Genomic DNA, 278,230 nt, shown 5'->3' with positions numbered 1-278,230 from the left:
GTCCGCTATGTAAAGGCACTATATAACACAGCTGTTTGTTCAATATCTTTTAAGGAAGAAAATACAAAGTCACATGAGAAAGAAGGCAAGCCGCTATGTGAAAGAAGAATCATGAAAAGTCAGGACATAAAAGGTGAGACAGAAAAAGTGTTCTAGGAGCTGCCTGGTCTTGGGTTGGCGCCCGCATTGAAAGTGACATTTGAACCAAAATATCTGTCCTCTCTGCTTGCTTGTTACACACCTCTTACAAACAGTTGTAGTAATAAAATGCATTGCATTTGTCATTCCAACAGATGGCACATCACAAATGGTAGCACTGCTTTTACGACTCTCATACCAAATGGCATATAACAGAAACATATGCATTACATTTGTTATTCCAACAGATGTCATTTTTACAAACATTTCTAGAAATAGAGTGCATTGCATTATTATAGAACAGAGATGTATGCATTGCATGTGTCATTCCAACAGATGGTGCAGCACAAATATTTAAAATGATTTCACAACTCTCATAACAAATATCATTTAACAGAGACATATGTATTGCATTTGTTATTCCAACAGATAGCGTTTTTTCAAACATTTCTAGAAATAGAGTGCATTGCATTTGTCATTCTAGCTGATGGCGTTTTTACAAACATTTGTAGAAATAAAGTGTATTGCATTTGTCATTCCAACAGATGGTGCATTAATATTAAAACTGCTTTTACAACTCTCATAGCAAATATTATAGAACAGAGATGTATGCATTGCATGTATCATTCCAACAGATGGTGCAGCACAAATATTTAAAATAATTTCACAACTCTCATACAAATATTATATAACAGAGACATATGTATTGCATTTGTCATTCCAACAGATGGCACATCACAAATGGTATCTCTGCATTTACAAAACTCATACTAAAAAACATATAAAAACATAGACATATGCATTGTATTTGTCATTCCAACAGATAAGCGCATCACAAGCTTTAACACTGCTTTTACAACTCTCATAGCAAATGTTATACAACAGAGATGTAATGCATTGCATTTGTCATTCCATCAGATGGCATTTTAGCAAACATTTGTAGAAATAAAGTGTATTGCATTTGTCATTCCAATGGATGGTGCATCACAAACATTAAAAATTGCTTTTACAACTCTCATAGCAAATATTATAGAACAGATGTATGCATTGCATGTATCATTCCAACAGATGGTGCAGCACAAATGTTTAAAATAATTTCACAACTTTCATAACAAATATTATATAACAGAGACATATGTATTGCATTTGTCATTCCAACAGATGGCACATCACAAATGGTATCTCTGCATTTACAAAACTCATACTAAAAAACATATAAAAACATAGACATATGCATTGCATTTGTCATTCCAACAGATAAGCGCATCACAAACTTTAACACTGCTTTTACAACTCTCATAGCAAATGTTATACAACAGAGATGTAATGCATTGCATTTGTCATTCCATCAGATGGCATTTTAGCAAACATTTGTAGAAATAAAGTGTATTGCATTTGTCATTCCAATGGATGGTGCATCACAAACATTAAAAATTGCTTTTACAACTCTCATAGCAAATATTATAGAACAGATGTATGCATTGCATGTATCATTCCAACAGATGGTGCAGCACAAATATTAAAAATTGCTTTTACAACTCTCATAGCAAATATTATATAACAGAGACATATGCATTGTGATTGTCATTCCAACAGATGGGGCATCAAAAACAAGAGTTTTTTTGATGTGTCATCTGTTGGAATGACAAATACAATGCATTTTACTACTACATGCATTACAAAATACATTCCAATAGATGGCACACTGAAAACGTTAATGGTGAGGTCTACATTGATTATTTAGATTTCAACCCGTCTAGCTAGTATGGATGGTGCATTGCTTTTCAAACTTTTTTTTATGTATGTGTCTGTGTTATTATTGTCACTTTCTAATGAGACATGCCACTAACAAAGTCATTTTCATTGAACACATGAGAGTAAAGTTGAACTTGAATTGTCCATGCCTCCCACTGGGTGTCACCTGGCAACTGTAATTATTAAACCGTTGGTTCCCTCAGCACATTTTCCCTTAATTACTTTTGTATGTACTGTAAGCAGGCTTCCACAGTGTGACGTGTGCAACCAAAATGTGAAGTCTAGCATTCAAAACACAGCCGGCTGCACTCTCTCCTTGATGTTACTTGGGCACAGTAATCACTTACTCATTTTCCAAAGCTTGTTTTTAGTCTTTTTACTAAAACATGCACCATTCAGCATATCAATTAGAGTGTTATCTAGAAGCTGCCACATGCCTATCCCATAACTCAATGCGCCTCCTACCTGTTGCTGCCTGGCAACAGAAAATTGTTATCTGTTATCTTTTGGCCATTTGAACCAACAGACACAGATTCCTAGTATTTATTCTCAGTTGTGTATCAGAGCTCCAAATGTCCTGCTTGGCACCGATCCTTCTGTTGGCCATGTCCTTTACTTGCTGTTACCTGGCAACCATAATTACTTATGCATTACCTGAAGATCTTTGTAGCCTCTTGAGTTTAATATACAAACAGATTCTTACTTAGCACTGAGGATTAAGAGCTCCAAGTGCCAGGCATTCTACCCACTCCTGACTGGCCCTGCCTTCCACTTTTTGTTGCTTGGCAACAGTAATTTCTTGACCCATATCTTTGACTTTGCTTAGCATAGCTTTGCTATGTAAATGAGCTCTTCACACTTTTTATTTGCTCTAGGCATATTCGCTAATATTCATCATCCACGTGGCCACATCTTCTGCTTGCTGTTACTTGGCAACAGTAATTACTTCGCCGCTATCTGTGGCTAGTTTAGGGCTATTTTACTGTTACATATATGATGACTCCTAGAAATAATTTGTCTTAATTTACCTATTTATATATATTGTGACTGGCGGCCACAGCCATTACCCGGCTGTGGATGCCAGCTTGGATGGAAGGACCGGGGGAGAAAGTATCCACAGGGCACTACCTTCCCTGGGACGCTAGAGGGCAGCCATGTTGGATTACCACAGTTTCCTGCAGGGCACACTGGGAGTTGGAGTTTGGCTCAGCCCTGTTGGGTTCTGTGGGGGCTACCGGGCGGAGTTGCAGAGACTTACCTTGAACGACCATCACACCTGGGAGTGACGCTACTGACCATCGTACAGCACTCCCAGGAGTGGAATAAAAGGGGCCGCCTCCCTCCATTCAGGGAGCCAGAGTTGGGAGGAGGAAGACGACGAAGCTGGCCAGAGTCGGAGTGCAGGCAGAAGGACTGAGAGGGAGGCGAAGAGAAGAAAACAACCGTGAGCAGTGTACTTTAGTGCTTGGTACTGTACTGTCCCATGGGGAGCGAGGAAAAAGCGCCCCCCCAACTCTGAAGAGAAGTGTGTTGTGTGCTGCACTTGTGTCAGCTTCCCAAAACCCGACACAGACAGACGCAGGACGCAAGTTCAGCAACACACACTTTTTACTTTTTCGTGGGAAATGCTTTCACTCCTTTTCCCACCTGCTCAGCAAAGTACACAAGCACAATAAACGGGAAGCACTTTACCTTCTCTTCTTTCTTTTTCTCTCTCCTTCCACCTCCACACCTCTTTCTTCTGGCAAGCTTCATCCCTCTTCCTCCCAACTCTGGCTCCTAGAATGGAGTGAGGCGACTCCTTGTATAGAGCACCTGGAAGCAAGAGCAGCATTTGGGGGTGGCAAGTAGGGTGACTGCCCCAGGTCCTGTGCCTAAGGGGGCCCCGCTTTTGAGGTCTGTGTGTCCCTTTTGAGCAGATTTGTCAAGTTATATTCTCCAGTATATATGTATATATACAGTGCATCCGGAAAGTATTCGCGGTGCATCACTTTTTCCACATTTTGTTATGTTACAGCCTTATTCCAAAATGGATTAAATTCATTTTTTTCCTCAGAATTCTACACACAACACCCCATAATGACAACGTGAAAAAAGTTTAATGTTAACGTGTTACGTGACTGTGCATTCGGCTTCGGACGGACATGAGTGAGTGAGTGAGTGAGGAGGCAGGTGAATTATGTATCAAGATTGTGGCTATTTGTTGGAGAGATGCTCATTGGAAGGAGCTTTGTGGAATAAAAACTCTTTATTGTATTTATATTCTTATATTGTGGCCTGTACTGCTGTGTCTGGGGCCCTCTGGCGCCCCCTTGTGGTTACTAAGCATCAACTGGATGATAACACACATACAAGATGGCAGGGTTGTTACAATCTGCTTTATATATAAGACTACCAAAATACCCGCGCTTCGCAGTGGAGAAGTAGTGTACACATATCTAGATATACATATATATACATATATACATATATATATATACATATACACATCCACATATATATACATTGTAGCAGATAAGCGTGTCGTCCACCTCTCGAACCCTCAGGTACCACTCTTCGGACCAGGTGAAAGTATAATAATACTTTATTTTAATATTACAAGGTGCACAAAGCACTCTCCTCCACACACTCATAAACACAATAAACTATTTTTTTCTAAACAAACCTCCTCCTCTCCCAGACACGTCGCCACCCTACCTCCCAGCTCAGCTCAATGTCTGGGCTCACCCAGAGTCCTTTTAAAGCCCCTGACCCGGAAGTGGCTCCAAGCCAAACCCACAAGTCTGTTTTCCTTCCGGGTCAGGGCAAAGTCCTTTTCTTCATCCCGGGAGCACATCGCTTCTTCCAGTCACGTGACTGGGATGCACTCCCGGGTTATAGGGCACACAAGAGCTTACTAGCCCCCCTACAGCGACTCCTGGCGGCCCCCAAGGTATCCAGCAGGGCTGTGTCAAAACACTACAAAGTCCATGAGGCCCTGCTGGAACTCGGGGCGCAAATATGCTGTCCGGAGGGCTCCTCCTAGCGGCCTGGGGGTGACGACCGGAGTCCATAGCCGGTCGTCTGTCACAACATATATATATACACATATCAACACACATGTATACAGTGGTGTGAAAAACTATTTGCCCCCTTCCTGATTTCTTATTCTTTTGCATGTTTGTCACACAAAATATTTCTGATCATCAAACACATTTAACCATTAGTCAAATATAACACAAGTAAACACAAAATGCAGTTTTTAAATGATGGTGTTTATTATTTAGGGAGAAAAAAAATCCAAACCTACATGGCCCTGTGTGAAAAAGTAATTGCCCCCTTGTTAAAAAATAACCTAACTGTGGTGTATCACACCTGAGTTCAATTTCCGTAGCCACCCCCAGGCCTGATTACTGCCACACCTGTTTCAATCAAGAAATCACTTAAATAGGAGCTGCCTGACACAGAGAAGTAGACCAAAAGCACCTCAAAAGCTAGACATCATGCCAAGATCCAAAGAAATTCAGGAACAAATGAGAACAGAAGTAATTGAGATCTATCAGTCTGGTAAAGGTTATAAAGCCATTTCTAAAGCTTTGGGACTCCAGCGAACCACAGTGAGAGCCATTATCCACAAATGGCAAAAACATGGAACAGTGGTGAACCTTCCCAGGAGTGGCCGGCCGACCAAAATTACCCCAAGAGCGCAGAGACGACTCATCTGAGAGGTCACAAAAGACCCCAGGACAACGTCTAAAGAACTGCAGGCCTCACTTGCCTCAATTAAGGTCAGTGTTCACGACTCCACCATAAGAAAGAGACTGGGCAAAAACGGCCTGCATGGCAGATTTCCAAGATGCAAACCACTGTTAAGCAAAAAGAACATTAGGGCTCGTCTCAATTTTGCTAAGAAACATCTCAATGATTGCCAAGACTTTTGGGAAAATACCTTGTGGACTGATGAGACAAAAGTTGAACTTTTTGGAAGGCAAATGTCCCGTTACATCTGGCGTAAAAGGAACACAGCATTTCAGAAAATGAACATCATACCAACAGTAAAATATGGTGGTGGTAGTGTGATGGTCTGGGGTTGTTTTGCTGCTTCAGGACCTGGAAGGCTTGCTGTGATAGATGGAACCATGAATTCTACTGTCTACCAAAAAATCCTGAAGGAGAATGTCCGGCCATCTGTTCGTCAACTCAAGCTGAAGCGATCTTGGGTGCTGCAACAGGACAATGACCCAAAACACACCAGCAAATCCACCTCTGAATGGCTGAAGAAAAACAAAATGAAGACTTTGGAGTGGCCTAGTCAAAGTCCTGACCTGAATCCAATTGAGATGCTATGGCATGACCTTAAAAAGGCGGTTCATGCTAGAAAACCCTCAAATAAAGCTGAATTACAACAATTTTGCAAAGATGAGTGGGCCAAAATTCCTCCAGAGCGCTGTATAAGACTCATTGCAAGTTATCGCAAACGCTTGATTGCAGTTATTGCTGCTAAGGGTGGCCCAACCAGTTATTAGGTTCAGGGGGCAATTACTTTTTCACACAGGGCCATGTAGGTTTGGATTTTTTTTTCTCCCTAAATAATAAAAACCACCATTTACAAACTGCATTTTGTGTTTACTTGTGTTATATTTGACTAATGGTTAAATGTGTTTGATGATCAGAAACATTTTGTGTGACAAACATGCAAAAGAATAAGAAATCAGGAAGGGGGCAAATAGTTTTTCACACCACTGTATATATATATATATACACACACACACACACATATACACACATACATACACACACACATACACATATATACATATACACATACGTACATAGTGCGTTGTAACACGGGCTGTGATTGTTACATGGGAGGGAGACGACAAATCACAGCTTCCCGCTTTCTGATCGGGCCTGTGATTGGTGCTTTGACGGATGCCCAGATCCCACAGTATCTCCCCTTTGGAGAGGCGTTAGGCAAGTGTAATTGAATAGTGGTGCTGCAAGTTTAGCTTTACACCTGTTTTTAAGGCTTATTGACTGAAAGGGGCTTTCATGAAAAAAGTTAGGGTTTTGCTACAGGATACACCCTCCACAAGTTAAGGAAGTAAAAATAAAGGTATATATTTCTGTTTTATTTAAACCTTTTAAGTTTGTATGCGGGCGGTATGGTGGCGCAGTGAAAGGTGCCAGTTAGGAGACCCGGGTTCGCTTCCCTGCGTGGAGTTTGAATGTTCTCCCCGTGTCTGTCTGGGTTTCCTCTGGGTACTCCGGTTTCCTCCCACAGTCCAAAGACATGCAGGTTAGGTGCATTGCCGATTCTAAATTGTCCGTGGTGTGTGGGTGTGTGTGGGTGTGTGCGCCCTGCGGTGGGCTGGCACCTTGCCCGGGGTTTGTTTCCTGCCTTGTGCCCTGTGTTGGCAGGGATTGGCTCCTGTATTTAGGATATAGCGGGTTGGATAATGGATGGATGGACATCTGTATGCATAGCCCCATTTGCCCTTTTTCGTTTTTTTTCTTTCTTCAGTAATATTTCAGCAAACCCGGAGCTTGTCAGTTCAAATCCTGGTACTGACACCACTGTGTGACCCTGAGTCACTTCACCTGCCTGTGCTGCAAAAAACAAAAGTAATGTAACAAATTGTACCTCAGATGTTGCAAGTTGCTGGAATAAAGGCATAAGTCAAATAGATAAATATGTATTATACACATAGGAACTATTCATTTATTTTCAGTTAAGTCATCTGCAGCAAACCTTTATAAATGAGGGTTTCTCCTTTTTAGATAGTGCAAACTGTTTCTTCTTCATTGACATTTTCTCTTGGAGAGCTTTTTTCATTTCATTGAAAATGAAAGCAGAAGCTGCCAAAATATGTAGCTTTCTTATTAATTTTTCAACATTGTGTAAAATAAATGTATAAAGTAACATAAAAGGTTTAAATACTGGTTATCCTTTTACACTAAAATATTACTAAAGAGATACAAAAAAAGTAAAATGCATATGTTCTTTTTCTTTAAGGAGATTAAATATTACTGAAGAAAGAAAAAAAAAAACTAAAACAGCCAAATGGGGCTATGCATACGAACTTAAAAGGTTTAAATAAAACAGAAATATATACCTTTATTTTTACTTCCTTAACTTGTGGAGGGTGTATCCTGTAGCAAAGCCCTAACTTTTTTCGTGAAAGCCCGTTTCAGTCAATAAGTCTTAAAAACAGGTGTAAAGATATTGACAATAAGCTACGCAAACCCACCAAGACATGGAATCGTTTAAATCAAGGCGCGAGTCGAAAAACACCATCCCATACTATTAGTTAACAATTAACACATTTCTATATGTATTGTAAGCATACAATACAACTGATAATATGTTGCGCTTATTTATCTGGTGTACCGACATTTTTGCGCGTTTAACAGCTGAAATCTAACGTGGTTTGTGCCCTTCAGAATGAAAACAGTTTGCATTTACCTTTTTAATAAAAGGCGAGCATTTAAGCCTAAGAAATCACCCCGTAAATGCACACGTTTAATTGCACATGTGTTAATATGTATGCTTACACAGTATTAAAAGACACTCAACAATTAACGTCATTTACCTTCGTTCCCGCGTTTGAGTCGTGCTGAAAATCTCTTCCTTGTTTTCAGTTCACGTGATTACGTAGGAGGCGTGATGACGCGATACGTGACTCCGCCTCTTCCATTACAGTATATGGACAAAAAAGAGGTTCAAGTTATGACCGTTACGCTTTGAATTTCAAAATGAAACCTGCCTAACTTTTGTAAGTAAGCTGTAAGGAATGAGCCTGCCAAATTTCAGCCTTCCACCTACATGGGAAGTTGGACAATTAGTGATGAGTCAGTCAGTCCTTTTATTAGTATAGATGGTACTCTTATTGTTATTTGATTTCATTGTTCTATTTGCTTCTATTTAATTTCATTGTTCTATTTGCTTCTATTTAATTTCATTGTTCTATTTGCTTCTATTTAATTTCATTGTTCTATGTGTTTCTATTTCTATTACTGTTCTTTGTAAGGTGACCTTGAATGCTAAAAAAGAACCCTATTGATTAAAATGTATCATTATTATTATTATTAGAAGGGAGGACAGAAAGGAACAGAAAGAAAAGGGAAAAGCATGGAAGGAAAGGAGGTTGAAGAACAGAACAACGGACTAAAGGGCAGGAACAGGAGGGTGAGACGTAGAGTTGAAGCGGGCGGACAGGGAGGTGAGCCCCGGGTGGGGAGCATGTGTGCTCAAGAGCGGGGTGAGGGTTGCCTCTGCTGAGTGTTTTTCTGGAGCAGCAGTGAACCAAGTGCTCTGGAGACTCTCATGGAAGCCCAACGGACTGTGACGGGAGAGGCAGTAAGTTGCAAGGCTTGGCGTGGCTCCCTGTAAAAGACCGACGGACTGGCAACAGGGGCCTGGGCTGGATTGAGAGCTTGTCTGGGCCTTCTAGGTGATGTCTCCTCGTGCTTAAGGAATCCGAAAAGGGTAAGCCGGGGAGATGGCGGAGTTTAGGAAGCAGCACCAAGGCTTGTGGCTTTTAAAGAAAATGTTCACTGTTTGTGCTTGATGGAATAATGTATTGGATATTTTAACACTCCACTTTCGCTGATTTTATGGATTACTTATTTAATGGATGGAGCGCTGCACTATTGGGCACTTTGGTTTTGGTTTGATTTTAATAAAAGCACTGGCACTTTTTACACCAACCCCTTGCAGAATGTGTGTGTCCTCATTTGGTCGGTTCAACTCGGTCTGTGACTACAGATGGTTTCGGGTTGAAGAGGCGATTGTGAAGATGACCCGGACCATCACAGTGTACAAAAAACCAAAATATCTGAAATAAACTGATTACGTTATATATCAAAGCAGTGCCTTACAGATCTTTAAAAAGCCAGTGACATTGTCGTCCTGCGCACATGTCGTACATTGGATGCTCGAAATACCAATCAACACTCAGCTTTATGCGCTTTCTGCAACGTGTTATTTGTACACGATAAGAGAACACAAAATTATAACCAAGCCACAATCAAACGCAAAGTACAATTTGTTTCTATAATGCAGGTCACTTTTTTCACTCATAAGATGGTAGAAACTGAATGATTGAGGACGTGTCATTTGAGTAAGTAAAAGTAATTAGTAAGTTTCTGAACCAAAAAATTAAACCCTTCTAGTTTCTTGTCGGTACAGCTGAAGTCCGAAGTTTCCATCCACTTTGGGTGAATTCTTTAAAACTCACTTTATAAGCCTCCACTGATTTCATACTAACAAACTATAAATTTGGCATATCGTATAAGATGTCTACTTTGCGCAGGGCGGAAGTCATTTTTTCCAATGATGTTCACAGTCCTCAGAGGATTTCACTTTTTCTTAACTATTTCACAATTCCAGCGGGTCACAAGTTTCCATCTACTTTGTTCATATTTGGTCGCATTGCATTTTAATTGTTTAACTTGAGCCAGACGTTGTGGGTCGCCTTCCATAAGCTTCTTCCAATGAGTTGCTGCAATTTGGGCCCACTCCTTCAGATGGAACTGGTGTCACTGGGAGAGGTTCGTAGGCTTCCTTGTACCATTTGCTTTTTCAGTTCAATCGGAGTGAGGTCAGGGCTTTGTGATGACCACTCCAATGCCTTGGCCTCATTGTCCTTAAGCCATTTTGCCACAACTTTGGGGGTCATTGTCCATTTGGAAGACCCCTTTGTGAGTGAGCTTCAACTTGTAACAGCCGACCCCTTACCCAGCTGGCAGCTACACCTCCAAGACCTGTGGCCTGGATAAATAACTGAGATGAATCTATCAAGCCGTACCTCTAACAAATAAACTTTTCCCCACAATCGATGGTGTAAACATAAGCACAAAAGAAAAGCAGATATGTAAAAATAAGTGAATATATTAAAATGGAACACAACAAAACACTATTGCACATGCCCCATGTAGAATATATATGTATATCCCTCCACCAGAGCGATACCGTGACAACACTATACAGTGTATATATATACTGTGGCACCCGGCTGGGTTTGTCGCCCGGCCGGGACGGCCAGGAGGAGCGGAGGAGAGCTTGTGCCTCCTCCAGGACACGAGGGAGCGTCCTCCCTGGTTACCTTGGGGACCACAGGTACAGAGCTTGGAAGCTCAACCCTGTAGGGGCCCGTGGTCACTGCCAGGGGGCACCCCGATGCCATGGGAGCCCTGGACCTCAGTACTTCCGACACACCGGGAAGTGCTGGGGGGAAGAGTATTGGGGACACCTGGTGGACTTCCGGATACACCAACAGAGCTTCCGCCACACAGGGGTGTGGCTACAGAAGCCCTTGGGATGCACCTGGAGCCCATCCGGGGTGTATAAAAGGGGCGCCTCCCTCCAGTCGAGGGCAAGAGTCGGGTGGAAGTGGACGAAGCTTGGTGGAGAGGAGTGGAGGCGGACCAGAGACTGAGAGAAGGCATTGTGCGTGTGGCCAAGGACTTGAGGGGTGATTGGTGCTGCGGCACTGGGTTTGTGCTCACGATAAGTGTAAATAGTAGTTGTGAATAAACGTGTGTGGTTTAAACATCATGTCTACCTGTCTGTGTCCGGGCTGTTCCCCACAATACACACACACAATAACAAACCCTCCCTATCCCCAGTAACATATAATGAACACAAAACACAGATAGCAATGAATGAACACGGAAAATGGCAATAATATTGAACTTGAGTCCGAGTACACAACTGTCCTGAGTGCGGATGACTGGTCAACAGATATGTGATGCGTTTGTTTTTCCCGGAACAAATGGAACAACCTCACCGTGAATCCTCGGCGCGGGGTGGATGATGTAGTCCAACCGCGGGGTCTCCGGTGATGAGGGAATTGAAATAAGTCCGGCGGAATGAAAAACAAACTCTTTGCAGTAAACAGCAGGTCAGTTGAATCGTTGTGATGAAATGTGATCTCCATCTCTCTCCTTTCCTTTCCCTGTTCTCTCCCGATTGTTTATATAGTACTGCCTGATGTAATTGATTGATCGTTAACAGGTGTTTTCCATTTTGGGGCTGCGGTCTCTTTCCATCATCCGTCCCCCTTGTATTTACGGGGACCACATTTACTGATGCACACAAACAGCAAACGGGGCAATGGAAACAAAACGCACTCAGTACAAACATTGAACAACATTATTACTATGTAGCCCCACTACAAACTTCCTTGCTGAGCTCTTGAGATGTTGCTGCAGTAGATCTCCATCATTGTCCGTCCTCATGATGACATCTATTTTGTGAAGTTCACCAGTCCTTCCTGCAGCCCCCACAACATGATACAGTAATCCCTCCTCCATCGCGGGGGTTGCGTTCCAGAGCCACCCGCAAAATAAGAAAATCCGCGAAGTAGAAACCATATGTTTATATGGTTATTTTTATATTGTCATGCTTGGGTCACAGATTTGTGCAGAAACACAGGAGGTTGTAGAGAGACAGGAACGTTATTCAAACACTGCAAACAAACATTTGTCTCTTTTTCAAAAGTTTAAACTGTGCTCCATGACAAGACAGAGATGACAGTTCTGTCTCACAATTAAAAGAATGCAAACATATCTTCCTCTTCAAAGGAGTGCGCGTCAGGAGCACAGAATGTCAGAAACAGAGAGGAAAGCAAACAAATCAATAGGGCTGTTTGCTTTTAAGTATGCGAAGCACCGCCGGTACAAAGCTGTTGAAGGCGGCAGCTCACACCCCCTCCGTCAGGAGCAGAGAGAGAGAGAGAGAGAGACAGAGACAGAGACATAGAAAAACAAAACAGTGAAAAATCAATACCTGCCCTTTGAGCTTTTAAGTATGTGAAGCACCGTGCAGCATGTCGCTTCACGAAGCAGCTGCACACAGAAGGTAGCAACGTGAAGATAATCTTTCAGCATTTTTAGACGAGCGTCCGTATGGTCTAGGTGTGCGAACAGCCCCCCTGCTCACACCCCCTACGTCAGGATCAGAGAAAGTCAGCGCAAGAGAGACAGAGAAAAGGAAGTTGGGTAACTTCTCAGCCATTTGCCAATAGCGTCCCTTGTATGAAATCAACTGGGCAAACCAACTGAGGAAGCATGTACCAGAAATTAAAAGACCCATTGTCCTCAGAAATCCGCGAACCAGCAAAAAATCTGCGATATATATTTAAATATGCTTACATATAAAATCCACGATAGAGTGAAGCCGCAAAAGGCGAAGCGCGATATAGCGAGGGATCACTGTACTCCCACCCCCAGGGTTGACGGTTGAGATGATGTTCTTTGTCTTGAAGGCCTCTCCCTTTTTCCTCCAAGCATAGCGATGGTCATTATGGCCAAACAGTTGGATCTTGGGCTCATCAGACCAGAGTTCATTTCTCCAGAAGGTGAGATCTTTGTCCCCATCTGCCATTGCAAACTGCACTCTGGCTTTTTTATGGTGCCTTTGGTTAAGTGGCTTCTTCCTTGCTGAGCAGCCCTTCAGGTGATGTTGATATCGGACTTGTTTTACTATGGATATCGATACTTGTCTACCTGTGTCCTCCAGCATCTTCACAGGGTCTTTTGCTGTTGTGCTGGGATTGATTTGCACTTTTGTGCCAAACTTTGTTCTTCTCTAGGAGACACAATGCGCCTCCTTCCTGAGCGGTGTGATGGCCGGGTGGTCCCGTGGTGTTTATACTTACATATTATTATTTGTACAGATGAATGTGGAACCTTCAGGCATTTGGAAATTGTTCCCAAGGATGAACCTGATTTGTGGAGGTCCACTTTTATTTGTGAGGTCTTGGCTGATTTCTTTTGATTTTCCCATTACGTCAAGCCTGAGTTTGATGGTCGGCCTTAACAGACATCCACATGTTGACTCCAGTTAGGCCACCTGGCTGTCAGAAGCTAATTGTCTGACTGTCTAAAGGCTTGACGTGATTTTCTGGAATTTTTCAATCTGTTTAAATGCACAGTTAACAAAGTGTATGTAAACTCGTGACCCACTGGAGTTGTGATGTCGTCAAGAAAATGTGAAATCCTCCGATGGTCTGTGAACATCGTTGGAAAAAATGACTTTTGCACTGTGGAAATTAGACGTCCTAAACGATATGCCAAATTTATAGTTTTTAAGTTTAAAATCTGTGGAGGGCTGTGAGGTGAGTTTTAAAGAATTCACCTAAAGTGGATGGAAACTTTTGACTTCAACTGTAGATATTTATTCAATTCCATTTTACAATGAGGCAGATCAAATTTTCTAATTTCGTACCAACACAACATGGCGATTTGTAACAGTTTTAAATGAACTTGGAGCAAATCTTCTTTGAATCATCTTAATAATGTTATGAATACCCCTACGTGTGGAGGGTTGCAGCAATCAGTGAGACAACAAAACTCCTAAAACGCATGCCCCCACAAACCAACACCCCTGGCAATGGTATCATACATCATCGATGGGAACGTTTAAGATGTCGCACAGCCCTACTAATCAATCAATGTCTTCTCTTTACAGATGAACGTACCCAGTTGGCCACTCACTCAAAAACACATGTGACCCAAGAAGCCTCTTTGCCTAATGATGTGGAAAGCAAGTCATCACCTCGTAAAGGAACCCAAGGAGTCATCTTCAACCATACAGAGGCACAGCCATCTAAAGAAGGCGGCACACAGAATGAGACGAAGGTGTCCACCACAAAACAGCTCTGTGAGGGCACAACCAACCCAACAATGCATGATAAAGACGGTTTAACAGAACTGAGGAAGACAACTGAAAAAACTGTGGGCAGTAAAGAAGGTGCAGGCTTCAAGGACATGACCCAGGGCACCAGGGATAAGAAATCTCCTCCAGAAGACAATTCTGGCCAACATGGAAGCCTGATGACCCTTAAACACAAAGAACACTTAACCAATTCCAGTTGTGAGAACCTGGACCCTGCAACGCTTGTGTGGATTGACAGTCCCGGTCTCAGACATGTGCACAGCTGCCCCGAGTCCCTGCAAAGGTGAGTTACGAGTTAACTGACCAAATGCCAGCCGGGGCGTTCTTGGTCCTTTCAAAAATGAGACTTGGAGTCCAGTTCAATTAGTGCTTGACTTGGTAAGAATTGTCAGGACACCTGGGACTGTCAAAGGGCCGTCTTGCCAGCCTCATAGGCCCCTGGGCGAGGTAGTGTGCTGGGGGCCCTTATTTTGATAGCAAAACAGAAACATACATAGGCATCAGAAACATTGTGGGCTGCTATGCTCCTGGGGTGTGCCCATATGTTAAGATGGTCCTGGGGACTGATCTACAGGGTAACAGGGTTTGCCGTTATCTTAGGAAGTAGAAAGAGATTCACGTAAAAGAGCTATTAGAACATTAGAACAATCCAGACGAGAACAGACCATTCAGCCCAACAAAGCTCGCCAGTCCTATCCACTTAAGTCCTCCAAAATAACATCAAGTCGACTTTTGAAAGTCCCTAAAGTCTTACCGTTAACCACGCTACTTGGTAGCTTAATTCAGGTGTCTGGGGTTCTCTGTGTAAAGAAGAACTTCCCAATGGTTGTAGGACATTTAACAAGTTTCCAACTGTGTCCCCATGTTCTTGATGTACTCATTTTAAAGTTACAGTCTCGATCCACTGGACTAATCTCCTTCAAAATTTTCCCAAAGAAATTTGGGAGGTTTTTACATTTTTTAGGAAGGTGGAAAGCAAGGAATATTGCCTCCTAAAGATTCGTTCACACTTCTGTGTTCACCTGTGTTCTTTTCAGCAGCTGCATAACACACGTAATCTGTCACATACCGGGAAAACCAGCTCTATTTTTTAATCATGCGACAGGTTGCATATTTTCCACACGAAGACACACCAAAGCACATTACCGTGTTATTTTTGTAGGAAAATGTCACTGCACGGGAACCTGCACCACAAACTGCCCTACTCTGCCATTACCTGGCATCGGCCCTTACCTGTTTCTTGATTCCTGCAGAGGAGGTTGAGGATATGCAAACTCTGGGCACTGTGGAGCTTCGTGTTTCTTTTCTGTCTCAGATGCATCTTTAGGATTTTGATTGTGCTATTAGATCATGTCTGGCAGCTCAACAAATTATCAATACGTGACAAAAACTGAGTCGGGTGAATTTTATCACTAGAGATCTTTATTTTAATACTTAATGACAAGCAGACATGTGCAGAACTGATTCATGTAGCTGTTTCCAGACAGGAGTAAAACGTCTTTCTTCTTGTCTCAAAGACACAAATTTCACTGGTAGCTAAGTGCAAATTTCTTTCATGAATTTGTTTTGTGTGACAAAATGCTTATTTTTTTGACTGCAAATTCAATTTTGCATGCCATCCACTGTTGGTCCCTGCCTTGCACCTAATGAGGCTTCAGCCGCACACTGTAACAAGTGAGTCTGGAGAAACAGATGAAGTAATGGCGAGTGTTAAAATCAGAGACTCTGGAAATGCATCGATGCAAGGAACATGACTCTACCTCACTGAATTCATTTCTTCTCTGAAGCTTATTCTTTGCTTTACTTTGTATATAGTTATGAGCTACGAAGAAGTGTATTGGATCCTAATGCAGCGGCTTCACAAGTGATGAGTATCATCAGTCCGGAGGTGACGGCAAAGACCCCTGACTGCCTGGTGACCACGAATGCCCTTATTGCAGAGCGCATGAGACCACACACCCCCATCGAAATCAGAGTCACACTGGCAGAGCCCAAGGGAGAAGATGTCCCTCAGAAGGGGTCTGCATGTGTTAAAGTCATTGGTAGGATTTTACTTTTTTATTTCAACATCATTTTCCTTGAAATGTTTTGGACTGGGGAAGAATAGATAGATAGATAGATAGATAGATAGATAGATAGATAGATAGATAGATAGATAGATAGATAGATAGATAGATAGATAGATAGATAGATAGATAGATAGATAGATAGATAGATAGATAGATAGATAGATAGATACTTTATTAATCCCAAGGGGAAATCCTGGCTGAAGACTCACTACTTCAGTTTAGCACACCCTGACTAGAGCTGCTGATCGACTGTATAGACTGCATCTCTGTTGTTAGTCATTAGCACTAAAACATAAGTAACATGATAGTTATAATTTGTTACTAACCCTCACCTATTCTGTTTCACTTCTCAGTACTCAAATGTGGCACTTGGTGCCATGGCCCACCTGCCAAGTTGTTTTGCCTGTGTAAGGTAAAGTCACCCCTGATGGTGACTTCACCCCGGATTGGCTGGCCCAGCACTGGCCAAATGGGGGAGGCAGCTTGATGTCTGAGGTCTCCAGGACTCTAAACAAATCCAAATCATATTATGGGATATCATCTACTGTTAAATTCTATTCTGTACTTCTAAAATTTTTATTTTTATACTGTATGTGTATTTTTATACACATCATAAAGAGTTGGGGCAGCCCCCGTATAATATTTTCTCGGCTGCAAAATTGCTTTTTTAATAGCACGATGTGCATAGGTCAGAGTCCAGAACAGAACTGCCTGTACTGAGGAAAGATGGCAGTTTTAAAGGCCTGGAAGGGAAATGACATCATCGGTGCAGGAACTGGGAGTGGCATCCTCGTGCCCGGAAGTGATGTCATCCTTGGAGCCGGCAACAGGCGGGATTTCCTGGGAAAGGTCTGCAAGGGACTGAGAGAGATACTCAGTACACTCCGCCGCCCCCTGGCCTGGTGTAGAATTACTAGTGTTTAGGCCCTTCAGCTGTTTCCCATGAGCACGTGTGTGACAATAGATAGATAGATAGATAGATAGATAGATAGATAGATAGATAGATAGATAGATAGATAGATAGATAGATAGATAGATAGATAGATACTTTATTGGTCCCCACTGGGAAATAAGGAAATGCATAGACAGATCATTAAATAAATAAATATATACACACTCTATAGTCTGAATACACACAATAATGACTAAAAAAACAAAATTTAAAAAGAAATAAAACTTCGGACTCAGCTGTCACATAGATATAGGGAGCACTCCAGATATCTTTGCAAAAGTACAAAGGTCCAAGTCTTTAGAGTCCTGGTGCTCCCTTTCTTGCTATATGGTTGTGAGACATGGATGCTATCCAGTGACCTGAGATGAAGACTGCACTCCTTCAGTACTGTGTCTCTTCAGAGAATCCTTGAGCACCGCTGGTCTGACTTTGTGTTGCTCACAGAGTCCTAAATGAGGCACATGACCTGAATTGTGAGGGAGCATCAGTTATGGCACTACAGCCATGTGGCGCGATTACCCAAGTGAAATCCAACTCATTGTCCAGGACCTGAGTGGCTGGGCCAGGCCAAGGGGACACCCTCGTAACACCTGGCTATGGCAGAACGATGGACATTTCTGAAGGGTGGGACTCGAGAGCGTGTCTGCCTGGGGGGTTGCCAATCTGGATCCTGAGCTGTTTTTTTGTGTGGTGGGTGCTGCAAGTGTGCTGTACCAGTGGATGCTCCCCAACATGACCTGACCGTGGCAGTCACAGTCGCAGTGCTGCATTATGCAGGTGTATTGCTGTCAGTATAAAGGAGCCCCTCTAGTGTTTCTTGCCGCACTTCTGCTGAATAATTTGTTGGATGAAAGTCCTCAGTGTTGGTGTGTCACAGAGAGGATGTGCAGCATTGCTCATAATGGCACTCAGTTTTATTTTATTCTCTCCCCCTCTACTAACTCCAGAGGGTCCAGATTGTGTCCTATAACTGAGTCTGCCCTTCTAATTAGCTTGTTGATTCGGTGGGCCTGTCTTAATGTGATGTTACCAGCCCAGCACACCAATGTAGATAATCGCACTGGCCATCACAGAGTTATAGAAGATGTGAAGGATGTCACTTCCCATAAAAAAGGCACAGAGTCTCCTAAGAAATGGGGCTGCTCTGCCCTTTCTTATATACTGTAGTTTTTTTGTGTTATGAGCCCAGTTCAACGAGTCATTAATATGGATCCCAAGTACTTGTAGGAGTGGACCACCTCTACATCCTCTCCTTGAATACAGACCAAACACAGAGGGTCTTTGGTGCATCAAAAGTCAACAAGAAGTTCCTTGCTTTTGCTGATGTTAAGATGCAGACAATTCTCGTTGCACCAAAAAAAAAAACTTCTCCACCTGACTCCCCTCCTCTGTCTCACCCCCCCATAAGTGCAGAATTATCTGAGAATTTCTGCAATCTGTGGCCTGACCTGCTGTGATATTTGTAGTCTGAATTGTACAGAGTGAAGAGAAAAGCAGACAGGCTTGTTCCTTGTGGTGCTCACATTCATATCTGAGACACAGTCCTGCAGTCTGCCTGACAGAGAGTCCATTATCAGGAGGACATCATAGGCTTGTCCACCTGCATATCTTTGAGTTTACCCCTTAACAGGGATAGCTGGATGGCATGGAAGGCACTGGAAAAATCAAACAACAGAATCCTCACAGTGTTGCCATCTTTGTCCAGGTGAGAATAAGCCTTGTGGAGCAGAGAGATGATTGTATCCTCCACTCCTATAGGACAACTGCAGTGGGTCCAGGTGGTCTACCACAAGAAGACTCATATTGTCCAGCTCCCTTCTCTCAAAGGTCTTCATGACGTGAGATGTTAAGTACCACTTGTCTGTAGTCATTAGGTGAAGAGGCCTCTGCCTTCTTTGGAACAGGAACAACAAAGGATGTCTTACACAGCAGTGACACTTCCTGAAGCCTTAAGTGACAGATTGATTAGGTGACAGAGGGCACCACAAAGTTGGTCAGCACAGGCCTTAAGAACTCGAGGATTGACTCCATCTGGTCCCATGACTTTTCCTGTGTGTGGCTTCTACAAAGTTGTCTCCTTACTTACACTGATGGTCAGAGGTGGACATCACTGGCCATTCCAGTTGACGTGGTGGGAATTGTTAATGATGTAGGGATTGTGTGAGGAGACTGGTCATTGGAAGAAGGTGGAATTGGGAGGGAATATCTATTACAAATTTGGTTCAGGGTGTTAGCTTTGTCCACATCCCCTTCTGGCACCTGAGCCCTGGATTGCTCGAGTCCAGTAATTATGCCCAGTCCACTTCAGATATCCTTCATGTTATTCTGAGGGAGTTTCCTTTCCTTCACTCAGCTTTTTCTTTAGCATGTGCCACACGTCCTTCAGATCCTCTTTGTGATTAGACTTGAAAGATCTTCTCTATTTCTCATTCAGGAGACTTTAGAGTTCCTTAGTAATCCAGGGCATGTTGTTTGAATAGTAACATAATGAACAGATGAACAAATGAATAAATATACTGTAGAAATCCCGCTACAAGTCTCATCTGAGTCTGAGACATAATATTCAAAGAATTGTTTTCCATTACTGCCAGTGATTTCTAACAAAAAGGGTTTGGAGCACAAGAAGCTGAAGACGTAACACTAAAACCCACATAAGGACTGACTTGATGCTCTCCACATGCCACCGTTTTCATCACAGTTTTGTGGACATTGGTGTCGCGACTGCCCCTTTGGAAAATACCCTAAAACTGAAAAGGATCAAACCAGAAAGAACGTAACCACCACCTTTAACCTTAATAAAGCATATAATTAGAGTGGCCTTCATAATGTTTGGGACAAAAACACATTATTCCTTGACTTACTCCTCTGCTCCTCAGTTTACAATTACAAATCAAACAATTCAGACCTGTGATTAAATGCTTTTTTACCAGTTCAGCGCACTTCAGGGCACCATAATGTTTGGACACAGCAATGACAGATCTATTAAAGCCTTTGTCATATTTAGGACTTTGTCGCATATCCTTCACATGCAATGATGGCTTGAAGTCTGCAATTCATAGACATCAGCAGGTGCTGGGGGTCTTCTCTAGTGCAGCCATCTTCAGCTCCTGCTTGTTTCAGGGGCTTGTCCCCTTAAGTGTTCTCTTCCACACATGGAAGGCCTGTTCAGATGGATTTAAGTCAGGTGAGTGGCCTGGCCATTCCAGAATGTTCCATTTTTTAGCTTTGACAAACTCCTGTGTGGCTTCAGCAGTCTGTTTGGCTTGTTATCTTGTTGTAGGATGAAGCGCCGTCCACTGAGTTTGGAGACACTGACTGAACCTGAGCAGATCAGATGTTTCTACACCTCAGAATTCATTGTGCCACTGCTGGCAGCAGTTCCATCATCAATGAAGAGAAGTCTGCCAGTACCTGTGGCAGCCATACATGCCCAAGCCATAACACCCCCAGCACCATGTTTAACAGATGAGGTGGTCTGCTTTGGATCCCAGGCAGTTCCTCTTCTCCTCTACACTTTGCTCTCGCCATCACTCTGATTGAGGTTCATCTTTGTCTCGTCTGTCCACAAGCCCTTTTTCCAGAATTCTACAGGCTTCTTTAAGTCCTTTTTCACAAACTGTAATCTGGCCATCTTGTCTTTGTGGTTTGCATCTTGCAGTGTAGCATCCTTTGTGTTTCTGCTCATGAAGTCTTCTGCTTATAGTCATCTCTGCCACACAAACATCCGTCCCCTGAAGACTGTTTCTGAGCTGTCAGACAGAAGTTTGGGGCTTTTTCTTTACCATACTAAGAATTCTTCTGTGATCATCAGTGGAGGTCTTCCTTGGCCTACCAGCAGCCACTGTGGCCCACCCGGACCAGAGTTGGACACCCCTGGTCTAAAGTATATAGAACCATTTTAAAGTCCCTTCCTTTTAAAGATCCCAGAGTTCAGTGGGGAAAGGATCTCTCACACAACATTTCAGAAAAGGAGTGGAAGTCAGCCAATTCACTCGAGCTCCACATGCGCAAAGCATTCAATTATTCAACTTAAAATCTTTCATTGAGCAAATTTATCTTGTTTAAAATTGTCTAAAATGTTTCCAGGGCAAGATCCAACCTGTGAACGTTGCAATTGAGCTGAATGATACGGTCATACTAAGATCTTACCGATATCTGCAATGGTTTAATACTTGTTCTTCTGTCTCATAATGGCTTCTTTGACTTTCACTGGCACAGCTCTTGTCCTCATGCTGAACAATGGCGACTATAGACTCCAAAGGGTAGAAGTGATCTGAGGTATCTTTTGAAGCCATGAAACCCACCTGAGGAATCACAAAAACTTGTCCCCAAACATCATGGTTACCTAAAATGGGAGGGCGATGTAGAAAAAATGTTGTGTGTCCGAAATGTGTGCAAATCCCCTTAAAATGAAAGTCTGCAATACACACTTTAATCACGATGTCTGAATTGTTTGATTTGTAATTGTAAACTTTGGAGTGGAGGGGGAAATCAAGGAAAAATGTGTCTTTGTCCCAAACATTATGGAGAACACTGATAAACATGTCAGAGAACAAATCAAATGTGCATTTAGCGCCAAGTTCAGCTTCGTCTGGGTGTTTCCAGCTACTTCACTGATGCTCACATTCAATTTGTGGTTGTTAGTTTTTCTCCAAGATGGATGAGATTTTTATTTTGCTGAAGAATTTAAATAATTTTTACTCCAGATAAACTAAAGAAAAAAAGCTTTTGACTTCAGTGCATAAACCTGAAATTTAAATTGAGCAATGCACCTTTATAAATCTGAATAGTCTTGCGAATGTGTCCCCTGTGATGCTTAGATGCTTGATTGACGATCTGTGGTTTGGGGTATTCCGTGAAGCAACAAGCACCACAAGGCAAATGACCCACGATCAACGACCGAGGAGTTTCGGGGGTTTGGAGACCTCCGTGAAGCAGTGGGTGCTGGCACACCAGTAAGCAATGAAACCCAGTTTATGAGCTTTGTCTCCCAATAACATCTGCATTGCAGTGAAAGAACAGATTGTGCTGTGCAGTTGAAATTGCTGAGCTACTACCAGGACCGCCAGTAGGAGAGATGAGCCGAGTGTAAGCAGCGGGTGTTTCATTCAGTTTAGCCCACCTTGTAAATGGCAGAAACGTCAATCAAACCTCGAAATCAGTGACATTACACAATCAGGGCCTGCTCAGAAATCAATATTAGACCTCAGCTTTCGCTAAGAAATAAAAGCAAGGTCCAAATTCTTATAAAAGTTATTCATCTTTAAGAACACTCCACCGTCAGCAGGGAACCTCAGAGAACGCACGCTTCTGCAGCTCATTCACAGGTGACAATTGTGTTTGCAGTGCTTGATTCTTGTCATATCACAGAACGGGAGCATGAACTAACAAATGACCTACAAGTGATAGCACACTGCCATAAAGGCACCACACTCGATTTTGCTGAATCACGACGCAGCCTTCCTCTTTGATGCCCTCCCTGAAATACTATCTTGCTTTGGGGCAACCCAGGTTATGGGAACTTGTGATTTAGTCATTCTTGACCAATTTAGCATTACCAGTTGACACAGTATGCAGATTTTTCGGAGGTATGAGGGAAATCAAGTGCCGCCTGGAGAGAACTTGGACCAACAAGGTGGAGAAGTTGCATATTCCTCATGGACTGTGTTTAGGCTGAGCTCCGTGCCAGACATCGGGCCCAACATGTGCCCCTATGTGCCCAGTCAGTGAGCTTGGAATAATGGAATATATCTCGGTATTGAAGTGCGCTGGTTTTGGTTCTCAGGAGTAACATCTCAGCCTTCCTTGTCCACTTATTTAATTTTTTTTTTTCTTTCTTCTAGATGACAGCCCCCCTCCAGCAGCTTCATTTGAACATCGCTTTGTCACCATTTCTTCTGGCCTGCCCAGCACTCTATTCCACATTAACACCAAGGAGCTCCTCGGAGGGTAGGAAGGTTGAATTTCTGTGAATTTTTGCACCTGTTACTTGTAGCATCCCATATTGTGATGATTCAGTGATAAGCCAGGTTAAGTGGCTGTAGAAAAAAAGCAAATATAGAGACTGCCACTTGACTTGAGAGGGGCATTGGGGGAAAAAATGTTGGAGAAATAAAGTTTTAGTGCCCCCTAACGGCCGCGGCACAAAGTTTCACAGGCACAAAGTTGCTCAAAGGGCTGCCTGGAGGCATACAGGCACTCCGAAGAGCAAGCACTGGGGCTCGAACTGGCCGACTCCGAGGTATGCATCTCAAGCCGTCTTTCGAGCGCACTCACAGTTTCTGGTTGCCAAGTGTGGAGGCGCGCTCCCGTAATCGCTTCAGGACAGAAGGAGAAAGTCAGTCAGTCAGTCAGTCAGTCAGTCATTCTCCAACCTACTATATCCCATCACAGGGTCACGCGGGTCTGCTGGAGCCAAACACAGGGTGCAAGGCAGGAAGAAATCCTGGGCAGGGCGCCTGCCCACTGCAGGGCACATACACACCCACACACTAGGGACAATTTAGGATCTCCAATGCACCTAACCTGCATGTCTTTGCACTGTAGGAGGAAACCAGAGTATCCGGAGGAAACCCACACAAACCTGGAGAGAACATGCAAACTCCACGCAGGGAGGACCCCGGAAGCAAACCCAGGTCTCCATACTGTAAGGCAGCAGCGCTACCACTGCGCCACCATGCTGTCCGAAGGCAAAAGTGCTATATTTAAATTCAGAGAAACAAATCAGAAGGATAGAGAGCTCAGTTTCAGAGTAGCCGGTGTTCTGACGATTTATCCTACTTTGTCGAAGTATCCTACCGTAGTTTATTTCGACAGATGTATCTATCGATTGGTACTACCTTATCGAAACATCCTACCTTTATAATGCATATGGGTAGATCATCTCGATGGGGTAAATAACACTAACTAAATATCCTACCTTTATAATGCATATGGGTAGATCATCTCGATGGGGTAAATAACACTAACTAAACATCCTACCTTTATTATACACATGGGTAGATCATCTCGATGGGGTAAATAACACTAACTAAACATCCTACCTTTTGGCATTTGTCGCACTCCAAAACCTTTAACATGAAAATAATCAAAGTAAAAACCATACACAATATTTTAGTTATTTAAAATAAATATTATTTTTATTTCAAAAAACAATAATATGGAAAAAACATACCCAGTTATCAACATCCACAGACATGCCAAGCCAGTAGAATCTGGAGCACATGGCAGTGTGGGTTTTCAATACACCTGTGTGCCCGCCAATAGGAGAGGTGTGGAACTCCTTGAACAGCTCCCTTGCCTCCTTTTTGGTCTTGATGACCCTCCTACTTCCAAAGAAGAGTTCCCCTTCTAGATTGAAAGTAATACTTATTTAATGCCAGAATTAAATTCATAGAACATCAGATATATAGTGTTTATTATACTAACCCTTCAGAGTGAATTTGGAGGAATATCTCCTGAGGCCTTGTCTCTGAGACTTATCATACCCATCAGGGTATGATCCCGCAGACAAAAAGTTATAAATTTCTTCCCACTTTTTTTCCATAGCTTAAAAAAGCAAAATAAACAATTTGTAATTAGCACATTAAATTAACAGTTTATTTATTACACACTGTGTCAACAAAAGCAACAGATTACTTGGCAAGAATGGTATATACACCGTATATGTTACACCCATCCATTTATTGTAAGTCGTAGCATTAAACTTATAACGTTATACCATGTTATCAGTTAAAAATACCTATGCAGTAAACTGTAATAAATTCATTAATGTAGTAAGGCTAAGAAAAGCATACGTATTACTGAAATACAGTAACACTTACCTCAAACTTCAACACTAGGTAAGACAGATCGACAAGCAGTTTGTAAGCTTCGAGAAAAGTTGCGTAATTTTGGTCTGCGCATGCGTAGTATCAGTAAGTAGATCATTTCGATGGGTAGAATGTTTAGTTGGAACACCGGCAAAGGGAATGGAAGTAAAAGCGGGTGAAAATAAACAGCACTCACTTACCAGAGGCTGAACGAGGAGCCTTCACGTCACCAAGACACACGAGTACGAGTACGCGCACGTGTGAGTGAGTGAGGGGACGTTTAAATAAGGTGGACCGAACCTGAGCAGGTGTTGTCGTTTGGTGCACATCCAGACGTGATGGTTTATTGGGAGACCGTGGGTAACGTAAATGAGAATTGGATGGGCAAAAGGGCTTGCGGTATAAAACCATGGTCCGATCGCCAGGGTTCGTTATTTATTTATTTAAAATTTTATTGGATTTATTTTAACTTTTATTGAATTTATTAAAAGCATGTGACGTTCCATATAGGGAATCCATTCCCGGACGTGTTTATCCCTTCCCGGGAATTCGGGAATCCCGCATTTCATTCCCGGGAATCCCGGGCGCCCGGGATGACACAGTGCACGGGCATCTCACATGTGCACGGTTTTAGAACGACCAACACTTATTTTTAATAAAACTACTGCTATATGTTGACACAAATAAAAGACTAACCTTATCTACAAGCAGTTCATGATGTTATAGAAGTACATGTATCTTTAGTTGCGGTAATAAAAGCGTAGAAAGCACAACGACCTCACAGGTGGCGCAGTGGTAGTGCTGCTGCTTTGCAGTAAGGAGACTGTGGAAGATTGTGGGTTTGCTTCCTGGTTCCTCCCTGTGTGGATAGCGCTTTGAGTACTGAGAAACGCGCAATATAAATGTAATTAATTTTTATTATTAACGTGTCCAGCGTGTGGTCGTCCATGCGAGAGCGCACCTTCGTTCAGAAGTACGCCAGCCGCTGAGAAAGCACGCTCTGCCTCCACTGAAGTAGGCGGCACAGTCATCAGATACTGATACACTTGTTCTAAACAACGCCCGCGCTTACTGTTGCTCTGAAACACCGCCATTTCAGCTTTTACTCATGCATCCAGTTTCTTGTCATCATTCTGTGATGGCAAGTGTCTTAGCACAGATGATGCGGATGCAACAGACTGACGCATTGCAATTTCAAGTTGCTGTTCAAAGCTGTTGTCTGATGAAGTGCAAGCTGCAGCAATGGCGCCAACTTAATTATTTTCAATTATAACTCTGTTATTTCTTGATCGATTTTTACACTTTTAAACGCTATATATGCGAGCTTGGCCGTTCCCGTTTTCCCAGGAATTACAGCAGTTTCATTCCCGGGAATACGGGAATGAAAAATGTCTGGGAATCCCTAGCTCCATAAAATCAAGTCAAAATGAACAAAACTAAATTCAATTCAGCCCCCACCCATGAGAAAGAGAGGACAGCCATCAGCCAGAGCAAAACTTTGAGAGCAGTAAAGAGGGAAATAAGTTCTTCTTCTTCTTACGGCTGCTCCCATTAGTGGTTGCCACAGCGGAGCATCTTCTTCCATATCTTTCTGTCCTCTGCATCTTGTTCTGTTACACCCATCACCTGCATGTCCCCTCTCGGCACATTCATAAAACTTCTCGTAGGCCTTCCTCTTTTCCTCTTGCCTGGCAGCTCTATCCTTAGCATTCTCTTCCCAGTATCTTCTCCTGTATATAAGAACTTATTCTAAAATATTATTGATTAGATCCTGTCAGGTTTTTAAAAAGTTTTGTACAGATCCTTTAAGTGAGAATTAGATTTTTTCCTGTTTCAAATAGTATATAACAGGGCTACTCAAATATAAATTTGAAAGGTCCACTTACTAAATTTCCATTCAGTCTGAGGTCCGGAAAAGTGACTGTCAAATTCCAAATAGAGAACTCCAAAAAAAGGCAATCCCCAAACTTTAGAACTATACACAAAAAAATGACATGGTAGGCCTTTTAGTGTGAAAGGTGACACCTTCTTTGTGCCACCAGTTGTTTGAACTTGGGCATAAAAGGTGTGAGGGCAAGGCGGAGGCACTGATGTAAATGTTCATTGGTGAGGGTGTTGCGGTATGTGTTTTTCACCATGTTCATAGTGGAAAAGGCAGATTCACAGCAGTACGTTGAGGGAAACATTGTAAGAATTTGAAGGGCCATCTTCTGCAGGAGAGGAACACCTGCCGCAGTAACCATCTTTGTCCAGAAGGTGACAAGGTCACAGTGAGATTCCTGCAGTGCTAGGTTTTCTTGTAGCTCAATTAACTCTGTTTGCAGAGAAGCAGCACTGGCCCATTGGAAGACGTTTGTGGCTTCATTTGAGAATTCTGCAATATTTTTGACAAGAAATGGATTTTCGATGCACAGCAAGACTTGTTTTCCCAAAGGGAAATCTTCAAAGCGAGTTTGGAAATTTTTAATCAGCTTGTCCAGGAATTCAGCATAATTGTGATGGTGATGTTTTCCTGCAGTCTAATCCAAAAGTCTTGGGAAGTGAAGCAGGTCCTGCTGTAAGTCACATTTGAACACCTCCAGCTTCCACTGGAAAGCACGGACAGCTAACATGAGGTCACACACTGTGCTGTTTTTGCCTTGGAGCTTCATATTAAGGTCATTAAGATGGGAAGTAATGTCCGTTAGAAAAGCAACAATTTCCATTTTCTCGTCATTCTTCATGAAATCCACAAACGGTTTGGCTTTTGCACTCTTCTGATCCAACAGAAATGTCTCCAGCTCTTTCCGCAGTGCCCAAAAACGCTCCAGTACCTTGCCTTTACTAAGCCACCGGACACTGGGATATCCTGCAGGGATCACATAGTGAGAACATTGAGGAGGTTGTTGACTGCACTACTGACTACATCAACTTCTGTATGGACACTTTAGTTCCAGTAAGAACAGTACGCTGCTATGCTAACAACAAGCCATGGATTACAAGTGACATCAAGGGCCTTTTGAACCAGAAGAAAAGGGCCTTTAAAGACGGTGATCAGCATGAGCTCAAGCGCGTGCGGAAGGAACTCCGAGTCCAGCTCAGGGCGGCGAAGGAGCAGTACAGGAGAAAGCTGGAGCAGAAGTTGCAGAACAACAGCATGAAGGAAGTGTGGGATGGGATGAAGATCATCACTGGCTGCAGCTCGAAGCAGGGTGCCACCATCGAGAGAGACGTGAAGAGAGCAAACGAAATGAACATCTTCTTTAACAGGTTTGACCACCCTAACCCACTCTCACCTCGGATTACTGCACTCTCTACACATCCTTCTGCTGATACCAACATAGGAGAGACATCCCCACCCACAATTATAGCAGCGCAAGTGAGCAGAGAGCTGAGGAAACTTCGTGCCAGCAAAGCAGCAGGTCCAGATGGAGTATCGCCACGACTGCTGAAGGTCTGTGCATCAGAGCTGGGGGGTCCTCTACAGCGCATCTTCAACCTGAGCCTGGAACAGGGGAAAGTCCCGAGGCTTTGGAAAACATCTTGCATCACCCCAGTCCCAAAGGTATCACATCCTGGTGAGCTGAATGACTTCCGGCCTGTCGCTCTAACATCACATGTGATGAAGACCATGGAGCGGCTGCTGCTTCACCACCTGAGGCCACAGGTCCAACACGCCCTCGACCCTCTGCAGTTCGCATACCAGGAGAAGGTGGGAGCGGAAGATGCCATCATCTATATGCTACATCGATCCCTCTCCCACTTGGACAGAGGCAGTGGTGCTGTAAGAATTATGTTTCTAGACTTCTCTAGCGCCTTCAACACCATCCAACCTCTGCTCCTTAGGGACAAGCTGACAGAGATGGGAGTAGAGTCATACCTGGTGACATGGATCGTGGACTATCTTACAAACAGACCTCAGTATGTGCGTCTCGGGAATTGCAGATCTGACATTGTGGTCAGCAACACAGGAGCGCCGCAGGGGACTGTACTTTCTCCGGTCCTGTTCAGCCTATATACATCGGACTTCCAATATAACTCAGAGTCCTGCCACGTGCAAAAGTTTGCTGACGACACTGCTATCATGGGCTGCATCAGGAGTGGACAGGAAGAGGAGTATAGAAACCTCATCAAAGACTTTGTTAAATGGTGCGACTTAAACCACCTACAACTGAACACCAGCAAAACCAAGGAACTGGTGGTGGATTTTAGGAGACCTAGGCCCCTCATGGACCCCGTGATCATCAGAGGTGACTGTGTGCAGAGGGTGCAGACCTATAAATACCTAGGAGTGCAGCTGGACGATAAATTAGACTGGACTGCCAATACTGATTCTCTGTGCAAGAAAGGACAGAGCCGCCTGTACTTCCTTAGAAGACTGGCATCCTTCAACATCTGCAGTAAGATGCTGCAGATGTTCTATCAGATGGTTGTGGCGAGTGCCCTCTTCTACGCAGTGGTGTGCTGGGGAGGCAGCATTAAGAAGAAGGATGCCTCACGCCTGGACAAACTGGTGAGGAAGGCAGGCTCTATTGTTGGCATAGAGCTGGACGGTCTGACATCCGTAGCAGAGCAACGGGCACTCAGCAATTATGGAGAATCCACTACATCCATTAAACAGTGTCATCTCCAGACAGAGGAGCAGTTTCAGTGACAGACTGCTGTCACTGTCCTGCTCCACTGACAGACTGAGAAGATCATTCCTCCCCCAAACTATGCGACTCTTCAATTCCACCAGAGGGGGTAAACGTTGAACATTATTCAAGTTATTGTCTGTTTTTTTATCTGCATTTTTTATTACTCTTTAATTTAATATTTTTGCTGCTGGAATATGTGAATTTCCCCCTGGGATTAATAAAGTATCTATCTATCTATCTATCTATTAGGGATGGGAATCGAAAACCGGTTCTTGTTGAGAACCGGTTCCCACTGTTTCAATTCCTTGGAATTGTTTGCCATTTTTGCAAACGATTCCCCTATCGATTCCAGTCGCCTCGAATGACGTCACCGCGTTGCGTAGCGTCATTTACCCAGCAGGAAACATGGCGCCTAAGCGGCACAAATGCTCAAAAGTTTGGTTACACTTTACGAGAAAGGATGACAACAGGGTAACTTGCAATACTTGCAAAGTAGATATTTCATCAAAGGGAGGAAACACTACGAATATGCAAAAGCATTTGCACACAAAACACGCGATAACCTTAAATGAATGTTGTGTTTTTGATCCGCTCCGGACTAGTGAATCTCAACCCAGCAGCAGCGGTAACATTTGCAGGTCCTCTCCCGTTAATACGGCAGGTAACTAATCAACTAACATTGCATATTATGTTAGCGCGATTTGCCTTATTGCAAAACCTGCTATTACTGTGCATTGCATTTAGATGACCATGACGAGAGAGACAGACAGACAGAGTCTGGCTGTCTCAGATGTTGGCAGTTCTCGCTGCAGTCTGCCGGTAGCTTCTCCTTTCACAGAGGCGGGGAAAAGTAAAATGACACAGGCCAGGATAGACGAATGTCACCGCAGTTTGTGGTAAAAGGCTTGCACCCATTTGCCACAGTAGATGTCCCCGATTTTCGGTAAGTGAATGTGTTTAATTGCAGGCTAAGTCAGAGAATGTCAAATTTGCGTGTTCTCCTCTTACCGGATGTTTCATCCGTTTCCATTTCTGAGCTGAAACATGTGTTGAAGGCAGCCGTCACTGCAGATGGATGGGCAAGTTTTAGTCAAGATCATTACCTCACAGTAACGCTGCATTATGTCAGGAATGGCCAGGCTCAAGAAAAAGTCCTCAAAACCAAACCAGTGTACCACGCACAGACAGGGACAGCTGTAGCAGAGGAGACTGATGAGATCTTGGAGGAGTATGGTATCAAAGTCAAGGTTGTGGCAGCCACTGTTGATAATGCGATCAACATTATTATTAACATGGATGTAGCTGTCAAAATAGTTGATGGTTGTAGAATTGCACAGTGCACAATTCCATTGGACTTGAGTTGATTGTATTTGTTGCTGGCTGATGTAGTTTTATTTTTGAGTGCTCAGCTCATATATACTTTTAAAAAGGAGAGTGTAAATGTTACTGGACATTCTTGTGTAATTGCCACAGAATAATTTATGTTATACTTTGTTATTGCTACAGAAGAATATTTATTTTATTATTATTTTACATTTACACATTTTTTTCTGGGGACCCCGTGGCACCCCATCGAGGAGCCGTAGGCTGTGGATCTCTTAAGATCTCACTGTTGGGTTTGTAAGGTCATGTTACTCCTAAATTTCTATCTTGTTCAAAGATATAAAACAAAGTTCTAAGCTAATCGACCCGTGTGTTCTCCTTTTTTAAAAATAAGAATCGATAGTAGAATCGATAAAGAATCGAATTGTTAAACAGAATCGAAAATGGAATCGGAATCGTGAAAATCTTATCAATTCCCATCCCTACCGGACATTGTACGTGACCGGTACATAAATCTGGCTGCCGTGAATGAGCGAGCGAGCGAGTATTGGGGGGGAGGCGGGGAGTAGCGGGAACGTTGCTATGACGATACTGTTACAGCTGCTGTGATTGGACATAGATGAAGCAACCAAACCGAGTAGAAACCTCAAAGATATATCGCGCGGAATCACAATTGCGCACTTCATTGAGAACTCATTTGGATTATGATTAAATTTGCATGTTTGTTTTGGCATCGGTCCAGATTTAACCGTATTTGGGTCCGGATGCGGACCGGAGTCCGCCTATTGAGTACCCCGGGTATATAACATCAGTTGCCCACTGACTTAAAAGAGGAGAGTTAGGATTCTTCCAGTTGAGCAAAATAAGTCTATGTGCCAATAGTGAAGTAAAGGTAATCACAGTTTGTTTGTCCTTCTCCACTTTAAGCCCCTCTCTGAACCCACCAAACACAGCTGTTAATGGGTTAGGAGGGATTGTGACACCAAGGCTGTCTGATAGGCATTTAAAGATTTTGGTCCAGAATGATGTTAATTTGGTGCAGGTCCAAAACATGTGGCCCAGTGAGGCAGGAGCTTGATCACAATGTTCGCAGGTTGGATCTTGCCCTGGAAACATTTTGGACAATTTTAAACAAGATGAATTTGCTCGATGAAAGATTTTAAGTTGAATAATTGAATGCTTTGCGCATGTGGAGCTCGAGTGATTTGGCTGCCTTACACTCCTTTTCTGAAATGTCGTGTGAGAGATCCTTTTCCCACTGAACTCTGGGATCTTTAAAAGTAAGGGACTTTAAAATGGTTCTATACACTATAGATCAGGGGTGTCCAACTCTGGTCCGGGTGGGCCACAGTGACTGCAGGTTTTCATTCTGACCATCTTCTTTATTAGTGAGCCGTTTTTGCTGCTGATTAATTTCTTCTGCCTTAGTTGTAATTGACGTGACTCAGACCCCTTAGTTGTTTCTTTTTCCTTAATGAGCAGTCAAACAATAATGAGATGTAGAGCAAACCACCACATGACCAGCTAACCTGAAAATAAAGAAAGGTGAAGGCCTCAGTCATGTTGGTCTGCTCAGGTCACCAAAACATCTTGACGATGGTCTTAGAAAAAACAGAAAATCAACAGTCTGCTGTGGCAGAATGAGAGCAGCAACAAGTCATGATGTTCAATAATGGCTTAAATACTCAGCAAGAATTTTCTTCTCATTAAGAGATTGGTTGGAGTGAAACTGGCTGGCATTTGAAGACCCAATTTAGCTGGTCATCTGTCAGCTTGTTTCACATCTCATTTCTGTTTGGCTGCCATTTAATGAAGAAACAAATCAATTCAGACGACTGAATCCTTAAAAACAAATGAAGGGAAAAGGAGTTAATTAGCAGTGAAAACTGAACACTGATTAGGAAAAGGGTTAGAATGAAAAGCAGCAGCCACTGCGGCCCACCAGGACTGGAGCTGGACACCCCTGCTATAGATCTTTCGGCTGAAGTGTAAATTAGCACTACTGATCTGGTTAGTTTAGTAGTAGAAATACGTACCGACCTTTGTACATATAGTAGGTGCTTAGTTTTTCATTTTTTTGATAAATTTTTCAGCCTGTCTTTCGTGAACTGTCTTGTCACTGGATGAAGGAGGAGGAAGAGTTTCTTTTTTAGTTGTTTTTTATTTCTTCACGTTTGTTTTGGAGCCACTGTAAATATTAAAGTAGCACCTACACTAACTTTCTTTGGTTTTGATAGAGTCTTTAGATTGGACTTTGTAAATATTTTGGCAAGACATTTGTTTGTCAAATAGTTTAGACACGGCTGGAATAAAACAGAATCCTGTTTTTTGAATAGTCTTTAACAGTATGAGTTTCTCTTATTCCATCGCCTGGTTGTTCGGTCTCGTCTACTGTGTGATGGACAGCCGGCAGCTCATCCCGGCCGACACATTCAGGACGCTAGATGGCGTCTTCCCTGCAGCCTAGAGGTGCCCCGGATTCCCGCAGGGCATCATGGAAGATGGAGTTTGGCTTCATCACAACCCTGCTGGGTACCCTGGGGACCATCGTGTGACGCTGCAGGGAGACGAGGGGATTTTTGCTTCCCAAATAGCCCATACAAGTCCCATATAGAAAAATACAAGTCTCCATCTGACCCGGAAGTGCTAATAAATCACATGGACAGAAGGACAGGAGCACTTCCGGGTCAAGGACTATATAAAGGACTATGGGAGACCCAGCAAGCCGAGCCGGAGTTGGGAGGGAGTGTTGACGGAGCTGGAGGGAGAGGAGGATCGTATTATTGTGATTTATTACTTACTGATTATTTGTGTATTGTGGTGGATGTGGTGCTTTAGAGGCACTATATTGAAGAAAATTAAATTACTTCTTGGTGCTTTTAAACCAGTCTCTGCATCTGTCTGTTGGGTTTCATGGGGCAGCAGTGCCCTCAAGCGTCCATTTACTGACAACTGACACCCCAAGTCGAAATTGTACAACAGTGTCCTTGCCCGGGGTGTCACAGATTCCAGTTAATGCCTCTATAATATGGCAAATCACCGTCACTTCTTCGGTTTGATTCCGCTCTACTCATGGTTGCTTATCTTGGGTTGATCCTAAAGAGAAGGCCAGCAGTTCTCCAGAGATACGAACACCTCACTCAAAAGGAAACGTGAATGGAAGAAGTCGTTAAATGTCAGTAATGTTGGCTATCCATGCTTATTCATTATTTAACATACCGGTCAGGAAGAAAACAAGAAACCTGCATCATCTGGTCCAGTGTTATGAACTGACGACAATCCATGAAACTCGGCACATTACTCCACTTAAATGACTAAGGAGTCCCATCTGAAATTAAGCTTCATACAGGATAAACCGGCAAATAAAGTTAAAAGGTCGTGCGCTGGCCTGGTGTGTTTACATTAATGTGTTCCTGTCAAGTTCTGAAGAAAATTCTCTTACAGAATATTGGATTTTTTCTTTTTAATTGTAGATATTTGAGAACATCGTGTTCCCACAGAGTTCTCGACGGCGGATTGGGATTCAAACCGTATTCTGATATGAAGACATTCACTGCCAATTTACCATAACACACTTTTATCCCATCATGCCATCCCTCTACATATTGCCGTAAAGGCGCTAGCTCTTTGGACCTCATATTGTGAGTTCACAGCGACAGCTTCCAAATGCAAATTCCACCCTTTTAATCACCAGCAGACCTTCTACCTGCTTAACAGTTAATGGAATAATGAGGGACCTGCTCACAAATGTCAAATCCTTTTGAGCCCCTGGAAACAGGGAGGCTATGCAGAAAAATACTTACAGGATATTTTTGATGAACCCCTTAAATTAAAGGTGAAAGTCTACACTTCAATCACATCTTGATTGCTTCATTTCAAATCCATTGTGGAGTCAGAATTATGAAAATCTTGTCACTGCACAAATACTTTATAGGCCTGACGGTATGTTTAGAGGTGATTACAGTGTAGCCTTGGTGGTCTATTTTAATTATTTTCTTTATTTTTATGGAACGTCTCATAAATAAATTAAAAGAGTGACATTGCCGCTAGGGGACTACTATTTTTCTGTGTTCTGACAGTTTCCTACAAAGCATAATCCGACGGGGAATCAAGCTAATGTTAGAAAATGGGATATATTAGAAAATGGAACAAACCTTAAGAAAATTGATCATGTCATTTCTTAGTGTCGTTTCCACTCTTCTTCTCAAGGCACTTGCACCCCCTGTCTAGAAGTGCCCGGATTCCAGCAGAATAAAAGGTTTTGTCTCGTCCTCGCAAACCACTCGTACACCCGAGTTAATGTTGAACACGACATGCTGAGGGGTACTCCAGTCACTAGGGCAAGTTACTGTGACTTGCTGGAGACCACTGTGAAGCCTGCTATTCGATCCAAGCGGCAGGGACTGCAAGATAATGACAACCACACTGCTAAGAACACCAAAGCTTGCCTGGAGAAACTGAAGTTTGAGGAATTGTCACATCCTCCTTATTCGCCAGATTTGCCACCGTGTGATTTCCACCTTTTAGGACCTCTAAAAAACATCTGGGTGTTCGTTGATTCAAGACAGATGACGACGTGAAGAAAGCGGTGCTCGAGTGGTGGCGAGGACGAGACAAAACCTTTTATTCTGCTGGAATCCAGGCAGGGGGCGCAAGTGCATTGAAAATGGTGAAGATGACATTGAGAAATGACGTGATCAGTTTTGTTAAGGTTCGTTCCATATTCTAAAAAATCCCATTTTCTAACTTTAGCTCGACTCCCCCTCGTAGAACATTTAAAATGGTGCAAAGAGTGCTCTGTGGCAAAAATGGATTTGAAATTTTTAAGATTTTCAACCTTTAAGACCTATGGTGAAATGAATGCATTCCATCGGAGAAGATGTTTAAAGGTTAGCTTTTTCATTACCTATTAACCCACCTTCACCAAGATCATTGGAAAACATCCCTTAACTCTTTGAGGGCTGAATATTTTTTCCAAAGAACTAAGTTTTCTGAAAAGCACACAAAGCAATCATTTCCCACATAAATCAACACAAAACGTCTGTTGCTATGTGCTGTGGCTGCTGTTGGCGCATGTTTGGCATCTCTGGCGGCAGTAGCGCCTCAATGGTCAGCAGGAATGCACGATGGGCTGGCTGCCTGGCTGTCTTCGCACAGCAGGCAGTGTGACGCAATCTGGTTTATACCTCTTGTCATCATAAGTGGTTGCCCTCCCAGGCGAACGCTGCCGTAGGCTCATCAGCTACACAAAAGTGTTCAGCACCACCATCAGCCAGGGACCGGTCAGACGATGCTGGTACCTCACTTTCGTTTTCAATATCCATCTCCAGACCACTTGCATCAAACTTGGAGTCTGACAAGTCAGAGTCCTATTCAACGAAATTACGTAAAACATCCATGGAGTATTTTGCTTTGCACATTCGCTTTGGTCTCTCGCCAGATGTCGATGCCATTGTAGAAGTTGTTTGCTCTTTGCTACTCACACACGCGTAGGGAATCGAGGTCAAATCAACAAAGCTATGTAACTGTCCTTCTAGCAAAGAGAGTCGAACTAAAATGTAAGGGGCGAGTTTCGTTGCAGTTTACAGCTGATTATTGTCCTCTACCCCTGAATTTGGACAAAAGTCGACATCAGCCCTGAAAGAGTTAAAATGCAAGACAGAACTAGTGTGCTTATCTTAAAGCCCAGAGCTTACTCTACGTTTTTATATTATATTAACTTTTAGGGGACGATTTGGGACAGTGCATCGATGTACAGAAAAAAGCTCAGGAATGAAGATGGCCGCCAAGCTAATTAAATTTCGAAACGCCAAAGACAAGGTAGGTGTGCGTCTCTTTCATTTGTAGGTTTTAATTAAAGATTAACAATTGATGTTCCCGATAAATAGTGTTCATTTTCTCTCTTTTTATATGTTGATAAAGTAATGGAATCTCTTTGTAAAACATTTGCAACCTTCTGAAATGACTATTCATGCCGGCGCCGTGTATGTTCTGCTTCCACAGGAAGTGATTAACAATGAAGTACAAGTCATGAATCAGTTGAGCCACCCCAACGTGATCCAACTTTATGATGCCTATGAGGTCAAGAATGAGATTATTCTGATAATGGAATAGTGAGTATGCTGTTTACTCAAACCACCTTTAACGTAAAATGTATCTTTAGTAAATATATTGTTCACGTTTGCTATTAAAATATTCTGCAAGAACGGAGTGGCAGTGCTATGGTATGGCTTACAATCTAGATGACAGGTTGCAGGCCCATTTTTTTGGCCCATATTGCATCAGTGCTGTGAATTTTCTAAGCCTTAGAAATCCTACCTTATTGATTTGAGGGCAATCCCTTAATGCTCAGACTAAGTCAGCGCAGGCATGTTTGTGCGATTTGTGTATTCAGGGTCACGCAGGCTGGGCTTTTACTGAATACGGCGACATGCAGGATGACTCATTTTGATCCCTTTCTGCTTTTGTTGTATGCCTGTTGTCGGTGTAAACAGTAATGAACCAGTCAGACAGCAGTTTTCTAAAGAGTAATTTATTTTGCTTTAAATCTTAGAGCTGTTGACAACAATATTATAGGAAGTCTTGCTCAATTGAATTCATCTCATTAGGCACATTTATATATAATGTCGTGTCTGGCTGTTTCTCTGCGTGAAACTGCTGAGAGTCTGTTTTCTTTGGTTCATTTATTCTTCACAGAAATTGGTCTGGAAAGTTAGAGTTTTTTATATCGATTAGCGTGCAATGTACACGCTTTTTAATTTTTGAAAAAAAATTCCATTTGAAAAGCTCCCTGTAATGACAAGTGGCTGATATTCGATTAACGCTGAGTGAGACCAGTGGTGGCCAGTGAGAATTTCTGCATATCTCCTGATGGAGGGCTGCCTCGCAGTAAGGAGACCGGGGTTTCTCCCCGTGTCTGTGTCTGAGTTTGCGGCAAGTGCTTTGGATTCCTCCCACAATCCAAAGACATGCAGGGTAGGTGAACTGGAGATCCTAAATTGGCCTTAATGTGTGCTTGGGGTGTGTGTGTGTTCTCCCTGTGATGGACTGGCACCCTGTCCAGAGTTTGTTCCCTGCCTTGCATCCTATCCTAGCTGGGATAGGCTCCACCAGACCCGCGTAACCCTACCCGAGACAAAACAAGTTCAACGGGTTCTGTTGGAGGTGCAAAAGTCGTGACCCAGAGGCGTCAGAGCTGAAAGACCCACCCAGGACCTTCTGCTGGTCTCAGAGTGGCTATGTGTCACTGGAGAAGGTGAAGACTGTTAATGTGAATAGCAAGTATGGTTTGCTCTGCAGTGCGTGAGTGTGTAGTGTTTATTTTTCGAGGTTGGATGAGGTTTTTCTTCCATTTTTTTGCAGTGTGGATGGAGGTGAGCTTTTTGACAGGATAATTGATGACAGTTACCATCTGACAGAAGTCGACGCCATGCTGTTCATTAAGCAGATCTGTGAAGGTATTCATTACATGCACCAAATGTACGTCCTGCATTTAGACTTGAAGGTAATTTTCAGAATGATGCTTTTTTTTCATTAGGATATTTTGCATTAAATTATTTTTTTTCACTTAATTTCATCTGTATGTAGTAATGATGCAGACTTCCCAGAAAACCTAGCGATCATTATTGATGCCTCTCACTCTTTGCAAAGCCAGTTTAACTTAGATGCATTCTTAATAGATGTTCTGTAACTGTGAAGTGGCCCTCGGCCATTAAGCTTGCATTCCTCCAAACCTTCCCACTGTTGTGTTCACACTCAGGTACACCAAAGTTATGGTGAGAGCTAAAAGGACCAGGAGTTAAACCTTACAATAAGTCACACAGGCAAAGGTCAAAACTGAGAAGACAAAGATAAGCCAAAGGGGAGAACCAACAAGGAGTAGCCTAGAAACCAAAGTCAAAGCCAAAAACTCCTCTCCTCTCTCCTTATTTTTATAAGCCAAACAACAGAAAACCACAAGAAAGTGTTTGGTTTATTCCCTGAGGGGTCACGTTATGATTCAGTGATGCAGCATTTATATGTACCGGCCATTACTGTCGGGATCTGGGAGCAGAGCCGTAGCGGGGCAAAATGACACCTGGTGCCGAAAGGGCAAATAAGCAACCTTCTTAAATGAAAATGGGTACAACAAATTTATAATATTCACAAAGACAACAAAAAACGATTATTTTTGAATTTTATTTTACACTACTAGGGGGCTCTGCCCCCTGCCCGCTTTGCTTGCCAACCCCTGTGTTTCGTTTGCTGGATATACAATACAATTTATTTTTGTATAGCCCAAAATCACACAACAAGTGCCGCAATGGGCTTTAACAGGCCCTGCCTCTTGACAGCCCCCCAGCCTTGACCTGCTAAGAAGACCAGAAAAAACTCCCCCCCCCAAAAAAAAACCCTTGTAGGGAAAAAATGGAAGAAACCTCGGGAAAGGCAGTTCAAAGAGAGACCCCTTTCCAGGTAGGTTGAGCGTGCAGTGGGTGTTTACAAGAAGGGGGTCAATACAATACAATACAATACACAGAACAGAACAGAATAAATCCTCAATACAGTATAAAAATAAAAATTCTAGAAGTATGGAGTAGAATTTCACGTTAGATGATATCACATAATATGATTTGGATTTGTTTTAAGTCCTGGAGACCTCATTCATCAAGCTGCCTCCCCTATTTTGCCATTCCACATCTGAAATAGCGCTAATCCAATGAAAGGACCCCTCATTCCCACGTCCCCATTCATCAGGGATGACTTTACCTTAGGCAGGCAATCTACAATTTAAAGAGATTGTTATTTTCTTGTGAATTGTTACATATGCATTATTTTCAGTTTTTCTTTAAAAACTTTTGTACAAACAATACTTGTTTCTTTATTTCCTGCCCCGCACGTGATTACATCTGTTTCTTCCCAGATGTATAATGCTGCTCGTGTTGTGAAGGGTGTCGCGGCTGAACGTACGCTAAGGATATGCCTTTGGATCATTTGCTGTCTTTTTGCTGCTTGCTAGCTGCCTCTTCTGCCTGTCGCATGTCGTTGTTTTAAGAGCTCAGAGCACATGATGCTTGCCTGCCAAAAGCAATCCAACAACTGCTAACGTAGAGGTCTGTTGACTTGTTTTAAATGATGGCTCACTGCCTGGTCTCGCGTGACATTGTAAAAGCAATACCTGTCTTTTATTACTGGCCCCGGGTGTGGTTGAATTCTTTCTTGCAGGATGTATAACGCTGCTCGCGTTTGGTTGGGGTAGCTGCTGTCGCGCTGCCCTTCGATCTTTTTAAAGCCTGTACAGCCACTGTCGTTTTTGCTATCGCCCTGGGGCAATCTCTTGGCACCAAGTCTCATGTTTACGGTCCCCGCGAGACGCACCGTGGCGAGTCTCCTTGGTCTCGTGGGTCTTTAAAATGTCTTTCGATATTATCACGTATCGTAGCCTTGCATTTGCTTTCCATTCCAGGATTTTCTCTTATATATAGAGAGATAGGTTATGGTGGAAGAGGACACAAAGCAAAAATGAATCAAAATCAACCAAAATCAAAGCTAAACATAAAAGTAAGCAAAACACTTACTGAACTAAAAGAAAACAAGAGGCTGATTGCCACATAAGTTTGTCTTCTGTGTGTCTGTTGTCATTTGTGGACCAGCAATATTGGTGATCGGTTCTAATTTAATCAAAAACTGTCATTAAGAATAAACAACATGTGACTTAAACCTGAACAGCGAAAAGACGGGTTGTTCGCAGTAACCGGTCTAGTTGTTGCATTGGGTAAAATGGCACGATGGGAGATGCGCACATCACAGACTCATTGCGTACCACGATGAAGCCCCCCAGGGTGTATCACACACAAGTTTACCTTAGTCAGTGGTGGCTCCTGTCTGTAAAAGAGAGACTCTGCCAAGGTGGAAAGTGCATCTCAGAACCCCAAAACTAAATACAATGGTCAGAAAAGAGCAGATATGAGACCGAAAATCAAAATACAAAAATCGAAAATAACGTTTCTAAAAGTTCAAAACCCTCCGTAACAGTTTCAAAAATCCCTAAATCAAAAAAGAAACACGAGACAATGTGTTTGGATGATTGTTTTTTCCAATACTGGGGCAGTGATAATGCCACAAGGCGGAGAGGTGGCTCTGAGGCTAAGGATCTGGCACTGGTATCTGGACAACTGCTGTTTCAAATCTCGCTACTACAAAGGGGTCCTACTCCATTGGCCCTCTGAGCCAGGCCCTTAACCTGAAAATTGCTCCAGAGGCGCTGATCCTGTGCTCTGACCCCAAAACGGTCATGCAAAAAGACAGTTTCCCTTTGGGGATTAATACTGTATACAACATAGAACACCATCTTGTGGTGTCACATGTGGTACAACACTGGTCATGTGACAGCAACTGGCATGACTGCACCCATAAATCTTGACACAAAATAGTGGAAAACACAAAAAAAAAAATGAAACAAAGAAATACTGCAACATAAGGAAACCGAAGTGCCAAAACCTTTAGTTAGGGATCGGTCCACTGCTGAGTTTTTTGCTATAAATTAAAAGAAATGAAAAGTCATAAAACAATGGAAAGTCTGAAAGAGCGAATTTAAAAGGTTGTTTATTTAAGATCACATCCCTGCTAATCAAGCAAAACAAATCGCATCAAATCAGCAAGGATAAAACTCAACAAAGTGGAACCCGACGATGCTTCAAGTGTACTTGTGACCTCCTTGTGTCATAAGTTGCCTGACAACTGGAATTCACAAGTGGATCTCGGCGTACGACTCAAATTAGACATTACGTCAGAAGAGAAGCAATGGGTGAAATCGTACAGAGAACAGAGGAGGTCAGGAATGATCGCTGATCTTTTAAGTGTAAGGTATTACAGTCCATGTTGTAATCTATTGGAAACGGTATGAAAACCGAAATTATGAAAAGAACCAAGTTAAACAAGTTAGAAAACGTACTCCTGGCATGATATTCAGGTGTGTTCAGAGACTTACTTAAGTGATTTGACATTTGGAGCATTTTTTGTTTATTTCATTAATGACCACATTTTTCTTTATTAAATATTTTTGTAGCAGTGAGTATTATTCAAAAATTATAATAATGGTGGAATGCAAATATCAATTTCTATCAAATGCATTACAGTGAACCCTCGTTTATCACGGTTAATCCGTTCCAGACTCTACCGTGATAAATGAATTTTCGCGAAGTAGGATTCTCTATTTATAAATTGAATATTTTCGCAGTTAGAGTGTAGAAAACCTTTTTACGACCTTCTAAATACGTTTTTTAACATTATTAGAGCCCTCTAGACATGAAATAACACCCTTTAGTCACCATTACACTCGTATTACCCAATATATTAAACAAAATAAGAGAAAATAAGACATATTAGACGTTACAAATATCATATTATTACTAGGCTCACCCGCCTTTTATCCTCAATTTGTGTGCGCTCCATGTGTACATCAGGCATGTAAGTGTAGGGAATGAGAACATCAAAGTGCCCATTCATAACATCTCCTGAAAACCTAAGTTTTTTTATCACCTCGAGTGCCTGTCCAAAGTCGTACAATGTCAGCCTGAATCTGTACCGCTAAAGACGGTGTTTCATGCACTAAATAAGCTATAGATGAGAATAAGCAAGCACCATCTCCCCTAATATTTACTACGCGGTGAGGCATTTGTACTCCATCAACATTAATTATTTCCAGAGACATCATTTTGTCTATTTTTCCAGCGCATCGCGCACAAAAGCAAGGGAACAATGGGAGCACCAGAGCTCTGCTCACATCGCGTCACTTCGTACCGCAAGTTGCAAGTAGTAAGTCTGTGATAAGCGGAAAACCACTACGCTTTGCACTCACGGGACGGAAGGACAATCCCGACCGCTTTTATATAGTAGATTATTGTACTGTACATTTAATTACATACACACACAGTTCTTACACACAACCACTAACCTATGAAGGCACGAGCTCAGAAGGAGAGTCTTCTGGTGGTGCAGTATCTTCAGCAGGTGCGTCGTTGTCTTCTTCCGCTGAAGGAGTACTAGAAGTAGGCAGTGGGTATCTGGGTGTGCGGCTGAAGAACATCTTGATAGGCAGTTGCTGGCGCTGTCTTTTCATATGCATGAGGAGGCTTTTGTAGGGTATTGCCATCTTTGATCATATCCAAGAGTTTCACCTTCTCCTGGATAGTAAGCATCTTCCTCCGGCGCTTAGTTTTATTGTCAGAAGGCTTAGAAAAAGCAGCACGTTTAGGAGCCATCGTGGGGCTTAGATAAAAGTTCTCAGAAAGCGCATGCGTAGTGACGTAAGCGTGTATGAGAAAAAAATCGCGATAGAGGGAAGCCGCGAAAGTCGAACCGTGATATAGCGAGGGATCACTGTACAATTTCTGAGTGACACCAAACGTTTAAGTGTGAGTGCTGGTATCTGTAGATATATACAGTATATACATTTTCAGTCTTGAAGAGTTATATTAGCAGAGCCTTTTTCATTTTGATAAACCTAAGAGGCCTTAGTCATTGCAAACTGTTTTTCCTCTGTTGAGCACAAATCCTAAAGGGGCTAATCAACCAAGAACCCCTCAGGCTCACCCACTCTGGCTACAATGTAAGACGATGTAGTCTCAGATCTCAAAGTCCCCATCTAAGGTGGTTCCTAAATTAGGGCTGCTGTTGCCCCAAATCTGACTTATCCAAGCTAAGATCTGTTGTTGCCAGGACTGCTTATCCATTCTTTCACCTCATCACGTCTGGATTATTGTAATTCCATTTTTTACCTGTCTAAGTAAAGCTGGTTTGTCTCATCTTCAGACTGGTCAGACTGCAGCTGCCAGGCCTTTAGCACGTTCACACAAATGGATCCACATCTCCCCAATTTTAGTTGCTCAATGTTGGATCCCAGTGGAATGTAGGATCAAAATTCTACTACTGACATTCAGAGCTGTGCATGGTCAGGCTCCCTGATAAATCACGACCCTCCTTCAGCACTACACCACTACACAGTGAGATCTGCACACTAAGACCTTCTTTCAGTCGCTCACATCAAACTAAAGACCGTCCATTGCTCCAGGGCTACAAACAGTCCTCCATTGACACCGAGCTCAGCAGAGTCTACCGAATTGTTCAAGTGTGGTGGCTTTGCCATCTGTGGGTGACTTTTATATTGTCTTTGTATTTTATGTTGTTTTGATATTTCATTTTTTTCTGTGTTTTATTGTTCTGCACTTTTTGACTTTAGTCTTTGATATGCACTTTATAAGTACGTTTTTACTTTCTTTCTTAGCTCTGAGGGTGCTGTCTTTTCCGTATGGTCCCTCTTGTGCTTTTTCATTTCCTTATTTCCCCACCTTATGCCCTCAGCTGCTTTTGATACCCCCACTCCTTGTACTTGAAGTTAATTTGTAGTCCTTTGCTTGACGTCTGTATGGACTTTGCACATTCTCCTTTGTCGACAGCACCACTACTTTCCTTCCACATGCTAAATCTGTGCAGGTTAGGTGGATCAATTCAGCAAACTGGGCCAGATTCAATGGACTGGCGCGCCGTTCAGGGAGTTTCTGCAGAGATGGGCTCAAGACCCTGTAATGGATTAAGCCGGTCCAGCTTTGGAGGGCTGGATGGTTTTATTTTTCAAGAGTTCCTAGATGTTCTTAGAGTTCTTTTGGTTTAGCTCAGTAACGTTCAATTCCATCTCATCCTTCACAGCCAGAGAACATCCTCTGTGTGAACCGGACGGGTCATCAAGTGAAGATTATTGACTTTGGACTGGCCAGGAGGTAATGACCAAAAATGGCTAATTCAGCCTTTAAGGTTTGATTTCCAGCTTTACAATTTGGTATACTCTCAACAGGTTGAAGTATAATGTCGTTTATTAACAGTAATAATTATGTGATGGACAGCTTCCTGTCCAGATCTGTTTCAGACATTGTGTCCCATTTTACCCAGATAGGTGCTGGCCCTGGGTGATGCTGAACTGGATTAAGTGGGTCTGAGTTTGTTATAATTATAATAACAATGATAATATTAAGTAAAGGGAAGGGGTTGCTATCCATAAATACTTTAGGCAAAGCTAACAACAGGGAAATCTGCTTAAACCTCAAGCAGGAATATTCCAAGAGGGTGAAGAAGATCTTGGCTGCTAAATTCAACTATGATATTCAAATATGATAAATTCAAATATGATCAAACCGTAAAAACATACGCAATCTCCATTCTGACCTGCAGTTTTGCAATAGTCAACTGGAAGTCACCTGAAATTCAATCGTGCGACACAAGACACAGGGCTGTCTTACCAGGACCCCCTGAGTAGTGCGCTGGGGCCCCTGTTTCCAAAGCAAAACAGAAACATACATAGGCATCACAAACATCGTGGGACCCTATGCTCCTGGGGCTCCTGGCCAGTGCCCACTGTTCCCATATGATAAGACGACCCTGAAAGAACCTGCTCATTGCCATCCAACCAAAGATGAGTTAGAGAGGTTATATCTACGAGGGGTGTTCAATAATTCATCTACCTGAGTATGAAAGAAAGTAGCAAGTGTGTTGAAACAAGTCTAGGCATTTTTGACACACCTCAAGGTTACTCATGCACAGTTTTGGCTCAGTGCGAGTCTAACATTCGAAGAGACAGGAGATCAGGAGAGTCCTTGTGTAAATCAAGTAAGCTTCTTCACAACAATGTGCCAGTTCACATGTCACTTTAATCACAGGCTGCCATCTGAGAATGTGGGTTCCAGCTGCTGAACCATCCACCCTGCTGTCCTTAGATTACTTCCTGTTCCGTGTTTTGAAGAAATCTCTCGGTGGACAGTGGTTTTCAAGCAATGAAGACGTCAAGGCAGCTGTGACGTCCTGTTTGAAGGTCAAAGAGAAGATATTTTTTTCAAAGAGGTTAAAGTCATTGCAGGAAAAGTGGACAAAGTGTATGGAGCTATCAGGGGACTATACTGAAAAATACAGCAAACATTTGTAGAAAACTCTTTTCTTTCCCTACTGAGGTAGATAAATTATTGAATGTCCCTCGGACCAACAGAGAAGGAGAGGAGAGGACTAATGGACATCAAGTCACTCAATCATTAAGCATGCTCTGTGTCCTAAAAGAAGAGAGCATGAGGTTGTCAGTGCGATCAGAATACGTGACTTGACAGAATCTACAAATTCCATCCAGAAAGACTGTCAAGCATTCTCCTCAAACCTTAATCTGCATAGCAAACATTTAACCAAGGAGACGGCTTGGAAACGTATGAAGAATCACAAAATCATCTGCATGACCATAACTGGAAGAGGAGACCAATGCACAGGCAGTTTCGAGATGATGTTGGAAAGGCACAAGTTGATAGTCAGTGGTCAACTTAGCTGGATGAAATGGCAGTCCATCCCACCATCATCTGAAGCCAGCAGTTTTGCCATTGAAGATCAGACAGTGAACATCAAGTATAATATGAATCACTTCCTCAGACAACCAGTGTGAAGATAGTTTACATCATCTACATAAAAAAAATGTGATGAGTCTGTCCATCACAATGTCCAGTGACACACTGGACAAAACTTCTTATCTATGACGTCACGATAAATTGGTAAAATACATCCACTGGACCCTAGAGAAGGACAACAACTTCCAAGTTCCAAGGCAGTGGTTTTTGAAGGAGCGTAAACTTGTGGAAGATTCTTCATCCAAGATACTCTGGAAGCTCCCTGTGCAAACCAATGTCACTGTTAATGCCAACCAGCCAGACATCATCTACCAATAATACATATTTAGATATCTCGTTACCGTCGGACTATAACATTGTTCCAACAGAAGAGCATAAATATCGCACACTAAATCTGTCAAGTGATATGCCGAAAAGCTCTTGCATAACGTGAACATCTCTATTCTGTAAAACTAAGCAGCAATATGAAGGACATCTGCTGTTAGCAAAGTCCTTGGCTTGGTTAGCAGACGACATTCTTGGAGCTGGCAGCGACCAGACACCTCTAACCCTGACTTAAATCCTGAAATGTACTCCTGCATGAGACCATCTGCTATGCTTTCTCTCAAGAGGTTTCTAGTTTTAATATCAGCAGAAAAGTAGTGAAATCTAAAGAACTGCAAATCATAATAATAATAACAAGGTGGACTCTGCTCCCTACATCCCTGGAGTAAATAATAGGGCTTGGCGATGGAATGAAAGACGAGAAAGAACACCAAGAAGAAGAAGAAGAAGACCTGGCTTTCCACATTGGCTAGGCCGAGTGGCTTAGAGGCTAAAAGAGTGGTCCTGCAAAGCCCACCGTGACAGGCTGGCTCCAAGCAACTTGCTGCCCCCTTATTTATACAGATGACTGCTGTAAATCTGCTATAATATCATTATATAATAAAAGCAACATCCATAAAGACCGTAGGAGTTCTTCCCTACATGTGCTCTTCTTTTCTGCTCGTTGTGAATGAACTGCAGAACTTTACTCAAAATCGTTGTCAGTTGTCACACATTTCAAACGTTGCCCTTACTTTTTTTTTTTTTAATTTTAATTACAGATACAAACCCAGGGAGAAATTGAGGGTCTCTTTTGGTACCCCGGAGTTCCTGGCCCCTGAGATTGTCAACTTTGATTTTGTCTCCTTCCCAACTGACTTGTGGACCCTTGGAGTTATTTCATACATGCTGTGAGTCATGCAAGGCCTCGGTGCCACAGAGAATTCCATGCCAGGCACTTTATTAATGGTAGAGTTGACAAGTAGAGTAAAGGGAGGCGTGATGGAGATCGAAGGTGCGGCCCTGTGATTTAGGGTGGACACAGGGAAGTACAGCCATTCAGACAATTATATATTATATAGTGCCTTTTATAGTCAGGGCTATCTCAAGCAGTCAGTCAGTCTTTCATAAAATCAGGTACCTTTAATAGTGAGGGCTCCCTCATAGAAGTAATGCCTCCTTAATATTGTAGCTATTGTAGAGAACATGACCTCAGTCTTCAGTCAGTTAATTGATTTATTATTCAGTCAGTCTGTCAATCTATTAAATAGCGTATGTGTGGCGGGAAGCTCAGAGGCTCAATAAATTGGTCACTTGGGTAATGACTTTTATAACACTGATTATCGGAAGGTATCCGTTGTGTATACGAGGTCAAAGGGTCCTTACTGTCACGTGCAGAGTGCCGTGAAATTCTCACCGGCAGAAGTTGATGAGCGTGCAGCCCGTCCTCGCTCTCTGGCATCCTGATTAGTGAGTATCACCACCTCACCTTGACGTTAGAAGTATTTATTTATTTTGTTTTTAGATTTTTATTGAATCTTAATTAGAAATGGATAGCATTCCATACAGTCAAATCAAATTTAATTTAAATCAAAGCAAAATTCGACCGCCACCCAAGAGAAAGAGGCAGGAGCCAGCAATCGTAGCCACTCTATAAAAGGAGCAAGAAAAGAAGGGTATGCTTTAACCCGAAATGGAAGCTTATTCTAAAATGTTATTCATTAGATCCTGCCATATTTCAAAAAAGTTTTGAACAGATCCTCTAAGTGAGAATTTGATTTTTTTTTCCAATTTCAAGTAGTATGAAACATCGGTTACCCACTGACTTAAGAGTGGTGGGATTCTTTCAGTTGAGTGATACAAGTCTACGTGCTGATAGTGAGGTAAAGGAAATTACAGTTTGTTTGTCCTTCTCCACTTTAAAGCCGTCTGGGAGTCCACCAAACACAACTGTTAATGGCTCAGGAGGGATTGTGACACCAAGGCTGTCTGATAGGCATGCAAAGATTTTTATCCAAAATGTTGCTAATTTGATGTTCCAAATATAATTAGACAAGCACTCAAGCCACCTTAAAAAACCTCACAGTGTGGTGCTGAGGTGTCACCCGCTGTACTCGGGTCTCAATCCAGGTGGTCTGTCGTGTGGTGGGAGCGGCAATGCGTTATCGGCGCATTCTCCCAACCTCTCTCTCATCCTATAAGTGACAGCACCAGCTGAATTAATCGACTTTAAAGTGTTTTTAAATGAGCATTGCCAACCAATCATTCATCTTAAAAATTGTGTCGTTTATAGTGGGCACAATCTCAGTTTTTGTGCAGTGTTCTCAATGGTGAGCACCATCTCAATCAATCAATCAATCAATCGGTCAAATGTTCCGATTGCTTTCTTCAGTCTTTCACAGCGAGCACTGCCTCACTCCATCTTTTATATGGTAACATTTGGCAATTTGACAATCAAGCCGTCTTTTACGCAGCATCTTTCACTGTGAAGACGGTCTCAGTCAATATTTTACATATTGTCTTTTATCGTGAGCACAGTCTCAGTCGGTTTATATATACGAGTGCTTGAGTAGTGTCTCGATCAATCAATCAATCTTTTATAAGTTGTGTTTCCAAGTGAACACTACCTCAGTCTTCTGTATCATGTGTTTAATACTGAGGAGCATATCAATCAATCAAAATTATAGATAGTATCTTTTATAAAGAGCACTATCACGATTTATCAATATATCCTTCATATAGCATCTTTCAAAGTGATCACAGTCTCAATCACTATTTTATTTATTGTCTTTTATAATGAGTACAGCCTTGGTCAATTTATCTATATAGTGTTTTTCATACCGCCCTGCGGTGGGCTGGCACCCTGCCCGGGGTTTGTTTCCTGCCTTGTGCCCTGTGTTGGCTGGAATTGGCTCCAGCAGACCCCTGTGACCCTGTAGTTAAGATGTAGCAGGTTGGATAATAAAAGGATGGATGGATGTTTTAAATACTGAGCACTATATCAGTCAATCAATCACTCTGTTATATATGATTGTGTTTTAAAGTGAACACTACCTCAGTCTGGCGCCCTCTCCAGGGTTTGTGTCTTGCGCCCGATAGATAGATAGATAGATAGATAGATAGATAGATAGATAGATAGATAGATAGATAGATAGATAGATAGATAGATAGATAGATAGATAGATAGATAGATAGATAGATACTTTATTAATCCCAAGGGGAAATTCACATACTCCAGCAGCAGCATACTGATACAAAAAACAATATTAAATTAAAGAGTAATAAAAATGCAGGTAAAAACAGACAATAACTTTGAATAATGTTAACGTTTACCACCCTGGGTGGAATTGAAGAGTCGCATAGTTTGGGGGAGGAACGATCTCCTCAGTCTGTCAGTGGAGCAGGACGGTGACAGCAGGCTGTCGCTGAAGCTGCTCCTCTGTCTGGAGATGATCCTGTTCAGTGGATGCAGTGGATTCTCCATGATTGACAAGAGTCTGCTCAGCGCCCGACGCTCTGCCACAGATGTCAAACTGTCCAGCTCCGTGCCTACAATAGAGCCTGCCTTCCTCACCAGTTTGTCCAGGCGTGAGGCGTCCTTCTTGTTAATGCTGCCTTCCCAGCACACCACCGTGTAGAAGAGGGTGCTCACCACAACTGTTTGATAGAAAATCTGCAGCATCTTATTGCAGATGTTGAAGGATGCCAGCCTTCTAAGGAAGTATAGTCGGCTCTGTCCTTTCTTACACAGAGCATCAGTGTTGGCAGTCCAGTCCAATTTATCATCCAGCTGCACTCCCAGGTATTTATAGGTCTGCACCCTCTGCACACAGTCACCTCTGACGATCACGGGGTCCATGAAGGGCCTGGGCCTCCTAAAATCCACCACCAGCTCCTTGGTTTTGCTGGTGTTCAGTTGTAGGTGGTTTGAGTTGCACCATTTAACAAAGTCCTTGATTAGGTCCCTATACTCCTCCTCCTGCCTACTCCTGATGCAGCCCACGATAGCAGTGTCGTCAGCGAACTTTTGCACGTGGCAGGACTCCGAGTTGTATTGGAAGTCGATGTATATAGGCTGAACAGGACCGGAGAAAGTACAGTCCCCTGTGGCGCTCCTGTGTTGCTGACCATGCTATCTGGGATGGTCTCCAGCCTCCCACGACCCTGCTCTGGATCAAGTGGGTTAGAAAATGACAATCAGTTATAAAGTGCGCTATCACCTTTAATCAGTATATCTTTTATATAGCATCTCAGATAGTGAACACAGTCTCAATCAGTATTTTATAGATTATCTTCTCTAATGAGTATAATCTCACTCGGTTTGTTTTCAATACTGCTGAGACAGATGACAGGTGAAGCCCATGTCCTTGGTGTCCCACTTTAAACTTCTCACCGACCCTCACAATTTCTTTTCTCAGGTTAAGTGGCCTCTCGCCATTTCTCGGTGACAATGACAGCCAGACCCTCAGCAACGTACTGTCAGTCAACTGGTATTTTGACGAAGAGGCCTTTGAACATGTCTCTGAAGAGGCCAAAGACTTCATCTCCAACCTGCTGATCAAGGAGAAAAGGTGAGCAGCAAGTAAAACCCGTATGGCCACTTATCTGAAAGGAGTTCCAATCCGTGTGCTCAACGTAACTAAGGAATGAGAGAGGGAGAGGGAGAGGCTCGGCTGTGTAAAGGATGCGAAACTCGTTCAGAGACACAAAGTGATGTCTTCCATTGTCCCAACTCACCTGTCTACATGATGATAATTTGTGGCACTGTGGTGGCATGGTGGTCTTGAGTGTGCAGTAATCGAGGTTCTAATCCTAGCCTTGTCACTGACCGTGTGCTGTCTGCACGGTTTTCTACAGACCTACGGGTTTTAGCTAATTGACCTGGTGAGGCCTTTCATCCAAAGTTGGATACGTAGGCACAGGCTCTGGCTCCAGCTCCACACCTTACAATGGAAAGAAAAAACGTGTGAACCCTTTGGAATGACCGGGTTTTCTGCCATAGTTGGTCATAAAATGTGAAGTGATCTTCATCTCAGTCACAAGTATAGACAAATATAACACACAGACAGTCATAATCTTCCATGTCTTTATTGAACACACCCATCAAACAGTCACAGTGTGCTATGGACAAAGTTAGAGAACCCTTGGATATAATAACCAGGTTTGGGACAGCCTCCCATATATTGTCCACTAGCACTGTGATAGAGCACTGATGTGCATGGTTCGAGGTCCAAAATGAACTGATCTGGTTTGAGAAATATGGCAGCTTTGCAGGCCAAAATCGGAAGTGATGTCATCTATAGCTGAAACCAGAAGTGACATCATCTCTTGGCACCTGAACCGGAAGTGACATCATTAGTGTTGAATCAGATAGGTTTTCCTGTATTTGGCCTGCAGAGACAACAGAAGAAGGTTTAGCGCACCAGCCACCCACTGGCCTGGTGGGTAATTACCTTCACTTGGTCCATTCAGCTTCCTCCTAATCGCGCTTGTGTGACACCTGTTAAACCTCCTTTAGCTGCAAAAACCTCAAAGAAGTACTACCAGTAGCACCGACTCAGACCATCACAACATTCAGGAGGGATTTTACACAATTGGGCCATGTTCTTAGGATGTCTGGTGCAAGCAGCTCTCTTGAGGTCATTCGGCAGCATCTCCATTGGGCCACTCCAAAAGGTGGGTTGATGCCATTCTGTAATAGATTTACTTTGAGTTTTAGGTTCCATGTTTTAAAATGTATCCAGCAGGGGGCGCACACTCCCTGGGAAGAGTTTCATTAGAGACTGTAGCCTATATTAATCCATTCATACATAGACAGTGGGGGAAATAAGTATTTGATCCCCTGCTGAATTTATAAGTTTGCTCACTTACCAAGAAATGATCAGCCTCTAATTTTTATAGTAGCTTCATTTTAATGGAGAGGGAGACAGAATATCAACCAAAAATCCAGAACAAGCACATTACATAAAAGTTCTAAATTGATTTGCAATTCATTGAGAGAAATAAGTATTCGATCCCTACAAACCAGCCAGAATTCTGGCTCCCGCTTATTGGCTGTGTGTCTGATTACAATCAATCAATCAATCAATCAATCAATCAATCAATCACAGATACTCCTGATCTCAACTCGTTACGTGTATAAAACACACCTTTCCACAAAATCAATTTCTTTCAAGTGTCAAGATACAAGATACAAAGAAAGGATTTTATTTCTCACCAAAACCCTTTCTAGCTAACACATCCAAAATCACAATTGTTAAGATTCTTCTGTTCTCCTGGTGAGTGTTGCCCGCTGCATCCCGACTCTGTCTCTGCTGACCCAGGACATCTTCTGGTGTCACTTCACTAGTCATCCAGTGCACTTCTGGGTTGTGTAGAAATCCCTCCCCTGGTAGTACCCTCTGGCAGCACCCAAGGACCTCAAAAGTCCTGCAGTTCCCATGCCACCCTATGGGTGTTCTAAGTGTGATCAGCCCAGAGAAACACTGCCATCTTTTGTGCGGGGGAATGAACTTCTCCTGTCATTTACCATCCCCAGGTCCATCCAATATTCTTCATACTCAACCAAACAAAGACTGCAGGATGTCCCAGCCAGGTTGTGTCACGACTCCCATTGTCCCCCTATTGTGGCATTTTGACTAGGCAAGAAATCACCCTCCGTCCCAGCCAGGAAGCCCATTTGTCGTCCTTGGCACCTACAATGGATATGCACTCCGTAGTGACAAGTTCAGAGTGCCTGCGCACCAGTTGGAATATAAAGAAAAATTAACTTGGACATACACATGTAAAAAATAATCTTTTATCAGTTAGATCCTCAAATAAATAAAAGTAAGTAAAAGGCAGTGACTACGTATTTTAAGCTACGTGCTTAAAAAAACAACAGATGCAACTCCTTGTAGTTCATAACAATCAACCTGTCAGTCTCAGCCTTCCTTGTAATCGTCCGCTGATCCTGGTATGAAAAAATACAGAAATAACGCAACAATAAAATCTCGTGAAGTCTTCCTGCTTTCCCACTAAGTAGCTAATTTTGCTCTTAATTACTAAATAAATGATCGTGCTGCGCAGTGTTCTGAGGCTCTAATCAGCATCCATTTAAGAAATGAACGCTTTCATTCATTCTTTGGGCCTGGTGCTTCAGTGGTGGCCCTTGGAAATGAATGGAAAAGCCGAGCAGCAGTGGTCCACTTAACTCACTCTTGTCTAAAAGCACATAAAAAGCATTTCTGCTTGTTTCTGTTTGATTGCTGGCCAAGTCAGGGGGGCTTGTTGACTTGGCGATTGATGTGTGACGGCTTTCTGTAATTTTCAAAATTGCACACAGGCTGTACTTGTGTTTTTAAAGTGACCTATACTTTTTCAGGAAATTTTGTTTAGTGAAAATAGAATGTACAAAGTCACATGAAAAAGTAGCCCTGAGCATGGTGGGAAGACCGACACTGGTTTGAGCAGCAGCAGCAGACGCAGTCAAGTGAAGGTAGCAGAAAGCCCCTGTACACATTTTGTGAGTTCGGTTAGATTGTGTGCTTGCCGGAGAGAAGGATGTTGCGCGTTCATCGGAACAGCGTAGTTTGATTCTGGAGCTGAATGCTTGTTTGAAGAGTTTGTGGAGCAAATTCCCATTACGAGTGCTCCATATGCTGTTTTATTGTGAGACGAGTGGAATGCAGCAAGTCGACTCTGTGACAGTTAGCTCCATGCTCCAGACTGCTTGAACCCAGAACTGTCAAGAGTAGTAAACCGAGATGAGCTGGGAAGATAAAGACACGCACACAGTCAGCAAGTGGTAGGTGCCAGTGCTTTTATTTACAAAAAACCTGCACAAAAAATGATGAGCATCAATAAATAAATCTGCTATAAATAAATCTGCTTGGCTCACTTCACTCGCACACCCCCAAGTTTGGTTAACTGGATATACAATTTAAAGAGATTGTTATTTTCATGGGAATACTTTAGTAAAAACAATATTTGGAATTAACTTTTGTTCAAGATCGCATTGAATTTTGATTCCATGTTTGGACTTACATTGTGACAACGCAACGTATAACTGCCTGTGAGTGAATATCGTTTCTTTCTCTCGAATAAATAAAATCACTTTCTCGAATGTTTGACCATGCTCTTTCTTCTTCGCTTAGTCGTTGACGTGTCATCTAGAACATCCATCCATTTTCCAACCCGCTGATTCCGAACACAGGGTCACGGGGGTCTGCTGGAGCCAATCCCAGCCAACACAGGGCACGGAACCAATCCCGGGCAGGGTGCCAACCCACCGCAGGACACACACAAACACACCCACACACCAAGCACACACTAGGGCCAATTTAGAATCACCAATCCACCTAACCTGCATGTCTTTGGACTGTGGGAGGAAACCGGAGTGCCCGGAGGAAACCCACGCAGACACGGGGAGAACATGCAAACTCAACGCAGGGTGGACCCGGGAAGTGAATCCGGGTCTCCTAACTGCGAGGCAGCAGCGCTACCACTGCGCCACCGTGCCGCCCCATCTAGAACATATAAAATTATTATCCTGATAAAATTTAAAAGAGCTGAGAGCGCAGGAATGTGTCTGCCAAAAACATTCACACGACTGAGGTTAGGTGTCCGTGGTCTTGTTTGCAAATTGTTGTAAGTAGAGCGTGACTTGAAAGAATCTCATGTTAAATCTCATGTTTGTGAGCGTGCAAAGAAAGCTGGCTGTGTTTCTGGGGTCCCTGAGACCAAATAAATAAATCCTCATTTTAGATACAGTGAGAATATTAGGAGACTCATCTTGACTGCTACATACATATCATGCTGGAAGAAAAGGGAGTGCTGTGCAAACTAATATAAAAAAAGATATAAATATAATGTGCCAAAATCATAAGCAAATGGGAATTAATTTTAAAAATTACAGGAAGATAACCTCAAATTGATAGAGCTCTGCTTTGTTACTAAAATCACAAGTGCGCACCACTTCCAGAGATTCCTTTGTGAACTGTACGGTTCACTCTACAGTTGACCAGAACACAAAACACAAACACAGGAACCCAAAGTATTAAATGAAATGGGTCTTACTACACATACGCAACAGGGAATGACAAAATAAAACAAAAGAGTGAAACAACAAAGCCCTACTGTACACCCGCAGGGCCTGGCCAAACAACAATGGCCCCCGACTACGCCATCACCAGAGCTCTCCCTGCTCATCCTCTCAATATGTCTCCTAAAACTGTGACTTTCCTTCCTCTTCCATCATGTCAGGGGATGCTTTTCCACAAGATGCCTCTGAATTCAAAGTTTCCTGGACCAAAGGGAAGGATGGATTTTGTAACCTTGGGGGACATTTCTGGTTCAAAAAGACTTGTTTTTTTATTTGATTCTTGTAGTTTACAAAAGCAGACATCTTCTTTTACAAATCCTTCCCTTATGTTTCTTCCTCTTCTTTGACCTGCACTCCCACAGGTGAGCTTTGTCCTCCACATCTTTATCTGGGTGAGGTGGAGATCTCCTTTTTAAGCTGAACCTGGGAGTACTTTTGTCATGTCTGCGCCGTAGCCATGAAGTACTTGTAATGGTACGAGACTATAAATCTGATATCTGTGATGCTACTACTTATGGAGCTTTAATTCTCCACAATCAATTTTCGATTAGACTGCTATTCTTGGTTATATCATTTGTTGTTTTGCTTCCCCCACAAACCATGCCACATCATTAAACAGGTGTGATCTAAGCTTGAGACATACACTCACCTCACCGGCCACTTTATTAAGTACACCTGTTCAACTGCTTCCTAACGCAAATATCTAATCAGCCAATCACATGACAGCAACTCAACAAATTTTGGCCTATAGACATTGTCAAGATGATCAGCTGATGTTCAAACCAAGCATCAGAATGGAGAAGAAAGGGGACTGAAGTGACTTTGAACACAGCATGGTTGTTGGTGCCAGTTGGGCGGTCCAAGTATTTCACAAACTGCTGATCTACTGGGATTTTCATGCACAGCCATCTCCAAGGATTAAAGAGAATGGTCCAAGAAAGGGAAAATATCCTGTAAGTGGCAGATCTCTGGGCGAAAATGCCTTGTTGTTTCCAGAGGTCAGAGGACAATGGCCATACTGGTTCAATCTGATAGAAAGACAACAGTAACTCAAATAACCACTCGTTACAACTGAGGAGCGCAGAAGAGCATCTCTGAATACACAACATATGAAGCCTTGAAGCAGATGGGCTACAGGAGCAGGAGACCACAGCGGGTGACACTCCTGTCAGCTAAGAGCAGGCAACTGAGGCTACAATTCGCATGACTCACCAAAATTGGACAATAGAAGATTGGAAAAAATGCTGCCTGTTCTGATGAATTTCAATTTCTGCTGCGTCATTTAGATGGTAGGGTCAGAATTTGGCATCAACACCATGAAAGCAGGGATCCATCCTGTTTTGTATCAATGACTCAGGCTGGTGGTGGTGGTGTAATGGTGTGGAGGATATTTTCTTAGCAAATTTTGGGCCCCTTAGTACCAACTGAGCATCATTTAAAAGCCACAGCCTACCTGAATATTTCTTCTCACCATGTCCATCCCTTTTTGACCACAGTATACTCATCTTCTGATGGCTACTTCAAACAGGATAACGTCCCATGTCACAAAGCCCAGATCATCTCAAACTGGTTTATTGAACATGACAGTGAGTTCACTGTACTCAAATGGTCTCACAGTCACCAGATCTCAATCCAATAGAGCACCTTCAGGATGTGGTGGAACTGGAGATTTGCTTCATGGATGTGCAGCTGACAAATCTGCAGCAACTGTGTGATGCTATCATGTCAATACGGAACAAAATCCCTGAAGAATGTTTCCCGCACTTTGCTGAATCTATGCCATGAGGAATTACGGCAGTTCTAAAGGCAAAAGGGGGTCCAACCCGGTACTGGCAAGTTGTACCTAATAAAGTGGCCGGTGAGCGTATATTAAGTGATTATATATAACAGCAACGAAAGAAAACATGCAGAGTTAATCAAGAAGTAACACTCATCCCGCTACTTACTGTATATTTTTCAGTCTCAGTACCAGCTACTGTTTAAAATCCTTTAGAAAATTTTAAGCCTAACTCACAAATGGATCCCAAAGGCACGTTATGGCTGTCCGGCTTGTTCCTACTCCAGGGTATATACAGTGCATCCGGAAAGTATTCACAGCGCATCACTTTTTCCACATTTTGTTATGTTACAGCCTTATTCCAAAATGGATTACATTTTTTTTTTCCTCAGAATTCTACACACAACACCCCATAATGACAACGTGAAAAAAGTTTACTTGAGGTTTTTGCAAATTTATTAAAAATAAAAAAACTGAGAAATCCCATGTACATAAGTATTCACAGCCTTTGCTCAATACTTTGTCGATGCCCCTTTGGCAGCAATTACAGCCTCAAGTCTTTTTGAATATGATGCCACAAGCTTGGCACACCTATCCTTGGCCAGTTTCACCCATTCCTCTTTGCAGCACCTCTCAAGCTCCATCAGGTTGGATGGGAAGCGTCGGTGCACAGCCATTTTAAGATCTCTCCAGAGATGTTCAATCGGATTCAAGTCTGGGCTCTGGCTGGGCCACTCAAGGACATTCACAGAGTTGTCCTCAAGCCACTCCTTTGATATCTTGGCTGTGTGCTTAGGGTCGTTGTCCTGCTGAAAGATGAACCGTCGCCCCAGTCTGAGGTCAAGAGCGCTCTGGAGCAGGTTTTCATCCAGGATGTCTCTGTACATTGCAGCAGTCATCTTTCCCTTTATCCTGACTAGTCTCCCAGTTCCTGCCGCTGAAAAACATCCCCACAGCATGATGCTGCCACCACCATGCTTCACTGTAGGGATGGTATTGGCCTGGTGATGAGCGGTGCCTGGTTTTCTGATGCCTGGCATTCACACCAAAGAGTTCAATCTTTGTCTCATCAGACCAGAGAATTTTCTTTCTCATGGTCTGAGAGTCCTTCAGGTGCCTTTTGGCAAACTCCAGGTGGGCTGCCATGTGCCTTTTACTAAGGAGTGGCTTCCGTCTGGCCACTCTGCCATACAGGCCTGATTGGTGGATTGCTGCAGAGATGGTTGTCCTTCTGGAATTTTCTCCTCTCTCCACAGAGGACCTCTGGAGCTCTGACAGAGTGACCATCGGGTTCTTAGTCACCTTCCTGACTAAGGCCCTTCTCCCCCGATTGCTCAGTTTAGATGGCTGGCCAGCTCTAGGAAGAGTCCTGGTGGTTTCGAACTTCTTCCACTTACAGATGATGGAGGCCACTGTGCTCATTGGGACCTTCAAAGCAGCAGAAATTTTTCTGTAACCTTCCCCAGATTTGTGCCTCAAGACAATCCTGTCTCGGAGGTCTACAGACAATTCCTTTGACTTCATGCTTGGTTTGTGCTCTGACATGAACTGTCAACTGTGGGACCTTATATAGACAGGTGTGTGCCTTTCCAAATCATGTCCAATCAACTGAATTTACAACAGGTGGACTCCAATGAAGCTGCAGAAACATCTCAAGGATGATCAGGGGAAACAGGATGCACCTGAGCTCAAGTTTGGGCTTCATGGCAAAGGCTGTGAATACTTATGTACATGTGCTTTCTAAATTTTTTTATTTTTAATAAATTTGTAAAAATCTCAAGTAAACTTTTTTCACGTTGTCATTATGGGGTGTTGTGTGTAGAATTCTGAGGAAAAAATATGAATTTAATCCATTTTGGAATAAGGCTGTAACATAACAAAATGTGGAAAAAGTGATGTGCTGTGAATACTTTCCGGATGCAATGTATGTTCAGTCGTTCTTGTTTTCTCTCCAAATGGAAGCAATCCTCTGTAGGAAAAGTCCAATAATCTGCAAATATGATGTATCCTAGTGGCGTCGATCTTAAAAGCTGCAGCTCTCTTTTCCTTCCTTTGTGCAGTTAAAAAAAACCCCTCTATTATACGTACTTCCTGTACTTATTTCATTTTTTTTTCTGTAAACACAGGTACAGCTACGGGGGTCTCTTAAGAGACATTTTTTGTTTTAAGTGGACTGTCCATTTCTTTACTGTTTCACAATTCACTTTTTTCAAATAGCATTTTAAAGGAAAGCAAATGTCTACGCACAGACACATAATGTAGCTCTGTTACACACTATTGGCTCAAGCGGGACCTCCAGCTCAAAGGAGGGCCTCCTCTAAGCAGCTCTCCCTATAGTGGCACCCATGGACCCCAAAAGGGCTGCTGTCCAGAAGTACAGAGTTATATACCCGGGAGATGCTTTCATCCAATGTACTGTGGAAACTCATGGCCTTTGGAGGCAGGTTCCCAAATGGCAAAGGTAACAGTAACATTCCAAATGGAATGCACATCCATTTTTATTGTGCATCCAGTTTTAGGGTCTCTTAGCCAGGTAAGAACAACATCTTCCATACCAGCTGTAAAAAGAGACAGAACAAATGAAAAAGGTTTAGAGTTTATGGGACCACTGTGGTCCCGTATATTATAAACGCAAAAATAATAAATGCTTTTCAGCAAACAGAATACCCTTAGGAGACAAGTTCTTAGAAAGTTAAAGCTTTGAGTTAAACCCATATAAGTGTTTGTTTTATTTTTAATAGAATATACATTTCTTTCATAGTCATAGACAAGGGTATAGTCTTTTCCCCCTGTACGTTAGTATGAGATAGAACTTTCTTGCTATAACTGAGATACAGTGTGATGTCAGATGTTGTTTAGAACAGGTCTCAGTACTCAGGGACTTAAAAGACCCATTTTCAACTTAGAAATGGGACAGGCATACAGTTTTCTGACCGCTTTGAAATGGTTCAGAAACGTTTAGAAGTGATTTGTAATGATTAGAAACATAACAAGATTTATAAGCTTTGAACAGAACTTCTCTTAAACAAGAACCTTTCTAATTTTTGCTATTTTTCTTTTTTGTGTGAACTGTTTTACTTTGAATTTTAACTAAAACTTTTAAAAATGAAGATATTTTGTCTGTGGAATCATTACGACGTGTCACGCTTTTGTTGAATCTCATCTTTTATTCTAGAGCTGCTGAACTTTGGTAATTTTGGGAAAATGCAGCTACACAAGTCTCAGGCAGACAAGGATGACAGCACCTCCTGTTAAGTACAGGCCAGGCAAAAAAGGCGGGGGATGAAAAAAAGGAAGTGACATCAGAGGTGGCCAGGCTGTCAATCAACCGGTCTGTAGAGGGAAGATGATAAGAGGTGTTAGTATACACTGCCACCTGATGGACTGACTTTGAATTACCACCAGCAGAGTCTTTAAGCTGTCCACAAGGCATACATTTGTGACTCAGATTAGAAGCAGTGGCATAGCTAAAGGCGGGCGAAGGGGGCGGTCCGTCCCGGGCGGCACATTTTTTGGGGGCGGCATTATTTGCCAAAAGGCTCAGAACACTTCACGTGTAAGCAGCAGGGTTCGGAAAAATATCATTCATGAATGAAAAAAGTCAAATTCTCTGATTTTCATCCACAAATGCTTCAAAAATCATTTTCAGACGGTCCTTCTGTGACGGCATCAAACACGGCAGTTGATATTTATGAGGCAATAACAAAAATAAACAGAAACATTAAACCGATAATAATTTCAGGGAAGATAAACAACTAATTCACAATGTATAATTTCATTGCGTTAACAATCCGAATGTGTTCTTGCTCATCCCCACCTATCGCTTGTACACCACACCGGTTCTGGTTTTCGCAGCGTAATTATATTAAACTAATAATCAGAACATGGCTTACCAGTGCGTCTGTACTATATTCTTGTCTAGTTGATGCTTATAAATAATTATATGTGAAAAAATATTGCTGTTTCTCTATATATAAATAAATATATGCAAAATGTATCTTAATTTTTCTCCATACGTCATTTTAATTTTCTATTTAAATAGGTTAACATATTCAGATACGTTGGAGGGCGGTAAATTGAAGCCCCGCCCCGAGTGGCTCGAACTCCAGCTACGCCACTGCTTAGAAGCCAACCACTTCACGTCAATAAAGGGGGGGTCCTTCTGGAATGTTACTGGTTGAAATCCCGTAAGCGCCAAAAGTGACTCTACTCCGTTGGGCCCTTAACCTGCAATTGCTCCATCCTGGGTATGACGTTAATCTGCATCCAGCCCTGCATTGTGGGCCCTTCAACCTGCAGGGAAAAACCTGGAGGATGGTGGCACAATTGGCACTCCAGTCACCATAAAAAACCTCACACTGTTCCACTCCATCTGAACTAGTGTGGTGCTGAGGTGTCACCTGTTTCATGGCTGTACTCAGGTCCTACTCTAGTATCTTGAGTTGGTTTGTCATGTGGTGGGTGCAGCAATGCTCGTATCAGCGCCTGCTCCTAACCTCTCACTCTCTTGAGGTACCCTTTGTTTAGCACTTCTGGGGTCCCGGATGGCGGCACTAGCTCTTGTAATCTCTCCTGAATATGGAGAGGCACTGGTGAGGACCAGGCTGGCTGTCATCTCCAATACCCCTCTGTAGCTATGATACGTTGTCCCCTGGGGGTTTTCAGATCTCCCATATTATATTATAAGATAAGATTTTTTGTGTGAGCTTTATATGAATTGTAAATGAATTCTTCAAAAATCCAATTAGAATTGACTTTAAGGAGATGTTGCTGTTTTCGTTCAATAAATCAATGTTAGGAGTTTGTGCCATTTTGTTATATTTAATTTATTACACGTTAAATAGTGAGGATGAAGCAAAGCACTCAATGTGCAATTTTATCCACTGCTGCTCTTTCTGGGTCTGGGTGGATTGGTGCCTGTTACTTTGATATAGTGGTCCCCCATTTACTGTAGCAGTTCTAAATAAGACCCCGCTGTGAAAGTGTTGCCTGTATTGACTAGAAGGGTAGTGACTAGAGTGATTTCCATACATGCTGGACCCTGGTGGCCCACAGTGACCTCCAAAGAGCAACTATCAGCTCCCCAGTGTGTGATCTGTTTGTGATAAGCTGCGGAATGAAACCTTTTAAAGTTCAGGCTTTTCTCATTTTCTGTGACTCCACAGGCTCAATAGTCATTGAATTCTGGAAAATTAACAATTTGCTTGGTGGCAGTCAGGCATTTTGAGGATCAGTTTGCTCAGCAACACTGCAGCGTTCGGCTGAAGGCTGTGGCTTAATCAGAACAGTGGAAAATATTTAATGAGAAGAGGCCATTCAGCCCCACAAAGCGGGGCCAGTCCTATCTAACTACAGTGCATCCGGAAAGTATTCACAGCACATCACTTTTTCCACATTTTGTTATCTTACAGCCTTATTCCAAAATGGATTAAATTCTTTTTTTCCCTCAGAATTCTACACACAACACCCCATAATGACAACGTGAAAAAAGTTTACTTGAGGTTTTTGCAAATTTATTTAAAATAAAAAAACTGTGAAATCCCATGTACATAAGTATTCACAGCCTTTGTTCAATACTTTGTCGATGCACCTTTGGCAGCAATTACAGCCTCAAGTCTTGTTGAATATGATGCCACAAGCTTGGCACACCTATCCTTGGCCAGTTTCGCCCATTCCTCTTTGCAGCACCTCTCAAGCTCCATCAGGTTGGATGGGAAGCGTCGGTGCACAGCCATTTTAAGATCTCTCCAGAGATGTTCAATTGGATTCAAGTCTGGGCTCTGGCTGGGCCACTCAAGGACATTCACAGAGTTGTCCTGAAGCCACTCCTTTGATATCATGGCTGTGTGCTTAGGGTTGTTGTCCTGCTGAAAGATGAACCGTCGCCCAGTCTGAGGTCAAGAGCGCTCTGGAGCAGGTTTTCATCCAGGATGTCTCTGTACATTGCTGCAGTCATCTTTCCCTTTATCCTGACTAGTCTCCCAGTCTCTGCCGCTGAAGAACATCCCCACAGCATGATGCTGCCACCACCATGCTTCACTGTAGGGATGGTATTGGCCTGGTGATGAGCGGTGCCTGGTTTCCTCCAAACGTGACGCCTGGCATTCACACCAAAGAGTTCAATCTCTGTCTCATCAGACCAGACAATTTTCTTTCTCATGGTCTGAGAGTCCTTCAGGTGCCTTTTGGCAAACTCCAGGTGGGCTGCCATGTGCCTTTTACTAAGGAGTGGGTTCCGTCTGGCCACTCTACCATACAGGCCTGATTGGTGGATTGCTGCAGAGATGGTTGTCCTTCTGGAAGGTTCTCCTCTCTCCACAGAGGACCTCTGGAGCTCTGACACAGTGACTGTCGGGTTCTTGGTCACCTCCCTGACTAAGGCCCTTCTCCCCCGATCGCTCAGTTTAGATGGCCGGCCAGTTCTAGGAAGAGTCCTGGTGGTTTCGAACTTCTTCCACTTACAGATGATGGAGGCCACTGTGCTCATTGGGACCTTCAAAGCAGCAGAAATTTTTCTGTAACCTTCCCCAGATATGTGCCTCGAGACAATCCTGTCTCGGAGGTCTACAGACAATTCCTTTGACTTCATGCTTGGTTTGTGCTCTAACATGAACTGTCAACTGTGGGACCTTATATAGACAGGTGTGTGCCTTTCCAAATCATGTCCAGTCAACTGAATTTACCACAGGTGGACTCCAATTAAGTTGCAGAAACATCTCAAGGATGATCAGGATGCACCTGAGCTCAATTTTGAGCATCATGGCAAAGGCTGTGAATACTTACTGTATGTACATGTGGTTTCTCAGTTTTTTTATTTTTAATAAATGTGCAAAAATCTCAAGTAAACTTTTTTCATGTTGTCATTATGGGATGTTGTGTGTAGAATTCTGAGGAAAAAAATGAATTTAATCCATTTTGGAATAAGGCTGTAACATAACAAAATGTGGAAAAAGTGATGCGCTGTGAATACTTTCCGGATGCACTGCAATTCCTTCAAAATAACATCAAGTTGCATTTTGAATATCCCTAACGTTCTGCTCTCCACCTCACCACTTGCTAATTTGTTTCTTGTATCTGTACTTCTCTGTCTGAAGAAAAACTTCCTAATTGTGCAAAATATACCGTAAAATAGTATCCAACTGAGTCCCTGTGTTCGTTATGAACTCGTTATAAAGTCACAGTCGCGATCCACTGCACTAACTCGATCACACACTTCAATCATGTCCCCTCTTAATCTCCATTTGGTTAATCTGAAAAGGCATCAGCTCTTTTAATCTCACCTTGTACGTCGCGCCCTGCACTCCTGAATCAGTCTATTTGGTTTCTGTTTTCTAACACTGCTTGCTCTGTCTTTTATATTTTAGAATACGGAGACCAAAACTGAGTGCAGTACTCCAAGGGTTGGTTTCATAAAACTTGCATACACGCAAAAACAGGCTTGAAATGTACATATGCAACTTTCCACACAAAAGTTGGGGTTTAAAAAAGAAAACTTGATGGGAGAATGTGTTTGTGGAATCCCTGAACCTTGCGTACGCAACATTTCAGAGAAGCTGGGAAACGATGACACCCTTGATCAACTAGGGAAATACAACCAGACCAGCTAACTGGCTACTCACACGTATAATAATATGTGTCGCTGAGACATTATTATACTGTGGACTGACGTGACAAACATTACAAACCTCAAAAGAGAGGCTGAGTTTTAGTTTGCTTTTTAAGAGTTATTATATTCAGATTATAATGGCTACCTGTTTTTACTTCTCAGGATTGGAAACCAAAGTCTGGTAAAAACTCAGAAAGTGTACAGAAAGCTCTAAATCTCATGCCCTGCAGTCTGTTTACAGCCTAGTGGTTTGACGCTATATGGCTTGGTGGTGCTGCCTGAAGAGTATACAGATGGTCCTATGCAAGTTTTTAGGGACCAGTGCCAGTTTAGACTTTCAAGAGCCATTCTCTATATTTGCTGAGTTGGGCCCAGCATTAGACAGCCAGGCTGCTCATATGTATCACTCTATTATAAAAGAAAATCCTGAGACGAGACAAGACTATTTCAAAGAAAATTTTTTCAAGACCCACGAGACGAGACTTTGGCCATGAGATTTTTTCATGTCCCACCCTCCTCTCAACCATTTCAGGTTAACGGTCCATGCCCACGGTCCTCTCGCCTCTCATTCGTGTGAATGCTTTTGTCACACACAGTTCTTGCTCTCTCAGCTCATAAATTTTTACATTTTCCTCACTTTAAGATCCCAAATAAAGAAGACTTATTATGTCCAAATCTTTATTGAAGAATTTCATCCTGAAGGGTGATCAACTGAAGAAATGAGTACATGGGCAATCCTAGCACCAAGAAATGATGAAGTCAAACTAATTAACACGAAAATTGTTTATCGGTTACACGGCAAATTGGTTAAATATGTATCAATAGACTATGTTGAAACACTTGGTGGTGATCGTGCGGAAGACGAAAACATCAACCTACAATATCCCGAAGAATATTTACAACTGTTAACACCGTCCAGTTTTCCGCTGCCTAAATTACTGTTGAAAGAAAGATGTTTCCAAGAAAGAAAGGTAGTACATCTTCCACGGATAACATTAGACACCAAAGGAGAGCTTGATATGCCATTTGTATTAAAACATTAACCGTTTCCTGTTAGAATACCTTTTGCAAAGAAAATTAACAACTCACAGAGACAAACATTTGAAAAAGTCGTTTTATTTATTAGAGAGTAAGAAACAAAATATAGTCACGTTGTGTTGTCGCGATGTAAGTCCAAACACACGTCCGCATCCCCTTACGCAAGTGGCAGAAATGCAAAGTGGCTAGCGTGTAGCGCTGGCCCAGGAGTTGGCGAGCGAAGCGAGCAGGGTGCAACGCCACCTGTTTTTGTGAGCATAATTCGTTCCGGAAACGTGCTCGTAGTCCAAAGCACTCGTATATCAAAGTGAATTTCCCCATAAGAAATAATGGAAACTCAGATGATTTGTTCCACAACCTAAAACTATCCATCCATCCATTTTCCAACCCGCTGAATCTGGACACAGGGTCACGGGGGGGTCTGCTGGAGCCAATCCCAGCCAACACAGGGCACAAGGCAGGAACCAATCCTGGGCAGGGTGCCAACCCACCACAGGACACACACAAACACACCCACACACCAAGCACACACTAGGGCCAATTTAGAATCGCCAATCCACCTAACCTGCATGTCTTTGGACGGTGGGAGGAAACCCACGCAGACACGGGGAGAACATGCAAACTCCACGCAGGGAGGACCCGGGAAGCGACCTGGGTCTCCTAACTGCGAGGCAGCAGCGCTACCACTGCGCCACCGTGCCGCCCCAACCCAAAACTATTCATATAAAAATGATTAATACAAAATATAAAGTAAAAATACATAAAACAAATTAACCTGCACTTTACCTTTGAAAAGATTCATGGCTGATGTGAGTGAGTTTCTAAACTCTTGTGGGATTGCACCCAACGGGACGACACACGGAAGAGCGTCCCAAAGCAATCGCAGTCTCCCAGCGCTGTAGCAGTTCGCTGTGAAATCAAATCCAAAAAGATCGCAGACATGCTATAAGCGCCTGCCGTCGATGGGTGATACAAGGAACAAGGAACATTATAAATGCGCAGGGCCCTGCCTGACTGCTGTGTCTGTGTATAGGAGAGCCGCAGATCCCGCTACAATAAATAACCGCGCTGTTGCTGTTTCAAGCTGAATAAAGCTGGTGTTGCTAAAGTACTGAGACTCAGCTTCGTATTTTAGGGTGCAAGATGGGGACTTGCACGTCACAGCACACACGTGTGCACGAGCACACACACATAGACATGTGCACGCAAGCACACACACACACACAGACAGACACACGCACGCGTGCACACACACACACACACATACGTGAGCAAGCGAGCACACACACACACACAAACGCGTGCACACAGTCACAATGCTAATGCTGTGGTAAACAGTATACGCTCGTACGGATGTTGACTATATGAGTGAGGCACGCCGACTCAGACGGAGAATAGGAGACGATTGCCCACAATCCTGCAGTGAGAGAGAGAGAGAAAAGAACCATTGGCTCAGTTGTGATCACATGACGCTCAGCAGACAAAGCGTATACATACTACTCATACTGCAAGACCTCGCTCGTTTATCAAGTCAAAATTTATTAAAAATTTTTGCTCGTCTTGCAAAACACTCGTAAACCAAGTTACTCGCAAACCAAGGTTCCACTGTATGTATATATATATATATATATATATATATATATATATATATATATATATTAATATACACTGTGCTTTCTGGCAACAGGTGCCTACCAGAGGGAGTGGGCCAACAAGTCAGGAATATCTCAGCCAAGCTTCTGCTCCATCAAGCACACTGTGCTGGAAGCCATAAATGACTGATGAGACACTACATTCATTTTCCTTCTTCTCTCCCGACTCCGACTCTGCCTGGCTGAGGGTTGTGCTTTCTCTTTTATCTCACACCCGGGAGTACTTCCAGGGCTCAGCCAAAAGGAAGGACTTCCGGGGTCAATCAGAAGTCCTGAAAGTAGTGCTTGTGAATACCCTTAGCTCCCCCTGGAGGCTCCCATGGAACCCGACAGGGCTGCTCCACAGGACTACAATATCCAGCATGGCCTGCTGGGAAACCAAAGTCGGGGAGGTTGCTCTCTAATATTTTGGGGAAGAAACTGCTCCATGTAGAATATCTTCCCCAGTCCTTCCACGTGCCAGGTAAGGATCCAAGTTCTGTTCCATCCGGGATGCCAGTTCCCACGTGGTATCTCTCACAGTACTCCACACATCAGGGCGCTATATGACCTACCATTCTGTCAGGCTTAGTTAATGGCACCTGAACACTGCCAGAATGATGATTGTGATGAGTCTATATGGCTGTAACTCAATATATATGTTACCGTCAATGTGTGAAATCAGGTATTGTGTAGAATGCCTAGGAAATCTCTAGAATGGGATGTCAAAATATGAAACAATTTAAAAAAAATATGAAACAATTAAAATTTCGGACATTTCCAAGGCATTTAATAAATTACGCTAGTGACCAGTGTTTCCTCTAATTATTTTCATAGGTGCGCTGCATAATTAGGCAATTGTGAAAAATATTTTTTACATTTTTTTACCAATTCAGAATTTCTCCAGGGATTTTCAACCAACTGTATGCCAGTTTACAATTCATTTTATGGTCAAAGGACTTTGCCGCCAACATTCAGTATATACTGTGCAGACTCCACACAAGCAGCAGCTTGCTACTTGTCTTCAATTCATGCTACCTTTTGTCTTAATCCTCCATTATGAGTTTAATGGAAATCCAAAAGCACATTTATATACTGAGGATTAGCTATAGGATACTGGGTTTGGGTTCTGGCACACTTGCTGCAAAGTCTTCTCCATGTTTGGGTATTCCAGTTTATAACCATACATTTAATGGTAGACAGCACTGTAAGCTGTGTATTGAGACTTCAAGGGTGTTATACTCACTAATCATTGGGCCAGAGAGTGCTGATGTGTTGCATGTTGATGAGTACATACAAGTAAGAATTCACTACACTCTGCACATGTGACAATAATTACCTATAAATCCATGACCCTCTAAAAGATGCTTAGTACCAAGTCCAGCTCAAAAGGCATTTGTTTAAACTAAATTCACCTATAAACCTATAAATGTGATCATGGAGTTTAGCTGTTTTTTGACAAAATATTACAATTGGTAAGACATTTGATCAAAGTGACTTTGACTGTGGTATGACAATTTGTGGCCAACAAGGGGGTCCCAGCATCCCAAAAACAGCGACCCACCTGGGATTTTTACACATTGTAATGTCTTCAGCTTGCACAGAACAGTGAAACCATCAGTGTGTGTGGATGTTTTGTGAGTGCAAGCTCCTTATTAATTGACAGAGATCAAAGTAAAATAGCCAGGCTTGTACAAGCTAACAATAAGGCCATACACAGTGAGATGATGGCAGCAGTGGTACACAGAAGGCCATCAAAGACCACACACTAGAAGTCCGCACGCAGTCACAATCATAGAGATGAGACTACACTGTGCTTGTGAACATCAAAACTGGATGGCTGTCAGTCTCATAAATCTCTCGGTGGGGTCAGAACCTGGCAGAAACAGCTTGAATCCTTGGATTGACCCACACAGTGTCAACAGAACATGCTGTTGGTGATGGTGTAATGGCTTGTTGAATATTTTCCTGGCTCACATTACATGTCTTAATACTCATGTCATTTCATTCCCACAGCACACTTAAAGCATTGCTGCTGAGGATAAACAGTACTGTACATCCATTTATGGCCACAGTCTACCCCTTTTCCAAAGTGGATACTCTGAGCAGGACGGTGCATTGTGTCTCAGAGCACACATCATCTCCAGCTGGTTGGACAAACATAACAGTGAGCTCAGGTTACCTCAACGGCTTGCGCACCTTTAGGATGAAGTAGCACATCTGGTTCACATCGTTACAGTATTGACACTAAAATGTGCAAGAACTATTGAGTCAGCATGGATTAAAATCTTGATGGGATGTTTCCAACTCTTTGCTGAGTCGGTGCCTTGAAAAATTCATAGCTTGTCTGGAAGAAAAAGAGGGACCTACAGGTACTAGAGGAGTGGATTTAATAAAGAGGTGACTGAGTAAAAGTGCTTTTTAGTAAAACACATGGGATCAAATGAACTTAATAATCTGACCCACTAACTCAACAAATATCTCTTTTTCTTGTTAAGTGGCCGCCTGAGTGCTGCACAGTGCCTCAAACATCCCTGGCTGAACAACATTGCAGAGAAGGCCAAGAGCAACAACATGTGCCTCAAGTCTCAGATCCTACTGAAGAAGTACCTGGCCAGGCGGCTTTGGAAGGTACGAGTATGGTGTGGTGTGGTGTGATGAAAAGAACATTTGCTTTATGCAGGGGCGGTGGTTTGTGAGGTCAGCGGTTCTCAAACTGTGGGGGCGCAAAGTAACAAAAAAACAGGGTGCGAATGTTGCCATATGTGGCGTAATTTCGCTATTCGTAGGGAAATTTTAAACTTTTAGCGGTGTATCAGCAGCAAAAAATATAGGAATAAATTTTATCAGGGTTTCAAAAAAACATTAGGGAGTGCGATTAAAAGTGTTATGAAAGCTCGGGTCGCAAATACTTAAAGGTTGAGAAACGCTGTGTTAGGCCCACTTATGTCTTTATCTGTGGTCTACTGCCCTCTTCTGGTCAATCAGACCAAAACCTATTGATTACGTTAGTGGCACCCAAAGTATGCATTTGGAATTTTAATTTCGTTTAGCAATGAGTGCTGTGTAGATTACATTGGTTGCACTAACCTGCTGATTTGTAACAATATTAAAGAAAGTAATTTTAATTATATAAATATTGTATAACTGTATACATTGTGGAAAGATCAGCCCAGCTACAGACAGAGACACAGACCCACAATGTCCAGAACACACACTTTTAATTTTCTTTTCTTTAGCACACACAATACAGTGCACAAATCACTCAAATTAGGCTCAGTCCCGTCCTTTTTCTTTCTTTCTTTCTTTCTTTCTTTCTTTCTTTCTTTCTTTCTTTCTTTCTTTCTTTCTTTCTTTCTCCCTCCTTATTCTTCTGCCGCCTACACTCCACTCCTCTCCTCGCAAGCTCTGTCCCCTGCCTCCCAACTCCGGGTCCCCGAATGAAGTGAAGCGGCCCCTTTTATGTTGCACCCGGATGTGTTCCTGACGATTTTCCTGCAGCACTTCCTGATGTGGCGGAAGTGCTGCACAGGTACCCGGAAACACTCTGGGTGTGCCTTGATTCTCTTCAGGCAGCACTTCTGGTGGTGCCCATGACCCCAATGTAATCCAGGGGGGCTGACCTCTTGAGTCCCAGGGAAGATATTGCCCCTCTCCTGGGGCATCATGTATAACGCCGTGCGTAGAATTCACACTAAAACATGGCGTAAGGACAAAAGCGGAAATGTGCATACGTACAAAAAAATGCAGATGCATAAATCTGTGTGTTCGCCAACCTCCATGTTCTTCCGCTCCATAAATCTTGGTCAGCGTGAAAAGTAACGCACGTGCATGAGCCTGCTGCCCCACCCCAACTCCTCCCAGAATTATGCCTCTTTGAATATGCAAATCAATATAAATAGCCCTTAAGTTCAGCGTTCTGTGAAAAAGCAATGGCAAAAGCACAAAAAATGTACTTTTGTTGATTTAAACAGTGGTATAAACGACAAAAGGAAGTTGCTCGAGTGACATAGAGTGTCGGAGAAACTCGAAAGCTCAAGTTCAGAAAGTCGCACAGTGCCCGAAATAAAAAAGAAATTGTCAGATATCAAAGTCGTCGTGAAAAGGCAAGTCGTAGCTCATCATCTGAGTGTCATATGAAAGCTTATTAGGGTACAGAGAAAAGAAAAATAAATAGGCACACAGTGAGAAAAAAGCTTGAAATTTCCACTTTAATCACGCAGTTTATTTTGTCATTAAAGTAGAACATCATAAACTTCATCTTAATATCGTTTAATTTACTAGTTTCTCAAATACCATCGTAACTAAAGTAGCACGTTAAATGCTTTGCTTTGTATGTGTTCTTCTATGTGGTCTATGTGTGTGAATCACTATGTGCTTCTTAAACGGGCTTTCTCTTCCTCCGACAGGACACAGAATCCATTACATTCGTGATATTACAGCTCTCTGAATAATTTAAATACTGAGATGTACACTTGATATAATTTTCATGATATTAGGAATTAAAGCATGTTAAAAAACACGGGAACACGGTGGAGCAGTGATAGTGACAAGCTGGCGCCCCATCCAGAGATTGTTCCTGCCTTATGCAAGATGCTTGCTGGGCCGTGTGCGACCTTCGATGAAATAATTTATTGCAGCAGTACTGTCTCTTTCAAATGTATTAATTCCTGTCCTTCCTTTTCTTTTGCCAAGTAACCAATTGCCACACAATCAGCTCCCACCTATCCATCCAGTGTCGTGCCAGCCCCAGCAAGAATACAGAGCGAGGCAGGAACAATCCCTGAACTAGCTAGCGCTGCAGCACCATGTCCTCACATGTTTATTTATTAGCAATATAGATTATTTAAATGATGTTAACATTTTCTTTATATAATGTAATAAACATATTTTGCTGCATTTCATCTTAAAAATGATATCGTCATCACATGTAAATACGCTCTTTATAAAGTGGTGCAGGTTGTGCAATATTATAACTGTACCACAAGTTTACAGTGAGGTGATTGTACTTATAAGTACAAACAGTTCTACAAGGAGCACTTGATGGACTGATTGAATGCATTTATAGTTCTTGGGATGAAACTGTTTTTGAACCGTGATGTCAATACAGGAAAGGCTCTGAAGCGTTTGTCGTATGAGAGCAGTTCAAATAGCGCATGGCTGTGGCAGCGTGTGCTTGATGCTGTATACCGATAATTCTCTTTCCGATCAGCTGCTGTAGAGCTTTGATTCCACACTGAGATACAGTGGGATAAATACTCAGAGTGGTTCAGTGAGAGTAACAACGCTAAAGCAGCTAATGTGTTTCGCCATTTCATGGACCATTATATTGTTACAGGTTAATTACAATCAGATGCCATAAACTAATAAACAATATGCGGTTAATTTCAGTGTATTTGATAAAGGGATGTGCATCTAAAAAAGAAATGGAAACCACACTTGAACAAAAGCACTGCTTTGACACTGGGTTCCGCTAGTTTGCAAGACCAAACGGAGAACTTGCCATACGCCAAGCATTTAGCTGGTGTGAAAATGTGAGTGGCTTTATGGCAAGTTTAGGTTTTATACATCACGATTTGAGCGTGGAAATGGAAGTATGCAACATTTTTGTGCGTACACACTGTTTATACATGAAGCCTCTGTTCCTTCCCTTCTTCAGGCATCCCGTTTGGGCAAGGTCCCCAGTCATCTGTCACACCATATTAACTATTGTGACAACTAGAGGGCGCAACAGACCCCCAAATACTTCAAATAAAACCACACAAAACAGGCATGTGTGAATACATGCACTGTTTATTAACGAAAATACCTCCAATAACAGCCCAATTTGACACTGCCAATGCACCAATAAACGTTCCTTCAACTCCTCCTAGGCGAGTGTTCTCCTTCTCGCCCTCTCCCGACTCTGACTCCCTGGCTGGGCTCGGGCTTCCTCTTTTATCTCACACCTGGGAGTACTTCTGGTAGAAGGCCAAACCACAAAGAAAGCACTTCCGGGTCAACAAGAAGTCCTGAAAAAGTAGGGCTTGTGTTGTATGCCCTTAGCTCCCCGTGGAGGCTCCCCGGGAACCCAACATGGCTGCTCCATGGGACTACAATTTCCAGCATGCCCTGCAGGTGTCCAAGTAGGAAATCAAAGCTGGAGAGATTGCCATCTAAAGTTTTATGTGAAGAAACTGCTTGGCATAGAATATCTTCCCCACTCCTTCCACGTTATGGGCATCCCTGCCAAGTAAGGATCCAAGTTCTGTTCTGTCTGGGATGCCAGTTCCCAAGTGGTATCTGTCACACTGTTCATATTTCATTATTATATCATAGGCTTTTTAGGTTGGCTATTAAGTTATGCATTTATAGCTGTTATTTTACTTGTTTATTACACCATCTTTAAGCTATAGTTGTCACACCACTTAACCAATGATGGAATAAGGATGTGGATCTCTTAATCTGACTCCAATTGATTATTAATATTTAAATATTACTTTTACTGCATGTTATGGCATGATTGTATGTTACTGTAATGCTTCATTTAGCTTTGACTTAATTTTAGAAAAACACCAATGGCTAGTAGTCGCCTTTTGTATGTACATATCCTCAGCTGTTTAACTAGTGTGTGCTCGGTACAGAAACCCTCGGGGGCTAAGTAGCATTCTTAGCGTGTGCTACGTGATTACTTGTTCACATGTAAGCTCAGAGGCTAAGCGTTATTCCTTAACATGTGTTTTTGTAATAAAATCTCAGAAGCTTTGCAGGTATGTTACATTTTAATTCAAATCCTAGCCGTTAAAGAACACTTGCCAATTATGAACATTCAGGTTGTGAACTTCCGAGGCTGAGTTTCCAGTGTGCCCACAGAGATTAAGGCTTATACCTTTACAGCATTAGCACTCTCAATGGCAGGCATAGTTTGCAGTAATTAACAATCTGTTTACTAGAAAATTCAAAATGATATGCCATAACTAAAATTCTGTATTTACAAAAATACAATATATGGAGAATAATCGTTCAGATTCTCATGATTCTCCCAGTGTCGTTTATATTTTCGTCGGGAACGGTGAAGGCGGGAGGAGTAGTAATTGGGCATTAAAAAGTTGATACGACACTGGGAAAATTGCAATGCACGATGTAGAAAAGTGATGTAATTTGTTTTTGAAATTCTTAATAAATAGAGTTAGATAAGAGTGCAGAAACATTTTGAATGTCACTCATATTTGCCCAATATGGAACACCAGCTAAAAACGAAACCCTTTCCAGGTGTTAGTTATAAATCAATGAGGCAAGACTCCTTGACTCCAAGAAATGTGAAGCTGATGTCACAGATTCGACCATGATGTCAGAAAAAATCACAACAGGTGTGTCATGCGACCAAGCAGTTCTTGTACCCGAGAAAGGGCCAAAGGCTAATTTGAGCTTTGACTTATCTTGGCTTTCAACGGCTCATTAATCGTCTTTGATTGCTCAGTCCCCGTGGCGGTTTGTCTGAAGCCGGTACTTTGTTTTTCCCATCAGATGCAAACCAGTTCCGTCACTTTTTAATGCATAGACAAGTTACTTCTGATGTAATAACTAGAAGTAATTTATGATCGGTCAAATTAATAAAAATTTCCCTTGTTCACATTGTCTCCAATATCTTAAAGAATGGCATATTATTGATACTATCTCTCTATTATATAAAAAAGTCCTGTGACGAGACAAGACTTTATTGAGAGATTTTTTCAAGTCCCAAGGGACGAGACTTTTGCCATGAGATTTTTTTAAGTCACGCCCTCCTCTCAGCCATATTCAAAAATACACACGGTCCGCTCTCATCTCATTCATGTGAATGCTTTTGACAGACACATTTCCTGCTGTCTCAGCTCTTATCAATGTTTGTTTTCCTCACGTTAAGTTTCCCAATTAAAGAAGACGTATTATGTCCAAATTTTATTGATGAATTTCATCCCGAAGGGATATCAACAGAAGAAATGAGTACATGGGCAATCCTAGCACTGAGAAACGACAAAGTCAAACGAATTAACGTGAAAATTGTCGATTGGTTACACAGCAAATTGGTGAAATGCGTATCAGTAGACTCTGCTGAAACAGTTGGTGGTGATGGTGTGGAAGATCCTGAAGAATAAGTACAACCATTAAAACTGTCCGGTCTTCTACCGCCCGAATTACTGTTGAAAGATAACATTAGACAATAAAGGAGATCTTGATATGCCATTCATATTAAAATGTTAACCATTTCCCGTTAGAATAGATTTTGCAAGGACAATTAATAATTCACAGAGACAAACATTCGAAAAAGTCAGTTTATTTATTAGAGAGAAAGAAACGTAATTCAATCACAGGCAGTTATACGTTGCGTTGTCACGATGTACAAACACAGAATCAAAATTGAATGCAATATTTACGAAAATGTAATTCAAAAATTGTCTTTACTGAAGTTTTACAGTAAAAGTGTAAGTTTAAAAAATATTTGTGTGTTATTTTCAGAGCCAAACAAACTGACATCGTAACGAAAAACTCGAATGCAACATGAAACATAATTTACTTTCAAATTATTGCGTTTTACTATTTTTTACTATGGTTAATTACTCGCTGTAATGTAAAATAGTTAGTTCTATTATGCATATGTAACAATTCCCATGAAAATAACAATTACTATGGTTAATTTCTCGCTGTAATGTAAAATAGTCAGTTCTATTATGCATATGTAACAATTCCCATGAAAATAACAATTACCGTATTTTTCGCACCATAAGACGCACTTTTTTTTCCCCAAAAGAAGGTTGGAAATGTCTGTGCGTCTTATGGAGCGAATATTGCGTCACAGACCATGATGTGTATTACCTGACAAAAGTCGACATCCAGGGGTAGAGGGCGACAAAACTCACTGTTACGTTACAGGCATTCCCTCTGTGCTTGGAGGAATGTTAGACTCATTGACTCGGCATCTAATCCTTGCGTGTGCGTGAGTTGCGAAATGTAAACAAATATAAACAAAGGCAAGATAGCATCTACATCTCATGAGGGAGCGAAGCGAGTGCAGAAAACAAAATACTCAGCAGACGATGTTTTGCGCATTATCACTGAGTTGGACTCTGGACTCGACAGATTACCAGCCGCTCGACTACTTCAGGCTGTTCTTTCCTGAAGCTGCCTTTCAGCTACTGTCAGACGAGACAAACAGGTATGCAGAGCAATTTTTTGAATCGAGGGCTGTGCTTGCACCACATTCTCGTTTTTCAAACTGGAAACTCACAACAAAACATGAGATGAAGGGCTTTGTGGCATTACAAATATAGATGGGACTAGACTGGCGATATAACTTCAGGGAGTATTGGTCCAAACGTGCTTTGTCCCCTGGTGGCTTTGGACAGGTTATGTCGCGTGATGATAGGTACGTGCTCCTGCAAAGTGATTGTGAGCAACTGAGCTTCATAAATTCTGACACTAGCGATGAGGAGTTCTTGGGGTTTCCATAAAACTAGAAGAGTGCTTGAAACTTAAAGTCTCTCCTTATTTGTTAATGACAGTGAAGATGTTTCTTAATACCGCTGTTGAATTTACATGGTTGAAATATTATTCTGCTATATTTTATTAAATATATTAGTGCACCATTTGGTTCAGAATATTTTTTTTCTTGTGTTCCTCCTCTAAACCTAGGTGCGTCTAATGGTCAGGTGCGTCTTATGGTGCAAAAAATACGGTACTATGATTTATTTCTCGCTGTAATGTAAAATAGTTAGTTCTATTATGCATATGTAACAATTACCATGAAAATAACAATCTGTTTAAATTGTACATCCGTGTCCCCATATGCAAGTGGCAGAACCGCAAAGTGGCTAGCATGTAGCACCAGCCCGGGGGTTGGCGAACGAAGCGAGCAGGAGGCAGAGCCCTCTACTTCCTATAAAGACTATTTCGTAAATGAACAAATGATGTGACATTGTGGTGGATGAGGGTCAGCAGTACAAGGCTGGCAGTACCTAATCCTCAGTGCCATATACTATGGCCTTCAATGCAGATATCAGCAGAATCTTTCAGAGCAGCTACACCAAATCATCCGAGTATGGGTACTGCACAGCTACTCTTTACAGCAACATCAAGGCACACTTACACACAACTACACCCTGGGATGTGTGATAAAAACATTTGGACTGTGGGAGAACATACAAATTCCACATATACACACACGGAGTGTGGGATTCAAACCCAGGGGCTTAGAGATGTGAGGGGACATCACTTACCACTGCACCACCACACTGCCCCACATCAGTCCACAGAGACTGAATATTCCCCTAGTAAGCTCTCTTCATTAACAAATTAAGCACTGGTTACAGCGTGACAAGATAGACCTGCAGTATAGGGTAAGTACAAAGAGGTTCAGGATCACGCTGATGGCCTAAACTGTGGGTTAAGTGGTTTACCCCATAGCAGGAATAATAACAAATAAAAACTCGAAGTTTTTCTTTTTGAAGTCACTTGAAGAAGTAAAGCTACTAACTTCAGGAGGGCCCACCCCCCCAGGCTCATGTTAACTTCAGGAGGGCCCACCCCCCCAGGCTCATGTTAACTTCAGGAGGGCCCACCCCCCCAGGTTCAATATATAGAAGTCAAGACTGTACTGCCAAGATGGATTAGAGGCAAACCACAAGGGCGATGAATGATATGTCAGAGAAAAAAAAACAAAACCAAGAAGGTGCTAAAGTTGAAAACTAGAGAAGTCAGTCCTGTTTTTAATCTTAACCAGTGTCCCAACCAACATCGTAATTAAAAAGTGCTGTCATTAAAATGTAGCCTTCATTCGAAACCTGATACATTTAGAAAAATGGTTAGTAGAGCTTGTGATGGACGGCCGGCAGCTCAACCCAGCCGGGACGCCCCGAGAATGAAAGAATGGGCTACTTTTAGACACTGCCTCCCCCAAGATGCTAGATGGCAGTTCCCCTGGAGTATAGTGGGGTCCCGGATTCCCACAGTGCATCCTGGGACTTAGAGTTTGCTACCTCAGCCCAGTTGGGTGCTGTGGGTGGGAGTCATGCTTCCTTTATAGCCCGGAAGTACTATCGAGTCATGAGGACGGAAATCCAGAAGTACTTCCGGGCTGAAGAAGAAACTTGAATTCTCCGTCTGACTATATAAAGGACTGCTGAAGGCCCAGCAAGCGAGCCGGAGTTGGGTGGAGGTGGACAAAGTTTGCTGGGAGGTGTGGTGGAGAAACTGAGAAGAGATTTGTGTTTATTTGGTTGGTTCTTGATATTTCACTTGCCTGTGATAATGTGGCTGTGGTGCTTTGAGCGCTATTTTTGAGAAGAAAATGATTAAATATCTTCTTGCTGCTTTTACTTTGTTGTCCTGAGCGTTTGTCTCTTGGTGTTAAAGGGGCAACAGCGACCCCCTAGGTCAATACTTGGACGGTGATTGCTTATCTGCTGTTGGTTTATAAACCTTCGCTCTAATGACGCCACCTGATGCGAATCTCAAGGACACGTCCCCAACCGCGGCAATGTGAATATGAACCACAAACAATTTCCAAAATAAATGCAAATGAGTAAAGAAATGATAAAGCAATAATTAATAACAAAATAAATGATATTATGAATGTATATATTCAATAATGCTGGAAACTGCCCAGAATAACGTTGAAAAATGTAGAAACTTTAGGAAAGAGCTCAATCATAATAAAGATACATGAAAGAAAATATTAGCAAATACATAATTAATGTGCCACAGATTAATACTAGACAAAGAACAATAAATGCATATGCAAAATAAACAAAAACATTCATTAACAGAATGCATCAAGAAAATAAACAAAATGAAAGGAACATGAATCAAAGATAAAACTCTTCGCACACCATAGAATATTAGACAACAGTTGGCACTGCCACCTCCTCGCTCTCAGGGCCTGGGCACAACTCCTGGCCCCAACTTGTCAACGTGTGGACATTTCAGGTTCTCCCTGTGGATTAGAGATTTCTGCGGTGGGTTGGCACCCTGCCCAGGATTGGTTCCTGCCTTGTGCCCTGTGTTGGCTGGGATTGGCTCCAGCAGACCCCCGTGACCCTGTGTTCAGATTCAGCGGGTTGGAAAATGGATGGATGGATGGATTAGAGATTTGTTGAAAGGCTGGAGCAGGGAAGTGTAAGTAATCGGAGCACACCATGTGCCTTTTTATTGGTCTGGTTTAGAGGTGGCAAGGTGGCATAGCAGGTAATGCTGCCACCTACCAGTTCAATGGCCCTGGCTCGATTCGGATGCTGTCAGAGTGCACTTTTCATGGCCTCCCTGTGTTCATGTGTGTTTGGTGTATGTCAGACTGCAGCAGACGTTTTTGTGAGTTAATTCTGTAAATACCCCCTGTGATCATCCCCCGCTCTTGTGTAATTTTTAGATTTTTATCGGTCATTTCTTTGTGAGTCATGTCAACCTACTGCACTCAGTCTTGTTTCAAATGCATTATTAACAGTCACTGGCAGCTATGCTATCTGATTCATTTTTCTTTTTTATACAGAAGAACTACATCGCCATTGCGGCTGCCAATCGTTTTAAGAAAATCAGCAGCGTGGACTCCTTGACATCCCTGGCGATGTGATGATGGCCATGAAAGTAATGCTGAATGTCAGCGTGAGATCAGACCTGACACCTGAACGAGCAATGCCTTCTGCCAGCTCAGTACAATGGACATTTGACTAAGTGAAGGATTTGTGAAGACGGCAATGTTCCATATAGCACATACACGGTGACCCGTGTCAATGGAGAAGTCGCATGATTCATTCTGTTATTTGCAGTGGGTGACTCCGGAACATGGAGCTGAGAATATTTTCAGTTCTAAGCCTCAGCAAACTTCTTCAGCAAGCAAAAAAAAGCAAGAAAAGAATAGAATGAAACTATTAGAACTGTGTCCCGAGGAGAGGAGAGCAATTCTGCAGCCTAGCACTCGACAGGTGAGCTGAGTGCAATTCAGACTAGCGGGACTCTGTGTGGAAGTGCCCTGCTGTCCTGCGTCCCATTTGACCACCAGCCAAGAATGAAAACACACGACACGTAAGCACTCAAGGGAGAAAATTGCAACCAGAAACATGAGCTCACTTTCTACTAAATTGTTGCCGGTTGTTGTCGTATTTTGTCCCAGTTATCTGCGGGGTCGTTTTGAACGTTTTCGACAGAGCATTTTAAATTGCATTTGTGTGTCTCCTCGTGTACTCTCAGTGGCCACTTTATTAGGTACAACAATCTGGAATTGGGTACAACCTGCTTTTTCCTCTGAATCGTTTGAGGCATGGGTTCCACAGGTTGCCATAGGGGTTTTGCTTCATTCTCACTTGACGGCAGGAATGCAACTGGCTTTATTTTTTTGTACCTCTGTCAGTGTGTAACTTCAATTTACTGTCATCCCAGTAAGACAGAGCACCATAATTTTATCCACCGCTACTTTGGCTATTTATGGGCCACCATGTGACACACCTCAATGTCTCTCATACGTTTGTGGAACCAGCTTGAGAAGATGTGCGCTTTGGGACATGGCACATTATGAATCTGAAAAAAGGGAAGACCGTGACAGCGAAAAGAGAGGCACATCCATCCATCCATTATCCAACCCGCTATATCCTAACTACAGGGGTCATGGGGGTCTGCTGGAGTCAATCCCAGCCAACACAGGGCGCAAGGCAGGAAAAAAACCCCGGGCAGGGCGCCAACCCACCGCAGGGCACACACACACCAGGGACAATGTAGGATCGCCAATGCACCTAACCTGCATGTCTTTGGACTGTGGTAGGAAACCCACGCAGACATGGGGAGAACATGCAAACTCCATGCAAGGAGAACCTGGGAAGCGAACCCAGGTCTCCTTACTGCGAGGCAGCAGCGCTACCGCTGTGTCACCGTGCCGCCCAAGAGAGGCACATGGTGCTCCAAATTACACTCACTTGGTATTAAGAGGCCTAATGAGTGGCAAGAAAACGCTTCCACCCTCCACCAGTGTCATTGACACTGGGCAAAGTAGATTTAAGGATTCATGGTCTTTACGCCAAATATGGGCCTACCTATATGTGCCACAGCAGAAATCAAGATTGCCAGACTAGACGACATTTTTCCAATCTTCTTTTGTCCAATTGTGTTGCCTGCTTTCCTACTGTAACCTCATCCTTTGGTCTATAGCTTAACCCCATAGCAATAGCCCACCAACTGCGTTGCTGCACCCAGCACATGACGGAACAGCTTGGGATCCTGGTTGGCAACCCTGCAGGCAGACACGTGGTCCAGTCCCACCCTCCAGAAATGACCATCTATCTGCCATAGCCAGGTGTTATGTGGCCTTGGCATGGTCCAGCCGCTTGGGTCCTCAACAATGAGGATCCTGTGAACCGCATCACCCTCAGGGAATTATGCCACATGGCTGTAACAGACACTCTCTCACAGTGCAGATAATGTGCCTCATTTGGGACTCTATGAGCAACTGCTTATTTGACAGAAAGACAAACCAGTGGCACAAAAGGATTCTCGGAGGAGACACAGTACCGAAGGAGTCCAGTCTCAGGTCACTGGATAGCGTCAGTGTCTCACAACCATAAAACAATACAGGAAGCACCAGGACTTTAAAAACTTGGACCTTCGTCCTTTTGCAGAGATATCAGGAATGCAACCCACCCCTTTCTAGCAAAGTGACAGAGTGGCAAAATTAAAAAACAAAAAATAAAGTTATGTGGCAATGCTACACTGAGAATGCTTCTGGTGCTACGCCGTATCTCCCTGGAAGTACTTCTGGGTCATAAAGATAGTAAGGAGGTCCTCCCCTGACAGTGCCCTCTACTGGCACCCAGGGAACCCAACAGGGTTGCCCTTCCGGACTCCAACTCCCAAGCACCCCAGCGGGAGTCCTGACTGGGCTGCCACACGAGAACTTCTGCCACCTGTCGTATGAGTGCTGGAACTGCTCCAAACTTCCAGCTTCCTTCGGTTCATCCACTATGTTACACTGGCTGGGCACAAAGTTATCTTTTTGTCCAGCCAGACAATCCGCCCGTCATTCCGCTCTGGCCTCCCATCTGGGTAATAAATCATCTTCCTTCTCAGTCAGGATGCCCGTTCTCCTCCTACACTTAGTAATCACAATCCTAAAGATGTATCAGAGGCAGATAACAAACCTGAAGCTCCACGGCACATGGAGAGTGCATTGCCTTGAATTTTTCTTCAGGAATCAAGAAACAGGAAAGAACGGATGATAGCAAATCGAGGGGTGGGTTGACAAGGGGAAAAAATGTGGAGAACATCTAGTTGTGTGTTTTAGGCTGTCTTTGTGTGGAATATTTATCACATTAAAAAAATACATTTGTTGTAATATAAGTGAAAGGAAGAATTTGATTTACAGGTGTGTTATGACTTACATGCTCTATGCAGCTACAGAAGAAGAACACAGGCACACACTGTGAATGAGGTTTTAAGGAGCAGCATTCCTTAGTTTTCATCTACTGATTCTCTGTGCAAGAGAGGACAGAACCGACTATACTTCCTTAGAAGGCTGGCGTCCTTCAACATCTGCAATAAGATGCGGCAGATGTTCTATCAGATGGTAGTGTCGAGCGCCCTCTTCTACGCGGTGGTGTGCTGGGGAGGCAGCATAAAGAAGAGGGACGCCTCACGCCTGGACAAACTGGTGAGGAAGGCAGGCTCTATTGTAGGCACGGAGCTGGACAGTATGACATCTGTGGCAGAGCGACGGGCGCTGAGCAGACTCTTGTCAATCATGGAGAATCCACTGCATCCACTAAACAGGATCATCTCCAGACAGAGGAGCAGCTTCAGCAACAGACTGCAGTCACTGTCCTGCTCCACTGGCAGACTGAGGAGATCGTTCCTCCCCACACACTATGTGACTCTTCAGTTCCACTCAGGGGGGTAAACGTTAACATTATTAAAAGTTACTGTCTGTTATACCTGCATTTTAATTACTCTTTAATTTAATATTGTTTTTTATCAATATGCTGCTGCTGGAGTATGTGAATTTCCCCTTGGGATTAATAAAGTATCTATCTATCTATCTATCTATCTATCTATCTATCTATCTATCTATCTATCTATCTATCTATCTATCTATCTATCTATCTATCTATCTATCTATCTATCTATCTATCTATCTATCTATCACAAATCAATGGAAATCCTAACAAACTCTTTAGTGAATTTTGTGTTTCGCAATTGAATTGCAAACTGAATTGTAAACTTTAGTGTCTGTTTTGAATCGAATCTCACCTGTTTTGCTCATCACTGTTGATTTCCTTGTCCATCCATATTCAAGATTAAGTGTGGACTCTCTACTGACTGCCAGTTCCTGCACAACTGGTTTCTGCCTTGCATCCAGTTCTGTCAGTTTAACAGTTAAGACTTGCACTAGAAAATCAGGTTTCAGGCACGGATGGACGGACATTTCCATCTGAAAATATGCCACGGTCTTAATAATAGCTTAGGCCTAGTCTGTATGTACCTGGGTATTTTTTTAAAGCGGGAGTTTTCATCCTTCATTCTTAAAAAAAATCCCATCCACACGCACGCTGATTTTTGAAAAACTCTCCATCCGCATAAAAATACAAAAATCAGCTATTAAGAGCTGACAACAGCATGCCAAAACAACAGGTGGCATTATAACCTTACCTGTAATCAGAAGCCTGAAAAACGTTATTACTGGTTCAGGTTCATGTTCTAGAATATTGTTTTTTGACAGGGGGATCGTGCCAAGTGTTCAGCATGGAATTTGCGAAAATACGGGTGTCATGAACACTACCCAGCCATTTCACTACAACGTCTATAAGTGAACACTTGTAATCACAGCTGGCTTGAATGTTTGACAAATGAAAATTCTCTCACCGTTCTTAAGCAACAACCACTTCGTTCTCAAAATTGTCCCACCAACTAGAGGTCTAGTCCAAAACCGGCGACATGGGTGGCTGGGTCTTTGTCGTCTGAGTGTTTGACGTGGCTTTGCCCTCAGTCTGTTGCTCAATATAGCAATAATGTAATTGTATGTTTAAATGAAAACATGTACAAGGTTAACACCAGCACCACTTTAGCTACGCCCGCCATTGCATGAAATTACCTCATGGAAACCAAGGTTATTACAGTTTTGCCTTTTTATATTAGTTTTTATTTCTATATTTTTATTCAGTTCAGTTTTAGTTTTTCTTCATCGTGTATTTTTGGATGTAATATAGTTTTTATTTCAGAAAGACATTTCTATTTTATTTTTATATCTATTACTTTCAGTTTTAGTTTTAGTAATAATGGTATGGTTAAGGAGCTACTATTGAGTTTAGTTTTGTGCCACAATCAGATAGCACTGTACACTTAATGGGTTTGGATATAATATTAGTTTAACGTTAGTGGAAGTACATGGTTTACTATCTGGTTTTGTTTTTGTCTGATAAAAACAAGCATAATCAAAACCAGAAACTGAATATGAACAATTTTATAATTTTTAAAATATTTTCTATGTCACTTGTGCTGAGCAAATGTGTGCTGACAGTTGACACTTTTCAACCTTTCCCTTTTTTGCCCAGAATGGGCCAATTTGTAATGACATGTAGGTGAATGTTAAGGTTTGAGGGTTTTATACTCTAAATGTCTACAGCACACAACATATTCTGCTCCAAGGCAATGTGTTTATGATTAATGCCTTTGCTATCGCATTCAAAAATCTCCCATACTGGGCTTTGTTATTTTCTTCCAGCCATATTGATCTCTGATTCTGTCTCAGGCACATTCAATTTATAGACAGAGTTTTGCCACCTGCAAGCTTGAAAAGATATCAAAAATCAGAAACAGATTCTACTGTGTTCTGGCAGGTGTGATCATGAAAGTCACAGGTTTAGGAAGAACAGGACGCTTAGGCTTGAATCAGTGTGCAGACCCCACCTAGCTGAATTGAAGGAAACAAATAAAAACAAGCATGTCGTGTCAATGTTAGTTACTTGAATAGTCCATGCATATGAACAGTAAACCTAATATGGGCAGAGCAAGAGCAGGTAATAGGAGTATGGACGGTGACAAAACCACAGAGACAGCATCTGAGAATAGGAACAATATATACATTATTTAAAGCTGTTTATCCAGAGCAGGATCGTAAGAAACCTGGAGCCTACCCCAGCAGTTTTGGATGCAAGGCAGGAAAAATCCCTCGTATGTAATATACAGTATATGATAGGAACAAAAGGAATATGATATTTCAATTATCTATTTTAAGAGAAAAACAGAAAAAAGGGGGACACATTTTTTAAATCATAATTCTGCTACTGGATTATTTTCACAATAGCAGGTACTTTGAGTTGTGAAAATAAACTAAAAAAAGATAAATTCATAAATATAGAATAAATACAAAAACACAGTTATATGTTTAGTTTTTCACCAGTTGGCAGACTGTTTTTGCCTACTTACCTGTAGTTCAGTAGAGATGTTGCAACTCAGGAATTTTACAAGATTTATATGGCTTTGTTGTTAAACGACTTTTTTAAAATCAGAAGTGACTGGTCAGCAACAATATGCTGATCTTTTATGTTCACCGTCAGTCTCTCGATCTGTGCAATTTTATTTTCAGAAAGGATTTCTCCTGTGCGAAGTGGCAGGTGAGTTATTGTCAACAAAATGCAGGCACCTGAGAAATAAACTGAAACGCTTCTCACTCGTGATTTTCCTGTCCATGTGGCAAAGGTTATGTTGACCAGCACATTCCGATTTCAGGCATTTGCATTACATCTTGATATACAACAAGCGCAATGAAAGGCGGCACGTAAATCGTTTTCTATTTCACACGCTTTATTTGCCCATATTCAGCTTGATCTGTCACCACAAATCCTGCGTGAACACCTGCCCTCCATCACCAGCCGCTGTTCACTGGATGAATATTTGCAGGCGGCTCGTGGTGGATTACTTTCTGTTTAAGAGTTAAAAGTTACAAGTTAAATAATGGCAAGAATATTCATTCAAAAACGATAACTAAACATATTTTTAAATGAGTTTATTTAACTTGACCCCTCTGTCTGTTTGTTTGTCTGGGTCAACTCTTGCAACTCATTTTAAACCCACTTTTGGCGAAGCGAATTTCTTCAAATTCTGCATACATGTTCAGTATCTATGACAATACAATAATCCGTCAAAAACGATGCAATTAGATAACAAATTATGCCGTAATTAATGCTTATGCGTTTACATTTAAAGCATACACAACAATGACGGAGAGAGAATATAGTGAGACTAGCCATGTGCGCCCAACTACGTTGCGCGTGTTAAAGTTGTCTGTGAAGGGCTCCCTGTTTAAACGCGGCTGTCAGTCGTGAACTGGGCCCTTCGTCGCACAGCATCTACTCGTAGTCGAAGGCTACACATTCAGAAAGCAGAAAACTATCAACGGGAAACACATCTGGAAATGCACTGAATATAGGATTGGAAAATGTTTGTCTCGCTTAGAAGTTCATGCATTAATTAATTGGATGTTTTGATATTCTTGCTTTCGCCTTTTTATACGTTCAGTCATTGCCTTTGGCTAATAAATTTTCTGCAATAATTTTGTTGCGTTTGCCTTTATTCGATGCGCCTAATCGAGGTCGCCCTTTTGAAGCTCGCCTTTTTGTGCACGCCCTTATTGAAGGATACCGTGTCGGTTGAATTATGAATTCGCGGACAAACAAAGATCAAGATCCAAATGAAGATCATATATAAAGATAGAGGAGCATACAAGTGAGAGACGCATTGGATTGCCCCCACTTGCTTTACCAGTGAGTGGAGCGGGTAAATATGCGTCCTGACTTTACCTGTTTACTCTTGCGAAGAAGTAGCCTTGATGATCACAGTGAGGAAGGATTACTGTAAGCTTGCCGTTCTGTTGTCAATATATATATATATATATATATATATATTTTTTTTTTTTTTTTGCAGTGACCGAGCGCTAATCCCATAAGAGCCTGAACAGAAAAATAGAGACCAAAATATAATTCATTTTAGTATTCAAATAATTCTGCAAAGAAGATATATTATGTAAAACTTTTAAAGAAGCCTCCTGTTCATGAAAAATGATTAAAGAAAAATCATTTGAAAAATACTCAAAAGTTAAAAAGTAAAAAATAAAATATATTAAAAATTCTTAAGCAATACGATTTTATTTACTTTAGTTATGAACGCACTAAAAACCAAAAATAAAAATTTGTTTAACCACAATTTTCGTGGTTATAGGTGACTAAATAAAATTGTGGGGCGCACTTATTCAATCCTCCCTGTGTGGATAGCGCTTTGAGTACTGAGAAAAGCTCTATATAAATGTAATTTATTATTATTATCAATATTTGCAGTCTTATTCAAGTATACGGGTGGCTCTTCCTGTGTCAAGGTGTTTCATTTTTGCACATTTCACTGCACTTTGTACCCGTATAACTGTGTTTGTGTGTGACAAATAAAATTGTCGAATCGTGAGTCATGCTGAAACACTGCAGGTGCACTGCATGGTCCAAATGGAACTTATGAGAACAATCCCAGACATTGATGCTTCAGTGTAATATTGCCCTTACCAGCAGATAGTGTGCCTGTATAATTACTTCCTTGAAAAATACAAAGCCAGCAAGTGGTCTGCCACAAATTGTTTTCCTAAATTATTTTTTTTAATGTTGCATTCAGGAACATTTTGTTCATTACTTTATTATTACACAAACAGTAACAGAACAAAACTGAGCAGTTACGATGCATGCTCAATAATCCGAGTAAGGAAATTCTAGAAAGTTGATTCAGTTCTTCTGTCCAGATAAACTGAATCAACTTTCATCTGTCCAGATAAACTGAATCAACTTTCATCTGTCCAGATAAACTGAATCAACTTTCTAGAACTGAACAGTTACCTTTCCCTCACTAGATTTCAATTACTTTGTGCTGAATCAATTCATTTAACAGTTACAACACATATTTAGTCTAAAACTGGTTTCAACATGTAGCACACTCCTTCAATAAACATAATTGTTCAGTATTCTTTGCACATACATGACTTACAATGTGATGAACATGGCATGACAGCACTAAAAAAAAGGTTTGCTGGTGCTCAGCAAATTTTCTCATATCTCTTGGAGTTCACCCAAAGCTACACTTCATATGAATTACTCAAGAAAAACAAAACATTCTGTGTGCAGAGTCTACTTGCTTCTAAATTAAATTCAAGAAAATGAGAGTATTGTGCTTCACCATAAGAACAATTCTGCAAAGTTAATGAAAGAGGATTGTGATGACCTTGGCACAGTAAATCACGAGTGTGCCTCCCCTCAACATCCCTCTGCCAGCACTGTCACTGCGGAGGGTCCCGCCTAGGCCTGTTAAAGACAAATGACTGCAGTCGAAGCGAGAGACAATACTATCGCCACCATGACAAGCTGTAACCGCTGTGACACAGAAATAAGTTACGTCAGCATGAAAATGGATAGATGAATATAAAAAGATATTAAAGTATGACACTTGTGACGATATACACAGCAAACCTCAGACAACATACACGAGTCCCACTAGTTTAGAAGAACGACGTGAAAGTCCTTCACTATGATAGTACTTGACCATTGTGATCAGGCGAAATATTAATTCTAGTAATAGGAATTATTAATTAATAATTAAGCCAAATCAAATTCCAATACATTTTAGTTTCTTTTTTTTTTAAATATTAGAAAAAATGCCATTTCTCTAATTCCTTTTGACCTATTGGACAAGATAAAGTAAATCTGTTTATTGAAGTGACTGATGGATTTGGTTATGTTAAAAGCTGACAGTCAAAACCAAGATGGCTGCCTTCAGTGCTTGTGTGATCAGAACACTCCTGTATGGCAGGCAGCATATGCCAAGCAGGAGAAACGACTTAACACCTTCCACCTGCGATGCCACCGCTGCATCCTGGGATCTCCTGGGAGGACAAAGTGACCAATGCTGAGGTTCTGTTCCGTGCTGGCTTACCCAACATGTACGCCCCGCTCAGGCAATGTAGATTGCACTGGCTTGGTCAATGGCCGCATCCCCAAAGACATTCTCCACAATTGGCTGGCATCAGGCAAGAGAACAGCAGAGCCACAGGGGCAGAGCATGAAGGTCCTGGGCATCAGCACCGAGTCCTGGGAAGACCTGGGAGCCGATCGTTCAAAATGGAGAGGAATCTTGTAGCAGCACCTCAAGTCCAAAGAAGAAACACTCCAGAAAGCAGTGGAGGACAAGCGAGCCCACAGAAAGCAATGCTGCCCTCCAGACAGAACTGAGACCACCACCCAAAAAAAAAAAAACAACAACAATAAGGGAAACTACAGCACTCCTTTCCAATGTCACCTTCGAGTGATGGAGGCCATCAAAAGTTTAATAACTAAACTTCCCCAAGTCCAAAACTTTGACTCCATTTAACAGAACTTCATGTACATCCGGCTGATATTATGCAAGTCATGTTCAATATAAAGTGTGATCTGGAGGCATTTCTACAGGCTTTTCACTAATAAAACATCTTCTCACACTGTATGAGAGGTATTTCTGTCTATTACATAGAATTCATGACAAACTCCCAAGTGCAGTCATTAACGTGTGCTGCTCTCTGATCTACCTGTCTGAGGTCCCATCTATAGAGATGGTTAACTTTGAGCTTTTCAACTCCTCTATTAACATCTCCGTGTCATCGCCTAGTCTTCTTTGAGCTGCAAATATCTCAGAAGAAACGAATTGAATAGCAGGAGTTGTCAGGCAAAGAGAGAAATTCCTTCAAATTAGTCCAAGACGCTCACTGAACCATGGGGCATCATTGGAATGGCGTTGCGCACTTCCTTGTTTCGGAATCCATAAATGACTGGGTTGACACATGGTGGCAACAAAATTAAGAGCAGCAAAGTAAGATGTAGCCTGTTTCCTGTATTCTGGTTCTGAAGAGTGTTGCTACTCATTTTGACAAAAAAATCTATGAGGGCCTGTAACAGATAAGGAGTGAGCTGTAGTATTACCATGGCCCCATAGAAGATGAGCGTGTTGCGGGCTCTCTCATTGGTGTGGTTGAAAGGCTCCACCACGTTCCTCGCTTCCTTATACATGCTACAATAACAGACAGCATAAGTCAAGAGACAAGTGACCAGAGACAGAAGCCCCCAGGATTTTCGGAAAATAGCTGCAACCGGTGGGTATCCCAAATACTGTTCCAGAGTGTCAGGGTCGCAGAGTAAACCCGTTGTGATTTTCTCTTCAGGAATGGGACTGGAAATGAGCAGGATGACATGCACCATGCACAGGGCAGACGACACGAGCCAAATGGTAGAAATGATCAGTTTGATCCGCTTTGAGGTGAGAATGTTGAAGTACTGAATAGCGTGGCAGATGTACATGTATCTCTCCAGGGCCATTAAAGTTAAAGTGTAGAACATGCAAGCGATACATATTGTCCCGAAAGTGTACTGCACCAGGCACCCAATGCCAAACTGAACGGTCTGCCTTTTCATTAATGCATACAGCGAGGAAGGTGCTATAATAGAAATTAAGAGCAGATCACAGATGAGCAAGTTCTTCACCAAAATAAACCGGGGCTGCCAGGAAAGCTCTTCCGATTTCTGAAGGGTGATGAGGACTGAACCATTGATGAGTAAAGTCACACAATATGAAACCAGAAAGACAGCGATCAGGGCATTGATAGCCACATCAGAAGTCAGCATTGCTCTGAAGAAACTCCTGGCTTGATCGGAATGTGATCCATTTCTTGCCCAGCTTTCAGATGGGACACAAATATTTCCATTCACCTGCTGCAGAAAATCCATACCAGGCTACAGAAGGATGTAACGATTGACTTCAGAGTACTCTGTGTGTTTGACACGCTGTCAGTTACAGACGCTCCTATTCGGGTCCTGAGCAATCACTGAGTGCCGTCTTGGATTTTTTTTTTTTTTGTCTGGGCAGAGATGGAAAATGCTGTTGTTGTGGGAAACGAGAATAGAAATGAATAGCGAGGACAAGAATTGGCAGCTCTTAAGGTCCTGCCCACTCTTCTCTATTGGATCTATATGCACAAAAGGGATTCTAACCTGTAGAATAATAAACTAAAATCAACCCAAGTGCTAGAAAAGGGAAAATCAATGTCTTTGACAAGCATTAATAATAACAGACCCTCTAATCTATGATGTCGTTCCAAGTGATTTTCTTTCATTTATCATTTGGAGTGACACAGCATATAGACTGAAAACCAATCAATCAATGTTTATTTTATATTTTGCCTTTTTGCCGAGCAAGCCATCCCAAGAGTGTTACAATTCCCACCAGAATACAATCAAAGCAACTAGTTCACAATATGCAATAGACGGTCATTTAGATATGTGATAATATAAACATTAAGACAGTGGTTCTCAACCTGTGGGGCGGGAAGATGTGAAAAATAAGAAAACAAGAATCGAAAATATGAAAAATACATCTATTGAAACCAAAACAAATTAACTTAAACTACATTCTGATACTAGAAAAATAAATATAGTGTTACATAAATGTTGATAAAAGTTAAGTAGATATAATAAAACTAGTCATTTAGCCCGTTACAATAACGGGCGCTAGAACAGTAGTGCATAAACATTAGTAGGAACAGTCTGTATTAAATGGCAGGGGACTTTGACCTCATTCTTTTTGTTGGTCGTATTTTTCTTTCTTTCAGCCTTTCTTTTGTTGATGTTTACTTGCTGTGCTGACCGTTCTTCGTGGGCTGCCGCCGTGTATTGTGTGTCTTTAATTTTCTGTGACAGTAATACTGTCTTGTACGGCTCTATTCAATAAGGGCGCGTAGATAATTTAGTTCAGATGGCTCTGGAATATGTGAAGAGCAACAAAGGTGCAGATCTTTATTTACGCGCGCCTTTATTCGCTGCGCCCAATTGAGGTCGTCCTTGTGAGGCTCGCCTTTTTGTGCGCGCCCTTATTGAAGGATACCGTCTTGTACGTCCGCTGGCTTGTACGTCCGTAATATACGTCCGTACATCCGTAATATACCTTTAATTTTCTCTGGCGGTAATACAGGCGTGCGTGTCGGTAATATGCCTTTAATCTCCTCTGACAGTAATACTGGCTTGTATGTGGCTGTAATATGCGTCACTGTATTATGTACCTTTAATTTCCTCTTGTAGTAATACTGGTTTGTATTTCTGTAAAACGCCTCTAACTTTCTCTGACAGTAATATCGCGCATAGCACCGTGCCCCGCGCATGCGCACTTCATCAGATGACACCCACACACGGACACCTGGACGCACATAGGGATTTTATATATATAGATATGCATCTATGATATATCATTAATTTAAAAAGAACACATTGGAATTAGTGGGTTCCTTTCAAAAAAACCTTAGAGGGGGGCGCGATTAAAACTGTTATGAAAACTCGGGTCGCAGATACTTAAAGGTTGAGATACGCTGCACTAAGAAGAGCCGCTAAGTATAAAAATGAGCCAATTACCCCGTGCAAAGGTTGTAAGCTGTCACGAAACACTGTGTTCGGTCAGTGTCCGCTAGTGGCCCATAGCCGGACGGCACTCAAGGTACTCCAAAACAAAGATAAAGTATAAAGTCTTGTAACGATGCGGGTTCGCGCCATGATCCCATCCGCCTTCTGAGAGCTCTTGAACCCGACACCGTTGGTAATGTCACTGAAGAGCTGGACAGTGAGGCACAACAACGAAGCAAGGGGATGGTGCAAAAAGTGCAAAGTGCTTTTATTAAAAATCAGCAAACCCATAAACAAAGTGTCCAGATTAAATAAGTGCAGTGCATCACAAATCTTTGAATAAATAAATCCATTAAAACAGAGGTGAATCCATGGAGGTTAAAATCCAATAAATACATCCTTTTAAAAACAACGAGGTTAAAATAACGGCTGGAAGCAGTCTTTCTTTAAAAAATCCGGTGCATACTTCTTTAACCCGGCTACTCCCCTGCTTCTCCCTTCTGGGCCCTTCAACACGGGAGTCGCCCAACCAGCATATGCAGCTCCTTCAATACTGGTCCGGTAGCCCTCCGATCCCCGGCTACATCGGGCTCCAGCCAGACCGAGACTTGGGTTTCTTCCCCCAGTGGCCAGGGTGCTCACACTGGGGCACAACACGCCCAAAGCCTCCACGACTGCCGCTGCCTTCTTGGCCTTCCACGGCGAGCCGTCTATGATCCTGGTCACTCCCGCTCCTCTGAAAAGCTCCATCCATCCACCCTGAGTGTCGGCCAAACATTCGCTCAGGGCTCTCCTTCCAGCTGCCTGCCTTTGCTCAAGCGAACCTGCTGTCACTCATTCGCACCAGCTCCCCACTTCTCCAGGCTTCTTTCCCCTTAACCTCCATCCTTCTCTCTTATCTTTACTCCTCTCTGTCCCCCTCCTAGCCGCCTCGCACTTCTATTTATTACGGGGATGTGGATCAGATGTGGCATTTAGCAGCTCCCGGCACCAATTACGGATGAGGACGATTTCTCACCTGTGCACTTAAGTGAGGACCGTCCGCATCACAAATCACCCGGGAAACCGCTTCGGCCACACTACCACGTCCCCTCTCTAAGCCATGAGTGCGGTGACTATTTATTTAAAAAGTGGCCTTTTTTGACTTGAGCTGTGGACCCGCTACACCACAAGTCTCTTGAAATCAAAGTCAAATGTTTATTGCAAAAAAAATAATAAACCACTGCAGTGTGTTGGCACCCTGCCCGGGATTGGTTCCTGCCTTGTGCCCTGTGTTGGCTGGGATTGGCTCCAGCAGACCCCCGTGACCCTGTGTTAGGATTCAGCGGGTTGGAGAATGGTATGGTACAATGATAAACCAGTATTTGTGGGTGAGATAAAAGGACAAAATCCACAACAACAAAAAAAATAAAATGTAACAATCCAGCAGAACAAAATAATGAAATCCAGCAAGCAGGATGAATTCAATAAATTACTGAAAACATTCATGCATAGTAATTATAGGCAAGGGCTCATAAAATGCACATAGTCCAAACCTGCCAGAAAAATAAATTAAATGGTAGAAAGAAAAAGGTCGAATAACTGATCCAATGGCTCTGTAGCAGCCAAAACCTATCTTTCCCCAAGTGCTGAAGCTCACCCCAAAATCTAGGAGACTTACTGGCTTAAAAAGGTTGGAAAAATACCTTTAAGACAACCTTGAGCATGGGGGAAAAAATGAACCTTTGTAATGCGCAGAATAGCGACACCTACCCTCAACACTTGCTAACGGCACTGAGGCCTTTTAAATATTTCCTACCCAGTCACTTAAAGGCAATGGGCTCCTACCATTCAGATAGAGGGGGAGGAACACCCCCTTATCCTCACTTTATTGCTACATATTACCCCATCTTACATACATCTCACACATCCCCGGGGATTACATTTAAACTCTTAAACAACAATAAGACATAAAATACATGAACGAGTGGAGTAAAACTATTACCATCCCCGTACTGTGATTACTTTCCCCCTTTCCCGTTTCATTCCTCCTGACTTTTGCGAAATCAGCTGCTTGCTGGCTTTTAGCAGCATAAAGGGAGTATGCAGCCAAACAAGCATAGAGTGAAAACTGCCCGTCAACTGACCACTAACACGGCTAGTCCGCTTAAGAAGAGGACTCCGCCAAGCTGCTAATTGAAGGCGTTATCTAAAATCAAAAATGTGATATTTATGGGGAATCTTCACTTTATGAATCTTTCAGCACTGCACTTGTCAACACTTTACTGTACTTTATTTTGTTAAATAGCGGCTGCTGCTAATTCTTCCGGCTCCCCGCACCGACAAAAAACCCGGTGACGATTCTACTACCATCACATGAGCCATGATCAAAATGCATTCGGCGAATCAGAAGAGTGTCACAGATAGGATTCACTCAGGGTCCACCATTCTGTATTTCCCATCCTCACATGGATTGCCTGCTGTGAACTAGAGTCTCCGAGACAGAAGGGGGCACGTATCTAGTTGAACAATTAGTTTATTGATGTTAATTAAAAGCAAATAACAATCAGCACAATCAAATCAAACTTAAATAAAACCAACATTCAACCCCACCCAAAAGAGAGGAGAGCCAGCCAACAAAGCAAATCTTTGAAAACAGCAAGGAAGGTTGAATATCCTTTTCCCCGATATAGAAGCGTATTCTAAAATGTTATTGATTAGATCCTGTCATATTTTAAAACAGTTTTGAACAGATCTTCTAAATGAGAATTAGATTTTTTCCAATTTCAAATAGTATAGATCATCAGTTTAAAAGGGGTGGGATGGAATTCTTTCAGTTGAGCAAGATATGTCTACATGCTAGTAGTGAGGTAAAGGCAATTACAGTTTGTTTGTCCTTCTCCACTTTAAGTCTGTCTAGGAGCCCACCAAACACAGCTGTTAATGGGTTACGAGTGATTGTGACACCAAGGCTGTCTGAGAGGCTGAGATTTTTGTCCAAAATGTTGTTAATATGGCGCACACCCAGAACATGTGTCCCAGTGAGGCTGGAGCTTGATCGCAACATTCATAGGTTGAATCCTGTCATGGAAACATTTTGGACAGTTTTATTTGAGATAAATGTGCTCAATGGAAGATTTTATGTTGAATAATTGAGTGCTTTGCGCATATGACGCTCAAGTGTATTCTGTGCATGGCTGTCTTCCATTCCTTTTATGAAACGTTAAGTGACAGATCCCTTCCTTTATTGTACCCTGGGGTCTTTGAAAGGAAGGGACTTTGACATATTTTTTATAAATTGTAGAGATGTTATCTGAGTCTTCAAGATTGATCAATATTTCTTCTGGAACAGAAATACTGTAAGTGTAAAGTGAGGAAAATTGGGCAAGTTTCTAGCTTGAAAGTAGTGGAAAAATTGTGTTGATGAGAAGTTAAATTTGAAACTTAACTACTCGTAGGATGCAAAAACATTATCAATGTACAAATCTCTAAATGTTTAAATCCCAAACATTTTTCAAACATTAAATACAGTGAGAGGCTGAACAAGAGTGGTTGTCATGTAGAGGTGCAACAGATAAGAGCTTCTCTCTTTTTAAGTGCTTCCTATATTGGTTCCATTTTCTGATTGAATGAAGGGCAATTGGATTATTAGTGTATTGACAATAATTTGTTTTTACTGGTGCACAGAGCAAGGAATATACAGAAGTACTGCAAGATGTTAATTCTGCGGTAGACTAGACTTGTGAATGTTAATCAATCTGTATTGATGTCTTTATGTCTTTATGGCCTGTATATTTGCCACACAATAATAAAATTGAATGTTAGGTAGTGCCATGCCCCCTTCTGCTTTAGGTCTTTGTGGAGTCACCATTTAGATGTGTGGATGTTTTGAATTCCAAATAAATGAGGTTATGATTGAATCTAATTTCTTAAGAAAAGATTTGTTAATGTTTTTGTGGATCATTTGAAATAGAAGAAGAAGCTTGGGAAGGATATTCATCTTAACATTGTTCATTCTCCCGGCTAATGTGAGATGGAGCATCTATTCTCATCTTGTTTACGTCTATGCAGACAGCAAAATTTTGTTGAAAGAGCGCTTTATATTTACTTGTGATAATTACCCCATGATATTTAAATGGATCTGCTAAGATAAATGGGAAGGTGTCCAGTCTGATATTGTGAGCTAGAGAATTCACTTGAAAAAGCACACATTTATTGAATATCTTTTGGAAATCTTCTAGTGATTTTAGGACAGCTGGCACAGAATTTTGTGGGTCAGATATATACAGTACCATATCATCTGCATATAGTGATATTTTCTTTTTAAGTCCTTCTCTGAAAATTCCCTTTATCTCTGATGCATTTCATAAGTAAACAGCCAATGGCTCAATGGTGATTGCAAAGAGCAGTGGTGATAGGGAACATCCTTGTCGAGTACCGTGTTCTAGTTTAAAGTAGCCCAAAATAATGTTAATACAAGCTGAGGCTTCTGGACTAGTATAGTGTAGTAGTTTGATCCATGCTGATATGTTTGGGTCGAACCCAAACTTGTGCAATGTGGTGAATAGGTAATCCCATGCAACCATATCAAATACTTTTTTTGCATCCAAAGATAGTAAGATCTCTGAGGTGATAAATAAAATTGGTGAATATATTATATTAAACAAACTTCGAAGATTAGAAGCTTAGTGTCTGCATTTAATAAATCCTGTTTGGTCTTGTGATATTACAGAAGGAAGTACTTTCTCAATCCTTCTAGCTAGAACTTTGGAGAGTATTTTAACATCATTATTCAGAAGAGAGATTAGTCTCTATGATGCACATTGTAGTAAGGAAAGATGGAAATTAATGTTTGGTGAAAAGTCTAAGGTAGAATTTTGTTGTCTTTAGCTTCTATAATCATTGCTAATGATAGTGGAGCTAACTTATTTGATTTTTTTTTTATAAAATTCCACTGGGTAGCCATCAGTGCTGGCTGCTTTCCCACTTTGAAGTGAGTTTATAGTGTCTAGTAATTCTGAGAGTTTCAGAGGTTTATCCAGTTCCACTGCACTAAGAGTATCTAGATGTGGTATCTGTAATAAATTAAAAAAACTCATTAGTTTGTGTCTTATCTTCTTTACACTGAGTACAATATAAGAACTCTATAAATCTGTGGGTTATATTTTTATGGCCTATGATTTTATCTCCATCTCTGTTGATAATCGCTGTTTTTGCGTTGTGGACTTCTTGCATTTGTTGGTCTAAAATCTTATTGGCGTTTTCTCTGTGTTCATAATAATGATGTTGCAATTTAAAGATGAGCTGTTCTGTTTCTTCAGTAGTCTTTTCCTATAACATGCCTTATTTTGAGACCTGGCATATTCTAGATGTAATCTGGTAATTTCAATGATTAACTCAGACCCCTTCCTGGTTTTCAATTTATTTTTGTGAGAAAGAAATAATTTGCCCTCTTAAAAATGCTTTCAGACTTCTCCCAGAGTATTGCTGCAGAGTCTTTGGATGCATTTGTCTCCAGAAAATTATCAATTTGCTTGGATATAAATTCTGTACAGTTCTCATCAGCTAATGACAGGGGGTTAAGATGCTAGTTATGAGATGAGTGTGTAGGGCATAGTAATTTAATCTCCATGATCAGAGGGGCATGGTCAGAGATAGCAATAGTGTTGTACTTACAAGATTTGATTGTGGGTAAAAAATGATTGTCTATGAAGAAATAATCAATTCTTGAGTAACAATGATGAACTTGTGAGAAGAAGGAATATGCTCTTAAATTAGGATTTAAAAACCTCTATGGGTCAGATAAGTTCTGATCCATTATAAACTGTGTAATTATTTTTGCAGTATTAGATGTTATCGCCGCTGTAGCTTGAGACCTATCCGGGTCTGGACTTAAAACACAATTAAAGTTTCCGGCCATTTTAATTTTATGAATGTTCACATTAGGAATAGATAAGAATAAATTTTGCATGAAATCCCTAACATCCACATTAGGTATATAAATATTTATCAGAATCATATTAGTATTAATTAAATTGCCCATTACCATGCCATATCCCGCCTTTGGGATCACATATTATGTCTGATGCTACAAATGGGATAGTTCTGTGTATTAACATTCTCACAACCCTTGTTTTCTTTGAATAACTGGAGTGAAAAAATTGGCCAAACCACTCCCTTTGCATCTGAAACTGGTCCATACTTATAAAGTGAGACTCCTGTAAAAATACTACCTAGCAAATATAAACCTGTTAAGTGAGTGAACACTTTGTTTATCTGTAATTCACGATTGAGACCTTTGACATTCCAGATTACAAAGTTCGCTGTTTGATCATAAAAACATTGCTTCTGAATTTCTGTTGACATTTTGTAGTCTTAAGTTAAGGTATCACATTTTTATATATGATAGCTTTGACCTAGATTTCATGTTATTGCCAGGTGCTATGGCTATGAAGCCTATTGTTGCATTGGCACTAGCAGTTATTGAGGTAGAAAGGATAAATAAAAAATAGCAAAGCTCTCTTTCCCCATTGTCCCCCTACCCAAAACTCCCACCCCTCTCCCAGTTTGACTAACCCGAGTGAGGCAGACCACACTTCACAAAGTCTTGGTCCTCTGACATGCTAAGATAGGCAGAGCACAACCAGAACAAAGCAAACCCACAGCAGCGATGTAAACAAGGTTAACACCGAGGGATCTTTTGAGATTACAGTCCAAATACAATAAACCTAGGATATGATCTTAAACAGTTCCCATGGAGACTAAGATAACGTATAAACCAAGTATATGAAGTGAAAAAAAATAAAAAGAAAAAAACACACTATAAATAGCTAGTAACTTTATGATTGCCAAAAAGTATATATATTCAATAAAAGAAATGTCAATGCAATGTAATTGAAGCTTTACAAAAAAAAAGGAAATGGAATGTATAGTTATGACAAATGTCACATTACATACTGTATGTTTCAATTTACAAGTTGTAAGCAGAATCTTTTTTGCCTTAAAGAACACGGTACGACTCATGATTGTGTTTCAAAAGGATGTTCAGTCTTCTTAGCTCTTTTTCTGCTTCATTTGGAGAGGTGAAAAAGTAAAACTGACCTTCAATATCCACTTTCAATTTCGTAGGGTACAAGAGGTAGTATCAGCACTGCGTAGATGCTATTTAATACTGTAGTATGTGCTGCGTTTAGCAGCTGTTGAAGAAATCTGGGAAAATACAAATGTGGTTACTTTCAAATATAATCTCCTCTTTCAGACTGAGAAGGGACATGAAGTTTTCTTTAGCCTGTACTTTGTCAAAATAGACAGTAAGGGTTCTCGGTTTTGAAGCATTCGATCCATGTATACAGTAGGCTGCTTGGTGACTGATTTGAAGTCCTCTCCAGTTATTTTATAGAATAGTTTAGCTATGAATTTCACTGGGGTTGGACTTTCATGTTTTTCAGGGAGCCCTTTCGATTCTGATGTTGTTACTTCTATTTCTATCTTCCAGCACAGCCAGTTTGTCAGCGAGCACTTTGCATTCTGAATTTGCAACCATTGCTTTTTCGTCACCAACTATTTCAATACAAGTTGTAAACATTTGCTTAACATCTTCAACCTGAGCAGCAAGTACTCTAATTTTACTCTCTAACTTACTCGTGTTTCCCTGTATTTTTTCATCAATTCTTTTTCTAGAATTTATGTAAAGACTGCAGTAAACTTAGTACTTAAACGTTTCTCCAAGTCGTTTATATCCTGATGCTGTTTCTCATTTTTTCTTGTTTAGGTCCTTTATTTCTTTCTTTATATCGCTCTATTATAAAAGAAAATCTTGAGACGAGACGAGATGAGACTATTGTCAAGAGATTTTTTCAAGTCCCGCCCTCCTCTCAATCATTTACGGTTAACGGCCCACACCCACGGTCCCCTCACCTCTCATTCATTTACATTTACATTTACATCATTTAGCAGACGCTCTTATCCAGAGCGACTTACAACAGTGCTTAGTAGTCTACGACTGTTCTTCATTCCTGTGAATGCTTTTGTCAGACACAGTTCCTGTGCTCTCAGCTCTTATACATTTTTACATTTTCCTCACTTTAAGTTTCCAATAAAAGGAGACTTATTACACAGTATGTCCAAATCTTAATGAAGAGTTTCATCCTGACGGGTTATCAACAGAAGAAATTAGTACACGGGAAATCCTAGCACAGAGAAATGATGACGTCAGACGAATTAACGTAAAAATTGTCAATCGGTTACACGGCAAATTGGTTAAATGCGTATCAATAGACTGTGCTGAAACAGTTGGTGGTGATGGTGCGGAAGATGAAAACGTCAACTTACAATATCCTGTAGAATATCTACAACCATTAACATGTCCGGTCTTCCACCAGCCGAATTACTGTTGAATGAAGGATGTATTGTAATGTTATTGCATAATTTATGTCTGACTGATGGGCTATGCAATAGGACAAGATTAGTTGTATTGAAAATTAGTCAAACAATTCTGACATGTAAAATTTTAACAGGCGGCAAGAAAGGTAATGTAGTACATCATCCATGGATAACATTAGACACCAAAGGAGATCTTGATATGCCATTCGTATTAAAACATTTACAGTTTCCCGTGAGAATGGCTTTTGCTATGACAATTAACAAATCACAGGGACAAACATTTGAAAAAGTTGGTTTATTTATTAGAGAGAAAGAAACAAAATTCTCTCACGGGCAGTTATACATTGTGTTGTCACGATGTAAGTCCAAACACAGAATCAAAATTCAAAGCGATATTGACGAAAAGTTAATTTTAAATATTGTTTTTACTGAAGTTTTACAGTAAAAGTGTAAGTTTAAAAAGTATTTGCATGTTAATCTCAAAATCAAACAGAACGAAAACGTAAAACGCAACAAATACCTCTAACGCAACATGAAACATAATTTTCTTTCAATCTATTACATTTTAATATTTTGATGTAAAGTAGTTAGGTCTATTATGCATATGTAATTATTCCCCTGAAAATAACAATCTGTTTAAGTTGTACATTTGCTTCCACATATGCGAGTGGCAGAGCTGCAAAGTGGCTAGTGTGTAGCGCCCGTACGGGGTGTGGCAAGTGAAGCAAGCAGGGGGCAGAGCCCCCTATTCCTTTATATTCTTCTTTATATCACTCTTGTTATCATTTATGCCCCAAATGCTGGAATAATAACCTTCAGCTTGGACAGTTTGTTTGGTTTTCTTTGCACTCCGTAAGTGGAGTTGTGAGCCCAATTGGGGTTGATGCTGCTGACTCACAGGGAGAATTAGCTGCAGTTGACAATGAAGAGAAGGAGGCCATGCTCATTTCCAATAATCTGTCCTGAAATCCACGAATTCTCCTTGCCCGCCTCACCTGCACTTTCACTCACATTTTCACTTTCGGCTAGAGCTGATGCTGCAGTGTCAGGTCCTGGCAGTTCTGTTCCTTTGCCCAACTGTTCCAGATCAGTCTCCAGTAGGCTGTACTATGAACCTGAGGCCGGTTTTGAGTATGCGGAAAGTTTAGCTGCCTTATGCTTATCCCTTTTCCTTCTGAACTCTATGTTTGCTGCTAGTGCTTATTTATAATTGCATATAATGTAAATACAGGATATCTTGGGATGATAGTAAATAAAAAAGGGTAAAATATCACCAATGCTAATGGAGCTCAGTTCTAGTCATCCATGTCATACAACAGATGAGATCAAAAGAAAGAAAATGCCTCCCTCAGCTAAGCAAGCAGGAGATTCTACTATGTGATCATATCACGCAGTGGCAGGCTGTCTCGCTCACTCTCATTTCATTCGTTGCCCTTAATTTGATTATTTGTGTGATGTCTTTATCCAAGGAGACCTACAACATTTGAGATACAATTGGTTCAATTACTTCTTGCTTTTCCAGTTGGAGCAATGGCAGGTTAACTGACTTGCCCTTGGTCACATAGGGTCAGTAGTGGAATTTGAACTCACTGCCTCAGGGTCTGAAGTCCAAAGCCTCAACCACCACTTTACCCCCTTCCTACATAGAATATTGTGAACAGACGTAAAGAAAGAGTCTTAAAGAGAGTAGGACACAGTCATGTGAAAAAGTAAGTACACCCCATGGAAATCGTTGACTTTTACAACATATTTGAACAGGCAAACATTAGATCTTCATGCAGACAGTGCTTACAGGTAAAGGTGATGTTTAGGAACACATGATGCATAAATTGACATGGTGTATCCTTTGTGGGAATATGGGTCCCTGTCGACCCCTGAACCCACAGACAACACGCCCAAACACCAGGTAAAAGTCCCAATATTAAATTTATTACAATAATAATGTGCACAAAGCACCTCCACTCCCACAATAGTCAATAATAAATCAATATTCGCAATACAATACACTATACTAATCCTCCACTCCCAGCAGCTCTGTTCCACACCCTCCCAACTCGACTCTGTCTGCTGGGGTTTCTCATAGTCCTTTTATGTTCCTTGACCCGGAAGTGTTTCTGTCCCTCAGTCCATGTGATTTCATAGCACTTCCGGGTCAGATGAAAACTTTTTCTTTTCTTCAGCCCGGAAGTACTTCATTCTTCCGTCTCCAGGATTAGGGAGTACTTCCGGGCTATAATAAAAACCATTGTGCCTCCCGGCAGCGTCCCCTGGCGGCCCCCACGGTATCCAGCAGGGCTGTGCAGTTAAACTCCATTGTCCATGATGCCCTGCTGGAATTCGGGGCACCTCCATGTTGCAGGGAGGACTCCACTTAGCGGTGTGGGGGTATTGGCCGGGATAAACTGCCGGCCATATATTACACCATTCTCATAATCTAAGTGAACAAAAATGCACATTTGTCATGTGTAAAAAGTACTGTATAAGTCGGGTCTTGAAACCTGAAAAATCGATCATAAAATCAGACCCCAACTTATATGCCCATTCAAAAATATGACACTTATTATTATTATTTTTTTTTTACATCTACTTGCCTCCTCCAATGTCGCACCAGTTTCTCAGACACATCAAATTTTGTTGCAGCAGCGCAGTTACCGATTTCTTTTGCTACTTCAACATTTAATTGAAAACCAGCTTCATATTTTCTTCTGATCGAATGCTCCGTCGTAGATAAGGGATGCTCTTACAATAAAGGTGTATGAGGTTGTGAGATACAAAAAACTCAAAACAGTACAAACGTCACTTCGGAATAGTTCGGGTATTACCGTGTGGTCACCTGGGCACATAATCTCATGGACCAATAGCGTGAGTTTTTCGCATTCGACTTATACTACCGACATTATTAAATACCAGAAATTATATGGTAAATTCAAACCCCGACTTATCTGCAGGAGAACTTGAATGCGAGTATATATGGTAAGTCTCCCCCGTACATTTGTCATCACTTGAAATCTATCAAATTAGAATCAGGTGTTCCAGATGAAGTGTAAATGGTTTATTTTGCCACATCAAAGAGCCTCTGTATACGGTCACTAATTAAGGAGAAGGTGTAGAGGTGGTCAACTCCATGGGCTCTTGGGGGTCCACATCAATGACAGGTTTGTTCTCACTTTAACACTAATTATGGCACCACCTTTGGTAATTCCATTAAAATGTACAGTTGATATGACCGTCTCATCACTAATGATGATGAGATCAGCTACCAAAGAGAAATGGAGTACCTGGTTGAAAAGTGTGCTTGTAACAGTCCAGATCTCAACACCATTACGACAGTGGAGATTGTGACTGACCTCCTCAAACATCTTCCTTCCTAAATGGCCAACACTCTGTAGGAGAACGAGAACATCACCTCCATTATTAGATAAGTATAGTTGAGACTGATCATCTCAACAAGAAGCACAACATTTCTCAAATTATCCTAATACATTTTAATCCACTGGTCATCAACAGTGGTTTGACCTTTTCTATCACTACGTGGTTTCCTTTCTTCTCATCCCTTTCCATGACTGGACTACCTGGTGGTTGGCTCATCTGAGAAGATCATTAGCTGTCATCTTCCATCAGTAAATGACATGTTCATAGCCAGGATTAAAAATAACGCAAGGAAGATGGCTGCAGATGGCAGCTATTTATTCGCCTGATGACCATCTCTGAGGTCCAATTGACACTCTGACTTCATGTCATCTTTGAAGCTTCTTTCTGGTAGCCCCTTATGATTAGTTGTGCTCCTTCTCTACCTTTTCCTACCTTGTTTAAGCTTTCAGTGGCATTTCTTATTAGCTGGTACTACAACAGGCTCTTGGTCTTATTGTGCATCTGCATTTTTGCGTTATCAGGATGAACTCTTACAGGTTTGTTCCTTTTGTTGGATACGCCTGTAAATTTCCAAGTACTGCTGGTATCTGTTTTTGTTGTCTAGTGTTTATATCGTTCCATATTTATTCATCAGTGACATCTACTGATCAGATAGGCATAACAACCAATAAATATTGCTAAAATAACCCTGAAATAACTTAATTGTAACTAACTCAGCTTTATTGGATGTTTTCCTTATATGAGAATTATGTCCTGAGATTTCTCAGGTAAGAAAGACAGAAACTTTAAGGTAAGGTGGCCACAGTTAGCAACGGCACCCCAGAGTGGTAACGTATTGCATGTTGATTAGCTGTTAATTAAAATATTAGCACTCAGATAAAGATTTCACTGGATTCTGCACACGTGACAATAATGACCATAAAAATCCATTTTATGTCGTTACATAACATTTCAAGGTTTAAGATTTTCAATCGAAACCACACACGTCAGTGCACAACAGAACGAAGTTGCGTCGCCCGTGCATATACAAACGAAATATCTCAGCTACCACTACAAACTACATAGGGTAAGTAACATTTTTAAAAAAAATATATAATTTTTTGGGTGGAGTATTCCTTTCATGCCTTGTCTCTTTAAACTTGCCGAATTTGACGGGGCTCAGACCCACTTATCCTGAAAATGCCATCTGTTAGAAACTTGAGCTCCGTGGATTGAGTAAACCCTCATGACATTGCAGAAGAAGCTCATGGTGACAGAAACTTGTGTTTACTTTCCACTTTTCATCGCCTGCTTTTCTCTTTATGCAATTTAAGGAATGTCAGACAGTAGTATGTGGGAGTTTGAATGAATCTCTTACTCAATGTGCAAGTATTTAATAAAGAGGTCACATATATGACAGTGAAGGACTGAATACCATCTAGGATTGGCCTTGAGATTTTTGTCACTGAGATAAGCTAATGCTCCGTGAAGCCCTGACCTGCAAAAAGGGGACGGAAAAACATGGATGGATGTGTGGATGTCAATTTAGTCAATAGAAAAGATCTGAAGCTTTCATTTAAGAAAATATGTTTTGTCAGGTTAGGACTGTAAGGACAAGGAGAGCAATTTTCCAGATCATTTAAAGCAATTCAGGTATTTATACAGCCATGAAATTCAATCCATTTTCAATTCGTCATTGCGGTCTGTGGAGTCAATAAGCTTTACACTCACATACATTACCTGCTTATGAAATATCATTTTTTCATATAAAATATATTTCATTATCATTATTATTATTATTATGTTGCATTGCTTGCTTTCATTTTTAGGTGTGTTCCCATATGTGGTCGCCACATCTGGCTGTCTGACTGCATATCCGTTTTTCCATCCGTGGATTTTGTTGAAATTTGGCACACTTATTCTTAACAGAAATTGGTTTGGCACCATTTAATTTGCCTGGAGAAATCTTGAATACAGGGCACTGTATAAAGATTTAAAAATTTCAAAAACCTTCCAGTATAAAGCATTGGCAAATTTGCTGATTTTTCTGTCATAAAGCCGAAAAGCGATATGTGCGACTGCAGCTATGCATTAGTTTACTGTTTCTAATTTAGTTTAAGAGGTCACATTAACTTATTTTTAAAATTTTCCTCATTTGTTCATCCGACAGCTGTTTCCAAAAGTAAAGCAAATCCCCAGAAAATTTTGAAGGGCAGGTAGTCACAGATTCTCCACCACCACCAATAATACATCCATTGATGACATTTTCACATCACTTGAAGCTTGACGTGGATTGGACAGTCTGTGAAGGTCACAGAGACACCTCGAGCCTGTTTAGAGGACAGTTTGTCACTGCATGACATTGTATAGTGCTGTCTAGGAACAATTATATCACATAGTCTACTAACACATGGAATTACATTTTATATAGTAATTATTGATGAAAATCTAATCTAGTGTGTGTGTCTGTCTGTCTGTCTGTCTGGCCTGGAAGTGCAAGGCTACAGCATGAAGCTGAAAGAAAGCAACTCCATCGCCAAAGTGAGACCACCGAGGAAAGACAAACGAGAGAGAAACTCGCTGATAGACGAGGAGGGCGAGCACGTCTGCAAAACGAAACTGCCGACTATGCATTTAAATTTTTTTTCTGATGATTTCAATAGTTTCTAGGAGCCCGGGCTTTTTACAGCACGGCCTTACACAGCTAGTTATGTAATAAACAAAAATGTGATAATTGACTGTTTGATGAAGTAATTAAAAGATGTAAAGTTCTCCAACTTTTAATCAGATAACTAAATCCTTGAACATTATGCCATGCGTACATTGTCTGATATTATACGAGCATACATCCTTGCTTTTTGGTTTTCATTATTACTCTGTGTCTATCTGGAGGCTCTGCCAGAAGAAACACTCAGTGTGCTCACGTGTACTTTAATAAGCTGGCTATTCACAGAAACCTTGTTTATAAAATTCCATTTCAGGTAAAGGAACCGGGTTATTGGCATTCGAGGAACCTGGTTATCAAACGTAGATTTCTCTGTGAGTGTTATTTACTATTAGTTGCTGTTATTACTATCTATTCACATACCTATTATTTATTTATTTATTGTTTTTAATAGTACTAGGGGCCATTGCCCCCTGCTCGCTTTGTTTGCCTACAAACGTGCCAACCAATTCGCGTCTCTGCCGTTCGCATTGTGAAGAGGGGAGCTGAACACATGCTAACGAGGAGCGGTCGGATCAGCTGCCGGTTTGCTGCTGCGGAGCTGCGTGTTCTGCTTGTCGCACTGCGCGTCGATCATTTAAAAGCCTGTACGGCAGCTGTCCTTTTGTCTCACTGCCTTCTCTCGTGGAACGTTAAAGTGTCTTTTTGAGAGGATCAAGTCTCGATCCAAGATTTTTTTATTATAATAGAGAGATCATTTTTACCGTATGTATATTTTGCACTGCTGTCTCATTGACTGTCATTTCATGCCACTAGATGCTGCCATACAGCTTATGACTAGTTGTAGTATAGCGGGTCTGCGGCTTAACAATTGGGGGGCGTTTTAATAAATAAATAATTAATTGGCTGGCTTGATCTCTGTGGGTGTGTGTGCTCACAGAGCTGAGAGAGCTTGGTGAAGTAATTGAGACGAGACGCACCTGCATATGAGGGTATGCTCTGTCTTGGTTACTTTATCGGCTTCCTGCGGTGGGCGGTTGAGACGTGAGACAGAGAACATATGCTCCATCTTGCTGGATGTAACCTTCCGTTAACTCACGATCATCCAGTTGATTCTGACATCCCTTAAGCGAATTGATGACCCAATAGGTTGGCACCATGAGGATGCACTGCTCAATACTGTACACCACCATCCTGATGAGAAGTCTGAGTGAAGGGGTACGGGCGGTATGCACCCAGAAGTTGCAAATGGAAGTTAAACGTCACAACGGCTGTCCGATGCCTACATCATCGCTCCAACACAGGGGAAACTCCATATACTGAGGATCACATTGCACGTTGTTTCGTTCAGATTGCTTCATCCTAGTGAGAGTTATTATAGAATATTCGGGGCCTCTTTCGAGTGAATCTCCCTGTACATAATATAAGCAAATTGACTGCAAATAGGAGTCAAAATGTGAACTGAAACTGACGAAGCTGCCAGCAATAAGGACACCTGAGTAAACAGCCAGCAATTACAAAACCCAGACCTTTTGACTTTATTTAAATTCTCCTTAAATTTTTAAATTCTACCAAAAGAAAGTTGACTGCAGTTGCTGGGGGTCTCGACCCTGTTGAGTTGAACTGTGCAGGTGAGCAGGGGAGACAAGTGAGAGGTGCGCTTGATTACTTTTGAAGATGGGAAGAATGCATCCTGTGTGAACACTCGTCTTTTTTTTCTAGTCTGTTTTTGTTCTTTTTATTGTGTCTTCATATTTTACACGGACTTTATTCAGAGGATGTTTTCGAAGGCTTATTTTTGTTACGTTTCACTGTCAGTAACGGAGCACTGCTTGAGCTGTACACGTCCGTGTGTCTCGTTCCTCTTCACTACTGATCCTGCTAGATGCCCACAGTGCAAGGATGTGGCAAGGACATTTAGGTGCGGGGCATCACATGCTGATTTTCACTCACGACAGTCTCTAGTGTGCAGACAGAATCCCCTGGTCGATGAGAGGGGTCAGAGGAGAATGGCCACACTGGTTCATGCTGACAGAAAGGCTATGGTTGCACAGACCATTTCTCTGTGCGATGCCCTGTGCCCACAGCCAAAGGGCATACACCTTTATTGGAGCATCTTGTAGTTCTGACTGAGATCCCCCCACGTGAGAGAATGAGACACTCAAACTACTCTTTAAAGCAAAATGCAAATTAACACACTGCTTTATTGAAAACTTTCTTGCAATAAATAAAATGGCCATTTAAAATCCACTCAAACAAGCAACACATTCCAGCGATCAAAGAAAGAAAAACGTTTGAAGTGCAAATCAACAAAATACTTTTCAAATTAGTTTCTAAAACAATAGATGTTCTTCAGTGTTATAAGCAGTTGTAAATACACTCTTACAACAATAGAGCAATAGCAATGGCGCCATCCTGCTCCTCCCAAGACTGGTTGCACGTCTTCCATTCACATTGCCAGAGGACCGAACTGGGACCACAGTGTCCGCACATCAACCTTTCCACATCTGCTCTCTTTCTTTCTTTCTGTTTGTTCTCTCAGATCACACTCTCATCATCCATCTCTCATGTCATTCTTGCTCAGGGACCAAATCATGCCCACTTCTACACCCTGCTTTTTCCTCTAGGAGTCGGCAGTCTGGCCCACCCTCCAGACTCTGGGACCTTGATGTCCAAATGAAATGCAAAATTTACTTTCATCTGAAAAGAGGACTTTGGACCACTGAGCGACAGTCCAGTCCGTTTTCTCCTTAGCCCAGGTAATACACTTCTGACGTAGTTTCTGGTTCAGGAGTGGCTTGACATAAGGAATGCTGCGACAGTTGTAGTCCACGTTTGTGTGTGGTGGCTCTTGAAGCACTGACTCCAGTTGCTGTCCACTCCTTGGGAATCGCTCCCAAATTCTTGAATGGGCTGTGCTTCACAATCCTCTCAAGGCTGCGCTTATCCCTGGTGCTTGTCCACCTTTTTCTGCTGTCACATTTATTCCTCCACTCAACTTTCCATTGATATCCTGTCCTTTTGTCTCACTGCCTTCTCTCGTAGAATGTTAAAGTGTCTCTGGCGGGACATCAAAGTGTCTTTTTGAGAAGATCACGTCTCGATCCAAGGTTTTTTTATTATAATAGAGAGATCATTTTGACCGTATGTATATGTTGCACTGCTGTCTCATTGAATGTCATTTCATGCCACTAGATGCTGCCATACAGCTTATGACTAGTTGTAGTATAGCGGGACTGCGGCTTAACAATTGGGGGTCGTTTTAATAAATAAATAATTAATTGGCTGGCTTGATCTCTGTGGGTGTGCGTGCTCGCAGAGCTGAGAGAGCTTGGTGAGGTAATTGACACGAGACGCATCTGCATATGAGGGTATGCTCTGTCTTGGTTGCTTTATCAGCTTCCTGTGTCTGTTTCTGGTTCAGGAGTGGCTTGACATAAGGAATGCTGTGACAGTTGTAGCCCACGTCTGTGTGTGGTGGCTCTTGAAGCACTGACTCCAGCTGCAGTCCACTCCTTGGGAATCGCTCCCAAATTCTTGAATGGGCTGTGCTTCACAATCCTCTCAAGGCTGCGCTTATCCCTGTTGCTTGTCCACCTTTTTCTGCTGTCACATTTATTCCTTCCACTCAGCTTCCATTGATATGCTTGGATACAGCACTCTGTGAACAGCCAGCTTCTTTAGCAATGACCTTTTGTGGCTTCCCCTCCTTGTGGAGGGTCTCAATGACTGTCTTCTAGACAACTGTCAAGTCAGCTGTCTTCCCCATGATGGTGTGGTCTACTGAACCAGACTGAGAGACCATTTAAAGACCCAGGACCCCTTTGCAGGTGTTTTGGGTTAATTAGCTGAGTGGAGTGGGACACCAGGAGTTTACAGTATTGAACTTTTTCACAATATTCTAATTTTCTGAGATACTGAATTTTGGGTTTTCATTGACAGACAAGATTAGACAGGAGTCCCCGTGGACTGTGATGTTTGCTAATGACATTGTGATCTGTAGCGATAGTAGGGAGCAGGTTGAGGAGACCCTGGAGAGTTGGAGATATGCTCTAGAGAGGAGAGGAATGAAGGTCAGTAGGAACAAGACACAATACATGTGTGTGAAAGAGAGGGAGGTCAGTGGAATGGTGAGGATGCAAGGAGTAGAGTTGATGAAGGTGGATGAGTTTAAATACTTGGGATCAACAGTACAGAGCAATGGGGATTGTGGAAGAAAGAGAGGTGAAGGAGAGAGTGCAGGCAGGGTGGAATGGGTGGAGAAGAGTGACAGGAGTGATTTGTGACAGACGGGTATCAGCAAGAGTGAAAGGGAAGATCTACAGGTAGGTAGTGAGACCAGCTATGTTACATGGGTTGGAGATGGTGGGACTGACCAGAAAGCAGGAGACAGAGCTGGAGGTGGCAGAGTTAAAGATGCTAAGATTTGCACTGGGTGTGACGAGGACCGATAAGATTAGAAATGAGGACATTAGAGGGTCAGCTCAAGTTGGACGATTGGGAGACAAAGTCAGAGAGGTGAGATTGCGTTGGCTTGGATATGTGCAGAGGAGAGATGCTGAGTATATTGGGAGAAGGGTGCTAAGGATAGAGCTGCCAGGGAAGAGGAAAAGAGGAAAGCGTAAGAGAAGGTTTATGGATATGCTGAGAGAGGACATGCAGGTGTAACAGAACAAGATGAAGAGGACAGGAAGATATGGAAGAAGATGATGCGATGTGGCAACCCCTGATGGGAGCAGCTGAAAGAAGAAGATTAGATATAAGCCATAATCAGCAAAATGAAAAGAAATAAACACTTGAAATATATCTCTGTGTGTAATGAATCTATATAATATATGAGTTTCACTTTTTGAATGGAATTACTGAAATAAATTAACTTTTCAATGATATTCTAATTTATTAAGATGCACCTGTATATTTGGAATACTGATATTACTACAATTCTGCAAGTGAAGCTTCTGAGAAAGCAATGACTGTAACTTCCCTATGGCTGCGTTCTTCCTCCTTCTTGAGAGTTTCGATTCCTGAGAAGATGAAATTGATAGATTCAGTAAAGGAGTTCCTTATTCTACCCTGATCATTCATATGGTTCACAAGATTTGCTTTAATTAGTGGTTGTATGGATCGCTTAGAGCCAATAGAATCATCTGTAACATTGTAACCCCCATGATGGGGGTCAGGTTGGGGTGGGGGGATTAGACCGCACATTTTCACGAGCGACGCTCTGGAAATCGTTTGTTACTCATTGTTGCCATGAGTGACAGCAACATTCAGCAGCATGTCACGAATAAGTGAAGTCTCTTTCAAAACATGAGTTAACAGAAGAAACCAAAAGTCTTGCACTTAAGAGTCCCATCAAAGTCAGCGTCACTGCTGCCAGCCATGTCATTGAAAGGTTTAGCAGCTGAGCTCGCCCCGCTGAAGACCGCTGACAATCTAAATGGAACTGCGGCAAAACGATCAAAAGCTTGGCAGGTGGTATGAGCTAAGAGGACTAAGCTGACCCCCTCAGAACATGGCAGTTCCTGGTGGTCCTGTGTGGCTGATCAGTGTGACTTCAAGCTGTCTGTTTTGGATGCCTACTGGAATGAGTCAAGTCTCCATTGTTTGGGAAGATGGAAGGACATCTCAAAGTGGCAGCTGTAGGAAAATGGAAATGGAAACCAGCGGAGGCTGTGAGGTCTGCTCTTTATAAACCGATATACAGTGGAAATAAAACAGTATATGAATCACGTGGGTGCTGTTGGCACAAGAGTTAGCACTGTGGACTCACACCTCCATGGAGACGGGTTCAGTCTCTAGTTAGGGTCACTTGTATGCTCGCCCCCTTCCTGTTTAGGTTTTTTACAGGTTAACCTGCATTGCACTTTTTAAAAGTATCACTCTTTTATTAAACTGTCACCCCAACGTTTGTCTTGCATCCCGTGTCGTACCTCGCTCAACCACACACAATTCCTGATTACTATTTATTTTGCTCCTGTCTTTGGATTGGGCTTTGGTTGTTTCAAAGAATTACTGGATTTTGACCCCATCTCTCTGTCTTTTGTTTAATGTCCTGAGCTTTGTCTTTCAGCTTTCTGACTTTCTGGTATCTGATCTTGGCTCGGTTTTGGTGAATATTCCATTGTCCAATTCTTAACAAAAAACTGAATAATTGCTTTCTTTAGTCGTAGTCATTAGACTCATTAAGTGGGGCTCTCTGTCGCTTGATTCCAGTAAAAGTTCTGGGTGGCACTTCCCTTAATGGACTGCCGGTTCTCCCCTGGATTGGAAGCATTTTCTCCATTAAGGCTTTTTCTTAAAAATCATTGGCAGTTTTGATTTAGAAATATATTACTTACGGTTATGAGTCAATGCTGTTGTCATGGTTTCAAGGTATGCTTAGGAATTTTTGCCATTTTGATAACAATTGAACAGCCACAGAAAGCTTTTAAAAATGGAGTTTCGCTTCAGGTTTTATTTAAGGCAGCATTTTAGCAGAGGAAATGATTACGTGATTACACTGAAATTTGGATGAGCGTTTGTCAGAAAGCCCTGACCTCAATGACCAGGAGTCTGTCCCCCCCAAAGGTGGTTCATTTCAGGAGTGCCAAACAATTTTACATTTTTCTGCTCCAAAATCCCTTTGATGATGAAGCACAAGAATGAGAGTTACAAAGTGTGAGCAGGGTATGCTATGGGGGCATACACCGGGCTATTGGAAATCACACCGACCCCTGGGGACCTACAAGCTGATGGGGGAAACTTGAATGATGAGGGTCATAGACCTGACACACTGTGGAGAGGCCAGTTTGGTGGCAGGGGAGATGAAGATGAGGTAGTGAATGAGAAGAAAGTATAAGGACTGAGATATTTACAGAGTATAAAGATTGAGATAAGGAGAGAGTGTAAAGAATGAGGTATGGAGAGAGAGAGAAGAAGAATTGAGATATTTAGAGAGCATAAGGCTTGAGATAAACAGAGAGTATAAGGGGTGAGCTAAGGAGAGAGTATAAAGATTGAGATAAGGAAAAAGTGTAAGGAGTGAAATACAATGAGAGAATAAGGAGTAAGGTAAGGATAAAGAGTGAGGTAAGGAAAGAACATAAGGATTCAGATATTTAGAGAGTATAAAGACTGAGATAAAGAGAGCGTATAAGGAGAGAAATAAGCAGAGAGTAGAAGGACTGAGATAAGGAAAAAGTGTAAGGAGTGAAATACAATGAGAGTATAAGGAGCAAGGTAAGGATAAAGAGTGAGGTAAGGAGAGAGTATAAGGATTGAGATAAGGAGACGGTATAAGAAGTGAGAGAAAGAGAGAGTAGAAGGATTGGAAAATAGAAGAAAATTTAGAGAGAAAATAAAAGAAAAGGTAAAAGTGCCAGAATGCTAAGTGGGTATGGTGGGAGATGCACATTTATTCTGACAGTATAGCAGTGATGACATTGATGGAGTGTGTGGCAAAAAATGAAGCAGATTTGAAGGAGAAGATACAGAAATTGACAGCTTGTTTTGAAGTGAAGTGATTCGGGGTAATTGCAGGAAAGTGAAAGTCAGACATGACAGGGAAAGAGGAATTGAAAGGTTGGGTGCATAGCATAGGTAAAGGCATTAGGAGAAACTAAATGCAATGCACATGCTGTCAGAAGTAACTGAATAAAACATGCAATGGTGTGCAAGTGGCAAATGGGATCCTTCTTTGTAGATGGTAAGCGAGGAGGGTGTGGAATGCCAATATAAGTAAGTGCAGGTGTAGGAAAGTTCTGTTATTTGTGACATTTAGCAGAAACAGTCAGAGTGAGAGGGGCGTGGAAGAAACTCTAGGAATTGTCCATCATTCTGACAACTACAAGAATCCTTCTGCCATTAAAGGGAGACATTTATGAAAGCTTTTCAAAGAAGTTTTCGACGTACTCATCTATGTTATACTTGGCATAGCAACTCATCATTAGATACAGGGGTCACTCCAGATTGTCTAAAGATTGTAGTAGTGCAACCTAAGCTCAATAAAAAATACCCTTGACTCCTCTGTCTTTGACAATTCTAGACTTAATTCTAACTGGCCTTTTTCAAGTGAAATTCTAGAAAAGAAAATCAGAAAACAGTTTTCTAGCAATTCGATGATTACTTGAATAAACATTCTATTCTTGACCTGTTTCAGGTCAGGTTTTAGAATGAACCACAGTACAGAAACTGCACTGGTTAAAGTAGTAAATGACTGGCAGGTTAATGCAGACACAGGTCACAGATCTGTTGTGTCTGTCGTCTTAGACCTGAACGAGACATCTGGCACCTTAGACCACAGAATTCATATAAATCACCTCAGTCAATGGGTGCGCCTCTCGGGGAGTAACTTGCACTGATCTAGTCTTACTAAACAGGCAGAAATAATGTTGTTAGCTTGTAGTACGGAGGTCTGTGACATTGTATGTAGTGTACCACAAGGATCTATCTATCTATCTATCTATCTATCTATCTATCTATCTATCTATCTATCTATCTATCTATCTATCTATCTATCTATCTATCTATCTATCTATCTATCTATCTATAGTGCCTTTCACTCTATCTATCTATCTATCTATCTATCTATCTATCTATCTATCTATCTATCTATCTATCTATCTATCTATCTATCTATCTATCTATCTATAGTGCCTTTCACTCTATCTATCTATCTATCTATCTATCTATCTATCTATCTATCTATCTATCTATCTATCTATCTATCTATCTATAGTGCCTTTCACTCTATCTATCTATCTATCTATCTATAGCGCCTTTCACTCTATCTATCTATCTATCTATCTATCTATCTATCTATCTATCTATCTATCTATCTATCTATCGCACCTTTCACATCTATCTATCTACAGTATATACAGTATATCTTTTTTCAGTATGATCTATGAAAGTCACTATCTGAAATGTTTATTATTTTATTGACTGCTATGTACAGCACTTCTTCATAGAGGCTGTTATGCCAAGCAACATATAAAAAATAGACTGATTAATTTTTGTACACAATTTTTGCCATAGTTACTTTTGATAATCCACTAAGAATTGTGGATCTTGATACTTTGGCCTAGTACTTTTCTTGGCCTTGTTCCTTCATCAAAAATTTCTGCAAAGTTCTCTATGTAAAGCTTGATTATGGTTTTTATTTTTGTAAAACATGGTGAGAATGCTCAGAATCAAGGCGCTATATAACATAACGACTGCAGTTAGTACAGCTTACTGTAGTGGTGACAGGCTGCACATCGTGAGTGGTAGCGCTGTGGTTTAACGTCCAGGCTCCTCCATACTAGAATATCTTTGCATGTTCTCCTTGTGTCCGCCTGGGTTTCCCCCTCATAGTCCAATGCCATGCGAGGCTAAACTTGCCCTGAGTGAATGTGTGAGTGTGTGAGTGTGTGAATGTGTGGGTGTGTGAGTGTGTGAGCCCTGCGGTGGACTGCTGCTCTGTCCAAGGATTGTTCCTGCCTTGTGCCCTGTGCTTGCTCGGTTAGGCGTCAAGCAGCTTCCCGCTACCTGCTTAGGATTAGGTGGGCTTTGAGAATGGTCCAAATAGCATGGCGTGAGGCACGTTTTCAAAAGGTTGCCCCCTTGTGGCTTACTAGCAAGTTCCACTGCCCTTTCTCATTGCCTTGTTCCCAGACTCCTCTTTCTTGTACCTTCTGTTTTTCTTTCCTTTTTCTCTCACACAGTCTACTCCATTCTCGTATTTCTTTATTGAGGCTGAGGTTGGGAACATGAGCTGATTACAGCGCGTTGCCGCACCCACCACACGATGACCCACCTGGATTTGGACCCAAGTGCAGCGGGTGACACCTCAGCGCCACACTGGAGCAGTGTCAGGTTTTTTACGCCAGTCCTACCTTCTTTATTGTTCTCACTTAATGTTTCCCTCAGAATAATCAACTCATTACATACATGTACTGACCCTCCTTTTCCTCCCTTCTTTTATTTTTTCACAATCACAACATCCATTATAACGGCTGGTGCGGCTGCACGAGTAACTGTCTCGTCTTCACAGTCTTCTCGATTTTCTTCAATGTCATTTTTTAATGTTTCCTGGAGACCTCTTTGCCACGGAGGGCTAATCGATTTTCTCTTTTAAATTTGTTGCTGCTGGTCTTTGTCTCCTTCGTACCATCGAGCCCAGCGTTATCCGCCCACTTAACCGAAAGCTCCACACCTTTACCAGCTGGGTCACCACCGTTTCGCCGTTCTCGTCCATAATTGTGTTTTCTTACCCACTATTGTTCATCTCGGCCATGTGAGGGGGGCCATTTCAGTGCATTTCGATCCCTTCCACCTTTTCAAGTGAACCCTTGTTCCGACTCTGTCAGCTCTTCTGTCTTTTGGTCTTCATGCTGCGGCCTGTCGCCTCCATGAAGAGACCTGCCTGAGTCCTGCAGGGTGTTGAATGAGCGGGCCTGGCTGGGACTGAAGCAATTATTTGGATGAAAGCCCAAATGCACAGCCATGTTGGTGTCTCCAGCTCGCTGGAAAACAAGACACTTTAGGCAGTTCCAGCACACAGTCCATCAGCCCTTCATCTAGGGACACAAAGGTTTTCCTTCAAGACAGGTGATCCCTCCATCTAACAGATGTTCATCTGCTCTCCGAATCCACCTGCAAGACTGAAGAAAGGCAGAGAGTCAGGCGCATGGTGAACATGAACACAGGGAGAGCATGTTAACTCCACATAGATAACGTCTAAACCAGGACTGGGGCCAGCATACAGCCCCAGGAAACTTCATGATGATGATGATGATGATGATGATGATGATGATGACAAAGCACTGTGGTCGACTTCATAAAATGACTGAAAACGAATAACACTCAGATGCAGCTGTCGCCAGGAAGTCTTCACCATCTGTGAAGTGATTGGTTACGCCTTTGTGTGGCGTTTATATAAACGCAGCATTCACGAACACGACCTAATCCAATTTAGGGTCACGGTTGGTCGAAGCCTGTCCTGGCAGCACTGGGCCAGTCCATCATCCCCACACACACTGAACAAACTTATTTTAGGGGATGTGGGCAAACCACTGGCATCCAAGGAGGAAAATGCAGACAACAGACACAGGGAGAATGTGCAAACTACACGCCAACAGCAATCAGGCATGCAAGCACTAATCACTGCACCACCATGCCACCCATATCACGTGACTTACAACCATAAATCACAAAAAGCTGGGATGATATCCATCCATCCATTTTCCAACCCGCTTAATCCGAATACAGGGTCACGGGGGTCTGCTGGAGCCAATCCCAGCCAACACAGGGCAACAGGCAGGAACCAATCCCGGGCAGGGTGCCAACCCACCGCAGGCTGGGATGATATAGAAAATGCAAATAATAACAACAAAAAAATGGAGTGATTCTTAAATTTCCTTTGACTTTTATTTCATTGCAGACATGTAGCAACCCAAGATGGTTCATGTTTTGTCTGGTTAGCTTCAATTCATGTATTAATAAAAACTCCCATTCCTGCATTTCAGGCCTGCAACACATTCCAAAAAAAAAAGTTGGACTGGTAAAGCATTCAACCACTCTGTAACGCCACCATTCCTTCTCAACCAAGTGACTTGTAACAGTGACACTATGTAAGCCAAACCTACTCTGTTACTTCCCCCAAGCATAGCCCCACCCCTTTGGTGACATCAAAAAAACCAGTGATTAATGAAAGTAATGCAATATTAGCCACGCCTACTCTGTTACTTACCCCAAGCATAGCCCCACCCCTTTGGTGACATCAAGACAGCCACTGGATAATGAAAGTGATGTGAAATTAGCCACGCCCACTTTATACTATAGACAAAAACCGATGTCATCTGAATGACGTGAGAACTGCTCTGTCAAATTGATTTCAGACCAGCGCCATTGCTCTTATTAACTTAATAGATGTTTTGGCACTGAGGATGCCAAGTGGTGCAGCGTTTCAGGTGTTATTTTGTCTCCTTCTTCCTGCAAATGCATCTTAAGGTGTGCAACAGTAAGGAGTCCAGTAAGGGGTCGTCGTTGTCACATTTCTCGCTTCAACATTCTCCAGACATTCTCTACTTAGGGACAGGTGAGGACTGCAGGAAGGCTAGTCTAGTACCCACACCCTAGATAGATAGATAGATAGATAGATAGATAGATAGATAGATAGATAGATAGATAGATAGATAGATAGATAGATAGATAGATAGATAGATAGATAGATAGATAGATAGATAGATAGATAGATAGATAGATAGATAGATAGATAGATAGATAGATAGATAGATAGATAGATAGATAGATGGATAGATAGATAGATAGATAGATAGATAGATAGATAGATAGATAGATAGATAGATAGATAGATGTGAAAGGCACTATATAATAGATAGATAGATAGATAGATAGATAGATAGATAGATAGATAGATAGATAGATAGATAGATAGATAGATAGATAGATAGATAGATAGATGTGAAAGGCACTATATAATAGATAGATAGATAGATAGATAGATAGATAGATAGATAGATAGATAGATAGATAGATAGATAGATAGATAGATAGATAGATAGATAGATAGATGTAAAAGGGACTATTTAATAGATTGATAGCGCTACTTAAATACACGCTGCGTCTATCTTTCCTTGCGGCTTTCTAAAAGAGCCCAACGTATGGCAGAGGGTGAAAAGTTTAGAAAGGTACAAGTGTCGTTTTAGTCGGTAGTACTCACATTGTCGTTAGGCCACTGTCACCCGACATCTGAGCCACGCTCTCTCCACAAACAGTGGGGTTCCATTTCCGATGTGGGCACTCCGCCTTCCTTCGATGGGCAGCTGCGCAGCTCTTGTCTGCTCCATCTTCAGCTTGCCCGCACCCAACAGTTCCCCAGCTGTTCTCCATGGCAGCCGCAGCGGTCCCTCCGCAACTCATCCTTACTTTCAGCACTTTTCCAGAATGAGGTCACTGCCGTAGCTACAGTGACTGTTCCGCCCTGGAGTACTCTTCCCTGAAGACTACAGTATGAAAAAGTAAGTAACACTATATACTGTAAGTCATACTCATCCTGATCGTTAACCTGAGAGCCACACCCCTTTGGAGACTATACAAGCCACACCCACTCTGTTATGTACCCCAAGCATAGCCTGACCCTGTTGCTGATAGAAAGTCCCTAAGACAGCCATCAAACAATAAAAGTGACACTATGTTAGCCACACCCACTCTGTTATGTACCCCAAGCATAGCTCCGCCCTGTTGGTGACATCAGAAAGGGACCAAGACAACCACTGGATAATGAAAGTGATGCAATATTAGCCACACCCACGTTTGACAACATCCTCCCCCCTCCCCGATGTCATCTGAATGACATGAGGACTGCTCTGTCCATTCGATTTCAGACCAGGCCCATTGTTCTTATTAAATTTTGCACAGGGGTCCATGAGGATGAAGAGAAAAGGCAATGATAATATCGAGGCATCACCAGTGTTGAAGTCTGGGTGAAGATGTGAGAATTGAAGCTGACTGTTTTTATCAACTCGTTGACCATCCTCTACCAAAGCGCCATGACCTGACAGGGCAGATGGGAACAGTTTCCCTCATCTATTTCGCTGGCTCGGTGGGATTTTTTTGTACAGAAATTGGTTTCTTCTAATTTTTGGTTTAATTGAAGGCACCAATTTGGTAAGATAACAGCAGGCACTGCAGTGGGCAGCACTCACAGCCCCCCAGTGATGTTTGTATCCCTATGGTTTTCCTCTTCCTACTCTTATATTTCATACGTGTTTGGGTCGGATTCTCTGGTCACACTACAATCGACTCCATGTAGAATTGTGTGTGTGCATGAGTGAACTCTGGATACTTCAACTGGAAAAAGCCATAAATTCCTCCAATTACAGAATGGGAAAAGAATGTCCAGTTCAAATTGGAAAAACGTAATTCACCTTGTGAGGAGCCATCTAAAAGTTCTTTAGAATATGCCTGGAATATTTGCATGTTGTTCTCCATGAACAGAATAAGCTGGACATCTGCCTCAAAATCTCCTTCATACTGAGTTGAAAAATTGGGTTTTGATCTAAGATAATGAAGAAGCAGAGACTTGTATCCTGCTCAGAGTAGGACAATATTCACGATCGATAAAACTTTAAAAAGAGGTACACCATATAATGGACTGTATTAAGCCTTCTTAAAATCAGGTGGAAGGATGGGCAGATGGATGGTTGGATAGGAAATCAGAGATTTGGAGGCATGGGCAGATGAACAGATGGATAGTTTGACACTAGGATCGATGGATATATACATGGAGAGATGGATGGATGAATGAATGGAGAAGCAGAGGTTTGGAGATGCGTAGAGATGGACAGATGGATGTTTTAATATTAGGACAGGTGGACAGATGAATAGATACATGAATGGGGGATGGGCGGGTGGATGATAAAGCAGAGATTTGAAGGCATAGAGAGATGGACAGTTTGACATTAGGGCAGGTGGATAAGAAAGCAAGGGTGTGAAGACATGGACAGAAGGACATTTCTACATTAGGATAGATGAATATACACACGTATAGATAGGCAAATGAATGTAAAGAGAAATGGACAGACTGATGGATGTATTGACATTGCAATGTGTGGAAGTACATATGGGTAGATGAGAGGATAGAGGGATAGATGGACATTATACTAGACAGATAGATAGATAGGTAAATGGATGGATGGATGGATGGATGGATGGATGGATGGGAAAGCAGAGGTTCAGAGATATGTACAGAGGGACACTTTTACATTATGATAGATGAATATACCTTGATAGACAAATGAATGTTTAGATGGATTGACATTGCAATACGTGGAGATACACATGGACAGATGGGAGAGTGGGGAGATGGACGTGTGTATATTAGACTAGGTAGGGAGGCAGATAGATAGATAGATAGATAGATAGATAGATAGATAGATAGATAGATAGATAGATAGATAGATAGATAGATAGATAGATAGATAGACTGTGGAATAGATGGATACATAGATAGATGAATGGGATGGATGGATGGATGGATGGATGGATGGATGGATGGATGGATGGATGGATGGACAGACAGTTTAACATTTAGACAGGTGGATATACACATGAATAGATAAGAGAACAGAGAGATGGGTGGATGGATGGATGGATGACATTAGAATATGAGGATATACAGATAAATTAATAGACAAATGGACCGATTGGCTGGATTGATGGATAAGGCTTAATCGTTTCCTTACTTATAAAATGGGATCAGCCTCAGCCCTATGTCTCATCACAGAAGTGACCCAACTCCAGGCGTTGACTGACAGCTTTGCAGGACTGCCACTCTCCATGCCATGAAAGAAATGAGGGCAGTAAAAGCCTTTCTTGGGAGGCACCAAAGTCGAGGCTGGCAGCTGTGACCAGTCTGATGCCTCCTACCACCACCCGCGCCCCCTTCCTTTGTGTTTTACTGGGAGTGGTTTGGGCCCAGGGGGCTCTTTTAAGTCAGTCCAGGACGATCCACGGGCAGCGGGACATCCTTGGGATGGCATTGCGCACTTCTTTGTTGCGTAGGCCGTAGATGAGGGGATTGAGGCAAGGCGGCAGGACGATGAAGAGCAGCAGAGTAAGATGGAGAGCGTTTCCTGTCCGGTGATCGTGGACGACTGTGCCGCCTGTTTGAATTAAAAGCTCCGTGAGGCTTTTGAGCAGATACGGGCTGAGCTGCAGGACGATCATGGCCCCGTAGAACATCACCGTGTTGCGGGCTCGCTTGTTGGTCTGGCTGAACGGCTCCACCGCACTCCTCGCCTTCTTGTACATGTGGTAATAACAGAACGTGAACGTCAAGAGGCAGGTGACCAGAGTCAGAAGCCCCCAGGATTTCCGAAAAAACGGCCCGCAGCAGGAGCATACCCGAAGTATACTTCTAGAATGTCGGGGTCACAGAGTAACCCCGTGGTGATCCTCCCTTCGGGAGTGGGGCGTGAAGTGAGCAGGAGAAGGTACACGGCGCACAGCACGACGGAAACAAGCCACACGGACATGAGAACCAGTCGGATCCGCCTGGACGTGAGGATGTTGATGTATTGAATGGCGTGGCAGATGTACATGTACCTCTCCAGGGCCATCAGGGTTAACGTGTATATCATACAGAATATGCACACCGTTACAACCGTATACTGGAACAGGCATCCGAAGCCGAATCTCATAGTCTGCCACTTCAAGAGCGCGTATACGGAGCAAGACGCTATAGTGGAGGCCAGGAGCAGATCGCAGATGAGCAAGTTTTTCACCAAAATGAACCGGGGCTGCCAGGACAGCTCTTCGGATTTACAGAGCGCGACGAGGACCGAGCCGTTGAGTATCAGCGTCAGGCAGTAAGTGAGCAGAAAGAAGGTAACCAGAATATTGACCGCGGCATCCGAGGCTACGATCTCCCTGAAGCAGGTGCTGGCAGGGTCCAGCCTTGATCCGTTCCTCGCCCACTGTCCCGATGCCACGGAATAATTTGCATTCAGCTGCTGTGTGAAATTCATATCAGCGCCGGACAAGAACCGACCGAGCAGATGCGAAAAACGGAATGAATAGAGCGCAGGAGAAATGTCTGGACAGACGAAACCCGCCCCCAGCGAAAGCGCACACCCACCCGCTGTATTTCCCCCTCTTCCTTCGCTAAAGTTATTCGCAGCTCCTTATTCTTTCCAGTCAGTTACTTCATTCACATGGCGGGTGGAAATCCGTTACTTGTTCGATAATAACACTTGAGACTTGGCGAGGTCAGCGCGGTTCAGTGGGTTAAATTAGCAGAGAATAGCTGCAAACAAGGAGATGGGAATCATTAGCTGACTCGTTTTCGGATATACTCCTAGATGTACAATGGCCTCTTAAATTAGTGGGGTTTTTTTGTTTCCTTTTTTAGTTTCTGTAAAATGGAATAATGAGAAGCACATCTGTCTCCACCGTTGTGTCGATACCCTTACATAAGCTGGCGCTCTCAGGGTGCTTTCCAACTGTGAAGCCTGTCCGTGTCAAGTCTGCACCCAGGGGTGCTACTCTGTCCTCCTCTCAGAACAGCCATCCTTAACTCTACTGACTCCATCTACTGGGCATTCAAGGCAATCTGGTGTGCCCTGCCTGACTGCGCAGACGTGTGAGTGGGACTGAGGGGTCCACCAGTATTAGTGCTAAACCAGAGCAACAGGTTTAAGAACTCCTATTGCTATATAAACATTTTAAATTCTGTTATTTGTTGGGATGCTGCTAACTATTAAATCCTGCATTCTTATTTTGTGTACTGTTGAAAGTAATTATTCTTCCTTCTATTGATTGTGAGTGTGTGTTTATGCAATAACATTAGTTGTAAAATGTAGCATCTTTGTTGTATCTATTGGATCTCTGTAACAGTGTCTTCTGTTTTTGTACTTTACCGCTGCAAATGAATTTCCCTCTGGGATAATAAAGTCTACCTAAACCTAAACCTAAACCTCAACCTAAACCCTGTGCTTCATTCTGACTTGGCCCAGAACATTACTAAAAATTTATAATAGATCCATACAATCTGTCTTAGTGTAGTCAATGGACAGACAGACAGATAGATAGATAGATGTAAAAGGGACTATATAATAGATCGATCGCGCTTCTTAAATACACGCCGCGTCTATCTTTCCTTGCGGCTTTCTAAAAGAGCCCAACTTATGGCAGAGGGTGAAAAGTTTGGAAAGGTACAAGCGTCATTTTAGTTGCTGGTACTCACATTGTCATTTGGCCGCTGTCACCCGACATCTGAGCCACGCTCTCCCCACAAACAGTGGGGTTCCTTTTCCAATGCAGGCACTCCACCGTCCTTCGACGGGCAGCTGTGGAGCCCTTGTCTGCTCCATCTTCAGCTTGCCCGCACCCGGCAATTGCCCAGCTGTTCTCCATGGCAACCACAGCGGTCCCTCCACAACTCATCCTTACTCTCAGCACTCTTCCAAAATGAGGCCCAGGTTTTGATGGTGGCGCTGACGGTGGGTGCTCGTCTGAGTTCCAGACCACCAGAGTCGCAAAGCTGCCATAGCTCCAGTGACTGTTCTGCCCTGGAGTACTCTTCCCTGAAGACTACAGTATGAAAACATAAGTAACACTATATTAGCCATACTCATCCTGATTGTTAACCTGAGAGCCACACCCCTTTGGAGACTATACAAGCCACACCCACTCTGTTATGTACCCCAAGCATAGCCTGACCCTGTTGATGATAGAAAGTCCCTATGACAGTCATCAAACAATAAAAGTGACACTATGTTAGCCACACCCACTCTGTTATGTACCCCAAGTATAGCTCCACCCTGTTGGTGACATCAGAAAGGGACCAATGCAACCATTGGATAATGAAAGTGATGTAATATTAGCCACACCCACTTTTGACAACATCCTCCACCCTCCCCGATGTCATCTGAATGACATGAGGACTGCTCTGTCCATTCGATTTCAGACCAGGCCCATTGCTCTTATTAAAATTTGCACAGGGGTCCATGAGGATGAAGAGAAAAGGCAATGATAATATTGAGGCATCACCAGTGTTGAAGTCTGGGTGAAGATGTGAGAATTGAAGCTGACTGCTTTTATCAACTCGTTGATCATCCTCTACCAAAGCGCCATGACCTGACAGGGCAGATGGGAACAGTTTCCTTCGTCTGTCTCGCTGGCTCGGTGGGATTTTTTTGAATCCTGCATTCTTATTTTGTGTACTGTTGAAAGTAATTATTCTTCTTTCTATTGATCGTGAGTGTGTGTTTATGCAATAACATTAGTTGTGAAATGTAGCATCTTTGTTGTATCTACAGTGCATCCGGAAAGTATTCACAGCGCATCACTTTTTCCACATTTTGTTATGTTACAGCCTTATTCCAAAATGGATTAAATTCATTTTTTTCCTCAGAATTCTACACACAACACCCCATAATAACAACGTGAAAAAAGTTTACTTGAGTTTTTTGCAAATTTATTAAAAATAAAAAACCGGAGAAATCCCATGTACATAAGTATTCACAGCCTTTGCTCAATACTTTGTCGATGCACCTTTGGCAGCAATTACAGCCTCAGGTCTTGTTGAATATGATGCCACAAGCTTGGCACACCTATCCTTGGCCAGTTTCGCCCATTCCTCTTTGCAGCACCTCTCAAGCTCCATCAGGTTGGATGGGAAGCGTCGGTGCACAGCCATTTTAAGATCTCTCCAGAGATGTTCAATCGGATTCAAGTCAGGGCTCTGGCTGGGCCACTCAAGGACATTCACAGAGTTGTCCTGAAGCCACTCCTTTGATATCTTGGCAGTGTGCTTAGGTTCGTTGTCCTGCTGAAAGATGAACCATCGCCCCAGTCTGAGGTCAAGAGCGCTATGGAGCAGGTTTTCATCCAGGATGTCTCTGTACATTGCTGCAGTCATCTTTCCCTTCATCCTGACTAGTCTCCCAGTTCCTGCCGCTGAAAAAACATCCCCACAGCATGATGCTGCCACTACCATGCTTCACTGTAGGGATGGTGCCAGGTTTCCTCAAAACGTGACACCTGGCATTCACACCAAAGAGTTCAATCTTTGTCTCATCAGACCAGAGAATTTTCTTTCTCATGGTCTGAGAGTCCTTCAGGTGCCTTTTGGCAAACTCCAGGCGGGCTGCCATGTGCCTTTTACTAAGGAGTAGCTTCCGTCTGGCCACTCTACCATACAGGCCTGATTGGTGGATTGCTGCAGAGATGGTTGTTCTTCTGGAAGGTTCTCCTCTCTCCACAGAGGACCTCTGGAGCTCTGACAGAGTGACCATCGGGTTCTTAGTCACCTCCCTGACTCAGGCCCTTCTCCCCCGATCGCTCAGTTTAGATGGCCGGCCAGCTCTAGGAAGAGTCCTGGTGGTTTCGAACTTCTTCCACTTACGGATGATGGAGGCCACTGTGCTCATTGGGACCTTCAAAGCAGCAAAAATTTTTCTGTGACCTTCCCCAGATTTGTGCCTCGAGACAATCCTGTCTCGGAGGTCTACAGACAATTCCTTTGACTTCATTCTTGGTTTGTGCTCTGACATGAACTGTCAACTGTGGGACCTTCTATAGACAGGTGTGTGCCTTTCCAAATCATGTCCAGTCAACTGAATTTACCACAGGTGGACTCCAATGAAGCTGCAGAAACATCTCAAGGATGATCAGGGGAATCAGGATGCACCTGAGCTCAATTACGAGCTTCACGGCAAAGGCTGTGAATACTTATGTACATGTGCTTTATCAGTTTTTTTATTTTTAATAAATTTGCAAAAACCTCAAGTAAACTATTTTCATGTTGTCATTATGGGGTGTTGTGTGTAGAATTCTGAGGAAAAAATGAATTTAATCCATTTTGGAATAAGGCTGTAACATAACAAAATGTGGAAAAAGCAATGCGCTGTGAATACTTTTCGGATGCACTGTATTGGATCTCTGTAACAGTGTCTTCTGTTTTTGTCCTTTACCGGCGCAAATAAATTTCCCTCTGGGATAATAAAGTCTACCTAAACCTAAACCTCAACCTAAACCCTGTGCTTCATTCTCACTTGGCCCAAAACATCACTAAAAATTTATAATAAATCCATGCAATCTGTCTTAGTGAAGTCAATGGACGGACGGACAGACAGACAGACTTCTTTAATAGTGTTTTCTCTAGACAGTCACAACACTTTAGACGATGGAGAACCACTTCAGCCACTAGGAATGGGCAGCATCCACCCGGCTGATGCAACAGCAGCCATTCCTGTGCCAGTACATTCACCACACAATTAGCTATTAGGTGGTGAAGGGGTGAGAAAGACACAATAAGGGACAAAGAATAATTATGGGGGCAATGGACAATTTATCCAGGACATCAAGGTGAACCCTCTTCTTTTCAAAGGATTCCCAGGAATCTTTGATGACCAGAGAGAGTTAGGACCTTAGTTTTACATCTCATTGAAAGTACAGTGCCAGTTTTTACAGCACAGTGTCCCCATCGCTGCACTGGGGTTTTAGGATCCGTATATACTCACCTCAGTGCCCAATTTGGCCTCACCAGCACCTCTGCCAGCAGCACCCCAAGCTTCTCTTAAATGATCTCCCATCCAGCACTGGCCAGGTCCAAACGTGCTTAGCTTCAGGTGGATTATTTGTTCTGAAGTGCAGGTGGTACGACTGCTGACCCAGAAGTGAAGTAAACATATGTTACAGATTACCCACCCATCCTTGAATTTAATGAGCACCTTTATTCTATTGTGAGCCACTGGAGCTTGTCCTGGTAGTGGGCAGGACCCTCAATATGGCACCAGCACCAGGTCAGTTTAGAGCTTTCTATTACACTCGGTTTTGAATTTTTAATTCATTCAACCATCATTCTGTCAAAACCCTGTTTTTCTGTTGTGCAGTACCAGACCAATTTAGAGTAACTGCAGAAGAACAATGTGGAGATCATTTTTTAATTCATCTTTGTTTTTCATTCAGTTGTGGGGTTATTGGAGCCTATCCCTGCCATACGAGGTGTTAGCTGAACAAGTCAGCCAGTCCATCCAGTGGATTAGAAGGCTATTAGCTTGAAAGAAGGGAAACCTGGTCACTGGTGAGGAATCGCTCAGGGCTGGGGTCCCCTCTCCCTCTGTCTCAAGCCACTTAGTCAGAAAGGGCAGAGGTGGGACGTGAATTCACAACATCACAATTGCAGGCCACTACACTAAAAGGAAATCTCCCCTTAGGTCCCTTCAGGCCATGTCACGTTATCTGACTTTTCCAGTGATTTTCAGTCATAGCCTTCATGTACATGATCTTTGGAAGTCAGAGGCAGTCCTGAGAAGCTGGTCACGTAATGTGGTTTGATTTTTGTCTTTAGTTGTAGGAGTGGGCTCCATGTCCAGATGAGAGCTGACAACCAATGAGTGCTCAGCAGGAAGTGAAGTGTAGAATGCAGAGATGAGGAATAAGGAATGCAGGTGTTTTGGACCTCACAAACTGAAGAGAAGCTCCTCAGTCCGATGTCTTGTGTTTGACATGCCACGACAGAATGAAAAAGGGAATAGAAGGACAGAGAGGGCGACTGAATTCACCCTAACTCCTTAGTACTGTGTCAGGCTGCACGTTATTGGCTGTCACAAAAAAGAGGAGGAGTGCGTGATCAGACATAGCCAGTGATTTTCACTCATTTAAACTGACACGCTTTGCCGGTGAGATTAAGAACTTTAGTTGGCAAATCTGACATGCCCCATGACCAGAAGTCACATAAATGTGACATCAGCTTTAGCCTGTGGTGTGGCTTCATCCTGCACAGTGGCCTTCTCTCAGTAACTCCTGTGTATTCCACCAGCCACATATAGTGAGAGAAGACAGAGAATGAAGACTGGAGAGGGAAGTGAGGTCCTTCGTAAAGGCCTGAATGGCTACAACGCTACGTGCAAACGCGTTGTTCAGAGATACCCTGTAGCTGGTCTTATGGGGCGGTAGTCACATTTATACAATGTCGGAACCTTAAGGAACCATTTGGAGCCTCTGCTATGACCCCAAACTAATAGATGGCAGCAGAGAAGCTGCATGGTTGTTGCTGCCTATAAACACTCACACAGGTACACACACCTCCTCAGGTTGCTAAGGATAGAGCTGCCAGGAAAAGAGGAAAAGATGAAGGCCTAAGAGAAGGTTTATGGATGTGGTGAGAGACGACATGCAGGTGATGGGTGTGACAGAACAAGATGGAGAGGACAGAAAGATATGGAAGAAGATGATTTGCTGTGGCAACCCCTAACAGGAGCAGCCGAAAGAAGAAGAAGCTTGCCATCTACCTCCACTTCAACACAGACCTTTCACCACAGATGTACATTATGTTTTTTAAAAGAGGACACAAACCAAGATAAGAGTTTTGGCAACATCTTGGTGACCCCGTATAACTGGATGAAAAAAATAATAATAAATACAGAGTAATCTTTTCAGGCTGGAGTCCTAAATTGAACTGAAACAAGATGGCGGGTATATCTGGATTATGTGTTCACAAGGCAGGAAGGGGAGGGGCCAGGCAGATGGTGACGGAAGTGACATCAGAGGAGGATTGGCTGTCAGTCTTCTGCTCTGCAGTGGAAGACGAAGGGAAGGCATTGGTATAGAGCGCCAACCCCTGGTCTGGCAGGTAATTACCATCAACCATAACCCTGCAGCTGTCTGTTACACGCTCGTTCGTGACAGTGTTTACACAAACACAATTAAAGATGATGTTAAAAGCTACAAGGGAAACCCCAGCCTTAAGCCCTTTGGAAAAGGATCAGTTACTAAATTAATATTTAATAAATGTTAGTTAATTTAGTTGAAAAGCAGAAACCCTAACACAAGTGCTGTAAAAAAAGGCTTGTGTGCCTTTAAGGCGCTGAAGCATGGTCACGTGAAAACTGTGGAGTGTGCAGTGAGCAAGTGCGTTTGTGAGATGTACCTCGTGAAAGCCGGAACTACTGGAGCCACTAGAGAAAGTTTAAGTTTGTGCGTTGTTGACCAAATGTAAGTTCTTATGTACATATTTAGAAGTTAAGTGTTAAAAGTTAGAGAGAAAACTGTTCTGAATTAGTAGTTAGGTTAATATTTTACATTACTTAGTGTTTATTATCATTACCGTAGATCCCATTAATACTATTCAGTAAAGTAGAGGATATACTTTGTTTAATGTAGATTCAGCCTGTAAATTATTGGGATATTGCATTAAATCTTTAAGAGATGTGTATTAATATGGATACAAACCTGTTACGTTACCACACTGAAATTGTAATTACAAACACCTTATGTTGAAAGTGTGAAGCTATAGTGCCAACTATTGAACATTTGTGCATAGCATAGTGAGATAACATGTATAAATGTACTAAATGTCTTATGTTGTTGTTTGCCTGTTGGACCACACATACACCTACTCACCTACCTGTACAGTTGTTCTACTTCATGTGAATTTTTGGCCTTTCAACATTAAAGCAGGGTTCCTGAAATGGTTGGATTAGTTCTTGTGTTCTAACCGACACACCACAGCGACTACAGCGTATTGCAAGTCTCAAAATTACTTCATAATAAGTGCCTAAAATAAATGTAGAGAATAATGCAACTCACCTGTACTGGAAACAAGAAGACTAACAAGGAAAGCAGGCTACTGAAAGGAACAAAATAATAATAATAATAAAAATAAAACTCTTCACTGAGTGCATGGAGCGCCATGAGCAATTCTGTTAAAATAAAAGTATAGATTATACTCATTACTAAATACAGAATTGGTGTACATAAAAATACAGATTTGTTAAAAACACACAGAGAACAAGGTAGAAGAGGATACAAAAATAAATGGCAAATAAAAACACCAAATCAAAAAATGAATTGAAGGAAGCTAAAAAACTGCTCAAAAAAATGAAAGGAACCCTTTTTAATGAGAGTAGAGCATCAAGTCGATGAAACTTGTGGGCTATTGTTCTGGACAGTTAAGTAGCAGAGGGGGTTGTTAATCAGTTTCAGCTGCTTTGGTGTTAATGAAATTAACAAGAGGTGACCTAGAGGGTCAACAATGAGACGACCCCCAAAACAGGAATGAATGCTTTAACAGGTGGAGGGAGGCCACGGACATTTTTCCCTCCTCATCTGTTTTTCAAGGGCATGATGATATCATGTACTGTAGATGAGGAGACATTCAAAGTCTTCCCAATTTTACGTTGAGGAGCATTATTCTGAATTTGTAGACACAGTTTTTTTGGCAGATTGGCGAACCTCTGCCCATCTTTATTTCTGAGAGACTCTCCAAGATGCTCTTTTTGTGCCCAATCACATTACTCCACGTTGCAAAAGCTTCCTCCAGCTGTTTCTTTTTACTACCAGCTTTGTGTTGCCCCCGTCCCAACTTTTTTGAGACGTGTTGTTGCCATCAAATTCAAAATGAGCAAATATTTTTCAAGGGGCAGTAAAATGTTTCACTTTCTATATTTGATATGTGAATAAAATGATATATGCAAATTATTGCATTGTGTCTTTATTTACATTACTGTTTTGGAACTGGGGTTGTAAACGTTGCAAGATGTTCTGCTCCTTCTCAACACAGCTGCAGCAATGGAAAATGGCAGCATGTGGCAAAAATCAACAAAATACCATTTAAAAAATAATAAGTAGTGAAAATAAACAGAGTAGATGTGAAATGATAGTGATGGTCGGCACTCACACATTTAAAAAAGGTGCCCCACCTTCACTCTTTCTGGTACCCAAATCCTGCCCCCTACCAGAACAAGACCAGTGGCGTAGCTCAGTTCGTGCCGCTCGGTACTTCAATTTGCATATCTGAATATGTTAACCTATTTAAATGGAAAATTAAAATGACGTATAGAGAAAAATGAAGATAAATTTTGCATAGATTTGTTCATATATAGAGAAACAGCAATAATTTTTCACATATAATCTATATATATATAAAATTCTTTTCTCGTTTGAAACGGAAATTACGTATGACCACAGAGGAACAGGAAAAACATTCTTAATAAACCTGATTCTTGCCGTGAGAGCGAATGGTGACATAGCTCTGGCTGTAGCGTCATTGGGAATCGCTTTTACATTATTAGATGGAGACCGTGCAGCACATTCGGCATTGCAATTACCATTAAACCTCACTCACGACGAAAATACAATTTGCAACATACGCAAGGGCTCTGGAAAGGCAAAAGTCTTGCAACATTCAAAGATAATCATTTGGGATGAGTGCACCATGGCACATAAATGAGCTTATGAAGCCTTGAACCGAACAATGCAAGATCTCAGAGATCCTACCAAAATAATGGGAGGTACTGTCATTTTACTCGCAGGAGATTTTCATCAAACATTACCAGTTATTCCACAAGGGACACCAGCAGATGAGCTCAACAGGTGTTTAAAATCCATGCTTCTCCCACGGTCAGTTATATGTCGCGTGTTCTCGGGTAGGTACTCCAAAAAATTTATACATTTATGCACGTAATGGGCAAACAAAAAATGAGGTATACCCGAAAGCACTGCAGTAGTACTCAATGTATCTTTACTTCTTAAATGTTAATGTTTTACTGTTTAATAATTTATACACTTCTTATATGTTGTTCAAATTCTTCTATCAAAATACCAGTAACGACGCACTGCATGACACTTGACTTGAGCATTCATAGTATTCATCCTCTTCCTCTGTACGTTTAGCATTCGTTTGCTCAGAGGTTGATGTGCTTGCTGCTTCCTGAGCTGCTCGTCTTTACTTCACCCTAGCGGCCCGCTTCTTCTCTTTCGTTGGCATCTTTTCACGTTAAAACTGATCGTTAGTTTATGTGTTGCAATTACTTAGTACGTTTTCTTTAACAATTCACTTAATCTGGCACTTAAGTCTTCAATCTGCCTCAAGAATGATTAGCAAAGGTGGTAGGGAATGAGAACGGAGCCCGTACGCATGCGCCGCACGGCCGCCCTGCTGCACGCTGCCGAGAGTTGATTCTACAATAAAATAAAATAAAAATAAAAAGAGTGATAAAATCATCACCCCGAAAGCGGATAGTAGACGTCATGTAGTATATGTGTACCAAATTTCAAGTCAATAGGTGAAACGGTTTGCAAGCTACAGGTGATTTAAAATCCTGGACAGACAAACGAACAGCCACGGTAGCGTATTATAGAAGAAGATTTTACTGTTTAATAATTTTTATTTATCTGCAATGTGCTTCTTATATATTACTTCATATTCTCATCTGATACAGATGTTAATAATGCTGTTTATATTGATTTCTATGTTATTGTAAATGCTCTTTATTTGTTGAAAAAAAAAATTGGCAATTAGCAAACTTATTTTATAAATACTACATTTTATTTTTTTCCCTTGCACTCAGTGAGCGAAGCCACTGAGTAATCAGCTAGTTATTTATAAGCATCAACTAGACAAGAATATTGCATTGATAAGCCCTTTTCTAATTATTAGTTTTATATAATTACGCTGTAAAACCCAACAACCAGTGTAGTGTCCAAGTGATAGGTGGGGATGTTTCTGGGCAGAGCAAGAACGCAATCGGATAGATAATGAAACAAAACAATAAATTGTAAATTAGTTGTCTATCTTCCTAGAAATTATTATCTGTGTTTCTGTTTATTTTTGTTATCACCTCATAAATTTCAACTGCTGTGTCTGATGCCGTCACAAAAGGACAGTCTGAGAATTATTGTTGAAGCATTTGTGGATACAAATCGGAGAATGTTACTTTTTTCATTCATGAGCGATATTTTTCCAAACCCTGCTGCTTACACACGAATTGTACTGAGCCTTTTGGCCAATAATGTTGCTCCCAAAAATGTGCCGCCTGGGGTGGACCGCCCCCTCCGCCCGCCCCTAGCTACGCCACTGAACAAAACAGACTGATCAGGTTGAGGCCGCAGTCACCAGTCAGCTTGAGGTCTGCTCGAAAGTATGAAGACCTAAGAAATAGCAGAAAAAGAAAGAAAGGATGAAACATGAAGAAGACCCACAAGCTGGCACAGGGCTGGCTTAGGCAGCTTCTCCGTTTTGCCAAAATCTAAAGGAGTCCTGAGTGGCTGTCAATCATTTTCTTTTGTGTTTAAAGACTGGTGGCTTTCCAAATAAATGTACAGAAACAGCCAAATGTTTCTTTGAATTCCTTTGAATTGGAATGCAAAACATGTCAATACAAAAACAGCAGTTGCGTAAACCAAGATTACTCGGATAATGCCATCGCATATTTTCTTCCAAGGTTACTGTCATTGTTAAGCAACAATACCTTATACTCTTGTTCAAAGGTGGAATTGCAGTTGGTACTTTCACAGAATAAAATGATTTAACGAAGTGATTGGAACTTTGAGAGGGGTTAGGAGCCTGCACTTATACAGCGTGTTGCCGTACCCACCATATGACAAACCACCTCAGGACCCCAGATTAGGACCCGAGTGCAGCGGGTGACACCTCAGCACCACACTAGTTCAGATGGAATGGAACAATGTGAGTTTTTTTTTTTTTATGGCGGCTGGTGTGCCAATCCAGTCGCCAACCTACAAGTTGGAGGGCCTACTTGCAAGGCTGGACGCAGACTAATGTCATGCCCAGGGCCCAATGGAGTGCAACCGCTTCTGGCGTTTACAGGATTTGAACCAGCAGTGCAGACCCCCGGCCTCAGAGCCACCACTCCTTTGACGCAACTTCAAATCCGGGCACTCTCTCTGTTGGCATGGGTTTTCTTTATATGTGGGATTGTGTTATACGTTTGGCTCTGTAAGCCAACCAGGAGTGAAATTTGCTGCCCTCCAACATATTTGAATATGTTAACCTATTTAAATAGAAAATTAAAATGACATATAGAGAAAAATTAAGATAAATGTATTCATATAAAGAGAACCAGCAATAATTTTTCACATATAATTAATTATAAGCATTAACTAGCCAAGAATATAGTATAGACATACTGATAAGCTGTGTTCTAATTATTAGTTTAATATAATTATGCTGCAAAAACCAGAACCAGTGTAGTGATAGGTGCGGATGTTTTCTGGGCAGAGCAAGAACGCAATCGGATTGATAACGAAACAAAATTATAAATTGTAAATTAGTTGTTTATCTTCCTAGAAATTATCGGTGTAATGTTTGTTTATTTTTGTTATTGCCTCATAAATTTCAACTGCTGTGTTTGATGCCATCACAGAAGGACAGTCTGAGAATTATTTTTGAAGCATTTGTGGATAAAAATCAGAGAATTTTACTTTTTTCATTCATGAGTGATATTTTTCTGAACCCTGCTGCTTACACACAAATTGTACTGAGCCTCTGGGCCAATAATGCCACCCCCAAAAATGTGGACCACCCCCTCAGCCCGCCTTTAGCTACACCAGTGAGTGGTCTACATGTGTCTGTCTGTCTGCCTTCCTCCACAGTCACCGCACTCATTACAACGTGCAAATGAATTATTAAGCTTCCGTCACCCTGTGCTACTGAACTCCTGAATGGATTATTGCAGTTTTAGCTTTTTATTTTCTCTCAGTGTCAAGTCTTTGGTTTAGTATCTTAGTGTTGTTAGTATCTTTTCCTGTCTCCCTGATACCCCGGTGGCAGTTTAAAATTCACAGACTGGAGGAATTGGCGTTGTGTGTTTTTTAGGCGAAAGCCCTGCTGGTGTAGCCTTTACGGCACAGGATTTCTGTTTTTCACTGCACACTTTTGTAACGGCCGACCCCTTACCCAACCGGAAGCTACACTACCGAGACCTGTGGCCTGGATGAATTACTGAGGCGAACCTACATATACCAAGCCGTACCTCTAACAAATAATATTTTTCCCCTCAATCGACGGTTAAACACAAGCACACAAAAGCAGATATGTAAAATGTGTATAAATATATTAAATGAAACACAATAACAAAAACAATAATGCAAATCTCCCACATAGAAAATATATTATATATATATATATATATATATATATATATATATATATATATATATATATATGGTTAAAATAGTTTACTGTCAAATAAATGCAAAGAGTACACGACACGTGTTTCGCCCTCATTCTGGGCTCATCAGGTGTACACACTCCACTGCACTCCCTCTCGGGAATCGAACCTTGGACGTCAGTGTCAGAGGCGATGCCCCTAACGTTGCGCCACGGCGTCAGAATGAGGGCGAAACACGTGTCGTGTACTCTTTGCATTTATTTGACAGTAAACTATTTCAACCATTCTATGATCTGCTCTTCACAAACTGAGGGCACCGTGGCGGATGTTAGCAGATTGCTGGCCAACCACAAAGCGTTACCTGGTAGGTAACCACCCACACTATCAGATTGTGACACAGACTTCGAATGCCGTGAATATATATATATATATATATATATATATTATATATATATATATATCCCTCCACCAAAGCAGCAATGTGAAAACACCATATAGATAGATAGATAGATAGATACTTTATTAATCCCAAGGGGTAATTCACATACTCCAGCAGCACCTTACTGATACAAAAACAATATTAATATATAATATTGTTATTATTGTTTATATATGTTTATATTGTTAATAATATATATATAATTATATATGCAATAACAAACCGTCCCTTGCCCCTGTAACGTATAACACACACAGCACAAATAACCATAATGAGTGAATACTTAAATGACAACGAACATGAACTTGAGTCCAGGTATATTACTGTCCTGAATACGGATGACTGATCAAGAAAAAATGGATGTGTTTGAATCTCCCAAATAAATGGAACAATCTCACCGTGTTTCATCGTCGTATGATGGATAATGAAGTCCAACCCCGGGGTTTCTGGCGATGACTGAACTGTCGTGAATCCAGCAGAATGAGAAACAAACAGGGTACCAGGCGCGATGTGAAAAATAGCAGGAAATGATGGTCTGTTGTCGTTAAATGAAATCTCCGTCTTTCTCCTTCCTCCCCTCTCCTCCTCTTTCCCTCCTGATCGTTTAAATAGTAATGAGCCGAATGTAACTGAATGTGAACAGGTGCTTTCCATGTTGGGGCTGCGGTCTCCCTCCCTCATCCGTCCCCTCTGCACTTACGGGGACAACATTCACTGACGTACACATAACGAACAGTAAACGGGACGATGGAAACAACACGCACTCAGCACAAACATCGAATACACTATTACTATGTAGCCCCGCTACACTTTTTAAAGGGTCTCCTCAGACATTTGAGAACAACTCCTGGCCCTGTCAGACTATTTTGCCAATAACTTCCACAAAAGGCCCACATACGGGGTCTGCCATTAAAAAAAAAAGTGATGTTACTGTAGATTGCTGTCTTTGGATGCTTGTTCTGCTGCTACAACTCAACCAAAATGCTGAGTCAATGCCAGCATCAGTCATATTTTCAATAGGGGACAAATGAATGGATTTCATTAGACCAGGGGTTTCCAACTCCAGTCCTGGAGCGTTATTGTGGCGGTGGTTTTCATTCTAACCCTTTTATTAATTAATGTCCAGTTCTTGCTGCTAATTAACTTAATTTTCCTTCAATTGATGTGTTTTTGAAGAATCAGTCCTCTGAATTGCTTCATTATTGCCATCACCATAACCTATCGTTTATGAGGGAGCAGCGGAAGCTTTAGATTCATCGAAAATTTTGATCTCCGGTTTTCGATGGATCTCGATGTTTTAGGGTCCATTGATAGCATTGAAAACATTGATATCTCGATGTTGGGTGTGTGCGCGTCTGTGTATCACAGTTTCTCGAAGACAGTGTAGAGCAGCGGTTCTCAAAGTTCTTTAGAATTTCTTGCGTGGCGGTCCCTTTAAAAATTGTTCGACGGCTTGCAGACCCTTTTATTAAAAATTTAAAAATCAATATTATTTCAAGAAAATTGGGATGCCAAATACTTTGCACAAGGGTGCCACATACCCACTGCGCGGCACTGCATAGGTACAGGCTGCTGTGAATAAAACATTTTATAACAAACAATTATTTATTCAGAAAATATTACGTACATCTTAGTTATTAAATTTAAGTTAAAATTTGAATGGGATGGATGCATCTGATTTGCCTTAACCATTTGCGTTGAGCGGGCAATTTCAACACTTAAAAACACAAAAAAATGTAAAATATGTTGTTTGTTGATTATCTGTATCCACCTTTAGCGCTCTTATTTGCTTCTAAAGTATTCGAAAACTGTTTGCGAGTGTTTTGATTCTACGAAAGATTATGATAAAAATAATAAAGGCTGTTTTTTTGCCGAGCGATAATGGTGGGATTAGTGGTCGGGTCTATGTAGTGGGGGTAACGATGGAGCTCAGTCACTTACCCCTCGGATGGTAAAGGTAAATAATTATAAAAATATAAATAGTATAAATATGCAATCATTTCTCACCGTCCCACCGAAATCGCTTCAACCGTCCCAGTTTGAGAACCGCTGGTCTAGAGCTAAAATGGCTTGATGGAAAAAACACTCGAAACTTAAGCTCATTATGAGACGACGATGTGCTGATTAGTTTTTGAGCCAAATCGTGAGACAGAAAGAGGCACTCCAGAGGAACCCTCAAAGGAATTTTTGAAAATATCTCAAGAATTATGCCAAATACCGTAATTCTGCAATTAATTATGAATTCTTCTCATCAATTGCTGTCATAATGACTATTTTATGATCCGAAAGATCAGCATCAGAGTGCTAAATAATTACTGAAATAATTACTGAAATGTCATAAAATAGTTTGGGTAACTTGGTTCCCGGGGCACAAAGCCTACTGACACTCACATCCAAATCTGTTTCATTAAATGGCACCCAAACAGAAATAAGGTGTCCAGCGAGCCACCAGATGACCAGCTAAGCGAGGCTCCCAAACTCCAACCAGCTTCTTAAATAATCAAACTCATCTTGGTCCCCTGAAATGAAAGTCTGCAATATTCACTTTAACCCCAAAGTCTGAATTGTTAGATTTGTAATTTTAAACTGTGGAGTTAAATGAAGGCAAAAAAACGGGCCTGTCCAAAACGTTATGGAGGGCACTGTAAACGAAGGGGCGCGTACTCCATGTACACTGAGGCAGGGGGGCGCCGTTGATGTTGCTGTAGGGGCGAGCGCTCGGCACCCAATCAGTCGTCTGAGTCTACACTGAAATATATGGACACCAGGGGGCGCCGTCTTCACAAACACCAACGACCAAGACTCCAAATTACCAATGACCGGCACTGTTGTCTCCATTCAATTTTTGTAAAAGGATGATGCCACCTTGGGGTAAAAATGCGATACATAACGGAGTGTTTTGGGTTTGTATACTTACATCAAATAAAATGAAAGACTGTACACGAATTTCTTGATTCAGGTCGGATTTCTTACAGTGGTCTCGCTCTCTTCTGCTCTCATCATCTCAGATCGGCGAGGTCAGCCTTATTAGCCTCAACTGCGGTATTTACAGCTCATTCAAATCATCATTTATTCATTTATGAATTTATTTTTAGGCTTGCCAATGTCATTATGGTAAAATAAATAAATTTAAAAGGAACGTCTTTTGCTTCTCCCTTTAATTTCCCCTTTTTGCTGCACCACTCGGCTTGTTCTTTGAATGGCGTTCTGCTTTCTCTTTTCGCAGCACGACATCCCATCAAGGTGACTGCTCTGACCACCCCCTGCTCACTCGTATTTCTGTTTAAAAAGAAAAAGGTTTTATTTAGGTTTGTCAGGACAGGTTTATTACCATAAGGATACGTGCACACTTCAGAGTTCTTCAGAGCGGTTCTACTTGTTTGGCTCCCAAAAGTCCTCTCACCTGAAGGTGGCAGAAAGAACTTTTATTTTTTAGATCTGCAACAAGCTCTGTACAGTAAGTAGCCATGTGTAATGCCAACGGCTCATCATTTTAAAAGGACTCTCACTGCATCAGGGTTTCTTGCTCTGTTAGTGTCCTGCTCAGTGGCCTACCAGACATTAAAGATTTTTTTCCTAGATATTAGAAAGTTTTTCAAAGCACAAAGAATCAACTTCATGAAGAACCCGTCCCAGAATGAATGGTGCTTTGCCAAGCAATAGTCCAATAAGGAACTACACAACCCAGTAATAAAACGATTAAAGAAGTGTTAGTTTTAGGCGTGTGGGGCTCTCCTAAACATTCCTGTTTTAGGCGTTAATGACTGCATTTACTCTAAAGAGCTAGAACCCATCGCCAAACAATCCCATTCCTGCTGTTGACCAACAGGTCTCCTCTCAATTAAAGTCGACTACAGAAGCTGAGCCTTCCTGGACGTGTTTAAGGGATAAGCGCTGTGAGACTTGAAACGCGAGTCTGCTGTGAGGGCCTGTGTGGTCAATAAAAACTCATAGGCTTTATCTTTCATTAAGCATCTTTTTCTGGCATATATGAATGCCACCTTTGTGAGCAGGACCTTAGGGTGAGCACTTGAGTCACCCTGATGGTAGATTTGGCAGTGCTGCTCTAGAGTTAAAAGGAATTTGACAGTTCAAAGGACTCTGAGAGCAGCAGGAAAATGAAAACCACACACTGGTCTGATGAGACAAAAATGGATCTCTATGGGTAGAACTTTGCTGATCATCACCTGCCTGATACCATCCTTACGATGAAGCATGTTGGCAGCTGCCTCAAGCTATGGAGGTGGGGAGAAGGAGACTGGTCAGAACTGAGGGAATGGAGCTAAATACAGAGGGGTCCCTGAAAAAAACCTGTATGAGACATCAGGCTGGGGTGACTGCTCATCTTTCAGCATGACAATGAACTGAAACATACAAGCAAGGCAATGCTGGACTGGCTTTAGGACAAATCTCTGAGTGTCTCTTGAGTGGCCCAGTCATAGCCCAGACTGAAACTCTAAAGAACATGTGCAGAGAGACCTGAAGATGGCTGTTTAGACGCTTCCCATCCAATCTAAGGGGAGGATCTGCCATGAAGAATGGGATAAACTGGCCAATATACATATATATAAATATGCAGTGCATCTGGAAAGTATTCACAGCGCATCACTTTTTCCACATTTTGTTATGTTACAGCCTTATTCCAAAATGGATTAAATTCATTTTTTTCCTCAGAATTCTACACACAACACCCCATACTGACAACGTGAAAAACGTTTACTTGATGTTTTTGCAAATTTATTAAAAATAAAAAAACTGAGAAAGCACATGTACATAAGTATTCACAGCCTTTGCCATGAAGCTCAAAATTGAGCTCAGGTGCATCCTGTTTCCCCTGATCATCCTTGAGATGTTTCTGCAGCTTCATTGGAGTCCACCTGTGGTAAATTCAGTTGACTGGACATGATTTGGAAAGGCACACACCTGTCTATATAAGGTCCCACAGTTGACAGTTCATGTCAGAGCACAAACCAAGCATGAAGTCAAAGGAATTGTCTGTAGACCTCCGAGACAGGATTGTCTCGAGGCACAAATCTGAGGAAGGTTACAGAAAAATGTTTGCTGCTTTGAAGGTCCCAATGAGCACAGTGGCCTCCATCATCCGTAAGTGGAAGAAGTTCGAAACCATCAGGACTCTTTCTAGAGCTGGCCGGCCATCTAAACTGAGCGATCGGGGGAGAAGGGCCTTAGTCAGGGAGGTGACCAAGAACCCGATGGTAACTCTGTCAGAGGTCCTCTGTGGAGAGAGGAGAACCTTCCAGAAGGACAACCATCTCTGCAGCAATCCACCAATCAGGCCTGTATGGTAGAGTGGCCAGACGGAAGCCACTCCTTAGTAAAAGGCACATGGCAGCCCGCCTGGAGTTTGCCAAAAGGCACCTGAAGGACTCTCAGACCATGAGAAAGAAAATTCTCTGGTCTGATGAGACAAAGATTGAACTCTTTGGTGTGAATGCCAGGCGTCACGTTTGGAGGAAACCAGGCACCGCTCATCACCAGGCCAATACCATCCCTACAGTGAAGCATGGTGGTGGCAGCATCATGCTGTGGGGATGTTTTTCAGCAGCAGGAACTGGGAGACTAGTCGGGATAAAGGGAAAGATGACTGCAGCAATGTACAGAGACATCCTGGATGAAAACCTTCTCCAGAGTGCTCTTGACCTCAGACTGGGGCGACGGTTCATCTTTCAGCAGGACAACGACCCTAAGCACAGAGCCAAGATATCAAAGGAGTGGCTTCAGGACAACTCTGTGAATGTCCTTGAGTGGCCCAGCCAGAGCCCAGACTTGAATCCGATTGAACATCTCTGGAGAGATCATAAAATGGCTGTGCACCGACGCTTCCCATCCAACCTGATGGAGCTTGAGATGTGCTGCAAAGAGGAATGGGCGAAACTGGCCAAGGATAGGTGTGCCAAGATTGTGGCATCATATTCAAAAAGACTTGAGGCTGTAATTGCAGCCAAAGGTGCATCGACAAAGTATTGAGCAAAGGCTGTGAATACTTATGTACATGGGTTTCTCAGTTTTTTTATTTTTAATAAATTTGCAAAAACATCAAGTAAATGTTTTTCACATTGTCATTATGGGGTGTTGTGTGTAGAATTCTGAGGAAAAAAATGAATTTAATCCATTTTGGAATAAGGCTGTAACATAACAAAATGTGGAAAAAGTGATGCGCTGTGAATACTTTCCAGATGCACTGTAGATAGATAGATAGATAGATAGATAGATAGATAGATAGATAGATAGATAGATAGATAGATAGATAGATAGATAGATAGATAGATAGATAGATAGATAGATACTTTATTAATCCCAAGGGGAAATTCACATACTCCAGCAGCAGCATACTGATAAAAACAATATTAAATTGAAGAGTGATAACAATGCAAGTATAACAGACAATAACTTTGTATAATGTTAACGTTTACCCCCCCCCCGGGTGGAATTGAAGAGTCGCATAGTGTGGTGGAGGAATGATCTCCTCAGTCTGTCCCTGAAGCTGCTCCTCTGTCTGGAGATGATCCTGTTTAGTGGATGCAGTGGATTCTCCATGATTGACAGGAGTCTGCTCAGCGCCCGTCGCTCTGCCACAGATGTCAAACTGTCCAGCTCCATGCCAACAATAGAGCCTGCCTTCCTCACCAGTTTGTCCAGGCGTGAGGTGTCCCTCTTCTTTATGCTGCCTCCCCAGCACACCACCGCGTAGAAGAGGGCGCTCGCCACAACCGTCTGATAGAACATCTGCAGCATCTTATTGCAGATGTTGAAGGACGCCAGCCTTCTAAGGAAGTATAGTCGGCTTTGTCCTTTCTTACACAGAGCTTCAGTATTGGCAGTCCAGTCCAATTTATCATCCAACTGCACTCCCAGATATTTAAAGGTCTTTACCCTCTGCACACAGTCACCTCTGATGATCACGGGATCCATGAGCGGCCTGGTCCTCCTAAAGTCCACCACCAGCTCCTTGGTTTTTCTGGTGTTCAGTTTTATAGTTGCACCATTTAACAAAGTCCTTGATGAGGTTCCTATATTCCTCCTCCTGCCCACTCCTGATGCAGCCCACGATAGCAGTGTCGTCAGCGAACTTTTGCACGTGGCAGGACTCTGAGTTGTATTGGAAGTCTGATGTATATAGGCTGAACAGGACTGGAGAAAGTACAGTCCAGTACAGTACAGTCCCCTGTGGCGCTCCTGTGTTGCTGACCACAATGTCAGACCTGCATTTCCCGAGACGCACATACTGAGGTCTGTCTTTAAGATAGTCCACGATCCATGCCACCAGGTATGAATCTACTCCCATCTCTGTCAACTTGTCCCTAAGTAGCAGAGGTTGGATAGTGTTGAAGGTGCTAGAGAAGTCCAGAAACATAATTCTTACAGCACCACTGCCTCTGTGCAACTGAGAGAGGGATAGGTGTAGCATATAGATGATGGCATCCTCCACTCCCACCTTCTCCTGGTATGCGAACTGCAGAGCATCGAGGGCGTGGCAGACCTGTGGCTTCAGGTAGTGAAGCAGCAGCCGCTCTATGGTCTTCATCACATGTGACATCAGAGCGACAGGCCGGAAGTCATTCAGCTCACTAGGACGTGATACCTTTAGGACTGGGGTGATGCAAGATGTTTTCCAAAGCCTCAGGACTCTCCCCTGTTCCAGGCTCAGGTTGAAGATGCGCTGTAGAAGACTCTCCAGCTCCAACTTACAGGCCTTCAGCAGTCGTGGCTATGCTCTGTCTGGACCTACTGCTTTGCTGGCACAAAGTCTCCTCAGCTCTCTGCTGACCTGGGCTGCTGTAATTGTGTGTGAGGGGTGGATGTATATACATACAGAATATCACCATCATCAAAAGGTACACATTTAGCTTGTGGTTTAAACAGATAACTCTAAATGGGGTAACTTGGATTTAAATAATAAAGTGTTTCTCAATATTCTTCAGAGAAACGTTAAAAGCAACAAACAAAGACTACTAATACTTTTCAATTCCTTCTTGTTTTCTGAAATGGCACCCCTCAAGAGTGTATGTTTCCGAGACAGTCTTGTAAACAGACATTGCTATAACGCGACATTCTCAAATTGTGAACTTGAGGTCCTAAACACTTTGCTGTCCTCAGGTCTCAATGTACAGGTCTGGCACCGATGATTCCTCTCAAAGCAAAGGGCATGGCGGGGCGCCATTTACAACTTCGCCTGGGGCAGCAAAAATCCTAAAACCAGCTCTGCGCGTGAGCGACTTGAAGTGGCTAAGTCAGAGTTCAGATCTCAATCCAGTTTAGAGTTTATGTGTGGACTTGACAAGTCTCGATCTCCATGACACCTGACAGAGACGTTGTGCAAAGAAGAATGGAGAAGAAAAAAATGTCAAAGCTGATTGAGAGAGACTTGGGCACAGACTGAAGGCTGTCATCTACTAAACACTGACTTGAAGGGGGCGAATACTTAAAAACAGTAAATTGTTTTGTGTTTTATATCTGTAATTCATTTAGTGCACTTGCACAGATCTGTTTTCACTGTGACATTAAGGAGTCTTTGTCTGCTGATCAATGGCAAAAAAGTCCAATTAAATCCACGCTGATTCATGTTGAATGAAAACCTCCCAGGGGCTGAATACATTTTATAGACACTGTAATGATCCGCTCTGGCAACCCCTAATGGGTGTAGCCAAAAGAAGAAGAAGAAGGACATAATACAATAATGTTGTCCCTATAATGTGTGCCCTAGCTAGGGTTAAGAAAGGCACAATGGGAGAAGGCACTATATGGTGTAAGGGCTGCAGTTAAAACAAGAGCTCTACCAGCCCAACCTACTCAAACTGGACATCTTTGAATGAGTGGAAGGAATATGAAGGACCTGAAGAAAAGTGTGTAAGCTGTGAGGGAAGCTCTAGCAAGGCCTACATCCCCTACACTCAGCACGGTCCTCTAGTAACATCTCTTTATATTTGTAAATCAAAGCAAACAATGAATCATCTGCTTTGATCTCACTGAGGAATTCAGTCCTTTACAGCATATGATTGTGGAGAATGATTTCTATTGTACATAATATTTATATCATATAATAATTATTTTTAAACCAAGCAATCAGGATGACATTATGCATATTTGGAACATAATGCTACAGTACCTTGCAGACATACTTGAACCTTTGTCTTCATTCAACACATGAAGTACTACTTAACATTTGTAGTAAAACCGAAGGCCTAACAAACAGAAAGAAACATTGGACAGAATTCAAAACAACATCTTTGATAACTCAAAACCTTACTTGGCCAAATGAATGAAGTAGAAAAGCAAAATAAAGATTACAATTCTAAACCTCTACAAATTATCGACACCAATCATTTGGAAAATGTTAATTCAATTCGAAAACTATTGTCTTATATAATTATTATATATTATTATTATACTAGGGGGCTTCGCTCGCCAACCCCCGTGTTTGGTTTTCCGGATACACACTTTTAAGATAGATAGATAGATAGATAGATAGATAGATAGATAGATAGATAGATAGATAGATAGATAGATAGATAGATAGATAGATACTTTATTAATCCCAATGGGAAATTCACATTCTCCAGCAGCAGCATACTGATACAATAAATAATATTAAATTAAAGAATGATAATAATGCAGGTGAAAAACAGACAATAACTTTGTATAATGTTAAATGTTAACGTTTACCCCATGTGTGGAATTAAAGAGTCGCATAGTTTGGGGGAGGAACGATCTCCTCAATCTGTCAGTGGAGCAGGACGGTGACAGCAGTCTGTTGCTGAAGCTGCTCCTCTGTCTGGAGATGATACTATTAAGTGGATGCAGTGAATTCTCCATGATTGACAGGAGCCTGCTGAGCGCCCTTCGCTCTGCCACAGATGTTAAACTGTCCAGCTCCATGCCAACAATAGAGCCTGCCTTCCTCACCAGTTTGTCCAGGCGTGAGGCGAATTGTTGCTATTTCATTAGTTTCACTTTTATTTCAGAACTTCTGTAAAAACAATATTTGTAATCTTGAGAGTCCCAATATGCTGAATCTTTTTAATGAGGTCAGGACAGGTTTTTCTGTTTGGAATTTCAGCACAGACAAAACGATCTGTATCAACAGAAGTTAATAATTTTTTTTTTTACAAAGTATAAAAGTAAGTAGAGTTCTGCATTGGACTCCTGTCTGTAAAGTCCTGCTATTTTCCTCTCACAGTTCCAAAAGTACATGGGGTTACCAAGTGATACCCCAGCTTTTGTCTAGGTTTTTGAACAACGGCTAGACAGAACGTTTTTGACTCCTGGGGTAAATGTAGCTTTTTAAATAAGCAGACAGATAAATATATATACATGAACAAAGTAACCAATAAATGCATGTGCGGTAAACTCCGTTTTTGAAATTCTCAAGATTCTTTATTTGTCACATGCATAGTTATAGAGGACAACACGCAGTGAAATGCATCCTGATCCGCTTATCAAAAACTGTGCAAAGTTAGAAGAATATCAGTTAGATTAACAAAAAGTCATAGATTGAAAGATAACAGTATAGTAGAACATAATAAATAAGTAAAATTATGTGAATAAGGCTGCGGTGGGTTGGCACCCAACCCGGGATTGGTTCCTGCCTTGCGCCCTGTGTTGCCTGGGATTGGCTCCAGCAGACCCCCATGACCCTGTGTTCGGATTCAGCGGGTTGGAAAATGGATGGATGTGAATAAAGTAGAATTAAGTGTTAAGGTGCAATAGTGTAGTAATTATTGTGCAAAATCAAAGTTAGACTGGTGCATAGTTAAATGAGGCAGTTTGTTTGTTTGCGCTACTGCGATCTTTACTTTCTTTTTTATATTTTCTAATTTTCCTACTTTCATATCCTTTAACTTTCTCCACATGTGTATAGCGCCTTTTTTTTTTTTTTTGAGCCTTTCTAATTTCACTGGTTTCATAATCTCTAACCTGCTCTGCATGTGTTTAGCGCCAACGTTTGTAAACGTCTCTATGAAGTTCTACTTTGTCTTTTACTCACTGTCATTTAATTCTGAGCCGGATTGGACGTGCTTTGTTTTTCAATTCCACTTGTTCTGGGCTGATAATTACTTTTCTTATTTTCTGAATTTGCACCTCGATTATTCTTTTATTTGCTCTTTTTTCTGTCCAACGCATTTGAGTCTCTTTTCTCCGCGCTGCTTTCTTCTTCGCTTATATGTCGACATTTAATTTATAACATACTGTCTGTCCTTATACGCTTTATATGAGCTGAGAGCCCTGGATCTGTGTGTGCTCAAATCCTTCACAAGACTGAATGTTTTGCTGCCTATTGTCCTATGTAATAGACTGTAAGTACGGCGTGTCTCGCGGGTCTTTAAAATGTCTTACGAGAAGATCTCGTATCGTAGACTTGCTTTTTGCTTTCCAGGACAGGATTTCTTTTTATAATAGATAGATAATTATTATATTATATATATTATATAAGGACCTTACTCTTATTCTATGTTAAATAATGTTGTCTTATTTTAATTTCTTACTTTGTCTTTTATTTTTCTTTTCTTCATTATGTAAAGCACTTTGAGCTACTTTTTTGTATGAAAATGTGCAATATAAATAAATGTTGTTGTTGTCGTCTTGTAGATCACGAAATACTTCATCATTTCAGAGTCCATTTCATCTCAATGAATGAGTAAAGAATGATCTCATTGAGAATGAAGAAGATGTGGATGCTCGCTGATGATAAAGTGTCATTTCATTCTGGGACAGGTTCTTTGCATAAGAAGTTGGTTCTTTCGGCTTTGAAAAACTTTCTAAAATGCAGAAGAAACCTGTCTGATAGACTACCTAGCAGGACATTAACAGATTAAGAAAAGATGAACATATAAAACGTGTTTTAAAATCAGGACCCATCTGTTGCCATCTGTTCATGGTGCCTGTTATGGATCCAAATAAATAAAAGTTCTTTCCGGGACCTTTATATCCATCCATTTTCCAACCCGCTGAATCCGAACACAGGGTCACGGGGGTCTGCTGGAGCCAATCCCAGCCAACACAGGGCAGGAACCAATCCCGGGCAGGATGCCAACCCACCGCAGGACACACACAAACACGGGCCAATTTAGAATCTCTAATCCACCTAACCTGCATGTCTTTGGAGTGTGGGAGGAAACCCATGCAGACACGGGGAGAACATGCAAATTCCACGCGGGGAGGACCCGGGAAGCGAACCCGGGTCTCCTAACTGCGAGGCAGCAACGCGTTTGACATCGCTCTGAAGACACACTCCAGCACCTTCATTTTGAAGAGTGATACCTTACCAGGGTGGGTGAACTGAAAATGAGTTTGGTGAAACGAGTGTACGCATTTCCTCCAACACTGTGACACACTCACGTCTGGGCTGGTCCGCCGTCCCACTCTGCACTTCCTCTTCCTCGTTACCGACACTTTCTGCGTGCTGTGCTGGGCACATTTGTTGACAGCAACAGGCGATTCCACTTGGCAAGGGACTCGGAGCTGTAAGGTAGGTGATGACGCTTGAACTCTTCACTGGCCTCCTCTCGCGTTAACACTGAAAATGTAAGATGGTCCAATAATAAGCAGGCAGTTCAGTAAAAAGGGCCTGGACCGCGGTTAGTGTAGATCTGCCCGCCAGCTCTCTATAGGGCACGCGCTGCCCCGACTGCTGCGCTTCACTTGATGTGCGTTACGTGGCGGTGATAAAGAAATGAAATGCTACAAATGATCAGGGACGTGCGGTGAGGTTCATGGCTGGCGACTCCTTCAGAGTCAGATTTACAAATACTGTATATGAACCCAAAGAGTCGCTTATTCACGATTCAGTTGGCACATTGACTACTTGTTATGTTTCATATCTCATCAGCATTCTTTACACTCACACAGGTAAGGCGCCTATTTCCGCATAGACAGCGGAGAGAGCGCATTTGTTCTGCACCCTCCATGTGTTCTAAATTTGCCGTTGCGATTCCACAATTCATACTCATTCAATACAAATGAAACTATAGAGGGGTGTACAAAAAAACTGATTTCAATTTTGACCTTAATTGAAATATTTAGTTGTTTTTAGAAGCTTTAAATTCTGACGTTTTAATCAATTTTAATACAGACTGTTCAACAAAAGGATAACAAGAAAAACAAAGGTATATTTTATTTAGGTCAAAATTTAGTTTTTAAATATTGGATTGCTTTTTTCTTAGTCTGATCTTAGTTTTTATAAAATTGAAAACCGTTTATGGTCTTACTTTTATTTGTAAATGAAGTCCATGCTCCTATCCTTCTCCACGAAAATCTCCGTCACTTTTTTGTAAAAGTCCTCCTTATTTAACTTTAGTATTAAAAGTCTTCTGCGGTGGGCTGTCGCCCTGCCCGGGGTTTGTTTCCTGCCTTGCGCCCTGTGTTGGCTGTGATTGGCTCCAGCAGACCCCCGTGACCCTGTAGTTAGGATATAGCGGGTTGGATAATGGATGGATTAAAAGTCTTAATCATCCATTTTGGCAGTCAGTCGGAACAAAAAAATAAAAATAAACGGACCGCTGCAGAGCACTTGACTTTATGATATCGCTATGTCCTCACAGGTAAGGCAGTGGTAGTGCTGCTGCTTTGCAGTAAGGACACTGTGGAAGATTGTGGGGTTGCTTCCCGGTTTCTCCCCGTGTGGATAGCGCTTTGAGTGCTGAGAAAAGCGCTATATAAATGTAATGAATTATTATTATTATTATTATTAACTTTATTGGCGCCTCTGCGTAAAAGAACAGCAGCCACGAGCACCTATTGGGCTCACATGCGCCCCCTTCAGGACAGCACAGTACTGTCTGCCTCACCTTGCGCCTTTTCACTGCGCTTTTGTGTCCCGATCAGCAAGACTCGATATGTCACATACATTCATTACAAATATTAGCCAGACTGTGGAAAGTCAGGGTGTATAATAAACGTGTCTGCAAATATTATATTAACGACATACAGAGAGACAGCAACAGGCAGGCGCCAATCGCACGCATCAACCCAGTGTGTGAGGGAGAGCGCAGTCCGACATGAGGTGAGGCTCGTGGATAGCGCACCTCGTGTTTCGAGGAGTGTCCAGCCGCAGTCAGGACAGTTTTAGGCCTCGGACAGATCCGAGCACTTCAGACACTTTATGAGGTCCATAAGTGGACGCCCCCTTAATAAAATAATAATAATTCATTACTTTTATATAGCGCTTTTCTCAGTACTCAAAGCGCTATCCACACAGGGAGGAACCGGGAAGCGAACCCACAGTCTTCCACAGTCATTCCCCTGTTTCGCAGTTTTTCTGTACTCAAATGTGTATTCAGCGTTTATTAAATTTCTAAACTATTGAGGTCTTTCAGTTCTGCATCCGAAGCAGTTGTTTTGGTGTCATATATTAGAAACAAACTGAACAAAAATCTTAACATTTTGTATTTTATAATATACGTTTTATATCTATGTTTGCCTGGTCTCATTCATGACACTGCACTTTTTAAAACGTTAGTTATGTGCTGCACTGAACGGAGTAGTGGCTCTGTGGCTAAGGATCTACACTGGTAATCAGAAAGGTGACCCCATATAAAAATGGGAAAATACTAAGGAAGAAGACGAAGAAGAATAAATGATATGCTGCACTCAGTACGATTAACACTACATAGTCTTATAGTTTCTGAATCGAATAAATCATATAATTTGTGTAAACACTCAAAATATGTAATGCTACGCGCTGGACGTTTAGGAGCTCTTTAGAGTCCTGTCTTTGTGGTCCTCTCTGTGTTATATCATTAGTACTGTATTATGACAGGTGTACACAATTTTAATATTAATATTAACGATGCATTAATTGCTGCAGAGTTTATGCTCCAGATAACTGACACACTTGCCCTCAGAAGCACGAAGTGGTATAAAGTAGTCGTTTGATTCGCCCGGCTTTGCGTACCCATTGGAGATGGACCGCGACCCCGCAGAAAGTACGAAGAGACGTTTATTACTTTAACACGATAGTTTATCATGGTGAAGCTTTTTTAATTATAATAATTTTTTTTTCCACGGTGACGCAGTGGTAGCGATGCTGCCTCGCAGTAAGGAGACCTGGGTTCGCTTGGTTCCTCCCTGCTTGGAGTTTGCATGTTCTCCCCATTTCTGCTTGGGTTTCCTCCCACAGTCCAAAGACATGCAGGTTAGGTGGACTGGCGATTCTAAATTGTCCCGTGTGTGTGTGTGTTTTTTTGTGTGTTCTGCGGTGGGTTGGCACCATGCCTTGGTTCCTGCCTTGCGCACTGTGTTGGCTAGGATTGGCTCCAGCAGACCCCCGTGACCCTGTGTTCGGATTCAGCAGGTTGGAAAATGGATGGATTTTTTTCCACACACGTTCAGTTTGCCACCATTACTATAATACCTGTAGTGCATTTAGCACAAAAGTGTACCGCAAACACAGGGGCTGGGGCGGCGTGGAAAGTGGGTGGAGTCAAAAGAGATGCGGCTGACAGGGGCGTGATCTTACGGGCCTCAGAATGTCTCAGGTCGCTGAATCTGTCCGAGGCCTAAACCTGTCCTGACTGCAGCTCGACTGACTCCATTGTTTGCGCCCCCAACCCCCGATATTTGAACAGGAAATGTGCCAATTCAGCGATTTTGACTATAAAAATGATCAAAAGTATTGGAATCATACAGAAAACAAATTTATAGAACAGACCAGTGGACACATTTATTTTATGTTCTCATTATTAGTTTTTTTTACTTTTCATGATGACGCCACAGCTGCCTTCCCTGACCGCAGGTCCCTGCAAATGATGAAGGAGGGAGGACGAGTCTGGGTCCCTGAAAATAAAATAAAAAAATCACAACACCATGACACGACCATTCAGCGCGGGGGGGTCAGCCGCTCCCGTGCTCGCGCGTATGGCAAACCAGATTGACATTTAGAGATATCTTGAAAACATTTAAAGATATCTCCCAATATTTCAATTTATTTGATCAGTATTTAAAGATCTCTCTAAATATGTCAATGTATTTGATCAATTTATTTAGAGATATCTGTAAATACCGATCAAATAAATTGAAATATTGGGAGATATCTTTAAATGTTTTCAGATATCTCTAAATGATAATTTGGCTTGCCATACACGCATTGTAATCGGAACAGCCAGCCGCGTGCGCACCCAGGGCTCAGGTTTGAGTCGGCGTGGACGACACCCTAAAAGTTAACTCGGGATAAGAGTGAATGTTTAAGAAAGTGAAAATCTGCTTCCCACTGCACGCCAGAACACGCACTTCGAACAGCTTGCCATTTGTTTCTCTTGTTATAATAAATGAAGTGGCCGCCGAGTAAACATCTCCCGCTCTGCCCCTGATTACTGTTATTCCTCTTTAATGACTTTTAAGTGGTTGATCGCTGCATGCCCGCCGCCCCCGTACATCTCTGCATGTTCTGCAGACTCTCTCTGTAGAGGCATTAAGGGGGCTTATAATGACAAGCCGAATTATTAATAAAGTTAACTGAAATCAACTCGCCTGTCGTAACTGTACAGTTCACCTCACTTTTATATAGCGCATTTCACAGCCTTTGACAAGAGCGCACTTAATTTTGGAAGAAACGGCTTCGGGAAGTGCACACTGTAAAAAAAATAAATAAATAAATTTACGGTAAAGTACTGGCAGAGGTGGTTACCAGAATTTTACCGTAAAAAATAAGGTGACAATATTTTAAGGTGTGCGATATAACTTTGTAGTAAATAACAGTTGTATCTTTACAACACATTCCAATAGAAGTGAATGTTTAACTATAACCTGAAATCATTGCACTATAATAAAAATGCAAATCAATAAACCCTTAGAAAATATTGTCAGGATCTAACAACACTGCAAAGTTTGCATCAATAAAGTAACAACAACCGATAGCAAACACGTTTAGTTACATACATTGAGAAGCTTTGACACATTGTCGGGCGGAGAAATAAAGTTTGCTTTTGTGGTGTTTGGTGTCCTACAAGGTGTGCCAGCTTATCGAACAGAACCCACCATAAATCAGCTTCCATAGCCTCACAAAAAACTTCAGCTCACTGGGGAAAAATAAGTCGGCTGACTTTGTTGAAGCTTTTTCCGTGCCGTTCAAAGGTCTGCGGTTCACCAGGAACAATACGGTAAAAGGGGGCGTGTCCTTATGCAAATATCGTTACTTCGGTGTTACTGAAACAGCGCTTTACGTTTCACATTTTACAGTTGTTAACCTTCGCTATTTAACAGTTTTACACTGTAACTGGAGGGTGCATGGGAGTTTGCCCAACCAGTCTACATGTGTTTTGTGGACTTGGAAAAGACGTTCGACCGTGTCCCTCGGGGAATCCTGTGGGGGGTGCTCCGGGAGTATGGGGTACCAGACCCCCTGATAAGGGCTGTTCGGTCCCTGTACGATCGGTGCCAGAGCTTGGTCCACATTGCCGGCAGTAAGTCGAACCCGTTTCCAGTGAGAGTTGGACTCCGCTAGGGCTGCCCTTTGTCACCGATTATGTTCTTAACTTTTATGGACAGAATTTCTAGGCGCAGCCAGGGCGTTGAGGGGGTCCGGTTTGGTGGACTCAGGACTGGGTCACTGCTTTTTGCAGATGATGTTGTCCTGTTTGCTTCATCAGGCCGTGATCTTCAGCTCTCTCTGGATCGGTTCGCAGCCGAGTGTGAAGCGGCTGGGATGGGAATCCGCACCTCCAAATCCGAGACCATGGTCCTCAGCCGGAAAAGGGTGGAGTGCCCTCTCAGGGTTGGGAGCGAGATCCTGCCCCAAGTGGAGGAGTTCAAGTATCTCGGGGTCTTGTTCACGAGTGAGGGAAGAATGGAGCGTGAGATCGACAGGCGGATCGGTGCGGCATCCGGAGTGATGCGGGCTTTGCATCGGTCTGTCGTGGTGAAAAAGGAGCTGAGCAGAAAGATCGACTGGTAAATTGAGAGCTTTGCCTATGTTCCTACCCTCACCTATGGTCATGAGCTATGGGTAGTGACCGAAAGAACGAGATCTCGAATACAAGCGGCTGAAATGAGTTTCCTCCGCAGGGTGTCTGGGCTCTCCCTTAAAGATAGGGTGAGAAGCTCAGTCATCCGGGAGGGGCTCAGAGTAGAGCCGCTGCTCCTCCGCATCGAGAGGAGTCAGATGAGGTGGCTCGGGCATCTGATCAGGATGCCTCCTGGACGCCTCCCTGGTGAGGTGTTCCGGGCACGTCCAACCGGGAGGAGGCCCCGGGGAAGACCCAGGACACGCTGGAGGGACTATGTCTCTCGACTGGCCTGGGAACGCCTTGGGATTCTCCCAGAAGAGCTAGAAGAAGTGGCCGGGGAGAGGGAAGTCTGGGCATCTCTGCTCATGCTGCTGCCCCCGCGACCCGACCTCGGATAAGCGGAAGAGGATTGATGGATGGATGGATTACACTGTAACATTAACAGCGATATTTTCTGTGTAATTGTAATGTATCAGTAAACGGTACTGCGCGTAGTTTGAAGGTAGAAAAATATTGATTTTACAAGGCTTGGCTGTAAAAAATAATGTAATGTATCATTATCGATATACAAGTAATTTTCAGTAGAACATAACGTAACTTACCTTTTTTTCAGAAAATGTATTTTACTTTCACCATTTGCAGTATTTTACCGTTAAATTTACTGACATTTTTTACAGTGCAAGAATGTCTGCATTTTTTTTCTTTTTAGTTGCAGCACAGGTTGATATAGCACCACATATAATATATATATATATATATATATATATATATATATATATATATATAGATACAGTGCATCCGGAAAGTATTCACAGCACATCACTTTTTCCACCTTTTGTTATGTTACAGCCTTATTCCAAAATGTATTAAATTCATTTTTTACCTCAGAATTCTACACACAACACCCCATAATGACAACGTGCAAAAAGTTTGCTTGAGGTTTTTGTAAATTTATTAAAAATAAAAAAATTGAGAAAGCACATGTACATAAGTATTCACAGCCTTTGCCATGAAGCTCAAAATTGAGCTCAGGTCCATCCTGTTTCCTCTGATCATCCTTGAGATGTTTCTGCAGCTTCATTGGAGTCCACCTGTGGTAAATTCAGTTGACTGGACATGATTTGGAAAGGCACACACCTGTCTATATAAGGTCCCACAGTTGACAGTTCATGTCAGAGCACAAACCAAGCATTAAGTCAAAGGAATTGTCTGTAGACCTCCGAGACAGGATTGTCTCAAGGCACAAATCTGAGGAAGGTTACAGAAAAATGTCTGCTGCTTTGAAGGTCCCAATGAGCACAGTGGCCTCCATCATCCGTAAGTGGAAGAAGTTCGAAACCACCAGGACTCTTCCTAGAGCTGGCCGGCCATCTAAACTGAGCGATCGAGGGAGAAGGGCCTTAGTCAGGGAGGTGACCAAGAACCCGATGGTCACTCTGTCAGAGCTCCAGAGGTCCTCTGTGGAGAGAGGAGAACCTTCCAGAAGGACAACCATCTCTGCAGCAATCCACCAATCAGGCCTGTATGGTAGAGTGGCCAGACGGAAGCCACTCCTTAGTAAAAGGCACATGGCAGCCCGCCTGGAGTTTGCCAAAAGGCACCTGAAGGACTCTCAGACCATGAGAAAGAAAATTCTCTGGTCTGATGAGACAAAGATTGAACTCTTTGATGTGAATGCCAGGCGTCACATTTGGAGGAAACCAGGCACCGCTCATCACCAGGCCAATACCATCCCTACAGTGAAGCATGGTGGTGGCAGCATCATGCTGTGGGGATGTTTTTCAGCGGCAGGAACTGGGAGACTAGTCAGGATAAAGGGAAAGATGACTGCAGCAATGTACAGAGACATCCTGGATGAAAACCTGCTCCAGAGTACTCTTGACCTCAGACTGGGGCGACAGTTCATCTTTCAGCAGGACAACGACCCTAAGCACACAGCCAAGATATCAAAGGAGTGGCTTCAGGACAACTCTGTGAATGTCCTTGAGTGGCCCAGCCAGAGCCCAGACTTGAATCGGATTGAACATCTCTGGAGAGATCTTAAAATGGCTGTGCACCGACGCTTCCCATCCAACCTGATGGAGCTTGAGAGGTGCTGCAAAGAGGATAGGTGTGCCAAGCTTGTGGCATCATATTCAACAAGACTTGAGGCTGTAATTGCTGCCAAAGGTGCATCGACAAAGTATTGAGCAAAGGCTGTGAATACTTATGTACATGGGACTTCAGTTTTTTTATTTTTAATAAATTTGCAAAAACCTCAAGTAAACTTTTTTCACGTTGTTATTATGGGGCGTTGTGTGTAGAATTCTGAGGAAAAAAATGAATTTAATCCATTTTGGAATAAGGCTGTAACATAACAAAATGTGGAAAAAGTGATGCGCTGTGAATACTTTCTGGATGCTCTGTATATACAGTATATGCCTGTATATGGAAGCGAGGTTAGTGACACAGTTTGCGTATTTTTTTAGCTGTCCTATCAGGATTACATTTACAGACGATGGCACCTAGCAGGCTGTCAAAAGCTTACAAATAAAAAACAATTTTAAGATATGTGACTCATCTTCTCCCTTTGCAGATCTCTGACTAAAAATTTGCAAACCATATCACAGAACTTTTCTTGCATATATATTGTGGCATGCCGCTGGGGGTGGTACCCATCTGGGACACCCAGGAATACTGGAGGAGGGCTTGTGCCTCCTCCAGACCACGAGGGGGTGACCGCCCTGGTTCCTTTGGGGGCCACGGGTACAGAGCTATGAAGTTCAACCCTGTAGTGGCCCGTGGTCTCCGCCAGGGGGTGCCCCAATGCCTGGAGAGCCCTGGACCTCAGCACTTCCGCCACACCAGGAAGTGCTGGGGGGAAGCAGAGCAGGGACACCCGGAGTGCTTCTGGGAATGCAGCCGGCACTTCTGCCACACTGGGGCGTGTCGGTGGGAGATTGCCGGAAGCACACCTGGAGCACATATCCGGGTGCTTATAAAAGGGGCCGCCTCCCTTTATTCAAGGTTGGAGTCAGGTGGAAGAAGGACGAGGTCTTGGAAGGAGAGGCAGGAGGCGGCCTGAAGAGAGTGAGGCATAGTGTGGTTTGGCCTGGACTTTGGGGAAGTCTTGGGGGTTTGTGTGGCACTTTAACTTGTATATAGTAGTGTAAATAAACGTGTGGTGGTGAATTTACCATGTCTGCCTGTCTGTGTCCGGGGCTTAGTTCACTATATATATATTAGTATATTGTGATTAGGGAATCCATTACCGGGAGCCCAGGATTCCTGGACATTTTTCATTCCCGCATTCCCGGAAATGGCCAAGCGCACATATATAGCGTGTAAAAGTGTAAAAATCGATCAAGAAATAATAGAGTTATAGTTGAAAATAATTAAGGTGGCGCCATTGCTGCAGCTTGCACTTCATCAGACAACAGCTTTGAACAGCAACTTGAAATTGCAATGCGTCAGTCTGTTGCATCCGCATTATCTGTGCCAAGAAACTGGATGCATCAGTAAAAGCTGAAATGGCGGTGTTTCAGAGCAACGGTAAGCGCGGGCGTTGTTTAGAACAAGTGTATCAGTATCTGATGATTGTGCCGCCTACTTCAGTGGAGGCAGAGTGTGCATGGACGACCGCACGCTAGACACGTTAATAATAATAAATTACATTTATATAGTGTTTTTCTCAGTATTCAAAGCGCTATCCACACAGGGAGGAACTAGGAAGCGAACCCACAATCTTCTTACTGCAAAGCAGCAGCACTACCACTGCGCCACGTGTGAGGACGTTGTGCTTTCTACGCTCTTATTACCGCAACTAAAGATACATGTACTTCTATGACAGCATGAACTGCTTGTAGATAAGGTTAGTCTTTTATTTTTGTCAACATATTGCAGTAGTTTTATTAAAAATGAGTGTCGGTCGTTCTAAAACTGTTCACATGTGAGTTGCCCGGGAGCTCAGGATTCCCGGGAATGAAATGTGGAATTCCCGGATTCCCAGGAATGGATAAACCCGTCCGGGAATCCATTCCCGAATTGTGATGGACGGCCGGCAGCTCATCCCGGCCGACACATCCAAGACGCTAGTTGGCGTCTTCCCTGCAGTATGGAGGTGCCCTGGATTCCCGCAGGGCACCATGGGAGATGGAGTTCGGCTTCACAGCCCTGCTGGGTGCCGTGGGTGCCATCGTGGGACACTCCAGGGAGGCGTGGAGATTTTTATTTTCCCGGTAGCCCAGAAGTACTCCCAAGTCACGAGGATGGAGAAACGGAAGTACTTCTAGGCTGAAGAAAAATATAAGTCTTTATCTGACGCGGAAGTGCTATGGAATCACATGGAGAGAAGGAGATGAGCACTTCTGGGTCAAGGACTATTTAAAGGACTGGTGAAGACCAAGCAAGGAGAGCCAGAGTTGGGAGGGAGTGTGACGGAGCTGCTGGGAGTGGAGGATTGGTTTATTGTAGTGTATTGTTATTGTGATTATTGATTTATGGAGGTGGAAGTGCTTTGGGGCACTTTGACAAAGAAAATTAAAATACTTCTGTGTGCTTTTAAACCAGTGACTGCATCGGTGTGTTGGATTTCACGGGGCAACAGCACCCCCAAGCATCCATCTACCTACAATATATATATATATGTGTTTGTGTGTGTGTGTGTGAAATAAGATATAATGTATAAAAATCTATAATCTATAAAAAAAAAAAAAATATAATCTGTAAGTGAATTTTTGTTTATTTTAATCCTCAGAGACGTACTGTATTCCCAAACCAACCACCCGTCATCTTACTAGGTAATCAGAAATAGAAAATAAGGAAATCACTTCTTATAAAATAAGGAAATTAAGGATATATTTCTTCATATTGAATTTCAGAAGTTACAAAACTTCAATATAAAGAACATTCTGCATAAAAGCAAAGTCATTTCAAAGAGTTTAGATGTTCATCCATCCACAGTTAGACAGGCTGTGTAGAAATGGAGCTGATTTAGTACTGCGGCTGCTCTCCCTTGAAGTCGGCACCCAGCCAAGAGGACTTGAAAGGCACAACATGGAATCATCAGCGAGGTAAAAGCCTAACAGCATAAGGGCTGAAGGAATCATTGGAACAGGTTAACATTTCTGATCATGAGCCTACCATACATAGAACATCAAACATCAAGATATCGATGTGTTCATGTCAGGGGACCCTAAAACGCTGAGATCCGTCGAAATGTGGAGATCAAACTTTTTGACAAATCTAAAGCTTTCACTCCTCCCCCATAGATGACAGGTTATGGCGGATGAGGGCACAAAGCAAAAAACCAGGTCAATCCACGGGGTTCACATGATTTCTCTTGCCACTGTGGCAGCACCTGGCTGCTCCTTGAGTGCACTTTTCAAAGATACCTTGGCCGCCATTATTGATCACACCTCTTACCTTACAGCTGATTGTTAACAGGACCACTGTGTGGACCGTGAGATGAGCTGGTGACTCGTAGACGGTACCAATGCAAATGTGTCTATTTTCAGTTTGCTGCTGCTTCTTCTTCTTTCGGCTGCTCCTGTTAGGGGTCGCCACAGCGGACCATCTTTTTCCATCTCTTCCTGTCCTCTGCATCTTGCTCTGTCATAGCCATCACCTTCATATCCACTCTCACCACATCCATAAACCTTCTTTTAGACCTTCCTCTGGTCCTCTTGCCTAGCAGCTCTATCCTTAGCACCCTTTCCCCAGAATACCCAGCATTTCTCCTCTGCGCATGTCCAAACCAACACAATCTCGCCTCTCCAAAGCGTCCAACCTGAGCTGACCCTCTAATGTCCTCATTTCTAATCCTATCCATCCTCGTCACACCCTGTGCAAATCTTAGCAACTCTGCTACCTCCAGCTCTGTCTCCTGCTTTCTGGTCAGTGCCACTGTCTCCAACCCATATAACATAGCCGGTCTCACTACCGTCCTGTAGACCTTCCCTTTCACTCTTGTTGGTACCTATCTGTGCTAATTTAATTATTTTTCACCCCATTTCTCCTTGTGGTTTCAGCCAGCCACATCACGTCCAAGGCTGGACCCAGCTGGAATGTTATAGCAGTCCATCTTCCATGCAGCTATAGTCATTCATATCAGGCCATTTTAAGTGGCCCATCAAGTCAACCCACCTATATTTAAGGTGGGAAAGGAAACTGATGAACACAGAGAAAGATCCATGGAGATACCAAGAGGACATGCAAATGGATTGTGACCATACTGAGAATAATCCTCGAGTTTGTGGTTCTGCAGGACTGCAGTGTGGACCACTGTGCCGTCAGAAAAGGCCCACAAATATTTCCGCACTCCAAGCTATTCTGGATTCTTCTTTGCCTTGCACCCATCTGATGAGTGCCTTCAGAAAGTATTGAGAACCTTTTGCGTTTTTTACATTTTGTTAGGTTGCAGCTTTCTGCTAAAATCATTTAATTTTTCCCTCCAAACCTCACAATGACAAAACAAAAACAGAATTTTAGAAAGTTTGTTAAAAGTTATAAACCGAAATATCCCATGGACACCATTTGACAATTTGCTGTGATGCTTGCAATTTGGCTCAGCAGCCTTCCATTCTATGATCGTCGTTGAGATGTTTCTCGAGTCTGCTGGTGGTTAATTCAAGTGACTGGATGTGACCTGGAAAGGCACACACCTTGTCCATAGAAGGTCCCAAAGTGGAGCAAAAACCAAGCCATGATGTCAAAGGAATTGCCTGCAGAGTTTAGAGATGGCATTGTGTTGAGGAACAAATCTGGGGGAGGCATCAAAATAATTTTCTGCAGCATTGAAGGTTCCCAAGAGCACCGTGGGCTCCGTAATGCTTAGAAGAAGAAGTCTGGGACAACCACAACTCTTCCTAAAGTTGGCTATCTGGCCAAACTGAGTGATCGGGGAAGAATGACCACGACAAGAGAAGTGACCAAGAACCCAATGGTCACTTTGGCTGAGTTCTGAGAAGCTGTGTGGGGATATAAGAAACTTCCAGAAGGCCAAGAACCACTGTTACACTCAATCGACCTGGGCTTTAGGGCAGAATGGCCAGCAGACAGAAGGCTTTCCACAGTAAAGAAAACATGTAGGCCCACTTGGAGTTGGAAAGGAGCACCAAAGGGACTGTGAGACGCAAGATTCTCTGGTTGGATGAAACCAAAGTTAAGCTGTTTGTCGTCAGCTCAAAGCCTCATGTCTGAAGGGAACAGGGCACCTTCTGCCACCTATGCGGTACCATTCCAACGGCAAAACACAATGGTGGCAGCATCAGAGACTGGGAGACTAGTGAGAGTTGAGGGAAAGCGGAACGGAGCAAAGTGCCAAGATATTCTTAACGTAAACCTGTTCTAGGTCACTCTGTATGGAAAATGATCATTTAGAGCTATCATTAAATGAATTCAAGGTACCTTTAAATGTTTTAAAGATAAGTCTAAATGACAACTTGGCTTTCCATATGCCCTGGATCTCAGACTGAGACAAATGGTTGACCGTCCAACAGGACAATGACCCAAACACAAAGCAAAAATAACACAGCAGTGGCTTATGGAAAAGACTGAGAATGTCCTCAAGTGGCCCAGCCAGAACACAGGCTGAAACTTGAACAAACATCCCATGAGAAACCTGACGTGAGCCATCCAGCGACGGTCTCCATCCAACCTGACAGAGCTTGAGAGGATCTTCGATAGCAGAAAATCCGCAAATTTTGGTGAGTGAAGCTTGTTGTGTCAAACTCAAGAAGACTCCAGGCTGGAGTGGCTGCCATAGGGGCTTCAACTAATTACTGAGAAAAGAGTCTGAACACTTGCATCAGTGTGACATTTCAGTTTTTTATTTTAATAAATGTGCAAATACTTCTACAATCCTTATTTTGTTTTGTCATTCTGGAGTGTTGTGTGATTTTTGATGAAGGAGAATTGAATTTCAATGATCTAAGCACCGGGCTGAAGCATAATGAAATGTGAAAAAACTGAAGGGGTCCGAGTACCTTCTGAATGCACTATAGAGAGATAAGAAAGGAACTGCGGTTTTCTATAAAGAACAACTAGATCAAATAAAAGACATCACATAAAAAGACAGACAGGTTTTGTATAAATAAAATTCTGCTGTGACGTTCCAACTATTAAGGAACTTCATGCTTGTTTTACTTCCCTTTGGACTTTGAACGCCAGAGAAGGAAGTCTGCTGTAAAAAGCAGAAGCAGAAACTAACAAAAGTGGAAGTGTCAGTCCTGACGAGAAATCACATCCGCAGCAGTGGTCAGAGTGTACAGCCAGGCTGAACCCCCCAGTGCTGACAGACTGCTAACCTCGCAGTAGGGAAAGTGAGCCGACTTGGGGACTTAAAGAGGACTTGACACCCGGAGCCACTAACAGCAGCTGTGCACAACAGAGTAAGAGAGCAAGACAGCATGGTGTATTTAATAAGATCTATCTATCTATCTATCTATCTATCTATCTATCTATCTATCTATCTATCTATCTATCTATCTATCTATCTATCTATCTATCTATCTATCAAATATCAAAGGCACTATATAATATAGACAGATGTAAAAGAGAAAGGAACTGTATATAGTAATAAGACAGACTATTATGGAAACACAGATAGACATGAACGTCAACGTGTAATTACCAGATTTAAATAGTTAGATATGAAAGGCACTGTATGATAGACAGATGGGGTGTAAGTTGCTATATAACGATTGCTAGATCGGAGGTACACTGATATTACAGATTTACAGCCCTTGCCCTCTGGTTCCACTCCCAGCTCTGGTGTCTCCTGCTCCTTCCATGGTCACTTCCACGTCATATTTGGTGAACCAGAAGACCTATGGTGTGCCTCATAATGGAGTTGTATCCCATCTGGGAGGAGTCCCTGTCTCTCTGCCACTTATGCCACACAGACATAGGTTCTGAAAATGGATGGAGGACTAGTAATACGTCGGCTTATTTCTGCTTTTTCTTTGACTTCAGGTGGTGCCAGGATGGTCCAGTGGTGGCTTTTGGTTTTCTTGTCTCTGTGTTCGCTGTCTCATGGCCTGAATCCTGGAGTCATAGGGAGGATCACCCAGAAGGGCATTGACTATGGTAAGTTTATCTCCCTGTCATCTGTTTTGACATTTCACATCTTAATTTATGCTAATTAACACATTTTTTTTGTTTGTTTTGACAGCATATTTTGTTTGATAGATTTGCATTGTGCAGTCTTTGCAAATTAGCATACAAAGGGAAATACAAGCTTTGATTGGCTAGTCAGTGTCTGATGGTTTGTGTTGCCCCTTGCACACAGTCTTAGATGGAGGACACAAGGAAGTGTAACATGAGCCCTAACTGAACTTTGACCTGAGCTGTTGTCACTTTTAAAAACGGAAATGTTCAGCTCTGGCCAGATTGCTGGGCAGCCTTTTTACTTTGATTGTGTGTGTGTGCAGTTTGCAGCTTCTCTCCATGTCTGCATGGATTTCTTGGAGTATTGCAGGTTTTCTCCAATGCACATTAGGCCCATTGATCAAGCATGAATGGGGGAGTGTATGAGTGGTCTTGTGATGGACTGGTGTCCACAGATGGCAGGACCCCAGACTGGATTAAGAAGGCTTGATGATGTTGTGTTATAATCGGCTATACTGAGTTCAGAAGGACACATTGGGGCCTCTCTGGTTGAGACGTAACACGTCGAGATGGAACATCTGTTCCAAATGGAGTCTCAATGCCCCATAAACCTATGCCCGTCTGTCCCACACCAAGATTTGAGGCACACGTTAAACCTTCTAATCTCCTCAGTCTTACCTGGACTGGCGCGTGTGGCACAGGCAGAAATTTAGAGAAGACTATGTTGTCAGTTCTGCTTCTTAACCTGACACCAGTGGCGGATGGCCAAGGCCATTACCCGGCTGGGACACTGTCTGGGTGGAAGGACCGAGGGAGAGAACCTGTTTGGGCCAGTATCTTCCCAGAGACGTTAGATGGCAGCACCCCAGGGTTGTTACAGCACTATGGGTCCACACAGGGCATGCTGGGAGTTGTAGTTTGGAGCAGCCCTGTTGGATTCCATGGGCACCGCCAGGGGGTGCTGCAGCTGAGTCCTTTGAGGTACTGCTTCCGCCACACCTAGAAGTGCAGCCAGTAGAAAGTCAAGAAACACCCGGAGCACTTCTGGGTACTCTATAAAAGGAACCGCCTCACCACCAGCTAGGGAGCCAGAGTTGGGACGTGGGGGACAAAGCTTATGAGGAGGAGAGGAGGCGAAGAAGAGAGAGAGTGAGAGAAGAAAGAAAGAGAAAGAAAGAAAGGCTGTGTTGTATTGTGTTTGGAGCTTTTGTACTGTGTTGCTGCTGAGGAGCAAGGCAAAAGTGCTTACCCAACTCTGAATAAACGTGTGCTCTGTTGAACTTGTGTTTCAGCCTGTCTGTGTCGGGGTTGAGGGAGATGTAGACCCCTTGGTGGTCCACTCTTTAAATATGGATCATAGAACTGACAGACTACCCTTATATATGTAATTTGCTCCAACACGGATAATGACAACTGGATCCCCCCCCAGCTCCAGCCAAGAGCCTATCAACCCTTCCAGGGAGGTCACCCATCTGTGCACCCAGAAGGCAACACACCATGAGAGACCCTCTGTCTCTGAGGCCTTCAATCCCCCTAATGGCCGAGTCCACATCTATCACTACCCCTCTCTTTCTGGGAACTGTTTTGAGGTGGCCCACTGGGGCTCCTCATGCCTGCCAACCACCTCAGAGTTTATTTTAACTTGTGAATGGGATTTGCACCAATATCACTAATATGTGCTAATAAACAGCAGAGAACACCAGAGGAATGGAGGAATGGCATGATTGTACTCAGAAGAAGTTAGAGGTGGCAGAAATTAAAATGTGGAGATGAATGTGTGGAGTTACAAAAAAAGGACATAAGAAATGAGATAATTAGAGGTGCAACAAAAGTGGGAGAGACATCCGAGAAAGTAGGCTGAAGTAGTATGGACATGTGGTGAGGAGAGACAATGAAAATGTGGTTAAAAGAGTGATGGGAATGAAGGTCCAGGGGAAGAGAAAGTGAGGAGGAGGAAAAAGAGGTAGACGGATAAAGTAACAGAAGATCTGAAGGAAAGCAGCTTGAATGGGGACGGTGCTGACTGACGTCCATATGGAGCCTTAGGTGATTGGGGATGCCTGCCCCTTGAGTTCCACAAAGGGTTCACAGCATGGACGGGGTGTGGAAAGACACAAAGCAAGTGCCACTGGATGGAGAAGGTTGATTTAGGCACGTTGACCCTACACAGACACGGGGAAAGTGTTTTTCATTTAGAAATTAGAAAGAAAAAAACAATGACGAAAATCTAATCGCATGGCTGACACGGTAAATGGCACTGCTGTTTCAGATCTCCACACTAAAGGGTCAGCTCACATGTATGCTGAATTTATGTGTTCTCTCCTGTCCTGGCGGGTTCTTCTACATGTAGTCACTCAACACATAATCAGCAGCCGCACCACGTGTGCGGGTGCAAAAACGGCTGTCATCGTTTCATCCAGGTGGATGCTACACATTAGTGGTGGTTGACGTGGCTCCCCACTCACTGAAGTGCTTTGAGTAGTAAGAAAGGTGCTATATTAATGTAAAGGATTATTATTAACATCCCAAGAACTTGTATGTCAGGTCAATCAGTGCTGGACTAGTCTTGCTCAAGTCAGATGTATAATATATACGTACATCTGGAGACAACCATGAGCGAATTTTGCTTAAATTGAGTGGGAACAATTGGACAGCTCACTGAATATCACATTTCTGAACCAATCCAGCACATAATGAAGGCAGCGCTCAAAGGTATCTATCATATAGTGCCTTTCACATCTATCAAGGCACATTACCTGCATTGTGCGGGAACATCAGTTACGGCACTACGGCCATGTGGTGCAATTCCCTGAGGGTGATCAGGCTCACAGGATCCTCATTTTCAAGGACCTAAGTGACAAAAGTGCAGAAGAAACATATACACTGTACAATCTATCTATCTAGCCTACTATACTGAAATTAATATCTATCTATCTATCTATCTATCTATCTATCTATCTATCTATCTATCTATCTATCTATCTATCTATCTAGCCTACTATACTGAAATTAATATCTATCTATCTATCTATCTACAGTTAGGTCCATAAGTATTTGAACAGTGACACAATTTTCATATTTTTGGCTCTAAAAACCACCACAGTGGATTTAAAATAAATAATTACAGGCACCGAGACAAAATGTTGGGGTGTTAACCAAGCCAACTTGCTTACTCAAAAGTGTTTGAAACAAAAATAATAACAGGAGCTCAATGGTGTAGAAAAATACAAAACACCAAAATACAACTAGCCACTGGCTAAAGTAAGGATGTTGTGTACATCAGTCAGGCTTCAGGGCAGGAGCTCCGTCTTGTGGGTTGCTAATCTCCAAAATGAGACACCTCCTTTTCGAGAGCCCCCTGCTTTTATAGCTTGTGGACCAGAAGGGCCGGGGTCAGTTGCAGTCACTGGGCATCTTCTCCAAATGATGGGCAGAAAAGAAGAAAAGGAGGTTAGCGGTTGTACCCCCTGGTGTCCTAAGGTAATGGTGTTTACCTGGAAGGCAACCCTCTGATGCATATGTATGACTATGTGTGTGTATATATATATATATATATATATATATATATATATATATATATATATATATATATATATATATATATATATATATAATAAATCTTGGGAATCCCAATGAAAAATCTTTTTTTGATACATTTTTTTCTGTTCATTGGTTGTAAATATTTTTATGCTTTATGTTTAAGGAACAAGACCATAAATGTGTTTTGGAGTAGTTCTTTAGTTTTAGAAAGATATTCATATTTTTGGTATTTAATTTGAGGTTGCTAAGGAATGGCATTATGCATCACTCCAGAAAGGCTCAGGAATAAAACGCTTGTCCGAGATTACGGATTTTAACCTTAAACTGTGTTCGCCTTGAACTCATAGAGTTTGGTATTCTGGTTAACCACTCATTGCTTTCCACTTCTCAATTCGGTTCACAGTCTTACCATTTTGGTCCTGCTGATATTTTGGTAACTTTGGTAACACCTCCTGGCAGCTCTTGTTTTGATTCATCAGTGGTTTAGCCCTCTGCATTTTGTTTTTGATACTAACACTTTCATTTTCAAGAAGACTAATTTTGTTCCCGTTTCTCGAACACGGCACATCTCCCGGTCAATTTTTATCAACATCTTTGTAGCTGTTCACAATCGAAAAGAATGGCTGGAGTTAAAACCAGCAGGCAGAGCAAGACCGTGCTGTAGTCCAGCCAAGTCACACTAAGTATTCATGACTGGCAAAACAGAATAAGTGGGTGAGTGTGTCCTGCAATGGCCAGGCACCCATACTGCTGGGAGAGGCCAAGGGTCCACTTGACCCTACAGTTGGACTAAAGAAAGTTAGGAGGTACTTTGATTTTTGTTGTATAAAGGCTTATTTAACAACTTCCAGAAGAATTCATACCTTTTTCAAAAAACTCCCATTTTATATTCTTAGGTCGTCAAATTGGGTTAATTGCTGTTCAGGATAAACTGAAAACTCTCCACATTCCAGACATATCGGGTTCAGAGAAAGTCTCACCAATTGGAAAAGTGGAATACAGCATTTCGGGGTGAGTATGTTCCTGTTATAACGGTGAAGGTCTGTGAGGGTCCTGGTATTCAGCCAGCCTTTTTCCATGTTAACATGGGTTATGGGTGATTAGGAAGGTGTTCATGGAGGAGTGATGGACAGTAATGGTAATGCGTGTTCCGAGTGAAATTCATAATGAGGATTAATATTCGCACAGAATTACTTCAAGGGTTGTCACCACTATTGAACTAAATCCACTGCCTCCAGAAAGTGTTCAGGCCCCTTCACGTTTTTCACATTTTGTTTGCTGCTAAAACTATTTAAATTAATTGTTCCCCTCATCAAGCAAAACCCGATCCTCCAGAATGACAAAGTGAAAACAAGATACTAGAAATCTTTACAAATTTATTTAAAATAAAGAAGTGAAATATTCCATTGACCCAAGTGTTCAGACCCTTTTCTCAGTACCTTGGTGAAGCCCCTTGGCAGCGATTCCTGCTTGGAGTCTTGTTGGGTTTGACACAACAAGCTTCACGTACCTGGAATTGGAGATTTCCTAGCGTTCTTCTCTGCAGATCCTCTCCAGCTGTGTCAGATTGCATGGAGACTGTCAGTGAAGAACGTTTTCAGGTCTCTCTAGAGATTGTCACAAAAACCAAAGCGCAATCAAAAATTTGAAGTCAAGAAGGCAAGAACAAGGATTTATTATCCCAGAAAAATCAAGTACAACTGTCTTTCACACAGAGATTCAATGCTTATCTGTAAAAGCTATGAAGTTATAAATCAGAGACAACACACTCATAAAGATTTGGGGTGAATTCCCTGTATAGTATGTGGGTCCGAGTCATATATTCAGACTGATACAATGCAAATGAAGCATAAGAAGGACATTGGAATCAGGAAATGACTGGATTTATATAAAGGAATGGCAGCAAATGATGTACAGTGGGAATGACAGGAAAAAAAGGAGCGACGGACACGACGTAGAAAATTCAAAGTCGGAAGTCAGGTCATCGGATCAGGCCAGAAAGAAGGTAGTTGTTGTCGGGAGTGCGGAAGTGAGATTGTCTGGAGGTCTTCTGAAAGGTACGGTTAATCTTCTGGTTTTCTGCTAAACAAGGTAGAAAGATGTTAGTACTCTGTTCCAAACCTGTTTTCTTCATAGTATCACGCTTCGTTGAGCCCGTTGGCTGCACCCTAATCACGTGTGTGTGACAACGCGAGTAAAACACGGCTCTTCGATTCACCCTGTAAAGTCTGTGGTGTTGTTTTGTTTCTGGTGTTCACCATTGCTTAATGTTTCCATCATCATGGATGCATTGTTTGGTTTTTAGGGGCGTATTGACAGAAGTCATGACATGTAATGTCACACATGAGAACCGATATCCCAAATGCTCAGTCCAAGATTGTGGATACAAACTCTCAAAGTCTCAGCCTCTACTGTTTTGCGACTCCTTGACCAGTTTCTGATTTTCAATTTCATCTTCTGATCCTTTTTATCTAAAGGCTTTCACGCTTGTTTTCAGGCAGGCATAACAAGTATAACCTTCATACACACAAATCTCAGGGGATTATGGCACTTATTCAGTCGCTGAGGCTCAACAAGTTGTATCTGGTTGGCACTTTTGTTTAACCTATTGCCTGAATACTGGCATTTTCACAACCATCATTTGGGCAAAATACTGAAAACATTTTACTTTGGGTTTCCCAGTGTATTACAAAATGGATTTTCTGTTGCAGTTGGTACTCAAGTCTTGTGTTGAATCATTCTTGATTCCACATTCATTTCTTTTTTTTCAGGATGCGGATTGTGAATCTGGGACTACCACAGTCAGCTGTAGGATTCGCAGCAGGAACTGGCATTAGCTTGTCTATTACCAATGCCTTCATACAAATTAATGGAAACTGGCATGTGAAATATCTCCGATTTATGTAAGTTATTACATTATTCAAAGTATTTCTGCAGCATTTACTGAATCACTGAATACATTGAGGACTAAAAAGTAGGACATTCATTCTGTATATCTGTGGAGTGCACAGAAAATAATGAAAAAGTTATGAGGCCTCTAAAAGACCCATAAGCCAGGCCACAACTTTCACTAGAAGATGCAAAGACAGGCCTCACCTTAGGCCACCTGATTCCAAATTCCACGGGAGGACCTTGGCCTGCACAGGCCTAAGATGGGGAGCTGGCTTTAAATGTTTACAAATATCTCAAAGGTCCCAAAATATATCAAAAATGATCTTCAAGGGAGTGAAAGCTACAAGTCCAATGCAGAATCTTTATAAATGAAAGAATGAATTTCTTCTCATTTTCAGAAATCATTTTACCTGGTTAAAGGTTGCTGTGCCAGCAAGCCAATCAGGTTAGCCCAGACTTTCCTGTCTCCAGCTACAGATTCCAGTTCTTCCTGGGGAATTCATAGGTGTTTCCAAAACAGCCAAGCGATATAATCTGTCCGGCATGTCCTGTGTTTGCTGCAGAGTCTCCACCCAGTGGTACAAACCTGGAGCACCTCTAGGGGGAACTGCCCAGGGACAACCTTACTGTATGTCATGAACCAAACTACATCAGTGGACTCCTCTCGATCTGGAAGAGAAGACAGCCTATTCAGAGGTTTTCCCGAAGTGTCAACGCAGCCACCTTTTGAAGAAATGTCATTTGTGATACTTATACAGTAATCCCTCGCTGTATCGCGCTTCGACTTTCGCAGCTTCACTCTATCACTGATCTATAGCGCAGATTTTTCGCTGCTTCGCGGTTTTCTGCGGATAATGGGTCTTTTTACTTCTGGTACATGCTTCCTCAGTTGATTTGCCCAGTTGATTTCATAAAAGGGACGCTATTGGGAAATGGCTGAGAAGCTACCCAATCAGAGCACGCAGTTAAGTTCCTGTGTGCTGATTGGCTCAGCGACGGAGCGCTGAATTCGATTCCACTGCGTTAACCAGGAAGTCTCGTCTCGCTCATTCAGCATCAACGTGTTTAGCTGTGTAAAGAGTTAACTTTTGTGCTCTTTTTTGTTTATCTTTGTCCGTAGTCAAGCCCTTCGTTATGGCTCCAAAACGATCTGCTCTTGCTACTGCTTCAGGGGCCGTGCCCAAACGCAAATAGAAGATGCTAACGATTGCCGAAAAGGTACAAGTTTTGGATATGTTGAAAGCAGGGAACAGCTACACCGCTGTAGGACGCCATTACGGCATCAATGAGTCCACAATTCTTTTTATTTAAAAAGGAGGAAAAGCATATAAGATCTACGGCCGCAGTGTCCTTTAACCAGGGCGCAAAACGAGTTGTAAGTGGATGTAATAAGGCAGTAGTCTGGATGGAATCTGCTTTAGGAATTTGGATTGAAGATAGCCGGAAGAAGAACAACAACGGGGCTACACAATCGCCTGAAGAGGCTCCTTTGTTGTGCAGTAAAATTAAACTCATCGTTATCGGACAAGTCATCGTGTCATTGTTGTTGAGTAACTATAATTAATTATCTATGTACAGTACTTATTACATGTACATAGTTTAGTGTCACTGTACACACATTTTACTGTATACAATTTTTCTTGCATTGTACGTATTTATTGCTGGTGGCCTGCCTGTCGTAATGGCTGTAACATATGTGATATCGGAGACGCTTGATATCTTTAAAATAATATTTAGGTTTTACTGTATATAAACAGTGTGTTTACATACATAATTTCAATGAATCTTACCTAATATCTAAGAGAATACAAAGGGTTTATGCTGTATAACTGTGCGGGAAATGTTTATAATAGTGTGGGAGAGTTTATAAGGGCTTAAAATATATAACCATATGAACATACGGTTTTTACTTCGTGGAATTTCACCTTTTGTGGGGGGTTCTGGAATGTAACCCCCGCGATCGAGGAGGGATTACTGTACTCACAATCTCATTCTTTTGGTCATTACCTACAACTCATTACTATAGGCGAGGACAGGGACGTACAGTATATCGACTGGTACACCGAGAGTTTTGTTATTTAGACTCCGCTCCCACTTCAACATCATGGACCTGTACAGCACCCACAGAACAGTTGCCATCGCTCCAATCGAATCAATCTCACGTTCCCTTTTTCCGTTATTCATGGACAAGTTAAGACCCCCCTCCCTGAGGGGAGAACAATCCACTCTTTTGCAAGAGAGAGAGAGAAAGAACCATAACCTTAGACTTGGAGATGCTGATCCTTATCTCAGCCACTTCACACTCGGTAAGGAATTACTCGTGTGCATGCCAAGGTTATTATAGTTAACGAAAACTAAAATCAAAACTGAAACTATTATTAAAAAAACATTTTCGTAAACTGAAATAAAATAATTAACAAAACCGGAATGAAAAACTAAAACTACATGAAACTATTAAAGTAGCTGGAAAGACTAACTGAAATAAAATAATAATTTACTAAAATATTTTTAGTTTTCGTTTTTGAATGAATATTCTTGCCGTTAGTCTTTAACCCTTGTAAGTTTTAACTCTAAAACAGAAAGTCATCCACCACAAGCTTCCCGCATATATTCATCCAGTGAACGACGGCTGGTGACGGAGAGCGGCTGTTCACACAGCATTTGCAGTGACAGAGCAAGCTGAGTGTGGGTGTGTAAAGCATGAGAAATAGAAAGCGATTTGCGTGCCGCCTTTCTTTGTGCTTGTTGTATATCAAGATGTAATTCAAACAGCTGAAATCAGAATGTGCTGGTCAACAAAACATTTACCATATGGACAGAAAAATCATGAGTGAGTAACGCTTCAGTTTATTTCTCAGGTGTCGGCTTTTTGTTAACAGCAATTCACCTGCCACTTTGCACAGGAAAAATTGTTTTTACTTTCTCATAAGTATAGTAATCATGAAAAAATTCGACCTCGATATTTTGATGAATCTTGACATTATATATTAACCAGTGTCCAACAATACTGTTTTTTGGAATTGTGTGTGTACGTGCACGCGTGTATGCGTGTGTCTGTCTGTGTGTATAAACACGGTAACTCAAAAACGCAACTAGATAGATGAAATTCGGCATGTGGTTGTTACACCACAATTATAGATCTGTATTAACTTTTGGGCCAAATCCATCACCCGGAAGTGGTACTTTACCTGAACACAGACTCTGCAGCTGTATAAATAAAAAAAAAATCGAGTATGATTTTTTCAACTTTACTTTTATAATAATTGTTCAATATATGATTAGATTTGTTGTTGATGGTTCCTTAATGTACATAATATAAAAATATAATCATTGTCTTGCAGTTTACACCTCAAATATCCATCCCCATATCTGAGTATACACAAAAGTCGAGGGGAGCACTGATCGAGAGACTGACTAGGTCATCATACAAGATCAGCATATTGTTGCTGACCAATCACTTTTGCTTTAAAAACATTGTTTAACAACGAAGCAATACAAACAAAGGTAGAGAGTCTGACAAGTGATGAAAAACTAAACATACTAATGGGTTTTTGTATTTATTCCATATTTATTAAATTTATCTTTTTTAGTTCATATTCACAACTCAAAATACCTGATATTGTGAACATAATCCATTAGCAGAATTATATTTTAAAATATTTGTCTTCCTTTTTTCAATGTTTTTCTCTCTCAAAATAGATAGTTGAAATATCATATTCTTTTTGTTCTTAACATCAGCCTTATCATACATATTGCATACCAGGGATTTATCCTGCCTTCAATCCAAACCTGCTGCGGTAGGCTGCAGATTTCCTGCAATCCTACTCTGGATAAACAGGTTTAGGTAATGTATATGTTTTTCTTAATCTCAGACGCTGTCTCTGTTGTTTTATGCCTGTCTGTACTCCTATTACCTGCTCTTACTCTGCTCATTATGGGTTTACTGTCCTTTATGGTGGTCTATTCAAGACTCACTGCACCTAACCTAACATGCTTGTTGTTCTTTGTTTCCCTCAATACAGCTAGGTGGGGTCTGCACACTCATTCAAGTCTAAGAGCCCTGTTCTTCCTAAGCCCCTGTGATGTTCATGAGAAAATATTTTAAAAATTATAAAATTGTGTAAAATTGTTCATATTCAGTATCTAGTTTTGATTATGCTTGTTTTTATCAGACAAAAACAAAACCAGATAGTAAACCAGGCAGTGTAGTAAGCTTCCACTAGCATTAAATTCATATCCAAATCTGTTAAGTGTACAGTTCTGTCTGATTGTGACACAAAACTAACTCCGTAGGCGCTCCATGCCATAATTACTAAAACTAAAACTGAAACTAATAAATATAAAAATAAAATAGAAATGTCTTTGTGAAATAAAAACTAAACTAAAACTAAAAATACACGACGAAGGAAAACTAAAACTAAACTGAATTTCCAAGTAAGGTCAGAAAAAATATAGAAATAAAAACTAAAATAAAAAGGCAAAACTATAATAACCTTGGTGCATGCTGCAGGTCATAGTCAGATGAGGCAAAGAGGACAACATTAACTGCATAAAGCCAAGATGCTACTCCTAGCCTCCCCAAGTGGACACCCTCACATCCTCACTTGCACTTTGATATCTTTGTCCATGAAAACTATAAACAGTAATGGTGACGAAACACAACCCTGACGGAGTTCAACACCCAGTTCTCACCACAGCTCTCACCACATTTGGTGGGATTGAGTAGCACACAGGAGTGGCCCAGGTAACTCCCACAGGATGAGGGTTAGGAGCAAATAATTTTCCAAAATCTACAAAACACATATATACACTGTGTTGTCATAATCCCATGCATTCCTCCAGCAACTGTGCCAGGGAGGAAAGCTAGTCTAGTGTACAATGGACTAAAATGAAGAAATCAATTTTAAGAAAAGAAGAGAAAAAAACAGAAAAAAATAAGGCAACCGGATTTGCCTAAAGAAAAGGAAACTCACAGTAAACAAATCGAAATCTTTAATCCAAGAATAAAAAAAAACTAAGACAGAAACAATAAATTGAGAAACCAGAAAAATCAATACTTACAATAATATGCACACTTGGATGTTGTCAATGAGGCACTGAAGGCTCCCCTTCACAGGCTCACATATGAAGGCTGAGGGCGGTCCTTCACGGGTGATGTAATTGTGGCCCCGCCTCTTGAGAGTTCCGCCCACAAAACACAGGAAATGAAAGCACAGGTATTTCTTACTTACTCAGTGCTTGAATATGCACAATATAAACACAAGTCATGAAATTCCATAAGTTAAAAATAGAAAAAATTAAAATCAGGAAAAAGTCACATAATATTTGAAAAACAATAAAACCATTAAACAAACAAAGAATAAACTTGAGCCTGGCTAAATTATAACATTGAGCAATATGGGTTTTATGCATAAAATAGTAAAAGCTTACATGCTATCAAGATACCACAAACAAAATAATCAATGAATAAATATATGAATAAATACAAAGGTTTAAGTGCCCAAGTCCAAGATGTTTTCATTTTCTTGTGCTTTTGCACTTTCATGTCTGCTTCTCCTGTCAGAAAGGCTAGGCTATAATTTACGATAATGTGAGGAGTGAGTTTATTTTATGTATAATCTTTTATTTGGGAGCTTCTTTCAAATACATAATGTTTATGTAAGGCACTATATGACTATAAACAGCATTCTACTACATCTTTACTGAATATTACACTCCATATGCAAAGTGCTTTAGAATTACGTACAGCTGACTTGACAGAAGTGTTCTTTCTCTCTCTTCACTATTTCCAGCAAAGACCATGGCACCTTTGACCTCTCGTTGTCTGGTATCACCATTTCTGCTACTATTGGGGTAACACACGATGAGACGGGAAGACCTACAGTATGGCCTGCTGGCTGTTCAGCTAATGTCGCCAGTGCCAATGTGAAGTTTCATGGGGGAGCGAGGTAAGAAGACATTTAACAAACGGTGACTGAACGTAGTCTGCTCAGGTACTATAAGGCCATTTTTATAAAAGTTTCTAAATATCAGCAGTAAAGTTTTAAAAACAAATTATTTTTTAAATCCATTTTTCCAAGGTCTTGAAGAATACTAGTTCATTACATGGGCACATGATAAAGCAGATCCACGCTTAACCCCTCACTGCACTTATTCCATGACGTTCATTACCATGCAGCAAGTAGCAATGGGTGTAAGGAGAGAATCACATCTGGCGCTCTGACACATTCACCTGGACTTAATCATAGTGGGTCAGTTTAGAGCTCAGTAATTCATCTCCGACATCTCTGGGACAAGGGGAAAAACTCAAAATGTACACATGGAGCACATTTTGGGATGTGGCCTACCTGCCAGTCAAAGCTGGGGGTCTTCAACCATGAGATGGTAGCACTAACCACTGTGTCACCACACTGCCTCAGGAACTTACCTAAAACATTAAAGGAAGAAGGCAAATTTTATTTACAAGAATGAATTACTCACAGGGCAACATGTGTCACTGGTGACATCTTCTATGTGTGTTAACCTGATGTGATAGATAGATAGATATAGATAGATTGATATGAAAGGCACTATATTTAATATTTAAACAAAATAAATATTTCTGTATCTATTATCTACAGTTAGGTCCATAAATATTTGGACAGAGGCAACGTTTTTCTAATTTTGGTTCTGTACATTACCACAATGAATTTTAAATGAAACAACTCAGATGCAGTTGAAGTGCAGACTTTCAGCTTTCATTCAGTGGGGTGAACAAAACGATTGCATAAAATGTGAGGCAACTAAAGCATTTATTTAACACAATCCCTTCATTTCAGGGGCTCAAAAGTAATTGGACAATTGACTCAAAGGCTATTTCATGGGCAGGTGTGTGCAAGTCCGTGGTTATGTCATTATCAATTAAGCAGATAAAAGGCCTGGAGTTGATTTGAGGTGTGGTGCTTGCATGTGGAAGATTTTGCTGTGAACAGACAACATGCGGTCAAAGGAGCTCTCCATGCAGGTGAAAGAAGCCATCCTTAAGCTGTGAAAACAGAAGAAACCCATCCGAGAAATTGCTACAATATTATGAGTGGCAAAATCTACAGTTTGGTACATCCTGAGAAAGAAAGCAAGCACTGGTGAACTCAGCAACGCAAAAAGACCTGGACGTCCACGGAAGACAACAGTGGTGGATGATCCCAGAATCATTTCCATGGTGAAGAGAAACCCGTTCACAACAGCCAACCAAGTGAACAACACTCTCCAGGGGGTAGGCGTATCGATATCCAAGTCTACCATAAAGAGAAGACTGCATGAAAGTAAATACAGAGGGTGCAATGCAAGGTGCAAGCCACTCATAAGCCTCAAGAAGAGAGAGGCTAGATTGGACTTTGCTAAAGAACATCTAAAAAAGCCAGCACAGTTCTGGAAAAACATTCTTTGGACAGATGAAACCAAGATCAACCTCTACCAGAATGATGGCAAGAAAAAAGTATGGAGAAGGTGTGGAACAGCTCATTATCCAAAGCATAGCACATCATCTGTAAAACACGGTGGAGGCAGTGTGATGGCTTGGGCGTGCATGGCTGCCAGTGGCACTGGGACACTAGTGTTTATTGATGATGTGACACAGGACAGAAGCAGCCGAATGAATTCTGAGGTGTTCAGAGACATACTGTCTGCTCAAATCCAGCTAAATACAGCAGTCAAATTGATTGGGTGGCGTTTCATGATACAGATGGACAATGACCCAAAACATACAGCCAAAGCAACCCAGGAGTTTATTAAGGCAAAGAAGTGGAAAATTCTTGAATGGCCAAGTCAGTCACCTGATCTTAACCCAACTGATCAGGCAGTTCACTTGTTGAAGACTAAACTTCAGACAGAAAGGCCCACAAACAAACAGCAACTGAAAGCCACTGCAGTAAAGGCCTGGCAGAGCATTAAAAAGGAGGAAACCCAGCATCTGGTGATGTCCAGGAGTTCAAGACTTCAGGCTGTCATTGCCAGCAAAGGGATTTCAACCAAGTATTAGAAATGAACATTTTATTTCCAGTTATTTAATTTGTCCAATTCCTTTTGAGCTCCTGAAACAAAGGGATTGTGTTAAAAAAATGCTTTAGTTGCCTCCCATTTTTATGCAATCGTTTTGTTCACCCCACTGAATTAAAGCTGAAAGTCTGCACTTCAACTGCATCTGAGTTGTTTCATTTAAAATTCATTGTGGTAATGTACAGAACCAAAATTAGAAAAAAGTTGTCTCTGTCCAAATATTTATGGACCTAACGGTATCTACTACATAATAAAACACTACGGTTTTTGTGTCCAGTGACTCTGAGGAATCTGATCGGTCAGATTGGGTTTGGTGACTTGATAGAAGAGGTAGAGTGAGTGTGAGACACACGAGGAGGAGTAAAGATGTATGAAGCACTCAGAGAGTTGTCTTCAAAGACAGGAGGTATAAAACTGGACTGAAGGCGAGGCAGACATCTTGAGAACAGTGAAAGAGCAGGAGAAGGAGACTTTACAGGAACACGCTTGAGTACAGGAGAGACAGTGAAGAGAGGTTCAGACACACACAGATACTGAGGAAAGGCGCTGAAGGTACACATAGGGCATGTAGAGATAGCAAACATTTTTTTTTAATTATTCCATTACCTGTCTTTGTTGACAGGTACCGTAGCTAGTATTATAGATTTGACATATATAGCATTACAGGGTCAGTGCTGTCCCATGTACTGAGTCCAGTCAAATTCTTACTTGCATGTGTTAATCATCATGCAGTATGTCACCTAACTCCACCACCACGATTAGTGAACACAACAACCCAACTTCAAAGCTTTTGTCGTCTTTATCTGAAAAAACTACTTTACGCCAAACTTGCAATTATAATCAAAGATGAGCCATCAGTTTCAGTTTTACCTCATTAAGCTCATAACCAGGCAAGACACAGTGTTGTATTATGGTGGGAGAAGTGGAGCTCATCACGTTTGTTATTGGATTGCTCTGCTCTCGCAGCCTAAGCTTAGCACACATAGAAAGATTGCGCACACACAGACTCTCCACTTAAGCGCTGTTTATGAGTGATGCCCACAATGCCTCTCACTCCTCAGCACTCCAAATAGTCTGCTTGAGCGATGCCTACAGTGCCCGTCACTCTTCAGTAAGGATTTACTGTCTTCAGTGTGAACAACGATGTATGGGTCTCCCTGATATCACCCAGACCTAAAGTCTGCTTTGGACTCCAAGACACACGAAGGCCGAGTCACCCTTTGGTTAGGTGATATTTACTAACTAATCGTGTTTTACTTCTGCTACTTCTATTAGGGCGTCCACCTCAGCCTGATCACCCTGTAGAGGGCAAAAAAAGAAAAGAAAATAGTGCCCTGTATGTACTTTATTACTTCAGTTACTCTAGATCAGTGATTCTTAACCTTTTTTGAGTTGCAGACCCCTTTAAGAATCTCATGAAAGCTATGAACCCCCTTGAATACAACTTTGCATGCAATGAATATAATGTACTTTATTTATCGAGATTTGATTGTCTCATACATATATAACATACACAAAGTATTATTCAACTTTAAAGTAAACAATCCAATAAAAGCACTCCTTTTTTATGCAAAAAGTAATGGCCAGTCATTATAATTATGAAATGCAATTTAATTGTGCAAATTAAAACAGATCTTCTACTACGTTTTCTACTACTGTTACTACTACTACATCTACTCTAAATCAACTGTGCTGGGTTCTATAGTGAACATCCATCCATCCATCCATTTTCCAACCCGCTGAATCTGAACACAGGGCCACGGGGGTCTGCTGGAGCCAATCCCAGCCAACACAGGGCACAAGGCAGGAACCAATCCCGGACAGGGTGCTAACCCACCGCAGGACACACACAAACACACCAAGCACACACTAGGGCCAATTTAGAATCGCCAATGCACCTAACCTGCATGTCTTTGGACTGTGGGAGGAAACCGGAGCGCCCGGAGGAAACCCACGCAGACACAGGGAGAACATGCAAACTCCACGCAGGGAGGACCCGGGAAGCAAACCCAGGTCTAACTGCGAGGCAGCAGCGCTACCACTGCACCACCCTATAGTGAACATAAATGTTCATTTTTATCTGACCCTCTCGGAACCCCTGAAACCCATCCGTGGTCCCCCCCTAGGGGTCCACGGACCTCAGGTTAAGAACCCCTGCTCCAGATAAAAAGACAAAGTGTAGAAATTAAAAAGCAGTGCGGTATCCTCTTTAATAAAATCCCTGTGTGCGTCCAGGTGTCCGTGTGTGTGCGTCTTCTGGTGAAGTGCGCATGCGCGGGGCACGGTGCGATGCACAATATTACTGTCAGAGAAAGTTAGAAGCGTTTTACGGAAATACAAACCAGTATTACTGCGAGAGGAAATTAAAAGGTACACAATACAGTGACGCATATTACAGCCACATACAAGCCAGTATTACTGTCAGAGGAGATTAAAGGCATATTAACGACGCGCACGCCTGTATTACCGCCAGAGAAAATTAAAGGTATATTACGGACGTACAAGCCAGCGGACGTACAAGACAGTATTACTGTCACAGAAAATTAAAGACACACAATACACGGCGGCAGCCCATGAAGAACGGTCAGCTAAGCAAGTAAACATCAGTAAAAGAAAGGCAGAAAGAAAGAAAAATACGACTAACAAAAAGAATGAGGTCAAAGTCCCTTGCCATTTAATATAGACTGTTCCTACTAATGTTTATGCACTACTGCTCTAGCGTCCGTTATTGTAACGGGCTTAATGACTAGTTTATTAAAATAAAATAATAATAACAGAAGAAAGTATAATAGAACATGTAAATAGATAGCAAAGTCTTGATGTATATATTTAAAGTTAGAAAGCTTGCTGAAGGTCAGCAACAATGTCAAAAGAGCTTGTTGTCAGTCTCGCTTAGCCCATGTGGAACTCCTTATCAGCCTGAAGAAATTCTAGAGACATTTTGTCAGCCCCCCCCTTACCCGCGGACGTCCAAAGCCAAACCCAACCCCGACGTCTCCTCCTTTCATATGGCCATAAAGTCTGGTGTACCACTTCTAACAGTAGAGACTGCTACCGCCTAACCGTCATGTTTGAGGCAGGGCTCCATCTCTAGTGTTAGTTTTATTTATTTGCTTTCTGTTTTTTTTTTTTTTTTTTTTTTTTTTAACTATTTTCATTAAATAAATTGTCTGCATAAGTTTCTCTATGCTAATATTTGATTATATTTCGTTATTTTCTTTGTCAATTGCTTTGTAATTATCATTCTCATTTCTTAATAGATAGTGTGGGGAACAGCCTGGACACAGACAGGTAGACATGATTTTAAAGCACCACACACGTTTATTTACAACTATTTACACAGGTGAGACACACACAACCCAGTGCCACAGCACCAGTCACCCCAAAGTCCTGGCCTTTCACAATGCCTGTACTCTTCTGTCCGCCTCCACTCCTCTCCTCCGACTTCTGTCCTCCTTCCACCCGACTCCAGCCATCGAATGGAGGGCGGCGGCCCCTTTGATACACACCCGGATGTGCTCCAGGTGCCTCCCGATTAGTTTCTGCCGGCACTCCCCAGTGTGGCAGAAGCACTCCGGGTGTCCCTGGTCTCCTTCCCCCCCAGTTCTTCTGGGTGTGGCGAAGTGCGGAGGGCCAGGGCTCCTCAGGCATTGGGGTGCCCCCTGGCAGTGACCATGGGCCCCTATAGGGTTGAGCTTCCAAGCTCAGTTCCCGTGGTCCCCAAAGCCACCAGGGCGGTCACCCCCTCGTGATCTGGAGGAGGCGTAAGCCCTCCTCCGGCCCTTCTGAGTGTCCTGGCTGGGTGCCACCCCCAGTTGCTTGCCACGATAGATAGATAGATACTTTATTAATCCCCAAGGGGAAATCCACATAATCCAGCAGCAGCATACTAATAAAAACAATATTAAATTAAAGATTGATAACAATGCAGGTATAACAGACAGTAACTTTGTATAATGTTAACGTTTACCCCCCCCGAGTGGAACTGAAGAGTCACATAGTGCGTGGGGAGGAACGATCTCCTCAGTCTGTCAGTGGAGCAGGGTGGTGACAGCAGTCTGTCACTGAAGCTGCTCCTCTGTCTGGAGATGATCCTGTTCAGTGGATGCAGTGGATTCTCCATGATTGACAGGAGCCTGCTCAGCGCCCGTCGCTCTGCCACAGATGTCAGACTGTCCAGCTCCATGCCTATAATAGAACCTGCCTTCCTCACCAGTTTGTCCAGGTGTGAGATGTCCCTCTTCTTTATGCTGCCTCCCCAGCACACCACCGTGTAGAAGAGGGCGCTCGCCACAACCGTCTGATAGAACATCTGCAGCATCTTATTGCAGATGTTTGAAAGATGCCAGCCTTCTAAGGAAGTATAGTCGGCACAGAGCATCAGTATTGGCAGTCCAGTCCAGTTTATCATCCATTAATAATAACAATTAATAATAATTGTTTTATCGGCTCCTTGCAATTCTCTGCTCATGTTCAGCCTAAAGGGGTGGTGCCTCCCAAGGATGAGCTAATGAGGCCCAGTATGACATGATGGAAATGTTTAATCTATTTATTTTTTTTTTTATAGCTGGCTTTACAATCTTTTCAAGCAGTCAATTGATAAAGCTCTTCGCAATGCCCTAAACAGTCAGGTAGGCTCGTTTAATTTTTAGTTGCTTTCTCACACAACTTAGTTCTGCTCTTTTTGAACGTCTCACTTACTGGCCTCTTGTTGTGTATACAGCTGTGCACTGTGGTGTCAGGAGCCATTGAAAGTATCAAGCCTCATCTGAAGACATTAAACGGTATGGCGCACGTGTTTTTTTTTTCTGTGTTTCTTCATAGATCTTTCCTGGCTGAACGGGGCTGATGCTTTGAAGTTTTGTGGTCAGCTCACTGCTCCCCCATCAGATGGGATAAGCCAAAAGATGTTGTCCTCCCCAATTCGTGCTATGGTTTTGTTTTGTGAATTTTTTCCTAATTTTGTCATTTACTTTTAAGCTTTGGGGTAATAGGAATTCAGTTCTATGTATTTATTTCTTGTTCTGTTCTGACTTTGTCCGGGCCTAAAGTGACTCTGTTTTACCTTTTACTATGCAAACCATAGCAGAAGGCCCCAAATCCCAGATTTGTTCCGCACTCTCAGTTCTCTTAGTTCAGCACTCTAAGGTGATTACACAGAAGACCAGAACACACAGGAGAAAGAATTACATAATTATACATGTATTATAGATAATAGGCCCAAAATATAACAGTACAAAATAATACAAATAGAACCTGGATAATAGAACACCAGGTGGCTGTCTGTCTTAGTATGTTGGTTGGTCTCTGGTCAACGCCCTTGGATGGACGGGTCTTCTCCATGAATTCAGGTGCTGAGAGAGCGAGAACCCCACATACACACGCACACACAGATGGCCTCTTCACAGGACAGAAAATATCAGAACGAGAGAGTCAGTGGCAAGCAAAGCTCCACCTAGTTTGGCTCTGTAGCCCCTGACGCACCTCCTGGACCAGTGGGGCTGCACTATTTGCTAACAAAACAGCTCAATCACTACCCATCCCCCAGTTCAGCTCCTTTGCTCCTGCATGGAAGCATCATCACTAATTTCAGACAAACAGCAAAGACATGCTATACAAGTAATTAGGACGTAAACTGCCTCTTAAACTTGCATTCCAGTCCAGGGTTTCTTCCTGGGGTTTAAGCTCATATTCTGTAAAGTGTCCCTCTTGTAAAGCTTGTAGAGACTTACAAAGACGACTCAGATACAGGGAAGTCCTTGAAGAAAACCTGCTACACAGTGCAAACCCCCCTCAGCCTAGGGTGACGGGTTACCTTTCAGCACAACAGTAATCTGAAGCCTACAGCCAGGACAACACTGCAGTGGCTTCAGGCCAAGTCTCTGAGTATCCCAGTCAAAGTCCAGACTTAAACTCCATAGAACATCTGTGGAGAGACCTGAAGATGGCCGTTTACAGACGGCAATTTAAAGGGAGGATCTGCCGGGATGAATGGGGCAAACTTCCCAAAATCAAGTGTGCAAAGAGACTTCCCCAAGAAGACGCGCAGCTGTAATTGCTGCCAAAGGGGCTTCTACAAAATACTGAATTATGAGTTTGAATACTTCTTCGAATTAGAGATTTCAGTTTTTGATTGTAATTACAATTGGAAAAATTTCTGAAACGTGTTTTCACTTTGGGTTATTGGGCAAAGATTGATCTATTGAAGATTTCATTTTGAACACAAAGTGTGCAGAAAGTCAAGGGGTCTGAATACTTTCTGAGTGCACTGTAAACAGAAGGACTTTACAAAATGTGTTAAACAAGATCTTTAGGTATCCTTTCACTAAGTTCTAAAAAGTGTGATCAGTTGCTGTTAATGTTCAATGCTCACGGGCAACTGAAGTGTTTCATTCAGTGCTGGTTTAAATCTATATCTATACTAATTAATAAAAGGCAAAGCCCTCACTGACTGACTGACTGACTGACTGACTGACTCACTCATCACTAATTGTCCAACTTCCCGTGTAGGTGGAAGGCTAAAATTTGGCAGGCTGATTCCTTACAGCTTACTTACAAAAGTTAGGCAGGTTTCATTTCGAAATTCAACGCGTAATGGTCATAACTGGAACCTCATTTTTGACAATATACTGTAATGGACAGCAGCTTGATGGCCGTGGGAGGCGGAGTTGAGTGTCACGTCATCACGCCTCCCACGTAATCACGTGAAAAGACTGTGAACTCAGTACGGAGAAATGAAGGAAGAGCCGCAAACAGCGAAGAACAAAAAATTAATTAAACAATTGAGAAGGGAGCGAGTGAAGCATACAAGCATCTTCATAAGGGAAACAAAGCATGGTGTAAAACGTAAGTTTAAATTAAGTTTATTGAAACGCTCCCGTTGCGGATTGCAATAACATATTCGCGAGATAAAAGAATGCAGTAGGGAGAAATGAAGGAAGAGCTGCAAACAACGAAGAACAAAAAATTCATTAAACAATTGAGAAGGGAGCGAAACAATAAGAAGCCAGCGAGTGAAGCATACAAGCATGTTCATAAGGGAAACAAAGCACGGTGTAAAACGTAAGTTTAAATTAAGTTTATAGAAACGCTCCCGCTGCGGATTGCAATAACATATTCGCGAGATAAAAGTTTAATGAGAAGACACAAGGTATAAACGAACCACACGCCGTAGCGCAACGTTACGGGCAACAGTTTCAACCATTCTATGATCTGCTTCTCGCAACTGAAAGATGGCACATGGCGGATGTTAGCCGACTTGCTGACCGCAAAGTTAGGGGCTTCAACTCTGGCGCTGACGATAGAGATTCGATTCCCAAGAGGGGATGAAGTGAGTGTGTATGCCTGATGAGCCCAGAATTAGGGAGAAACACGTGTCGCATACTCTTTGCATTATTTGAAAGTAAACTATTAAAACCATTCTATGATCAGCTTCTGGGAACAGAAAGAGGGCACGTGGCGGATGTAACGCGACTTCCTGACCAACCACAAGCGTTACCTGGCAGGTAACCACCCATACAGTCAGATTGTGATTCAGAAAACGAATGCCATGAATGTAATTACCACGATCTACATACTGTCAATTAAACGAAACACACGCCGTAGCGCGACAGCTGTGAAAAGCGAGGTTCAGAAAAAAACAGATCCTTAAATTGTTATTGGTATACTGTATTTTCGATCCGTTTAAAAAGGTTTTCTTTTCTTAAAAAATTAAAAGCAGTACTTCGCCGCAACGAAGCGCGAGAGTTTGGCTATATATATCTGCTTCTCACAATTAAAAGAGGGCATGTGGCGGATTTTAGACGACTTCATGACCAAACATAACTATTACCTGCCAGGTGGGGTTACCACTTTTAATACAAAAAAATAAGGGACGCATACTGCAGCGGGTGCCACATCTCAGTGCCAACACTTTGCAGACTCTACTTAAAAGACCCGCCCTCCTCACTGGACAGTTAAAAAGACCAATCAAACTAACAATGACGTCAAGTATTACCCAATCAAAAGTACGAAAGAAGGCATCTTCATAAAATGCGTGTGGGATGATTTGCATGAGACGCTGCTTTAAAAAAAATGATAAAAAAAATACGGGATAAATCCCGTCCCGTATTGATTCAAAACGGGACGCGCAATTTCATTCTGAAATACGGGACGATTCCGTATTTTAAAGGACGGGTGGCAACCCTACAGTGCCAGGTAACCACCCATACAATCATATTGTGATTCAGACTAGGAATGCAATGAATGTAATTACCCCGATCTACATACAAGGCGAAAGTCTTGCAACATTCAAAGATGATGGTTTGGGATAAGTACACCATACAACATAAAAGAGCTTATGAAGCCTTGAACCAAAAAAAGCAAGATCTCAGAGATCGTAAAAAAAAAAAAAATAGGAGGTAATGTCGTTTTACTCGCTGTAGATTTTAGTCAAACATTACCAGTTATTCCACAAGGGAGACCAGCAGATGAACTCAACGCGTGTTTAAAATCCATGCTTCTCCCACGCTCGGTTATATGTCGCGTGTTCTCGGGTAGGTACACCAAAAAATGTATACATTTAAGCATGTAATGGGCAAACAAAAAATGAGGTATACCCGAAGGCACTGCAGTAGTACTCAATGTAACTTTACTTCTTAAATGTTAATGTTTTACTGTTTAATAATTTATACGCTTCTTATATGTTGTTCAAATTCTTTTATCAAAATACCAGTGACAGCGCAATGCACGATAACATGGAGTGAATACACCATACGCATCAGCCCACGGCCGCCCTGGTGTGCGCAGATACGAGTTGATTCTAAAATAAAATAAACATAAAGATAAAAACCCAGGATTGTTTCCTGCCTTGTGCCCTGTGTTGGCTGGGATTGGCTCCAGCACACCCCCGTGACCCTGTGTTCGGATTCAGTGGGTTGGAAAATGGATGGATGGATGGATGGATTTTACTGTTTAATAATTTATATTTATATGAAATGTGCTTCTTATATATTACTTCATATTCTCATATGATAATGATGTTAATGTTGTTTATATTGATTTCTATGTTATTGAAACTGCATGTATGTGTGTATATATATGTGTGTGTGTGTGTGTGTATATATATATATATATATATATATATATACTAGCAAAATACCCGCGCTTCGCAGCAGAGAAGTAGTGTGTTAAAGAGGTTATGAAAAAGTAAAGGAAACATTTTAAAAATAACGTAACATGATTGTCAATGTAATTGTGTTGTTATTGTTATGAGTGTTGCTGTCATATATATATACATAAACACATACACATATATATATATATATATATATATATATATATATATATATATATATATATATATATATATATATATATATAATATATGTGTATGTGTATATGTATATATATATATGACAGCAACACTCATAACAATAACAACACAATTACATTGACAATCATGTTACGTTATTTTTAAAATGTTTCCTTTACTTTTTCATAACCTCTTTAACACACTACTTCTCCGCTGCGAAGCACAGGTATTTTGCTATTTATCTCTTTATATAAAGGAGAGTTGGGATCCGAGAGACTGTGTTTGTGTGTTTGTGGAGGGATGGAGAGTTAAGGCGGGTGTTGGAGTCACGTGATCATCTCCCCTCCCATTCACCTCATTTCATTCACTTCATTTCGCTCCAAGCTGAGCTCCTCAGCTGGCGCGGTCTTGCTGTTCTTGATTTGCTTTTCACATGGCCAAGTATACGTTGCATGCTCAAGAGTAAGCTCAGCGCACAACTTGGTCATATTACAACCGGAGGGGCGAACTGACAACATGGTATACAAAGAGATCCTTAACAAATAATGATTGGTATAATTTCCCTCAGTTTATTATTTAAAATTTTAAAGCAGTACTTCGCCGCTGCGAAGCGCGGGCATTTTGCTATATATATATATATATATATATATATATATAAAATATGTATGTGAATGTATGTATGTATATATGTATGTCTATATATATATATATATATATATATATTATATATATATACATATGCAAATTTACATATCTACATATATATATATATGTATATGTAGATATGTGTATATGTAGATATGTATATATATGTATATATGTTTATGTATAGATATGGTTACATAACCTCTTTAACACACTACTTCTCCGCTGCAAAGCGCGGGTATTTTGCTATATGTGTATATATATATATATATATATATATATATATATATGTGTCTGTATGTGTATATATATATATATATATATATATATGTGTGTATGTATATGTATGTGTATATATATGTTGATATATGTATATATATGTGGATGTCTATATGTATATATGTTGATATGTGTATATGTAGATATGTAAATTTGTATATGTGTGTGTGTATATATATATCTATATATATATATATGTGTATGTATATATGCGTATATGTAGATATGTATATATGTTTATGTATATATATGGTTACATAACATCTTTAACACACTACTTCTCCGCTGCGAAGCGCGGGTATTTTGCTAGTAAATTGATAAAAATACAGAGTAACATCTGCCTAACAAAGGCCGATATTGAATCTGTCAGTTGAGATGATCATTTAGGTCGAGGAGTTTTCTGGTCCTGCCAAAATCCAGTCACGCGTCTATTATGGAAAAACAGCTGTGACCTAAAGGTAATGAGGTATCACTTTTACAGTTTTCTCTTTTTGTATCTTTCAGTGCTGGTCAGGGTGGATCATTTTGCCGAAGTGGACTATTCTCTGGTACTGCCTCCATCGATTACAAAAAGCTACATCGATCTTGGTGTCAAGGTAAACACAGGGGTCACGATGCTCATCTACAGGGCCTAGAAAAGTGCTGTAAAACTACTGTATTGTATTACGTCCTCCCTCATATCATTACGATTACTCGGTATGGAGGCCTCCTTTAGCTATATTAATGGCTGTCCTTCTCTCCTTGCGTTTTATCGTCTGACTAGCCAACCCGCGGCGTAGCATACGCCGCATAATTATGTATTGATGGGTGAACAATTCCTGAAAGACATAGTTGTCCAAATGGAGTGGGTTTGAGGATACGACTGTAAGTGAATGAAAGGATGGAACTCTGGAGAGAGCAACATACGCACCTCTGAGCCACGTTCGGGCCGGGTGAGGTATCCCATGTTGAGTCAAATTAAGCCAAAGGCGCCACACCTGGTGGTGCCCTTCCGTCAATTCCTTTAAGTTTCAGCCTTGCAACAATACTCCCCCCAGAACCCAAAGACTTTGGTTACCCGGTTGGCTGCCCGGTGGATCACGGGAATAACGCAGCCGCATTGCCAGTCGGCATCGTTTATGGTCGGAACTACGACGGTATGTGATCTTCTTTGAACCTCCGACTTTCGTTCTTGATTAATGAAAACATTCTTGGCAAATGCTTTCGCTCTCGTGCGAATTGTTGTCGTGCGTGTGCCGTGGTCGGCTGCTTAGTGAATTGTTGGTGGGCGGGGCTCGGTCTTGCATGCGTCTTGCTTACCATGGACTTAGTGAATTATATGTATAGTGTGGCAGACGGCTGGGTGCCACCCCCAGCCGGGACGCCCAGGAAGACAGGAGGAGGGTTCATGCCTCCTCCAGAACACGAGAGGGCGACTGCCCTGGTTCCATTAGGGGCCACGGGTGCAGGGCTTGGAAGCCCAACCCTGTAGGGGCCCGTGGTCACCGCCAGGGGGCGCCCCCATGTCTGAAGAACCCGGAACCCCAACACTTCTGCCACACCAGAAAGTGCTGGGGGGAAGAAGACTGGGAACACCCAGAGGGCTTCCGGGAACACAGCTGGCACTTCCGCCACACAGGGGAGTGTCTAGGGATTGTCGGGGATCACCTGGAGCCCATCCGGGCACTTATAAAAGGGGCCACCTCCCTGCAAAGAAGGACTGGAGTCGGGTGAGGAGTGGAGGCAGGAGAGAGGAGGCGGCCTGATGAGCAGGCAGAGAGAGTGAGAGCCTGGACTTTGGGGGACATTGGTGCTGGAGGCACTGGGTTTGTGCACATTTTGGACTGATTATTATGTATAATAAACGTGTGGTGGACTGTACAATGGTGTCCATCTGTCTGTGTCCGGGCAGCTTATCACAATAGATATTCTTGTTACTTGTACTCTATTCCGTGGTCATTTTCCCATCAGCCACAGTCGTCATTTTCCAAGTTTAGTTTTGTCAGGAAGCTTTTCAGACAGATTATTAATCCAAAAGGAATTTCAGGATCCTTAACGTTGATATTTGCCTCACCTGTAACCGGCTCCCTTCTTCTACTTTTTCCATCTTTAATTCCCGTTTGTCCCCCATATACTTCTTCAAAAAGCTGACCGATTGACTTTTGTCTTACGGCCGTTGCTCATAACCTTCCATGAACTGCTTATCCTTCTTGGTGAACACAATGTTCGCTTTTTGTCATTAATCTCAACGTTGCGCATTTTGTTGCTTGAAACGAGCGTCTCCTGCACAGGTTTTCACTCGTTTTGTTGTGTTTTTAGGAATCGTCCAATGATGTTATGCAGTTAACCGATTTCTAAACAATTTATGTAGTGGAATCTCTTTTTTAAGCTTGAATTTGGGATCAGCTGTAGCTTATTATGTGTGTAACCAAATGCAAAAAATATGTAAAGATAATAATAATAATAATAAAAATTACATGAATATAGAGTGCTTCACATAGACTGGGGTGAACCACTTCAACCACCATTGACGTTATGTTTTAATTGGCCCTAGTTTGAATATTCTCAATACATCGCAATCCATTGACTCTGTGTCCTTTGCATTTAAAACTACCATTATTAAGCCTGTGCTTAAAAGACCTAGCTTGGATCCAATGATTTTGAATAACTATCGACCAATTTCCAACCTTTCTTTCATGTCTAAATTACTTGATCAACTTAATGCCTACTTGTCTGACGATAATCTTTTTGACTGAATTTCAGTCTGGCTTTTGGTCCCGTCATTCTACAGAAACTGCTTTGACCAGAATAATCAATGATGTGTTGTGTCAATAAATGGACGATTGAGGGTGCTGTTTCCCCGTGAAACCCAACAGACAGATGCAGACACTGGTTTGAAAGCACCCAGAAGTATTTTTATTTCTTCAAAGTGCCCCAAAGCACCTCCACCACCATAAACAAGTAATCACTAATAATAAATGCACACTTTCAAACACAATAATTCTCCTCTCCTCCCAGCAGCTCCGTCACACTCCCTCCCAACTTCGGCTCGTTTGCTGGGTCTCCCATAGTCCTTTATATAGTCCTTGACCCGGAAGTGCTTCTCCTCTTCTGTTCACGTGACTTGTCAGCACTTCCAGGTCAGATGTAGTATTACATTTTTCTTCAGCCTCAGGGCTCTAGCAGTGCTACTTTATAAGAACTGCATCTCCCAGCAGCCCTTGCTGGGGTCAAAGGTGGCCACAGGTAGTTAAAAGGAGGGCAAAGAGAAAAAAAGTTTGTTTTGTTTTGGGTGCGGTGTGTGTTGCGGTTATCTGTCGTTTCTGCCTGCTGTTATTGGAACTCTAATCTTTGTGTCCTGGACTGTATTCGTTTGTTGGGGTCTGGATTGTCTGTCTACCTGTGCACTGAGAACTGTGTTGGATTATTTGGTTTTCTGGAAGAGTGGAGCGCTCCTGAATCAACCATCTGATTTCATCCACATCATCAGTAACTACCGGTAGGACTGTATTTTTCCTTCTCCTTTTCAACATACAGATTGCTGGACTTAACTTGGTCACTTTTCATCTTCATCCTGTTTGGTTTATATGGACTTTGCTGTGTGGTGTTTGTGTTTATATGTAATATCGCCGAAGGGGTCAGGGGTGGTATTACTGATTTCATTAATTATTTTGTGTCATTATATTTGTAATTGTTTGCCTTTCCCAGTGTGCTTTATTGTCTCTGTTGTGAGTGTGTGTGGGTCGATCCAAGGCTGGGGACGTTCCTGGGATCTCTTCTTTATTAAAATAAATAAATCACCGTCATCTTTGACGGTGTGAATCTTAGCGACCCCTGACCGCTGCAGGGCTATACGGGAAACAAAAATCCCCTTGTCTCCCTGCAGCGTCACATGGTGGCCCCAAGCGTACTCAGCAGGGTTGTGAAGCCAAACTCAATCTTTCATGATGCCCTGCGGGAATCCGGGGCGCCTCTAGGCTGCAGGAAAAACGCCATCTAGTGTCCTGGATGTGTCAGCCGGGATAAGCGGTCGGCCGTCTATCACAGCTGATCACTGTTGGTTTGAATTTGATGTCAGTGTTGCTGCATCTCGACTTAAGTGCTGCTTTTGACACTGTAGACCGCTTGGAGAAACATATTGGCATCCAGGGGACGGTACTTTATTTATTAAAGGTTTCAACAATAGAATCTCTGAATTGTCTGAAGTGAAGTTTGGTGTATCCCAGGGATGAGTTCTTGTCCCCATGCTTTTTTCAATCTATATGCTACCCCTTGGTGACATCATTTGTACATAAGGTGTTAATTTTTATTTTTACGCTGACGATACGCAGCTATAAAGCCAAATGACCTTTCCCAACTGCTAAGTTTAGAGGCATGTCTTTCGGAAATTAACAAATGGACGAGTATGAACTTTCTGCTCTTAAAAGCTGATAAAACAGAAATATTGGCTGTTAGACCAGCCAGATATGGACATCTGTGTGAGGGCTTGAGTGTTAATATTGATGGCTGTTCTATCTGTGGAAATTCAGTCATTAAAATTCTTGGAGTAAGTTTCGATAATCGTCTCACACTCCAGTCTCATATCGAGACTATTACTAAGGCAGCATTTTTTCATTTTAGTAATATTGCAAGAATCCGATCTCTTCTGTTTCTGTGTGATACTGAAACACGGATACCTGCACTTTCGTTTTTCTCTAGACTTGATTATTGTAATGCCCTTTCCTCTGGTCTTCGTAATTGTGCCACTAGAAGTCTTCAGCTCATTCAGAATGCTGCAATCTTGACAAAAGAGAAAAAATTTGAACATATAACACCCATTGTAGCTTCACTTTACTGGTTACCAGTACAATAAAGAGCTGATTTTAAAGTTCTTCTTTTAACATATAAGGCCTTGCATGGAGCTGCACCTCCTTACTTAGCTGAGCTAATTACACCCTACACTCCGGTAAGTCCTCTTAATGCTGGTCTTTTGGTCATTCCCTCAGTTAAGAAAACACCAGTTGGTCAAAGAGCATTTGCCTGTCGTGCACCTTATCTTTGGAATGGCCCGCCATTTTGTGTAAGAGAAGGCCACTAAATTGAGCCTTTTAAATCAAGACTTAAACCCGACCTTTACTCCCTTCATTACAATGTGCTTTAGAATTCAGTCAGGCCTATCATCCTTGAAATGTTCCTTATTATACTTATTACTCCTTTGTTGACACACGTTTAATGTTTTAATGTTATTTTATCCCAGTTTTATTAGTTATTATTCCTTTAACATTGATGTTGTTTAATTTTAATTTCTGTTTTTATTTGCTTATTTTATACCATGTCTCGTGTAGTCTTCTAATTTGTACCGTGTATTGGGACGGTGCTGCATGGTGATTTTGCACTTTAGATAAAGTTGGCCTGGATAATACAACGGCATTTACATTTATTTGCTTAGCAGACACTTTCGTCCAAAGCAACTTACAAAAGAGGCCAACATAATTGAGCAATCTGAAAATTTCCAAAATTTCGAGATATAATCAAGCCAATATGGTAAAGGATCTCAAAGGAATGTTTTCACCATCTTGTGAAGGCTTTTTTGAGGAGAGTGTTCCTCAGAATTTGCTAAGTGAGTGTATATAAGCGGTGACCGCTGAACCGCAACAGGGTTTTTTTATGTTGCAGAGGCTGTCAGATGAGCGCCCGCTGTATTAAAATATGCTAATTACAGTATATAGTTTGCATTTAAAGTTCTCCCGCGGATAAGTTGGGGCTTGATTTTACTGTATAATTTCCAGTATTTGATAATGTCGGTCGTATAAGTCGAATTTGTAAAACAACACTATTGGTCCAAGAGATTATGATATGTTAACGCCCACCTCTCTATTGTGCTTACGTGACCACACAGTGATACCCAAAATATTGTGAAGCAACGTTTGCACTGATTTGTGTTTTTTGTATCTCACCCCCTCATACACCTTTATCGTAAGAGCATCCCTTATCTCCGATAGAGCGTTCGATCAGAAGAAAATATGAAGCTGGTTTTAAATTAAAAGTCATTGAAGTGGAGAAAGAAATTGGTAACTGAGCTGCTGCAACAGAATTCAATGTGTCTGAGAAACTGGTGGGAGATTGAAGGAAGCAAGAAGATCGTATTTTTGAACGGGTGTATAAGTTGGGGTCTGATTTTTGGGTTTCAATACTTGACTTAAAAGCAAGTATATACGGTACATGTCTCTACGGGCCAATGACGGCGACCAGCGGGGTAAGAGACTTGCTTGGCACCAAAAGAAAGTAACAAGCAGAATCTGACCCCTACCGCTTTGTGTCCTTCAGCGAGTCAAATCACTGAACTTAATTCTTGTATTCATGGCTCTTTCTCCTTGTCTCCCCCGTAGGGTGAGTTCTATAACATCGGGCAGCACCGGGAGCCTCCTTTTTCTGCTCCTTCCTTCAGTCTTCCCAACGAGGCCAGCAACATGCTATACATTGGCCTGTCTGCGTTCACCATCAACTCGGCCGCCTTTGTCTACAACAACGCTGGAGTGCTCCAGATAAACGTCACTGATGAAATGGTTGGTCTTTTCAATGTTCATTTGTTAGAGATTAAGACAATAATAAAGAACATTAAACATTTTAATGTTATACAAAAAAAAATTTTAGTACTTTGCCATCAAGAGTTTCCAGGTGTGAGTTGTGTTGCTTAAATTTACAGTAAGCTAAAAGATGGGCCAGTTGAGCTGGGGTAGCTTGTCCATCTTAGGATCTGACCCGTGACAGATCTCTCACCTTCCTAAGCAGCACCTTCTTATTTTTCTAAGTATAGCCTGCAGCATTTCAGTGTACTAGACGGGGCGATTTCTGAGAAATGCTGCACTCTGATCTTAAGATCTTATCTTTTTTTGTTCATGACAATCGATGGGACTTCCTGTAAATGTTCTTCGAGAGTAATCTGCTTTACGTTAGCCGGTGAATGGACATCGAGTAGCAGGTGGAGAGAAGCTTTTAGACGAGAGCAATTTAAAATGTTTAAGGGGCCGCTTCACACATCATCGTAGGCATGCGTCATGGGGGCGCACTGCTGGAAAGTTTTCATAAAGCACCAGCTACTCAGACATTAAAAGCTCTTAGAAATATTTACATTTACAGCAGAATACAACTTTACTGATATTTCACTTCTTTTCGAAACTTATTTTAAAATGGTGCTTTACATGCCTACTGTATCTTTGCACTTAGCTACTTTAGGTTTTACCAGCTTTGTGCAACAGACAGAAAGTCAGAGACCTACGAAAGACACCAAATACGATAAAGTGCCCTCCATAAGGTTTGGGACAAAGACTGTATACTGTATTTTTCCTTGATTTTCCCCTTTTGCTCCCCATTTTAAAATTACAACAAATCAAACAATTCAGACATTGTGATTGAAGTGCAGATTGCTGACTTTCATTTAAGGGGATCTTCAGACATTTGAGTCACACAACACTTTTTCAGGACACAGCAATGGCAGGTCTATTAAAGCCGTTGTTATATTTAGGACTTTGTCGCTTATCCCCTCACGTGCAATGACAACTTGAAGTCTCCAATTCATTGACATCACCAGGTGCTGAGGGTCTTCCCTGGTGATGAAGCCATCTTCTGCTCCTGCTTGTTTCAGGGGGGCTTGTCCCCTTAAGTTTTCTCTTCAGCATATGGTAGTTGGATTTAAATCGGGTGACTGACTTGGCCATTCAAAAATGTTTCCATTTTTTAGCTTTGAAAAACTCCTGTGTTGCCTTAGCATTATGCTCTGATCACCATCTTGCTGTAGGATGAAGTGCAGTGCAGTGAATTTGGAGGATTCACTGGAGCTTGAGAAGATCAGATGTTTTTACACCTCAGGATTCATTGTGCCACTGCCATCAGCAGTTCCATCATCCATAAAAAGAAGTGTGCCAGGACCTGTGGCAGCCATACATGCCCAAGTCAGAACACCCCCAACAACGCCATGTTTAACAGATGAGGTGGTCTGCTTTGGATCTCGGGCAGTTCCTTTTTATCCCCACTCTTTACTCTCGCCATCACTCTGATGAGGTTCATCTTTGTCTTGTCTGTCCACAAAACCTTTTCCCAGAATTCTCCAGGCTCTTTAAAGTCCTTTTACACAAACTGTAATCTGGCCATCCTGTTTTTGTGGTCTGCATCTTGCAGTGTGGCTCCTGTGTTTCTGCTCATGAAGTCTTCTGCTGATAGTCATCTCTGACACACACACATCGGCCCCCTGAAGACTGTGTATGAGCTGTCAGACAGGACTTGGGGGCTTTTTCTTTAGCACAGTGAGGATTCTTCTGTCATCAGCAGCGCAGGTCTTTCTTGGCCTACCAGCCCCTTTGTGATTACTGAGCCCACCAGTGTGTTCTTTCTTCTTCATGATATTCCAGACAGTTGATTTTGGTCGTCCTAAGGTCTTACTGATGTCTCTCATGGTTTTATTCTTGTTTCTTTGCCTCATAATGACTTCTTTGACTTTCACTGGCACCACTCCTATCCCCATGTTGAACAACGACAACTACAGACTCCAAAAGGTGGAAGCAGGCCGAGGTATCTTATGAAGTCATGAAACCCACCTGAGGAATCACAGACACCTGTTGTCCCAAACATTATGGTGACCTGAAATGGGGGACCATGTACAAAAAGTGTTGTGTGACTGAGCTGTGTGCAAATCCTCTATCACAATAACAGTAGAAAGACATCAAAAAAGGTTTGGGGCAGTCACCTGTATATTGTGCCCTGGCAGCAAAATGGGTTATTAGGTTGTGAGATGTTCACAGGTCTGAGTCCAAAACAGAACTGATCTTAGGGTTGTAAAGATGGTGACTTTAAAGGCCACAACAGGATGTGACATCATCAGTGGGGCCGCAAACGGAAGTGATGTCGTCAGTGGGAGGTGGAACCGGAAGTGATGTCATCAGTGGTGCCGGAAACGTGCGGGATTTCCTGTGGATGGTCTCCAAGGATTGAGAAAGTCAGTGCAGCTCGCCACCCCCCTGGTCAGGCATGGAACTTCTATTATTCAGGCCCTTTAGCTGCCTCCCAATCACACGTGTGTGACACCCCTTAAATGAAACTTTGCACTTTAATCATCTGAGTTATTGTGTGCAGCAACTGGCATTTTAAAAATCTGTTATCATCTATTCATATTTATGGAGCTTGCACAGAACTAACTAAATAAAGGCGGTTTCTAGATTCTTCAAGTGGATGGTTCTTCTGGGAACCAAAAAGTTTCTCCTAAACTTTTCAATCTGAGGACTCAAATTAGAAATCCGGTATTGTCCTGAGACCCAAGAAGAGGATTACTATCACAGTGACAACAGAGGCATAAAGGGACCAATAACAATGGCCATATAATAAAAATGTAACTGTTTTTGCTTCATTTCAAGCATATTTTCTCACAAAAATATTACTAAAGGAGAAAAGTGGAAGATTAACATATTGTTAAGAAACAATAGTCTGTGTATCCGTATTCCAAATCTGTTTGTTCAGAGCAGGGTCAGGGGGCAGCTGGAGCCTATCCCAGCAACCATAGGGTGTGTGGCAGGAACAATCCCTAGACTAAGATGCCATCCCATCACAGGGTGAACGCACCCCCACCATGGCCAGTGTAGTGCCACCAATCCACCTAACCTGCATGGCTTTGGACTGTGCGGGGAAACTCGGACAGACACTGGGAGAACATGCACTGGGGGCTTAAACCTAAAACAGCTCTTATCATTCAAAACAGGAATGGATTTTCATGTGTGGAAGTGCTTAGTGTAAGCTTTAGTAAGGCTGAGAGAAAGAACTTTGTTGTGGTGTGGCGTGAGGATGTCGTCATTTAGGAAAGCATAATATGAAAGGTCATTTAAATTTGTCATTTGACTCATGGCAGCAGTTAAGGAATTAAGTCAATAAAAAAAATCAATTAACCAATGCGGCTTAAAATGTGAAAATGCGTTTTTGATGCCAGAGGTCAGAGGAGAATGGCCAGACTGGTTCACGCTGATAGAAAAGCAACAGTAACTCAGATAAGCACTCATTACATCCGAGGCATTCAGCAGAGGCACAACATCTACAAAGACATCCTTAGCTTCTCACAGGAAATCTGACGTTTCTGTCTCCTTTGCACAATGCTGGTTCAAATCCCCCTTGAATTTCATGAATGGCACTACTTGGTGTCCATAGCATGCATTTAGAATTCTAGACTTTGAGGAGGGGTGCCTGAGGTATAACGGGTCCGCAGCTTTAAAAAGAAGGGCCAGGTTAATTTAAATCCGTTGTGGAAAGCATACCCCCCCAGGACACAGACAGACAGACACTAGAATGTCCAAAACACACTTCTTTATTTCTTCAAAGCACCACAATGCCTTCCTCCAACACTTTTTCTCTTTCTCTCCTTTCTTTCTTTCTTTTCTCTTTCTCTTTTCCTTTTTGACCTCCTCTCCCCTCCTCACAAGCTTCGTCTCCTTCCTCCCAACTCTGGCTCAGCTTCTGGAGGGAGGAGGTCCCTTATATACTGACCCGGATGAGCTCCAGGTGCTCCCCCTGACGACACTTCCTGGTGTGGCGGAAGTGTCAAGAGAGCCCCTAGAAGCACTCCGGGTGCCCCGGGAATTCTTCCGGCAGCACATCCTGGTGTGGTGGAAGTGCTGCCATCCAGGACTTCACGATTGTCTGGGCGCCCCCTGGTGGTGACCACATCCTCCGGGAAGGGATGAGTGTCCCAGCTCCGGTCCAGTGGCCCATAAGCTGCCCCCTCGTGGCCCAGGGGAGGTATTGTCCATCACGGGGACCATCCAGGCGTCCCAGCTGGGTAGGGTCCCCATCCATCTGGGACACCGTATAGCCATGCCATTCACTGTGTGCATGATTGCACGACCGCGAGAAGTTAATGAGGTAGTTGGAGCGAGTCGCACCTCCGTGTGCGATCGTTCTCAATTGCTTCATTGGCTTCCTACGTCGTGTGATTAAGACCCTGCGCCCACGGAGGTGCAGGCGGATGTGGATATATACAGGTTGGCACCAGGAAAGGGGGATGGATAGATCGATCGAGGGGAAGATGGAGAAAAAGTAAAAGAAAGAAATGGAGGTTGCAGGAAGCAGTGAGGAGCAAGAGAGAGCGCGAGCGTAGGCAGCTGGACAGTGAGCCCTAGCGGGGTGTTTGGCCAACACGTAGGGCAGTTGGTAGTGGTCGCTCCCGCTGAGCATTGCGAGGAGCAGGAGTGACCAGCAGAAGGATGACTCGCCGTGGAAGACAGCAGGAGTCGGGAGGCTTGGAAGGTAAGTATCGGTCTGGAGAGTGCTAAACCGAAGACAGGGATTGGGAAGCCTCCAGATCAGTCGAGTGGGAAGAAGGTCAGCTGCAGGTAGGGCGACTCTCTTGTTGCAAAGCCCAATGGGAGAAGCAGGGGAGCTGTCAGGTGAAAAGAAGACATCGGGCTTTGTGTTTTTAAAGGACTGCTTCCAGCTGTTGTTTTAACCTCGTTGTTTTTTTAAAAGAGTTGTTTCTAATGAATTTTAACCTTCACCATTTCATTTTGGTTTTTACTGGATTATTTATTTAAAAGATTTTGGAGACACTGCACTTATTTATTTGGACACTTTGTTTTTGTTGTTGTTTTTAATAAAAGCACTTGGCACTTTTTTACACCATCCCCTTGCTCCATTTGTTGTGCCTCACTGCCAAGCTCATCGGTGACATTACCGACGGTGTCGGGTTCAAGGGCTCCCAAAAACAAGATGGGGGGCGTGGAGCAGAACCCGCATCGTCAGAGAGCCCCCTCGGTGTCTAGATCGCGTGCCCCTCAAGTTACTAAAACAGCAGCCCTTGGTGTCCAGAGCACACGCCTCTCGAGTTTCTGAGGTAGGAATCAATATCTTAATTAAAGAAAGAAACTTATCCTCTAACAGGACAAATCTAATCGAACCTTTTAGTCTGTAATCAGGCAGGAGAAACGCTTGTCTGGCTGCGTCAATTATTACTCCTGCAGCACAGAGCTGAGGAGCGAGCATCTCTTACAGCAGTCTGTTACAAAATAAAAGGGGAAGCTCACACTTATTGAGAACTGAATTTACATAACAGTGCTGATTAATGCTTACATGGCATACTCTGATTGGTTAAAAGATGTAAGGTATTTAGCATAGAGCAAAAGCAGCCTAAGTAAAAGTCTTTCTCCATTATGTCCTTGTTCTTCAATATCTATTAGCTTAGATATTACCCTTGAAATCTCTGTGTATGTGACTACTGTCCAGTTCTATTGTTTCTGGAAGACATCTGCTGATCTCTTAATCATATATTTGGTGTATTACATCAACCTGCTCTTGGTACAATCTGGTCGTTGTTGTTCACTTGACCTTTATCTGGTTTCCTGATATGCCCGAACAGGAGTCTGACATTTATTAATCCTTTTATACTTCTAAGATGAATGCTATATTTTAATATGGAAAGCATATGAAAACCCTTTATCCTAAATGACTATGTGACCCCTAAGTCTAATTTTTCTTTGACACTTCATAAATGGCATGCCTTGGATGACGACACCCTAGGTGGCCACCTGTGTCACCAAATGGCTTGACCGGCTCTGCCTTTGCATTTTGGCAAGAACTCACAGTGGTGGTGATCAGTGGGTCATCTGCTTCATAAAATACAAAATGGCGTGCTCTAGCTGGCCAGGGGCTGATGTTGTTCTCCTCTTCCTGCATCTTAAATCCTGTCTCTCTGCGGTCTGGTGGATTGGCAGCATTAACCCTCCCGCCCCACCAAGGATTTGTTCAAATTTTGTGGATGTGTGCTGTTTCTGTTATTATTGTCTTTACAGTTGTTCTATTTTGACAGTTTATTTTATAAAAAACCTATTGGTGTTATTACTTCTATATACAGTGAACCCTCGTTTATCACCGTTAATCCGTTCCAGACTCAACCGTGATAAATGAATTTTCGCGAAGTAGGATTCTTTATTTATAAATCGAATATTTTCGCAGTTAGAGTATAGAAAACCTGTTTACGACCTTCTAAATACGTGTTTTAACATTATTAGAGCCCTCTAGATATGAAATAACACCCTTTAGTCACCATTACACTCGTATTACCCAATATATTAGACAAAATAAGAGAAAATAAGACATATTAGACATTACAAATATCATATTATTATTATTGTACTGTACATTTAATTACACACAACCACTAACCTATGAAGGCACAAGCTCAGCAGGAGAGTCTTCAGGTGGTGAAGTATCTTCAGCAGGTGAATTGTTGTCTTCTTCCGCTGAAGGAGTACTAGGAGTAGGCAGTGGGTGTCTGGGTGCGCGGCTGAAGAACATCTTGATAAGCAGTTGCTGGTGCTGTCTTTTCATATGCGTGAGGAGGCTTTTGTAGGGTATTGCCATCTTTGATCATATCCAAGAGTTTCACCTTGTCCTGGATGGTAAGCATCTTCCTCCGGCACTTAGTTTCATTGTCAGAAGGATTAGAAAAAGCAGCACGTTTAGGAGCCATCGTGGGGCTTAGATAAAAGTTCTCAGAAAGCGCATGCGTAGTGACATAAGCGTGTATGAGAAAAAATCGCGATAGAGTGAAGCCGCGAAAGTCGAAGTGTGATATAGCAAGGGATCACTGTATCATTGTTATTTAAACTTCCAAAAAAACATTTGCTAACAAAAAAGTATAATAATACAAAAGAATGTTCTTGAGGAACACCCTGTATTTTGCAGTTTCTGTTTCTCAAAACACAAAAAAATGGCATTAAATCATTATCATACAAGCTCAAGGTAGATTCCAGTGGAATTTGAGCAAAATACAGGCTGGCCCTTGCAATTTTCACGTTTCTAATTTGCAGACCTGCCCACATGCGGGTTTGTCATCAATGATATAAACAGAAATTATTTTGTGAGTTTGGCAACCTATTGTGGAAAACCACAGACAACACTGCAGCAACACTATTTAAATGAACTGCAAATCCCAGCAGCCAAGAAGAAGTGCAACTTTTTAAAGGGAGCCAACACATTGTTGGGCGTCTTTCTGTTTCAACGCTTGACTACAAAATTAGATTACAATAATCCCCACCGGATTACAGTTTTCTGTGGATTTAAATTGTGTCCCGTGTGCCCTTGTTCATGAGATTTCGTCTGGGTTGCAGTAACGTCTTCATCTGGGGAGCACTCCCAACTTCTACAAATCTTCACTTTAGGACTTTCAGGTGGCTGTTCGCAGGGGGGGGTTTGTGTCAGAACTACACCAACATCATCTGAATGTGCGAAATTGGACTGTGTCGTGAGTGTTTATCGTTTTCTGCTTAGTACTTTGTTTCTTTTTAATTTGTAATTATTTTTATCGTTTACTACCATAAATATACACACAAGTTCAATTTTGTAAAAAGTTACAGTTTACTAAAGTACAGTGGAACTACACACTGTGTCTGGGGGGACACCACAAATCTTTGTCTTTGCATCCAGCCTCACACACGTGATTTACTTGCGCAGTGATTGTTCGATCTCATGTTTCGCTCGACATTTTGCATCTTATTTAGTGTATCAAACTTAGAATATTGAGTAATCATAGGCCCAAAATGTATTCATGGATTTTCACATTCACAGAGGTCATGCGCTCCTAACTCCAGCGAATCGCAAGGGATAATTGTCTGTACTCTGAATCCCGCTTTGCTTTTCGGCTTTCCCAGAATCCACTGCTCTCCCTTTCAGCGATACGAGACTTTCAGGTTAAGATCTGTCAGCCGAGCAGGCTAACCAGTGACAAGTGTATTCATAAGGTGTCATTTCTGTTCCTCTCATTGGCCACCTGTGTTCTCATGCTATGTATGATTATTAATCTAGAAGAACACGTACAACCTCCTTCTTCATTACACTTTTTTCTTCTTTCCAGATTCCTAAATCATCTCCTGTACACTTGAACACCAAAACACTGGGGTTATTTGTTCCAGAGGTAAACTGTTTTTTTTTATTTCTTCAAGAGTGTCCGTCAAGTGTTTCCACTTGTTCTTAAGGGAGACATTAGCCATTGAGTGGATGAGGAATTAGATGTACAAAGGGGCATGATGGCTGACATGCCTGACTCCCATTTGCAAGGAGTTTCAAATCCTGGCATGGTTCCTCTTTGAACTTTGCCTGATCTTCTCGTATTTCCTTTGAGTACTCGAAAATTTCTTTTAAGAAACACGTGTCCATTATAAGGAAGGGTGTCCTGTGATTCCCAACTAATCTTTCAGGAATCCCATTAAAGCTGCCTGGGCTGTGCTCTTTTTGGTTTTAAGTCACCCCAGTGTGGCTTTTGCAGTGTTTTGGGTCACTGTCCTGTCGGAAGATTATTTCTCCTTCAAGTGACTTGCCAGCCTGGCATATGCAGTCCGAAATGATTGTTTCCAGACCAGAGTGTCACTCAATACCTGTGTCATTCACAAAGGAGGTGCCCGCTCAACACACTGCTATCTATTGAGAGCGTCCCATCTCAGCCGCTTATGAATTTGGCAGTCACCCATGCAAGGTGCTCTTGTGATTGGGCCAATGCACAGTAATAATAAGCAAAATTAAAAAAACAAAGAGCTGCAAAAATTAGGAAATGTGTTTGAAAAGAGTCTTGTCTATCTATCTACCGTATATACTCCTGTTTAAGTTCTCCCGCAGATAAGTCAGGACTTGATTTTACCGTATAATTTCCAGTATTTTATAATGTCGGTTGTATAAGACAAATGTGGAAAACTCACGCTATTGGTCCAAGAGATTACCATATGCTAATGTCCACCTGAGAGAGTAACCACGGAGTACACTGCCTTTTGTTTCTATGTATTGTGCCTACGTGACTACACGGTGATACCCGAATTATCCCGAAGCGACGTTTGCACTTTTTTGTATGTCACACCCTCATACACCTTTATCGTAAGAGCATCCCCTTTCTACGATGGAGCGTTCAATCTGAAGAAAATATGAAGCTGGTTTTAAGTGAAGTGGTGAAAGAAATTGGTAACTGCGCTGCTGCAACAAAATTCAATGAGTCTGAGAAACTGGTGCGAGATTGGAGGAAGCAAAAAAATTAAATTGTATTTTTGAACGGCCGTATAAGTCAGGGTCTGATTTTATGATCGACTTTTTGTGTTTCAACACCCGACTTATACGCGAGTATATACAGTAGTTAAGATGGATAGAAATCTAAATAATGAAGGTAGGCCTCATGTTTTTCATTTGACACATAGGTTGTCCATTTAGTCTGGTATAAGAAGACGCACCCAATTCCTTTCCCTTCCAGTTTTGCCTTTTCGTCCGAGCATCACTCATCGAACTGACCACTCTTGTAGTCGAAAGTGTTTTGCTGAGAAAATGCAGCAGAGGTCGCTACTTCTTCGGCCTGGTTTGGAGACTCCAGCCTTGTCATGTTGGGGCTTTAGTTGCCCGATGTACGCCGTGGATTGATCTTTATTTTCACTCATCCATTGCTCACCATGTGAAGTTATCAGTCATTAGCATTACAATTATAAACCTTATTCATGTGGCCCAAGCGGGTGCAGGAAAGTTGCTACCATGGTGCTGTTGCAGGACTTCACGCAGGACTTTAGAAGTCTCTTCTCAGTTAACCGCCAATTATATTCTAGAGAAAACAAAATTACAGGCATGCCCATCCAAATGGAAATGAGAACACACTTAAGCATCCGTGAGAATGTGGAATAAAGAGATCCTGGCGACTCCTGACTACTTTCACGTATGAAGTAACCCCACAGGAGTGACGGTCAGCAGAACTCCACACACTGCCAAAGCTGCAGCGCACCATAAGGTTTAGAAACCGAAGATCCTTTGTTCTTCTCTGACGTTTTCGTGTTTGACTTACAGGTGGCTCGGCGTTATCCGAACATGCCTGTGATCCTGAATGTGAGAGCTACCCAACAGCCATCTGCCAACATTCAGCCCAACAACGTCACCCTGCAGTCGATTGCATCCATGTCTGCATATGCCGTGCAGGCCAACTCCACCCTCGCACCGCTGTTTGACCTCAGTGTGGTAAAGATAAACATTTTCTACTCCTCCTTAATTGTGGGTGCAAGTGAAACATTTCAACACACTTGGGTTTTTTTTTAATTTGGGTTGAATGCTTTTTTCTGGTCAGCAACAGTATTTTGGTACATTTGCCTCACAGCTCTAGAGGATGGGGTTACCTGGGCACAGCGTCTGTGTCTTTATGGGCTTGTCTCTGGGCATTCAAGGCTTTCCTACCACATCCCAAAGGTGTTCATGTCAGGTTAACAGACTGCACAAGGTTGAGTTCCTGCTGGGGCAGCATCAGGTCCCCGCTAACCTGCGTTCGATTATGCATGTTGTGGCAAACAGTTGGGACCCTTGCCCAGCTGGGACACCCGTATACTCGAAGGAATGGTGGGAGAGAACATGTACAGGGGACTACCTCTCCTGGATCGCTAGATGGCAGCACCCTTGGGTTGTACCGGCACCATGGATTCCCACATGGCAAGGGCAGAGTTTGGGGGTGGAAAGTGAGGCAACCACCCCAGGCCCCGCGCCTAAGCGGGCCCTACTTTTGAGGTCCGCGTGTCCTGTTCGAGCAGATTTGTCAAGTTATATTCTCCAGTGTATATATATTTCAGATGCTTCTAAGAGGAACCCTTTTAAAATCCCTCTTCAAGGTCAAATTCCATATATGTACTTCTTTGAAAACATCCCATAGTCTGAATATTAATGCACAAAAACATGTATCGCTAATGATAACTGGCTGACCTGACATCCTGCATATTGAGACTCCGAGTATATTTGCAATTTGGGGACTTTTCTAGAAGGAGCCCTGATGATTTCTGCAAGATACCACATCGCATTTTGCACTGTCATGGTATTGTCATGAATTATGAATTGCACTTTTTTAATAGATTATATCATCATATTGTGATAAAATCCGCGTTATCTTGCAAAAATTTAGCTGAATACTGTAATGAGAAAATCTGACGTACGTTAACATTATTTTTATTAAATTTGCGCGCAAATTTATACAGTCCACACACACCAGTAACAGTGTTTGACATAACCGGACCCACGTGGAGTTGGTCAGCCCTAGGCCCCACACACCCCTACAGCCGCCTCTGCCACAGGGCATGCTGGGAGTTGGAGTTTGGTACCTTCGGGGGGTGCTGCAGGGAGTGCTGGAGCCCTACTTTGTCAGGTTTCTGCCTCATGTGGAAGTGCTTCTGGACCATGCTAACGGGCCACTGGAAGTACTCCCGGTTGCCAGATAAAAGAAGCCCATTGACTTCATTCCAGGAGCCAGGTTTCTAGGTGGGAAACGATTAGAAAGAGTTTCCCACGGAAAAATAAAATGTGTGTTTTGCAGAACTTGTGTCCCCATCTGTCTGTTTCAGGTTTGGGGAGCTGGTGCACCTCCTGGTGGCCACAAGGTTAAATATGGGATTGACGGACTTTTGTGTCATTTCAGACATCAGGCACATGTTACTTCCAGTTACGAGCAAGTAAAACATGACACCCAATACTGAGTCAATCCAAAACCCAGGGACAATTCTGTAGGAGAAATAATGCAAACTAAAAACACCTAGAAATGACAGTCCCATCAGTGTAGATGTTGTTCAAATTATTCACCCAGGCTGGGGCAACAGATGGAGCAATGTCTACCGGAGTCACTGGAGCGACAGAAGTGGAGCAAAACCTGAGTGGAGGTGCTCTAAGACTGAGAATAAATATCGATACCTAGACGGTGAGTGGAACTAAAAGTTAACCCCTGCACACATGCCACATTCTCCCAAATATTATTAGACAATCAATGAACAGCCCTGATAGACCCGAGTTTAATTGTCAATCTCATTTGTGTTCAAATTATTAAACGTGGATAGTAAACCCTTCACTTTTTGCACACTTCAACGTGTTGTAGATTTAATTTTAAATCAATAAATTCTGACACTTAATAATTCATAAAGACAAAGTGCAAACATATCTTCAAAGGATTATTAACTCTTTAAGAGCTGAATATTTTTCCAAAAAAGTCAGTTTTCTGAAAAGCACACAAAACAATGCTTTCACACATAACTCAACATAAAATACTTATTCATGACAAATGTCAGTCTGTTTTACGTTTAATGAGTCCCTAAAGTAGGTAAATTCACATACATATTACATACCTGTTTGTTTCATCACTAATAAGCTGAAAGGCTCTTTCTGGACAAAAACAACTTGTAGTAGAGTGGCTGGTAATCCATACTGTCCACAAGCACACAGAGCCTCCCAAGGATCTATATCTGTGTAATCTTCCCAGGTGAACGGTGACATTGGTGCATCAGCTACACGAGCAATGTTCCCTCTAAGCTAAGCGCGTGAGCGATCGCTCACACGAATTCAGAGCGTTGCTCATACTTCCTGCATGATCGCTCATTCTGACGGCATCGCTCGTACTTATTGCACGATCGCTCACTCCGACCGTCGGAGTTGGTGCTCATAAATTTTTGGCTTAAACAAAATGTCGCTCATAAACAATGTTTTTTGCTCACTATATGCTACTCCTTAGAGGGAACATTGTACATGAGCATGTTCAGCACTGCGACCAGCCGATGCAGGTACCTGACTTTCATTTACAATCTCCAGATGATTTGCATGAGTTCGATAACTGTCCTCGTAGTCCTCCCAGGCTAACGTTGTCGTAAACACATCAGCTGCACAATCAGCTGGGGACCGATCAGCTGATGTAGGTACCTGACTTTTGTTTTCGATCTCTAGGTCACTTGCATCAGAATCAGAGTTCGATAAGTCAGAGTTCAATTCAGCAATAACATGCAAAAAATAAATATCTATCTATCTATATCAATATATACATAATCTCTATATATAATCTTCATTTGGATCTTGATCTTTGTTTGTCCGTGAATGAATTAGAAGAAGGAGCACTAGATGGCAGTAGAGAGACAGCTAAAACATAGGCATTGCATTAAGAATCTCCACCAGGCTTATACTACTGAAGACTGTAGTACTCCAGTCACACCTCAAAACACAGACATTCAAACTAAACAAATTGTTGTCAGGGCCGGATTAAGAGCTTTGGGGGCCCGTAGCACATTTCAAATTTGGGGGCCCTTTTGGTCTGCATCATCTGAAGTTTAGATTCTGAACAGTTCAAACCGGAATAAATAATTATTTTACTCTCGATTATAATAAGAATCTTATAATATTTATGTGAATTTTATGTGTTGGGCCCCTAAAGTTTTGTTGTGTAAGAAATTTACAGTTTTAAAACGTAAAGATAATATTTTTAAAGACCAGTTTTTCAATGCTACACTTTTTCATTAAATATTGGGTCCACCATTTGGGGGCCCCCGAAATTGCAGGGCCCGTAGCATATGCTACATGTGCCTATTGGTTAATCCGGCACTGATTGTTGTGCTTTAAATTAACTAATCTTTATATATAATCTTCATTTGGATCTTGATCTTTGTTTGTCCGCGAATTCATGTTCCCCTGACACTGCCTTGGTTGTTACTTTTCTTTACAAACACTGTCGATACCACTCTTTGTGTTTAGATCTGGCGTTGACACCTGCTTCGTTGTCGAGACTGTGGTTTTTTGTGTTTCTATCCACCGTCGTTGGCAGCACTTCGTCCAAATCGAATGTTCACCCACTTCTTGGAGTCGGCAGTCAGAGTATATAAGTCGGACACACTTCTGTGATTTTCCATCAGTCGGCGTTTGGAGTTCAAGAAAGAAGCATTGGTTCTTCCTTACTCTTTGGATTGCCACAAAGCAACCTGCGAGATTGGAGAAAGGTTGAGAAGAGATCGTGAGAGGAAACGACAGCGTCGTGAAAACGAGACAGACTGTGAACGGAGAGAAGCAGAAATGCTCCTCCACCACCACATAATTACTATTCGGACAGTGATTCAGAGTAGGCCGTTCCTATCGAATCAATGTCCAAGGGTTTTCTTTTGTAATTTTGTTTCCCTTATAAAAAATCATAATGCTGTGCGACGAAGGGCCCAGTTCACGACTGGCAGCCGCGTTTAAACAGGGAGCCCTTCACAGACAACTTTAACACGCGCAACGTAGTTGTGCACACATGGCTAGTATATAATAACTATCTATCTATCTACACAAGGAGTATTTTGCTTTGCACGGGATGTTGATGCCATTCTAGACATTTGTTTGCTCTACGCTACTCACAAACACGCAGAGATTCAACATCAAGTCAACGAGGCTAACGGTCTTCCTAGCAATAACATAACTGTGAGTTTTATTGATGTTTACAGCTTTTTTCACCCTCTGCACCTGAATGTTGACTTTAGTCAACATCTGCCCTTAACCTCTTGTGTCAACGAAAGTTGACATCCGCCCTAAAAGAGTTAATGTATTAAAAATCAAAAACTGAATACACTCATGATCTAAGTATTCAGATCCTAAATTCAGTACTTTGGCAGCAATTCCAGCTTCAAATCGTCTTGGGTAAGTCTCTCCCAGCGTGGCACACTTGGATTTGGGCAGTTTATCCCATTTTTCTTGGCAGATCCTGTCATGCTCTGTTAGATTGGATGGGAAGCGACTGTAAAACGGCCATCTTTGGGGTCTCTCCACTGAATGTTTCATGGGATTTAAGTCTGGGCTTTGGCCGGCGCCACTCAAGGACAGTGGGGACACTTGTCTCCAAGGTTGCTTCAGTACTGTCCTGAAGTAATTGTGATGTGAAAAGTTGAGCCATCACCCCAGTCTGAGGTGGTGTGCACTCTGAGGCAGCTTTTCTTGTAGGACTTCATTGTATTTCATTACATTCGTCTTTCCCTCAATCCTGACTGGTCTCCCTGTTCCTGCCACTGAGAAACACCCCCATAGCTGCCACCACCATAAGGATGGCATTAGGCAGGTGGCTAACCCTTCACTTCATTGGTGTGGAGAACAAAACCTCTGCTATTTCCATAAGAAATTTTAAAAAATTGACACGTGAGGCCACACCACCCATTTCCAGTCCATGTCAGAGGAGCTCAAGCTAAAAGAGGTTGGTGGCATTTCTGGATGGCATTGAAACACATTCACAGATGCGGCAACGTGCAGTGTTTATTCACAACGGTTTTTCCAAAGTCTTCCTAAGCACCATGTCATGATACCCATCACAGATGCCTACTGGTTTGTAATGCAATGTCTGCTGAAGGATTGATGATGCCAGTTTTTCACCTTGGCCTTTACAAACGGAGATTTCATCAGAGGGTCTGTTAAAAAGAAGAGTAACTGCGCAATGCAGAGTATAAAAAGTCCTACATTTCTGGCAATTGTGCATTGAGAAACATTGTTCTTGAACTGTCGGATTAATTGATCACACAGTTGTTCTTAAAGCAGTGAACCTTTCACCCATCCTTGATCATAAATTCACAAATGGCCCCTTTTATATGCAACCGTTCTGAAATGTTTCTGAAACATTCCACAATGTTCCTTTCATCTTGGTGTGATGATGTGACACATGACATCAGTGCCACGTTCAACCAGCCCCTTCTTGGAGGTCAGGCTCATATACAACATGCCGCAGGAGTCCCTTGCTGTCATCTTCGCTTGGAGGAACTTTTCTCAACTCTCTGCCACTTCCTCTGTGCCGTTTCTTTTGCTTCTGTGCCCACATGGAGAGTACCCAAGAAGTAATAACAAAGTAAACATGGCCACCTTTGGGGGGGTTGGATTTGGGGGCGGGTGGTTCACACTTTCATACTAGACAGGGCGTGATGGCTTTTCTCCCACTATCGGTTTTTCTCTCTGGGCAATGCGTCATAAAGTCAGACATGTGAAACGAATGGGTCCATCAACAGCTTACCTTTCTTAAAAGAAAAAAAAGGAAATACTAAAGCTGAATCACAGATTTATTACATTATATTTCTGAGAGGGGCAATCAATAAAAAAAAGAGAGAGCGAGAGAGGAAGTGTGGAAGAGTGTTAGCTCTGAGCTCGAGCAGATCGTTACCATCAATAACCAAACACGCTTTCAAGATCCTGACAATTTGCTTCATGTTGTGTACGGGGAGAGCGGAGTTGATTTAATGCTGGCTTCTCTAGTAGTCCTGTGCTTTGTATTTTCACAGGTTGCATCTGTGAGCCTCAATTTCAACATTTCTGGACTGAGGCTGGTGGGATCTTTATCACTTGACGAGTGAGTTTCCTTAAACTTTCCAGCCTCACCGACATCCACTTCATGTCTCTTGTTAATGTAGAATATTTTATGATACGTAGGTGACATTTAGGTGTTAAGCCCTGAATTACTAAAGAAGGCACTCACCCTACTGAATGTTTAATGCTAATAAAAAATAATGTTATTTGTATTGGCAGTGTACAGATTTCTTTACAGAAGAGCTTTGTGGGCCCATTTCAGGTAAATATCAGAAACAGCCTTTAATCATCTTTAGAGTCCATATTTAAATCATCGGTGTGTCCACTTAATAAATAAATAGACAGATATGTGAAAGGCACGATAGATAGAACTGTACACAATTCTCCAGAGGTGGTCTTACCAGTGCATTATAAAATCTGAACATAACATCCCTTGAGATAGATAGATAGATATGAAAGGCACTATATAACAGATAGATAGATAGACAGACATGAAAGGCACTATATAACAGATAGATAGATAGATAGATAGATAGATAGATAGATAGATATGAAAGGCACTATATGATAGACATGAAAGGCACTATATAACAGATAGATAGATAGATATGAAAGGCACTATATAACATAGGATAGATAGATATAGATAGACAGATAGATATGAAAGGCACTATATGATAGATAGATAGATAGACATGAAAGGCACTATATTATAGATAGATAGATAGACATAAAAGGCATTATATGATAGATAGACATGAAAGGCACTATATAACAGATAGATATGAAAGGCACTATATGATAGATAGATAGACATGAAAGGCACTATATAATACATAGATAGATAGATATGAAAGGCACTATATGATAGATAGATATGAAAGGCACTATATAACAGATAGATATGAAAGGCACTATATAATACATAGATAGATAGATATGAAAGGCACTATATGATAGATAGATAGATAGATAGATAGATAGATAGATAGATATGAAAGGCACTATATAACAGATAGATAGACATGAAAGGCACTATATAATACATAGATAGATAGATATGAAAGGCACTATATGATAGATAGATAGATATGAAAGGCACTATATAACAGATAGATAGATAGATAGATAGATAGATAGATAGATAGATAGATAGATAGATAGATAGATAGATAGATAGATATTATTTGTCCTAGGGGAAATGTAACAAATTAAATATTTCACTATATATCAATAATCTATCTACTAAATTAAGATTTTTATTTGTACCCGGGTAGAAAGTTGTCTTTTTACAGAAGCTCTTTAAATAAATAAATACATAACTTACTTTTATTTAATGGCAACACAAAATGGTAAATCATACTAAGCATTATCTTCATCAATGAAAAACTCTGGCAGGAAAGGCAGTATCCACTCATTTATATTTACTAATCCCAGAGAAATATGAAAAGTGTTATTTATAGAGGATGTAGAAGTAGAATGAAGTGAAACCCCACAGTGATTAAGACCACTAATTCCTCTTTGTGTTTTTTTCATTTTGCCTTCCCTTATCGCTGGGGGTCTCGTGTAGGTCGCCAGCCTGAATAACATCATCCAGTTCACCCTGAAAGCTGTCGTGGTGCCCATGCTGAACGGTGAGCGAGTAAAACACCAGACACTAATGGATGCAAATTCATTTTGTTGTTTTCTAAAGTCATCTTCTCTGTTTGCAGATCTTCTAACAACTGGTTTCCCACTTCCAACAATTGAAAAGCTGCGCCTTGTTGGCCCTCATATTAAAATCCTGAAGGTAACAGCCTTTGTTCCTTTCCTTTATAAAAAGCCCAGTTTAACTTTAAGACATGCAAGGATTAAAGAAGCAGCTTTCAGTACCTTGTTACAATGACACAGAGAACACAATGGCAGTCATGATGAAGCACAGTATCATAATGTACCTCTTGTAAAAATGGCCTTGGCAAAAATATGGCTGTATGTCAACAAGAATACTTGTTCACAATGTAGTCTTTAAATATTTCAGCACTGTTTTCACAATGGCAAGTGAGTGCATGAGAGCACATTAAAGCAGCTGTGAACTGCATACCCTAATCCTCGTTTCTGATAATTTCCTGCAGGATTTCATTTTGATTGGAACAGATTTACAGTATGAGCAAGATGGCAGCACTGCAGCCTACCTGCGTCGTTAGCTAGGAGGTGTCCATTATCAGAGGAGTATCCACAGTGAAAACACAAGAAACAAGTCTGCTTAGGGCCTGATGAAATGCAAGGAATGGCTTTAGATCTGGCACCACCATCTTTAAATTTACAGTAACTGGCTTCAAAAATTAAAATATCTGTTAATAAAATTAATGATTTTTCACAAGATGTTTGTTATGTCTCTAAAGTTGTGTATGTTAATAAACTGCAATTTAAAAAATTTCTAGCAGGTTATTATTTCAAATGTTAGATGTACTTGTCATTAATAGTATCCTGTACATCAGTTTTATAAAAGCACATTTGCTTTGAGAATCTAAACTGTTTGGTTTTTCCAATGATTAGAGCTACTCTGACTGAGCCCTGTCATATTAGATGACTTCTCCAGAAATTTTTAAGTTGCAGACTTTATTTACATAACCTTAGCAAGTCCGAGGTAGTTGCGTCATGTTCCCAAGACCACCAGCTTGTGCAGTTTGACAAACCCAAGCAGTCTACACCTCACCCCAACAAAATCAAATAAGTTGGATTCTGTCTGTCAAAGGGTAAAGGAGCAGAGAAGCCCACAAAAAATAGTTGGGGGTACAACCGGGCCACCCTGTTTAATGTCAGAGTCCAAAAAAGTAGAACTGAAACAAACACTCGGGAGCCCAACAGAGAAGAGTGGTGACAACTACCTTGTGAGCCAGTGTGCCTTCTGTATCGAGCAGGTTAGGGTCGGAGACGTCCTTCATCCAGAGGATCTAGCTCCCAAACTGATGACACTCCTTCTGGGGACATCTGTACTTTAAGGGTCAGCTGGCAGGGGTGAGACTTCGAGATGTCGTGGTCATGGCTCAGTTGCCCTAACTGAACATCTTCTCAGTACTGCAGAGGGAAACAGAGACGATACTGTTAGTAGCAGGACCCCCTCTTGCCACATCGTATGCATTAGCAGAGTCCAGACGGTGATCCTCAGACGCCCATGCATGATAGTCTTAAAGGAAAAGCTTGATATTTTTCAAGTCAAAATGATTTCTTCACAAACATGGTAGATATGCATCTGCCTTAAGAAACTGTGGCACTCCACTACAATGGAGGCAATAGGGGAACAAAACACAAAAAGAAAATAAACTGCTAACAAATTTCTGAATACAGTGGAACCTCGGTACACGTACAACTCGGTTTACGACCAAAAAGTTCGCCAAACTTTTGCCTCGGTTCACGACCACACACTCGGTATACGAACAAGCCAGTTTCCCTTTCAGTTTGTGCACGCCGATGATTTCCGCACATGTTGCATTGTTCTCGGTCCGACGTGCGTGCCCGCTTTCGCTGTGAACTCTTTGTGCTCTATTTCATTTCCCTTCCGGTTCGTATGCGCCGATTACTGTATTTAAGCACGTGTTCAGCCTCTCCCTGTTCTCAGTCAGACTTTTTGTGCTCTACAGTATTTCGTGTGCTTTTGCAGTTAACCATGGCTTCTAAACAAGTGAAGGGTGGTGAGAAGAAAGCGTTGCAATGTTACTTTTCTCTTTTTTCAAATGTTCCTTTTTTCCCCCCTGTGCTTAAAACTCATTTAAAAAGTGTGTTTACGGCGATCGGGTTGTAATGCTATTAGCGTGAACTCCTGTAATGTTACTTTCTTGGTTGGCTTTTAAATAAAGTTTGGATTTGTTCAAATGTTCCTTTTTTTCCCCCCGTGCTTAAAACTCATTTAAAAAAAGTGTTTATACAGCGATCGGAGTGTAAGGCTATAGCGCGAACTGCTGCAATGTTACAGAGAGCGAGCGAGCCTGTGCGTGCAGCTGAGCAGGGAGCCTGGGTGTTTGTGTCAGTGTTATTCAATGTTTTTACATTAGTTTACTATTACGATGTGCATTCTATGGTGTAATTAACTATATTTGTGCTTAAAAATCTTTAAAAAAATATATTTACATACAGTTCGTACGGTCTGGAACGGATTAATTGTATTTACATACAATCCTATGGGGGAAATTGCTTCGGTTCACGACCAAATCGGTTTACGACAAGAGGATTGGAATGAATTATGGTCATGAACCGAGGTTCCACTGTACGTCCTTTTTGTGTTTCGATAAAAGAAAACATGCCTTGAGAGTTTCCACTGCATATTTGTGACAACAAAAGAGATCTGGAAATTATGATTTTAATGCATATTCCTGGTACTGTTTTTCTTGTGGTAAGGATATGTTGTCTATTCACATGTGTCAATTCTCACTTAAATATGGAGGTAAATCAAAACGAAACATGATTTTATCATTTGAGAGGAAGCCGTATTCCCTGGAAAGGTGATCGCGGAAGAAGACAAAAACTGCAATGTTGTGCGCAGCTGATCGTCTTTTTGCTCAAAAATGACAAGTAAAGGGTGTCCCAAAATTCACGCAAGAAGTAATTTTGATAGAGAACACAGGTTTTTAATTAAAAATTGTAAAATTTTAATTGATTCATAAAGTGTACAGTATAGGGTTATGTATGGAATAGCATATCGGGTAAATGGCCTCCACGGCTTTGCTGGCACATACGCACTCTTTTGTCGAAATTTTCCATGACCGTTTTGCATAAATGTGGCTGAGTTTCGTTGATACAGCTCTCAATTTCCTCCTTCAAGGCGTGGGTGGTCGTGGGCTTGATGGCATAAACCTTAGACTTCAAAAAAACCCCAAAGAAAAAAGTCCAACGGCGTTAAATCGCATGATCTGGGCGGCCAATTCTGATCACCAAAACGGGAAATTACACGACCAGGAAATGACTCATGCAGTAATTGAATGGTTTTTCGGGCTGTATGGCATGTGGCACCGTCTTGTTGAAACCACATGTCGTCCACATCCATATCTTGAAATTTAGGCACAAAAAGCTATCATGTCGCGATAGCGAGCAGCATTAACTGTTATTGCCTGACCAGCCGCATTTTCGAAGAAGAATGGTCCGATGATGCCTCCAGCCCAGAATCCGCACCAAACAGTGACCCATTGTGGATGCATTTGTTTCTCAACAACGCGTTGTTCTTTTGTGTAGCGCTCCATTTTTAATAACCCTGAACTGTGAGCTGTCACGCTGTCTTTTTTTTTCGTTGGTAACACTTTACCGCACAAATAGCGCCAAATTCAAATCTTGCGTGAATTTTGGGACACCCTCTATAAGCTACTTTACAATTTGTGTGTAATCGTAAGATGTGGATCAGTGCTCGACAACTCTCTAGGCTTGAGAAAAGGAAGTAATCGATAAGCTTTTATTTTCTGCTGGTGCTTCAATTTGTTGATATTCTAATTACCAACGGGAACGGCAGTAACAACGCACAGACACACCAACTTAAGGAAACCTAAATTGGGCGTTTTACTTCAAACCAACAACTCTAGATATGAGCTAAACCTTCCTGTTGTTTTTTGGCCTGTTAAAACTCCTTAATGGATAGGTCTCACCCTCCTTCACTTCTCACCCTCCTTCCCTGGGCCGTCTCCTATTTATAACTCTCACCAGACTCAGACTCCGCCCACCTTCCTTCGTCTTCCTGAAGGTTCCCCGAAGAGCACTCCTTTAGCTTGCATGTCTCACTGCTCTCAATCTCGTCCCTGGACCCGCCTCAGCAGCAAAACCGGCTGCTGCAATATTTTTTTAAATTTATAGAACATTGAGAACATAATTTCGAATGGCAAATGCATATATACCATGTTTGTAAAGAAATAACTTTGACCTGAAAAATACCAAACGTATACTTTAAGTCGTAGGAGTGCACTCTGTGTGCTTAAGAGATGACAATTCATGAATGTTCATCTGGAAGCATAAAGTGTACAATGCAGTAATGAAGAATAAAAACGTGCGTGTTTTGGACCTCGCAAACAGAAGAGAGGCTTGACTGTATGATTTTACGTACCACGATTAAATGGAAAAAGAAAGGGGCTGAGATTGTGGCTGAAGTCATCACACCTGCTGTAAAGCCTTCACACAGCACTGGCTCCATCAGATAGCACGTTCTTGGACATCAGTGAAAGGAGTGAGTTTGCGATACTTTGAAAATGTAAAACTGGCCTGAAAAACCATCATGGAGATGTCAAATTTGCAATAGACTCTAGCTGTGGACCTCCAGAGCTCCACTCCAATGAGGAGGTTATTGCTTTATATTATATGTCTGTGATAACACCTGGTTACACTGTGGTTAAGATTAGGGTCTTGGGGTTATCAGACTCAAGTCAAATAAACCAAGTGACAAAAAACCTGCAATCCAATTGGGTATTTAGCGGGGCTACTGAATCGCTGGGTGTGATAGTCATGTCTGTCTGTCCACATGAAACAATTCAGCTCCCTTATGGACAAATATTGTTGAAATATTTTGAACATAATGTGCTGTACACAGTTTTAATATTTCAAAATCTCCCACAGAAAAGCATTTGCCAATTTGCAAACTAGTCAATCTTAAAATGAAGAAACATTCTTTGCAACGTCAACAACAAATGAGTGAACCGTTTCAAATTTACCTTGACAGTGGTTATAGCAAATAGTTCAGTTTGTGGATTTTCCTCCTTTTTACCTCCGCTGACAGCAAACAGATCCCCAAGACAACTTAATGAAGCGTAAGTGTCATGGAAACCTCCAAATCAGCAAATTGATTCTGCAAAATGAAGTCTCCCCTGAGGTTTAAGTGCAAGCAAAAGAAAACAAGTGCATAGTCCTCCTGATGCTTTAAGTTGTAACAGGTAAGTTAAATTATCTTCTTAACCATAGAACTATAAAATGCAAGCAAGGAAAACAAAAGGTTATCTAACTATGAACAATTTATTCTGTGACGTTATGCACAAGAATAAACAAACATTAATTCAGTTTTAACCTTACACTAAATTACCTTAACAGCACTATTATATGCAAATTAAAATGATTCACTATTTCACTGTCAGTACAATTTAATAGGGTGACCAGATGTCACAGTGACAGTCCTGATTTCAGGCTAAGCGCTCCAATAAACAAGAATATCAAAATGTTCAGGTTTTAACAAACTGCCCATCTAATTAAACATTGTACAACCAAAACAAACATCATCACAATATATTTAGAACAGTGCTTACAAAACTCTACGTGGGACCCCCATACCCCTCCGTTTATGTGATATACAATACATATCCTGAGGGGGAAAGGTGGATTAGGAACTAGTGTTAAACCTGAACAGCGTCACAATGCGGCCCAGGTAACCTGACAAAAATAAGGTAGTGCCATTAAATTTTTTCCACTTCAAGCACTGTGGGGAATTCAATGTCTTCATTTGTAAAATGCAAACCCCCCCCGCCCTGATCATCTCTGATGATGATGAAATAAAAAAGGCATTAAACAAATAAGGATGGACTTAAGAGTGTTGACATAAGTGTGCCTGTTTTGGAAAAATCTGGTCACCCTATCCTATAAATTCACCATCAGAGTGCAACATTCACCTCACATCTGTAATGGCCACTCGATGTAAGAAAGTTTGCCTTTCACTTATGCTATTCCTTAAAAGTTGTCTTAACTGAATAGCTCTGCAAGTCGCATTTCATAAAAAGTTCAACATCCAGATATGCTCAAGCCAAGAATGAATTACTATTTTTTTTTTTTTAACTCAGGTGTTTAATTGCCAATTGCAAATTGTGGGTGCATGTATGTGTGTGTGTGTATGTGTGGTCCCTGCGATAGACTTGAGTCCCACCCCAGGCCTACTTTTAGTCTTTGGCCTCCAAAACCCTGAAATGGATCGAGAAGGTGACCTCAGTCCTATGAGGACTACACTGCCTGCACAGTCCTCGAAGGCGCCTGAATGTTGTGCCATGCGTACATTTTCTAACTTTTTATGGGTCAGTGTTCGGCTATGCATAAATTCTTCTAAGTAAATGTTAGCATAATTAGGATCTCTAGATATTTAAAGCCTCTAAAAGTCTATCAATGATGGTGTAGGAGAAAGACAAGCAAAAATCGCTAATTGTTTTAATGAAATAACTGCCATTACCATTTAGTTCACTTACAAAACCGATCCCAGCCCTTTAACTTATTAGGAAATGACTAACAACTCCCATAATCCATCATCTCTGTATTGAATGTACAGTATGTGCCTTCACAATATCTCACTTTCCATTTCACAAACGCTACATAAAGTCCAATATTTACTTTCTACCTGTTTGAAAATGAAAAGAAAATGATAATAAAACATTTGCTTATGCCACTGATAAATGGGCATGATACTTTAAGTTTACAATTCAAGTGGGAAATTATTTTGGGCTAAGACAACCTTTTATACATGTATGATTCTAATTTGTAGACTACTTCATATACAGCAGAGCTTTGTTCATAAAAAAAAGTTCAGAATGTCTGCACTCAACTTCTAGCTTAAGGAATCAATGCACAGAAAATGGCAGCGGACTGCATCCCTGCTGAAATGCCAGAAGTGACACACCGCGCCTTGACCGTGTTGAATTCATGAGCATCACTACAAGTAACCAATGAATCTACACTGTAATTAACAAATGACCATAACCCTTCATGTAAGGATAATATAAATAAATCAAATAATACAAAATGCACCCAATATAATGTAATTAAACAGAGAATAAGACTTTAGGTTTATGCTTAATTTAATTAGGTGAAAAATACATTTAACATTGCTTCCATTACAAGTAAATTGCATGAAACAGACACATATATAAAAGAATGAGTGCCAATCTATCAGTCCATTTCTTTTAATTTGTTAAACCAGACTGGATAAAAAATGAAATGACGCTGAGCCTTCTGCTTCCACCTCTTAAGTTCTTCCTAGAACAGGTCTAAGAAGCCCTTAGTGTAGTGTTGCATGCCTGAGTGGAACACCTTTCAAACTCTGAGAACCAGCAGATGTAATCTGGAACAGAAATAATAACTTCAGCATTTGCATGAAAAAATATTGTGTAGTAATTAGAAGCCTCCTTGGACATCAGCTTGACACTTTTAACTTAATTAGTACATCAAGCATGAAAAACTAAACTATAGTAGGAATAACACAGAAGTTTCAGTCCATTATTTAAAGCTTCTAACACAGGAAGGGCATACTATACTGAATGCTTTTGATCTTGGAAAAAAATGGTGTAATTTGATAAAGTATTATATTAGTAAAGCTGACGGATTCTGTATTAGACAGACAGACAGATATTAAAGCCACTATATAATAGATAGATAGATAGATAGATAGATAGATAGATAGATAGATAGATAGATAGATAGATAGATAGATAGATAGATAGATAGATAGATAGATAGATATGAAAGGCACTATATGATAGATAGATAGATAGATAGATAGATAGATAGATAGATAGATAGATAGATAGATAGATAGATAGATAGATAGATAGATAGATAGATAGATAGATAGATAGATAGATAGATAGATAGATAGATAGATAGATAGATAGATAGATAGAAACCATAATCAATAAACCATGCAGTATAATAAAGCTTCCCAAATTAGAGGTACCACTTTCTGGAATACAAAAAATCTGGAACCAAATCTCCTACCTTGACTACAACATAATCCCCTGGTTTTACTGCAGCAGTGTCTTGCGAAGAGTCAGCTATAGGAATTTTCACATCAGGAAATATTACTTTAATGTTGCCATCAGTTCTACCCGAGAGCTCATCTCTGGATCTCTTGCTCACCTGCAATAAAATATTTCCTTGTTGGCTACCTATAACAATTTGTAATCAAAGCTTGCATGCATTCCCATGTATGAATATGTGTTCACCAACTCCAGACAAAAAATGCACACCTGGACATAAGGTAACCATGACAGACAAACTTACATACAAATTAACCACTTGAAGACAATGGCAGCACACAGGTGCCAAGTATCTAGCTGGTGAAATAACAGAACATTTCAGAGCTGCCTGTTGTGATATAGGATTATTATTGTCATGTACAAAGGACAATATATATATATATATATATATATATATATATATATATATATATATATATATATATATATATATATATATATATATATATAAATACAGGTGCTGGTCATAAAATTAGAATATCATGACAAAGTCGATTTATTTCAGTAATTCCATTCAAAAAGTGAAACTTGTATATTAGATTCATTCATTACACACAGACTGATGTATTTCAAATGTTTATTTCTTTTAATGTTGATGATTATAACTGACAACTAATGAAAGTCCCAAATTCAGTATCTCAGAAAATTAGAATATTGTGAAAAGGTTCAATATTGAAGACACCTGGTGCCACACTCTAATCAGCTAATTAACTCCAAACACCTGCAAAACCCTTTAAATGGTCTCTCAGTCTAGTTCTGTAGGCTACACAATCATGGGGAAGACTGCTGACTTGACAGTTGTCCAAAAGACGACCATTGACACCTTGCACAAGGAGGACAAGACACAAAAGGTCATTGCTAAAGAGGCTGGCTGTTCACAGAGCTCTGTGTCCAAGCACATTAATAGAGAGGCGAAGGGAAGGACAAGATGTGGTAGAAAAAAGTGTACAAGCAATAGGGATAACCGCACCCTGGACAGGATTGTGAAACAAAACCCATTCAAAAATGTGGGGGAGATTCACAAAGAGTGGACTGCAGCTGGAGTCAGTGCTTCAAGAACCACCACGCACAGACGTATGCAAGACATGGGTTTCAGCTGTCGCATTCCTTGTGTCAAGCCACTCTTGAACAAGAGACAGGGTCAGAAACATCTCGCCTGGGCTAAAGACAAAAAGGACTGGACTGCTGCTGAGTGGTCCAAAGTTATGTTCTCTGATGAAAGTAAATTTTGCATTTCCTTTGGAAATCAAGGTCCCAGAGTCTGGAGGAAGAGAGGAGAGGCACAGAATCCACGTTGCATGAGGTCCAGCGTAAAGTTTCCACAGTCAGTGATGGTTTGGGGTGCCATGTCATCTGCTGGTGTTGGTCCATTGTGTTTTCTGAGGTCCAAGGTCAACGCAGCCGTCTACCAGGAAGTTTTAGAGCACTTCATGCTTCCTGCTGCTGACGAACTTTATGGAGATGCAGATTTCATTTTCCAACAGGACCTGGCACCTGCACACAGTGCCAAAGTTACCAGTACCTGGTTTAAGGACCATGGTATCCCTGTTCTTGATTGGCCAGCAAACTCGCCTGACCTTAACCCCATAGAAAATCTACGGGGTATTGTGAAGAGGAAGATGCAATACGCCAGACCCAACAATTCAGAAGAGCTGAAGGCCACTATCAGAGCAACATGGGCTCTCATAACACCTGAGCAGTGCCACAGACTGATCGACTCCATGCCATGCCGCATTGCTGCAGTAATCCAGGCCAAAGGAGCCCCAACTAAATATTGAGTGCTGTACATGCTCATACTTTTCATGTTCATACCTTTCAGTTGGCCAACATTTCTAAAAATCCTTTTTTTGCATTGGTCTTAATTGATATTCTAATTTTCCGAGATACTGAATTTGGGACTTTCATTAGTTGTCAGTTATAATCATCAACATTAAAAGAAATAAACATTTGAAATACATCAGTCTGTGTGTAATGAATGAATCTAATATACAAGTTTCACTTTTTGAATGGAATTACTGAAATAAATCGACTTTGTCATGATATTCTAATGTTATATATACAGTAATCCCTCCTCCATCGCGGGGGTTGCGTTCCAGAGCCACCCGCGAAATAGGAAAATCCGCGAAGTAGAAACCATATGTTTATATGGTTATTTTTAGAATGTCATGCTTGGGTCACAGATTTGCGCAGAAACACAGGAGGTTGTAGAGAGACAGGAACTTTATTCAAACACTGCAAACAAACATTTGTCTCTTTTTCAAAAGTTTAAACTGTGCTCCATGACAAGACAGAGATGACAGTTCTGTCTCACAATTAAAAGAATGCAAACATATCTTCCTTTTCAAAGGAGTGCAAAGCAAGCAGTCAAAAAAAAAATCAATAGGGCTTTTTGGCTTTTAAGTATGCGAAGCACCGCCGGTACAAAGCTGTTGAAGGCGGCAGCTCACACCCCCTCTGTCAGGAGCAGGAAGAGAGAGAGAGAGAGAGAGATAGAGAGATAGAGAGAGAGACAGATAAAAAAAATCAATACGTGCCCTTTGAGCTTTTAAGTATGCGAAGCTCCGTGCAGCCTGTCCTTCAGGAAGCAGCTGCACATAGCCCCCCTGCTCACACCCCCCTACGTCAGCGCAAGAGAGAGAGAGAAAGTAAGCTGGATAGCTTCTCAGCCATCTGCCAATAGCGTCCCTTGTATGAAATCAACTGGGCAAACCAACTGAGGAAGCATGTACCAGAAATTAAAAGACCTATTGTCCGCAGAAACCCGCGAAGCAGCGAAAAATCCGCGATATATATTTAAATATGCTTACATATAAAATCCGCGATGGAGTGAAGCCGCGAAAGGCGAAGCGCGATATAGCGAGGGATCACTGTACAGTGCATCCAGAAAGTATTCACAGCGCATCACTTTTTCCACCTTTTGTTATGTTACAGCCTAATTCCAAAATGGATTAAATTCATTTTTTTCCTCAGAATTCTACACACAACACCCCATAATGACAACGTGAAAAAAGTTTACTTGAGGTTTTTGCAAATTTATTAAAAATAAAAAAACTGAGAAATCCCATGTACATAAGTATTCACAGCCTTTGCTCAATACTTTGTCGATGCACCTTTGGCAGCAATTACAGCCTCAAGTCTTGTTGAATATGATGCCACAAGCTTGGCACACCTATCCTTGGCCAGTTTCGCCCATTCCTCTTTGCAGCACCTCTCAAGCTCCATCAGGTTGGATGGGAAGCGTCGGTGCACAGCCATTTTAAGATCTCTCTAGTGATGTTCAATCGGATTCAAGTCTGGGCTCTGGCTGGGCCACTCAAGGACATTCACAGAGTTGTCCTGAAGCCACTCCTTTGATATCTTGGCTGTGTACTTAGGGTCGTTGTCCTGCTGAAAGGTGAACTGTCGCCCCAGTCTGAGGTCAAGAGTGCTCTGGAGCAGGTTTTCATCCAGGATGTCTCTGTACATTGCTGCAGTCATCTTTCCCTTTATCCTGACTAGTCTCCCAGTTCCTGCCTCTGAAAAAACATCCCCACAGCATGATGCTGCCACCACCATGCTTCACTGTAGGGATGGTGCCAGGTTTCCTCCAAACGTGACACCTGGCATTCACACCAAAGAGTTCAATCTTTTCTTTCTCATGGTCTGAGAGTCCTTCAGGTGCCTTTTAGCAAACTCCAGGCGGGCTGCCATGTACCTTTTACTAAGGAGTGGCTTCCATCTGGCCACTCTACCATACAGGCCTGATTGGTGGATTGCTGCAGAGATGGTTGTCCTTCTGGAAGGTTCTCCTCTCTCCACAGAGGACCTCTGGAGCTCTGACAGAGTGACCATCGGGTTCTTGGTCACCTCCCTGACTAACACCCTTCTCCCCCAATCGCTCAGTTTAGATGGCCGGCCAGCTCTAGGAAGAGTCCTGGTGGTTACGAACTTCTTCCACTTACGGATGATGGAGGCCACTGTGCTCATTGGGACCTTCAAAGCAGCAGAAATTTTTCTGTAACCTTCCCCAGATTTGTGCCTCGAGACAATCCTGTCTCGGAGGTCTACAGACAATTCCTTTGACTTCATGCTTGGTTTGTGCTCTGACATGAACTGTCAACTGTGGGACCTTATATAGACAGGTGTGTGCCTTTCCAAATCATGTCCAGTCAACTGAATTTACCACAGGTGGACTCCAATTAAGCTGCAGAAACATCTCAAGGATGATCAGGGGAAACAGGATGGACCTGAGCTCAATTTCGAGCTTCATGGCAAAGGCTGTGAATACTTATGTACATGTGTTTTCTCAGTTTTTTTATTTTTAATAAATTTGCAAAAACCTCAAGTGAACTTTTTTCACGTTGTCATTATGGGGTGTTGTGTGTAGAATTCTGAGGAAAAAAATGAATTTAATCCATTTTGGAATAAGGCTGTAACATAACAAAATGTGGAAAAAGAGATGCGCTGTGAATACTTTCCGGATGCACTGTATATATTGTGAAGCATGTGCAGTTAGGGGACCCCTACAGGGCTCTCACAAGGTAAACAATATATTCACTTTTGAGTTGAGAAATGGAGCTGCTGCTAATGCATTCTCCCTTGGAATGGAGGATTTCTCCTTACCCAGAAAGAAGAAAATAAATACATTTTATTATATCAGAAGAGAGAAGAAAAGACAAGGAGTGGGATTGGTTCCATCCCCCCATGCGCTAGGTGGCAGTGGTCCTTGTATAAGAACCCAGTTGGGACATACGCAGGGGTGTGAGATGGAGTCAGGAAGTGCTGCCCTGTATGGGATCCTTAGGATCAACAGAGGGTGCTGGTGAGGGAGGAACACCCTACTTTGTCTATGGCCCAGAAGTGCTTCCTCAAGGAGACAGAATGGCACCAGAAGCATTCCCAGGTCTGGCTTAAACAGGAGTCTACTGCCACACATAGGAAAGCTTGCTGGGGGAGGAGTGGAGGCAGAGACAAAGAAAACAGAAGAAGAGAAAGAGTTGCTGTGTGCTGCTTTATTGTGCTTATACTGTATTGCTAGTATGGGAAACTATAGGGAAGATGTTCCCCAAAGCAAAAATAAAACTTGTGTGTTGTGCTGGACTTGTGTCTATGTCTTCTTGTTTTGGGTTTGGGGAGCCGAAGCACCCCCTGCAGGCCATAACATACATATACACACACAGATAAATATACACACTGACACAAAGACACCCATGTATGACTGACTGACTGACAGACCGACCGAACCCCTAGGAGCTCACAAGATATAGAAATATATAGAAAACATCTCCAACTACTCTCAAAAACACATCAGAATTACTAAAAAGGAGAAAGCTTCTGACTTTGCTAAGGATAAGACAGAAGTCACAGTCAAGCAATGTAAAGGTGTATTGCTGATGGTACGAAAGGAGCCCCAGTAGCACGTCTGTTTAATAATTCTTTGGCTCAAAGTTTTCAATGACAGTGTGTCATAGAGAGGATGTGAAGCATTTTTCACAATGGCCATTCCATTTTGTCTTCATTTTCTCTTTCCTTACTACTTCCAGTCATTCAAGAGTACATCCCATACTTGAGTATGCCTTCTGAATTAAGATTATTTGATTTGGTGGGCCTCTCTTGAAGTGTTGCTACCATCCTAGCACACCACAGCATAGAAAATCTCATTGGCTATCACAGAGTTATTAAACACGTAAAGGATGCCACCACCAACGTTAAAGGAGTGTCGTCTCCTAGACTACTTCAGCCTGTCACAGATGTACATTTCCAGGTACCTGTAGCAGAACTCCACCTCCACATCCACTCCCTGACTATTGACTGGGTGTAGAGGCTCTTTGGTGTGAAGAAGAACTTTGAGCAGTTCCTTGGTTTTGTGGATGTGAAGTTCCAGACAACTCTCTTTGCAACAAGAAACAAAGTTCTCCACCTGAATCATCTCCTACTTTGTTATGTTTTAGCCAAGGTTCTTTCCTGGCTTATGTTTATATTTCTTTTCCTAGTCTTGGTTATTCATTTTTTCAATACTCTTCATTTGTTATGATAGTTTCACTTAATATTGTTCTTTCCAGTTATTATGTAGTAGATTATTTGATAGGTTTAATATGTTGCTGTTTTAGTATATTTAAAGGAATACTCCAACAAAAAATGATATTTTTTTTTACAAGTTAGTTACCCCATGAAGTTTGGGTTGGGGCAAGAAAAAAAATAATCTCAGGTTTTCTTAGAGAAAGTACATGACAAAGGTTGTGACCAACACTGAATAATGACAATATGAAAAACATACAAATTGTCACATAGATTGTGTTGCCTAATCCCCCATGTCTGAGTTGGAGTTGATTGCTCAGAACATGTACATGGAGTACATCTTAAATACCAGATGGAATACTCACACCCTCCACTAAAATGAGCTGTGTGCTGCCCACAACACTGCAGTTCAGTTTTGAAGCCTCTTCTCTGAAAACTCCAATCAGTTCCTCAAGCCGACGTTGCTTTACTTCCCCTGGAACATTGTCTTCTAGTCGATGGAAAGCATGCGTTTTCTAAAAGACATACAATATAATGTGAGCCATTAACATGTGCTTTGTTTCTTTATTTCGTGTAGGTCAGTTTTTGCCCCTCTTTATATAACCTCTTGTTGCATACTCTTTGCTTTATTTGATTGGAAAACTATGCAGCATTCCACGATCTGCTTCTCGCAACTGAAAGAGGGCACTATGGCGGATGTTTGCCGATTGGCAGACCAACCACAAGCGTTACTTGGTAGGTAACCACCCACACAATTCAGGTCGTCGAGACTCAGTCTGCGAATGCAATGAATGCAATTACTCCGGACCTACAGGCTGTCAAATAAACGAACCACAGGCTGTGGCGCAGTGTAAAGGGGCTTCGTCACTGACACTGACGTCCGAGGTTCGATTCCCAGAGAGGGGAGCAGTAAAGTGTGTACGCCTGATGAGCCCAAATGAGGTCGAAACACATGTCGTGTACTCTTTGCATTATTTGACAGTAAAACTATGCAACATTCCATCATCTGCTCCTCGCAACTGAAAGAGGGCACTGTGGGGGATGTTTGCCGATTGGCAGACCAACCACAAGTGTTACCTGGTAGGTAACCATCCACACAATTCAGGTCGTCAAGACTCAGTCTACGAATGCAATGAATATATACATATATATGTATATACAGTATGTGTATATGTACAGTACTGTGCAAAAGTTTAAGGCAGGTGTGAAAAAATGCTGTATCTAAAATGCTTTCAAAAATGGAAGTGTTAATCATTTATTTTCATCAATCAACAAAATGCAGTGAACGAACAAAAGAGAAATCAAAATCAAATCAATATTTGGTGTGACCACCCTTTGCCTTCAAAACAGCATCAATTCTTCTAGGTACACTTGCACAGTTTTTGAAGGAGCTCGGCTGGTAGGTTGTTCCAAACATCTTGGAGAACTAACCACAGATCTTCTGTGGATGTAGGCTTCCTCACATCCTTCTGTCTCTTCATGTAATCCCAGACACACTCGATGATGTTGAGATCAGGGCTCTGTGGGGGCCATACCATCACTTCCAGGACTTCTTGTTCTTCTTTACTCTGAAGATAGTTCTTAATGACTTTGGCTGTATGTTTGGGGTCGTTGTCCTGCTGCAGAATAAATTTGGGGCCAATCTTACGCCTCCCTGATGGTATTGCATTATGGATAAGTATCTGCCTGCATTTCTCAGCATTGAGAACACCATTAATCCTGACCAAATCTCCAACTCCATTTGCAGAAATGCAGCCCCAAAAGTTCAAGGAACCTCCACCATGCTTCACTGTTGCCTGCAGACACTCATTATTGTACCGCTCTCCAGCCCTTTGACGAACAAACTGCCTTCTGCTACAGCCAAATATTTCAAATTTTGAATCATCAGTCCAGAACACCTGCTGCCATTTTTCTGCACCCCAGTTCCTCTGTTTTCATGCATACTTGAGTCATTTGGCCTTGTTTCCACATCGGAGGTATGGCTTTTTGGCTGCAACTCTTCCATGAAGACCACTTCTGGCCAGACTTCTCCAGACAGTAGATGGGTGTACCTGGGTCTCACTGGTTTCTGCCAGTTCTGAGCTGATGGCACTGCTGGACATCTTCCGATTTCGAAGGGTAATAAGCTTGATGTGTCTTTCATCTGCTGCACTAAGTTTCCTTGGCCAACCACTGCGTCTACGATCCTCAACGGTGCCCGTTTCTTTGTGCTTCTTCAAAAGAACTTGAACAGCACATCTTGAAACCCCAGTCTGCTTTGAAATCTTTGTCTGGGAGAGACCTTGCTGATGCAGTAGAACTACCTTGTGTCTTGTTGCTGTGCTCAATCTTGCCATGACATGAAACTGTCTTCCACAACCTCACCTTGGTAGCAGAGTTTGGCTGTTCCTCACCCAGTTTTAAGCCTCCTACACAGCTGTTTCTGTTTCAGTTAATGACTGTGTTTCAACCTACGTGTGACATTGATGATCCTCACCCAGTTTTAAGCCTCCTACACAGCTGTTTCTGTTTCAGTTAATGACTGTGTTTCAACCTACGTGTGACATTGATGATCATTAGCACCTGTTTGGTAGAACTGGTTGATCAGACACCTGACTAGAATCCTACAAAATCCCTGACTTTGTGCAAGTGGACCTATAAGAATTGATGCTGGTTTGAAGGCAAAAGGTAGTAACACCAAATATTGATTTGATTTAGATTTTTCTTTTGTTCGCTCACTTTGCATTTTGTAAATTGATAACAATAAACAGGGGCGGCACGGTGGCGCAGTGGGTAGCGCTGCTGCCTTGCAGTTGGGAGATCTGGGGACCTGGGTTCGCTTCCCGGGTCCTCCCTGCGTGGAGTTTGCATGTTCTCCCCGTGTCTGCGTGGGTTTCCTCCGGGCGCTCCGGTTTCCTCCCACAGTCCAAAGACATGCAGGTTAGGTGGATTGGCGATTCTAAATTGGCCCTAGTGTGTGCTTGGTATGTGGGTGTGTTTGTGTGTGTGTCCTGCGGTGGGTTGGCACCCTGCCCAGGATTGGTTCCTGCCTTGTGCCCTGTGTTGGCTGGGATTGGCTCCAGCAGACCCCCGTGACCCTGTGTTCGGATTCAGCGGGTTGGAAAATGGATGGATGGATGGATGGATAACAATAAACAATCATTATTTATATTTCTGAAAGCATTCTTTGTTTACAGCATTTTTTCACACCTGCCTAAAACTTTTGCACAGTACTTATATACACATACACATACATATACATACATATACATATATACATACAGTGTATATACATACAGTATATATATATATACTGTACATACAGTATATATATACTGTACATACAGTATATATATACTGTACATACAGTATATATATACTGTACATACAGTATATATATACTGTACATACAGTATATATATATACTGTACATACAGTATATATATATATACTGTACATACAGTATATATATATATATATATATATATATATATATATATATATATATACTAGGGGGCTCTGCCCCCTGCTCGCTTCACTCGCCAACCCCTGGCGTTGGGGCATGACAAAGAGTGAGATGTATGAATTAGAAATAGAATAGTGTGCAGGTTTGGATGATGCCTATATAAATAAAAAATAGAGTGTTTGGCATAGAGTAATGTTTTATTGGAATATTTCTTTGTATACAACATTAGTAGTAAAGATGGTGTCTTGTCTTTGAATGAGTCTTCCTTGGCATGGATCATTTATAACTTTAACTTTAACGTCAGATGAACGTCGAACACGTGAGAAGGCAACATAAAGTTGTCCATGTCCAAAAACGGGTTCAGAGAGGTAGATGCCAACCTTGTCCATGGTTTGTCCTTGTGATTTGTTGATGGTCATGGCAAATGCAGGTTTAATGGGGAACTGTCGGCGTTTCAATGTAAAAGGTAATTCTAGGTCAGAACTCGTAAGGTCAATTCTAGGAATGAGAACAGTATTGTTAGCATGTGATTCTGTAAGAACTGTTGCTTGAATAACATTGTGTGTCATGGTGTTGACGACTAACCGTGTGCCATTGCATAAACCCTGTTTAGTGTTAAGGTTTCTTAATAGCATGATTATTGTTCCGTTTTTAAGGGTAAGGTTGTGTTGTGGTCATCCGTCCGGGTTAATAGTGTTCAAATATTCTAAGGGGAAATTCAGATGTTCATTGTCGTCATCAGAGTCAACTTTGTCAGAGCTTAGAAAGAGCCGTGTCTCTCCAGGAAGTAATGAAATGACCTGGTTATTAATGTGATTAACATTAATATTTTTTGGACATAATAATATAGTGCGTTTTGTTAACCACATATGCAAAAGCAGTATGGGCCATTGCCTTTTGGTGGCCTGATATGTACTCCGGTAGATGCAAAAGCAAATGAACTATTGTAGGATCTAATGCAGTTCATAAAGTTTTTACTTTCAGGCACATCGTTAGTTAGAAGCTTCTGTAGATATTCAGGATATGAATGTAAAGGAGGCAGTCTAATCTGCCCCTTTTGACAACAACGTGTAAATTCATTATTTGTATTGCCAGTTGTTTCTTCTGGGAAGTTAAGTGAATGACAATGATTGCAAATGACATTCATTAATCCCAATGAATTTTCCTCAATAGTGGACTCATTATTGAAGGCGTTGTCAGCCAACTGGCATAATCGTTTAGCAGGTGTCTGGCGCTGATGTCCGCGACGGGCATGTTTTGCTTGTGGCGTTTGAGTGCCGCGTTGTTGCATGTCCATTATTTGTGACGCGCTATTTTTGATTTTTATTTGATTCGCCTCCGCTTTGCCAAAAGTCCGTTTCAGTCTACGTCGTGCATTGTTTGTATCGAGCCTTGTCCGTTTTTGTATGTCGGTCAGTTGAGCTTTCTGCTTTTGGAGTCTTGCTTGCTTGTTTTCTGGCAGGTCATATGCGCGTTGTACACGTCTGCGTTCATTTATTCTGTCTCTTCGCTCCCTTTTTTGTATGTCTGAGACGCGAGCTCTTTCTTTTGAAATCGTGCTTGTTTCGATGCAGTACTTTGAGACGCGCGCTGTATGCGTCTACGTTCATTGTGTCTGTCCATTTGGGCACGTCTCTGTAACGGGGTTACTTGAGCTTTGCGTTTTTTGATCCGAGACATTTTTTCTCCCGGAGTTTCCAAAGCGCGTTGTATGCGCCCCCGTGTTATTTTGTTGTTTCATTCGTGTTCGTGTGTTTGGTCCCGTTATCCGAGCGGTATCGTTTTGTACCTGTGATCGTGAATTCATGACTTGTTTGTTCCTCAGCGTGCGAAATATGGATAAGTAATAAGGAGGATCGCACTCACTGTTAATATGGAGCCTTTTCTGCAGTTGAACGGTTAATAGTGCTTTATTGTAAGGAGATCCACCTATGCTGCCTAGTGTGAAGGTGTTGAGATGACGTATGTTTAATATGGACGTTTCCTTTAGATATGTGGCTTTGGGTGTCGCTTCTTATTGATGTGTGGGGGGGGGGTGGGGGTGGGTGAGGATTTTTGTTGCGCGAGCGTCTTTTCTTTTTGTGTTCCAGGGGCTTGTTGAATCCCCCTCTTTGTGTGTCTCCCGTCCGTTGCTTGTAGGGTGTGTGGGGTGGTTTTGTGTTCTTTTTTTTTTGTGTTCCATGGGCTTGTTAAATCCCCCTCTTGGTGTGTGTCCCGTCCGGTGCCTGTAGGGGAGGGGTGGGGGGGGTGCCTTGCTGTTGTGCGCAAGCGTCTTCTTTTTTTTTGTGTGCTAGTTTCGTGTGCAATGGGTTTCGTGCGGCGCCTGCATTTGACTACTTTTTTCTGTGCCCGCGCCGCCTCATTTCTTTGACTCCTTTTTTCTGTGGTCTTGTCCGCCTCTCGCGGCCCCTCATCCGCTTCTCGCGGCCCCTCATTTCTTGGTGCGCCTGCATTTGACTACTTTTTTTTGTGCCCTCGCCGCCTCATTTCTTTGACTCCTTTTTTCTGTGGTCTTGTCCGCCTCTCACGGCCCCTCATTTCTTGGTGCGCCTGCGCAGTACGTCTTTTTGCGGCTACGGCCCATGGCCGGATGTCCCTGCGTCCATCCGGTTTAGCATTCTCGGTTAGTAATATGGATATATATACTGTACATACAGTATATATATATATATATATATATATACTGTACATACAGTAAATATATATATATATTGTACATACAGTACAATACATATATATACGGCGGTTCAAGTCACAAAGGCAGAATGAGTTCCGAAAATAGTTGGGATGCCAACCCGGCCAAATCTATTTAACTTCAAAAGCAACAGGGGTGCGGTGGTGCTCAAACATAAAGAATGCTGGCAGTCACCTCCAGTTCGCCCTCTGGTGGTCGTTCCAAATGTGAACTGAATGATAACATACATACAAGACCGCTAAATCACCCTCCAACACTACCCAGAAGGGCGTGGGTTAGGGTTGATTTCACCCTATAGTATTTTTAGTTGACCAATGAGAAACATTTGTACCAAGTTTCATGAAAATCGCGCCAGCCAATCGGAAGTGATGCTGGAACATACATTCATACACACACATACATTGACTTTTATATGTATACAGTGATCCCCCGCATTATAGCGGTTCAGTTATCACGCCCCCTCTATATTGCAGATTTTTCTGTGGAACATATCTAATTTTCTATCGCGTAAATCTGCGGTTTTATAGTGATCGTTTTTTATGGGTTTTTGACAACTTTTATGTTGAAATAAGCATTTTTCTATGCTAAACTATTAATAACAACAATGTATTACTGTAATTGTAACATTTGTAACCTGTACTGTATATAAATGAAAATGGAGTAAAAATTCAATAAGTACGTCATACCTGTAGTATACCTTGCAGCCAATTCATAACAAAGAATACGGTTTTCAGCAGTCACTACGTGTGCTAGACAAAAGTTCGTTGGCTAAGTTGCTAGGAGGAGAAGGCTTCAACGACATAACGCATGATGACATTAATGACCTCATCGATAAACACTCAGATCCTCTAACAGACGAGTATTTGATTGAACACACGAAGTCTGCAAGTGAGGAGGAGGAGAAAGAAGAGAGTCCATGGAAGGAAGAAGACGAAGGCCTATCACTTGAACGGCTGGCGGTAGTTGTGAGAACGGCCCAACAACTGCAGGCAATGATAAATGATTGGGATCCCGAAATGCTTCAGGCGTTGCAGTTTTACAATGCCACTGATGCAGCCATTGAAGTTTATAAAAACCTCCTTGCCCAAAAGAAGAAGCAACGCCAGCAACTGGCTATAACGATGTTCCTTACCCCAACAAACAGAGAAGACACGCCTACGCGTTCAGCGGAAGTTGCCATCCAGCAGCAGGAAGATACCCCTCCTAAACCACCTGAAGGCAAGCCTTCAGAAAAGCTGCAAATGCTCTGCTTTGCTGTGCAGTATGTACTCATCCATATATCGTATGTGTTTCCAAAGTGTGTTTTAACAAGTTTACATGTGTATAAAGCGTGTGGGAGGGGTATTTTAAGACTTAAACTATAAAAAAAATGTTTATGTGGTCTTTCTATAGCGCGGATTTTCACCTATCACTGGTAGGTCTGGAACATAACTTCCGTCATAGGCGGGGGATCACCTATAGATAACAAAGCTTTAGTCAAGTTTATTAAGTACTTTATTAGGCATACAGTACATACAATTAAAACTTACAGAACCACATCTTATTCAGATTAAACAATTTACCTGTTAAACGGCTAGGACAGCAGACAAAAGAAACGAATTACAACAAAGTAATCACTGACAAATGCAGAAATATCTAAACAGTTAATGAAAGTTCAGCATGTTCAGTTAACTCAACACAACAGTGGTAAACGACTGCAAGACTCCAAAAAATTTTTTAGAACTGTTCCTCATACAGTGAAATTATTTTTTGTGCTTGTAAGTAAAATGTCTTACAGTGGGTCATGTTTTCACTCATGATTCTTCAATTTAAACATAAAGAGGTAGTTTTCAAGTATTGTCTTTGATTACTTATTATCTTTGAAAAACAAAAGAAACAATGGATTGTCTGCTTTTATAGCTTTCATCTCAGTGGGGGATTTTAGTCTTTTACACAATATTATACTGGAGAATGATTGCTAGAGTTTGACCATTCATCACTTCCAAGTTTAGCAGTGATCATTTTTGTACTTACATTTCTCATGCTGTATGCAAAGAGGTATCCTACATTATATTTCACTGCCCTCATCAAGGAGATGGTCTCCCAGTGGTCTTCCTCTGTTTCATCACAAAAGCCAGCAATAAAATCACTGCTAAGGCTCACTCCTGAAATAAAATCAGAAAGAGCAAGCTGACACAAAACACTATCAGATGATACATTACTTTTGACTCCCATCTTTTTAACAACTGTCTGAGCAAATAGTATTTATTAGTAAAGGGAGATATAGCAAATGTAAAAATGGACAAGGTGTAAAATGAAACTATTTTACAAACCCACTAGATGCAACCAAAGAGCCCAGTGAACAAAACCCATATTACTAACCAAGAATGGTAAACCGGATATGGACGCAGGTACATGGCATGCCCATGGACGCAGGAGACATAGTGTGCAGGCGCCGACAGCGAGCGAAGTCTGATCCACCGAGAACGAAGGAGTCACAGCTCAAAAACGAAGGAGCTCAACTAACGTAAATAAGAAATGAGGCAACGCGCCCATAGGTAACGACACAGCCACACAAAAAGAGGATTCCGCGCTGTACCCCAGAGTCAAACGGAAGAGGCTACAGAGGCCCCACAGGTCCACAAAGATAGTACGAATAGTGCATGCGCCTACAACGTGCTTCTGAACTAAACAGCCACACTACACAGCATGGTCCACGCGCTTCTAACACACCTACAGAGGCCCCACAGGTCCACAAAGATGCGAGCCCGCATGGTTAAAAACAATAGACGTGGGCGCAATAGACAATGCGCGTCTGAAACCGTGGAAGCAAAACTGTCTCGGCTCCAAAACCAAACAGCTCGACTAACGGAGCTACAAAAACGAGCCCACATGGATAAATACAATGTACAAAGATGCCTACAACGCGCGTCTGAAACTGCGGAAGCAAAGCAGGCACGGGTTCAAAACGAACGACCACAACTGACGGAGATACGTACAGAAGTGAGCCCACCTGAATACAATTAATGAACATAGGCGCCTACAACGCGCCTCTCAAACAGCAGAGTGTATAGATAAACGGCAAAGAAAGGAACGACAGACGGCTGATAAACAATTCCGCCAATTAGCTGACAATGCATTCTGTAATGAGTCCACTATTAGTGGACATTCATTAGGATTAATGAATATACTTCCTTTGTTCGTCATCTACACCTTTACACTCCAATATATCACATACATTCATCAATGTATTTCGGGTTACCCAACACCGGGGGTAGGCGAGCGAAGCGAGCATGGGGCGGAGCCCCCTTGTTGTACCTTAAAAGGAAAGGTTTGATACTATGCAAGTCAATGTTATTATTATTTTTACAATAATAACATAATTTACAAGGAGAAATTGTGTTCTTAACTGAAGATTTTTTTTTTTATATAAATTTTACGAAATATTGACCTTTGCTTAAGGTATAAAATGGCATCTATTTGGCATTAGTCCAAACAGAAACAAGGCCTTAAAACCTCAACACACACACACTGTATATACCGTTCCTTGCTCTCGCCCCTGTGGGGATTTCCACTTCACGTAATCACATGCCAGTAGTAAATACCTTACATGCTCTACGGATACACTGTTAAACCTCGGTCAGATTGGGACACTATTGTTTTTTTTTTTACTAGGAATGTAAGAATTCTGGGGACCCACAAGACACAGGCACCATACACTGTGCTGCCCGTGCGTAAATGAATCTGATTGGTCATAAAACACACAAGCAGTCCACAGGGATTACAAGGATAACCAGGTCAACCACCCAAATACCAGAGTAAGAGGACATTCTTCCAGTGTAATGTAAATTCCCACACTCAGAGACCCAGATTTAAAAATGATCATTATGCCAAAACTGTACAAATTACAAAAATAGAACTCTCTCTACCACCGCTGGAATGATGACAATATGTAGCTCTCTTTAATATGCGAACATGGTTAAATAAAAATAATTTAATAAAGAGCAGAATCCAGCAGAATGCCAGCTTGGTGCCATCAGTGTTTATGTCCGGGTGGTGTCAAGCGAGATGCGTGTCAATATTAGTATATTACCACAATACTTGTCTTTACGGTGGCAAGTTTTGCAAATGGCCGTAGTCATCTCAAGTTCTCCATTTACTTTGCGAAATCCAAAGTGAGTCTAGGCAAAAAAATGTGACAAAAATGTTGATCAGTCATGTTCTCTTTTTGAATTGTTTTCAGGACGTGGAGTCTGTCAGCAAAATGTGGCTATGTGGAAAAGTACTCAAACGGCAGGAGGAAGGATGGTGGGAATAGCAGTTGTTTGAATGAGAAAGGGAAGAAGGGATTATCGATAATAATGGTGAAGTGAACCAGCCAGCTCACAGTGGAATTGATTTTTTTCATATTTTACCATTTAATTTTTTTAAAAGTGAATTAAACATAACAGCAAAAGAAACCACCTTTCCGAATTTCAAAGACAGTAAAAAGTTACATTATCTACTGTAGCTGCCGGAAGATAAGGTGTTATCAGGCACGGGTAAAACGTGTATCGAAAGAATTCTCACAGTCCAAAAGTTCATTTTAAAAATATTTAGTGAAAGTTAAAAGCAAATAATCCACACAAGAACAAAGGAGAAAATAGTTATACACGTAGAATAAAAGGCAAAAAAAGGAAAAATGTACCTTTTATAAACTTAGCTTTTCTTGAAAAACTTTAGTTATTTCTATACTTAAAAGGTTCTTAATTTTTTCTTCTGTATGCCTTAAGCATACGGTATGGTACTTAAATAAACAAGTTTTCTTTACGTGTTACTTCACACATTCAAAGAGCCTGTAGGCCATCAAGAACGTCATGTGCACGAGCACGATCACAGTTAAAAAAAGTACACCTTACACATGGCAAGGCTGTCACTAACTGAAGAATAATTTTTACTTGAAGCTGTGAGAAAAGGCAAGAATATACCAATACAATTCTATTTACGGGGGTTATAGGAACCTCCCATAGATTATGCATTGTCATCTAATAAATATTATAAATTTTATAGAACTAGGAAAATGGCTCTTAAATCTACTATATAATAAAAGTCAAGTTCTGTGTGTGTATGTGCCCAGTCCCTCACAGCAGTTTGAGATGTTACTTTGACTTTGGTGGCATGACTGAGTGAGGAAGTGTGAGTGTGAGACACACAAGGAGGAGTAACGGCGTAGGAGGCACTATGAGAGTCGCCTTCAAAGACGGGAAGTGCAGAAGTCAACGGGAGTCGAGCAAAGAGGTGTCTCAAAATGACAGAGTCTAAGAAGCAGGCTTAACATGAACACATGAGGGAGTGCTGGTCAAGACAGAGTTAGACACAGGAGGGTATCGGGGAAAGACGGTGAAGGTATATGTAAGGCAAGAGATAGAATCCGTTTAATAATATTTGCAATTACCTGTCCTTGACTATTCATTTCATGGACAAAAGACAGAGACCTAGACTGAGGTATGTGGTTAAATGAGGAGTAGAGTTAACTGACCAACTGATGTTAAATTAAGAAAATATTTGAAACAAATCCATGTATTCAATGGGTGCTTGTTTTTACCGTTTAAAAAATGAAAAATGTCACTTATGCTACACTGGAAAGACAATCGTCAGAAATAATTCAGAAAACTAAAACAACACAGGAGTCATATAAAGGAATTATATAAATTATATTTCACAAACTGCTTGCTGATCTTTTCCTTTACAGAAATTGGCAGAAATCAGAGATAAATAAACATAAAAAAACAATTCTACCTACCTACACACACACACACAAAAAAAATCACTTCTTGAATTACCTGGTATGATAGTCCTTACATGATCTACAAGCTCCAAATATGCCTCTCGGGTGTAACTGCAAAGTAAAAGAACTATTGAAACCTAAATTTTCAAGGTCTGTACACTGACACACAACACAGCTGCATGCATATTCAGAGATGTTTTCAAAGACACACTATTAAATCATTTATTGAGTTTTAATCATTAAGTTGTGTATTATTATTTTGATCCATAATGCAATATAGCCTGACTTTGTGGACTTACCCCCTACGCATAGCTTGAAGGACACGGTTGCTACCACTCTGTGCAGGGAGGTGAATTTGCTTGCAAATGTTGTGTTTTTCGTGTATCAGCTGTAAAACCTGAAAGACATTACACACGAGAAGTCATCATCTACAGAAAGTTAAACAGGACTGGGAAAACCACGTCATGAACAATCTCTCTAGTTACTGGTGTTCTTTCACTGCAGCTAACATGCTGTATTTGAAATTACAGATACATTTTTTCTTTTTCATTTAGTCTGTATTTAAAAAAAAAAAACAAACAAACAAAGAGTTTCTTTTAGTATTCTTCTCAAAGGTCTTTTCAAAAGATGCAGCCTTCAACCAAACAAATGTAGATTTGAATAATTTAACTGCTTCATACTCAACTCTGGGCGGCACAGTGGCGCAGTGAGTAGCGCTGTTGGGAGACCTGGGGACCTGGGTTCGCTTCCAGGGTCCTCCCTGCGTGGAGTTTGCATGTTCTCCCCGTGTCTGCGTGGGTTTCCTCCCACAGTCCAAAGACATGCAGTTTAGGTGGATTGGCGATTCTAAAGTGGCCCTGGTGTGTGCTTGTGTGTGTGTTTGGTGTGTCCTGCGGTGGGTTGGCACCCTGCCCAGGATTGGTTCCTGCCTTGTGCCCTGTGTTGGCTGGGATTGGCTCCAGCAGACCCCCGTGACCCTGTGTTCGGATTCAGCGGGTTGGAAAATGGATGGCTGGATACTCAACTCTACCTGTGTTTGTTTATTAAAATTAGCCTGACTGGACTGTTTAAATTAAAGAATAAATGCAATCCCCTAGAATAAAATTATAAGTTTGAATTCACTGTCATCTTTAAATAGAGCAATGAAATACTCACTTGAATGTCTCCTACATACCACTGACAGTAATACAATACCAATGACGGACCAAAAAAAGAAAAGACAAACAAACAAGACAAACAACACATATAAGATGCAGCATGCTGTACATACACTAAATATACGAACACACACACACACTGCACTGCACATGCACGCACACACACGTATATATAGAACATCAACTGTATAGACAAAGGCAGTGGAGTATTCAGGCCCTCTCACTTTTTGCACATTTTGTTTTTATTGCAGCCTTGAGCTAAAACCATTAATTTTTCCTCCCTCTTAAGCTATACACAATATTCAATAATGACAGTGGAAAAAAGCATTTACATTTTTTTTGCAAAAGTATAAATAAAGAAAAACTGAAATATCACATTGCCACAAGTATTCAGATTCTTTTCTCAGTACTTAATTGAAGCCCCTTTAGAAACTATTATGGCCTGGAGTCTCCGTGGGTTGGATGCGAATAGCTTGACACACCTAGATTTGGGGATTTTTCTGCCATTCTTCTCAGCAGATGCTCTCAAGCTCTGTCTGGTTGGATGCAGCCCATCGGTGGACAGCTATTTTCAGGTCTCTCCAGAGAGGATCTGTTGGGTTAAAGTCTGGGCAGTGCCTGTGTAACTCAAGGACAATTTCCAGAGTTGTCCCGAAGGTGGTCCTGTGTTGCCTTTGCTTTGTGCTTAAGGTCATTGCCCTTTTGGAAGATGAACCTTCATGCAGTCTGAAGTCCAGAGCGCTCTGGTGCAGGTTTTCACTAAGGATATCTCTGTACTTTGCTCTATTCAGCTTTCCCTCAACCCTTTCTATCCCAGTATCCCAGTCCCTGGTGTTATACAGTTTATTCATGAATTTCCTAACTTACTGATCTAAGAGTTACCAGTTTAGAGTAACCAATCAACCCAACAATCATTTATTTTTTTGTATTCTTTATTGCTGTCTGCCACAGTACTGCAGGCTTTGGAACCAACCAACTTATGTTCAGTTGCTGATCGCGCATTAACCAGGCATCGATCTGTTACTAATAAGTCAAAAAAACGGTTCTGAACACAGTGGTTGTTTTTACTCAATCAGGTTTGCTACTGCAAAGTACACCAACATACTGAATAACTTGCATTTCCTTAGCTAACTGTGAGCTATCTCCACCGTTCTTTATTTCTCACTCGGCTTCTGCTTGCCAACACTGCTCTCATTCTTCTCTCTCATTTTCCCACAATGCTTCCTGTATATTAACTGCTTTCTCACATGATTGACTCTGATCTCAACCCTAAGCAGACTACACGGTCACCATGCCTTTCCAGGTAGCACTCTTCTGAGCACATAGGACTTGTTAAGTACTAATGAAAATGGGTTTTGATGGCATTATTTAAAGAAGTGTATATCTATATATTTTGAAGGTGAAGCTTTGTGGGCAAGAACAGAAAACATTTTCCTAAATAGAAAAATAGGTTTTAATAATTGGGAATTCATAAACTGTTGCACTTCTTTGAAGTCATCTATAAATATTCATATTTACAAACACTATGCATGCCAAACTGAATATAAAAAGACTGCATTCTACATCTTTTAGAAAACTCCAGACTTAAAATAGTTTTAAAATTACATCACATGGGTACACCTCCAGTATAATATCCCTAAATGACCATAAAATGCAGATAATACACAAATCCTTGTAAAACTGCTTTCTGTGCATGAACCTGATGATTTAATTAATATTTACACCAAATATAATCAATATATTTACCTGATCTTAGTGCTGGGAGGTATACCGGTTCAAAACCGTATTTTATTTTTGTTATGATATGGATTTTTCCTATACTGCAATACTGGTTTAAATAGCCTAAACAACGTTCGGAACATGGCACAGCAGGAAACTGTTTAAAGGGGGACTTTTTTTACTGCTACACCGCTAAACACGCATACAAAGGAGTACATGCGTTAGTGGAGGTATTGAGTGGTGAAAATGGACAGAGAACATTCCCGAAACTGAAGCTGTAGCAGACGATAAAGATGAACATGATGACACAGAAGAACTTTTGCCGAAAAAAGGAGCCACGTCTGTTGTCTGGAGATTTTGGTTTTAAAAGGTCGGATGTGGACCAAACAACTATTTACTGCAAATGCTGTTGACCTAAAGTTGTCACTGGAGGCGGTAACACAAGCAATTTGCTGCACCACCTTAGCTGCAAACATGCTTTGGAGTACCATGAATGTATGGAACTAAGATTGGCCCCCTCCACGTCCTCAGGTAAAACTGAAAAAGCGAAAGGACACTCGAGTCAGACATTACTTGTAGATGCATTTGCTAGAAGTACTGCCTATGAAAAAAAAGCAAGTGGTGGATCGAGATAACCAACGCCATTACAATCCATATAACTAATGTGTCAGTGGACAGAGATTGTTAACATTAACAGAAAGTGTAGTTGGTTTACAAAAATATTTACTCTTTATTCCTTTTCTAAGACAACTTCAGTGCAATACAACTTTTGACAAGCACCTCTGAATATTTTACTAAGTCTAAATGCCTCTTTGGATGGTTGAAAATATGTTGTCAAAATTATAGTTTAAGTTGTTTGCAAAATTTGTTCAATAAAAAGGATCTATATTTTGACTGCAACTGTCATGCAATGCGATTCCTTCTCTTCATTAGTGCCACCCCCTTGAAAACTATCACTTTATGAGGCCATGCAAACCTGTATTAATACTTGTGTGCACGTTAAAATGTTTTTTGTACAATGCACAATTCTCGTGACAGTGGAATAGATTATTCTTAGCCAGTCTACTGCAGTAATTGCAGTGGAAAATGTGGTTAACATCCACTCATACATGGGGGAAAAAAATACCGCTGAATACCGTGAAACTGGTATAATTTTGAAAAATACCGTGATATAAAATTTTGGTCATACCGTCCAGCCCTACATGATCTATTTAAGATTCTGGACCATTGTTGCACCCTGAAATGCTCTTACCACCAACTGCCCAGCCTTCGCCCCTTGGACAGCCAAATCACCTCTAACTGCTACTGCTTCTGCTTCCTGTTTACAAGCAGATTCTGAATTTTGAGGACACAGAAAGAAAAGTGGTTCAGCCTAATGAAGCAGATATTTATCGTTACCAGACCAACTGAGTGATTTCTATGTACACTTTGATCAAAAGAACAATGTTCTCCTGTGCACTATGCAATTCAGCTGTCCCTGTTGATGATGTAAGTAAGGGGTTTATTAACACCAACTGACTGCTGTTTTACCAGATATTGTTATTGGCTCAATGAGAGGATCTACAGTTCCTGCATGCTTACAAAAGACAAAAGTTCTTATAGCAAAAAAAAAAAAACACCTAAGTGTACTGTCTTAACGACTAATGACTTGAGGTACTCACTCCCATTCTTAAAAAAGACTGGTTCTGAGACACATTAAGTAATACTCCAGATAGTGTGGGCCGCCTCTTATCACCATAGCTAGTCCACAGAAATGTACTTCAGGCCATGCTGACACACCAGGATGATAAAACCTGCTATTCCAGAGAACTATTCCCAAAACACAGCTCAGGATTTGACGGTGTCAGACCATAACATCTGATTACCTAGTTAATAGGCCTGGAACTTCAAGCCACCCTCTGCAGCTAGATTTTGAACTTGCTAAATGACTAACCCTACCATATGCATATTGACAACATTACTTCCTCCACATTGACTCTAACAGATGCAGCCCCAGACTAGTGTGCCGATTCCTTTGTCATGTGTCTTCATCACCTCATTACCCGTGTGGGGTAGGCAAAGTTCCAACTCAATCATTGAAATTGCTGAGGATACCATCTTGAGAATCAAAAACATAGCTCTATTTACCTCATCTGGGAAGTCCTTAGGATGGGGAGAAGTAAAACGGATCCTCATTTCTGGATTTACATTCGATACTGCTTCAAGAAGCGTGGCAAAGCGTAGACCCCCTTGTTTGTTTCGGTATAGAGTGTGAAAGCCTTTACTTAGCTGTGTAGGCTCAGCTGTGCAGAACTGGACTTCAGAAGTGTCTCTATAGCTGTTAACATTTTGACCCAGTAAAGTGACTTCTTTAACTCCCTGTAAAAAACACAACACAACAATATGACATAAATTACTCATTGACTTACAGGTGTCATTGCTAATTGCAGAACTCTTTTTGAAAAGCAGCCCTGAGGTACTGTATATTAACTCTTTCAATGCGGATGTCGACGGTTCTCGAAATTCAGGGGCAGAGGACGATAATCTGCTGTAAACAGCGACAAAATTTGCTGTTACGTTTTAGTTCAACTCTCTTTGCTCGTACACATACACACACATATATACTAGGGGGCTTTGCCCCCCTGCACTACGCACTAGCCTCTTTGCGGTTCTGCTGCTCAAAAAATAGTAATAATAATAATAATTTGAAAGTAAATTATGTTTCATGTTGCATTAGAGTTATTCGTTGTGTAATACGATTTCGTTCTGTTAGGCTTTGAAATTAACATGCTTTTTAAACTTACACTTTTACTGTAAAATTTCAGTAAAAACAATTTTTTTAATTAAATTTTCGTTGATATTGCATTGAATTTTGATTCTGTGTTTGGATTTTCATCGTGACAATGCAACGTATAACTGCCTGTGATTGAATTTCGTTTCTTTCTCTCTATTAAATAAAATTACTTTTTCGAATTCTATTGTTATCAGCGGAAGATGTACTACATTACCTTTCTTGGATACATCCTTCTACAGTAATTCGTACGGTGGAAGACCGGACGGTGTTAACTGTTGTAGATATTCTTCAGGATATTGTAAGTTGATGTTTTCAACTTCCGCAAGATCACCACCAACTGTTTCAGCATAATCTATTGATACACATTTAACCAGTTTGCCGGGTAACCGATTGACAATTTTCACATTAATTTGTCATTGTTTCTTGGTGCTAGGATTGCCCGTGTACCCATTTTTTCTGTTGATAACCCTTCATGATGAAATTCTTCAAGAAGATTTGGACATAATACGTCTTCTTTAATTGAGAAGTTAAAGTGAGGAAAACGACAAAATTTCTAAGAGCTGAGAGCGCAGGAACTGTGTCTGTGAAAAGCATTCACACGAATGAGGGATGACTGGACCATGGGCATGGCTGAATATGGTTGAGATGAGGGCGTGACTTGAAAAAATCTTTTCAAAAAAGTCTCGTCGCTGGATTTTTTTTATATAATAGAAAGATACAGAATATATATATTATATATATATATATATATATATATATATATATATATATATATATATATATATATACACACACAGTATATACTGTTTTTTTTTTTTTTTACTCGTTTTTATCTAGCCATGGCACTAACTACACCATATGTTCCTTGTTTTTCTTTAAACTTTTTTCTGTATATATACCTAGTCAACCCTCAAACTAATTTTACAGATATCCGTGTAGGTTGCTTTGACTATAGGATTCTGTCAAAGAATTATAATAAAGACAGAATTCTTAAAAGACCTTTACCCAAAATTTACTACATTCAGTCATTTCATTGGTGAAGCACGTGAAGACTCAACAGTGTCCCAATGTATATAATGTAAAGGAGAGATGCATGTGGATATTAAGTTTTCTGTCCTCTAGGAACAAAAAAGCAGCATAGCTGGTAGAAAGGAAAAATTGACCAATGACTGTGTTTTGTCATTGTACAAAAAAAATATTACAGGTACAAATAGGTAACGAGAAGTGCTCCCTAATCTACTTTCTCTTCCATTATGTCACTTTGTGCACAAAGAGATCTCTACTTTTGTGAAGGGCCGTATTTTCAACTGTCACCTTTATTTGAAAACTTCAGACATTTTACAACCCTTTTTTTCCACTTGGAAACCTCCTAAAAGTAAAGTGTGCATGTAGAGGAATTAAAAATAGATCATCATATTGAAGTATACGTTGACCTTCAAATATCAATGTTTCTTTTGCGAGTCTGTGCAGCAAAGTCTATAGTTTAAAATAAAAAGGTTATTTTTTCTTCACTGGATAGAAGTCTTGTTCAACTAATACAAATTGACACCATTCAACCAAACATATGAATATGATGTTTCTGGAAGTGATGAGTGAAGACAAGATGCTGGACTTGAAAAATCCAGGAAAGTCATATCCAGCAGCAGTGCTGAGCTTTGGAAATGTTTAAAGACTAAAATGAAATCTTGGTAAGCAAACATGCTCATTTATCATATTTTGCTTCTGCATATATTTTTTAAATTTCACATGAAATATGTGACTGGTATTAAAAAAATTAATGGCAAGCAAATATGGGTAACAAAAAAATGACCAAACAAATGATTTTATATATCAAACAGATATGAATTTGAAGATGCCCACCTGATCGGATAACATCCTTACTTCCTGAAGAATGGAGGCAACTGGACGGCTTCTCTCTCTGCCTCTAGTGAAAGGAACAATGCAGTAGCTGCACATATTGTCACAGCCTCTCATGATGGAGCTAAAAGACACCAATAAAACATAACAAAAACACTTGTCATCTAATCATTTTAACAGTTAATGGCTTTTTTACAGGATTAACGTAATTTAACACTGTAGAACTTCAATACTCATTCCTTGTTAAAAGTTTAAAATTGAAATGAACGTTCTATCAGATTCTCTGACTCTGACTTGATCAAATTTCAACAAATATGCATATTTGTAAAGTCCACAAGTCAAAAATCCTATAAAAGAAAAGAATACATTTCAACAAATGAAATGATTACAACTCACACAAAAGCTGTCTTTGCCTGTGAATGTACATGGACAGGTATGACATCAGCATACGTCTCCTCCAAAGACAAGAGTACATTGACTGCCTGTTGACCACCCTCAGCTAGAGACAACAGCCGTGGAAGATCACGGTACGCATCTGGGCCTGCTAGCACATCTAGTAGCTTCTCACGTTCAAGTAAATCAGTCTTGAGTCTTTCAGCCATGCATCCTGAATAACATGAAAAAGCTGTTTCAGCATACAATTAAAACACGAGCAAATAAATAAAATACAACATGGAAATAGAGCAATCAATGCTTAAATATTATAAAGAAAGATCTTGTAGCTCTCTAAAACATTTAGAATATTTAGTAGATGTAACAATCTTCATTTTGATAAATTATTACCCTTTTTCTTGATCTGCTGGTTCACACTTAGTATACAATACATAGTTTGCACCCATATAACAATTTGACATGTCTAACTTAACATGACATACACCATCAGACAATACAAGTATTTAAGAAGGAGAATTTTGACATTGTAACAATCTAGAGGGTAGCGCGGAAGTGATTTTTTCCATCCCTGTTCACAGCCAAACTCTGCAGCACCTCAATTGTGGCCAACGCTACATAGCATTAAATTGAGTCCTATGGGATACACACTGTAATACAGGATTCTAAATTCAGTAAGACCATGTCATACAGTCAAAAAACCTGGCAAAATATCCCAGGTATTTGTTTGTTTGCATTTCTTGTCGCTTCTTGTCATCTGGGTGCCCCCTCGGTAAGTTTGTAGGCAGAGTGGTGGGTCTGAGGCAAGGGATCTGCACTGGCAATCGGAAGGTTGCCGGTTCGAATCCCGTAAAAAATGCCAAAAGGGACTCTTCTCTGTTGGGCCCTTGAGCTAGGCCCTTAATCTGCAATTGCTAAGCACTTTGAGTAGTGAGAAAAGCGCTATATAAATGCAAACAATTATAATTATTTTTTCCAACTAAAGGCTCACACTGTCCTTTGACAACAGTGCATGAGTAACGCCAAAGACCCAAGGTGTCTGGCTTTATGTACTGTATGGTAATACATCTATATTAGCAGGTATCCCTTCTTATTAACAAAGGACGGAAAGAGGCCTATGATTTTTGTTGCTTATTTCTTTGATTATTTTTTCATATATTTCAATGACAACACACACAAACACAAAATATGCCTTGAAATTAAAAACTGTCACTTTAATTGTCAAAAATGACAGGTCAGAACCTTAGTGAGTGCTGTAGTAGGACTGGCAAATCAAAAAGAACACAACAGCACAGACAAAAGTGTACAATGTTCTCAGAGAAACAATTCTGGCCTCTCATCAGTCTTGGAAGTATTATTAGGTAATTTCCAAACAATTTAAAGTTGATTATTTTACAGTAAGAAGGACTACTTGTGCATTGAGAATATTCAAGACAACTGCCATTCTTCCACAGGAATGTGCATCTGAAAAAAACAAAATCACCTAAAAATGACAATATGGAGGTCTGAGAAATGACACAGATCCTGAAAATGTTAGCCAGGGATCTACACGCCTATCAGCAGGTATCAAGATTTTGAAATGGCCATGTCAAAGTCCCGACCTCTGACCCAGTGAGCTGCAGTATTAGGACCTTAAGAGAGACATATATAAATACATACCCTCAAATATAAAATAAATAAAGCAACATTTTAAAGAATAATGGGCCTGGTTTGAGTCACGTATGATAACAAATCATGGAACGTGTTTACCCTCAGTCCCCACCATGGCTTTTTCATGTTGCCATGTTTGTTGGTGAATAAATAATTATGTGTTATCCACAAACTTTTTTTTTTTACACTGGTCTGCTATAAAGAAAGAGTGCCATGGATAAAAGCACTCTTTTATGTTTACAAAAGCGAACACACTAAGTAACAAGACACCCTGTCATTAAAGATAATGGTAAATAAAGAAACTAACCATTTTCAAAATAATGATTATAGTTGCCAGTTTAGCCAACAATATACCGAACAATTTGAAAACATAGTAATAAAGATACAAAAACATTTGTAATTAATGTCATAAATAACAAGAATGACAATGTTCCAAAGAAGTTACCCAAAATTCCAATTTTGAGCGGTGGTAGAGATGTGGGACGCTTCTTCTTAAGTGTTACAAGCTGCTGAAGACGGTTCCAAATTGTTTTTTCTGCTTTTTCCCTGTTGACAAAAAAAAAGCATTTATTACTACATTTGTTTAGTTTAACATCTCTAAAAATAAGTGACAGATATAGTTTTGAGTTCCAAATATTCATCCGAGGAAAAAAAGTTAAGTCTTATTTGTAATTACAGGACCATTTCAGTTTAGGTACTTCAAAAAAAAGCACAAATTACTCCTTTACTATAATACAACAAGGCCTTAACACTCTTTGGGTCGACACTTCTTGTTGGTTCATCATTTATTCCAATGCTTTCTGTGACAGTATGAACATTTAAATGTGATTTTGTGCTACATCTTTAGTTTTTACGAGAGTTACAGGAGAACCAACAACTGCGGGATGTGTGAATGTTGTAAAAGAGTGCTAGGGGTTGAGGAGTAACATACTGGTGTGGTCCAAAAAATAAATTAATACATAAAATTAGGAATAGATTCAAGTTCTCCATGAGGCTAGTTTTTCCTTTACCATACATATATATATATATATATATATATATATATATATATATATATATACACATATACATACATATTATAAAATCATTTAAAGGTCACTCCAATTGGCAGTTTTTTTTTTTTTGGTCATCTAAACTGAACAGCAGACGAACGGCTCCACACTTGGAGATCTACAACATTAACAAATTATCAAATTCTTGTGATGGCTTAGAACCAGTCAAAGAGTAAACTGTCTCTGTTCCTCGTCTTTTCTCAGTATGTCACTGTACGTATTCCTCTTTCATCTGGGTCATTCACTGCCATCATATGCTGCAGACTGTTCACAAAATTCACTAAAGTTTGGATCACCTGCCCACTGTTTTGGTGATTTCTTGAGAAACGACCAAAACCTTTCTTTGCCTTTCTCCATAAGGATGTCAACAAAGGAGGTTGTTCTTTCTGTTACCACATCCTCCAACTTCAGCTGTTCAGATTCATTTATCAGGTTAAAACGTTAAGAAATGTCTAGTAATGGTGTCTGCTGCAGGGTTTGCACCATCTTTATCGTTGTTTCTGTTGAGACTGTGTCATTAAAAAGGGCTAAGCCTGTCAAATGTTCAAACAAAAATAAGGGATGCCTTGACAATGCTGCATATGAATTACCATCAACACATTAGTTTGGATAAGTCTTAAGAACTGATAAAAATTCAATGTTACTGAGAGGAGCTCTAATTGCAAATGGTTCTTCTTTCTGCTGTCTGACATAAAAAGACTGACAAAACAGAACAAAATCTGTGATATTCTTGGATTAGTGTGCAGTCATCCTGTTTAATACCTCAAGCTCAGGATACAATTTTGATTTAGATCATGAACATTTTCATTTTTGTAGTTGCTCAGATTAAAGGTTACAGGTAGCATTTGAACCCAGACAACAAACAAGCTGTTTTACAAATGAGCCTTTTACAATAAAAAGACTGTTCGGCCTGCCATTTTACTAACAGTAACCGCTGCCAGAGAAAGGCTCCTTTACCGTGTCTTCAGTACCTGACTGAACATGTAACAAGCAGAATCACATCGGCCTGAAAAGAAAGAAAAACACAATAAATCCATCTGTTTTCCAAACTCATTTATCCTGGGCAGGATGACAGGTAAATTTCATTTGGAATGCTAATATTAAAATAAAAACATGCAAGTTTTAACTGTTTTTACTAGTGGGCAGAAAAATCACCTTTAAAATGAACAGTATAAAAAGAACTGTGCTAGAATACTATATCGTTGAGAACACCTGACAGCTGTTCTATACATCTACACCTATGCATAAAAGCTATCACTCACTCTCATGTTTTAATATTTTATATGAGTTACCGGTATGAAACGCAGGCATTGTATATAATGCCAAGGCAATTGGTAGATAGATAGATAGATAGATAGATAGATAGATAGATAGATAGATAGATAGATAGATAGATAGATAGATAGATAGATAGATAGATAGATAGATACTTTATTAATATATAGAATTCCTGGTGTTTTTGGGCAAAGTATGAAATATCCAAATTATTTTAATATTATATATACTTTTCCTAGGTATTGTATTTAATACCTAGGCATTATATAGAATGACAAATGCTATTTAGGCAAAGTATTAAAAGAGAGTCATGAAAAGGCTTTTATTGAAAAGACATGAAAAAGAAAAATACAAAAGTATACGACGTTCTTATTGAGGAAAACAACAGAAAATAAAATATGAACCTACTTGTTGCAGCAAGGAAGGAAAAAATGATTTTAAATTGCACTTAATTGTCTTTCGCACAAAAAAGTAAAACTTTACATAAATGAAAAAAGAAAATATCAAATAGAATACAGAACTTTCTTACTGAAAAAAATAAGAAAAAAATTAACCTACTTTTTGCAACAAGGAAGGCTTGAATGTCATTTTGAATTGCACTTGCATTAGCAGGAGTATTTGATACTTTGCCGGTTTGTCTTTTGGCATTGCATAGAATGCCTAGGTAATGTGTGAAATATTAATCATTTCATACTTTGACGTCCAATTTTTGGCATCATATATATTGCCTAAGAATTCTATACAATGCCTGCCTTTCATACATTGCCAGTAACATGTACAAAACTAGAGCATTGAAACAAACATGTATGATTAAAGACACCAAATGATATGGGGCAACAAATTCCCACTACAAATTAAAAAAAATGCAGAAATACAAAATATTCTACCAAAAAAATCTACATAACATATCACTGAAGAAATGTCATCCATTGACCATAAGACTTTATTAGATTGCCATACCTGACCAAGATCTGTCGTCCGTTGATATCCTTTCTTCTGCAGAAAAGACCAGGCTACTTCTGTGTCACTGACATTCATCTGACAGCCATACGTTTCAAAATATACTGAAAATCAAATTGAAAAAAACACTGACAATCTGCCATATTCATTGATAGTGTGCACGACTGCAATGTCAACCATATCTTTGCTCTTTAATATAAAATTTTGTCAGTTGAAATTTTAATATGTCATGAGCACATCAATGTAAGCTTCACCTCACCAAGTGAGGCGGGTTTTACATGCAGTGAAAAACAAATAAGCATCTGAATTTGAAGTCACTTGCAATGCACATACAGTATATTTGTTTAGCAATTGCTAACTTTTGTTTAGCACTTACTGTGTACCAGGTATATGAAGGTAAATGGAATTTTGGGACTAGTAATAATGACTTGTAATCAATGTTCCCTCTAAGCTGAGCACGTGAGCAATCGCTCACACGAATTCAGAACATCGCTCATACTTCCTGCACGATCGCTCATTCCGACAGCGTTGCTCGTACTTATCGCACGATCACTCACTCCAACCGTCGGAGTTGGTGCTCATAAATTTTTGGCTTAAGCAAAATGTCGCTCATAAACAATGTTTTTTGCTCACTATATGCTACTCCTTAGAGGGAACATTGCTTGTAAGTATAAAATTACCAACAGAGACACAGTCAAACAATACGGAATACAGCTCAATAAAAAACTGAAACGTACCAGTTTGTACAAAAAGACTGTAGGAGGAAAAAAAAAAAAAAAAAAAAGGGTTTCTGTAGTGCTTGAATCTGTGCCTGCCTGTTTCACTAGGTCAACCTGACCTAGCACATTTGTACCAGCACATTTAAATTTGAGATGAGATCATATGGACCTTTAGATAATGATAAGCCATTAGAGTGTTTAAGAGAATATATTATTTATCTGTGTCCTGATTAGTGTAAATTAAAATATATTTAAATATGTTATGTAAATTATCCTAACTAATAAAGTTGTTTTGTTAGACTTGTGGGGTCCAGCGGCTGTGGGGCATCCGATGGTGAAGAAAGATTCATGGATCTTGACTTTGCTGACGATGCTGTGATCTTTGCGGAGTCAATGGAGGCTCTGATTGGGGCTCTCGAGAGACTGAGCGAGGAGTCCGAGTGTCTGGGCTTGCGAGTGTCCTGATAAAAACCAAGATCCAGGTCTTTAATGACCTCTTGGGCACTGCCATCAGCAGTGTGTCTGTCTGCAGAGAGTGTCGACCTTGTTGAGAGGTTTACTTACCTCGGCAGTGACATTTATGTCTCTGGTGACTCTTCCTATGAAGTCAGTAGACGGATTGGGAGAGCATGGGGTGTCATGAGGTTGCTGGAAAAAAGTGTCTGGTACTCGCAATATCTCTGCAAAAGGACGAAGTCTTTAGAGTCCTGGTGCTTCCTGTCTTGCTATATGGTTGCGAGACATGGACGCTATCCATTGACCTGAGATGAAGACTGGACTCCTTTGGTACTGTGTCTCTCCGGAAAATCCTTGGGTACTGTTGGTTTGACTTTGTGTTGCTCATGGAGTCCTGAATGAGGCACATTACCTGTATTGTGAGGGAGCGTCAGTTATGGCACTACGGCCATGTGGCGCATTTCCCCGAGGGTGATCCAGCTCATAGGATCCTCATTGTTGGGGACCAGAGTGGCTGGACCAGGCCAAGGGGACACCCACGTAACACCTGGCTGCGGCAGATAGAGGGTCATTTCTGGTGGGCGGGACTGGACCACGTGTCTGCCTGGGGGGTTGCCAACCGGGATCCCGAGTTGTTTTGTTGTGTGATGGTTGTAGCAATATTTTGTACCAGTGCATGCTCCCCAACTTGACTTGGTTAGACTACCTTTGGGGTCTGTAGTTGCCATTATTCAACAAGTGGACAACAGCTGTGCAAATGAATGTTAAAGAAGATATTATGAGGCTGAAAGAACGCACTGGTGAGCTGAGTAATCACAAAGGGACTGGTAAACCAAGGAAGACAGAAGAATCCACACTAGGGTTAACAAAAAGCCCCAAATACCTGTCTGACAGATCAGAAATAGTTTTCAGATGCAAATGAGGATGTGTCAGAGACAACTAACCGCAGAAGACTTCATGAACAGAAATACAGAGGCCATACTAGTTAGCCTCATTATAGTTTCTTCAGAGAGCCTGTAGAATTCCAGAAACAGGTCTTGTGGACAGATGAGACAAAGATGAATCTGTGCCAGAGTGATGGCAAGAGCAAAATGTGGACACGAAAAGGAACTGCCCAAGATCCAAAGCAGACCACCTCATCTGTTAGACATGATAATGAGGGTGTTATGGCTTGGGTATGTATGGCTACCACAGGTCCTGACACACTTTTCTTCATTGACGATGGAACTGCAGATGGCAGTGGCACAATGAATTCTGAGGTGTACAGAAACATCTCATCTGCTCAAGTTCCAGTAAATGCCTCCAATCTCACTGGACAGTGCTGCATCCTACAACAAGATAATAATCCTAAACATTTCGCTAAGGCAACACAGGAGTTTTCCAAAGTTAAAAAATGGAAAATTCTTGAATGGCCAAGCCAGAATTAAATCCAACTGAGCTGGTATTCTGTATGCTGAAGGGAAAACTTAAGGGGACAAGCCCCCGATTCTTCCCTTTCTAATATAGGTCCTCTGTTTTCGCAGACCAGTCTAATCTTGTAGAAGCGCACCACCTCTACATCCACGCCCTGGACAGTGACCGAACGTACAGGTTCTTTGGTACAGCAAAATTCAGTGAACTAGTTGCTTGGTTTTGCTGATGTTAAGACACAGGCAGTTTTTTTGCCACCTCAAGCCTATAATCTGTCTTATTTAATGCCCTCATCAATACACCCCATTTGTGTAGAATCACCTGAGAATTTCTTCAAGTGACATGACCAGGGGCCTCATGTATAAACGGTGCGTACGCATAGAAATGTTGCGTACGAACGTTTCCACGCTCAAATCGCGATGTATAAAACCTAAACTTGACGTAAAGTTACGCACATTTAAACGGGACCTCATACCCTGGCGTACGCAATTTCTCCGCTCGGTTTTGCAGACTGGTGGCACCCAGCGTCAAAGCAGTGCTACTGTTCCTGTGTGGTTACCCTTTCTTTCTTAGACCCAGATTCCTGACGCGGCTTTATAAATACAATGAAATTAACTGCATATTGTTTATTAGTGTAATGCATCTGACTGTAATTATCCTGTAACAATATAATGGTCCAGGGAATAGCCGTAGTATTCCAAATACCATAACTGCTTTAGCGTTGTTACGCTCACTGCATCGCGTTTCAGAAACAGTTTCATCCCAAGAACTATAAACGCAGTCAATCAGTCCATCAAGTGCTCCTTGTAGAACTGTTTGTACTTATAAGTACAATTACCCCACTGTTTAACTTGCACTAAAGTTATAATATTGCACAACCTGCGCCACTTTATAAAGCGCGTATGATGACGATATCATTTTTAAGATGAAATGCAGCAAAATATGTTGCTTATAGCATACAGATAAACCTTTAACTTCATTTAAATAATCTGTATTGTTAATAATTAAACATGTGAGGACACAGTGCCGCAGCGCTAGCTAGTTCAGGGATAGCTCCTGCCTTGCGCTGTATTATTGCTGGTGCTGACACGACACTGGAAGGATAGACAGATAGAATAATTAAACATGTACTACGAAGATATTTCAATGTTCCTTAAAAGTTTTGGAGAATCTGCATTCTAAGCTTACAGATGGCTTAACGTCTATTACAGAGCTGATTGTGTGGCAATTGGGTATTTGGAGAAAGAAAAGTAAGGACAGGAATTGGAGGTTAGTACGTTTGAAAGAGACAGTACTTCTGTAATAAATTATTTCATTGAAGGTCGCACATGGTGCAGCAAGCCTCTTGCGTGAGATATGAACAATCACTGCGCCACCGTGTTCCCATGTTTGATCTTCTATGTGCTCTATGTGTGTGAATCACTACATGCTTCCGTTCTTTCTCTTTATCCGACAGGACACAGAATCCATTACATTCGTGATATTACAGCTCTCTGAATAATTAAAATACTGAGATGTATACGTGATATCATTTTCATGATGATAGGAATGAAAGCATGTTATTAAACACAGAACAAAGCATTTAACGTGCTACTTGAGAAACTAGTAAAATAAACGATTTTAAGATGAAGTTTATGATGTTCTACTTTAAGGACAAAATAAACTACGTGATTAAAGTGGAAATTTCGAGATTAAAGTTGACATTTCGTGCTTTTTTTCCCCACTGTGTGCCTATTTTTTTTCTCTGTACCCTAATAAGCTTTCATATGACACTCAGACGGTCCGCTGTGATTCGCCTTTTCACGCCGACTTTGATATGTGACTTCTTTTTTATTTCGGGCACTGTGCGACTTTATGAACTTGAGCTTTCGAGTTTCTCTGACACTATGTCACTCGATCAACTTTCTTTTGTTGATTATACCACTGTTTAAACCAACAAATAGTACGTTTTTCCTTTGCCTCCACTTGGTATTCGCTGAAATTCTTATATTTTCCCCCGTGCTTTTCCCATTGTCTTTTCACAGAAGGCTATTTATATCGATTTGCATATTCAAAGAGGCATAATTCTGGGAGGAGTTGGGGCGGGACAGAAGGCGCGTGCACGTGCGTTACTTTTCACGCTGATCGGGATTTATGTAGCGGAAGAACGTGAAAGTATGCGTGCGCACAGATTCCTGCATCTGGATTTTTCTGTGCGTACGCACATTCCTGCTTTTGTGCTTACGCCATGTTATACTGTGAGTTCTACGCACGGCGTTATACATGAGGCCCCTGGTGTTTATATGTATAGTCTGAGGTGTACAGACTGAAGAGAAAAGGAGACAAAACTGTTGCTTAGGATAAACAGAACTATTAAAATAAGAAAACATTTATTCCAGCTAATTCCGTAAATAAAGTAAGCACTGAGTACTCATGGAGCATAAAAATAATCTTAATGAGCCAAAACACAGAATGAAATGTGGTTAATGTGGATTATTGGACTTGAGGTGAATGGAGCAATGGTGGTGCTGCTCTCTTCCTCTTCATGCCTCACACTCCTGGTATAGTGTTCACATATTCTGGGCAGCCCAATTGCTTAGTATGAACAAATGAAACTGATACAAACAATTGCCCTTTCCCCTACTCAAACATTATTGGCAGAAACCAGTATTGAGCAGTTCTGCCGTCCATTGTAAGGGAGATACACACACACTCAATCAAGATTTGGACTACTTAAAATTAAAACACACACACACATTCTCTCTAAGCACAGAATGCACTCCGTTTCATTTGTCTAATACAGTTAATAAAACTACAGGGAGATTCACTCGAAAGAGGCCCTGAATATTCTGCTGTAACTCCTGTTAGGATGAAGCAATCTGAACCAAAAAAATCCGCTCTATACCTTGACATATGGGTAATCGATTGCATTTCATGCAGTGCTGCAAGTGGTTTCCGTTTTCTGACAGACATATTTTGACACGGCGCTCCATGTTCCTGAACATATCGGCAAGCGTCTCAGGGGGAATAGCAGCAATTTCACGTTGGATGTTTTCCTTCAAATCTTCCACAGTGCGAGGATTGTTCCGATACACTTTTCCTTTGAGCATACCCCAAAAGGAAGAAGTCTGGTGGTGTCAGATCCGGCGACCGTGGTGACCAAAGCCCCTTTTGAAATTACCCTGATGCCGAAGAAGGACTCAATTTCTGCCATGATCTTTGCCGATGTGTGACACGTCGCTCCATCATGCCAGAAGTAACCTTCCGTTAACTCACGATCATCCAGTTGATTCTGACATCGCTTAAATGAATTGGTGACCCAATAGGATCACACCATGAAGACGCGCGGCTCAATACTGTATGCCACCATCCTGATGAGAAGTCAAGTGACTGACTGAAGGGGTACGGGCAGAATGCACCCAGAAGTTGCAAATGGATGTTAAATGTCACAATGGCTGTCCAGCCGACCTCAAGGCTCCGACGCTGGGGCAACTTGACTTGTTCGAAGCTCCATATTCTGAGGACCACATTGCACATTGTTTTGTTTAGATTGCTCCCTCCTAGATAGAGTTATTACAGAATATTCCGGGCCTCTTTCAAGTGAATCTCCCTATATTATGCTAATTATCAAGAACAGTGCTTCCTTTAGCAAATGTATAAATAATTCATACAGTATTAAATACTTGACTTCTTTATCAGATCTCTTATCACTAAGAGACTTAGAAAAATCAAGATACATATTAAATGCCCAGAAATACAGTTGTGCTTTAAAGTTTGTGAACCCTTTATGCAGAATTATCTATATTTCTGCATAAATATGACCTAAAACATCATCAGATTTTCACTCAAGTCCTAAAAGTAGATAAAGAGAAACCAGTTAAGCAAATGAGACAAAAATATTATACTCTGTCATTTATTTATTAAGGAAAATGATGGAATATTACATATTTGTGAGTGGCAAAAGTATGTGAACCTCTGCTTTCAGTATCTGGTGTGAACCCCCTTTGCAGCAATAACTGCAACTAAACGTTTCTGGTAACTGTTGATCAGTCCTGCACACCGGCTTGGAGGAATTTGAGCCCATTCCTCTGTACAGAACAGCTTCAACTCTGGGATGTTGGTGGGTTTCCTCACATTAACTGCTCGCTTCAGGTCCTTCCACAACATTCCAATTGGATTCAGGTCAGGACTTTGACTTGGCCATTCCAAAACATTCACTTTACTCTTCTTTAACCATTCTTTGGTAGAACAACTTGTGCTTAGGGTCGTTGTCTTGCTGCATGACCCACCTTCTCTTGAGATTCATTTCATGGACAGATGTCCTGACATTTTCCTTTAGAATTCTCTGGTATACTTCAGAATTCATTGTTCCATCAATGAAGGCAAGCCATCCTGGCCCAGATGCAGCAAAACAGGCCCAAACCATGATACTACCACCACCATGTTTCACAGATGGGATAAGGTTCTTATGCTGGAATGCAGTGTTTTCCTTTCTCCAAACATAACGCTTTTCATTTAAACCAAAAAGTTCTATTTTGGTCTCATCCGTCCACAAAACATTCTTCCAATAGCCTTCTGGTTTGTCCACGTGATCTTTAGCAAACTGCAGACGAGCAGCAATGTTTTTTTTGGAGAGCAGTGGCTTTCTCTTTGCAACCCTGCCATGCACACCATTGGTGTTGAGTGTTCTCCTGATGGTGGACTCATGAACATGAACATTAGCCAATGTGAGAGAGGCCTTCAGTTGCTTAGAAGTTACCCTGGGGTCCTTTGTGACATCGCCGACTATTACACACCTTGCTCTTGGAGTGATCTTTGTTGGTTGACCACTCCTGGGGAGGGTAACAATGGTCTTGAATTTCCTCCATTTGTACACAATCTGTCTGTGGATTGGTGGAGTCCGAACTCTTTAGAGATGGTTTTTTTAACCTTTTTCAGCCTGATGAGCATCAAAAACTCTTTTTCCGAGGTCCTCAGAATTCTCCTTTGTTCGTGCCATGATACACTTCCACATACGTGTAGTGAAGAGCAGACTTTGATAGATCCCTGTTCTTTAAATAACACAGGGTGCCCACTCACACCTGATTGTCATCCCATTGATTGAAAACACCAGACTTGAATGTCACCTTCAAACTAACTGCTAATCCTAGAGGTTCACATACTTTTGCCACTCACAAATATGTAATATTCCATCATTTTCCTCAATAAATAAATGACGAAGTATAATATTTTTGTCTCATTTGTTTAACTGATTTCTCTTTATGTACTTTTAGGACTTGAGTGAAAATCTGATGATGTTTTAGGTCATGTTTATGCAGAAATATAGAAAATTCTAAAGGGCTCACAAACTTTCAAGCACAACTGTACAAAGCAGTTATCATTGAGTTAAGAAGAACTGTTTGGTAGAGTGCACAAGTATTGGATAGAAAAGCGTTCATATGATTAAATGGCTTGGTACGAACATTAGCCACTACTTGTTAGCATATTGTGCTGCAGCAGTACAATACCCCTTATACTTGACCATGGAATTTCCAAGGCCAGATGTCAAGTTTCAGAAAATATTTATGAAGGAAACAGCCAGCATGAACCTTTGAAAGATCCTTGCACAACTACTATCCACTCTGCACACTGACCTTTCCTCTTAGATCCCATTTCTGAGTCTTCATTGATATATGGATGAGCTTCTTCAATGTCATCATGCCTAACTGAGGTTGCGTTCTTCTCTGAATGAAGCTTGTTTAAAAAATCTTTAAAAGTAGGCCGATCAGCTTGTTGGTGTTTGAAATTGTCAGTTTCCACAGTCACTTTGGAAGCCTGAGTTTTATACGCTGTGAAAAATCTCCGCTTCCACACAGGCCGTAACAGCCATCTGCCTCTTGATAAGGAAAGGCATGGCAGAGATGTCATATTTGTGATGGAGACAGCAACATTCCTAAAACAAGGAAAGTAACATAACATTAAGTGAGTACCTCTGGAGGAAACTCACAAGTGAAACATAATTATAATAAGCAAAGACAGGTGTTAAAGAGAACTTGGTAAAGATGTAACTTAGAAAACATCCTTAGGGATGACCACATTACAAAGTACTTAAGAACTGTTTTGTACAAACAAGACTTCAAGTTGTTAAAAAAATAATAATAATCAGCAGCACCTACACTTTGAACACCATTTGTTCAGCAAGCGAGATGAAGCCACAAATGTAGAAATGACTCCATACTTGAATACCGCAGTACAGTGGGCAGTGCTGCTGCTTTACAGCCCCAAACACATACAGGTTAAGATAACAGCAATGACTCTGTGCGAGGCTGGATGTCAACGTAACTGGGATGGACTGGTGTCCCGTCCTGGGCTCACAGCTGCCTTGCTGTGGAGGGTGGGCTCTTCTGTACCCTCATGACTCTGAATTGGATTATGCTGGTTTGACAATATCATATTATGCTTTTCTGCAAAATGGCCGATATTTTTTGAAAAAGGGAGCTTGCATGGATCACGGATACATTTTCTCTCCACCCCAAAAGCACAGCTTGTAAACTGGCAAACTAACTATCCGCCAGATCTTTAATATCACTTACAGTTGTGAAAAATAGACTTAATGAGGCGACTATCAGCAACAATAAAGGGATGGTCCTTTTCTGTTAGTGTTGAGAAAAAAAATAATCTAAAGGAAGATTTATCTTTATTAATGTAGCAGGCATATTACTGAATATCTCAGCTTGTAGTTGTATATTACTTGGCTGTATTTTTTTTTAATCTTTAGGTGGCATCAATTAGAGGAAGCTCCAACATAAAATACAGTAAATTATATAGCTGACAGGCGTGTATGATCACTCCCCCCATATAGGCCACTTTTTGAAATTTATCTTAATGTTTTCCTGTATTTTAGCCAGTCATGTGTAACCTTTAAAAAGCAAAGCAGTGACCTCTTGGTTCAGTTTTAGTAGCATAACCCTATTATATAACCCTGCATATATACCCGCAGATAAGTTGGGGCTTGATTTTACCGTATAATTTATGGTATTTTATAATGTCGGTCGTATAAGTCGAATGTAGAAAACTCACACTATTGGTCTAAGAAATTACAATATATTAACACCCACCTGAGACAGTAACCGCGTTACTGCGTTATTGTGCCTACGTGACCACACGGTGATACCCAAACTATTCCGAAGCAAAGTTTGCACTGATTTGTGTTTTTTACATCTCACACCCTCATACACCTTCATTGCAAGAGCATCCCTTATCTACGAAGGAAGCTGGTTTTAAATTAAAAGTCGTGGAAGTGGCGAAAGAAATTGGTAACTGCGCTGCTGCAACAAAATTCGATGTGTCTGAGAAACTGGGGCGTGATTGAAGGAGGCAAGAAGATGAAAAAAAAAAAAATGTAACTGTCGCATTTTTGAACGGGCGTATAAGTCAGGGTCTGATTTTATGATCGATTTTTCGGGTTTCAAGACCCGACTTACATGCAAGTATTTATGGTAACAGTGGTGTGACAGCCTAAAACAAATATATTTTTAAAAACTGAAATTATTTTCTAGCTGCTGTGTCCCCACACAACCACATTTAGTTCACCACGCAGTACTTAATGAAGCATCATAGTCAGCATACTTGACTATTGCCTGAATTTCGCTTTGTTCAAATCACTCTATCCAGACGTTTTAAAGTCAACTGTACTTTTAAGACTGGACACAAGAGGGCACTGTTTCATTTGTGTGTTTTGAATTGTGGCACATGAGCACATTTGAGTTATCTATTTAAAACAACTGATAGGATATATGCGAGAAAGACTGGTGTATAGTCATATTTACTTTTAACATTTGAGTAACGATTCTTTACCTTATATGTTCAGATTCTATTTTACACCTCAGTGGGGAGAATAAAAAAACACTATTGCATTGTGAGTATAATGAATTGTCTCGTAGCCTCCCTTCGTTGTAGAATAGGGTGAACACAATATCTGCGATTACGACGCTGACAACACCTGCTCTTCTGTACTCTAATCACCAGGAAAAGCACTAAAGTCATAGTAGACAATCTGGAGACCCAACAGTCTCCTCACAACACTTGAACACCTTACAATCCATAAGATAAAAAAAATCGGGAGTGGTCTCCACTAGACTTTCTCGTATACTCAGATATGGAGATGGATATTTGAGGAGTAAACCGCAAGACAATGATTATATTTTTATATTATGTACATTAAAGAACCATCAACAACAAATCAAATCAAACTAATAATATACTGAACAACTATTATTAAAGTAAAATCAAATAAGTCGGACTCTTCAGCTGTATCAATAAAAGGTAAAGTACCACTTCCGGTTAATGGAAATAGCCCAAAAGTTGACAGAAATCTACGTTTTTTACCTAATACCACTACCTAAAATTTGGTTGACCCAAGTGAAAGTGTACTCAATTTATTGGGTTTACATACACACACACTTCCAAAAATGGTATTTTCGGACTCTGGGAGGTCTAAAACGTCGAGATTCATCAAAATCCTGACATCGAATTTTTGGACAATTACAATACTTTCCCTATACTTCGTATATGAGGAAGTAAAAAAAGGAAATGATGCCAATCATATTTTCACTGAAAATGGCCTGAAAAAATGCTTGCAAATTAACATTACAAAGCTGGAAAAACACCAACACTCCAGTGTGAAGGGGCCTTAAAGGTTCAATAATGTTTAGGTCTGGTTTCCTGGCTGGCAATGGAACGGGTCGGAGTTCATCCTGGTGGTCATGAAACTACTGTTGAATTAGTTTGGAAGTTTGCATGTGGGCACACTACCATCCTGAAGAATGTAATCATCATGAGGGAACAGTGTTTGTGTCATAAGTTGCACTCGGTCCTGTAAAATGGAATTTCACACCTTGGCCGTTAAACAACCATACAGAGAAATCTACCGACCTGATGACGTTCAAGTAAGGGCTGATCATTCCACTGGGGCATCCAACCATGTTCAGCAGTAGTTAACAGACATTGTGGGTTGAAATCACCCTAAGGCTTTTTCTGTTTGTAGGAAACAGAGCGAAAAATGACTTGTCGGGCCATATGATCTTTTTTCCCCCCTCATTGCTCGGGGTTCAGGTTTTGTGCTCCTTACATCGGGGTTTCTCATCTTTAACTCTTTTAGGACAGATGTCGACTAAAGGCGATAAAAGGTGTAATCGTTGATAAAAACTCACCGTTATGATATAGGCAGACCCTCTTTGCTAGGAGGACTGTTAGACTCATTGACTTGACGTTGAATCCGTCCATGTGTGTGAGTAGGATAGAGTAAACAACGTCTAGAATGGCATCGACATCGGGTGAGAAAGCGAAACGAATGCGTAAAGCAAAATACTCTGTGCATATTATTTTTTAAGTATTATTGCTGAATCGGACTCTGACTTATAGAAATCCGATTTTGATACAAGTGATCTGGAGATTAAAACCAAAGTCAGGTACCTGCATCAGCTGATTGTAGTGCTGAGCACGCTTGTGTAGCTGAGGTGCCCTGGGAGGAATACAGAGACATCGATCCATAGGAGGTAAGCTACCTACTGGACTTCATCAAACGTGGACACTACGAATTACCAGCCACTTGACTACTTTCAGCAGTTTTTTTTTTCCCAAAAAGTGCCTTTTATCTTACGAGTGATGAGACAAACATATATGCAATAAGTATGTGAATTTACATCCTGTTGAGGCTCATGAAACATAAAATATTTATTTATGACAAAAATCACTCTGTGTTACGTTGATTTATGTGTGAAACCATAGCTTTGTACTCTTTTTAGAATACTGAGTTTTTTGGAAAAAATATTCTGCCCTGAGACAAAGGGTAAAAAAAAAATAATTAGCCTTAAAAGAGTTCATTATTTAACTTTGGTATAATCAGTTTCTGAGTGGCTGACCTGCCATAAACTCCTGCTTTGGGAACCTCACGATGCACCGTTTTTATTGAGACAGAGGTGCTTATTCAAATGTCTTAAAGACTACACTTTTCTGGCATTTAGGATTAGAAAGGAGTACATCAGAGGATCGGCTCATGTTGGACGGTTAGGAGACAAAGTCAGAGAGCTGAGATTGCGTTGGTTTGGACATGTGCAGAGGAGAGATGCTGGGTATAATGAGAGAAGGGTGCTAAGGATAGAGCTGCCGGATAAGAGGAGAAGAGGAAGGCCTAAGAGAAGGTTTATGGATGTGGTGGTGAGAGAGGACATGCAGGTAATGGGTGTGACAGAGCAGGATGCAGAGGACAGGAAGATATGGAAGAAGATGATCCACTGTGGCGACCCTTAACGGGAGTAGCTGAAAATAGAAGAAGAAGTGACTATCTGATGAAGTGCCCAAATGTTCCTGTCAGAGACCTTTATTGTGTGACCACAGTTTCTCATTGCCAATGCAGTTTGTCCACGTGCTGTCATTATTTCTGAGACCGTTTCTCCAACACAAGTAACAGGTTTTATAATGTCAGTTAGTGATGCACCAGCTATTTGAATTCTTTTAGCTGCCTTATGTGACTTTGAAAACACATACATCAAAGTGCTGATTACCAGGCCTCTTTCATAGCTGACACATACTGCTACTTAGCAATCAACCTAACATGAGTCACTGTAACAGCTGCATATGTAATTATTATTTAGTTGCTTCAAAGTTTAACTCTCTTTTAGTGTAGTGTTATTATCCACTCCCTACATGTCAATGGCTGTCAGCAAGACTCTCTGAGAAAAAACTTACTTAAGGAGAGTCACCTCCATCAGAATGCGTGCAAATTAAGAAACGGCTCAGTGTGACAGTTGGTCCCACTCCGAATGACTACAGACCGGTGGCACTCACTCCAATCACGATGAAGTGCCCTGAGAGACTTGTGCTGGGGCAACTTAGACAGAACATTCTAGACAGTTTGCATATCGTCATAGCCAGTCCATTTCATACAATCTGGCACAAAAGGGTGGCACAAACCGTCACGTCAATGTCCTGTTTATAGAATACAGTTCAGCATTCAACAATGTTGAAAAGCATTTGTGAGCAGGTCCTCTAATACTCCTGACCCAGTCATAGTTATAACTCAGCCTGACCATAGATTTGCTCATCTTCAGACACAGATATTGAACAGAAGTACATTTAACAAATTGTTAGCATTTTTCTTTAAATGTCAAAAAACACAAGTTTCCATTATCCATATTACTAACCGAGAATGCTAAACCGGATGATGGACGCAGGCACATCCGGCAATGGGCCGTAGCTGCAAAAAGACGTACTGCGCAGGCGCAAAAAGAGTCCGCGAGAGTCGGCTGAGGAGCCGAGAAAGGCGGACAAAAGAGGGCGAGAGAGGCGGATGAGGGGCCGCGAGAGGCGGACAAGACCACAGAAAAAAGGAGTGAGCACAGGAAAAATGGAGAAATGAGGCGCAACGAGCACTGAAAAAAGGAAAAGGCACATAAAAAAGTATTCAAACGCAAGTAAAGCACGAAACACATTGCACACGAAACTAGACCCAAAAAAAAAAAAAAAAAAAAAAAAAAGAGGCTCGCGCACAACAGCAAGGCACCCCCCCCCCCCCCCTACAGGCACCGGACGGGACACACACCAAGAGGGGGATTCAACAAGCCCATGGAACACAAAAAAAAGAACACAAAACCACCCCACAGACCCTACAAGCAAGGGACGGGACACACACAAAGAGGGGGATTCAACAAGACACAGGAACACAAAAAGAAAGAAGACGCTCGCGCGACAACAATCCTCACCCCCCCCCCCCCCCCCCCACACACACACACACATCCATAAGAAGTCACACCCAAAGCCACATATTCTAAAGTGAACGTCAGCACCTTCACACTAGACAGCATAGGTGTCAGCATTGGTGGATCTCCTTACAATAAAGCACTATTAACCGTTCAACTGCAGAAAAAGAAACATATTAACAGTGACTGCGATCCTCCTTATTACTTATCCATATTTCGCATGCTGAGAAAGAAACAAGTCATGAATACACGGTCACGGGTACAAAACGAAAAGGAAATGATAACAGGAACAAACACACGAACACGAAAGAAACAACAAAATAGACGGCTATGCAGCATAGGTGGATCTCATTACCATAAGGCACTATTAACCGTTCAACCCGCAGAAAAGGCTCCATATTAACAGTGAGTGCAATACTCCTTATTACTTATCCATATTTCTAAAAGAAAAAAATGTCTCGACTCCAAAAACGCAAAGCTCAACTAAAGCTTCTAACTAACGATGTACCTAAAAGTAAAAACTTTATGAACTGCATTAGATCCTACAATAGTTCATTTGCTTTTAGTAAATATCAGGCCACCAAAAGGCAATGGACCATACTGCTTTCGCATATGTGCACAAATACTGCATCGCATTGGAACAGTGCACCCTGAAACAAATCAACAACGCAAATATGCACAAATCTACATCCTAGATCCACATGACGCAAACTATCAATCAAAGTGCTGCATCAGATTTTATGTGATGTAAATAATTTTCAGTATTGTTTATATATTTTGGCTTATGCGTCGTTTGTGAGTTTCTGCGAATTAACATATGTAATGAATGACTCATAAAACGCTCAAACACTCTGTCAAAAAATTCCAGAAGCACGGCTTTTATGGGCACACTACTAAATGCGATTCTCTTTCTTTCTTTCTTTCTTTCTTTCTTTCTTTCTTTCTTTCTTTCTTTCTTTCTTTCTTTCTTTCTGTAACTGGAGCATACGCAGATCTCATTAGTGGCTCAGCTCGAATGATAGGATATTTAGACTGAACATCAGCTCGTCAAACCCCTAAGTAAAAATTCCAAGCATAGTTCTCACAGCAAATAAAATATCAGAGAGAGAGTGGCTTTCACATGGGACGACTGATCCTTACAGTCAAAATCTCCAAAGGGCATCCGATACCCTGCGGCCAAAACAGCCCAGTTCAAGATGTGAAGAAACGTAATGCGGCCCCCGTCTGCTGAGAAAACTTGCGTTCAAACATTCAAAAAAACATTTGCCATTAATAATACAGAACTGAAAAGGATTTATTTTTCACCCCTATTCACAAAAATGTGAGATGCATTTTAAATGATTTAAACATGATCATTATAAAAATCGCTGCAACCGCAAGTGGCAAATCAGCAGCGGTAATCCCACTATGACAATTCAAAAGCGTTGACACGCAGCGTCACGACCCTCAAATAAATTTAGTTTGGTTATTCTGCATAAAATGAACGTGTATTTTTTTTTTATTCAAAACTGTAGTTGCAAATAATAAAATCTTAAGGTAGTTCAGTCCATTCCCTAAAAGTGTAGGACTACACGATCGAACCAGGTGTCCTAATGTTCATCTTTCGGCTGCTCCCTTTAGGGGTTGCCACGGCGGATCGTTTTTTTTTTTTGTTTTTTTTTTCCCTTATCTTCCTGTCCTCTGCATCTTGATCTGTCACATCCACCACATGCATCTTCTCTCTCACCACATCCATAGACTTTCTCTTAGGGCTTCCTCTTTTCCTCCTGCCTGGCAGCTCTATCCCTAACATCCAATTTCTCAATATACTCCGCATCTCTCCTCTGCACATGTCCAAACCAACGCCACTCTGACTTTGTCTCCAAACCGTCATACCTGAGCGGACCCTCTGATGCCCTCATTTCTAATCCTGTCCATCCTCGTCACACTCAATGCAAATCTTAACATCTTTAACTCTGCCACCTCCAGCTCTGTCTCCTGCTTTCTGGTCAGTGCCACCGTCTCTATTCCATATACCATAGTTGCTCTCCCTACCTTCCCTTTCACTCTTGTGGGTACCAATCTGTCAGAAATCACTCCTGACACTCTTCTCCAGCCATCCGTCCTGCCTGCCTGCACTCTTTTTCACCTCTCTTTCTTCCACAATCCCCGTTACTCTGCACTGTTGATCCCAAGTATTTAAACTCATCCACCTTCGCCAACTCTATTCCACGCATCCTCACCATTCCCCTGACCTCCCTCTCATTCGCACATATGCATTGTCTTGATCCTATTGACCTTCATTCCTCTCCTCTCTAGAGCATATCTCCACCTCTCCAGGGTCTCCTCGACCTGCTCCCTATTCTCGCTACAGATGACAATGTCACCCCGCAAACATCATAGTCCACGGGGACTCCGGTCTAATCTCCTCTGTCAACCTGTCCATCACCATTGCAAATAAGAAAAGTTTCATGCTTCTTACAAATAAAAGAAACCTAGACGTGTGTATCGAACAGAACTTAGCTGGCCAAATGACTCAGGTCTCTTCTGAATGCTCCAGCGTCTCAAAAGCTCTCCCGCATGTCACCCGTTCCGCAGACGCCGCTCAGTTTCTAACACTCGCCCTTCTCATAACATGCGTTTGCTGTCCCGCCGCAAAATGTTCCCCAACAGCCACGAGGACGACATTGAAGAAAGTTCCGCGTCCACATGTAGACCGGATAGTGCGGCGCGTCAACGAGTCAACGTTAAATGACTGAAGTTTATTACGTTGCGATCATCCCTTTCTGAATACTCCTTGAAGGAACTTCGTGGAAAGAGCTAAATGTGTGATGCCAGTGTTGGCATAACCGACGAACATCAAAGTGAGTAGACAGACGGATATTGTACAGTCATTTAGGACTGACAGTCGTGTCACCTAAGTGGTGACATGTCCACTGTGTCTAAGATAAGGGTTTCATTTGAAGCCTGTCACGTTATAAAAGATGTTATGCTACTGCCACACCTGGAGCAAGAACAGCATCTAAAAGCTAAAAAGAACAGTCTCAAAGAAACTATTAATTATTAAGTATATTAATTCAAATAAATAAACTAAGGAATTCAAAATAAGAGGAATCAGTCAGTCAGTCATTTTCCAACCCGCTATATCCTAACACAGGGTCACGGGGTTCTGCTGGAGCCAATCCCAGCCAGCACAGGGCACAAGGCAGGAAACAAACCCCGGGCAGGGCACCAGCCCACCACAGGACACACACACAGACACACCTACACACCAAGCACACACTAGGGACAATTTAGCATCGCCAATCCACCTAACATGCATGTCTTTGGACTGTGGGAGGAAACCCACGCAGACACGGGGAGAACATGCAAACTCCTCGCAGGGAGGACCTAGGAAGCGAACCCAGGTCTCCTTACTGCGAGGCAGCAGAACTATCACTGCGCCACCATGTCACCCCTAATAAGAGGAATGCTACATTAAAATAAAAAAAAAACTCTATTTAAAAAAGTCTGAATTAGTGTAGGCCACCCTAATTTAGGGTGTACATAATAACACATATATTTGCCTGTACTTATTGTATTATTGACTCAGCCAAGTCCCAGATTTCATCTGCTGGCTTCAGGGGAAGCTCCAGCCCTCAAAATGGGAAATTGGCCCCAAACCAGTAAGTCCCAACATACAGGGAGAGGATAACCATAAACCTCTGGCTGTAAAGTGCAGACAAAGCACCTTTATGAAGAGATTGGTTTTCAAAAGGCTCCATAACTCTAAAACACTCAAAAGAGCACCAATAGGCACACAGATCGATCAACCCCAAAGGGCAATCCAATTATAAACTTCAATCTTTGAACAAGATGCAGAAATCGTGATCACAAATAGAGCGGAGATTAGGAATCCAGTAATCTCCATACACCAATCAGACACAATATTAAAACCACTAAAACAGATGACATGGATTATCTTGTGACAATGGCACCTGTCAAAGGGTGGGATGTATTAGGCAGCAAATGCACAGTCAGTTCTAGAAGGTCATATGTTGGAAGCAGGAACAATGGACAAGGATGAGAGCAACTTTTGACAAGGACCAAATTGTGAAGGCTAAGAGACTGGGTCAGAGCATTTCCTAAATGACAAGTCCTGTGGGGTGTTCCCAGTAAGCAGTGGTTAGTACCTACCAAAAGTGCTCCAAGGAAGGACAACAGGGGAATCGACGACAGGGTCATGGGTGCCCAGGGCTCTTTGATGTGCTTGGGGAGCGAAGGCTAGCCTGTCTGGTCCAATCCCACAGAAAAGCATGACAAAAAGTCAAGACAAAAGTGACTCTGCCCAATACCTGAGGCTTCCAGGACAAGTTCTAGATCTAGATGGACCTGTAATTGAATTAAGGAAATTTAGAAAATGGATGGATGGAAGAAGTTCTCATCAAAATGATTTGTTTAATTGATGGCATGACGTGGTGCAGTCTTTGCATGCTTTCATGCCTTTTTTTCCCCCCAGTTTCCTCACACAGCCCAGACAGAATGATAAAAGGGTTGTGAGTTGGCGTACCCTGAAATGTAAGGTTGGCTCCAGTGCTGCTGGGAGAGACTCCAGCTCCTCGTGACTGGATTACAGAATTCAACAAATGGATTAATGAGAAGACAGAAAATAAATACATGAACAGAAACGAATGGTAATGTCAAAGGAAATCTCTTGGGGGACATCACCCTCTTTAATTTTACTGAATTGAGCAATAGTTAACATCAATGCCATGAATGGTCTAAAAGACTGAACTGCACAGCAAACTGGGGGTCCACTTCTAGAAATATGGCCTGGACTGCAGATGCCAGTTACTTACAGCACAGAAGGAGATTCTCAAATCTGCCTAATCCAGTTCAGGTGGGTCACAGCCTATCCCAGCAGGAAGTAGGGCATCTGAGGGCACACTAAAATTGGGCCCATTTAGGATCTCCAGTCAACCTAACTGGCATGTGTTTGGAACTTAAGGAAAAAGAAGCAAAAAAAAAAAACCACAAAGGCACAGAGAGAACATGGCGCTCCACACAGATAACAGGCGGGCACAAGTTTGAACCCGTGATGCTGGGCGTTTGAGGCAGCATGGCAGAGTCGGTCAATGCATTAGAGGTGATTGCCTGAGGGCTGCCATCATCTGAGGATTACCAGTTCTAAAAGTTAAGGGGCGTGTGCTCCGGACACTGAGTGGCACCTGGTCATTAAAGTTTGCCGATACCGAGTGGGCGCCGTACATGAAAGCAAAATTCTGTATGCTCCATACACCAAGGGGTACGTGCTTTCCTTAAAGTCTGTGGTATATACAACATTTGTGTAACTGAAGGGGCGCGCACTCGGGATACTGAGGAGGGCCCCAAAGTTTATTGAAGTCTAATAACACCAACTCCCTACTATGGACAATAAAGGGCGACGTCCGTCCACCCCACCTAGGGCTCCAAATGGGCATCTGCCGGCAATGGCAGCAGCGCTAAGCACTGCGGAGCCGAGCCACCAACGCATACCTGTACTCTGCTTCATTTCATCTTTAAGTCAGTTTACAAATATGAGCACACTGAGTGCCTCACTCATGGATGCGTGGAATGTGTTAAGTGGGGGCATCCAACCTGTAATTTAGGTGGACGGCCACTTCATTTTATTACTTGGCCTGCAGGACTTTCCAGGGTGTTTAATGAGCTCATGGTTAACCTCTCTGGACATGTGCGTGTGTGCGTGGGCTTCCATAGCGAAAATGACTTGTTTTAAAAAGATGCGTCAGGTTTATGAATAATTTCCAATTTGTCACGCTTCTGACTTTAAAAGCAGCACAGTTTATGCTGTTCTATTAAGCTATCTCATTCTTGGATAGTCCCTCTCATACTTATCTACAGTTAGGTCCATAAATATTTGGACAGAGACAACTTTTTTCTAATTTTCGTTCTGTACATTACCACAATGAATTTTAAATGAAACAACTCAGATGCAGTTGAAGTGCAGACTTTCAGCTTTAATTCAGTGGGGTGAACAAAACGATTGCATAAAAATGTGAGACAACTAAAGCATTTTTTGAACACAATCCCTTCATTTCAGGGGCTCAAAAGTAATTGGACAAATGAAATAACTGGAAATAAAATATTCATTTCTAATACTTGGTTGAAAACCCTTTGCTGACAATGACAGCCTGAAGTCTTGAACTCCTGGACATCACCACATGCTGGGTTTCCTCCTTTTGAATGCTCTGCCAGGCCTTTACTGCAGCGGCTTTCAGTTGCTGTTTGTTTGTGGGCCTTTCTGTCTGAAGTTTAGTCTTCAACAAGTGAAATGCCTGCTCAATTGGGTTAAGATCAGGTGACTGACTTGGTCATTCAAGAATTTTCCACTTTTTTGCTTTAATAAACTCCTGGGTTGCTTTGGCTGTATGTTTTGGTCATTGTCCATCTGTATCATGAAACGCCACCCAATCAATTTAACTGCTGTATTTAGCTGGATTTGAGGAGACAGTATGTCTCTGAACACCTCAGAATTCATTCGGCTGCTTCTGTCCTGTGTCACATCATCAATAAACACTAGTGTCCCAGTGCCACTGGCAGCCATGCACGCCCAAGCCATCACACTGCCTCCACCGTGTTTTACAGATGATGTGCTATGCTTTGGATAATGAGCTGTTCCACGCCTTCTCCATACTTTTTTCTTGCCATCATTCTGGTAGAGGTTGATCTTGGTTTCATCTGTCCAAAGAATGTTTTTCCAGAACTCTGCTGGCTTTTTTAGATGTTCTTTAGCAAAGTCCAATCTAGCCTTTCTATTCTTGAGGCTTATGAGTGGCTTGCACCTTGCAGTGCACCCTCTGTATTTACTTTCATGCAGTCTTCTCTTTATGGTAGACTTGGATATCGATACGCCTACCCCTGGAGAGTGTTGTTCACTTGGTTGGCTGTTGTGAAGGGGTTTCTCTTCACCATGGAAATGATTCTGCGATCATCCACCACTGTTGTCTTCCGTGGACGTCCAGGTCTTTTTGCGTTGCTGAGTTCACCAGTGCTTGCTTTCTTTCTCAGGATGTACCAAACTGTAGATTTTGCCACTCGTAATATCGCAGCAATTTCTCAGATGGGTTTTTTCTGTTTTCGCAGCTTAAGGATGGCTTCTTTCACCTGCATGGAGAGCTCCTTTGACCGCATGTTGTCTGTTCACAGCAAAATCTTCCACATGCAAGCACCACACCTCAAATCAACTCCAGGCCTTTTATCTGCTTAGTTGATAAGGACGTAACGACGGACTTGCACACACCTGCCCATGAAATAGCCTTTGAGTCAATTGTCCAATTACTTTTGAGCCCCTGAAATGAAGGGATTGTGTTCAAAAAATGCTTTAGTTGCCTCACATTTTTATGCAATCGTTTTGTTCACCCCACTGAATTAAAGCTGAAAGTCTGCACTTCAACTGCATCTGAGTTGTTTCATTTAAAATTCATTGTGGTGATGTACAGAACCAAAATGAGAAAAAAGTTGTCTGTCCAAATATTTATGGACCTAACTGTATTTGTCATTCTTCTGTTATTCAGCTTTAATATTTACAGAATCTACCATTCTTATACAGTGCAAGGTTTTGAAGGTCCATAAAGACCTCCTGTCCACCGCACTACTTGGTCGTTTATTCCAAGTGTCTGTGGTTCTCTTTGTGAAGAAAAACTTCCTACTGTTTGTGTGAAATTCACCCTTCACAAGCTTCCAATGGTGTCTCTGTGTTCTTCATGAAATCATTTTAAAGTGGAGATCTGTTTGATTTCAGTCGTGAGGGAAAAAACATTCCTCACGACATCCCAACATTCCGTCCACAACTGCGAAGAGAGAAAAACTGTTTAGCGAAGGCATTAACATATGAAGAAAATGCTAAAAAAAAAGTCTAAAATGTTTACTGGAGGTAGGATGACCATTGCTTTATGGTTGCGAGACGTGCAAACCATCCAGTGACCTGAGATGAAGACTGGCCTCCTTCGGTACTGTGTCTCTTCAGAGAATCCTTGGGTACTGTTGGTTTGATTTTGTATTGCTCATAGAGTCCCAAAGGAGGCACGTGACCTGTATTGTGAGGGAGCGTCAGTTACGGCACTACGGCCATGTGGCACAATTCCCGAGGGTGATCAGGCTCACAGGATACTCAATGATGGACCAGGCCAGGGGGACGCCCATGTAACACCTGGCTGCGGCAGTTAGAGGGTCATTTCTGGAGGGTGGAACTGGACCGTGTGTCTTCCTGGGGGCCAACCAGGATCCCGAACCGTTTCATTGTGTGGTGGGTGTGGCAACGCATTGTACCAGTGCATGCTCCCCAACTTGACCTGAGGTAGGAAGAGAGAGAGAGAGAGAGAGAGAGAGAGAGACGTTTGTCCTCCTACGGTAGGTGAGAATGAGTGTGAATACACACAAGTGTATGGTTCCTGGTTGAGGGAAGCCAGCATCGTGGTGTGCTGCCTAATTAGGAGGGTTGGCAGGATGAGTGTTGCAGTGGATTGGATGTGCAGTCCCTTTGACAATACAAAAAGAGAATTCTAAACACTAGGGGGCGTCATTTGTGGACCAGCTTGAGGAGTAAACCTTCCGAGCAGCTGAAAGAGACAAAGTAGTGCAGTGTGTGAGGATTGCTGTCTGACAAAACAAGAACACGAAGGAGTCAAAAAAAGGTTTGGGGAAGCCGCTCCTGTATATTGTAGGTGGTTGCAAGCAAAGTAAAGAAACTGATTTCATTGAGTTCAAAACGGAACTGATGCATATTAAAGTGAGGCAGAGGAAGTGATGTCTTTGGGGGGGCCGGAACCAGAAGTGATGTCTTCAGGGCTAAATGGAATTTCTAGAAGAAGGGAAAGGGTTAATACACTCTGCCCCCCCTCTGGTCCGGCATGGAACTTCCCTCATTCAAGCCCTTTAGCTCTCTCCAATGCACACGTGTGTAACAAGTCCTAGATTTCTCAGTGCGGCTGCGATTTACAGTACAATTAATTTCATGGCAAGCCGGAAGCTCTGAAACGCACAATGAAAAAAATCTTGGGATAACCATTATCTCGTACGTACATGAAAATATCTTGTACATACGGGATACTTTTACGTACATATGAGATGTTTTCACGTACACACGAGTTTAGAGTTAGATTTAATCATTACAAAAGTACGCTTCAAGGGTACCTAATTACAACTTTACCAAGGCTACTGCACTTCAGTTTGACGTTACTTCCATCTCTTGTAGCGCAGTGACATAACAAGCAGACAGGGGGGCTTTAATTTATTAGATTTATTAAAGGAGTGTGGGGTGGTCTGCCCTGATGGGTCTAATCTCCAAGCAACAAGTCTCACAATTCTCATCAATTTGAACAAATCACTACCCATGAATGAGTGTTGTGATTCTTGTTCACTTGAGTCACAAACTAATCCTTACCTGAGAACAAGTCTCACGATTCTCATCTATTTGATTCATGAATGAATCATTACCCAAGAACCAGTGTCACAATTCTCATTCACTTGATTTAAAAACAAATCATTAGCCAAGCACAAGTCTCATGATTCTGGATACTTTGATTCGCGAAGGGATTATTACTCAACAACAAACGTCACGATTCTCATTCATTTGATTCTTGAACTAATCATTACCTGAGAATGAGTCTCACGATACTTGTTCACTTGAATCTCACACTAACCATTGCCTGAGAATGAGTCTAACGATACTTATTTGTTTGATTCATGAATGAATCATTACCCGAGAACGAGTCTAATGATTCTTGTTCAATTGATTCACAAATGAATCATTGGCTTAGAATGAGTCTCACAATTCTCATTCATTTGGTTCACAAACAAATCACTACCCAAGAATGAGTCTCACGATTCTTGTTCACTTGAGTTTTAAAATTAATTATTACCCGAGAATAAGTCTCATGATACTTATTCGTTTGATCCATGAATGAATCATTACCCGAGAACGAATCTAGTGATTCTCGTTCACTTGACTTGCAAACGAATCATTAGCTTAGAATGAGTCTCACAATTCTTCTTCATTTGAGTCTGAAACTACTAGTCATTACCTGAGAATGAGTCTTACGATACTTATTATTTTGATACATGAATGAATCATTACCCGAGAATGAGTCTAATGATTCTCATTCACTGGACTCGCAAATGAATCATTAGCTTAGAATGGGTCTTACAATTCTCATTCGATTCACGAATAAATTACTACGCAAGAATGAGTCTCACGATTCTTGTTCACTTGAGTCTCAAACTAACCATTACCTGAGAATTAGTCTCACGATACTTATTCGTTTGATCCATGAATGAATCATTACCTGAGAATGAATCTAATGATTCTTGTTCCCTTGATTTGCAAATGAATCATTAGCTTGGAATGAGTCTCACAATTCTCATTCGATTCATGAACAAATCACTACCCAAGAATGAGTTTCATGATTCTTGTTCACTTGAGTCTTAAAACTGATTACCCGAGAATGAGTCTCACGATACTTATTCATTTGATCCATGAATGAATCATTACCCGAGAATGAGTCTAATGATTTTCGTTCACTTGACTCGCAAACGAATCATTAGCTTAGAATGAGTCTCACGATTCTTATTCACTTGAGTCTTAAAACTAGTCATTACCTGAGAATGAGTCTCATGATACTTATTATTTTGATCCATGAATGAATCATTACCTGAGAACGAGTCTAATGATTTTCGTTCACTTGATTCAATAATGAATTATTGCCCAAGCACAAGTCTCATGATTCTCGTTCACTTGATTCACATAGAAATCATTACCTGTGAACAAGTCTCATAATCCTCATTCATTTGATTTGCGAATAAATCATTACCTGAAAACTTTATTGTAATTCCTTGAGTGCTGAAATGGGACAATGCCC

General features: G+C 41.6%; 4 protein-coding genes and 1 long non-coding RNA gene across 7 annotated transcripts in view; 2 read left to right on the top strand and 3 right to left on the bottom strand.

The window, feature by feature from the left end:
• Nucleotides 1-81,066, top strand: part of LOC114658459 (myosin light chain kinase 2, skeletal/cardiac muscle-like) — an 88,082-nt gene extending 7,016 nt beyond the window's left edge. Inside the window, exons 2-13 of the mRNA XM_051932556.1 lie at nt 55-133; nt 14,348-14,837; nt 16,370-16,596; nt 23,419-23,524; nt 37,052-37,145; nt 37,329-37,438; nt 38,688-38,829; nt 45,012-45,082; nt 47,824-47,952; nt 51,460-51,612; nt 70,674-70,806; nt 80,678-81,066. Of these exons, the coding sequence (XP_051788516.1) occupies nt 55-133; nt 14,348-14,837; nt 16,370-16,596; nt 23,419-23,524; nt 37,052-37,145; nt 37,329-37,438; nt 38,688-38,829; nt 45,012-45,082; nt 47,824-47,952; nt 51,460-51,612; nt 70,674-70,806; nt 80,678-80,758 (1,815 nt within the window). The 3' untranslated portion in view covers nt 80,759-81,066. The remainder of the gene's footprint in view (nt 1-54; nt 134-14,347; nt 14,838-16,369; nt 16,597-23,418; nt 23,525-37,051; nt 37,146-37,328; nt 37,439-38,687; nt 38,830-45,011; nt 45,083-47,823; nt 47,953-51,459; nt 51,613-70,673; nt 70,807-80,677) is intronic.
• Nucleotides 81,067-90,917: 9,851 nt separating this feature from the next.
• LOC114658457 (olfactory receptor 2AG1-like) lies at nt 90,918-91,949 on the bottom strand. The gene has a single exon (XM_028810529.1). It carries the CDS (start codon nt 91,947-91,949, stop codon nt 90,918-90,920), a length of 1,032 nt encoding a protein of 343 aa, XP_028666362.1.
• A 58,262-nt stretch (nt 91,950-150,211) lies between these two features.
• On the top strand, nt 150,212-214,967 carry LOC114659560 (bactericidal permeability-increasing protein-like). Of its 2 annotated transcripts, none has more exons than XM_028812119.2 (16): nt 150,212-150,319; nt 164,745-164,858; nt 169,316-169,430; nt 171,191-171,322; nt 177,104-177,259; nt 183,913-183,976; nt 184,069-184,129; nt 190,066-190,157; nt 195,909-196,085; nt 204,404-204,463; nt 206,359-206,526; nt 212,580-212,647; nt 212,824-212,866; nt 214,175-214,238; nt 214,317-214,393; nt 214,716-214,966. In XM_028812119.2, exons 2-16 carry the CDS (start codon nt 164,756-164,758, stop codon nt 214,785-214,787), a joined length of 1,452 nt encoding a protein of 483 aa, XP_028667952.1. In that variant the 5' UTR covers nt 150,212-150,319; nt 164,745-164,755; the 3' UTR covers nt 214,788-214,966. The 2 variants fall into 2 exon arrangements, with proteins under 2 accessions (XP_028667952.1, XP_028667953.1); XM_028812120.2 differs by lacking the exon at nt 150,212-150,319 and adding an exon at nt 164,010-164,161 and having other exon boundaries at nt 214,716-214,967.
• LOC127529364 (uncharacterized) lies at nt 171,413-172,408 on the bottom strand. The gene is made up of 2 exons (XR_007936030.1): nt 172,331-172,408; nt 171,413-172,299 (listed from the first exon to the last, which is right to left on the bottom strand). It is a non-coding gene; the product is annotated as an uncharacterized LOC127529364 (long non-coding RNA).
• Nucleotides 214,968-220,059: 5,092 nt separating the features above from the next.
• cdk5rap1 (CDK5 regulatory subunit associated protein 1) lies at nt 220,060-269,997 on the bottom strand. 2 transcript variants are annotated; one of them, XM_051932569.1, is made up of 14 exons: nt 269,818-269,997; nt 261,252-261,550; nt 253,055-253,158; nt 251,791-251,825; nt 250,213-250,313; nt 248,124-248,334; nt 247,731-247,851; nt 245,225-245,455; nt 240,521-240,618; nt 240,277-240,332; nt 236,489-236,619; nt 228,701-228,850; nt 222,298-222,438; nt 220,060-221,644 (listed from the first exon to the last, which is right to left on the bottom strand). In XM_051932569.1, exons 2-14 carry the CDS (start codon nt 261,523-261,525, stop codon nt 221,582-221,584), a joined length of 1,716 nt encoding a protein of 571 aa, XP_051788529.1. In that variant the 5' UTR covers nt 261,526-261,550; nt 269,818-269,997; the 3' UTR covers nt 220,060-221,581. The 2 variants fall into 2 exon arrangements, with proteins under 2 accessions (XP_051788529.1, XP_051788530.1); XM_051932570.1 differs by lacking the exon at nt 269,818-269,997 and having other exon boundaries at nt 251,777-251,825; nt 261,252-261,296.
• Between the last annotated feature and the right edge of the window lie 8,233 nt (nt 269,998-278,230).

This window comes from Erpetoichthys calabaricus, chromosome 10 (assembly GCF_900747795.2).
Source record: "Erpetoichthys calabaricus chromosome 10, fErpCal1.3, whole genome shotgun sequence".
NCBI lineage: Eukaryota > Metazoa > Chordata > Cladistia > Polypteriformes > Polypteridae > Erpetoichthys > Erpetoichthys calabaricus.
This window is presented reverse-complemented; position numbering and strand designations above follow the sequence as displayed.

Excerpts from the sequence above, each read along its gene's own strand:
- LOC114658457 (XM_028810529.1), bottom strand. The coding sequence starts at position 91,949 with ATGGATTTTCTGCAGCAGGTGAATGGAAATATTTGTGTCCCATCTGAA.
- LOC114659560 (XM_028812120.2), top strand. The coding sequence starts at position 164,756 with ATGGTCCAGTGGTGGCTTTTGGTTTTCTTGTCTCTGTGTTCGCTGTCT. Across the intron at positions 196,086-204,403 it reads TAAACGTCACTGATGAAATG|ATTCCTAAATCATCTCCTGT; the intron begins GTTGGTCTTTTC and ends TCTTCTTTCCAG. Across the intron at positions 212,648-212,823 it reads GGATCTTTATCACTTGACGA|TGTACAGATTTCTTTACAGA; the intron begins GTGAGTTTCCTT and ends TTGTATTGGCAG.
- cdk5rap1 (XM_051932569.1), bottom strand. The coding sequence starts at position 261,525 with ATGACATCTCTGCCATGCCTTTCCTTATCAAGAGGCAGATGGCTGTTA. Across the intron at positions 250,314-251,790 it reads CTTGTTACATGTTCAGTCAG|GGAAAAAGCAGAAAAAACAA; the intron begins GTACTGAAGACA and ends TTTTGTCAACAG. Across the intron at positions 240,619-245,224 it reads CTAAGGACTTCCCAGATGAG|GTTTTACAGCTGATACACGA; the intron begins GTAAATAGAGCT and ends AATGTCTTTCAG.